Raw genomic sequence first — 288,358 nt, forward strand, 5'->3', positions numbered from 1 at the left:
GCTTTGGGACTTTTTAGTTTCAATCACACATTATCGTTGTTTTTCTCTGTTCTATATTCAAAAGACCTCAGGTTACAACAGATAGCAACATAAGATTTATTACTACATTCAATTGTCATTGGCAAAAATTAAGAGACATTTTGTCTCGCAACTGGCACTTGCTGTCCCTTGATGAAAAAATAGCTGGAAAAGTGGGTAAAAGACCCCTATTGACCGCAAAGAAATCTCCTAACTTAAAAGATAAGTTAGTTAAAAGTAGATTTGTGAGGTCAGATCCTGCAATTAATTGGTTAAACAAATACCAACAAGTTAAAGGTAGTTTTCCCTGTGGACACTGCGTGTATTGCCCATGCATGCTGAAATGCAAATCGTTTTCAGCAAATACGGAAAACAATTTTGAGATAAGATGTTTTTCAAACTGCAACACTGTTGGAGTAGTGTATCTCTTACAATGCTCCTGTCCCCTGTTGGAAAAACAAAACGTATGTTCAAGGACAGGGTACAGGAGCATAGAGATGACATACTCTATGAAAGAGATACGAGCGTTGCTAGGCATTTTAGGGACGCACATAACAGCAGTACTATCTCTTTAAAATTTGTTGCAATAGATCAGGGACTGACAGGTGGCAGAGGAGGAGACAATAATAAATGTCTTCTAAATAAAGAAGCAAGATGGACATATGTATTAAAAACTGTGTCCCCTCTTGGCTTAAATGAAATAATAGAATTTAGATCCTTTCTAGGCTAACTACTAGATAAGGGAAAAAATTAACCAACCTATGTAGTCAAGAATAGCCTTTATAAGGTCTCATAATTTTTCCATAAGAAATAGTATCTTGATTTCAAATCATTCCATAAATATGAACATGCAATTAATGTCTATGAAAAGTAAAGCCATTTGAAAAGATTTTGAAAGTTAGACAAACTAAATATCTAATACTACTCCTTAATGTATGTACAATTGAGGAATTTGGCATAATGCTAGTATATGCCTAAACATAAAGATACATATTAACATCCAGCATTAATAACTTCCAACACCTAGAAATTTGTTAATTAATGTAAGTTAGGTGTTGATACATAAAGTTCATTGTAGGCTCAGCATTTTAGGCCCTTTTTGATATTACAATACATTTTTTGTATGTATACATTTCAATCTTTTAGCCTGGTTAATAATAAAAAATATTGCTTGTATGAGTTAACAAAAATATGGGAACTGAACCAACAGTGACGTATAGTGGTTAAACAAATCAGGCTAGTCCTATTGGATAGTGTGTACATGCCTCAACCACTCCCGCAACAAAGGCAACAATTTAAAGATAGAATGTATCAATTTGACTGACAGTCCTGACGAGGCCCTGACGCAAAGTATTGTGGGGCAAAACGCGCGTCGACAGAGTCTTTTGAAATCAAGCAGCTGAGAAAATTACCTGGTATGGTGTTATAACATAACACGAAAGATCCGGAAGGAATTTTGGCAGAGGCGAGAAAAGTTTGACTACCCTGGAGTGAGTCTTCAAGTTCCACCTGTTAAATCACGGAGTCAAGGAACCAGACGAGAAATACTGGGTGAGACTGGATGCCGGATGCAAAGTCCCGGCCCGCTTATCTACATGCCTCAAGTTTGTGCCTAAGATACCCGGATTTTGCTGCTCGATACCAGCTTTACCTATATGAGGTTGTATATGTTTTTCTTTAACTTAAGTGCCGTCTCTGGATAAAAGCCTGTCATTTCAGAATTTACTCATGCTTTAAGTAAGCTGACATTGGAGGACGCTCTTACCTCGATCTTGTCAGCTGTTTTACAAATTACGGTACTGAAATATCAATGAGCTCAATAGTTGCAACTTAATGAAAGAAGATATCAACATCACATAAGATAACGTTAATGGAACTTTGTTGCTTTGGGACTTTTTAGTTTCAATCACACATTATCATTGTTTTTCTCTGTTGCTTCTATGTTCTATCGAAACTGACATTCTTTTTGTACCTTGTACACATGAGTTTAGTCTAATTATCAGTGTAACAACTGATGTAGATTTGTCTAGGCCTGCCACTGCAGTGGCATATTTAGGTGTGGTATTCATTTGCATTACCTCTACAGTATAGTTTGGTTGTTCATTTTGTTTTCAGCAATAAATGTGTTGTATATCAATTGGGCCTTTTGTGTTTGAGCCTCTTTGTTTGATACAATGTTTCAGACTTTTTTCTACATATTAGATCAAAGTTAGGTATATTCTGAGTGCTGTATTCCCCTACTTTAAACATAGCATCTCGTATAGCTTTGCTATGTGTGTAATATATTTTTCTTTTATAAATATATTTGAATTTCTATAAATTTTGGGGTCTGCACCAGGACCCGGCCCAGCCGATGCGGTCCAGGTTATTTCATAATACTTTCAGACATTGTACCTTGAAGTTCTAATAAAGGTGTCTGATATAATCCCTTTTTCTCCCAATTATATAATCATAAATATATATATATATATATATATATATATATTTATATATATTAAAACGTGGTCACTGTATCCAATAACCTAAATTTAGCGTGCATCTTTTTTTTTTTTAGATTGCACACATAGAAAATAATATTTTTTTTTATTAAATCTATATTTATATATATACTGTATATATATATATATAAATCAACGTCCATAAAGGATAAGCACAGACCTTCAATATCCAGAGCTGCCAGGGTGCACATTCAAAAGTAATTGCATGCCAAAGTGAAAAACGGCACTCAGTGGACTTTAAAATAAAAAAAAAATATATACTTTTATTCAAACAAGTTAAAATATGGCATAACGTTTTGAGTTCCTTACAACCCCTCTCTCAAATGCCCCAACATGGCCCACCTCAATGAACCTAAAAAAATATACCTGCATAAGCATCTGGCCACGTCATTCACTCGGTGCACGTGGGAAGGACGGTCATAATGGTGACCATATGTACAAATATTATGTGAAGAAACAAGCGTAATATCCACATGCAGCAAACACAGCGGCCACACCCCCACTGACCCCCACCCTCCATCTAAGCGTCACTACTCAGCTGGAACTCAGCATCGGGTAGCTCGTCATGGAAATGCTGCCTACAGTCCCATTCGCAACATTATAACAAAAGTGCACATACAATCTTTACTCTACAAATCATCCAAAATGTGTCATAGTCAAAGCACATCAATGGCCTATACATTGTGTATTAAAATACAAATAATACAAAACCCTTCCTTATCCTAAATGCATATTGTTAAGTAAACGCCTAAACATTGTAAATAAGTTACCCAATCATAGAATTGATAATACACAACATGATATGTATTCCCTATATGAATGAGCCTCATTCCAATATGTTATACAAAGTTAGAAAACCTTATTAGGTACACCTATTCAACATGTGCAATGTAACAAACTCATACAAAACCTATCCAACTTGTTTGATTACAGATGGAGTATGGTAGAAACCAGTGAGATTCTACTAGATCAAGCTATTATGTAAAGTCCTGCTGGTATAACTGTAATTAGATTATCTCATCAGTCATAAAAAGGACCGAAGTCCAAATAATTATTCAATCCTTTGGGTATCAGAGTGTCCAAATCATGGATCCATCTTGTTTCTCGACTTAGTAGTAAGTTACCCCTATTTCCCCCACGTACTGGAGGTGGCACATGATCAATAATCATTGTATGCAAACTGGATACACTATGTTTCTGTTGTAGGAAATGTCTTGTGACTGTTTGATCCGAATCACATTCTTTATATGCCTTGCGAATGGAAGAACGATGATTAGACATTCTTTCTCTAAAGGTGGTGACCGTCTTCCCAACATATACCAAAGAGCACGGGCATATAAGAATATATATTATATGATCATTGGTACAACTTAGCCTATGGCAAATAGCATATCTTCTGTTTGTATGTGGGTGTTGAAAAGATGCACCCCTCAACATACTGTTGCATGTTATGCAGCTACCGCATGTAATGCATCCTTTCTTTGTAGGTTGTAACCATGTACTCATCTGGTAACAAGCAGTTGGGTCCGTCTTCACTAATAAATCTTAGATTTTGAGCTCTTCGATACACCATACTCGGGGCCTTCATGTTGCGGAATGGCAAGAACAAATCGGTTTCAACCAGTCCCCAGGTCTTGCATACTGAATGAGTCATTCTCTGATGATATGGTCGATAGGTGGTAACAAAATTGATAGAAGTCTGTTCTATACCCAATTTACTTTCCCCCTTTGGTGGTCAATTTTTGGGTATTTTCAACAGGTCCTCCTTTGTATCAGATACCAAACGGGTGTCATAACCCCTAGCTATAAGTTTATTAGCCATTTCTTCAAGCTGGATCAACATGGTAGAATGCTCACTGTTGTTGCGTATCACGTGAGTGAGTTGAGAGGTAACTATACCTTTTTTTTGGCGATAAGGATAGAAGCTAGAAGCTAACAACAATGAGTTATGGTCTGTAGCCTTACTATATAGCGAAGTACGGAATCTGCATGCATCACCCTCAATCACTTTAAAGATATTCAGATCTAAAAAGTGTATAATCATATCATCATGTTCCGACTTAAAGTGTAAAGAGCCTTTAAAACCATACAAATCTCTGACCCATGTTAGATTTAAAGAACTATTTTGAATTAGAAAAATATTATTATCTGCAAGTGTCTAGCATGGCTATGGGCTCAAATAACCTAGTTATGTGAATCTTTATATCGCATGGTACTAGCAGCTCATCATGAAACCTTTGATTAACAGGCACATCATGTATTAAACTAGATATATAGATGATATATTTTTAATCTGGAGAGGATCTGTAACTGAACTTACAGAATGGATCAGAGATTTGAATGGTTTTATAGGCCCTATACGCTTTAAGTTGAAACATGATTATATGATTATACACTTTTTAGATCTGAATATCTTTAAAGTGATTGAGGGTGATGCATGCAGATTTGGTACTTCACTATATAGTAAGGCTACAGACTGTAACTCATTGTTGTTAGCTTCTAGCTTCCATCTTTATCACCAGAAAAAAGGTACAGTCACCTCTCAACTCACTCACGTGATAGGCAACAACAGTGAGCATTCTACCATGTTGATCCAGCTTGAAGAAATGGCTAATAAACTTATAGCTAGGAGTTATGACACCTGTTTGGTATCTGATACAAAGGAAGGCCTGTTGAAAATGCCCAAAAATCAACCACCGAAGGGGCAAAGTAAATTGGGTATAGAACAGACTTTTATAAAATTCGTTACCACCTATAGACCATCTCATCAGAGATTGACTCATTCAGTACGCAAGAAATGGGGACTAGTTGAAACCGATTTGTCCTTACCATTCCACAACATGAAGGCACCGAGGATGGTGCATCTAAAAGCTCAAAATCTAACAAATTTGTTAGTGAAGACAACCCAACTGCTTGTTACCAGATGAGTACATGGTTACAATGTACAAAGAAAGGATGCTTTACGTGTGGTAGCTGCATAACATGCAACAGTATGTTGAGGGGTGCATCTTTTCAACACCCACATACAAACAAAAGATATGCTATTCGCCATAGGCTAACTTGTACCAGTGATCATATAATATATATTCTTATATGCCCGTGCTCTTTGGTATATGTTGGGAAGACTGTCACCACCTTTAGAGAAAGAATGACTAATCATCGCTCTGCCATTCACAAGGCATATAAAGAGGGTGATTTGGATCAACCAGTCGCAAGAAATTTTCTACAATAGAAACATAGTGTATCCAGTTTGCGTACAATGATTATTGATCATGTGCCATCTCCAGTACGTGGCGGCAATAGGGGTAACTTACTACTACGAGAAACAAGATGGATCCATGATTTGGACACTCTGATACCCAAAGAATTGAATACTTTTTTGGACTTCTGTCCTTTCTATAGGTGATGAAATAATCCCATTACAGTTATACCAGCTGGACTTTACATGATTGCTCGATCTAGTAGAATCTCATTGGTTTCTACCATACTCCATCTGTAATCAAAGAAATAAATAGTGAAATAGTGCATTCACTTTCATAAAGAGAGATTGCTGAAAATTTAATGAACCAACTATATGAGTGCTGTATTTGTTTTTTTGCTGAAACACTATTGTGCATACTATATATGTTTTCTTCCGAAATGTTTATGAGATATATTGTAATATCTGATATATACTTGTTTTGATACTAGCTGTATATGTTAAAGTAGATCTATGCATACAATGAGTTATATATTCACATACTGGTATCAAGAAAAGTCAGTTTGTATTGTGAAGGTCACCATAGCAACATTTGCATAAGTAATTGGTAAATTGGGTGTGACCAATGTTTTAATTTATTTGAGGATGTATAAATAGGAGACTTCAGTTTTAGATCAGTATAACTTGCCTGAGGAAACAGAGTGGTAGCTCTGAGAAACGCGTAGCGAATTCTACTGATTTTTTATTGTACACTGTTATATTTTTATATAAAGTGTTTTTTATATATATCTGGAGTCTCCTGAATTTTTTATCTGAACCTTCTGAATACATTGGACCATCTTTCACCGGAGTGGTATGTGCGCTGGGCCACTTTTAATATACCCAGCTTGCTTCATTAGCACTACAGTGTGCTCTATACTTTGTGAGTATATCTCTGAAGGGTAAAGCTGGTGGGTTCACACTCTGCTTACTAATTCCACACTAGGAGTCGCCCTCTGTATATCTTCTTACTTGCAAGAAATTTTCTACAATAGAAACATAGTGTATCCAGTTTGCGTACAATGATTATTGATCATGTGCCATCTCCAGTACGTGGCGGCAATAGGGGTAACTTACTACTACGAGAAACAAGATGGATCCATGATTTGGACACTCTGATACCCAAAGAATTGAATACTTTTTTGGACTTCTGTCCTTTCTATAGGTGATGAAATAATCCCATTACAGTTATACCAGCTGGACTTTACATGATTGCTCGATCTAGTAGAATCTCATTGGTTTCTACCATACTCCATCTGTAATCAAAGAATTTCGATACGTTTTTGTATGGGTTTGTTACATTGCACATGTTGAATAGGTTTACCTAATAAGGTTTTCTAACTGTGTATAACATATTGGAATGAGGCTCATTCATATAGGAAATACATCTCATGTTGTGCTTACTTAGCAATATGCATTTAGGATAATGAAGGGTTTTGTATTATTCGCATGTTAATAAACAATGTATAGGTCATTGATGTGCTTTTACTATGACACATTTTGGATGATTTGTAGAGTAAAGATTGTATGTGCACTTTTGTTATATTGTACCGAATACATGTTGCTATGGGCGGACTGTAGGCAGCATTTCCATGACGAGCTACCTGATGCTGAGTTCCAGCTTCGGCAGCGTCATGAGTAGTGATGCTTAGTGGAAGGGTGGTAATGTCAGTGGGGATGTGGCCGCTGTGTTTGTTGCATGTGGATATTACGCTTGTGTCTTCACATAATATTTGTACATATGGTCACAATGACTACTGTCCTCCCCACGCCCACCGAGTGAATGACGTGGCCAGATTACATCATTCATATGGGATGGCATGTGTGGAGTTTTTAGGTTCACTTAGGTGGGCCATGTTGGGGCATTTGATAAAGGAGTTGTAAGGACCTAGAAACGTTATGCCATCTTTTAACTTGTTTGAATAAAAGTATATTTTTTTATGCAAAGTCCAGTGAGTGCCATTTTTACTTTGGTATATATATATGCTGACGAAGGGGATCAGATCCTCAAAAAAGTTACACAATAAAGTATTGTATACTTGGATTGAAAAAGACCTGAGAGTGTATCTTTTGTTCCTGTATATATATATATATATATATATATATATATATATATATATATATATATACAGGTGGCCCTCGTTTTACAACGGTTCAATTTACACCGTTTCAGAATAACAACATTTTTTTCCAGTCATGTGACTGCTATTAAAAAGCATTGAGAAGCAGTGCATTAATTAAAATAGCCAGTAGGTGGAGCTGTCCGCTTGTGTTGCAGCAAAGCCAAGCAAGCTGAAATGAATCAGTTTTAACCAGACCTGAGCTATCGAGCAGATTTCAAAGGAACAAGATCTTCCTGTCTATATCTCAGTCCAGATTGGAATGCATAGAAAGAACTGTTTGCAGAAAAATGCAAGTGAAGTCAGTGTTGTGTGATTATTTTATTAGCTTTATAATGCTGTTTAGCAAATGTTTTTGTTTATTTAACTTAGTTTAATTATATATTCTGTGTTGTGTGATTATTTTATTAGGTTTATAATGCTGTCTACCATTTAAAGTCTTCATTTCAAAGCTTTTAAAATAATGTATTAGGTGTTACTTATGACAATTTTGAGAGGGGCCTGGAACCTATCTCCCTCACTTCCCATTGACTTACATTATAAACTGGGTTTCAATTTACAACGGTTTTGATTTACAACCATTCCTTCTGGAACCTAACCCCGGCGTAAACTGAGGGCTACCTGTATATATATATATATATATATATATATATATATATGTGATAATGTTCATGTAAAATATATATTCATATCTATATATCTATAGGAATAGAGATACAAGTATAGGTATATATATATATATATTTCAATAAAAAGTACAATGTTCTGTATGTGAAGAACATTGGAATGTTAACTATTATTCACCCCTGATGGGTTAGTGCCCGAGTATAGATGTCTTTTTATTTGCTCTCTCTATTGACTTGTATAAGAGAATGCATTAACATGGTTAAATATTCAAATATGAACTTTTTTGTGTGTTTCAGGTTTTCGCTTGCATGCTAAATTACATCCAACTTGTAATACGAGCAAAAGTTAATGCGTGAGCGGAAGTATAATATAGCGCTCCACTCGTAATTTAGCACTTTGCACTCTGAATTATAATATTGGCAAATGATAATGTAAATAAAACCTGAATCTTTTTAGTTCTGATATGTCTATTAATTAAACTGAGACAAGATCTATAAACACACACAGTTTATTAAAAATAGTGATTGGAAATAATAAGCAATATTTGAATATAGTAAATCAATAAGCATACATCATTACAGTGATTTAATGATTATCAGGTTAGTACTAATGTAAACATTCACTAAATTATTTTGGGCTAGATTACAAATTGAACGCAACATATCACTTCTGCAAAAGTGATATTTGTGCTTAACTTAGTGATACCAGTGATCGCAAATGTGCGAACACGACCTCAGATTTGCCCATTTGAGGCACGCAATAAATTAGCGCTCCACTTGTAATATAGCCCTTTATTTGCAGAAACTTGCGTGTTTAATAGGGAAACAGAATTGTTTGCTATTTAAATTCTCAGCATAGTTGGCAAGAATCAGTTAAGCTACAATCCCAATAAATCATAAGATAATTATATTATTATCAGATTCCTGATCAACCCAACATTAGGTTAACAGGAATTACCTAACAAAAGTATTTGTGACTATAAATGGTAAACCAGAAATGATTAACTCACTTGATTGTATAAGAAAATTTTGAATATAAATGTAAAGAGCATAAATCATATTAACAAAACTGTTTCATGTGGGTTTATTTCATACTTATTTATGTTATGGGATCCTTCACTGGAGTTCAGTGCCATTACACTGACATGACTGCTTGGTCAGCTTAGTCTCCCACCTCCTATGAACAGAATGTGGTCATCGCGCATGCTCTGTGTGGCCCCTTTTGTATCACCTAATCGTGCCCCATTTTCCCCCCCTTTTTAGGGTAAGTGCATATTTCATGAAAAACTTAACTCCACCCCCATTGATAAGTTAAAGTTCACATAATTGTTTGGCTAACACTAATTTCAAATTAATTAACATTTTTGTTAATTAGCTATAATTTAGCAATAAGAATATTTTCCCTCAGAAGATGTCACTCGTCACTAAGCTATAATAGACAAATATGTACTTTGTAAATATGCTCTTTAAACCAGGTCTGTATCTCTATTTGTGCGTCAACTAAGGTTGAGCCCCACTAATGTTTATTGACTAAAGAACTTATTGGAATTATATATATAATTTGGGAATATTTGTGGATATTTATACCGATAATATAATAAGAGTAATCATGCAGCTAAGTTGGTGACCTTGAATATCATAATAATGAAATCTGAATTATATTGTTAAAGTACAAAAACTTCACTGTAAACAATTATATAATTTATATATTGCCAAGCAACATTAGTTAATAGGTTCATAGTAATATTGATTAATAATATATATGTGTACCTGAATATGGGATAGATTACAAGTGGCGTGCAAGCGATAAGGAGTTTTTTAGGTTGTTTGCATGTGTCAGAAGTAGCAGGCATATACAAGTTGAAACAAAAAAGTGTGTGAAATAGTGCGCTAGTGTTAGATATAGGGTATCAAGCTCCTTACAATAGGTTAGATCCTTAAATCTAAACAATAAATGCAAAAAGAAAAATAGGTGTAGTAAGGGTGCTATTAGCAGAAGATACCAAAAGAAGGGTTATATGTGGTTCAGATTCATTAGTATATATATAAATTCATAAAGGCTTTTTAAAGTATTTCAATCTAAAAGAAAGGGTGAAATGTCAAGCTCTGAATTCAAGCCTTTTGGAAATAAAGTGTCATATTTAAAAATATATTCTGCTTCCTTAAGTAATATTTTGTTCTGTATATCTCCCCCTCTCCAGTGCTTTTTAAACGATGCCCTTATGAGTGCACCTTATTAATTCTTTTATTTGTATAGTATTTTCAATACTTCCTATCTGTATTTTATTAAGTTTATTGCTATGTCTGCATGATTTGCAAGAGTAGCATGGGTAAAAACCAGCCAATCTATGTCTATGAAGGTCCTTTTGTATCAGTGTTTTTGTGTTTTTTTGTTTTCTCAATTCACTTGGTGCAAGGACTGATTTTAAGTTAGTTGCTTTTTTAAAAACAAAGCTAGGGTTATCTGATATTCTGTCTCCCAAGATATTATCCTCTTTTATGAGGTGCCAGTGATTTTTTTACAATTTTTTTGATCAAATTATGATCAATATGGTAATCAGTTATAAATGGGATTTTTATTCTGTCGTTTTCAATATTTGTTTTCTCCTTATATATTAATAATGATTCTCTTTCTGTGTTTTTAGCTCTTTCTAATGCCTTATTGGTGTGTGCCACATTGTAACCTCTGGAGTTGAATCTTTCTATTAGAGTTCCTGCTTGTTCTTCAAAATCTGTCATTCTTGAACAGTTTTTTCGTATTCTAAGGCACTGCCCTATTGGGATGTTATTTTTCCAGGTATCCAGGTGGCAGCTTCTGGCATGAAGGTAATTGTTGCAGTCTACCTTTCTGAAGTGTGTTTTGGTTTCTATTTTATTATCAAGGGCCATAATTTCTAAATCTAGAAAGATTATTGACTTTTTACTTAAATTATATGTGAAATTTAGACCAAAATTATTTTTATTAATTTCTTCAAACATTTTTATGAGGTCATCCTCTGGACCTTTCCATATTAATATAAGGTCGTCTATATACCTCTTAAAGAGTACAAGGTTTGCACCATAGCCACCAGAGCCAAAGAATTCCTCTTCCCAATGACCCATGAAGAGGTTGGCGTAGCTAGGTGCAAACCTTGTACCCATAACTGTTCCTTCTATTTGGAGGTAACATTTTTCGTCAAAAGAGAAGTAGTTATTTTCCAAGATAAATTTAATACTCTTTAGAATAAAATTCCTGTGTGTTTCTGACATATCATTGTCTTGTTTCAAGTAATGTTTGATTGCCTCTAGGCCTTGTGTGTGATCTATCACTGTATAAGGTGATGTCACATCACAAGTTGCTAAATACATGTCTTCCTCCCATTGGAGAGTATTTAATATATTAAGCACTTGAGTGGAATCTCTTTGATAAGAATTTAGATTTATGACATATTTTTGTAGATATCCATCAACATATCTTGAGAGATTGGAGGATATTGAGTCTATCCCTGATATGATGGGCCTACCGGGAGTGTTTATGAGACATTTAGGTATTTTTGGTAGAAAGTAAAAGATCGGTATTCTGGGATTTTTTGGAGTTAAATATTGGAATTCCCTTTCATTTAGTACACCTGATCTTTTACCTTCTACCAACAATTTATTCAGCGTTTGCGAGTATTTTATTGTAGGGTTAAATTCTATTTTTTTATATGTCTTAGTATTGTCCAAAAGTCTATAAGCTTCAGTTAGATACTTTTTTGTGTCCATCACGACAGTACTGCCACCCTTATCTGCAGATTTTATGGTTAATTCTTTATTATTTTGCAAATTGTTAATAATAGTCTTTTCTTTAATACTCATATTAAATTATTTTGGGCACGGGGGGTTACATCTCTTAACATCTTTAAGTACTAGTTTACTTAACATCTTTAAGTACTAATACTACTTTCATAGATCTATATATAAATGAGCTCTATCATGAACTTTTTTAAACAATTTTCTTAGAATTTTATTGTGCCAAATGATTTTTCGATCATTTGATATGTACTCTATGTGGAAAAGTTACTCTATGTGAAATAGTTAATCTATTATTTAGAGAACACAGAAATCATCTGCCATACAAACTTGAAACAATTAATAGTTTGTAAGTTGATACATCGTATCGCCATTCTCTGTCTCCTCTCAAATAACCAAAAGTAATTTTGAATACTGAAAGCTTGAATTAGAGACGTCTCTATTAAATGTAACTTTTATATATGACTGTATTTATATGTGAAACCCGGTTTTTAATTTTATTAATTTTATTAAATTAATTGAAGTTTTTATGAAAAAGCCTTTATGAATTTATATATATACTAATGAATCTGAACCACATATAACCCTTCTTTTGGTATCTACAGCTAATAGCACCCTTATTACACCTATTTTTCTTTTGCATTTATTGTTTAGATTGAAGGATCTAACCCATTGCAAGGAGCTTGATACCCTACATCTAACACTAGTGCACTATTTCACACATTTTTTTGTTTACACTTTCTTTCCTTCAAGTAAATAGTTGCAGCAGGTTGTTTGTCCTACTATTCTAATATGGAGGATATCTTTGATTTTAGAGAAAAAAATCTTTTTAGATATGAAAGAGGAAAATGTACCCCTAATGAACCCCATAAGTTCAGATAAAACTTTAGACTTAATGCAAAGCTTAGAACATGAACTCACAAAAGAATTAAAACAACAAATGGAATTGGTATTTTTAAACAGATATACAAAAAAAGGTATTATCCCTAGAGGACTGATTCTAAAGAAAAATTGTACTTTCACCCTTAGTGATACACTACAAACTGAATGGAAAGACACTCTGACTAAAGCCTCAAATACCCTAATCGAAATTCTAAAAAGATCTAGAAAAGAAACACTTATAACTAAATTAAAGAAAACTTGAAGGATAAAAAAAATGAAAATGAATACAGAGAAAGACAGAGAGTAATCATGGATAAATTAAACAATTTAAACAAAGACCTATTAAGATCAAGATGGGGTAAAATGGAAAGAGATATCAAAGATAATAATCAACAAATTAACAGAAGAGACTAATGAAGATAATATGGATACATCTAAGATTCAGACTAATGGGTATCCACATACCAATGCAAATAGAAGACCTTATAATACTAACTATCATTATGAAAATAATAGATATCAAAACACATATAATAGGAACTCATACCAACAGGAAAGATCGTATAATTTGAATATGGAATATGGTTATAACAGACAACCTAGATATAGGGATAGAGAACAGTTTAATTCTGAATTTAGACATAACAGTTTTGGTAACCATTATCAGAAAAGAATTTCATGACAAATCTAATGAGTGGGAATACCCAAGAAGAACACAAAGAAGAGAAAATAGACAGTGGGACTCATGGAGAACCCCAACTTACAACAGGTTCGAACCCCTGAGAGAATTAGATCAGAGAAGAGAAAGTCAAACACATAATGAATCTCCCCTTTTTATAGGGAAAAGCCCTCTGAAGGAGGGCACTTCAAGAGACCTTTTTCAGTCAGAATCAGAAACAAATCTAAGAAGAAAAAGAGGCCTAGAGGAAAGAGAGGAAGTGGATTACTCACAAAAACAAGCAAAAAGAGGGAGGTAAACAATATACATCAAGGAATTTACAATCTAAGTAACACTCCCTTAAGTAAGGAAGAAGAAAAAGTCTTAAGTTTAGGTCTTACATATGCTCCAACTGCGAGACTCAACAAATTTAATACTTATATTCATGTAAAAAAATTTGTAAGAAATTTAACCCTCAAAAGACATTTCTTAAAAAACCCTATTGAAAGACAATTAAACACACAACCATCCACTAAAATGAATCATTCAGATTTAAAACTTAAATCGAAATTTAACCCCATTCAATCAAAAGGGAACTATTTAGATACTTTTGAGAAACTAGTACTTAAAGATGTTAAGATATGTAACCCTCCGTGCCCAAAACAATTTAATATGAGTATTAAAGAAAAGACTATTATTAACAATTTGCAAAATAATAAAGAATTAACCATAAAATCTGCAGATAAGGGCAGCGGTATTGTCGTGATGGACACAAAAAAGTATCTAACTGAAGCTTATAGACTTTTGGACAATACTAAGACATATAAAAAAATAGAATTTAACCCTACAATAAAATACTCGCAAACGCTGAATAAACTGTTGGTAGAAGGTAAAAGATCAGGTGTACTAAATGAAAGGGAATTCCAATATTTAACTACAAAAAATCCCAGAATACCGATCTTTTACTTTCTACCAAAAATACATAAATGTCTCATAAACCCTCCCAGTAGGCCCATCATATCAGGGATAGACTCAATATCCTCCAATCTCTCAAGATATGTTGATAGATATCTACAAAAATATGTCATAAATCTAAATTCTTATCTAAGAGATTCCACTCAAGTGCTTAATATATTAAATACTCTCCAATGGGAGGAAGACATGTATTTAGCAACTTGTGATGTGACATCACTTTATACAGTGATAGATCAATAAAACATTACTTGAAACAAGATAAGGATATGTCAGAAACACACATGAATTTTATTCTAAAGAGTATTAAATTTATCTTGGAAAATAACTACTTCTCTTTTGACGTAAAATTTTACCTCCAAATAGAAGGAACAGCGATGGGTACAAGGTTTGGACCTAGCTACGCCAACCTCTTCATGGGTCATTGGGAAGAGGAATTCTTTGGCTCTGGTGGCTATGGTGCAAACCTTGTACTCTTTAAGAGGTATATAGACGACCTTATATTAATATGGAAAGGTCCAGAGGATGACCTCATAAAAATGTTTGAAGAAATTAATAAAAATAATTTTGGTCTAAATTTCACATATAATTTAAGTAAAAAGTCAATAATCTTTCTAGATTTAGAAATTATTGCCCTTGATAATAAAATAGAAACCAAAACACACTTCAAAAAGGTAGACTGCAACAATTACCTTCATGTCAGAAGCTGCAACCTGGATACCTGGAAAAATAACATCCCAATAGGGCAGTGCCTTAGAATACGAAAAAACTGTTCAAGAATGACAGATTTTGAAGAACAGGCAGGAACTCTAATAGAAAGATTCAACTCCAGAGGTTACAATGTGGCACACACCAATAAGGCATTAGAAAGAGCTAAAAACACAGAAAGAGAATCATTATTAATATATAAGGAGAAAACAAATATTGAAAACGACAGAATAAAAATCCCATTTATAACTGATTACCATACTGATCATAATTTGATCAAACAAATTGTAAAAAATCACTGGCACCTCATAAAAGAGGATAATATCTTGGGAGACAGAATATCAGATAACCCTAGCTTTGTTTTTAAAAAAGCAACTAACTTAAAATCAGTCCTTGCACCAAGTGAATTGAGAAAACAAAAAAACACAAAAACACTGATACAAAAGGACCTTCATAGACATAGATTGGCTGGTTTTTACCCATGCTACTCTTGCAAATCATGCAGACATAGCAATAAACTTAATAAAATACAGATAGGAAGTATTGAAAATACTATACAAATAAAATAATTAATAAGATGCACTCATAAGGGCATCATTTATATACTAAAATATACATGCAATCTATTTTACTTTGGGGAAACCAAGAGGGCCTTAAGAGACAGAATTAGGGAGCACCTCCGAAATATAGAAAATGGAATTGAGGATACACATCTGTACAAACATTTTAAAACTATACATAAGGGCAACACAAAAAACATGTTTTATTGGGGAATATATAAAGTCAAAAAGCACTGGAGAGGGGGAGATATACAGAAAATATTATTACTTAAGGAAGCGGAATATATTTTTAAATATGACACTTTATTTCCAAAAGGCTTGAATTCAGAGCTTGATCTCACCCTTTCTTTTAGATTGAAATACTTTAACACACAACTCATGACTTTTTACCAGGATTTATATTAGTCACATGTATCTAATCAATGGATCAGTTATATAATCATGCACAATTGCACTTTCATTTTTAATTAAAAATTTAAGGGGCGGAGTTAGCCATCTAGCTGAGGAGACGCTTTTGTTCAGAGCTCCTCTCATATTAAACTAAAAGAATAATAAAATACTACCTAGGTCATCACAAAACTGACCTTTTTGCCCTAATACATTAAATGAGAAGCAGCGGATCAATCATTTTACAAGAGAACCTTATTTACAGCTCTTAATAGTAAAGGCAAGCTCGGAAGCTCCGGACTCCAAAGCGCCATTAAGTCACCACAACCAGAGCATGCGGGCCGGTCTCCACAGCTACAGGGTGTTATCAAAAAACCTGAGGACAGCGTCTGTGTGGCTTTCCGGGGGGACAGAGCTCCGGTCCGGGGTAGCGCACGGACGTCAGACAACTGCGGCAGCACAGTGGGGACCCGCTTGCAGATCACACTAGTGCAAGTGCTACATCAGGTAGCAGACACCCTGACCCACCACTGAAAACAACTATAACAAATCCCTCTAGTCCTACCGATCTACCAACCTCGCATAGCGGGATTCACACCACCCCTACAGACAGGTCCACTGAGACCATTAATATTACCTGAAGTCCCCTTCCTTTTTTCTTTTTTTTTTGGCGCGAAGATCCGCCATATTCAGGCCCGGCCATATAGACGCAGTAAACACCTCCTCACTGCATAACCGGTGGTTGCAACCCACACGAGTCAGCTACATAGTGTGCAAGGTAGTCTCTCCCTTGCTGGCCCCCTGCTTAACAGAGACTTATTCAGTGCCCCAAACACCTACCAAGTTTGTGCCCGGGTAACCAACACAGCCCTCTAAGACAGAGAAAAATAGGAGGGGGCAAGTAAAACAACAGAAGGGCAGAGAGAGAGTGAGGGGAAGAAAATAATAAATGAAGGGATAGGATCGAGAAGAAAAGAGAGGAACACTAATAAAAATAAAGGCAACTCCTGAGAGTGAAGAGAGGGAAAGAGGAACTTATCTCTCCCCATTAGATTCATTAACTCCCAAGTTCACACAAGCGGAAACAGTCAGTAAGACATTGTAAAGTGCAGTAAAGCATCATCCCTTTATTTATCTCTCTTTCTCCATATCCTTGGAGGGGGGAGGGGGAGAGGGAAGAGGGAAGGTGAAAACCCCAAAAGTCACAAAAGACAGTAAATAAAGAACAGGTCTATTATATTACCACCAATCCCTAAGACAGAAGACTCAGGAGAGTAAAAGTATCTTATTCTACTAATAAAGCTGAAAATCCAAAAACCCTATAAAACACAAGTGACATAGGAAGAGGACAAGGAGCGCCCTATCTTCCCTGAAACTGTCTGATTACAATCAGTAAACTACAAAGCCAAGACACCCTCCCCCCCTTTCCCGCTGCCCTTGGTGACAGCGGGTCATACCCCCCTCCCCTTCCGCACTTCGCCCAATAGGGGGCACTCCCTTGGGAGGGGGTCACAATCAGGCACTAAGACATAAACAATCTGCCCAATAATTCAGCAAGGTTGTTCCGATAAAATAATGCAAGGTTAAAGGCACCCCATCTGGGATTGGGGAATTTATACCCTCCATGCAACAATAGCATTGGAGATCTTACTACCTCATTCATTCAGACAGAGAGATAGGGCTTCTAATCTTCTGACTCAACATGGCAAACGTTATGAGGAAAAAACAAAAGTCTCAGAAAAACCCTAAGAGAACTCCAACGGACCATTTCCACAGTAAACTCCCCTCTGATGTCGAAAACTCAGAAGACGATTCTAGGGACTCCACAACTTCACTTTTTAGGCCACCTAAGATAGATAACACTCGCAGAGAGAGTCCCTCCCTCTCGCAGTCAACATTTCTGGATACAATCCAGGCCCTTTCAGACAAAATGGACACTCATTACAATTCCCTCCGCCAAGAACTTAGACAATCGGTAACAGAACTGAAGCGAGATATGTCTGCAGTGAGTGAGTGCACTGAGAATTTGGAAAAGAAACACGAAGATCTATCTCTAGACCATTCTAACTTGCTTGATTATTCTAAAAACCTTGCGCTGCAGATCTCGGATTTAGAGGGCAAGTTGGCAGATCTTGAAGACAGAACACGCCGTAATAATCTGAGAATCCGAGGGATACCAGAATTGGTCACCCTATCTGACCTCCCAGGATATCTACAAGGGCTCTTCAAAGAGATACTAGATACAATTCAACCACATGAACTAATTATGGACAGAGCCCACAGAGCTGCAAGACCACGGAACTCTTCATCAGATTCTCCAAGAGATGTTATCTTGAAGTTACACTACTTCACGGCCAAAGAAAAAATACTCAGAGCCTCATTCACTAACAAGTCTCTGAAGGAACCATACCAAAACCTACAGATCTTTCCAGACTTATCTCAACACACTCTGACAAAGAGAAGATCTTTTCAGCAGTTCACACGAGTCTTACGACAACATAAAATCAAGTACAGGTGGGGATTCCCTGTGAAAATTTTCCTACAACATCAAGATAGATCTTACACAATCTCCACCCCTGAACAGGGCATGAAACTCCTCCTCAACCTAGATCTCAGCCCACTCCAAAAAACGAACAGTACTCCAGAGGAAAACTTGGAACAACTTAATCCATCTGCCCCAGTCTGGAGACAGCGTCCTCGCTCACCAAGCAACCAAGTCACCTGAAACAACGTCACTTCAGAAGAACAGAAACGCAGTTTCTCAAGAAAATTTTGAGCTCACAAACGGGTACTTATCTTACTCTCTCATAGCTCACATTCTCAAACCCCCCGCGTATGCCTCCATATGGCATAAGCTCATTACACTTTCTACCTAGCCAGGTTTTTTTTTCTGGTTCTATAGTCCTTTAACTTCTCCTTTTTGACCTGGAAACCACACTTTTACTCTGGCCGTGGGTTATTTCCTAGCCGGACAAATCCTTCTAGATCCACTATCAAACACTAAAGACGCACCTCTGGATCCTACGCCTAGCCGGGAGGCTAGCAGGTGAACCTATTTTCATCTTAAAAACTGTACACATTCTGTTGCCCTAAGACATTCTCTTTATATGTTTTTATTTTATTTTGTTTTACAGCTGACTATAATTTTAATACAGATAACCTAGCTACCTTATTCTTAGCCAATCTGAGAAAGGTCACACAAAGCCCTAAGGTTAATATAGTTTTAGCTCTTAAGATCCAAAATAGAAATGTTCTACATATTGCTTTATTTGTACTTGCCTAGACCTGTTACCTAGACCTGTTATTTTATAAAGCTGATGATTTCATAGTAATGTTTAGAAATAAGGTTAACATGTTCTCTTCTCTCTTATTAATAATTTGCAAATTGCAGTTTGATGTCATATTCATGTATACTTACTTTGTTGCAACTAACTTACTGTACAGAATGCTCTCCACTCTCGCATCTTTTTACCCGCCACTACGATTCCACCACACCATAAAGACCACCACGCTCAGATAGCAGATACACTAACCTGATCCCATAGCTATTGAGCACTAGGATATATATATACCTCACAGCATATACAGAAATTTCCCCCAACAACTATTGCAAAAGCTCTACTTATCAGAAAAATCACTATTAGACCTGAAGACCCCTAATAACTTTAAATAAGGTTGATACACTGCAAGCTTACACAACTACATAGGATCCCTGATGCCTAAACACAATCACATGAATAGACCCTGGAGGGTGTTATGACCCCGACATCCCAGTATCATACCTCAATCCCTCTCAATAAAACCTCACTCGGTCCGTTAAGGACATTTATAATTACATTCAGTAGCTCCGTCCCTCCCCCAGGTACGGGATAGTTACTCAAGGGTTCTTTACCCACTTTCCTAATCCAAGTGGCTCTTGCCCGCTGCACTCTTTTTCCTCTTCTTATTTACTATATTACATACAACTCAATCAAAGTTACTAGCTAACGGAATACACCCAGAAACACACTCAGAGACCATCTTACTACAAACCTGAAGACACAGCTATGCACTCCTCGCCCCCGTAACTCCCCCCCTTTCCCTTCACTGACCAGGCTTAGCTGACCATGGAGCCCCTCCATGTTGTCTCCCTGAATGTCAAAGGCCTTAACTCGCTGACAAAACGCAGTCTTCTTCTCAACTACTTACATAAAAATAATGTAAACATTGCCTTACTACAGGAAACCCACTGGACATCCACACCACAAATTCTTCACACAACCAAAAAATATCCAATAGTCTTAGAAGCTTCTTTCTCATCAAAGTCTAGAGGAGTAGCCATATTCATAAATAAAGACATAAAGTTTAAACTCATCCACACTGAGATAGACACCCAGGCCAGATATATCATAATTGTATGTGAAATCAACTCCAAACTGATCACTATTGCAAATCTATACTCCCCAAATAATAGGCAACTGCTCTTCCTCACCAAGACCCTACACTTACTATCGGAGATAAGACAAGGAGAATTAATACTGGGAGGCGACTTCAACCTCATATGGGACCATCACATAGATAGACTAGGCCCTAAGATTTCCACAATAGACAGATCAGTGTCCTCCCTCTCCAAAGCATTTAGATCTATTATCTGCCAATATGACTTATATGACGTATGGAGATCTCTCCATCCACAGGGTAAAGACTACACCTTCTACTCCCCCCTTCATAAATCACACACTCGAATTGATTATTTTTTCATGCCTGCCAGGCTATTAGAAAAAGTTTCACGCGTCAAAATAGACCCAGTATCGTGGTCAGATCATGACGCCCTACATATGACATTAGACGCTCGCCCCTCTCTTCCTACGGGCCCGACTTGGAGACTGAGAGATTACCTACTCACAAATCCTCCTACCAAAGTAGCAATACAGGAGATAATCACCAACTTCCTTGAAACAAACGATGATCGCCAAATATCTAACGAAAACCTAAGGGCCACACTAAAGGCTGTACTGCCAGGACACCTAATAGATTTAGAGACTGACTTTAGAGAGCAGAGAGGTGCCAACCTCTCCACACTAGTAGCCCAAGCTAGACGACTGAAAGAACAACTAACCAAGTGATACTCTACCACCACTAACGACAAACTCCAAGAGATAAACAAACAACTCCAAGAAGCTGAGCTACAAAGAACACATGAAACCCTAGAGAGATTCAAAAAACTATATTATCATTTTGGTAACAAAGCCACGTCCCTATTAGCCAAAAAATTACGTCACCGTTCAGCCCAATCCAGAATACTAACCATTAGAAACGTACATGGTCAACCCCTCTTTTCTCCGGGAGATATAGGTAAAGCCTTTAAAGACTTCTATCAGTCACTATACAATATTGAAACAGACCAAGCTAAACCTTCCCCCCCCCTTCAGACACATACACCTTCCTAGCAAACCTTCATCTCCCTACTTTAGATCCAACTCTTATTTCCCAGTTAACAACCCAGATTACGCCACAAGTGGTCATTAGCGTTATTAAATCACTAAAACTAGGGAAGTCGCCAGGCCCAGATGGATACACAGTCCCTGGACGCAGAAAAGGCCTTCGATAGAGTACGTTGGAGTTATTTATGGGAGACGTTGGAGATTTTCAAGTTCCCAGCCCCCTTCATCAAGGCCGTTCAAGCTCTGTACTCCCACCCCACTGCCCGAATAAGAGGCATAGGCTTCCAGTCAGACTCATTTACCATCACCAACGGTACCAGGCAGGGCTGTCCCCTCTCTCCATTACTTTTTGCCATAGCCATAGAGCCCCTAGCACAAGCAATTAGGATAGACTCCTCAGTGAAGGGTCAGGAAACCAGTAATCACACACACAAAATCTCGCTCTATGCAGATGACATTACCCTGTTTTTAACTTCCCCAGCAGAATCTATACCAGCAGTCTTCAAGATCATTGAGACATTTAGCTCCTTAAGTTTCTATAAATTAAACATGGATAAGACAGAAGCTCTCTCAGTAAATATCCCTCACCAGACACTTAAAGCCCTGCAGGACCTGTATAAATTTAACTGGAAAACTGATTCACTAATGATACTGGGTGTCCACCTGACCCCAGAACCCACCTCAACCATACACAAAAATTTCACTAAGCGACTTATGGAATTCCATAAACTGCTAGGCACATGGGAATTTAGAGAAATATCTTGGTCTGGGAGAATAGCGGCCATTAAGATGTCCTTTCTCCCTAAAATTACATATCTCTTCCGCTGCATCCCATATAATATCCCAAGACCTATATTGAACAAGCTTCAAGGACTAATCACTACTTACAACTGGAAAGGCAGACGACCTAGGACTGCTAGACACACTTTAGAACGACCTTACGCAAAAGGGGGACTTGCTCTTCCAAACCTCTTCACCTACTTCAATGCCTCCAGACTCTCACACATTCTAGACTGGAATAATCTTAAAGCAAGCACTTTTGGGTGGTTCCTAGTGGAATCTTCCACATTACCACCCAACCTTACCCTTACAGATCTTTTATGGATCCCCTCATACCACAGGCATAAGCTAGGACCCCTACACCCCATACTTCATGACGCACTAAAAATATGGGACTCTATCCGACATGACCCCAACATTTCTCCCCACCCATCACCTGCCCTATCTCTATCAGCAGCTTTATTTGCACTGCCCGAGACACATTTTGACAAATGGCAGACCTTGAGTATCAAATCAGTCACATATTTTTAGGACTTGGGAACTTGGCTTCCACACCCGCAGCTCTGCGCCAAATTCAACATACCCCCGAAACTACAATTTGAAGCCTATCCGATTAGCTCCTTACTTCGCTCCTGGGGATACCTGGCAAAAGCCCTCCGGCCACTCACCGTCTGGGAGCATGCGTGGATTAACGCACACATCATCAAACACCCGCTATCCCTACGCCATTCTGACCAACACAAAATCTTCCCTCAAAATCCCACAACATATCACCTGGGAGAAAGAAATAGGATTCTGTGTAGAAATAGATATATGGCAGAGCAGGATACTGAGAACTAGACAACTACTTCACTGTGCTACCCTATGGGAGCTGCATTATAAAATCTTAGTCAGATGGCACCTAGTCCCAGTCCACCTGCACAAAACGTACAATACACAATCTCCTCTGTGCTGGCGGCTGTGTGGATTACCGGGCACACAAATGCACATTTGGTGGTCATGCCCAAAAATTCAGCCTCTATGGAAAAAATCATATGACACACTTAACCGCCTAGGTATCTATCCTCCCTATCTTACAGAAGTTGCCCTTCTACACATGCCAGTCCCCACATTAGACAACCCTACTGAGGCCCTCACGATATACCTCTTCATGGCAGTCAAACTGATTATTGCCAGGGCATGGAGAAACAAAAGCTCTCCCTCCTTTAAGCAAATCCTCTCCACCATCAGACACATCAGACTGATGGAACAATATTCCTTTCGAGTACTGGATAAGGCAGACTTGCACACTAGAATCTGGCACCAATGGCTCACACTTTTTCCAGATTAGCATGAAAATCCACAGAAACCCTACTCAAATAAAATTATCCCCCTCACCCACCCTTCTCCCCTAAGCCATCAGCATTATAACCCACCAACACGACACAAACACTCACAAATATACAGCCACATACTTGGTCAGCCCAATATTAGGTCTCTCAGAACACAAATACCCTTTATACATCATCTGTGTTCATCTCGTAGCTTATTTCTCCATACAGATTCCCATTTGTCATAACCCTGACAAGATATCAGATAATTCTATCCCAACCAACTCTGAGTTGTATGTCTTATATTATATGGTTGTATAATTTTGTTTCACTGTTATTTATTTAAATCATAAAAAGAAGACAAAGTATTTATGTTCAGGTAACCTTTTTCTATTGTAACTTCTGGATATGTGAAGCGACTTTAAGTCCATTTAAAACGTATAACTACCATAATTAACTCTTTAGGATGTAAATCTCAACCTCAACCCCATTTCCAGGAAATTTTGTAATAACTATGTTGTAAAGGTTTTTACCTGCCTCGTCTTTTTTATGTAACTTTTCTTGATTGTCTCAATAACATTTTTTTTAAAAAAATAAAAAAAATAAAACTTTCATGATTTAGATAGAGCATGCAATTATATACAACTTTCTAATAAAGTTTTGTTGCCATAAAATAAATTTTATTGACCCGTAATAATTTGTAATATCACACATAATTAATTTTAACTTTTTCTGTAACCTTAAGCAATGTAATATTATGTTAACTCTGTTGTAATAGAATGATTCATGACCTAAGAGCCTTGTAAAAAGAAAAAAAGAAAAAGTATAGATAAATGAGCAGTGAAGCTGATGCTACTAATCAGGAATACCACCTTAAATTAAGACATGGATTAACCAATAGGGATAGAGTTGAATCTACAAAAGAGAGGTGTTTCACAGTCTAAAACCATTCTTGATAAAGCTCTAGGAGAGAGCGAAACGCGTTGAATTGTGGGACTGTACACCTTGTTAGCTATATCCAAATAATTTTGGAACAACCCGGGTTGACCCTTTATCAACTTTAACATAACGCCATATAAACCTGCGTGCACCAGCACTAAGGGCAGGTAAACTTATCCACACTACGAGGAATTTTTATACATATACTCAATATCACCTATGATACATCAATACAAGCCTGTAAGAGGGGATTTTGAGTGAAGGCAATCCCTAACAACACTGATTGGCAGGCGTGAGTCAAGCCCCCAAAGCACCGAGTGTGACGTCAGACGCCGACAGCACAAGGAATCTGCCAGTCGAGACACGCTGCAGGACGTATTGGATACCCTGCTGTCTCAGACCTACAAACCTAAGGTACGATAACCACTAAGAGAGAACTCACTGTGATACTTGTTTGATGTAGACGCAGGACGCATGGGATACCCTGCAGTCGTTACCACATATAGCCAAAAGGTTTAATCCTCATACAGACTTTTTTTAATCTATATTGCACCGCTTCACCATTAAGGAATTGCTCCATCTATACTAAATACAAAAACTGACTCTTTCATAGATCTATATATAAATGAGCTCTATCATGAACTTTTTTAAACAATTGTCTTAGAATTTTATTGTGCCAAATGATTTTTTGATCTTTTGATATGTACTCTATGTGGAAAAGTTACTCTATGTGAAATAGTTAATCTATTATTTAGAGAACACAGAAATCATCTGCCAAACAAACTTGAAACAATTAATAGTTTGTAAGTTGATACATCGTATCGCCATTCTCTGTCTCCTCTCAAATAACCAAAAGTAATTTTGAATACTGAAAGCTTGAATTAGAGACGTCTCTATTAAATGTAACTTTTATACATGACTGTATTTATATGTGAAACACGGTTTTTAATTTTATTAATTTTATTAAATTAAGTGAAGTTTTTATGAAAAAGCCTTTATGAATTTATATATATACTAATGAATCTGAACCACATATAACCCTTCTTTTGGTATCTTCAGCTAATAGCGCCCTTACTACACCTATTTTTCATATACAAGTTGAAAGTACATGCATTGCTCAACCGCAAATGAATTTAATGCATGTCGGGATAGTGTGACTTCAGAGCTCTGGTTAACTGTTGCACTTGAAAAAAAGGTTGTACATAAAACATACAAAATAAAATAAAAAAGAAAATATTGCATTAAAAAGTTATAAGGTTTCAAAGATATGAGGTCTCAGGTGATAAAAAAAAGCTGAAAACATTGAAAAAAAAATTAATAAATTTTGATATTTAATAAAGTGTTTTAACTAAGTATTTAGTGTAAATATTTAACATTACAGGTGAAACTCGAAAAATTAGAATATCGTGCAAAAGTTAATTTATTTCACTAATGCAACTTAAAAGTAGTAATGTCGCGGACCTAAAAATTTGGGTTCGCAAGCGGAGAACTCGAACTTCCACAAAAGTTTGCGAACCAGCGAACCGGGCAAACTGTCATAGACTTCAATAGGCAGGCGAATTTTAAAACCCACAGGGACTCTTTCTGGCCACAATAGTGATGGAAATGTTGTTTCAAGGGCACTAACAGCTGGACTGTGGCATGCCGGAGGGGGATCCATGGAAAATTAAATAGTTGATGCAGAGTCTGGTTTTAATCCATAAAGGGCATAAATCACCTAACATTCCTAAATTGTTTGGAATAACATGCTTTAAAACATCAGGTATGATTAAACAACTAGGAATACTAATTGTACAAAGAGATACACTTAGGATTATTAGAAAAGAATGCCACAAAGAAAATTATTTCTTTAACTCCAAATGGTCATATGAATATGAAAATTACTCTATTTGTTTAAAATGTTCCATTACATTCATACTTTAATACTTTATTGTTACAACTAGGAACAAACATTCACACAGAAGTAGCCTGAAAGGGTTAAAAACACTTAAACCCAGTTAAATTAGATTGATATAGTAAGCAATGCTCTATGTATTCAACCTGATGCCCACAGAATTATAATGAAGGATAAGCTAAGCCCTTACAATCCGAGGGCTATTTTACTTTTAAATAGTTATATTTTCAAAGGTAAATAGTAGGCACCAGGATTCAACAAATATATAGGTATATACAGATTCTATTATTCACTAGGCAAGCAGTTAAAAAAGCGACAGACAGGAGAGAACTAGCTTCAGGTATGATGTTGTATCGATCAGGTAGTGTAAGGGTTACGTGTAAGGGTTACGTTCGCTTCACAGTGCACAGTGTAGTTGATATACCTGCCCTGACCATGCTTTGCAGACCAGGTATTAGTGGTCCGATGGACCCTTGCCCCAACACTGTGTGCCAGACATGCCATTATAGCAGACTTATATGGCTTTGGCGTTGCTTTTTGGTAATTAGAAGGCTTCTAAATGCCACTGCGCACCACACGTGTTTTATGCCCAGCAGTGAAGGGGTTAATTAGGGAGTATGTAGGCAGCTTGTAGAGTTAATTTTAGCTTAAGTGTAGTGTAGTAGACAACCCAAAGTATTGATCTAGGCCCATTTTGGTATATTTCATGCCACCATTTCACCGCCAAATGCGATCAAATAAAAAAAAATTGTTCACTTTTTCACAAACTTTAGGTTTCTCACAGAAATTATTTACAAACAACTTATGCAATTATGGCATAAATGGTTGTAAATGCTTCTCTGGGATCCCCTTTGTTCAGAAATAGCAGATTTATATGGCTTTGGCCTTGCTTTTTGGTAATTAGAAGGCTGCTAAATGCCACTGCGCACCACACGTGTTTTATGCCCAGCAGTGAAGGGGTTAATTAGGTAGCATGTAGGGAACTTGTAGAGTTAATTTTAGCTTAAGTGTAGTGTGGTAGACAACCCAAAGTATTGATCTAGGCCCATTTTGGTATATTTCATGCCACCATTTCACTGCCAAATGCGATCAAATAAAAAAAAATTGTTCACTTTTTCACAAACTTTAGGTTTCTCACAGAAATTATTTGCAAACAACTTATGCAATTATGGCATAAATGGTTGTAAATGCTTCTATGGGATCCCCTTTGTTCAGAAATAGCAGACTTATATGGCTTTGGCATTGTTTTTGGTAATTAGAAGGCTTCTAAATGCCACTGCGCACCACACGTGTTTTATGCCCAGCAGTGAAGGGGTTAATTAGGGAGCATGTAGGGAGCTTGTAGAGTTAATTTTAGCTTAAGTGCAGTGTAGTAGACAACCCAAAGTATTGATCTAGGCCCATTTTGGTATATTTCATGCCACCATTTCACCGCCAAATGCGATCAAATAAAAAAAAATTGTTCACTTTTTCACAAACTTTAAGTTTCTCACAGAAATTATTTACAAACAACTTATGCAATTATGGCATAAATGGTTGTAAATGCTTCTCTGGGATCCCCTTTGTTCAGAAATAGCAGACTTATATGGCTTTGGCCTTGCTTTTTGGTAATTAGAAGGCTGCTAAATGCCAATGCGCACCACACCTGTTTTATGCCCAGCAGTGAAGGGGTTAATTAGGGAGCATGTAGGGAGCTTGTAGAGTTAATTTTAGCTTAAGTGTAGTGTAGTAGACACCCAAAGTATTGATCTAGGCCCATTTTGGTATATTTTATGCCACCATTTCACCGCCAAATGCAATCAAATAAAAAAAAATTGTTCACTTTTTCAAAAACTTTAGGTTTCTCACAGAAATTATTTACAAACAACTTATGCAATTATGGCATAAATGGTTGTAAATGCTTCTCTGGGATCCCCTTTGTTCAGAAATAGCAGACTTTTATGGCTTTGGCGTTGCTTTTGGTAATTAGAAGGCTGCTAAATGCCACTGCGCACCACACATGTTTTATGCCCAGCAGTGAAGGGGTTAATTAGGGAGCATGTAGGGAGCTTGTAGAGTTAATTTTAGCTTAGGTGTAGTATAGTAGACAACCCAAAGTATTGATCTAGGCCCATTTTGGTATATTTCATGCTACCATTTCACCGCCAAATGCGATAAAATTTAAAAAAAACTTAAATTTTTTCACAATTTTAGGTTTCTCACTGAAATTATTTACAAACAGCTTGTGCAATTATGGCACAAATGGTTGTAAATGCTTCTCTGGGATTCCCTTTGTTCAGAAATAGCAGACATATCTGACTTTGGCGTTGCTTTCTGTTAATTAGAAGGCCGCTAAATGCTGCTGCGCATCACACGTGTATTATGGCTAGCAGTGAAGGGGTTAATTAGGTAGTTTGTAGGGAGCTTGCAGGGTTAATTTTAGCTTTAGTGTAGATATTAGCCTCCCACCTGACACATCAGATCCCCTGATCCCTCCCAAACAGCTCCCTTCCCTCCCCCACCCCACAATTGTCCCCGCCATCTTACATACTGGCAGAAAGTCTGCCAGTACTAAAATAAAAGTTTTTTTTTAAAAAAATTAAAAAAAATGTATAGCATATTTACATATGCTGTGGTGTAGCATCCTCCCTTAGCCCCCAACCTCCCTGATCCCCCCCAAAACAGCTCTCTAACCCTCCCCATCTGCCTTATTGGCGGCCATCTTGGGTACTGGCAGCTGTCTGCTATTATTTCACAGTCAAAAAAGTTTTTTTTTTTTTTTAAATGTACACTACTGTTACACCAGATATGAGTGGTGGCACTGGGCAAGTGAGCAAAGTATATGCTGTGAGCCTGACACACACGCTGACAGGCAGGCAACTGCAATTAGATTACACAGGAAAAAAAAAAAAAAAAAAAGCAGACTGATGTTCTAGCCCTAAAAAGGGCTTTTTGGGGTGCTGTCCTTACAGCAGAGATCAGATGAGTCCTTCAGGACTGTAGTGGACACTGAATACACTAGCCTAGCTATCCATTTCCCTATTAAATTATTAAATCAGCAGCAGCTACAATGTCCCTCCTCTCACTAAGAATGCAGCTTCCAAATGAATCTAAAATGGATGCTGTCCAGGAGGTGGGAGGGTCTGGGAGGGAGGGTCTGCTGCTGATTGGCTGTAATGTGTATTCTGACTGAGAGGTACAGGGTCAAAGTTTACTCAATGATGACGAATGGGGGGCGGATCGAACATTGCATATGTTCGCCCACCGAGGCGAACGCGAACATGCTATGTTCGCCGGGAACTATTCGCCAGCGAACAATTCGCGACATCACTACTTAAAAGGTGAAACTAATATATGAGATAGACTCATTACATGCAAATCAAGATAGTTCAAGCCGTGATTTGTCATAATTGTGATGATTAAAGCTTACAGCTCATAAAAACCCCAAATCCACTATCTCAGAAAATTAGAATATTGTGAAAAGGTGCAATATTCTAGGCTCAAAGTGTCCCACTCTAATCAGCAAATTAAGCCATAACACCTGCAAAGGGTTCCTGAGCCTTTAAACGGTCTCTCAGTCTGGTTCAGTAGGAATCACAATCATGGGAAAGACTGCTGACCTGACAGTTGTGAAGAAAACCATCATTGACACCCTCCATAAGGAGGGAAAGCCTCAAAAGGTAATTGCAGAATAAGTTGGATGTTCCCAAAGTGCTGAATCAAAGCACATTAATAGAAAGTTATGTGGAAGGGAAAAGTGTGGAAGAAAAAGGTTCACAAGCAGCAGGGATTGTAGAGGATTGTCAGGAAAAGACCATTCAAAAGTGTTGGGACTTTCACAAGGAGTGGACTGAGCCTGGAGTCAGTGCATCAAGAGCCACCACACACAGACGGATCCTGGACATGGGCTTCAAATGTCGTATTCCTCTTGTCAAGGCACTCCTGAACAACAAACATTGTCAGAAGCGTCTTACCTGGGCTAAAGAAAAACAGACCTGGTCTGTTGCTCAGTGGTCAAAAGTTCTCTTTTCTGATGAGAGCAAATTTTGCATCTCATTTGGAAACCAAGGACCCAGAGTATGGAGGAAGAATGGAGAGGCACACACTGCAAGATGCTTGAAGTGCAGTGTGAAGTTCCCACAGTCTGTAGTGGGTTAAAACGTCTTTTTTATTAGATCATGTTAAATAGAGGAGAATAAAAATGTGTGTAAGCTCCGGTCTTACCAGTTTTGGCTGGGGTGCCATAATCATTGACCTAGGGAACAGCTGTGTCTTACACTCTTAAAAACACAGTAAAATCATTCCATTGGATATCTAATTACACACACATTTTAACTCTTTATTATACGAGTATATTAATTGCTGCAAACGACCTTAGGATACCAATGTATAGTAAACAATTACTTGTACACATATAAAACCTTGTATTCATAGTTCATCATTAAGTTGATGAAGTAACCAAAACTGAAATATATATTACATTATATATTTTAAAAGACTTGGATAATTTGAGGCATAGGTTAATTTAATCATATTCATACTGTAGATTATCAGCTACTATTTAGTGATATAAAGTTAGGAACAAAGAACCTCTTTATTTCCATATATAAAATGCCCGACCCAGGTATGCAACTTTTATTAGGTGATATAAAAATATACAAGAAAATGAATGTCATCACTCCTACAAGTTGATAATATCAAATTCTGAATTGAAGCCTACTGGTATCAGGGTTTCCAACTTATATTTATTAGGTTTCCTATCGGGTTAGAAGTTGGGATTTGTCACCACCCCTAGCAGGAGATCTGATGGTTTCAATTGCACGCCATCTCAAAGTGGACACATCCTTAGCATGTTGGTCTAGGAAGTGGAAAGACAAAGCCGAACATCTTTGATCATTAGTAATGTACCCCAAGTGTCCACGTATTTGTGTACACGGACCTATCTAGTTGTCATGCCTATAACTTGTTTATGATGTTTAGTGCACTCTATGGGGCCTATTTAAGAACGTGCGAGTGGACATGATCCGATATTGCGGATCATGTTCGCTGCACATCGATAAATGCAGACAGCATACACTCTCAGCATTTATCATTGCACCAGCAGTTCTGGTGAACTACTGGTGCAATTCTTGCAGAACAATTGGGATAGACTCCCTGGAAAGAAATGCTATATAGCACTCTCTGCCCAGACTGGGGTAGAGACAACTGATATTGTTTAAAATTTAACTTTTATTTATTACCTTAAAAAGATGGGTAGACATAGACAATTAAAATCACTCTATCTCAGGTTGCTGCTAGCAACTGTCTCTATTTGCTATTTGGTGATTCGTGAGACCGGTTAGTTCTTATATTTGGCCTTGGTTATGTATCTAAATTAATCGGTACTCACACATTTAGATCACCCTTGGATAAATAGGGATAGTAAATGCCCTGTAATAGGTATCTGTAGGTGCGTTAGTTTCTCATTATTTGTGGAGGCTTTTTTGAAATTCCATAAATTGAGTGTGAAATTTCATTAAATTATTAGCCTAGATTAGCAAGAAAGATTTACGGCTTATATTCACATGTGCACACAGACCCTTTGTTATGTAGTTCTTAGTGCTTTGAGATTCACTTCACTTAGTTAAATTCCATGTTTGTGCGTGAATTTATTCAGACAATATCAATTCTACCTTACACCTATATTGTCTATGATCATACGGTTGCCATCTCTCTATTTGATATCATATTCACCTTGTGGGTTTTACAATGTGGTGAGTTTAAACAACCATTTTCTAGGTTGCTGTCAAGTATAGTAACTGTATGAATTTGAGCCTATACTTCCTCTAATCACTATCAAATAAAGTGATTTTGTATGTCTTGCATTGTACTGTTATCTGGAATGACACTCATGCGATTTAGAATGACAATCTTGTAGTTTTAGGTAACGATTGAAACTAGGGTTACTAGCTAGTACAGTGAAGCCATGCTGTATTGTGCTATTTTCTGGCCCCACTTATTATGATGGGTTTTGGTTTGCTTGCAATTTATTAAGTTCAATGGCTCCTTATATTTGGATTAATTATGTCGATGATGTTATTGCAAGTGTCATCATTCACACTGGTAACTTAGTTAAAATACCCATTCATGCATTGTTTATTGATTCACTTGATAGTAACGCCTTTATGTATGAGTTTATTATGCTGGTAATATTTTTGCGAATTCCACCATTCACGTTGTTAACTCTATTGGTACAATTCCATCTATTGTTGAACAGTTGGTTATGTTATATGTATCTCACAGCACACCTTGTTTGTAATTATAAACTGATACTTTGAATACACATTCATACAGCGCTCAAGATCTAACTCTGATTCTAGAGACCTTGGAACTAGTTATAAGTATATTGGCAGCATCTGCGTTGAAATTCAAGCTGCAATTGGTAATACTTGTATATTTTCCTCTAATTACACTGTTACCAAGTTTGGTTACACATACATGCGTTATCAGATATTTTGGGATATACCGTAATGTGTCCCAAATCCCTTAACAATAAGATGCTATGCGCTTATGAGTTGCGGTTATCTTAGCATTCACTCGCAGGCTGCCACTTCTAAGCTGAACTCATTATAGTTTGGCTTTATATTGACCTTGTCACTGATATTGGATATATATCGGTTGCGACTATATTGGCAACCTGTACTGCAACGTTACCAAACCCTCGTCACACTCTTTAGAATGCGCTACTGCTTGTTCTTAGGCTGATAATAATTTGTGGTTTCACTTTCCCATATTGATCATTATCACAATCATACGGTTTAACCATTAAGCTGGCATGCTCTCACACACTTGTATCATATATGATTAGCACCTCAAAACCCTTTAACTATTAGGTTTTGCAACTGAGATAGATTAAATTAATAAAACATATAGCTTTCTAGTGGGACCCCATTGTCCCATGCAACCCCCCTGACGCGTTTCGCCAACTACGGCTTTATCAAAGGCCTTGATTTCCGGCGATGTCTGTCCGATGCCTCAGAGCAGGCGGACAGGTTATGGAGCAGCGGTCTTTAGAAACCTGAAGGCTCGCCAGAAACACAGGGCATTGAGCTCAATACGGAGCTTGATAAATATGCCCCTATGCGGTAACTGACATAGGTAGTCAAACAATTTATACATCTTTTAGTTTTAAAACATTGGCCTGTATTGCAGGAATAAAATTCTTTACCTACTTTCATATATTCAAATGCTTTACAATTTTTTCTACCACACTTAAAGGTACCATTAACGGCCAACCAAGAACTTCTGTTTTCTGTTATTGACCTTAGTTGACTTGGAGAAACAAGGTTGCCTAAATTCAAATTATTTTGATATACACCTTTGAAACCTCTCTCAACAATTGGTTTTAGTGAGGATTCTCCATATAGAAGTGGAAAATATTTGTTAAGTAATTTACAAATGTGAGAATATTGTGATGAATATTTAGTAGTGAAAATAAGTTCTGTATCCTGTTTATTGTTCCTACCTCTCGGTTGTAATGATTTTCTATTTTTTTGTCTACTTGTCCTTTTACTTTGTTTAGGAATGTTCTCGAAAACCCTTGATCTAACAATCTGGTTGTTAGGGCTTTGCTTTCCCTGAAAAAAGTATCACTATCTGAACAAATTTGTTCTGCTCTAATATACTGACTTTTTGCAATGCTTTTGAAGACATGTTTAGGATGTGCTGATTTAGTGTGGAATATTGTATTTCCTGTTATTGGTTTGCAATATAATTTTGTATATATTCTTTTCCTCAAGTTATCCCCAATCAGGGTAAGGTTTAAGAAATGTATGTTGTTTTTTTGGCCACCCATATGTGAATTTAATCCCTCTGATATTAGAATTGAGGAAATCCACAATCTTGTGAGCTTGTGTTTCATCAGATCCCCAGACAAATATTAAATAATCTATAAACCTATAATTAAAATGCATTTGAACGATGAAACGATTAGCATCTCCATATACATAGATACTTTTGATCCAGCCAATAAATATGTTTGCATATGCTGGGGCAAACTGCAAATAGTTATTTATGAATAAATAGAACATATTATTCTATTTGAAGAACATTGGAATGTGAAATATTCTTATTTCATGTCAGGTTAGCACACTTGAGAAAATGCAATAGGGTTTGTCGCGAGTAAGGTTGTTTTACTTTCAACTAGTAATGCATGCGCTTCTGCAGACAGCACACTTATTTAATTTATTTTGACAGACTTGTATTTTAGCCAATCAGCCTCAAAGATAACCCCAAAGGAGTGAGCACAAAGTTATCTGTATGGCACAAATGAACTAGCGCTGTTTAGCTGTGAAAAACTGTCAAAATGCATTGAAATAAGAGGCGGCCTTCAAGGGCTTAGAAATTAGCATATGAGCCTACCTAGGTTTAGGCTTCAACAAAGAATACCAATAGAACAAACCAAGTTTGATGATAAAAGTAAATTGCAAAGTTGTTTAAAATTGCATTCTCTATCTTAATCATGAAAGTTTAATTTTGACTAGAATGTCCTTTTAAATTACACAATTAGAACAAACACAACTTTCCTGAATAAAAAAGATCTGCCTGTCTCTCTTTCTTTCTGTCTGACTATATCTCGCATGTACAAATACAACTCACACAAAGTATTGCATGATGAGATAAAAAAATTACAGCTTAAGTTCTAAATATCAACAACAATGATGAAAACACCAAAAATTATTATATAAATATGAATATCCTCAAAATATTGGAAAAATGTATGTTCCTTTAATTACTATTATTGAAATATTAAGTTAATATTGGTACAACAGAGATGTTTTATAATAAACTGAATAATTGTTAAAGTTAGTAATGAAAGTTTAATTTTAGCGATATTATTAAATAAAATATTGCAACTGAAAACTAATGTATTCTGGTATAGATATATATAATTTAAGTTTCTTGTTAACATTCATGTGAACAATATTTCTATTTGTGTTTAAATAAAATATTATTTGTATGTTAGCCATAGAGAAGTATAAGCTGCAAATCATTTCTCAATAAATGACATTAAAAACAAAACAATACAAATGATATAAACCTATTTCTGCAAACATTTTAGGCATCATTTTATTCAGGTTTTTTTTTTAACCATCTAACCCCCCATGGTGTTTGTATTATATATTTTTTCTTGCGTGCGGAATAACATATTTTATCCTGACCGATTGTAGATAGCTACCAAGAAAAAAACAATTATCTTTAAAAAGATAGATGTACCTCATCCCACTCTGATAAATAAAACAATGCCTTAGTGCAAATAAATTGCTTCAGTTGATATCAAAACTCTCTGCAAAACATGTGCAAGGAATATATCAAGCAAAGGGCAAGAAATACTGTATATATTTTATCTCTAAAATGCACTGTGTTACGATACTGAATGCAAAAAAAATTAAAAAAACAAACAACCCCCCAGATAAATTGTCTATAATTCAATTCAATCATTTGTGAAAGTAATTATCCTTTTTATGAAATAGCCAACTTTAAAGCATACAATTTTGAATAAATTGTACACCAGCTGTAGCACACCAATCTCTTATAGGTTACCCAAAAGGAAAGTACTGTTAGTTCATTCATTTTCATGTATACACCTGGGCTCAAGTATGTCTAAACAGGTATTTAGACTACACAAATGCAATACTAGTTATAACAGGGATCCATAGGTAGCAAATCAAAGGCTTTATTGCAGCCACCATAAAAAGCTGATAGGAAAGAAAGAAAAACACTTGGTATATGTGAGTTCTATTCAAATACACTCACACCTACAGTATATCAGTGCCTGAGCTTGGAGGGATTCAAATAATAGAAAAGCTAAGATAACTACAGCAATTAAATCTATAAGTAATTCCTTGGTTATATGTTTTTCACTACTACTACTGCAATCACACAATATTATGTAGGGTAATAATCTTGGGATTTTCTTAATATGTTTCTAGTGCACCTGTGGGTTTAAAGGCAGCCTCCTCTCTGCAAGACTCATGGGTAAACCCCATGCTTATTTATATCTACCTGAAATCCCTACACGATAGTCATATTTACTCTCATAATCAATACCAACAGGTTATTCAAAATTTTAGTAGAATTTATCCATCTGTTTATCTATTATCTGTATTTTACTATTAAAGGGCCATGATACCCAAATGTTGAAATACTTGAAAGTGATGCAGCATAGCTGTAAAAAGCTGACTAGAAAATATCACCTGAACATGTCTATGTAAAAAAGAAAGCTATTTTACCTCAAAATGTCCTAAGTATTCACATCCCATTATAAAGGCCTTCAAGCTGCAAATCAGTATGCCTGACCCAGGACCAGCAAGAGAGTGAGCCTCCTGCACACCCATGTTATTTCCCTATTCAGTTTAAGGAGTTTTACTATGAAATCTCATGAGAGTTAAGTGATATCTCATGAGATCACAGTAAAAGAGTTCATGACCTCAGCACTGTTGATGCTGATTGGCTGCAGTTCATTTCTTAATTTTTTTTATCTGCAGCTGGACAGCAGCTGAAGTATAACTTTTTACACAGCACTTACTCTGCTGAGCTGAGGAAATTGTGAGGTAAAATATCTTCTTTTTTTAGCTTTTTACAGTTATACTGCATCAGTTTCAAGAGATTTAGCATATGAGTATTATATCCCTTTTAGCATAAATAAACATCACAACATAATATCCAATATAGGGGTTGATTACAATAATTCTGAAATTATTGTTCAATATCAGAAAAACTGGATCCGTTATTTTATTGTTATCAAAACGATCAAAATCATTCTGATTCAAAAACAGCTGAGGTTGAAAATTATCAGAATATTTAAAGGGACAGTCAAGTAAAAAAATACTTTCATGATTCAAATAGGGCATGTAATTTTAAACAACTTTCCAATTTACTTTTATCACCAATTTTGCTTTGTTCTCTTGGTATTCTTAGTTGAAAGCTAAACCTAGGAGGTTCATATGCTAATTTCTTATGCTTACATGCAAATTTCTTATTTACCTTGAAAAGACCTTGAAGACTTAGACCCTGAAGGCCAGCTCTAATCTAAATGCATTTTGACAGTTTCTCACCACTAGAGGGCGTTAGTTCATGTGTTTCATATAGATAACATAGAGCTCATGCACGTGAATTTACCGAGGAGAGAGCACTGATTGGCTAAAATGCAAGTCTGTCAAAAGAACTGAAATAAGGGGGCAGTCTGCAGAGGCTTAGATACAAGGTAATTACAGAGGTAAAATGTATGTTATTATAACAGTGTTGGTTATGCAAAACTGGGGAATGGATATTTAGGGAATTATCTATATTTTAAAACAACAAAAATTCTGGTGTTGACTGTCCCTTTAAAGGGATAGTCAAGTTCAAAAAAACTTTCATGATTGAAATAGGGGATGTAATTTTAAACAACTTTCGAATTTACTTTTATCACCAATTTAGCTTTGTTCTTTTAGTATTCTTAGTTGAAAGCTAAACCTAGGAGGTTCATATGCTAATTTATTAGACATTGAAGACTGCCTCTAATCTGAATGCATTTTGACCACTAGAGGGCATTAGTTCATGTGTTTCATATAGATAACATTTAGCTCATGCACGTGAAGTTAACCTGGAGTGAGCACTGACTGGCTCACTCCAGGGTAAAATGCAAGTCTGTCAAAATAATTGAAATAAGGGGGCAGTTTGCAGAAGCATAGATAAAAGGTAAACTCAGAGGCAACAAGTGTATTTCTATAACAGTGTTGGTTATGCAAAACTGGGCAATGGGTAATAAAGGGATTCTCTTTCTTTTTAAACAACAACAATTCTGGTGTTGACTGTCCCTTTAATCTCCATTTCCTCATAACAACAATGTTAAAAAACAATAATGGTTTTTGATCACCAACATGGGGTAATGGAATTACATGGGTCCATGTGTGTGTGTGTTACAGTTGGGAAGAGTGGTGTGTCTTATAAGTGTTAAACAATCTGAATGCTATTTGTATATGGCCTTGATGGGTATGCTGTGCATGTTTGCTCTATGATTTTTTTAAAAACTTTTAATATTTTAAAATCAAGAACACTGTAGCAAATTTTTTTTATAAAAATGAAAAAGGCTGCAACTTATATAATCTATTTTGGGATACAGATGGCCCATAGTTCCAAACTTCACTGTAAAGAAGTCTCCCATAGCACCTGGAGACCCTCACTGGTGATTAGTTTGCGCTTTACAAGTACCCAATAGAATAGAATAGAATTTGTCTTTGCCAAATTTGTTTTTCTCTAAAAAGATGGTGACACTGGGTGTTAGTTATTATAAATCACAATTTTTCAAAACACAACTTTTGGGAATTCTGTTTTCTGTAAAAACCTGTATAAGAGAGCCAGTAGACCATATAGAATGGCAAGCTGTAAAGTCCTGAGGCTCGATTTCTGATAGAAATCCTATTTAATAAGACAAAATTACTGGGAATTTACTATACTATAGTGATGAGTATAGATTTAGTGAATCTAAATAATATATTTATTTATACATCTAAAATGGCATCTGTGGCTATTTCAGAGTGTATTAAACATGCACAACATAATAGAATTATGTTCTTGGAATACTTGCAATCTTGTCAAAAAGACCAGTTTTGCATTTTATCAAGTCCGTTTAGAAGTTAGGTGTAGTATTGAAAACCTGTTGTTGATGCTGTCCATACATTAAATAGTTGACTTTTCCAATATCAGATTCAACATTTTTCCGATATAGAAATGTTGTTATTGTTTACAATTTGTTCATTCCAATGTTAAAAAGTGCATTGAGAATAAAAAAAACAAAAAACTGATAAACATAATTAAAGAGATTAGAATTTACTCCAAAGTTATTTAAGACGTGCAGAGAGACAACAAATCTTCCCCAACAATGTGGCAATGTATTTGATTTTTAAAATATATAACATAATTGGAGAATATCAAAGCACTTTATACTCAAATATTCTGTTAAATTAAAATAATTGTTCAAAACTCATCAATTACCTTATCTTTCATGTATTTTAGTGATCTGATGAACCAAGAAGTGTATGACAATTGATGTGCCTTTGATATTTTGTATTCACATATATATATATATATATATATATGTATATATATATATATACAGCCTCTGACGAAGAAGTACAATGAAACTTCGAAACGCGTAAGGTTTTACAAGTGTGGCAGTGCAGCTTTTTTCACTTACTACAAGTGTGACCGGCCTCCGTGGTGAACTGTATGTATGCATTCACTGTTACTGATACCATTGCGGTTTTAAATGTTTTATAGACTTGCGCTTTTTATCTCCCTCACGCCGACTAGCTGCAGATTGTCAGTTTCTTTACAGCCCAGGTAAGAGGTGTTTTTATGGTAATACTGTTCACCTATAGTTTTATCCATACCACTTCAGTGGTCCAGTAGCACTCAACGGGTCACACCTTATCTTAGGACATTACCTATTGTTGTAATTTATTTTATTCAGGACCTTGACATCAGCGTATGGGGGAATAGAGTATTAATTTACCTCCCCCACCACATTCTATTTTGCCGCTCAGGTGCGTTCCCCTCAGACGCATCCAGTATCTGAATTTGAGGTCTGAAACATTGTTATAAATTGTTTTTTTTTTTTAAATGAAAAATATACCTTTTTTCACCTAATCATTACTGATACATTGATATACTTGGAAAACCTTCATCTGTATACTCAAGTGAAGTGATTATCATTTACTGATTCTCCAACCTGACGGAATCCATCAGTGTCACACACCATCCAGGTGTACACATATACTTATGTGCTAATACTTACCTCATGATTGATTGAGGGTACTTTATTAATCGGAGACCAGAGGATACAAAGTAGAAGTACCATATGTTCGAGAGACACCAAGGCTCCAGTATAAAGACCCTGGAAGTTCCATAAAGACAAGTGCCATACACAAGTTTGCATCGAAAGACAGAAAAACTCCTAACTCCCAAAATTCCAGTACTGACGTGAACTAACCACAGACTGACAAAGAGGGAACAGACAACATTTCATATGTGACCATACATTACCTCATATGATTGAGGTAACTTCCGGTAAGGAGACATCTATTCTTCAATTTTCTTGTCTCTGTCTACACTAAGGACTTGTCTACACTAAGGACTTGAATATACCGATAAGAACTATTGAAAGATCTGATTATTTATTTTCTCATTGTATTTAGTTGCGCGGAAGTGTATTTGATTTGTTCTCTTTTTTTACATTACCTACAGTGTTAGGGGTACACTGAAATCTTGTTTTTACGCTGCACAATACTCTTATTCTAACAAAATTCTTATATATACAGACTTACTAAGTTTTTATATATAGACTCATTATCACAATATCCTTTGTACATATATATATATTTATATATTCTTTCTGCAGTTCTTAAACTGATATTGAGATCCAATTTGAGCGCTGGTATCACATCTTGGCTTATTTAACACACACACACACACATATATATATATATATATATATATATGCAGGAGGGTTGTGGCTGGCGGGAGAGAGGTGGGATAGACCAAAAGAGGTGGGAGAGACCAAAAGAGAGGAGGGAAAGAGAGGAAGCGAGCAAAAGAGTGGGGGGAAGAGAGAGAGAGCAAAAGAGAGGGGAGAGAGAGGAAAAGAGGGGAGAGCAAAAGAGAGGAGGGAGAGAGAGAGAGCAAAAGAGGATGGGAGAGAGAGAGCAAAAGAGAGGGGGAGAGAGAGCAAAAGAGAGGGGGAGATAGAGAGCAAAAGAGGGAGGAGAGAGCAAAAGAGGGGGAGAGAGAGAGCAAAAGAGAGGGGAAGAGAGAGCAAAAGAAAGAGGGAGAGAGAGAGCAAAAGAGAGGGGGAGAGAGAGCAAAAGAGAGGGGGAGATAGAGAGCAAAAGAGGGGAAAGAGAGCAAAAGAGGGGGAGAGAGAGAGCAAAAGAGAGCGGAGACAGAGAGCAAAAGAGCGGAGACAGAGAGCAAAAGAGAGGGAAAGAGAGAGAAAGAGCAAAAGAAAGAGGGAGAGAGAGCAAAAGAGAGGGGAAGAGAGAGAGAGAGCAAATGAGAGGGGGAGAGAGAGAGCAAAAGAGAGGAGAGAGAGCAAAAGAGGGGGGAGAGAGAGAGAAAAAGAGGGGGGGAGAGAGAGCAAATGAGAACAGAAGAGAGAGAGAGCAAAATAGAAGATAGAGCGCAAAAGAGAGGGGGAGAGAGAGTGCAAAAGAGAAGTGGAGAGAGAGTGCAAAAGAGGGAGAGAGAGAGCACAAAATAGTGGGGGAGAAAGCACAAAAGAGAGGGGGAGAGAGTGCACAAGAGAGGGGGAGAGAGAGGAAAAGAGAGGGGGAGAGAGAGGAAAAGAGAGGGGGGAGAGAGAGCAAAAGAAAGGGGGAAAGAGAGCAAAAGAGAGGGGGGAGAGAGAGCACAAAAGAGGGGGGGAGAGAGCACAAAAGAGGGGGAGAGAGAGAGCACAAAAGAGGGGGACAGAGAGCTCAAAAGAGAGGGGGAGAGGGAGCGCAAAGAAGAGAGGTTAGAGAGAGATCTCAAAAGAGAGGGGGGGGAGAAAGGGTTTAAAAGAGAGGGGGAGAGTTTAAAAGAGAGGGGGGAGAGAGAGCACAAAAGAGGGGCAGAGAGAGCGCAAAAGAGAAGGGGGAGAGAGCACAAAAGAGGGAGAGAGAGAGCGCAAATGAAAGGGGAGAGAGCACAAGAGAGAGGGGGAGAGAGCGCAAAAGAGAGGGGGAGAGAGCACAAAAGAGAGGGGGAGAGAGCACAAAAGAGAGGGGGGAGAGAGCAAAAGAGAAGGGGAAAGAGCAAAAGAGAAGGGGGGAGAGAGAGCAAAAGAGGGGGGAGAGAGAGCAAAAGAGGGGGGAGAGAGAGTAAAAGGGGGGAGAAAGAGCAAAAGAGGGGGGAGAGAGAGAAAAATAGGGGAGAGAGAGAAAAAGAGGGGGAGAGAGCAAAAGAGAGCAACAGAGAGAGCAAAAGAGGGGGAGAGAGCAGAAGAGGGGAAGAGAGAGAGAGCGAGAAAAAGAGGGGAGAGAGAGCAAAAGAGGGGGGGAGAGAGAGCAAAAGAGGGGGAGAGAGCAAAAGAGGGGGAGAGAGAGCACAAGAGGGGAGAGAGAGAGCAAAAGAGGGGGGAGAGAGATGGCAAAATAAGGGGGAGAGAGCTCAAAAGAGAGGGGGGAGAGAGAGAGCGTGCAAAAGAGAGGGGAGAGAGAGAGAGGGAGCAAGGATTGGAACCGCGGTACTTAAGAAATTGGCCCGTGTACACGGGCTTTAGGACTAGTATATATATAAATAAATATATATTTTTTCTTTTAGCTAAAGATTTAAATCATATCAGGCATGATTTGCAGTGAGAATAATATTCAGTTTGTGTGCTTCAGTGTGAGTGCAAGCCATTCTACATAGAAACATAGAATTTGACGGTAGATAAGAACCAAAAGGGTTCATCAGATCTACCCATATTACATGCTACTTTTTTCGTAGGATAGCCTTATGCATGTCCCAGGTATTTTTGAATTCCTTTACAGTCTGTGTGTTTACCGCCTCAAATTGAAGTTTATTCCATGAATTCACCACCCTTTCTGTATAAAATGCTTCCTCACATTTCTCCTGAATCTGTTACCCTCTAACTTACGATTGTGACCCCTTGTTTTGGAATTACTTTTTTGAGTTTTTTTTCTTATGAAATGTTATGAAAGTGTCATAACTGTAAAAATATCCCTAAATCCCTTTATGTGGTTTTCGGTGCAAAACTTATTCACAGAGCATAAATGCATGCCTGATTTCAGCAGATTGTACCCCTATCAGGTTGTAAAATAATTTACCATTATTTTAAATACAATTCACAGATCTCAAACAGCATCCTGATAATCTCTTTTGATTCGACTCCCTGAAGGTAACAAACTAAATAATTAGCCACAGGCTGTAAGAAACACATCTGGGAGAGAATAAAAGTAACCCCCAATAAAGCACCAACATGTCTCGGAGTGAATAGCAAGTGATAGCAATTATCAGTCTCCAGCAGGCCTGCTTGGGTTTTGCAATGATTCCTATATATTGCATAATAAAATAGAAAGTTATAAAATCGATGACTGCCAGAGGGATGGCTTCTAGGCAGGACAAATAAATGGTATTTTGCTATGAAACTGTGAAATTATGTTATCATTTGTAATGTTTGAAATATTACTGTCTCTAATATAATTGTGGCTATAATACCGTAAAGAAAATAAATGCTTTTTATAATTATCATACATACAATTTTCAGATTCCCTATTTTTTATCAATGAAAATTATTTTTCTTTCATGATTCAAATAGAGCATACAATTAAAAAAAAGAAAACTTTACATTTTACTTATGTTATCAAATTGTGCACAGTTATTTCTGAGATACCAGCTGTCACTGAGCCTGTGCAAGAGTTTAAATTGTATACTTATATGAATCTTCAACAACTTTTATTACAGATGCTGCTCCAAATTTCCAGCTAGAATAACTGACATCTCAGTTAACATTATGCTCATGCTCAGACAAATTAGATTTTGTGGATGCTGACTAAATTAACTTTTAATTTATCAACAAATCATTGAACATCATGCTCAATTTGGGTTGGACATAATCAACATTTTTCTATGACAAATTTAAACAGCAGTTCTATTATTATTAATAATGATATGCAGTGGTTATGTCTGCATCCCAGGAAACAAACTTTTTAACAGACCTTTGATGTCTAGTTTTATTTTTCTCACTGTTATCATCATTTTTAATGGGGTTTATTTTTTCATTTGTCATGTTTTTTACCATAGCAATTCACCACAGCTCCCAACATGTTTGAGAATTTAGTGGTCAAAATGGTAGTTTCTATGGTTACATTGATGCTTGCATGAATTTTACAACGTTTGTTTGGCACAGTCCTTAATGAGGTGTTCATTTAATACTTGTTCCATTTTCTTTTATTTAAAGGGACAGTCTAGTCAAAATTAAACTCTCATGATTCAGATAGGGAATGCAATTTTAAACAACTTTCAAATTCACCTTTATCATCAAATTTGCTTTGTTCTCTTGGTATTCTTTGTGGAAAGCTAAACCTAGGTAGGCTCATATACTAATTTCTAAGTCCTTGAACGCCTCCCCTTATTTCAATACATTTGGCAGTTTTTTCACAGCTAGAGGGTGTTAGTTTATGTGTGCCATACAGATAACATTGTGACCACACCTGTGAGAGGGCACTGATTGGCTAAATGCAAGTCTGTGAAAAGAACTGAACAAGGGGGCAGTCTGCAACAGTTTCGATACAAGGTAATTACAGAGGTAAAAAGTATATTATATAACCGTGTTGGTTATGCAAAACAAGGGAATGGGTATGGGTAATAAAGGGATTATCTATGCGAAGTCAATTCTATTGGCTGATCCAATCAGCCAATCGGATTGAACTTCAATCCGATTGGCTAATTAAATCAACCAATCGGATTTTTCCTACCTTAATTCCGATTGGCTGATAGAATCCTATCAGCCAATCGGAATTCAAGGGATGCCATCTTGGATGACATCATTTAAAGGACCAGCCATTCGTCAGGTAGTCGTCGGCCTAGAAGAATGTTCCGCGCCGGAGGTCTTCAACATGGAGCTGTTCCTCGTCGGATGGATGAAGATAGAAGATGTCGCTTGGATGAAGATGTCTGCCGGTCTGGATGTCCTCTTCTGCCCGGATAGGATGAAGACTTCTGCCGGTCCGGATGTCCTCTTCTGCCCCATCGGATGACCACTGGTGCCCGGCTGGGTGAAGATGGCTCAAGTTAGGGTGATCTTCAATGGGATAGTGTTAGGTTTTTTTAAGGGGGGATCGGGTTGGTTTTAGAGTAGGGGTGTGTGGGTGGTGGGTTGTAATGTTGGGGGGGTATTGTATTTCTTTTTTTTATAGGTAAAACAGCTGATTACTTTGGGGCAATGCCCCGCAAAAAGCCCTTTTAAGGGCTGGTAAAAGAGCTGATTACTTTGGGGCAATGCCCTGCAAAAGGCTCTTTTAAGGGCTATTTGTAATTTAGTGTAGGGTAGGGAAGTTTATTATTTTGGGGGGCTTTTTTATTTTATTAGGGGGATTAGATTAGGTGTAATTAGTTTAAAATATTGTAATTTCTCTTTTATTTTCTGTAATTTAGTGGGGGGTTTTCCGTAATTTAGCTTATTTAATTTAATTGTATTTAATTGTAGGTAGTTTAGGTAATTTATTTAATTATAGAGTAGTGTTAGGTGTAATTGTAACTTAGGTTAGGGTTTATTTTACAGGTACTTTTGTATTTATTTTAGCTAGGTAGTTATTAAATAGTTAATAACTATTTAATAACTATTGTGCCTAGTTAAAATAAATACAAAGTTGCCTGTAAAATAAAAATAAATCCTAAAATAGCTACAATGTAACTATTAGTTATATTGTAGCTATATTAGGGTTTATTTTATAGGTAAGTATTTAGTTTTAAATAGCAATAATTTATTTAATTATAGTAATTTTATTTAGATTTATTAAAAATAGATTTAAGTTAGGGGGTGTTAGGGTTAGGGTTAGACTTAGGTTTAGGGGTTAATACATTTAATATAGTAGTGGTGACATTGGGGGGTTAATAATTGTAGGTAGGTGGTGGCGATGTTAGGGACGGCAGATTAGGGGTTAATAACAAATTTTATAGTGTTTGCGAGGTGGAAGTGCGGCGGTTTAGGGGTTAATACATTTATTATAGTGGCGGCGATGTCTGGTCGGCAGATTAGGGGTCAATAATTGTAATTAGGTGGCGGCGAAGTTGGGGGCGGCAGATTAGGGGTTAATAAATATAATGTAGGTGTCGGCGATGTTAGGGGCAGCAGATTAGCTGTTCATAGGTATAATGTAGGTGGCGGCGATGTCCGGTCGGCAGATTAGGGGTTAAATAATTTTATTATAGTGTTTGGGATGTGGGGGGGGCCTCGGTTTAGGAGTTAATAGGTAGTTTATGGGTGTTAGTGTACTTTGTAGCACTTTAGTTAAGAGCTTTATGTTCCGGCGTTAGCCCATAAAACTCTTAACTACTGACTTTTAAATGCGGTAGGAGTCTTGGAGGTAGAGGCTGGACCGCTCACTTCTTCCAAGACTTGTAATACCAGCATTAGCCAAATCCCATTAAAAAGATAGGATATGCAATTGAAGTAAGGGATTTGCGGTATGGAAAAGTCACAGAAGAAAAGTGAGCGGTACACCTGTACCTGCCAAACTTGTAATACCAGCGGGCGTTAAAAAGCAGCGTTAGGACCACTTAACGCTGCTTTTATGGCTAACGCCAAACTCATACTCTAGCCGTATCTTTTTAAATAATAATAATTCTGGAGTAGACTGTCCCTTTTTTAATTGTTTGAGAAATTGAAGATTATTCCTTGAAACATCAAAATAACAATTTTTTAAAGAATTCTAAAAATAGGATTAAACATTATTTTTGTAATTTTTCCCCAATTACCATGTTGTATTAAACCTGTAAAATTTATTTAACCCTCAATTCTTTCTAAACCATTTGTATAGAACAAAGTAGGAAACTGAGTGAATGAAAAAAAATAATTTCAGCATATCTAAACTAAGTTCTGCCTTTAATCATGTATATAATTGAAAATATATATTTGTACACATATTACTTTACAAAAAAGATGTAATAAGTGCAGAAAGGGTTTTGTTAATTGAAACTGATACACATGCAACTTATATTTTTTTTCCATCTAAAAAATATTTAATTATATAGCAAATGTGGTATCAGACTGACTTATGAAATAGAAAGTCAAACTCAGCTGGTAATACAAGATAATCTTATAATATCTTTCTGAAGTTAGAAATGCCCACTGAGGTATAATTATGTACATAAAAAGAAATGCTTTCCTCTTGTTTTACTAGCAATGTCTTATCTGAGTCTCAGGTGATTAACCAGCAAATTACTTTATTAAGAAATCATTACATCTTAATTTGTTTTTATATAGTTGATGCCTCAGTATTTTTTTCTAAATTGTTGTTAAAATAACAATGTTCAAATATACGTATGTTTAATGCAGTGAATGGGTATAATTATCAGTAAAGTTGAAATAGACTAGTCCCTTTTAATTTTGCAGTTATATAGAGAGGATTTTAATGATTTTGTGACCCATGGACATATCTCTTTAAAGCCTGGGTATCTTAAACATATGGGTATCTTATTTCCTGGGCATATTTTAGCAGTTTGTAAACATTTGTTTCAGGACTGCTAAAAAAGGCCACTTTTCATTTCAGTGCAATCACAATAGTGTGTTTTCCTGCAGCAGGAATTATGTTTTCGGCTCACAGAGAAAAGTGCTATTTTTAACTTAAAGCTGAAAAGCTCACAGGGACCACAATCCATTTTCACAAGACTTTTCAACAGACCACTTTTGCCTTTCCTAATTCAACATCTCGAGTTACTTGATAAAGCCCTGAAATGGCCTTTTGGAAATCTTTAGAAGTTTTCCAGAACTATTTGGAAACATTATATTATGGCACAATACATTTTAAAATGGCCACAGGAGACATTTTAGTGGTGTATTTTCATATATGATATTGATTTATTAAAGCTCTAGTCATTGCTATTTTATAGTCTGTCTACAATCACCAGGGCACACATTTAAATTTGTATAAGGGGATCTGCAGGAAAAGTGAGATCAGTGCCACAACAGCTAGAAATGGCTATTAAAGTTTATTTTTATTTCACACTCGCACTGCCAAGAGGATGTGATCAAATGGATCTGTGTGTTTAAAAAGAAAAGCTTTCTTTCAATTGGCTGATTTGAAATTGGTATGGAAAATCAGCCAATAGAAATGCAAGACATCCCTATAAAAGGAGAAGCCTTGCATTCAAGCTTCAGTGTGATGCAGTGACAGCTAGTGATGTCCCGAACTGTTCGCCCGCGAACGGTTCACAGCGAACATAGCTTGTTCGCGTTCGCGTTTGTGGGCGAACACATGGCGATGTTCGATCCGCCCCTATGTGTCATCATTGAGGAAACTTTGACCCTTTATGTCACAGCCGCCTGACACATTAGAGCCAATCAACATCAGACACTCCCTCACAGACACTCCCAGCTACTCGGAATCCGACATTTTAGACTCATAACGACCTTGCTTTTTTAATGAGAGGACGTGTTGTGTTTTTGCTCCTGACATTAATAGGAGAAACATAGCTAGGCTAGTGTATTTACAGTCCAGAAGGACTCCACTCATCTCTGCTGCAAGCACGTGCCGTTTTTTTTTTTTTTTTCGTTTTTTTTTTATTAGCATTTGCCTGGCTTTCAGCTGTGACTACTGCCACCACTGATATCTCCCTAACAACATTAGTTTAAATTTAACTAACCCAAAAATATAATTATTTTTCTAGTGTAATTTTTTTTCATTTTCTATTAGGCCAGTGTCACACAGCATATACTCTGGTTCATTGCTCTGTGCCAGCCAGCAGCCACCAGTGTTAATATCCGTTTATAACATTATTTTAAATAAAAAAAATAAAAAAATATATATATATATTTTGCTAGTGTAATATAATTACATTTACTATCAGGCCTGTGTCTGTCAGGCTCACTCAGCATTAATATACCTCTTTTTTCAGTCTTTTGGTTAATTGGTCTGTGCCAGGCAGCCACCCAGCACTCATATCTATTTTTCTTTCACCTTAATTTTAATATAAAAAAAAAAAAAGTTTAAATTTGTTTGCTAGTGTAATCTAATATAATTTTCTATCTGGCCTGTGTGCTTTGCTGACATAGAGAGCCTACTGTGTTTACTTGCTGCCCTCCCTAGTCTATGAGCCACGACTCATATGTGTTTAACCTTTTTTTAATTTCCCCCCCCAAAAAATAATTTCAATAATTTTTCTAGTGTAATCTAATAGTATTTTCTATCAGGCGTGTGTGTATCCGACATACAGAGCCTACTGTTTTTGATAGCTGCCCTTCCAAGGCTATCAGCCACGACTCATATGTATGTGCTTAACCTTTTTCTTAAAATTTCCAAAAAAAAGTCTTTAAATCATTATGCTAGTGTAATCTAATTGTATTTTCTATCAGGCCTGTGTCTAACTGTCTATCTGACTTACACAGCATACTGTTGTTATAATTGCTGCCCTACGTAGCAGCCAGCCAGTGCGACCACTCATAGAGTCATATGTGCATTGCACTTCTTAACATAATTTTAATATTAAAATCTAAAATTTTCAAATATTTTGCTAGTGTAATGTAACTTAATTTTCTATCAGTCCTGTGTTTTTGTCACTAACACAGCATACTATGTTAAATTGCTGCCCTACCTACCATCCACGACTCATATCTGCCAGCCTGTCTGCCAGGCCCAAGTAGCCGATTAGTGGCACCAATCACAATTCTTGTAACAGTAATAAAAAGAAAAAAAAATCATAATTTTTTGGACTGCAAATATTCAGTCTCCTAGTGCCATTGAATTTCATTTACCTCCTGCCTGCCACTGCCAGCCTTTTGTGCCAGGCCGTCTAGCCAACTATTTACACCAATAATAATTGTTGTCACAGTCAGACAGTATAGTTATTAATTTAAATAAAAAAAATTTTTAGTGTTGATCTTAATCCTCAGTTTCCTCGTGCCTTTGAATTGCACTTTTCTACAGCCTTCCAAGCCTGTGTGCCAGGCCTACTTAAAAAATATTTACACCAATCATATTTGTTGTGACAGTATTCTAATAATTAAAAATTAAAATTTTTGGTAATAGTTGCTGTGATTTGAATCCTCAGTTTGCTGGTGCCATTGACTAGCACTTTCCTCCTGCCTTGCAGCCTGCTGTGAGCCAGGCCCACCTAGCCAATTGTTGTCAGCAATCATATTTCTGTTAACAGTATTGCAGTATATTGCAGAATTGCAGTATTGAGTATATCCTCAGTTTGCTGGTGCCATTGACTAGCACTTTCCTCCTGCCTTGCAGCCTGCTGTGAGCCAGGCCCACCTAGCCAATTGTTGTCAGCAATCATATTTCTGTTAACAGTATTGCAAAAATTGTCAATCATCACTGTTTAGACTGTCAGTAATCAGTCTCCTAGTGTCCTTGAATTGCATCTACCTCCTGCCTGCCAGCCTTTTGTGCCAGGCCGTCTTGCCAACTATTCACACCAATCCTATTTTTTTGTCACAGTATAGTTACTAATTAAAATTAAAAAAATCTTGATTGTTGATGATCTTAATCCTCAGTTTGCTCGTGCCTTTGAATTGCACTTTTCTACAGCCTTCCAAGCCTGTGTGCCAGGCCTACTTAAAAAATATTTACACCAATCATATTTGTTGTGACAGTATTCTAATAATTAAAAATTAAAATTTTTGGTAATAGTTGCTGTGATTTGAATCCTCAGTTTGCTGGTGCCATTGAATAGCACTTTCCTCCTGCCTTGCAGCCTGCTGTGAGCCAGGCCCACCTAGCCAATTGTTGTCAGCAATCATATTTCTGTTAACAGTATTGCAAAAATTGTCAATCATCACTGTTTAGACTGTCAGTAATCAGTCTCCTAGTGTCCTTGAATTGCATCTACCTCCTGCCTGCCATCCTTTTGTGCCAGGCCGTCTTGCCAACTATTTTCACCAATCCTAATTTTTTGTCACAGTATAGTTACTAATTAAAATTTAAAAAATCTTGATTGTTGATGATCTTAATCCTCAGTTTTCTCGTGCCCTAGAATTGCACTTTTCTACAGCCTTCCAAGCCTGTGTGCCAGGCCTACTTGAAAAATATTTACACCAATCCTATTTGTTGTGACAGTATTCTAATAATTAAAAATTAAAAATTTTGGCAATATTTGCTGTGATTTGAATCCTCAGTTTGCTGGTGCCATTGAATAGCACTTTCCTCCTGCCTTGCAGCCTGCTTTGAGCCAGGCCCACCTAGCCAATTGTTGTCAGCAATCATATTTCTGTTAACAGTATTGCAAAAATTGTCAATCATCACTGTTTAGACTGTCAGTAATCAGTCTCCTAGTGTCCTTGAATTGCATCTACCTCCTGCCTGCCATCCTTTTGTGCCAGGCCGTTTTTCAACTATTTACACCAATCCTAATTTTTTGTCACAGTATAGTTACTAATTACAATTAAAAAAATCTTTATTGTTGATGATCTTAATCCTCAGTTTGCTCGTGCCCTAGAATAGCACTTTTCTACAGCCTTCCAAGCCTGTGTGCCAGGCCTACTCAAAAAATATTTACACCAATCATATTTGTTGTGACAGTATTCTAATAATTAAAAATTAAAATTTTTGGTAATAGTTGCTGTGATTTGAATCCTCATTTTGCTAGTGCCATTGAATAGCACTTTCATCCTGCCTTGCAGCCTGCTGTGAGCCAGGCCCACCTAGCCAATTGTTGTCAGCAATCATATTTCTGTTAACAGTATTGCAAAAATTGTCAATCATCACTGTTTAGACTGTCAGTAATCAGTCTCCTAGTGTCCTTGAATTGCATCTACCTCCTGCCTGCCATCCTTTTGTGCCGGGCCGTTTTGCCAACTATTTACACCAATCCTAATTATTTGTCACAGTATAGTAACTAATTAAAATTAAAAAAATCTTGATTGTTAATGATCTTAATCCTCAGTTTGCTTGTGCCCTAGAATTGCACTTTTCTACAGCCTTCCAAGCCTGTGTGCCAGGCCTACTTAAAAAATATTTACACCAATCATATTTGTTGTGACAGTATTCTAATAATTAAAAATTAAAATTTTTGGTAATAGTTGCTGTGATTTGAATCCTCAGTTTGCTGGTGCCATTGACTAGCACTTTCCTCCTGCCTTGCAGCCTGCTTTGAGCCAGGCCCACCTAGCCAATTGTTGTCAGCAATCATATTTCTGTTAACAGTATTGCAAAAATTGTCAATCATCACTGTTTAGACTGTCAGTAATCAGTCTCCTAGTGTCCTTGAATTGCATCTACCTCCTGCCTGCCATCCTTTTGTGCCAGGCCGTTTTTCCAACTATTTACACCAATCCTAATTTTTTGTCACAGTATAGTTACTAATTAAAATTAAAAAAATCTTGATTGTTGATGATCTTAATCCTCAGTTTGCTCGTGCCTTTGAATTGCACTTTTCTACAGCCTTCCAAGCCTGTGTGCCAGGCCTACTTAAAAAATATTTACACCAATCATATTTGTTGTGACAGTATTCTAATAATTAAAAATTAAAATTTTTGGTAATAGTTGCTGTGATTTGAATCCTCAGTTTGCTGGTACCATTGAATAGCACTTTCCTCCTGCCTTGCAGCCTGCTGTGAGCCAGGCCCACCTAGCCAATTGTTGTCAGCAATCATATTTCTGTTAACAGTATTGCAAAAATTGTCAATCATCACTGTTTAGACTGTCAGTAATCAGTCTCCTAGTGTCCTTGAATTGCATCTACCTCCTGCCTGCCATCCTTTTGTGCCAGGCCGTTTTTCCAACTATTTTCACCAATCCTAATTTTTTGTCACAGTATAGTAACTAATTACAATTAAAAAAATCTTTATTGTTGATGATCTTAATCCTCAGTTTGCTCGTGCCCTAGAATAGCACTTTTCTACAGCCTTCCAAGCCTGTGTGCCAGGCCTACTTAAAAATATTTACACCAATCATATTTGTTGTGACAGTATTCTAATAATTGAAAATTAAAATTTTTGGTAATAGTTGCTGTGATTTGAATCCTCAGTTTGCTGGTGCCATTGACTAGCACTTTCCTCCTGCCTTGCAGCCTGCTGTGAGCCAGGCCCACCTAGCCAATTGTTGTCAGCAATCATATTTCTGTTAACAGTATTGCAAAAATTGTCAATCATCACTGTTTAGACTGTCAGTAATCAGTCTCCTAGTGTCCTTGAATTGCATCTACCTCCTGCCTGCCAGCCTTTTGTGCCAGGCCGTCTTGCCAACTATTTACACCAATCCTAATTTTTTTGTCACAGTATAGTTACTAATTAAAATTAAAAAAATCTTGATTGTTGATGATCTTAATCCTCAGTTTGCTCATGCCTTTGAATTGCACTTTTCTACAGCCTTCCAAGCCTGTGTGCCAGGCCTACTTAAAAAATATTTACACCAATCATATTTGTTGTGACAGTATTCTAATAATTAAAAATTAAAATTTTTGGTAATAGTTGCTGTGATTTGAATCGTCAGTTTGCTGGTGACATTGAATAGCACTTTCCTCCTGCCTTGCAGCCTGCTGTGAGCCAGGCCCACCTAGCCAATTGTTGTCAGCAATCATATTTCTGTTAACAGTATTGCAAAAATTGTCAATCATCACTGTTTAGACTGTCAGTAATCAGTCTCCTAGTGTCCTTGAATTGCATCTACCTCCTGCCTGCCATCCTTTTGTGCCAGGCCGTCTTGCCAACTATTTTCACCAATCCTAATTTTTTGTCACAGTATAGTTACTAATTAAAATTTAAAAAATCTTGATTGTTGATGATCTTAATCCTCAGTTTTCTCATGCCCTAGAGTTTCACTTTTCTACAGCCTTCCAAGCCTGTGTGCCAGGCCTACTTGAAAAATATTTACACCAATCCTATTTGTTGTGACAGTATTCTAATAATTAAAAATTAAAATTTTTGGCAATAGTTGCTGTGATTTGAATCCTCAGTTTGCTGGTGCCATTGAATAGCACTTTCCTCCTGCCTTGCAGCCTGCTTTGAGCCAGGCCCACCTAGCCAATTGTTGTCAGCAATCATATTTCTGTTAACAGTATTGCAAAAATTGTCAATCATCACTGTTTAGACTGTCAGTAATCAGTCTCCTAGTGTCCTTGAATTGCATCTACCTCCTGCCTGCCATCCTTTTGTGCCAGGCCGTTTTTTTTCCAACTTTTTACACCAATCCTTATTTTTTGTCACAGTATAGTTACTAATTACAATTAAAAAAATCTTTATTGTTGATGATCTTAATCCTCAGTTTGCTTGTGCCCTAGAATAGCACTTTTCTACAGCTTTCCAAGCCTGTGTGCCAGGCCTACTTAAAAAATATTTACACCAATCATATTTGTTGTGACAGTATTCTAATAATTAAAAATTAAAATTTTTGGTAATAGTTGCTGTGATTTGAATCCTCATTTTGCTGGTGCCATTGAATAGCACTTTCATCCTGCCTTGCAGCCTGCTGTGAGCCAGGCCCACCTAGCCAATTGTTGTCAGCAATCATATTTCTGTTAACAGTATTGCAAAAATTGTCAATCATCACTGTTTAGACTGTCAGTAATCAGTCTCCTAGTGTCCTTGACTTGCATCTACCTCCTGCCTGCCATCCTTTTGTGCCAGGCCATCTTGCCAACTATTTACACCAATCCTAATTATTTGTCACAGTATAGTAACTAATTAAAATTAAAAAAATCTTGATTGGGGCGGAGCCGACTGCCGACATGGACGGTCGCAACTAAACAGAGCTCCGTGTTAAGTGAAGCTAGGGAGCACCTCTAAAGTATGCCAAACTAAGAGAAACATACTCAAACTAGCTCCTTTATACAGCACGTCTGCTAGTGGCATAGCTTAAGCTACATTTGGGACTCAGCGTAGGCCCTAAGACCAAGTTCACAGAAACTAATGGGAAGTTCCGACATCATCCGGTCTGGGCCTCAAAACAACGATTACCGGGCGGATCGCTGCAGATGAGATCCTCACTGAGGTAATTAAGCACCCACCGCACCGGGCATAACATATCCTATTAAGATGCTGGGATACAAAACAAAATAAATAACAATAGATAAGCAGCCACTGCAGGCCTCACTAAAAGAAGCGCGCATTGCGCACATACAACAGAGGACACATACAACAGAGGAGCCTAGTCGCCTACGCACGTTTGCCTAAATTAAAGCATCGGAATACAGCCATATAATAACAACATTTACTAGCCCCAATACTAGTGAGAGCCAATAGGACTTACGACTTACAAGCTTTCCTAACGAGCTTCACATACTACAGAGCCTAAGGGCCAAAACAGCCAATAATCCCTCGTGCAGTGCTGCTCTTACTGCAATACGTATCCGGCTCACATGCCACAGACATCAAATCTACTACGCAAAAATAACTCTTTTAACTATACCTTAACGCTTCAGATATCATCCCACATGGCAGCCAGAAGACAATTAAAAGGGGATAAAATGCCGAAAACACCTTCTAACACGGTGTCCAAACTTAATACTTATTTTAAGGCATTAAGCCCATCACAAGGCCTAGAGACAGAATCTGAACAAGATCTCACTATGAGTGTAAACCCTGTCGAGAATCCAGATGGCCATAATGCTCCACTTACTAAAGCTGATATCAATTCCTTACCAACTAAGGAGGACTTCACCGCATTGATCCAGCATGTGGGGAAAATTCTAAAGGAAGGACTTGCAGAAGTCAAAAAAGAAATAGCAGAGCTTGGCGAAAGAATGGAATACTTAGAGGAGCAGGCTAACGATACTAATAACACTATAGATGAACACTCCCGATGCCTCTCCATTCATGACATCCAACTGCAACAGCTTAAAAGCCAGCTTGAAGACCTGGATAACAGAGGAAGGAGGCAAAACCTGCGAATCAGAGGAGTGCCAGAGAATATTACAGGAGAGCATATACCTCAATACCTGCAGAATTTGTTCAAGTTCCTGACAAATAACTCCACTTCCTTACCTCTTCAACTAGATAGGGCCCACAGGGCCTTGAGGCCTAGACCAAAAGATTCGGAACCTCCCAGAGACATTGTTTTAAAATTTCACAAATACCAGGACAAGGAGGTGATAGCTCAAGCAGCCAGGAAAATCTCCCCAATTACTTTTGAAGGGAAGCAAATTCAGATATATGCGGACCTGAGCCCGGTAACCCTTGCCAACAGAAGAGAGGCAAAATACTTAACAGAACATTTGCGTGATCACGCCATCCAATACCGGTGGGGTTACCCATTTAGTATCAGAGTTAATAAAGATAACAAAATAATCATATATAAAGACCCGGGAGACTTGGAAGAGTTTTGCACAGCTCTACGCATACCAACCCCTAATATGCCAAGATGCAGCGACAAGAATCCACCACCTATGGATGATTCCCACCCACCTCAACCTCAACGCTCACAATGGCAGAGGGTTAACAGAAAGAGACAGAGAATTCCACCCACACCTTCTTCCTCTTTCATGAAGGACACTTGAAGGAGTACAAGCAACCCATTGGAGAGTCCCTTTGGAGCTTTGTGAGACAATCTCTTGAATAATTTTAACATAGCTTTACAGGTTATACTGAAGTTATCATTAATTATAGTTTAAACTGGCTATACTATTTACAGACTGATCGTTTGAATATGTACTCTCTATTTAACCTATTAGGAGGTTTGCAAAGCTACTATATGAAGAAACGTAGTATACTCTAGGGTTAATGCATAGAAATAGGCTATACCATATATTATATGAATGTTTCAAGCACTCCCTAGCTAAACTGTGTTCGGTTTCATGTTCATTTTCCCCCATATAGTCAGGGTGATCTGTAGCCTGGCTCAATGTTTGTTCCTTGTTTTTCGTTTCTTGTTAGTCACTGTTTTGTTTATTATGTTTGTTACTGCATGTACAATAATAAGTTTTGTCACCACAGATACAGAAGTTTGCTTATGCCAATCAGTCCAGGTCTGCCATGTACACACAAAGAATAAAATCACTGATGGGGTTCAGAAGAACTCCATGACTCACGATGTAACCCACACGCTTTCACATGACGCCCTTGACCACCTTATCTTGTCGACGGGACTACTCTGCTTCTTTATAAGGTACCCCTCACTCTATCTCAGTCGCCTCTACAACACTACACTATCTATCAACATTAAATATGTCCTTACACCAACTTAAACTTTTATCACAAAACTGCAGGGGCCTTAATTCACCCACTAAGAGGTCAATTGCCTTAAATCACTTTAGGAAGCATAAAGGAGACATAATCTTTGTTCAAGAGACACATTTTTTGGGGAGAGACCCCCCAAGATTTTCGTCCCCAGAATACCCTGTAGGGTTTTTTAGCTCCCACCCCCTAAGGAAAGTATCAGGAGTAGGCATCCTGTTCCATAAAAACACTCATTTCCAACTTACTAATAAATTTGAAGACCCGGAGGGGAGAATCCTTATCCTCACAGGACTCCTCTTTAACACGCGAGTGACCCTTGCGTGCTTGTATGCCCCTAACACAGGCCAGTTTAAATTTTTAAGAAGAGCCAGTAATAAAATCTTAGAACTACAATCTGGCGCGGTGGTGGTAGGAGGTGACTTAAACGTAACACTAAACCCAAAGATGGATAGTTCATCTAACAAAAAGACCTGTAGTAATTACAACCCACAAAACATAACTGACTGCCTCCGTGAAAACACCTTAGTTGATATCTGGAGACTGCAACACCCACAGAAAAAAGAATTCACACACTACTCACATACACAAAGATCCTTTTCAAGGATCGATTATTTCCTTGTAGATCATAATACCATGACATTAGCATCACATACAGAATTCTATGCGGCTGCATGGACGGATCACTCAACGATTAGTCTAGAACTGGACTGGGTAAATAAACCTTTACGACATACTGTATGGAGACTAGATGAATCCTTATTGCATGATCCAGACTTAGTCACAAAACTTAAACAAACAATAGAAGAATATTTCAGACACAATACAAATTCTGTAGACAACATCAGCACGTTATGGGAAGCCCACAAGGCAGTGGTTAGGGGCAGCTTTATACAGCTTAGCGCAAGGAAAAGAAGGGCCCAAAACTTAGAATACAATAACCTCACTCGACATTTGCAGCTAACAGAAAACGCACATAAACTAAACCCCAGCAGCGACACAACACTAGATAACCTAACGGCTGCCAGGACTGCAGTCAACAACTACTTACAAAGAGCAGCCCATAAAAGAGCCCTCGCCCTTAAAAAAGTTTATTTCCACGGAGGCAATAGATCCGGCCCACTGTTAGCTAAAGCCCTACGTAAGAAAGCTTCAATGAACCATATATATTCTATTAAAGATACAGATGGACACATAATCCATGATAGCCCAAATATTGCTGAAACTTTCAGGAAATATTATGAACATATTTATAACCTATCAACTTCTAAATCACCCCCGAATAAACAAGATATTACAGCCTACTTAGACTCAATATCAGTTCCCTCGCTCTCCGAACAACAAAGGCAGAGCCTAGATTCACCGATTACTGCACATGAAATTCTGAAAGCCATATCAGACCTGCCATCGGGGAAAAGCCCTGGTCCGGATGGCCTTACCAATAAATATTATAAGACATTCAAAGATCTACTAGTCACACCCCTTCTATCCTTGTTCCACACTTTAGATGAGGAAGGACATCTCCCAATGCTAATGAAAGAAGCACATATCTCAGTAATTCCCAAAGCTGGAAAAGATCAAGATTCCCCATCTAATTTTAGGCCCATTTCGCTTTTAAATACTGATCTTAAAATCCTAGCCAAAATTATAGCATCACGCATAAACCCGATCTTACCAACACTTGTACACGCAGATCAGACGGGGTTTGTAGGGGGGAGAGAGGCAAGAGACAATACCATCAGGGCACTCCAGCTGATGGAATACGCAAAAGCCAATAACATTAAAACTGTCTTCCTATCTACAGATGCCGAAAAGGCTTTTGATCGCCTAAATTGGGACTTTCTTTTCTCCACATTACAAAAATTTGGGTTTGGGACTACAATAATCAACAGAATTAGGGCACTATACCTCTCACCAACTGCAAAAGTTAGGATAAACGGCCTCCTCTCAGATAGCCTTAACATAAGCAATGGGACAAGACAGGGTTGCCCTCTCTCTCCCATGTTGTTTGTCCTCAGCATTGAAATGCTGGCAGCACGTATTAGAGAAAACGAGCAAATAGAAGGGATACCTTTAGGGGGAAATAACTACAAAGTGTCACTTTATGCAGACGATGTCCTCTTGTCTCTCGCCTCTCCATTTACCTCTCTAGAAGCAGTCACATGTGAATTTAAAAAGTTTGGAGACCTTTCCTACTTTTCTATAAACTACACCAAATCCGAAATGATGAATATTAATCTCCCTAAATCTGAATTAGATATACTTGTAAGTCGTACTCCTTATAAACTACAAACCACTGCATTAAAATACCTAGGAACTCACCTTACACCAAACCACAGATTACTATTCCAGCTTAATTATTCAAACTTACTCAATTCCACACAAACTGAGCTAAACTTATGGTCCAAAAAACCCTTCTCGTGGTGGGGCAGGATCCAGACTCTAAAGATGACTACATTACCTAGAATCCTATATATCATGCAGGCAGTTCCCATTAAGATACCCACTCCGTTCCTTTGTAGACTTCAGGGCATTCTAAACAAGTATGTATGGGGTTCGGTCAAACCAAGAGTCAGCAAAACGACACTGTATAGGCAGCAGGGAGAGGGTGGACTAGGTCTCCCCTGTCTAGACATCTATTATAGGGCGATTAGTCTCCAGAGAATACTCGACTGGCACAGGAACTCTATGACCAAAGCCTGGGTATCTATAGACTCACACATCTTACAAATCCCGAACGCTGGAACTTTATGCTGGCTACCCTCATCCTATAGAAGTGATACAAAAAGCATATACCCCCTCTACAGTAGCGTTTTTGAAAAGTGGAACAGAATCATTAAAACCCAACCCCACATTTCCACCTATAGATCCCCTATGTCGCCTATGTCTCCAAATGCTGAGTTTCTAGGAGGATTGGATTTCACAAAGCCCACATCAGCACATCCAGAAGTAGGATACACAATTCCTCTACATAAACTGTTGACAGGCAAAAGAGTGAAACCGCGTCAAGACCTACAACAATACCTGAACGGGGCATTTTCTAGCTGGCTTAAACACAAACAACTAATACACCTACTGGACACATCTGAACAAAGTTCTGACTGGACCAGACCACTAACACCTGTTGAAACAAACTGCACGACACATAATACACTTAGACACTCCCTATCGTTAACCAAGTCTCTTTTACAAGCAAATGGCACTTAGAACTGAAAACTGAATTAGACAGGCAGACATGGAAGTACATCTTCCGCTACACCAAAATTTCATCCACTTCAACAAAGATGATAGAACTGAATTACAAAGTTTTATCAAGATGGTACCTAACACCCACTAGGTTAAAAAGTATATACCCCACTACCTCAGACAAATGCTGTAGGGGTTGTGAGCAAAAAGGAACAATGCTACACATGTGGTGGGATTGTCCTGTATTACGCCCCTTCTGGCTTCATGTTGAATCCCTGATACAAACTATTCTTAACTCCCCCTTCCAACTAACACCTACCATAGCAATACTGAATCTGTTGCCAAGGAAAGTAGACTATTTGCGCCAACGTTTGATGCAGTTCATCATCAATTCGGCTAAAACACTAATTGCTAGAAAGTGGAAGAGCTCAGTAGCCCCCACATGGAAGGAGCTGATAATTTATACTGACGACACACTAGTACTAGAAGAATATGGCTTCTTTAAAACCCATAGATTTGACACTTTTCTAGACATCAAATTCCATTGGGACTCCGCTAGACCTGTGTTTATGGCTCAGACCCGAGACAACTCAATATAGCAGGGTAGAGGGAGATGTATTACTTTATACTGTGTTGTTTTTCTTCCTAACTTATTTTTAATTTTATGGTCAGCACTGGAAGGCTTTCAACTTCAAAAGGACAAGACCCAAACTTGTGACAATTTCAATCACTGAAACTAAATATATTGTAACAGACACGTTATTGTATTGTTTACTATATTGTATTGTTTGATTGTTTAAAACACCAATAAAAACGATTTATAAAAATAAAAAAAAATAAAAAAATCTTGATTGTTGATGATCTTAATCCTCAGTTTGCTTGTGCCCTAGAATTGCACTTTTCTACAGCCTTCCAAGCCTGTGTGCCAGGACTACTTAAAAAATATTTACACCAATCATATTTGTTGTGACAGTATTCTAATAATTAAAAATTAAAATTTTTGGTAATAGTTGCTGTGATTTGAATCCTCAGTTTGCTGGTGCCATTGAATAGCCATTGAATAATCAGTTTCCTAGTGTCCTTGAATTGCATCTACCTCCTGCCTGCCATCCTTTTGTGCCAGGCCGTTTTTCCAACTATTTACACCAATCCTAATTTTTTGTCACAGTATAGTTACTAATTAAAATTAAAAAAATCTTGATTGTTGATGATCTTAATCCTCAGTTTGCTCGTGCCTTTGAATTGCACTTTTCTACAGCCTTCCAAGCCTGTGTGCCAGGCCTACTTAAAAAATATTTACACCAATCATATTTGTTGTGACAGTATTCTAATAATTAAAAATTAAAATTTTTGGTAATAGTTGCTGTGATTTGAATCCTCAGTTTGCTGGTGCCTTTGAATAGCACTTTCCTCCTGCCTTGCAGCCTGCTGTGAGCCAGGCCCACCTAGCCAATTGTTGTCAGCAATCATATTTCTGTTAACAGTATTGCAAAAATTGTCAATCATCACTGTTTAGACTGTCAGTAATCAATCTCCTAGTGTCCTTGAATTGCATCTACCTCCTGCCTGCCATCCTTTTGTGCCAGGCCGTCTTGCCAACTATTTTCACCAATCCTAATTTTTTGTCACAGTATAGTTACTAATTAAAATTTAAAAAATCTTGATTGTTGATGATCTTAATCCTCAGTTTTCTCATGCCCTAGAATTGCACTTTTCTACAGCCTTCAAAGCCTGTGTGCCAGGCCTATTTGAAAAATATTTACACCAATCCTATTTGTTGTGACAGTATTCTAATAATTAAAAATTAAAATTTTTGGCAATATTTGCTGTGATTTGAATCCTCAGTTTGCTGGTGCCATTGAATAGCACTTTCCTCCTGCCTTGCAGCCTGCTTTGAGCCAGGCCCACCTAGCCAATTGTTGTCAGCAATCATATTTCTGTTAACAGTATTGCAAAAATTGTCAATCATCACTGTTTAGACTGTCAGTAATCAGTCTCCTAGTGTCCTTGAATTGCATCTACCTCCTGCCTGCCATCCTTTTGTGCCAGGCTGTTTTTCCAACTATTTACACCAATCCTATTTTTTTGTCACAGTATAGTTACTAATTACAATTAAAAATATCTTTATTGTTGATGATCTTAATCCTCAGTTTGCTCATGCCCTAGAATAGCACTTTTCTACAGCCTTCCAAGCCTGTGTGCCAGGCCTACTTAAAAAATATTTACACCAATCATATTTGTTGTGACAGTATTCTAATAATTAAAAATTAAAATTTTTGGTAATAGTTGCTGTGATTTGAATCCTCATTTTGCTGGTGCCATTGAATAGAACTTTCATCCTGCCTTGCAGCATGCTGTGAGCCAGGCCCACCTAGCCAATTGTTGTCAGCAATCATATTTCTGTTAACAGTATTGCAAAAATTGTCAATCATCACTGTTTAGACTGTCAGTAATCAGTCTCCTAGTGTCCTTGAATTGCATCTACCTCCTGCCTGCCATCCTTTTGTGCCAGGTCGTCTTGCCAACTATTTACACCAATCCTAATTATTTGTCAAAGTATAGTAACTAATTAAAATTAAAAAAATCTTGATTGTTGATGATCTTAATCCTCAGTTTGCTTGTGCCCTAGAATTGCACTTTTCTACAGCCTTCCAAGCCTGTGTGCCAGGCCTACTTAAAAAATATTTACACCAATCATATTTGTTGTGACAGTATTCTAATAATTAAAAATTAAAATTTTTGGTAATAGTTGCTAAGATTTGAATCCTCAGTTTGCTGGTGCCATTGAATAGTACTTTCCTCCTGCCTTGCAGCCTGCTTTGAGCCAGGCCCACCTAGCCAATTGTTGTCAGCAATCATATTTCTGTTAACAGTATTGCAAAAATTGTCAATCATCACTGTTTAGACTGTCAGTAATCAGTTTCCTAGTGTCCTTGAATTGCATCTACCTCCTGCCTGCCATCCTTTTGTGCCAAGCCGTTTTTCCAACTATTTACACCAATCCTAATTTTTTGTCACAATATAGTTACTAATTAAAATTAAAAAAATCTTGATTGTTGATGATCTTAATCCTCAGTTTGCTCGTGCCTTTGAATTGCACTTTTCTACAGCCTTCCAAGCCTGTGTGCCAGGCCTACTTAAAAAATATTTACACCAATCATATTTGTTGTGACAGTATTCTAATAATTAAAAATTAAAATTTTTGGTAATAGTTGCTGTGATTTGAATCCTCAGTTTGCTGGTGCCATTGAATAGCACTTTCCTCCTTCATTGCAGCCTGCTGTGAGCCAGGCCCACCTAGCCAATTGTTGTCAGCAATCATATTTCTGTTAACAGTATTGCAAAAATTGTCAATCCTCACTGTTTAGACTGTCAGTAATCAGTCTCCTAGTGTCCTTGAATTGCATCTACCTCCTGCCTGCCATCCTTTTGTGCCAGGCCGTCTTGCCAACTATTTTCACCAATCCTAATTTTTTGTCACAGTATAGTTACTAATTAAAATTTAAAAAATCTTGATTGTTGATGATCTTAATCCTCAGTTTGCTCGTGCCCTAGAATTGCACTTTTCTACAGCCTTCCAAGCCTGTGTGCCAGGCCTACTTGAAAAATATTTACACCAATCCTATTTGTTGTGACAGTATTCTAATAATTAAAAATTAAAATTGTTGGCAATATTTGCTGTGATTTGAATCCTCAGTTTGCTGGTGCCATTGAATAGCACTTTCCTCCTGCCTTGCAGCCTGCTTTGAGCCAGGCCCACCTAGCCAATTGTTGTCAGCAATCATATTTCTGTTAACAGTATTGCAAAAATTGTCAATCATCACTGTTTAGACTGTCAGTAATCAGTCTCCTAGTGTCCTTGAATTGCATCTACCTCCTGCCTGCCATCCTTTTGTGCCAGGCCGTTTTTCCAACTATTTTCACCAATCCTAATTTTTTGTCACAGTATAGTTACTAATTACAATTAAAAAAATCTTTATTGTTGATGATCTTAATCCTCAGTTTGCTCGTGCCCTAGAATAGCACTTTTCTACAGCCTTCCAAGCCTGTGTGCCAGGCCTACCTAAAAAATATTTACACCAATCATATTTGTTGTGACAGTATTCTAATAATTAAAAATTAAAATTTTTGGTAATAGTTGCTGTGATTTTAATCCTCATTTTGCTGGTGCCATTGCATAGCACTTTCATCCTGCCTTGCAGCCTGCTGTGAGCCAGGCCCACCTAGCCAATTGTTGTCAGCAATCATATTTCTGTTAACAGTATTGCAAAAATTGTCAATCATCACTGTTTAGACTGTCAGTAATCAGTCTCCTAGTGTCCTTGAATTGCATCTACCTCCTGCCTGCCATCCTTTTGTGCCAGGCCGTCTTGCCAACTATTTACACCAATCCTAATTATTTGTCACAGTATAGTTACTAATTAAAATTAAAAAAATCTTGATTGTTGATGATCTTAATCCTCAGTTTGCTTGTGCCCTAGAATTGCACTTTTCTACAGCCTTCCAAGCCTGTGTGCCAGGCCTACTTAAAAAATATTAACACCAATCATATTTCTTGTGACAGTATTCTAATAATTAAAAATTAAAATTTTTGGTAATAGTTGCTGTGATTTGAATCCTCAGTTTGCTGGTGCCATTGAATAGCACTTTCCTCCTGCCTTGCAGCCTGCTTTGAGCCATGCCCACCTAGCCAATTGTTGTCAGCAATCATATTTCTGTTAACAGTATTGCAAAAATTGTCAATCATCACTGTTTAGACTGTCAATAATCAGTCTCCTAGTGTCCTTGAATTGCATCTACCTCCGGCCTGCCATCCTTTTGTGCCAGGCCGTTTTTCCAACTATTTACACAAATCCTAATTTTTTGTCACAATATAGTTACTAATTACAATTAAAAAAATCTTTATTGTTGATGATCTTAATCCTCAGTTTGCTCTCACCCTAGAATAGCACTTTTCTACAGCCTTCCAAGCCTGTGTGCCAGGCCTACTTAAAAAATATTTACACCAATCATATTTGTTGTGACAGTATTCTAATAATTAAAAATTAAAATTTTTGGTAATAGTTGCTGTGATTTCAATCCTCATTTTGCTGGTGCCATTGAATAGCACTTTCCTCCTGCCTTGCAGCCTGCTGTGAGCCAGGCCCACCTAGCCAGTTGTTGTCAGCAATCATATTTCTGTTAACAGTATTGCAAAAATTGTCAATCATCACTGTTTAGACTGTCAGTAATCAGTCTCCTAGTGTCCTTGAATTGCATCTACCTCCTGCCTGCCATCCTTTTGTGCCAGGCCGTCTTGCCAACTATTTACACCAATCCTAATTATTTGTCACAGTATAGTTACTAATTAAAATTAAAAAAATCTTGATTGTTGATGATCTTAATCCTCAGTTTGCTTGTGCCCTAGAATTGCACTTTTCTACAGCCTTCCAAGCCTGTGTGCCAGGCCTACTTAAAAAATATTTACACCAATCATATTTGTTGTGACAGTATTCTAATAATTAAAAATTAAAATTTTTGGTAATAGTTGCTGTGATTTGAATCGTCAGTTTGCTGGTGCCATTGAATAGCACTTTCCTCCTGCCTTGCAGCCTGCTGTGAGCCAGGCCCACCTAGCCAATTGTTGTCAGCAATCATATTTCTTTTAACAGTATTGCAAAAATTGTCAATCATCACTGTTTTGACTGTCATTAATCAGTCTCCTAGTGTCCTTGAATTGCATCTACCTCCTGCCTGCCATCCTTTTGTGCCAGGCCGTCTTGCCAACTATTTACACCAATCCTAATTGTTGTGCCATTGAATTGCACTTTTCTACTGCCTGCCAGCCTGTGTGCCAGGCCCAACTATCCAATTAGTGCTAGCAATCATATTTCTTTTAACAGTATTGCAAAATTTGTCAATCAACACTGCTTTGACTGTCAATCTGCAGTCTACTAGTGCCCTTGAATTGCATTTTCCTCCTGCCTGCCTGCCTGTGTGCCAGTCCCAACTAGCCAATTAGTGCCACCACTCATATTTATTGTAACAGGATTGGAATTTTTGTTAATCATGACTGTTTTGACTGTGATTCTTCAGTCTCCTAGTGCCATTGAATTGCAGTTTCCTTTCTTCCAGCGTGTGTGCCAGACAGGCCCATTTGCCAAATAGTGCCAAACAATCATATTTGTTGCCACAGTACTAGTAATATTTCAAAAAATTAACAATTTGTGATTTTTAAAACATCTGTCTTTTTTGTTGTTGTCAGTCTCACAGCGTATACTGTGCCCACTTTCACAGTGCCACCACTCAATTGGTGTAATAGTATTGTTAGTGTCCATTTTAAAAAAAATGACAGGCAGAGGCAGGCCACCCCGCAGGTTCCGTGGTCATGGTCATGGTGCTGTGATTCCTTTAGACCCTACAAATATGCACATTGTTCAGACGCCGGGTGCCAGGGGGGATGCAAAAACTTCTGAGGAGGATCTAGTTGAATGGCTAACACAGGAAACCCAATCTTCTTCAGCTTCCGCTGCTAGTCCTCCTAACCTTGACGCACCATCTAAGTCCTGCTGTGCTTTGGGCAGGTCTCAAGTGACCAGTGCCACTCCGCCGCCTGTCGCCACCACCAACACTAGCACCACAGCCGCTTCTCTTAATCTGTCACAGGAGTTATTGACAAATCATTTGGAAGAAATGAGTGATGCGCAACCATCATTGACAGAGGATGTAGATAATAGTGATCAGTCTCAGTCAGGCAGCATTACCGACATGGAGGTACGGTGTGATGATGATGATGATGATGTTGTACCCGCTGCTGCTTCCTTTCTTGATCTGTCAGATACAAGTGAAGCGGTTGATGATGATGTGTCGGTGGATGTCACGTGGGTGCCTGATAGAAGAGAAGAAGAAGAGGGGGAAAGTTCAGATGGGGAGACAGAGAGGAGGAGGAGACGATTTGGAAGCACGGGGAGGTCGTCTCAAGGAGCTAGTGGCACAGTCAGACAGCATGCATCGTCACCAGGGGTCAGCCAGACAGCCCGCCGACGCCCATCAACGCATGCTGTTGCCACCACCAGAATGCCGTCATCGCAGAGCTCAGCAGTGTGGCATTTTTTTGGTGTGTATGCCTCTGACAACAGCGATGCCATTTGCAACCTGTGCCAAAAGAAACTGAGTCGTGGGAAGTCCAACAGCCACCTAGGTACAACTGCTTTGCGAAGGCACATGGTCTCCCATCACAAAGGCCGATGGGAAGAACACATGAGTAGAAGCAGCACACAAAGTGAAAGCCGCCCTCCTCCTCCTGCTCCAGCATCTTCAGCCACGTCAACCAGTGCTGTCCTCCTTGCCCCCTCTCATCCATCCTCCACTCAGTCTCTCTTACGTAGCAGTTCCTGGTCATCTGCCCACAGTCAGGTGTCTGTCAAGGACATGTTTGAGCGTAAGAAGCCCATTTCTCAAAGTCACCCCCTTGCCCAGCGTCTGACAGCTGGCTTGTCTGAACTCTTAGCCCTCCAGCTTTTACCATACAAGCTGGTGGAGTCTGATGCTTTCAAAAAATTTGTATCTATTGGGACACCGCAGTGGAAGGTACCTGGCAGAAATTTCTTTTCACAAAAGGCAATCCCAAACCTGTACTCTGTTGTGAGAAAGGAAGTTATGGCATGTCTGGCACACAGCATTGGGGCAAGGGTCCATATGACCACGGATAGCTGGTCTGCAAAGCATGGTCAGGGCAGGTATATCACCTACACTGCGCATTGGGTAAACCTGCTGACTTCTGACAAGCATGGAATGCGTGGCTCTGCAGAAGAGTTGGGGACACCGCCACGACTTGTACTGGGTGTCCATGCTCCTCGACCCCCGGTATAAGCATAAAGTGCCTGAAATGTTACCAAATTCCCGCAAGTCGGAAAGGATGGAGCATTTTCATAATAAATTAAAAACTATGCTTTACACGGCGTATAAGGGTGATGTCACAGCACCACGGGAATGTAACAGGGGAAGAGATGAAATTAATCCTCCTCCTCCCACGACCACGGTGGCAAGGACCGGGTGCTTTCCTGACGTCTTGTTGATGGAGGACATGCGTACCTTTTTAACTCCCATGCACCATCAGAGCCTTTCGGGATCCAGCCTTAGAGAAAGACTCAACCGACAGGTAGCAGACTACCTAGCTTTAACTGCGGATCTCAACACTCTCAGGAGCAATGGACCCCTTGACTACTGGGTGTGCAGGCTGGACTTGTGGCCTGAGCTATCCCAATTTGCAATGGAACTTCTGGCCTGCCCCGCTTCAAGTGTCCTGTCCGAAAGGACTTTTAGTGCAGCAGGAAGTTTTGTCACTGAGAAGAGAAGTCGCCTAGGTCAAAAAGCCTTGACTATCTCACTTTTATAAAAATGAATGAGGGCTGGATCCCGAAGGGACTGACATTGGGCGATACATTTGAATAAAAAACTACTGATGATGATATGAGCTGGCTTGTGCTACAACTGGTACACAGGCTGGCCTTTTTTTTTTGGTTATAAAGATGGAGGACTTGCTTGACTTATCCGCCAACAACGCTTTTAGGGCACTTTATAAATGTTTTACAAACATCGATTTTTCTGGCCGCTGCTACAGCAGTTGCTACAACAATACCCCAATTTTTCAGTCATTTGTACATTCCTAAATTTTCTGGCCTCTGCTGCATCTCTGTGGGTACAAAACTCAAATAAAAAAAATAAGGCACATAACACTAGCGATTAAACTGTTACGAATTGTACAACTTTACACACCACTCATATCTGGTGGACCATTCAATTGAACGCAAAATGCAACAAATTTGAAAGAGTAGGACCGACCAAGCATCTTTATCCATCTCTTGGTTGCTCTAAATTATCTCTGTGTTCCATCTATGCCATACCTGTACTCTATTGTGCAAAAGGGTGGCATATGTTGTGTTTCATGCTGTTGTGCCTGTTGCGGGTCATGGCCCATGATATAAAAAGGCTGAAGGAGAACGACCTGTAGTAATGGGTGCCCCATCCAGTTTTTAGAAAAATGTTCCTGGTTCCTCTCAATTATCTTTGGGTTTCTAAAATGGATGCCATACCTGTACTCGCTTGTGCAAAAGGATGGCATATGTGGTGGTGTTTCCTGCAGTTGTTTCTGTTGAGGGTGCTGGACCCTCTTATAAAAAAGCTGAAGGAGAACGACCTGGAGTGGGAGTCCAAGCATGGTTTTTGGGGCTATTTCACTTTTACAAACAATTATCTGTGGGTTTCACAAATCAATGCCGTACCAGTACTCTATTGTTCCAAAGTATGCCATATGTTCTCTTTCCTGCTGGTATTTTGTTTGAGGGTCCTGGACACTCTTATAAAAAGGCCTAAGGTGAAAGAGGTGTACTGGGTGTCCACTCATTTTTATTTTCTATTTCTCATTTGACCAAAATTATCTCTTGTTTTGTAAAATCAATGCCGTACCTGTACTCTATTGTTCAAAAGGATGAAATTCGTCCTCTTTCCTGCTGGTGTTTTTTTTTGAGTGTCCAGGACCCTCTTATAAAAAGGCCTAAGGAGAAAGAGGTGTACTGGTTGGCCACTCATTTTTATTTTTCTATTTAACAATTGACCAAAATGATCTCTGGGTTTGTAAAATCAATGCTGTACCTGTACTCTATTGTTCAAAAGGATGCCATACGTCCTCTTTCCTGCTAGTGTTTTTTTTTTGAGGCTCCAGGACCCTCTTATAAAAAGGCCTAAGGAGAAAGAGGTGTACTGGTTGGCCACTCATTTTTATTTTTCTATTTAACAATTGACCAAAATGATCTCTGGGTTTGTAAAATCAATGCCGTACCTGTATTCTATTGTTCAAAAGGATGCCAAATGTCCTCTTTCCTGCTGGTGTTTTTTTTTTAGGGTCCAGGACCCTCTTATAAAAAGGCCTAAGGAGAAAGAGGTGTACTGGGTGTCCATAGTGAAAAAGGGTGTGTGTACAAGCGCTAAGGTTATCCCCAAGCTGTATCCAAACAGAGATCCTAACCAACCTCCAAAAAATATGCACAAGTAGTAAGAAGTGAATACAGCGCCAACAAGAGGCCAAGGGATAAATATACTCACAGAGAGATAAAAGAAGATTATTTAATGAACCATGTTAAAAAGCATCAGTAATAAAAGACTATATATAAAAAATGTAAAAAGCACATATAAATAAAATTACAAATACAGGAATATCTTACAGAAGCGGCTCAAAGGGCCAAAGCTGATAATTACAATAAAAACAGAGGTAATAACAGGTGATCAGTGTGAGTGGTACACCAGAATAAGAGTGTATACTGATAAAACAGAATTAGCCTAAGTACAACTGTAGCAAGTGCATCAAGCAAAAAACTAATAAACAATAATACAAACAATAGTGTTCAAAATTAGTGTTACAAAAATAGTGTTACAAAAAATAGAAAAATGCACTGCAGTGCAAAAAAAGGGGGTAGCAAAATAATTGTATAAATACAATCAAATAGTGAGTTAGTGCAAATGGATATAAAAATGCTAGCTACTTAATCCAGTGAGGTTAAGATATAATTAAATAAAATACACAATATGCAATAACATAAAAAATAAAATACACAATATGCAATAACATAAAAAATAAAATACACAATATGCAATAACATAAAAAATAAAAAATAATAAAATATAAAATATAATCCAAAAAAGTGTTCAAAAAGTTGATCAACAAATGTTAGTGAAGAACAAAAATAAGTCAATCAAAACTAAAAAATGGAAAAAAATGGGTGATGAAAAGCAAGGTGAAAGTGAGGAAATTGATTCCTTCCAATGTCAGTTACTTTGACAGATCCAAATTCCTGAGTGTGGTTGCTGAAGTAGCTGAATGGATCCTAGCACCTGTCAGCTGCTCCTATGGTATCCTAAAAAGTGTCCCTGTAAAAAAAGAAATTCACAACATAGTGTATCCAATATGAGAATGAAGTAAAGATTGAAGTAATGCTTACCAATATGTCAACGCGTTTCTGCCCTCAAAAAAGGGCCTTTCTCAAGACAGGGACACTTTTTAGGATACCATAGGAGCAGCTGACAGGTGCTAGGATCCATTCAGCTACTTCAGCAACCACACTCAGGAATTTGGATCTGTCAAAGTAACTAACATTGGAAGGAATCAATTTCCTCACTTTCACCTTGCTTTTCATCACCCATTTTTTCCATTTTTTAGTTTTGATTGACTTATTTTTGTTCTTCACTAACATTTGTTGATCAACTTTTTGAACACTTTTTTGGATTATATTTTATATTTTATGATTTTTTATTTTTATGTTATTGCATATTGTGTATTTTATTTTTTATGTTATTGCATATTGTGTATTTTATTTAATTATATCTTAACCTCACTGGATTAAGTAGCTAGCATTTTTATATCCATTTGCACTAACTCACTATTTGATTGTATTTATACAATTATTTTGCTACCCCCTTTTTTTGCACTGCAGTGCATTTTTCTATTTTTTGGAACACTATTTTTGTAACACTAATTTTGAACACTATTGTTTGTATTATTGTTTATTAGTTTTTTGCTTGATGCACTTGCTACAGTTGTACTTAGGCTAATTCTGTTTTATCAGTATACACTCTTATTCTGGTGTACCACTCACACTGATCACCTGTTATTACCTCTGTTTTTATTGTAATTATCAGCTTTGGCCCTTTGAGCCGCTTCTGTAAGATATTCCTGTATTTGTAATTTTATTTATATGTGCTTTTTACATTTTTTATATATAGTCTTTTATTACTGATGCTTTTTAACATGGTTCATTAAATAATCTTCTTTTATCTCTCTGTGAGTATATTTATCCCTTGGCCTCTTGTTGGCGCTGTATTCACTTCTTACTACTTGTGTACTGGGTGTCCATCGAATCATATTTTTTATTCAAATTTCCATTTGCAAAAAATTATCTATGGGTTTCTAAAATAAATGCCTTTCCTGTACTCTATTGTTCAAAAGTATGCTATATGTCCTCTTTCCTGCTGGTGTTTTTTTTGAGGGTCCAGGACCCTCTTATAAAAATGCCTAAGGAGAAAGAGGTGTACTGGCTGTCCATCGAATCATTTTTTTTATTCAAATTTCCATTTAAAAAAAAATCTCTATGGGTTTCTAAAATCAATGCCTTTCCTGTACTCTATTGTTCAAAAGTATGCCATATGTCCTCTTTCCTGCTGGTTTTTTGTTTGAGGGTCCTGGACCCTCTTATAAAAAGGCCTTATGGATAAAGAATTGTACTGGGTGTCCATCCAATAATTTTTTTTAATTAAAATTCACGGTTGCAAAAAATTATCCCCGGGTTTCTAAAATCAATGCCTTTCCTATAATCTTTTTTTCACAAAGGATGCCATATGTCCTCTTTCCTACTGCTGGTTTTGTTGAGTGTCCTGGAGCCTCTGCTAAAAAGGCCTAAGGATAAAGAAGTGTAATGGGTGTCTATTCAATGTTTTTTTAGATTTCCCGGTTGTAACAAATTTTTTCTCTTTCAAAAATCAATGCCTTTCCTGTAATCTATTTTTCAAAAGGATGCCATATGTCCTATTTCATGTTGTTCTTTCTGTTGAGGCTCCGGGACACTCTTATAAAAAGGACTAAGGATAAAGAAGTGTACTGGGTGTCCAATCAATGTTTTTTTTCTATTTCCCGGGTCATATAACTGATCTCTGTGTTTCTAAAATCAATGCCTTTCCTGTAATCTAATTTTCAAAAGTATGCCATATGTCCTCTTTCCTGCTGGTGTTTTTTTTGAGGGTCCAGGACCCTCTTATAAAAAGGCCTAAGGAGAAAGAAGTGTACTGGGTGTCCATCGAATCATTTTTTTGATTCAAATTTACATTTGCAAAAAATTATCTATGGGTTTCTAAAATCAATGCCTTTCCTGTACTCTTACTCTATTGTTCAAAAGTATGCCATATGTCCCCTTTCCTGCTGGTGTTTTGTTTGAGGGTCCTGGACCCTCTTATAAAAAGGCCTAGGGAGAAAGAATTGTAATGGGTGTCCATCCAATCATTTTTTTTATTCAAATTCACGGTTGCAACAAATTATCCCCGGGTTTCTAAAATCAATGCCTTTCCTATAATCTTTTTTTCACAAAGGATGCCATATGTCCTCTTTCCTACTGCTGGTTTTGTTGAGTTTCCTGGAGCCTCTGCTAAAAAGGCCGAAGGATAAAGAAGTGTACTGGGTGTCTATTCAATGTTTTTTTAGATTTCCCGCTTGTAACAAATTTTTTCTGTCTTTCTAAAATCAATGCCTTTCCTGTAATCTATTTTTCAAAAGGATGCCATATGTCCTCTTTCATCCTGTTCTTTCTGTTGAGGCTCCGGGACACTCTTCTAAAAAGGCCTAAGGATAAAGAAGTGTACTGGGTGTATAATCTATGTTTTTTTTAGATTTCACGGTTGCAACTAATGATCTCTGTGTTTCTAAAATCAATGCCTTTCCTGTAATCTAATTTTCTAAAGGATGCCATATGTCCTCTTTCATGCTGCTGGTTTTGTGGAGGGTCCTGGAGCCTCTGCGAAAAAGGCCTAATGATAAATAAGTGTACTTGGTGTATAATCAAAGTTTTTTGCGATTTCACGGTTGCAACTAATGATCTCTGTGTTTCTAAAATCAATGCCTTTCCTGTAATCTAATTTTCTAAAGGATGCCATATGTCCTCTTTCATGCTGCTGGTTTTGTGGAGGGTCCTGGAGCCTCTGCTAAAAAGGCCTAAGGATAAATAAGTGTACTTGGTGTATAATCGACGTTTTTTGTGATTTCACGGTTGCAACTAATGATCTCTGTGTTTCTAAAATCAATGCCTTTCCTGTAATCTAATTTTCTAAAGGATGCCATATGTCCTCTTTCATGCTGCTGGTTTTGTGGAGGGTCCTGGAGCCTCTGCGAAAAAGGCCTAAGGATAAATAAGTTTACTTGGTGTATAATCCAATTTTTTAGAGATTGCACGGTTGCAACTAATGATCTCTGTGTTTCTAAAATCAATGCCTTTCCAGAAATCTATTTTTCTAAAGGATGCCATATGTCCTCTTTATTGCTGCTGGTTTTGTTGAGGGTCCTGGAGCCTCTGCTACTAAGGCCTAAGGATAAATAAGTGTCCTGGTTGTTTAATCCATTTTTTTTTAGATTTCCCGGTTGCAACAAATTATCTCCGGGTTTCTAAAATCAATGCCTTTCCTGTAATCTATTAGTCACAAGGATGCCATATGTCCTCTTTAATGCTGTTGTTTCTGGTGAGGCTACAGGAGACTCTTCTAAAAAGGCCTAAGGATAAAGAAGTGTACTGGGTGTATAATCTATGTTTTTTTAGATTTCACGGTTGCAACTAATGATCTCTGTGTTTCTAAAATCAATGCCTTTACTGTAATATAAATTTCTAAAGGATGCCATATGTCCTCTTTCATGCTGCTGGTTTTGTGGAGGGTCCTGGAGCCTCTGCGAAAAAGGCCTAAGGATAAATAAGTGTACTTGGTGTATAATCAAAGTTTTTTTTTAGATTGCACGGTTGCAACTAATGATCTCTGTGTTTCTAAAATCAATGCCTTTCCTGTAATCTAATTTTCTAAAGGATGCCATATGTCCTCTTTCATGCTGTTGGTTTTGTGGAGGGTCCTGGAGCCTCTGCTAAAAAGGCCTAAGGATAAATAAGTGTACTTGGTGTATAATCGAAGTTTTTTGCGATTTCATGGTTGCAACTAATGATCTCTGTGTTTCTAAAATCAATGCCTTTCCTGTAATCTAATTTTCTAAAAGATGCCATATGTCCTCTTTCATGCTGCTGGTTTTTTGGAGGGTCCTGGAGCCTCTGCGAAAAAGGCCTAAGGATAAATAAGTGTACTTGGTGTATAATCCGATTTTTTAGAGATTGCACGGTTGCAACTAATGATCTCTGTGTTTCTAAAATCAATGCCTTTCCAGAAATCTATTTTTCTAAAGGATGCCATATGTCCTCTTTACTACTGCTGGTTTTGTTGAGGGTCCTGGATCCTCTGCTACTAAGGTCTAAGGATAAATAAGTGTCCTGGTTGTTTAATCCATTTTTTTTTTAGATTTCCCGGTTGCAACAAATTATCTCTGGGTTTCTAAAATCAATGCCTTTCCTGTAATCTATTAGTCACAAGGATGCCATATGTCCTCTTTCATGCTGTTGTTTCTGTTGAGGCTACGGGAGACTCTTCTAAAAAGGCCTAAGGATAAAGAAGTGTACTGGGTGTATAATCTATGTTTTTTTAGATTTCACGTTTGCAAAAAATTATCTACGGGTTTCTAAAATCAATGCCTTTCCAGTAATCTATTATTCACAAGGATGCCATATGTACTTTTTGATGCTGTTGTTTCGGTTGAGGCTCCGGGAGCCTCTTATTAAAAAGGCCTAATGAAAAATAAGTGTACTTGGTGTCTAATCAATGTTTTTTTCGATTTACCGGTTGCAACTAATGATCTCTGTGTTTCTGAAATCAATGCCTTTCCTATAATCATTTTTTCAAAAGGATGCCATATGTCCTCTTTCCTGCTGCTGGTTTTGTCGACGGTCCTGGAGCCTCTGCTGCGCATAATAAAGAAAAAAAAATTAATTTAACTTGACTTAATAACTGAAGCATGACTTCAGGAGTCAGGTGTGGTCGTAGGTAGTGGTTGTTGTTAGCAGATTATTTTTATTGCAAATTGCAATTGCCACAGCGTGCATAAAATGTGTGTCACTAGTCCAAATTTTAATTTTTTTTTTTCATTCAGGATTAGTTTGGGGTACTGCGCAATATTGGAAATGCAAAAAACAGGTCTCCGTACCCGTTGAAATAAGGGGTGACTACTAGTGCTTTTACCAGGCTCCTCTTGGATAGCCCCAGAAAGTGTGAGTATGAATCCCAAAAAGAAAATTAAATTAAGGTTGAGAAATTACTCCTAAGTAAATTGTAAGACCTGGAGCTCCTCAAACACACGTCCTACCGCAACAGGTATAGGCTCCGCCCACCCAAATCTTACCTTTTTAATGCCAATTGATATTGCCACAGCTGGAACAACAGTAACTAACATGTGCGTCACCACAGTCTCCGAAGCTATTGTCGGATGTATACAAAAACAACAATAAAGAATTCCTTTTGGGGCGCAAAGAGATGGCTACCGGAACACTCCAGGAACTTCACAAAAGTGTCTGTCTTGTGTTTCTGGTGATGTTGTAGACATCTGGGGAGTGTACAGGGAGGGCAAAAATCCTCTCCATCTCTGTGCACCACAGGACAGGACGTCCTTGTCATCCATAAGCACATGAAATTGCTGGCATTTTCGTTGCTTCAAGAAGTTCAGTTTTTGTGGTGATAGTACAGAATTAAATAAACTTTGGTTTCCTACCATACTCAAGACAATCTTGTAGTTCAAGCTTCCGACTTGCTGTGGGAAACAGTGGGCTGTCCATAGCAGGAAGATGATTTAGACAGAAGTAACGGGCTCTGATTGCAGGTGACACATGTTTATCGTCAATCATCAAAGGGGTTGCGTGCAGAATATGGCTGATGGCCCCTTATTCACATGTTTGTCCAGAGCAACAACATTTGCAAACAGCCAGAAGAGAGGTCGGTTCTCATCAGCCTTAAGTTGAGCTTCAATTACCAAATGCTGATATTCAAAAAATAGACAAACAGTGCCTTAAAAAACACATTTGCAATATGGATTCACCAGAGCAAGGTCATTGCAAGTATTTCCCACAATAACACAATTAAAATAACACAACTCCGCAATCTTCCCCTTCACATTATTATTGTCACACTCCATTGTACTCCTATGCCCACCTCCCTGCTCTTGTTTTAGTTGAGAGTCCTGGAGCCTCTGCTAAAAAGGCCTATGGATAAATAAGTGTACTGGGTGTCTAATCAATGTTTTTTTCTATTTCACGGGTCATATAAATGATCTGTGGGATTCTAAAATCAATGCCTTTCCTGTAATCTATTATTCAAAAGGATGACATATGTCCTATTTCATGCTGTTGTTTCTGTTGAGGCTCCGGGACCCTCGTATTAAAAAGGACTAAGGATAAAGAAGTGTACTGGGTGTCCAATCATTTTTTTTTCTATTTCACTGGTCATATAAATGATCTCTGTGTTTCTAAAATCAATGCCTTTCCTGTAATCTAATTTACAAAAGTATGCCATATGTCCTCTTTCCTGCTGCTGGATTTGTTGAGGGTCCTGGAGCCTATGCTTAAAAGGCCTAAGGATAAAGAAGTGTACTGGGTGTCTAATCTATGTTTTTTTTAGATTTCATGGTTGCAAAAAATTATCCACAGGTTTCTAAAATCAATGCCTTTCCTGTAATCTATTATTCACAAGGATGCCATATGTACTTTTTAATGCTGTTGTTTCTGTTGAGGCTCTGGGAGCCTCTTAATCTTATTAAAAAGGCCTAATGAAAAATAAGTGTACTGGGTGTCTAATCAATGTTTTTTTCTATTTACCATTTGCAACTAATGATCTCTGTGTTTCTGAAATCAATGCCTTTCCTATAATCATTTTTTCAAAAGGATGCCATATGTCCTCTTTCCTGCTGCTGGTTTTGTCGAGGGTCCTGGAGCCTCTGCTGAGCATAATTTTTTTTTTTTTATTTAACTTTACTTAATAACTGAAGCATGACTTCAGGAGTCAGGTGTGGTCGTAGGTAGTGGTTGTTGTTAGCAGATTATTTTTATTGCAAATTGCAATTGCCACAGCGTGCATAAAATGTGCGTCACTAGTCCAAATTTTAAGGTTTTTTTTTCATTCAGGATTAGTTTGTGGACCGGCGCAATATTGGAAAGGCAAAAAACAGGTCTCCGTACCCGTTGATATAAGGGGTGACTACTACTGCTTTTACCAGGCTCCTCTTGGATAGCCCCAGAAAGAATGACTATGAATCCCAAAAAGAAAATTAAATTAAGGTTTAAAACTAACTCCAAAGTAACTTGTAAGACCTGGAGCTCCTCAAACACACGTCCTACCGCAACAGCTATAGGCTCCCCAACCCACAAATCTTAACTTTTTCATGCCAATTGATATTGCCACAGCTGGAACAACAGTAAATAACATGTGCGTCACCACAGTCTCCGAAGCAGTTGTTGGATGTATACAAAAACACTGATAAAGTATTCCTTTAGGAGCGCAAAGAGATGGCTACCGGAACACTCCAGGAACTTCACAAGAGTGGCTGTATTGTGTTTCTGGTGATGTTTGAGACATCTGGGTAGTGTACAGGGAGGGCAAAAATTGTCTCCATCTCTGTGCACCACAGGACAGGACGTCCTTGTCATCCATAAACACATGAAATTGCTAGCATTTTCATTGCTTCAAGAAGTTCATTTTTTGTGGTGATAGATAGTACAGAATTAAATAAACTTTGGTTTCCTACCATACTCAAGACAATCTTGTATTTCAAAATTCGTACTTGCTGTGGGAAACAGTGGCCTGTCCATACCAGGAAGATGATTTAGACAGAAGTAACGAGCTCTGCTTGCAGGTGACACATGTTTATCATCAATCATCAAAGGGGTTGCGTGCAGAATATGGCTGATGGCCCCTTATTCACATGTTTGTCCAGAGCCACAACATTTGCAAACAGCCAGAAGAAAGGTCGTTTCTCACCAGCCTTAAGTTGAGCTTCATTTACCAAATGCTGATATTAAAAAAAATAGACAAACAGTGCCTTAAATAACACATTTGCGATATGGATTCACCAGAGCAAGGTCATTGCAAGTACTAAGTTCCCACGATAACAAAATTAAAATGCCACAACTATGCAATCTTCACCTTTAGATTATTATTGTCACACTCCATTGTACTCCTATGCCCAGCTCCCTGCTCTTGTTTTTGTTGAGGGTCCTGGAGCCTCTGCTGAAAAGGCCTATGGATAATAAAGTGTACTGGGTGTCTGTTCAATGTTTTTTTTTATTTCCCGGTTGCAAGCAATTATCTCAGTGTTTCTAAAATCAATGCCTTTCCTGTAATCTATAATTCAAAAGGATGACATATGTCCTCTTTCATGCTGTTGTTTCGGTTGCGGCTCCGGGACCCTGGTATTAACAAGGCCTGAGGATAAATAAGTGTAACCGGTGTCTAATTAATGTTTTTTTCTATTACACGGGTCATATAAATGATCTGTGGGTTTCTAAAATCAATGCTTTTACTGTAATATTTTATTCAAAAGGATGACATATCTCCTCTTTCATGCTGTTGTTTCGATTGAGGCTCCGGGACCCTCGTATTAAAAAGGCCTGAGCATAAATAAGTGTCACGGGTGTCTAATCAACGTTTTTTTCTAATTTAACGGTTGCAAATCATAATCTGTGGGTTTCTAAAATCAATGCCTTTCCTGTAATATTTTATTCAAAAGGATGACATATCTCCTCTTTCATGCTGTTGTTTCGGTTGAGGCTCCGGGACCCTCGTATTAAAAAGGCCTGAGGATAAATAAGTGTCACGGGTGTGTAATCAATGTTTTTTTCTATTTCACAGTCGCAAATAATGATCTGTGGGTTTCTAAAATCAATGCCTTTACTGTAATCTTTTATTCAAAAGGATGACATATCTCCTATTTCATGCTGTTGTTTCGGTTGAGGCTCCGGGACCCTCGTATTAAAAAGGCCTGAGCATAAATAAGTGTCACGGGTGTGTAATCAATGTCTTTTTCTCATTTCACGGTTGCAAATAATGATCTGTGGGTTTCTAAAATCAATGCCTTTACTGTAATCTTTTATTCAAAAGGATGACATATCTCCTCTTTCATGCTGTTGTTTCGGTTAAGGCTCCGGGACCCTCGTATTAAAAAGGCCTGAGCATAAATAAGTGTCACAGGTGTCTAATCAATTTTTTTTTCTAATTTCACGGTTGCAAATAATGATCTGTGGGTTTCTAAAATCAATGCCTTTACTGTAATCTTTTATTCAAAAGGATGACATATCTCCTCTTTCATGCTGTTGTTTCGGTTGAGGCTCCGGGACCCTCGTATTAAAAAGGCCTGAGCATAAATAAGTGTCACGGGTGTCTAATCAATTTTTTTTTCTAATTTCACGGTTGTAAATAATGATCTGTGGGTTTCTAAAATCAATGCCTTTACTGTAATCTTTTATTCAAAAGGATGACATATCTCCTCTTTCATGCTGTTGTTTCGGTTGAGGCTCCGGGACCCTCGTATTAAAAAGGCCTGAGCATAAATAAGTGTCACGGGTGTCTAATCAATGTTTTTTTCTAATTTCACGGTTGCAAATAATGATCTGTGGGTTTCTAAAATCAATGCCTTTACTGTAATCTTTTATTCAAAAGGATGACATATCTCCTCTTTCATGCTGTTGTTTCGGTTGAGGCTCCGGGACCCTCGTATTAAAAAGGCCTTAGCATAAATAAGTGTCACGGGTGTCTAATCAATTTTTTTTTCTAATTTCACGGTTGCAAATAATGATCTGTGGGTTTCTAAAATCAGTGCCTTTACTGTAATCTTTTATTCAAAAGGATGACATATCTCCTCTTTCATGCTGTTGTTTCGGTTGAGGCTCCGGGACCCTCATATTAAAAAGGCCTGAGCATAAATAAGTGTCACGGCTGTCTAATCAATGTTTTTTTCTAATTTAACGGTTGCAAATAATGATCTGTGGGTTTCTAAAATCAATGCCTTTACTGTAATCTTTTATTCAAAAGGATGACATATCTCCTCTTTCATGCTGTTGTTTCGGTTGAGGCTCCGGGACCCTCGTATTAAAAAGGCCTGAGGATAAATAAGTGTCACGGGTGTGTAATCAATGTTTTTTTCTATTTCACGGTTTCAAATAATTATCTGTGGGTTTCTAAAATCAATGCCTTTACTGTAATCTTTTATTCAAAAGGATGACATATCTCCTCTTTCATGCTGTTGTTTCGGTTGAGGCTCCGGGACCCTCATATTAAAAAGGCCTGAGCATAAATAAGTGTCACGGGTGTCTAATCAAAGTTTTTTTTTTATTTCACGGGTCATATAAATGATCTCTGGGATTCTAAAATCAATGCCTTTCCTGTAATCTATTATTCAAAAGGATGACAGTACTACCAAAATACAGCCAATGAAGGGCCTTAGGAAGACTGAGCCAAGGTTGGATTGTAGTATTTGGTTAGGCTAATCATGATGGCCATGTAGACCACCACCACCGAGAGTCCTGGAAGTAACAGGGATGAGATGAAAGAGCAAAGAATAGTAGAACTTGAAACAACAGAGTTAGCCATGGGTGATAGTGCAAAACTGCTTGGCTTTTTTTTGGCTTTGGGTGCGGCTATTCATGCAGGCCATATAGAGCTGACAACATTCGGTGTCGTATCAGCTATTAAACTAACAAGAACAGTACTACCAAAATACAGCCAATGAAGGGCCTTAGGAAGACTGGGCCAAGGTTGGATTGTAGTATTTGGTTAGGCTAATCATGATGGCCATGTAGACCACCACCACCGAGAGTCCTGGAAGTAACAGGGATGAGATGAAAGAGCTAAGAATAGTAGAACTTGAAACAACAGAGTTAGCCATGGGTGTTAGTGCAAAACCGCTTGGCTTTTTTTTGGCTTTGGGTGCGGCTATTCATGCAGGCCATATAGAGCTGACAACATTCGGTGTCGTATCAGCTATTAAACTAATAAGAACAGTACTACCAAAATACAGCCAATGAAGGGCCTTAGGAAGACTGAGCCAAGGTTGGATTGTAGTATTTGGTTAGGCTAATCAAAATGGCCATGTAGACCACCACCACCGAGAGTCCTGGAAGTAACAGGGATGATGAGATGAAAGTGCTAAGAATAGTACTACTTGAAACAACAGAGTTAGCTATGGGTGTTAATCCAAGACCGCTTGGATTTATTTTTGTATTGGGTGCGGCTAATCATGCAGGCCATATAGAGCTGCCACCATTTGGTGTTGTATCAGCTATAAAAATAATAAGAACTGTACTATCAAAATACAGACAATGAAGGGCCTATGAAGATTGAGCAAAGGTTGTATTGTAGTATTTTGTTCGGCTAATCATGATGGCCATGTAGACCGCCCGTAACAGGAATGAAAGTGCTAAGAATAGTACTAATTGAAACAACCGAGTTAGCCATGGGTGTTAGTCTAAGACCACTCAGCTTTTTTTTGGGTTTGGGTGCAGCTAATCATGAAGGCCAGATAGACCTGCCACCATTTGGTGTTGTAACAGGTATGAAAATGCAAAGAACAGTACTACTTAACACAACCTACTTACCATGGGTCCCAGAGCATATGTTTGGTTGTTATATTTTGTAAGGGTAATCATGCAGGCCATATAGACCTCCACCGATAGGGTGAGTATGAGTAACAGCTATTAAAATGCGAAGGACATTACTAATTAACACAACATAGTTACCATGGGTCGCAGACCAAGAGCAGATGTCTTATTATTATATTTTGTATGGGTAATCATCCAGGCCATATAGACTTCACCAAATAGGGGGAGTTACAGAGATTAAAGTGCTAAGAATGGTAGTACTTAAAACGCAACCTCGTTAAAATAGGTAGCAGACCACATGTCTTATTATTATAATTTTTCAGGGTAATCTGGCAGGCCATATAGAACTCCCCCAATAGGGGGGGGGGGAACAGGGATTAAAGTGCTAAGAAAAGTACTAATTAACACAAGCTAGTTGGGTCCAAGAACGCATGTTTGATTATTAGAATTTATTAGGGTAATTATATATCTAACAAATCTATCTATTTCTCTTCTATCGATTCTATCTAACTATCAATCTATGTATATCTATCTATCCTATCTATCACTATCAATCTATCTTCTGTCCGGGATGTTTTGAGACAGCCACTTTGGGAATGTTAGTTGATTTAGACCCATTATGGCTTAAAAGCAGACTCTGCATCAACTATGTAATTTTCCATGGGAGTTTTGCCAGGGATCCCCCTCCAGCATGCAACAGTCCAGGTGTTAGTACCCTTGAAACAACTTTTCCATCACTATTGTGGCCAGAGAGAGTCCTTGTAGGTTTTAAAGTTCGCCTGCCTATTGAATTCAATGGCGGTTCGCGTTCGCGAACAATACCGGAAGTTCGAGTCCGCCGTTCGCAAACCGAAAATTTTAGGTTCGCGACATCGCTAGTGACAGCATGAAGAGGATGTTGGATGGAAGATCAGAAAATAGATCGGATGTAAGCCACAGAGGAGCGCCCTCATGGAGCCGTAGCTGTCCCCTAAGGAGCCAGATTCATGTTTGGTGAGTACCAACTTTGGGGTTTAGCAATAAGTTGTTTTTTTTTTGGGGGGGGGGTGGTAGTATAGGAATTTATCTTTATGATGAACCCATAATTCAAGCCAAACAAAATGTTATCCTGGAAGAAAACTTGCTTTCTTCTGCTCTGTTAATGTTCACCAATTCTAAAGATTGTTTTTTTTCCAGTTTTTTTCCATGCCAACCAGCCAGGTCAATTAAAGGGCCAAAATACCCAAATGTTTAAACACTTGAAAGTGATGTAGTATAGCTGTAAAAAGCTGACTAGAAAATATCACCTGAACATCTCTATGTAAAAAAGAAAGATATTTTACCTCAAAAGTTTCTCAGTAGCCACATCCCATTGTAAACGACTTCTACAGCATATTAGTATGTCTGTCCTGGGACAGCCGAAAGGATGAGCCTCGTGCACTCTCATCTTATTTCACCAATCAGGTAAAGGAAGTTTACAATGAAATCTCATGAGAGTTAAGTCAAATCTCATGAGATCACAGTAAAAGAGTTCATGACCTCAGCAATGCTGATGCTGATTGGCTGCTGTTCATTTCTTCATTATTATTTTTTTCCCTGCAGCTGGGCTGCAGCTGAGTATAAATTTTTACACAGAACTTACTCTGCTGAGCTGAGGAGATTGTGAGGTAAAATATCTTCCTTTTTTACATAGAGATGCTCAGGTGATATTTTCCTGTCAGCTTTTTACAGTTATACTGCATCAGTTTCAAGTGATTTAGCATATGAGTATTATGTCCCTTTAAGGATGTGGATAGAGGACCACCTGATCAAGACCCTGTCATTGCCAGCTAAATCTCGAGACCTGATTCCTATTAAAAACCTCTGGAGTATGATCAAGAGGAAGATAGATGGTCACAAGCCATAAAAGAAAACCGAGCTGCTTGAATTTTCGAGCCAGGCGTGGCATAAAGTCACCCAACACCAATGTGAAAGACTAGTGGAGAGCATGCCAAGACGCATTGAAGCTGTGATTGAAAATCAGGGTTATTCCATAATGATTTCTGAACTATAGCTCAGTTAAAACATTAGTATTGTGTTGTTTTAAAAGTAATAAGAACTTACAGCTCATTATTTAAGGTCTGAAAACACTGCCTCTTTTTTTGTAATTTTGACCAGTTGTCATTTTTGTCATTACAACATTTTTATTTGTAATTTGGAAGAAATGTTTACAGTAGTTTATAGGGAAAAAAAAACCCCAAAATGTGATTTTTAATCAAGCATATACCTATAAATAGTAAAACCATCGAAACTGATAATTTTGCAGTGGTCTCATTTTTTTTCCGGAGCTGTTTTTTTTAATTTTAGTATATTGCAGCAGGGGTCTGGCAGTATCCAAAAGTCTCTAAAAATTTTGATACAGTCACATAAATGAAATAGTATTCAACAGATTTGCTTGTAAAAAGCCTTTAGAAAGTATCAGAAAAAAAGAGAAATGGAGCTGGAATTTATTAAACATAGAACCAAGAGAATCTTAGGATTGATTATTCAGTGTTTATTTATGAATATGTCATTTGCTGATGTTGAAAGCTCAGCAAAAGGATGGTCATGCATAACATATGCTTAATGTAATGTAATAGTCAATCTTCCATTACTGAATATTGTCTAATGGGTTTCTTGTCCAATATATGTACATATGTAGCCATTTTGACATTGCACAAAGTTAAAGAAGACAATTGTATGCCAGACATAGTGACTCAGTTATTTTTAAGATTATATCAATGTTGACAGTGTAGAATATAAAATATGCATGTGAATATATTCATACATTTCTGTAAACTATGGTTCCAACAACAAAAAATATGTATTTTGAATGGACAGTCTACACTAGAATTGTTATTGTTTAAATAGATAGATAATCCATTTATTACCCATTCCCCAGTGCATCCATGGACATGAGCACAATGCTATCTATATGGCACACATGAACTAACACCCTCTAGTTGTGAAAATATGTAAACATGAATTAAGGTAAGAGGCGGCTTTCAGGGGCTAAGAAATTAGCATATGAACCTCCTAGGTTTAGCTTTCAACTAAGAATACTAAGAATACTAAGAGAATAAAGCAAAATTGATGATACAAGTAAATTGGAAAGTTGTTTAAAATGGCATGCCCTACCTGAATCATTAAAGTTTATTTTTTACTAGACTGTCCCTTCAAATAAATGCAGAAACATTCTAATCAACATCATAAAACATTATAAAGAACTCAGAATAATAAAGCATTAACAAATATAATTTTAATATAATAAAAATATAAATTCCCATATAAATTAGTAAGATCCATTGTGTAATTATAAAATCTGAAATGTTGTTGGGCAGTTAACTTGGAATATTTGTTATTGGATCATTTATACAAACTTTGTTTTTTATTCTATGTACTGTATATTTTTTTGTATTAAATAACATATATGTGTATGTTTTATAGTTTTTATATTGTTTTATTATTTTGAAATTGAATAGAACTTTCAGCAGTTATTTGCAAAACTGATTTGTGCTTATGTGTTAATTAATACCGGTTGAGTTAGGTATTTATACAGTATATTTTGCTAAGGCCTTAGAACCTATTTGTGCTTTATTTCTTTATTGTGTAATATAAACTCTGATTAGCTTTCTTTGGTTGTCTGTAAATGCAAGCAGTTCACAAAAATAGAAAATTAATGAATATAACGTAGCATATTGTGCCAGTATATAAAAAAGATAAAGGGTTAAAGGTAAAATAATATTCAATTTATTGTTTAGCTGTTTATTATTCTGCTGCATGTTGTGATAGCAGTTTATCATAAAAAAGATTAAGCATGCAGTACGTTTTTAAACCTTTGAAATGATTTAAGTTTGAGGGTTTATTAACATTTAGTTATATATATATATATATATATATATATTTATTTATTTATATATATATATATATATATATATATATATATATATATATATATATATATATATAAAACCACACATAATTTATATCCACTGCATACCACCCACACTTATCTATACACACAAATTAAATTAATTTGCTGTTAGTTGAAACCAAATGAAAAGTAAGATTCGCTGGAGACTGGAAACCATTTCAAAGATCAGCTATCTTGAAAGGACTGAAGTGTTGAAAAATTAAATTGAATTGCACTTCTGATAAGTAGTGCTCAAAACATTTTGCTGTGTCTAGAGTGGTGTTGTTCATTTCATGAAAAAGTAGTCAAAATGCAAATGCACCATTCAATATGACATGGTGATTGTTAATTACTATTGTCCTGCAAAGAAGAAATACATTTATTCTGGTTTTAGAACACATTAAATGCAGTGTAAAGTTTATGCAAGTTTGTAGATTGTTAATTGGCTCATTTGTATTACTTTTAAATAATGATATAACAAAGCAATGATTTTAAAGTTGACATTTCCTAAATTTATGTTTCCAGTAAATTAGCTGTCTAAATGAAATCAGAGAATTGGGAAGACTTATTCTCGGTGTCACCAATAGGAAGTATCTTTGTCTCCAACAGATAATAAATTGATGATAATATTGGCTGGCTATGGATGGCTGACACAGCAGCTATGCTTCTTTTTAATAGTCGGAATATATCAGAAGTAAAATTAAAATTCATTGGGCATGATTTATAATTTATCTCTCCACATAAATCTAAAATGCATTCAGACTAATTTCCACACATTTTTTAACAAAATGAGTATGAGAGTTCAGCAAGTTTATATATCGTATACCTACGCAGCATAAGGGCTGATCCTGTAGCAATCATATAATAGCAAGTTTCAGCATTTAGGGAAATATTTTTGTACTATGCAGCATGCAAATTAAGTAAAAAAAAATACACAGACTCAATTCAAACTATGTATAAAAGAAAGTGAAAGCTCGGATACTTTTGGTCTTCCTTGCAATTGACAATATAAAGTGAATGCAGTTTTTAGGCTCCGGTTGTCAAGCAGTGGAAGCTCCTTGCCACAAGTGAAGAAGTGGTGGTCATCTGACCACTACAAGCATCGATAAAAAAAGCACAACGCAGACAAAAGCTCAGATGATTTGCCTAATAATCTATAAATAATAAATAATATATAATCATTCCGTCCTGAAATAAATAACATATGGTTTGTGTAAATAACTCTGAAAAAAACAGTAGGTTAAACAAAACCAAACAACTGTGTAACCTTTTAAAAACAGCTAACTGTTGTGAGCTAGCGCAATTGTGTTTCTGTGAGCTATTTTCATTTTGCTGATTTTACAAGTGGTGAAAAACTGCAATTGTGCTAGAGCAATCACCCTTTATGATTCAATTCTTACCGTGATCTCAGAGCTGTGGTTAACTGTTTTCCAAAAAGTTGCACAAAACACTTGAAAAATGCATTACAAAGTAGAGTTACAATCATATTATCACTGTCTAATAAAACATTTAAAAAAAAATATTGCACAAAAATATTGTTCAAAGATATGAGATCTCGGGTGTTGGAAAAAAAAGGCAGGCAAATGGCTTTAAAGGGACAGTCTACACCAGAATTTTTATTGTTTTAAAATATAGATAATCCCTTTATTACCCATTCCCCAGTTTTGCATAACCAACACAGTTATATTAATATACTTTTAACATCTGTGATTATCTTGTATCTAAGCCTCTGCAAACTGCCCCTTTATTTCAGTTCTTTTGACAGACTTGCAGTTTAGCCAATCAGTGCCTGCTCCCAGATAACTTCACATGCACGAGCACAATGTTATCTATATGAAACACAAGAACACCCTCTAGTGGTGAATTTTTTTTAAAATGCATACTGAAAAGAGGTGGCCTTCAAGGTCTAAGAAATTTGCATATGAACCTCCTAGGTTAAGCTTTCAACTAAGAATACCAAGAGAACAAAGCCAAATTGGTGATAAAAGTAAATTGGGAAATTGTTTAAAATTACATGCCCTATCTGAATCATGAAAGTTTATTTTGGCCTAGACTGTCCCTTTAACATTGAGATATATACCTATACATTGCTAAAGATGTATTTGTATGTGTATATATATATATATATATATATATACATATGTGTACATTTATATTAATGTATTTATATGTGTATATATGTATTTGCAGTCATATATACACGTATACAAATATTAATACATATGTACACATATATAAATATGTATATAAATATATATATATATATATATATATATATATATATATATATATATATATATATATATTTATATGTAAGTGAATAATAGCCCTTTACCATTAGGAATATAAAAACCTGATAAAACATATTTATACAATATTCATATTTAATAAAGATTTTTTAACTATGTATGTACTGTAAATATTTCACATTTGCTATTGCGAATATGCTATGTTGTTTGCGCGATGGGCGTTTGTTTTTTTTTTCAATATTTTTTTTTTGTTTGTTTTTTCGCACTATTTGGTTTAACGCTAGTGTAAAATACGTTTTTTTGGAAATTGTAATACGAACACAACCCGAAAAGCGCAAAAATAAAAATACTAGCGGAGTTTTCACTTAGGCAAAAAAGTACCGCACCACTTGTAATCTAACCCTTGAGGTTTTCATGTCCCTTTAATGGAAATGATTATCAGTGTCTAGAAGATATTGGTATAAATAAATCTTGCTTATCCCATTGTAAAAAAATAACTTTAGCAATAATTGTTACTTAAAAACAACTGTATCAATAATTTTATGATGAGACATAAATACCTGCTGTTGGTTAAAGCTAAAGTTTCAGGAGACATAGCTTTATTTAACTTAGTGCTTAGACAAAAAAAGATAATAAAAATAATAATAATGATGTAAGTATGCATAGACTGTGAAATGGCTTATACTGAGTCAACTTAAATAGCCAATTTAGAAAACAATACATAAGTCAGCTATTTTCAAAATTTTATTCTCATGGCAGAAGAATTCAGGTGTCAGTCATTATAAGGACACTTTGTAAAATTAATAAAATTCACAATTGCATATTAAATTATACAATTAATAATATTTTATTTTGAAACATGCTATTATACGGCTAGATTACGAGTTGTGCGTTAGGGTAAAAAAGCAGCGTTAAGAGGTCCTAACGCTGCTTTTTTACTCCTGCTGGCATTACGAGTCTTGCAGGTTTAGGGGCACTGCACACTTCTTTGGCCTTACTGCAAAACGACTTACGTAAACTTCGTAAAGTCTTTTTTCTATGGGACTTCCATAGTGCCGGTATTACGAGTCTGTCCTGGGAGCCCAAAAAGTGAGCGGTACACCCTTTCTTGTCAAGAGTCCTAACGCATTTAAAAGTCAGTAGTTAAGAGTTTTATGGTGCAACACCGTAACATAAAACTCATATCTAAAGTGCTAAAAAGTACACTAGCACCCATAAACTACCTATTAACCCCTAAACCGAGGCCCTCCCGCATCACAAAAACTATAATAAAAATTTTAACCCCTAATCTGCCACTCTGGACACCGTAACCATCAACATTATATTTATTAACCCCTAATCTGCCTTCCCCAATGTCGTTGCAACCTACCTACATTTATTAACCCCTAATCTGCTGCCCCCAACGTCGCCGCCACTATATTAAAGTAATTAACCTCTAAACCTAAGTCTAACCCTAAACCTAACACCCACTAACTTAAATATAATTTAAATAAATCTAAATAAATATTCCTATCATTAACTAAATTATTCTATTTAAAACTAAATACTTACCTGTAAAATAAACCCTAAGATAGCTACAATATAACTAATAATTACATTGTATCTAGCTTAGGGTTTATTTTTATTTTACAGACAAGTTTGTATTTATTTTAACTAGGTAGAATAGTTATTAAATAGTTATTAACTATTTAATAACTACCTAGCTAAAATAAATACAAAAGTACCTGAAAAATAAAACCTAACCTAAGTTACACTAACACCTAATACTACACTATAATTAAATACATTAACTAAATTAAATACAATTACCTAAATTAAATTAAATTAGCTAAAGTACAAACAAAAAACCCACTAAATTACAGAAAATAATAAACAAATTACAGATATTTAAACTAATTACACCTAACCTAATAGCCCTATTAAAATAAAAAAAGCTCCCCCCCCAAAAAAAAACCCTAGCCTAAACTAAAGTACCAATAGCCCTTAAAAGGGCCTTTTGCGGGGCATTGCCCCAAAGTAATCAGCTCTTTTACCTGTAAAAAAAAAATACAAACAACCCCTAACAGTAAAACCCACCACCCACACAACCAACCCCCTAAATAAAATACTAGCTAAAAAAACTAAGCTCCCCATTGCCCTGAAAAGAGCATTTGAATGGGCATTGTCCTTAAAAGGGCAGTTAGCTCTATTGCAGCCCAAAGTCCCTAATCTAAAAATAAAACCCACCCAATACACCCTTAAAAAACCTAACACTAACCCCCTGAAGATCGACTTACTGGGAGACATCTTCATCCATGCCGGGTCGAAGTCCTCAATGAAGCTGGGAGAAGTTTTCATCCAAGCCGGGTGAAGTGGTCCTCCAGACGGGCAGAAGTCTTCATCCAGGCGGCATCTTCTATCTTCATCCATCTGATTGGATCAGCCAATAGGATTTTTTCTACCTTAATTCCGATTTACTGATAGAATTCTATCAGCCAATCAGAATCTAAGGGATGCCATCTTGGATGAAATTACTTAAAGGTACCTTCATTTAGCTTTAGTCGTCGGAAGAAGAGGATGCTCCGTGTCGGATGTCTTGAAGATGGACCCGCTCCGCGCAGATGGAGGAAGATAGAAGATGCTGTCTGGATGAAGACTTCTGCCCGTCTGGAGGACCACTTCACCCGGCTTGGATGAAGACTTCTCCCGGCTTTGTTGAGGACTTCAGCCCGGCTTGGATGAAGATGTCTCCCAGTAAGTCGATCTTCAGGGGGTTAGTGTTAGGTTTTTTTAAGGGTGTATTGGGTGGGTTTTATTTTTAGGTTATGGACTTTGGGCTGCAATAGAGCTAACTGCCCTTTTAAGGGCAATGCCCATCCAATGCCCTTAAAAGGGCAATGGGGAGCTTAGGTTTTTTTAGCTAGTATTTTATTTGGGGTGTTGGTTGTGTGGGTGGTGGGTTTTACTGTTGGGGGGTTGTTTGTATTTTTTTTTTACAGGTAAAAGAGCTGACTACTTTGGGACAATGCCACACAAAAGGCCCTTTTAAGGGCTATTGGTAGTTTAGTTTAGGCTGTTTTTTTATTTAGTTTTTTTTTTTATTTTAATAGGGCTATTGGATAAGGTGTAATTGGTTTAAATTTTTGTAATTTGTTTATTATTTTCTGTAATTTAGTGGGTTTTTTGTACTTTAGCTAATTTAATTTAATTTAGGTAATTGTATTTAATTTAGTTAATTTTTTTTTTAATTATAATGTAGTGTTAAGTGTTAGTGTAACTTAGGTTAGGTTTTATTGTACAGGTAAATTTGTATTTATTTTAGCTAGGTAGTTATTAAATAGCTAATAACTATTTAGTAACTATTCTACCAAGTTAAAATAAATACAAACTTGCCTGTAAAATAAAAATAAACCATAAGCTAGATACAATGTAGCTATTAGTTATATTGTAGCTATCTTAGGGTTTATTTTATCGGTAAGTATTTAATTTTAAATAGGAATAATGTAGTTAATGATAGTAATTTTATTTAGATTTATTTAAATTATATTTAAGTTAGTGGATGTTAGGTTTAGGGTTAGACTTAGGTTTAGGGGTTAATAACTTTAATATAGTGGTGGCGACGTTGGGGGCGGCAGATTAGGGGTTAATAAATGTAGGTAGGTTGCAGCGACATTGGGGAAGGCAGATTAGGGGTTAATAAATATAATGTAGGTGCCAGCGATGTTGGGGGCAGCAGATTAGGGGTTCATAAGTATAATGTAGGTGGCGCCGGTGTCCGGAGCGGCAGATTAGGGGTTAATAATATAATGTAGGTGTCTGTGATGTCGGGGCAGCAGATTAGGGATTAATAAGTGTAAGATTAGTTGTGTTTAGACTCGGGGTTCATGTTAGGGTGTTAGGTGTAAACATACATTTTATTTCTTCATAGGAATCAATGGGGCTGTGTTAAGTAGTTTTACGCTGCTTTTTTGCAGGTGTTAGCCGGCTCTCCCCATTGATTCCTATGGGTAAATTGTGCACAAGCACGTTACACCAGCTCCGGCTGACTTAAGCAGCGCTGGTATTGGAATGCGGTAATGAGCAAAATTTTGCTCTACGCTCACTTCTTGTCTTTTAACAACGGTTTTCTGAAAACTCATAATACCAGCGCTGTATATAAGTGAACGGTTAGACAAAACTGCTCGTTAGCACCGCACAGCCTCTAATGCAAAACTAGTAATCTAGCCGATATTTTTCTATTTAACTTGAATATTTGATTTAAGTGTGTGCTGGCAACTAATCAATTTTAGAAATCATTTTCAAAGTAGTTTAAAGCCCTTTAAAACTCAGCAAATGCTTAGCAACCAATTAGAATAAAGTTAATGTAAGTCTTAGAGGTTATTTTAATTCAAGGCCATTGAATGTCAACTATATTTGATTTTATGAAGACCTTATGCTTGTAGTGGTTCTCCAATACAGCCTCACTTTATCACACCTCCTTCTGCAAATCTTTGAGATTGTTTCTTCAGTATCTTGTATACATTTCACTTAAAATGAAGTAACTTATAATCTTTTTCTGGAGATGAAATTCTTGTTACATCTAATTATATTTTTTAAATCAATTATAGGTCTATAAAGAAGGTATGATACTCATATTTACTTAAACAACAATATATCTTTTACAGTAGTCTACAGAGCTGCTTGTTTCATGTTGCATATTCTTTTTCTGCAAAATGCTGTGATGAGACTGGATAAAATCAATAGAAATACATTTAAGATTAATTTGTTTTTATAATGATTTGGTGATTTGTCTGAAAACATTAATGACATAATGAAATACTGAACAAAACAAACAAAGAACGAGCAAATATGTGGACAAATTGATTTATTTTATTTGTGACAAACAAAGGTGCAGGGAAGAAAAAGAACTGATATCATCTGGTTAATCAGCTTAATTGATTGCAATGTTATTTGCAATTTAGTACAGCTAGGGAACTGACCATTCATGTATCCAAAGTCCTCTGTACAATCCTCCCATAATATTACTAATAACTAATATTTGGGACAACAAGTCAGGCCTTAAATGTTGATTGTATTCAAACAGGCTTGTCTAATCAATCCTTAATATAGCATAGGGAAATGGGAGAATAGGGGAAGTTCATCCATTTTCAATCGTTTTGACTAGAACTATTAATAAGGGCAGTTGTGTGCTCTATAAAATGTATCAGTCATTTGGTAACTTGCTCCCCTCAAAGAACATTTTGCCAAGTTACCAGTATATAACTTTTTTAGACTTACTCCCAAATTCACATACATTTGGAAGAGTCAGTTAACATGTTTTATCTATGCAAGGATGAAGGGACGAATCTACAGAGAATGCTGTAGTATTTCTTTTTAAAATTGGGACATGTGGTGACATAAAAAATGTTGTTATGAAAATAAGTTGTATATTTTGCATCTTATTGGAAACCAGTTTTGGCAATAAACAAATTTCTTCAGCAAATATTCTAATGAAACAAAGACTGCAAGAGCGAAATTCAGATGAAACAAACTTCAGAAAAAATCTGAAACAAGCCTTTCATGCGGAACAAAGGTATTGCTCATGTACATCCTTGAAATTCATCATTGCCATCTATGAGATCAAATTTACAAGCGTAATAAACAATATTTAATTTAAGAAAACATTCATTGTATCAAGCCCTATACAGTAATTCTTTGTACAAGAAATATCTTTAAAATCTATCAAAAGGAATTCAGACATTCCATTTTTCTTTTACATTTAATTGGCTAGGCATTAAATATGCTTGTAAAAAAAATATTAGAGTGTATAAGGGAATATTACATGCTGCATACCTCTGTGCCTAGTAAATAAATCTTTGTATTCATGTAATGTCAAATGTTTTGGAATTTCCAATAATAGGCTAGATTGCAAGTGTTGCGCTATTGTTAGCATTAGAAACATAGAAACATAGAATTTGACGGTAGATAAGAACCAAAAAGGCCCATCAAGTCTACCCATATTACATGTTACTTTTTCCTTAGGATAGCCTTATGCATGTCCAGGCATTTTTAAATTCCTTTACAGTCTTTGTGTTTACCACCTCAAGTGGAAGTTCATTCCATAAATCCACCAACCTTCCTGTAAAAAAATGCTTCCTTAAATTTCTCCTGAATCTGCTACTAGTGATGTCGCGAACCTAAAAATTTTGGTTTGCGAACGGCGGACTCGAACTTCCGCTACTTTTCACGAACCGGGCGAACCGCCATCGACTTCAATAGGCAGGCGAACTTTAAAACCAACAGGGACTCTTTCTGGCCACAATAGTGATGGAAAAGTTGTTTCAAGGGGACTAACACCTGGACTGTGGCATGCCGGAGGGAGATCCATGGCAAAACTCCCATGGAAAATTACATAGTTGATGCAGAGTCTGGTTTTAAGCCATAAAGGGCATACATCACCTAACATTCCTAAATAGTTTGGAATAACGTACTTTAAAACATCAAGTATGATGTTGTATCGATCAGGTAGTGTAAGGGTTACGCCCGCTTCACAGTGACAGACCAAACTCCCCGTTTAAAGGTACAGTCTACACCAGAATTTTTATTGTTTTAAAAGATATATAATCCCTTTATTACCCAATTCCCAGTTTTGCATAAGTAACACATTTATAATAATATACTTTTAACCTCTGTGATTATCTTGTATCTAAGCCTCTGCAAACTGCCCCTTTTTAGATTAATTGCAATTAGATTACACTAGCAGACTGATGTTTCACAGTCAAAAAAGTTTTTTTTTTTAAATATTTACACTACTGTTATAACAAATATGATTGGTGGCACTAGTTGGCAAGTGGGCCTGGCACACACGCTGGCAGGCTGGCAACTGCAATTAGATTACACTAGCAGACTGATGTTTCACAGTCAAAAAAGTTATTTTTTTAAATATTTACACTACTGTTACAACAAATATGAGTGGTGGCACTAACTTGGCAAGTGGGCCTGGCACACACACTGGCAGGCAGGCAGGCAGGCAACTGCAATTAGATTACACTAGCAGACTGATGTTTCACAGTAAAAAACGTTTTTTTTATAAAATATTTACACTACTGTTACAACAAATATGAGTGGTGGCACTAAGTTGGCAAGTAAGCCTGGCACACATGCTGGCAGGCAGGCAACTACAATTAGATTACACTAGCAGACTGATGTTTCACAGTCAAATTTTTTTTTTTAAATATTTACACTACTGTTACAACAAATATGAGTGGTGGCACTAACTTGGCAATTGGGCCTGGCACACACACTGGCAGGCAGGCAACTGCAATTAGATTACACTAGCAGACTGATGTTTCACAGTCAAAAACGTTTTTTTTTTAAATATTTACACTACTGTTACAACAAATATGAGTGGTGGCACTAACTTGGCAATTAAGCCTGGCACACACGCTGGCAGGCAGGCAACTACAATTAGATTACACTAGCAGACTGATGTTTCACAGTCAAAAATTTTTACAAAAAAAATATTTACACTACTGTTACAACAAATATGAGTGGTGGCACTAACTTGGCAAGTGGGCCTGGCACACACACTGGCAGGCAGGCAGGCAACTGCAATTAGATTACACTAGCAGACTGATGTTTCACAGTCAAAAAAGTTTTTTTTTAAAATATTTACACTACTGTTACAACAAATATGAGTGGTGGCACTAACTTGGCAAGTGGGCCTGGCACACACGCTGGCAGGCAGGCAACTGCAATTAGATTACACTAGCAGACTGATGTTTCACAGTCAAAATTACACAGGCAAAAAAAAAAAGATGTTCTAGCCCTAAAAAGGGCTTTTTGGGGTGCTGTTCTTACAGCAGAGATCAGATGAGTCCTTCAGGACTGTAGTGGACACTGAATACACTAGCCTAGCTATGAATTTCCCTATAAAATCAGCAGCAGCTACACTATCCCTCCTCTCACTAAGAATGCAGGATCAGAATGAATCTAAAATGGCTGCTGTCCAGAAGCTGGGAGTGTCTGGGAGGGAGTGTCTGCTGCTGATTGGCTGAAATGTGTCTGCAGACTGTGAGATACAGGGTCAAAGTTTACTCAATGATGACGAATAGGAGGCGGATCAAACATTGCATATGTTCGCCAGCCGCGGTGAACGCGAACACGCTATGTTTGCCGGGAACTATTTGTGACATCACTATCTGCTACCCTCTAACTTTAGATTGTGACCCCTTGTTTTGGCATTTATTTTTTTGTGAAAAATGCTTTCAGCTTCTATTTTATCAAGTCCCTTCATATATTTGAAGGTTTCTATTATATCACCTCTTTCCCTTCTATCCTCTAAACTATACATATTTAGATCATAGAGTCTTTCTTTGTACGTTTTATATTTTAGACCATGTATCATTTTAGTAGCCCTCCTTTGGACAGCTTCTAGTTTATTTATAGCTTTCTGAAGATATGGTCTCCAGAACTGTACACAGTATTCCAGATTTGGTCTAACTAATGATCTGTAAAGTGGCATAAGAACCTTGCTATTTCTGCTACTAAAACCTCTTCCAATGCAACCAAGCATTTGACTGGCCTTGCTGGCTGTACTTCTGCATTGTGTACCAAATTTTAAATCATCTGAAATAATAATTCCCAAATCCCTTTCTTCTTTAATAACAGTCAGTAATGTACCATTGAGACTATAATTGGCCTTTGGGTTTTTGGATCATATATGCATAATTTTGCTCTTGGTAATATTAAAGATCCCATTTATTTGACCAGTCCTCTAGTTTATTAATATCACAGTTCATTTGATCAACTCCTCCTGGAACATCTACCCTGTTACAATTTTTTGTATCATCAGCAAACAAGCAAACCTTCCCCTTAAGCCCACTTCCAATATCACTTATGAACATGTTAAACAAAACAGGCCCAAGAACTGACCCTTGGGGAACACCACTAGTAACTGATGCCTCATTTGAATGTACTCCATTAATTGAAACCCTCGGTCGTCTATCTTTAAGCCAGCATTTTACCCACTTAACATCTATTTCCAAGGCAATACATTTTGTGAATAAGTTTGTTGTGTGGGACGGTGTCAAATGCTTTGCTAAAGTCTAGATATGCAACATCTGCATACATATGCATTGGCTATGATAACCAATAACCTTTGTGGTTATTACCAGTTGAAAATAAACAAGATCACTTGAGCACAAACTAAATTAGTGTGTGTCAGGTTTGTGTGACTGAAGACCTAGTGTAAAGTATAAAGGGGGAAAAATGTGCACCAAACACAACATAATTACATTTAAATTAAATACGTGTTGCCCTCATATATACACTATCTGATAAAAATATTAATATTATAATTAATACAATTATTTTATATAGGTTAAAAGTTATATGGTATATGATAAGTTATTTGGATGTAAAGGGCTATATTAAGTGTGTGTGTGTGTATACACTCACACACACACACACACACACACATATATATATATATATATATTTATATATATATATATATATATATATAGACACACACACACTTTTGAGTCCTTTCCACTATAATACCTTAAAACTTAAAAAATGTTTTGTTTTTTTCAAAAAATGTTTTTTTAGTGAGGTGATAAAGAAGTACAAACTTTAGGTATAATACAGTTTTCGAGTACATCAAGTGGTAAAATGTACAGATGGTATGATCTCACATAGATATTGTATTAGATGATATTCCATGAGGATTAATGTAGGTATGATATAGTGTACTTAAATATAAACATATCCCAAAATATATTAATCTATGTAAAAACATTACATAAACAATATCACACCTAGGGAACGATACAATATACGGCGTAGTTTTCAGCGCAAGCGAGGGAACCCGCGCCACCCGTAGTTTCACCTTGCACATCGGGGTATTACATATACCCTGCCGGCAGTTGCTAAAGTGCCGTAAGTCAGACAAACTAGCGATGTCCAGAAATAAGCGTAAGTACAAATTTCTGGAGTCGCCAGTGACTTACGGCACTTTAGAAACTGCCTGCGCCTACAAAAACTTACTAAAGTATTAAATCTCCCGTAACTGTCTAACACGCCTCCCAAACATCATCCCGATATGTATACCCCTATATCCGCAATCCCCCCTCTCACTCCTAATAATAAAAGTATTAACCCCTAGACCGACAACCCCGCACAACGCAATAAGCCTAATTATTAACCCCTAAACCGCCATAGCCCACACCCCAGTAAACCTATCCTAGTATTAACCCCTAAACCGCCGCTCCCGGACTCCACCACCACCTACATTATATGTATTAACCCCTAAACCACCGCTCCCGGACCCCGCTGCCACCTACATTAAATATATTAACCCCTAATCTGACCCCCCTACACCGCCGCTACCTACATTAAATATATTAACCCCTAATCTGATTCCCCTACACTGCCGCCACCTACATTAAATATATTAACCCCTAATCTGATCCCACTACACCACCAGCACCTACATTAAATATATTACACCCAAAAACTAAGTCTAACCCTAACACCCCCTAACTTAATTATTATTTAAATAAATCTAAATAATATTAATATTATTAACTAAATAATTCATATTTAAAACTAAATACTTACCTATAAAATAAACCCTAAGATAGCTACAATATAATTAATTATTACATTGTAGCTATTTTAGGATTTATATTTATTTTACAGGTAACTTTGTAATTATTTTAACTAGGTGCAATAGCTATTAAATAGTTAATAACTATTTAATAGCTACCTAGTTAAAATAATTACAAAATTACCTGTAAAATAAATCCTAACCTAAGTCACAAATACACCTAACACTACACTATCAATAAATTAAATAAATAAATTAACTACAATTATCTAATATAAAATACAATTAAATAAACTAAACTATATTACAAAAAACAAACACTAAATTACAAAAAATAAAAAAATATTACAAGAAGTTTAATCTAATTACACTTAATCTAAGCCCCCTAATAAAATAAAAAAGCCCCCCAAAATAATAAAATCTCCCTACCCTAAACTAAATTACAAATAGCCCTTAAAAGGGCTTTTTGCGGGGCATTGCCCCAAAGTAATCAGCTCTTTTACCTGTAAAAAAAAAGAAATACAATACACCCCCAACATTAGAACCCACCACCCACACACCCCTACGCTAAAACCCACCCGATCCCCCCTTAAATAAACCTAACACTACCCCATTGAAGATCACCCTACCTTGAGCCATCTTCACTCAGTCGGGCCGAGCTCTTCATCCAATCCGGGCACAAGTGGTCCTCCAGCCGGGCAGAAGTCTTCATCCGATCGGGGCAGAAGATGTCCTCCATCCAGCAGAAGTCTTTATCCAAGCAGCATCTTCTATCTTCATCCTTCCGGCGATGAGCGGCTCCATCTTGAAGACCTCCGGCGCGGAACATCCATCTCTGCCGACGACTACCCGACGAATGGCTGGTCCTTTAAATGATGTCATCCAAGACGGCGTCCCTCGAATTCTGATTGGCTGATAGGATTCTATCAGCCAATCGGAAATTAAGGTAGGAAAAATCTGATTAGTTGATTTAATCAGCCAATCGGATTGAATTTCAATCCGATTGGCTGATTGGATCAGCCAATAGAATTGATGTCGCATTCTATTGGCTGATTAAATCAATCAATCAGATTTTCCTACCTTAATTCCAATTGGCTGATAGAATCCTATCAGCCAATCAGAATTCGAGGGACGCCATCTTGGATGACGTCATTTAAAGGACCAGCCATTCGTTGGGTAGTCGTCAGCAGAGATGGATGTTCCGCGTCGGAGGTCTTCAAGATGGAGCCACTTTGGGGCAATGCCCCGCAAAAAGCCCTTTTGAGGGCTGGTAAAAGAGCTGGTTACTTTGGAGCAATGCCCCGCAAAAGGCCCTTTTAAGGGCTATTTGTAATTTACACTGGTTGTGATTTTATGCGCTTATGTACTGAATCAAAAACAATTCTCTCAATGTGTTAAATAATTATTACCAATATTGTATTGATTGTTATCTATGATCACCACTATAATGGTGTAAGGGAGATCAGTTGATTAAAAACCTTTAAAAATAATAAAAACTATTTAAAAGGTTTAAATGTGAGAATTCATTTAAAACCTCTAAAGTTGGATAAAAGTTAAATGAAAGTCAGATAAAAAATAATAAAATATAAATATTCCCTGATTCAAAAAATTGATAATGGCAATGTCAACAAACTCACTTATTACAAAAAGAAATTTGTGTATACCATATATGATTTGATTGCACGCCAAAAGTCCATAGATGTAATAACAGCCAATGGATGAGATTTTAATATTTTGTAATCCCAGACCGCACTTAGACTTAGAATAATTAGTCTTTATAAGTTCTGTTAGACATAAAAACAGTACCTTAAATATTAAAGGCAGAAAATTGTCTTATATTCCGTAGCTGTTCTTGGATTAGTGAGGGATAATGTTCAAATGAACCATAGAGAAGCAATTATATTTTGATTGCAGTGCCACTGAAGTGCCGCCTGGTCCCAGCCAGCAATCCCACTGGTCTCGGCTCAGATATGGTTACATGTAATGAAAGAAAAGACAGGCGCACAAGGCACAATTCAAGTGTAGAGTTTTTATTATGCTAATAAGACACACAGTTAGAAACACTTACTAGATTAAAATCAAAAGTCTGCATTGGGAGCATATGCTCATGGGATTATCGCAGCACCTGCAGCACCAGGGGGATGGATGTTCCTTCTCCTCTCCGTTCACAGTAAGAACAATTGGGCGGCGGTGTTCCGGATCCTGTCACCCAAGTCTTAGTAACGCTGGTGATCAACAGTACTTTGTAACTGCTTTCCCGTAAAGTCTTTGTTTAGATGCCTATTTGTAATTTAGTTTAGGGTAGGGAAATTTTATTATTTTGGGGGGCTTTTTATTTTATTAGGGGGCTTAGATTAGGTGTAATTAGATTAAACTTCTTGTAATATTTTTTTATTTTTTATCATTTAGTGTTAGTTTTTTTGTAATATAGTTTAGTTTATTTAATTGTATTTTATATTAGATAATTGTAGTTAATTTATTTAATTAATTTATTGATAGTGTAGTGCTAGGTGTATTTGTAACTTAGGTTAGGATTTATTTTACAGTTAATTTTGTAATTATTTTAACTAGGTAGCTATTAAATAGTTATTAACTATTTAATAGCTATTGTACCTAGCTAAAATAAATACAAAGTTACCTGTAAAATAAATATAAATCCTAAAATAGCTACAATGTAATTATTAATTATATTTTAGCTATCTTAGGGTTTATTTTATAGGTAAGTATTTAATTTAAAATAGGAATCATTTAGTTAATAATATTAATCTTATTTAGATTTTTTTAAATAATAATTAAGTTAGGGGGTGTTAGGGTTAGACTTAGATTTAGGGGGTAATACATTTAATGTAGGTGGCGTGGTGTAGGGGGGTCAGATTAGGGGGTAATACATATAATGTAGGTGGCGGCGGTGTAGGGGGGTCAGATTAGGGGGTAATACATTTAATGTAGGTGGCGGCGGTGTAGGGGAGTCAGATTAGAGGTTAATATATTTCATGTAGGTGGCGGTGGTGTAGGGGGGGTCAGATTAGTTGGTAATAAATTTAATGTAGGTGGCGGTGGGGTCCGGGAGCAGCGGTTTAGGGGTTAAACACTTTATTTTGTGGCGGGGTCCGGGAGCAGCGGTTTAGGGGTTAAACACTTTATTTAGTGGTGGCGGGGTCTTGGAGCGGCGGTTTAGGGGTTAAACACTTTATTAGGTATTGCGTTGGGGGATTGCAGTTGACAGGTAGATAGACATTGCGCATGCGTTAGGTGTTAGGTTTTTTTTTTTAGGCATTTTAGGGAGTTACGGTGCTCCCATACTCAGCGCAAGGCCTGCTACGGCTGCTTTTTACGGTGAGGTGAAAATGGAGTAAGTTTTCTCCATTTTCACCACGTAAGTCCTTGCGCTGGATATTGGATACCAAATTGCGCAGGTTTTACATGTTAGTCTATGGGGGGGAAAACTACGTCCGCCGGGTGAAATATATGTGCCGCATTTTTATGCGGCGCTGTATATAGGATATCAAACCCACGCAAAAAACGGCATCGCCGGCTTTTGCGGGCGACGCTGCATATCGGATGGGGCCCCTAGTTTTTATTTTTTTAGACAATAAATTGCATATCTCCTTCAACTATAATAAAGCCATAAGTGAAACATTATCCCCTAATAATAAACCGGGTCTCTCATGGACCCCTAATATGGTACTTTATACTGAGGGGGATTTCAGGGGAGAATAGGAGTAACAAAGTAGGGTTTCCAAAGGATGCATTTTCCTACGCTTACCTGGTAAGCAGTACCTATGGGGGGGAGAAAAGGTTGGCGAAAAAGGGCCTGAATATACTGCATAAAACATAAACATGTACCCTTGGGTTAAAATATAGATAGGGTCTAGGCACAAAACCTTTTTATTTATAAACAGCATAGTAACTTGTGACTACCTTCCTCGTCAAAACAACTCATCAGAGTTATGTCTTATACACAAACCTAAGAAAGGGATGTTATTATAAGGGGACAACTAGGATAGATATATGCTGCTATTAGGCAGTGTACTTAGTTTACCTAGGTAAGGATAGATCTATGCTTGTCCACAAATGTAGAGTCTTTAGAATATAAGTACAACTATATATAAGTTTCGTGAAAAAACAATATATATTTAAGTCAATCCTGTACATTAAAATTCTGTTGTTAGGGTATTGGTCCAATACTTCACGACAGAAAACAAAGTTCTCATCTTTAGCTTATAATAGCTGTTAACGATCAGGTTAAATTACTTCTAAATAGTAAAATATTACAGTCCCCTCTAGTTTGATGTGAAAGTAGTCCAGGAGTACCTTAGATATGTATACAAATTGTGTGAAACAGTGCTTACAGTAAAATAGCAACTTTAGAGATAAACCTCTTTATGATGAATAGGAAGGTAATCAGTTATACCAGCTACTTAAGTATGAGATAACTTGTTTAAATTACTATGGCTAGAATAATGTAACACACTGGGTATAATAAACATTATAATATATTATATGCTAGTTAAAAAAAAACATGTAAAGAAACATTAATATCTCAATTACTTGGTTTAGTATAGCTATAATGACTATGGTATATATTCACGTATGTAGGCCTCAAGTCTAAAAGGTTAGTTGCTGCCTCTGTGTCCTATGGGTCTTATATCTTCAAAAGTAATAAAGCATAGTAATATACATCAAAATATATCAAGGCTTTTCATATGAACAGATGTAGTAACAGAAACAATATACGCAATAGAATAGCAGGTTTAGAGGGGAACCATTGTACAATATCTGGGCAGGAGTCCAATGCATTAAATATTTAGATAGCAGACAGAACAGTCTGAAAATACTGCAATGATCCTAGTCAACAGGACTGGACAGGAAAGCAAATATATCATGTAATATATGTTAACTCCAGATGCATAAAGGATGCTGATTGTATGTCTAATCATGAGCTAATTGCAAGCTTAGGCCTAGATTTAGAGTTTGGCGTTAGCCGTGAAAACCAGCGTTAGAGGCTCCTAACGCTGGTTTTAGGCTACCGCTGGTATTTGGAGTCACTCAAAATAGGGTCTAACGCTCACTTTTCAGCCGTGACTTTTCCATACCGCAGATCCCCTTACGTCAATTGCGTATCCTATCTTTTCAATGGGATTTTTCTAACTCCGGTATTTAGAGTCGTTTCTGAAGTGAGCGTTAGACATCTAACGACAAAAATCCAGCCGCAGGAAAAAAGTCAGTAGTTAAGAGCTTTCTGGCTAACGCCGGTTTATAAAACTCTTAACTACTGTGCTCTAAAGTACACTAACACCCATAAACTACCTATGTACCCCTAAACCAAGGTCCCCCCACATCGCTGACACTCGAATATTTTTTTTTAACCCCTAATCTGCCGACCGCCACCTACGTTATCCTTATGTACCCCTAATCTGCTGCCCCTAACACCGCCGACCCCTGTATTATATTTATTAACCCCTAACCTGCCCCCCACAACGTCGCCTCCACCTACCTACACTTATTAACCCCTAATCTGCCGACCGCAAAGCACCGCCACCTACGTTATCCTTATGTACCCCTAATCTGCTGCCCCTAACACCGCTGACCCCTGTATTATATTTATTAACCCCTAATCTGCCCCCCTCAACGTCGCCTCCACCTGCCTACACTTATTAACCCCTAATCTGCCGACCGGACCTGAGCGCTACTATAATAAAGTTATTAACCCCTAATCCGCCTCACTAACCTTATAATAAATAGTATTAACCCCTAATCTGCCCTCCCTAACATCGCAGACACCTAACTTCAATTATTAACCCCTAATCTGCCGACCGGAGCTCACCGCTATTCTAATAAATGTATTAACCCCTAAAGCTAAGTCTAACCCTAACACTAACACCCCCCTAAATTAAATATATTTTTAATCTAACGAAATTAATTAACTCTTATTAAATAAATTATTCCTAATTAAAGCTAAATACTTACCTGTAAAATAAATCCTAATATAGCTACAATATAAATTATAATTATATTATAGCTATTTTAGGATTAATATTTATTTTACAGGTAACTTTGTATTTATTTTAACCAGGTACAATAGCTAAATTAGTTAAAATAATTACAAATTTACCTGTAAAAGAAATCCCAACCTAAGTTACAATTAAACCTAACACTATACTATCAATAAATTAATTAAATAAACTACCTACAATTAACCTAACACTACACTATCAATAAATTAATTAAATACAATTCCTACAAATAAATACAATTAAATAAACTTGCTAAAGTACAAAAAATAAAAAAGAACTAAGTTACAAAAAATAAAAAAATATTTACAAACATAAGAAAAATATTACAACAATTTTAAACTAATTACACCTACTCTAAGCCCCCTAATAAAATAACGAAGCCCCCCAAAATAAAAAAATGCCCTACCCTATTCTAAATAACTAAAGTTCAAAGCTCTTTTACCTTACCAGCCCTGAACAGGGCCCTTTGCGGGGCATGCCCCAAGAAATACAGCTCTTTTGCCTGTAAAAAAAACATACAATACCCCCCCCCCAACATTACAACCCACCACCCACATTCCCCTAATCTAACCCAAACCCCCCTTAAATAAACCTAACACTAAGCCCCTGAAGATCTTCCTACCTTATCTTCACCATACCAGGTTCACCGATCCGTCCTGAAGAGCTCCTCCGATGTCCTGATCCAAGCCCAAGCGGGGGGCTGAAGAGGTCCATGATCCGGATGAAGTCTTCATCCAAGCAGGAGATGAAGAGGTCCATGATCAGGATGAAGTCTTCTATCAACGGCATCTTCAATCTTCTTTCTTCCGGATCCATCTTGCAGACCTCCGACGCGGAACATCCTGCTGGCCCGACGGACTAACGACGAATGACGGTTCCTTTAAGGGATGTCATCCAAGATGGCGTCCCTCGAATTCCGATTGGCTGATAGGATTCTATCAGCCAATCGGAATTAAGGTAGGAATATTCTGATTGGCTGATGGAATCAGCCAATCAGAATCAAGTTCAATCCGATTGGCTGATCCAATCAGCCAATCAGATTGAGCTCGCATTCTATTGGCTGATCGGAACAGCCAATAGATTGCGAGCTCAATCTGATTGGCTGATTGAATCAGCCAATTGGATTGAACTTGAATCTGATTGGCTGATTCCATCAGCCAATCAGAATATTCTTACCTTAATTCCGATTGGCTGATAGAATCCTATCAGCCAATCGGAATTTGAGGGACGCCATCTTGGATGACGTCCCTTAAAGGAACCGTCATTCGTCCTTAGTCCGTCGGGCCAGCAGGATGTTCCGTGTCGGAGGTCTGCAAGATGGATCCGGAAGAAAGAAGATTGAAGATGCCGTTGATAGAAGACTTCATCCGGATCATGGACCTCTTCAGCTCCCGCTTGGATGAAGACTTCATCCGGATCATGGACCTCTTCAGCCCCCCGCTTGGGCTTGGATCAGGACATCGGAGGAGCTCTTCAGGATGGATCAGTGAACCTGGTATGGTGAAGATAAGGTAGGAAGATCTTCAGGGGCTTAGTGTTAGGTTTATTTAAGGGGGGTTTGGGTTAGATTAGGAGTATGTGGGTGGTGGGTTGTAATGTTGGGGGGGGGGTATTGTATGTTTTTTTTACAGGCAAAAGAGCTGTATTTCTTGGGGCATGCCCCGCAAAGGGCCCTGTTCAGGGCTGGTAAGGTAAAAGAGCTTTGAACTTTAGTTATTTAGAATAGGGTAGGGCATTTTTTTTATTTTGGGGGCTTTGTTATTTTATTAGGGGGCTTAGAGTAGGTGTAATTAGTTTAAAATTGTTGTAATATTTTTCTTATGTTTGTAAATATTTTTTTATTTTTTGTAACTTAGTTCTTTTTTATTTTGTGTACTTTAGCAAGTTTATTTAATTGTATTTATTTGTAGGAATTGTATTTAATTAATTTATTGATAGTGTAGTGTTAGGTTAATTGTAGGTAGTGTATTTAATTAATTTATTGATAGTATAGTGTTAGGTTTAATTGTAACTTAGGTTAGGATTTCTTTTACAGGTAAATTTGTAATTATTTTAACTAATTTAGCTATTGTACCTGGTTAAAATAAATACAAAGTTACCTGTAAAATAAATATTAATCCTAAAATAGCTATAATATAATTATAATTTATATTGTAGCTATATTAGGATTTATTTTACAGGTAAGTATTTAGCTTTAATTAGGAATAATTTATTTAATAAGAGTTAATTAATTTCGTTAGATTAAAATTATATTTAACTTAGGGGGGTGTTAGTGTTAGGGTTAGACTTAGCTTTAGGGGTTAATACATTTATTAGAATAGCGGTGAGCTCCGGTCGGCAGATTAGGGGTTAATAATTGAAGTTAGGTGTCGGCGATGTTAGGGAGGGCAGATTAGGGGTTAATACTATTTATTATAAGGTTAGTGAGGCGGATTAGGGGTTAATAACTTTATTATAGTAGCGCTCAGGTCCGGTCGGCAGATTAGGGGTTAATAAGTGTAGGCAGGTGGAGGCGACGTTGTGGGGGGCAGATTAGGGGTTAATAAATATAATATAGGGGTCGGCGATGTTAGGGCAGCAGATTAGGGGTACATAGGGATAATGTAAGTAGCAGCGGTTTACGGAGCGGCAGATTAGAGGTTAATAATAATATGCAGGGGTCGGCGATAGCGGGGGCGGCAGATTAGGGGTTAATAAGTGTAAGGTTAGGGGTGTTTAGACTCGGGGTACATGTTAGGGTGTTAGGTGCAGACGTAGGAAGTGTTACCACATAGCAAACAATGGGGCTGCGTTAGGAGCTGAACGCGGCTTTTTTGCAGGTGTTAGGTTTTTTTTCAGCTCAAACAGCCCCATTGTTTCCTATGGGAGAATCGTGCACGAGCACGTTTTGAGGCTGGCCGCGTCCGTAAGCAACTCTGGTATCGAGAGTTGAAGCTGCGTTAAAAATGCTCTACGCTCCTTTTTTGGAGCCTAACGCAGCCTTTATGTGGACTCTCAATACCAGAGTTATTTTAATGGTGCGACCAGAAAAAAGCCGGCGTTAGTTTTTCGGGTCGTTACCGACAAAACTCCAAATCTAGCCGTTAGGTAGTATGGAAAGCCACTTCACTGTAAGCATAAGTCTCAGACTCCAAATTGTCACCATTAGCTAGCAAATATATATGTCTGACAGCCTAATCTGTAATGCAAGATACTCTAGGGTCTGGCAGCTGTTTCATATCTTGTAACTGTTAGCCTCCTAGATGGATATTAGACTCTCAACCCGCTCCTCTTCTACAGACTAATGACAGTCTTCAGTGATCCTGCCTTGTGTAGCAATCTATATTAGCCAAACCAGGGGCAGTGTAATGCCAAAAAGCAATTAGACATAAATTTAAACATATAGTAGTAGCCTCAGGTGAAAGCACTTTGTTGAGATATTCCTTATTCCGGTAGTAGGCTTTCAGATCAACAAACCAGTCTCCAACCTCTGTGATCATTTTAAGCCTAATCCCTGAAGGAGCGGTCATTGAACGTAGAAGGCACGGGAGCTAGGGAAGCGCCACGGTCCATTCTGGTCGGCAATATAATCAGGGCAGACATGGCTGTCTTGTAGTGCAGAGGACCAAGTTTATCTCTAGCATCACATTTACTCTCTACTTTGCCATAGGCTGATGTATTGGGGTACGTTGCGTTCTGAAGTTCTATGGTGTACTCTGAATACTCTTTGTCCCCCAATACAGTTTCACATACCTCGATGAGCCTCCGTTCAAGATTGGTAAGATAATCATGTAAAGGGTGCAATATCACTGACATCCATCTGTCTACCTCCATCTTGGTCTCTTTCATGTTTGACTTTTCCTGATAGGAGGTTTCTACGATAAGGTCTATTCAATATGTTATAACCCCAGTTTGGGGAAATAAATCAGTCTGGTGTTTGCCGCGTGGGTAGGAAGATGGCCGCTTCTATATATACTAGGCCCTGTTTTTTTTTTTTTTTAAATATATTTTTATTGAGGTTGTGAGAAATATAACATGAAATATTCATCCAATAACAATGATAACATAGCATTGAGACATACAATATTACTATGAATATTTATCAAAGAAGTAAAAACATTGTAATTCTAGGAATAAAGTCTGTGCGTCAGTGGGAGAACTTATACATAATAGCTATAAAATATACAGCCATAACTAGTGTTCATACAGTAAATAAATAAATGACAAGACTTACGATAGGTAACAGATAAATAAATGTGATATTGCAAGATGAAAGAGGTATGTCAGTAAAATATAATGGAACCTCATTTTTATATTATATATGTAGGTAATGTGATCCCCATGTTGCTATGGAGAACATTCATGTAGTTATTGATTCTAGTAAAATCGGGGCAAGTGTGGATTGGTTTACATTTGGTCACTCTTGGACCAGATTAGCGAGAGTAGGGGAACGGGAGTCCAGCGGGCCAAAGCCGCTCTAAGTGAAATAGGGGAGGGGTTGAGGGGCGGAGCCATTTAGGGTGCCAAAATAATAATGTGGAGAGGGTGAATAGAGGTCATGTTATATAGTTACAATGGTGGGCTCCAAAGAAACGACTTTCTGTTTAGATAACTAATAGGGAGACACATAGCCTATTCAAGGTATAATATTTAACAATGTAAGACTTGCCTATGGCCCATGATACACTTAGAGAGCTCTAAATACAGCAGGGTTTTAGCTTCCATTAGATATTGTGTGTGATGCTCTAAATGATGTGTAGCGACTTAGTCAGAAGTCTTGAATAAATATAATACAATATACTGCTATCACAGTTGATTACCACTTGTCTATAAGCATATCAGAGCTCATATCCCTATAGATATGGGAGGGATGTCTATCTAACCCTATGGAGACTGAAAGAGACAGAGCTGTGTACATATGACAGGTTAATGTTTATTTTTATACAGGTCTTTCATGTCTAAATGCCTCAATAGATAAAATTAACCTTGCTTATGAGACGTGTTATTACCATAAGGTAAAGCTGCTCATAGGTGCCCCTCCTCATAAGGTCCCAGCATAAACACTGGTGAGTGAGTGCACGTACATACATAGGCACATACTTACAAAAATAGAGATACACATGCACACACACCACATGCTCACATATAGACATATATTTGGTTGTGCTGTATATGAAATTATGTAAAATAAGTTCCTGGAGAGAGAGTAATAAAATGTGTGTGATTAAGTTAAATCATCTGCGTTTAAAATACACAATTCAATGGGTTCCGTATTTTTGAAGTGATTAGTATAGCTAGTTCTGGAACCAGTTACCTAAGAATACAGAGTATGCCTATTATATAGAGAGTCCTAGGAGAACAGTCATTCTACCAAGTATATAATAACCTAAGTAACCAAACCCATCAGGCCGTAAAGATATATATGTTAGGATGATCAGATAACCTGCATATTGGGCTTGGGCTAAATTGAATCTGGAATTTATAAGTTGGTGTTAAAGAGTAAGGCGTAGGGGAAAGACATATCAAATAAATGCTTGTGTCTGAAGTGATAGAAACTAGATAGAGTCACAAAGAGGTGGGTTGTCTTTACTCATACCCTAAATGCTTGCAATTAGATTCTAAACCTTCTTTATGAGCATTGGTCATGGAGAGGTACATATACTCAGCTGTATTGGAGAAATAGCTAGATCTAGTACCGGTAACATATATGAGCTGGCTTCTGTATGCAGGAGTCCATGTATACTTTTATGTACAATAACAACATGATAGACATCATTTACTATTATGTGAGCAGTATATGAATAGTTGATGCAACCATATATTAACCTCATTTACATAACTGCCCCTATGTGAGTGGATATGGGATTCAAAAATACTGGCAGGTCAAATAACTACATAAGGGAGATTAAATATCTTTATCTCTGTGGGGTTATATCTATCCTTGTAGAGATATGCAGCGAATAGTTGCGGTATTATTTATTCTAGTACACAATGCTAAACTTAAATATAAGAGGAAAGTTTTAAATTATTACAGCACTAAGCTAAAATATATAAGATCTAAACTTAACAAGATGAGTTATGTAGCTAAATATTGTGGGTGTAGTGTTGATAATTAACTCATTGTAACCTATGAGACAAAACTAGCTCTAAACAGTGCACATAAATCAAACCATCGGATCCTAGCTCTCAGGCAGTCAGCCCTGGTCCAGAATACCAGAAATTCCCAAACATGGCACAGTGACAAGACCACATAAATCGGAGTCCAAAGTCCCAAAACACATATCAAGTATTGATGTATCATAGGTAATCCAGCTAACAGATAGCCGATCACCAGATTTAAGTCTAACCTAGATTACCCTACACCCATTCTATCTGTAAGCCATGTGCTCCGGTGCAAATATATGGTGTCTATTCCCTGCAGGAGCAATAGGCTATTCCACAGTGCTTGCTGAACATAAACACTGTGAGTTAGTAACAAGTAGGAGCCAATGTCTGCAGCGACAAAGTAGGTGAAAACCTGTGTTACCATTATGAGTAGTCCCTGTAGTTCCCGGGAAAATGGGGTCTCTGTAGTTAGGTACAGTTTCAGCGTGAGGTCTCCACACTGTCCATGGATTGGACAGTCAGCTGGCTCTAGTGCATCTGCCATCTCCGATGAGTAGAAGTCAATTTCCGGGTTGGCTGTTTAGCGTTGGGCTGGAAGATCATGGTGAGCAGGGAGATCCATAGAAGACATATCGACATGTGTGTGAACAGCTTTAGAACACAATGTCTCCCCAGGTACCGGCTCTGCACGTATAAGTAGCGGAAGGAAAGGGTCCGATGTCTGACCTGACTTGCATAACGCAGTGCCCAGCGGGAGGTCACTAGAAGGGATCTCTGAGCAGTGTTGAATGTTGTCTATAAGTGTAGTGTAGCTCCCACCACAGTGCATAGGGTTTGTGCTCTTAGCTTCATGGCTCAGCTGCGGTGCAAGGGGTAATAGTAACAACATTAGATCTTCTAGGAGTTGTTGGGTCCGCTGTTCCCAAATCTCTAGGACTTCCATTTCAACAGCGTCAATTATATGTAGGTGCTGTCTGGTATCTCCACGTGGCGCAGCTGTAAAGTAATTGTCTGCGTTAAACTCACTAGATAGTAAATCTTCTATTTTTTTGAGTAGAGGATGGGAAATACAGGCTATCTAGGATGTCACAGAGAAAGTTTGGGCTCATTATATGTGAATTAAATTGGATAATTAAGTCTAAGATCCCAGAGCTTCAGAAAAACACGTCTAGCTGCTTCAACAGTTGGCTCCGCCCCCCATACTTGGCCCTGTTTAATAGGCACGATAGCTGGTCACAATATCTATTGGAGAAATGGCAGCTGCCAATTTCTCCTAGGGACTCTGAGTTGTCCGGTATGTTGTGATCGCCTGTGCACAGTTGTCATCAAGTTAAACACATGTGTAAAGTAGTGTGCGCTGAGAAACACCAAACTCCTCAAAACCTATGCGTCCCTCACAATAGGCAAAGACAAACAATAAACAAGAGATATATGAAGGAATGCTTAAGCTAGAGGTGTATAAGAAGAATGAAAAGAATCATATACGAAAGATTAGATAAAGGAAATGGCTATGCCAATTTATTAAAATTAAAATATAAAAAAGCCGGGGGCGGAGCTAGCCAGCCTAGGAGATGGCTGTCTCTTCTTAGAGCTCCTGAGCCCTTTCTGTTTGAGAACGTCTTTTGGCTACTGCCATACATTAAATAACAGCCAAAAATAGGAGATAATGTGAAGAGACTTAGAGCGGAACACACGGAGAGTATTCTCCTTCAAATCGCAAGTTACTTTCTTTACTTTAAATGCGCATCAAGCGGTTGCAGCCTCCCTATAGACACCTACATTGCGCATTCAAGAGATGCCTCATCGAGACCACCGGACTAGCGTATACCAGCTGCCTAACTGACCCTGAGTGATACGGTGGGAGAGAAGGCAGAGTGAAACGAGGTGCTCCGTTATTCAACTGCGGAGGTGAGTTCCGTTGTAGGCCAAAGCCTGTACTAAAGTTGAACACGCAGATCACACAAGGGGTAACGAACAATAGCAACTAAGGCTTGCAGTGTTAAAAGCCCATCTCTAACACTCTAATATCCCTGGGGTCAATGAACTGTCAATGAACTGCCTGTAAATACCAAGCAGGTTTATTCCACAATAAAGCTGATTTACACCATACTACCTTGCAAGCGACCCTGCCTAAATATTAACCCTTGCACAGCCACCCCTAGCACATGTATGAAGGAAGTGCTGTAGAGTTGTCCTACCTAGCTCACTATATATATATGAACTGCTTTACATAAACAATCTATAAACAAATCTGCTTGGGTGAGACTGTCATAACTCCCTGATAGAGAAAAGTGTTGAGACACAGCTAAATAATAAATAAAGTGGAGGAAGCTGCTTGTTTCTTGTTGTTACTCGCATAAAAGTCAGTATTCCACTATACACCTAAGCGTGGGCTCAGACCTAATAAAAATGTCGCCAAAGAAAGGCAACAAACCTAGCAAGACCATCAAGCAGCTGAAACCTACATCACATACAGTGAACACTTTTTTCAAAGCCTTAGAAGCTAAAACCAACATTGCTGAGGAAACTGACCCACCTGAGCAGGTATCATGTCAAAGCTCTTCAGAATCTGACTGCGAGCAAGCGGCTGAAAACATCACAATACCTAAAGCTCTTTTTAATTCGATTCCCTCAAAAAAGGACTTTACTTTGTTAATAACTCAAGTTAAACAATGCATTAGGGACGAAATCTCAGACCTCAAGAAAGATATATCAGAGATTGGTCACAGAGTTGAATCACTTGAAGGGGCCCAAGATGCCCAAGCAGAAGCTATCTCTGAACTTCACACCACTATCCAGCAACAAGGAGCTAATATTTCAGAGCTCGAAGACAAACTGGATGATGCAGAGAATCGCAGCAGGCGCCACAACATAAGGCTGAGAGGAATTCCTGAAACTATCTCTCCGCAAGATCTGGATCAATACCTACAAGATTTCTTTAGTGCCTTAAAGGGAGAAGAACACCCAACGAAAATTGAGATTGACAGAGCTCATAGAGCCCTTCGCCCTAAACCACAAAATGACCAACCGCCGAGGGACGTTATTGTGCGAATCACTATCAAGTAAAAGAGGATTTGATGAAACTCGCAAGGGAACATCAGCCCATCAAGCACAAAAATGTAGAGATCCAGGTGTTTGCTGATTTATCCCAAAGAACACTGTCTAAACGCAGAGACCTCAAGCCACTCACTCTGCTCCTAAGAAAAAGAAATATACCATACAGATGGGGTTTCCCTTTCCACCTGATAATAATGTGGAGGGGTAGACGCTTATCCTGTTCTTCCATTGATGATATTTTACCCATCTGCAAGGACTTAGACTTGCCACCACCTCAATTAGATGACACAACCCCTGCACCTGACAAAGAACAAAGATCCAAGGGACCCCTCCCGCTACCACAGAGAAAAGAATGGATTCCAGCTCGCCAAAGAAGGTCACAAAAACCCTCTTCTTCTCAACATCTTCCTGTGGGCGACAAAGGATGACTTTGGACAGTCCTGGTAACCCTCTTGTTTCACGTTAAATTTTTTATAATACCTAGAAGTGGCACTTGCTACTTTAACAACAAGTATTTCAGTTCAAAATAACTAAAGTTGTTTCTGTTTTTGCAATTAAATGTTTTTTTTTTCTTAAGGTCGCAATAACTATATTAGCCTGATAGATTGTTGAAAGCTGATAGTTGACTGTTAATTATCACCATGTGTTATTATTGTTCTCATTCAGTTGGGAGATTTTCTCCTTCTAGTTAAGAATGTTTTACATGTTACTAGCAAAGATTGTACTTTGTCTATTATTTATCTTTGAATTTGTCTTTGTTCTTTCCTTTTTCTATAACTTCCTCCCCTACTCATGCTTCTTTTATCTGTGGGTAGCTCACGCTCCGATTCATATAACTTGTCCTACTTCACTTGACGTGACACAGCTTACACTCCCAATCCATTTAAATGGGTAACCACACACCTCAAGATTTAGTCATATTCACGCAAAACGTTAAGGGATTGAACTGCCCCCACAAAAGGAGAATGGCCATTAATGATCTCCAAAAAAAAGGTGGTCACATATTGATGCTCCAGGAGACGCATTTCAAAGCCAAAAATATTCCCAAATACTTCTCACTGCACTACCCACAACACTACCATAGCACTAACCCCAACAAAAAAATTAATGGAGTCAGCATCTTGATTCATAAATCAATACCATTTACTAAAACAAGCTGTATACCAGACAAGGAAGGCAGATACCTTTGCCTAAAAGGTTTATTATATGGTAAGCCTGTAACTCTAGTAAACGCATATGCTCCCAATTCCAAACAAGACAAGTTTGTAAACTCTATGTCAGATTTAATCGTGAAAGAAATAAAAGGCTCACTCATTGTCGCGGGTGATTTTAATTTTCCTTTAGACCCCAAAGTAGACTGCTCGAACCCAGAAACTAGAGCCAAAACCCCAAACCTCACCAAAATATGGCGGAAATTTAAAATGCTAGGTTTACATGATGTGTGGAGATACTTCAACCCCCAAAAGCTTGATTACACTTTCTTCTCTCATCCCAAACGCAACTACTCTAGGCTAGACTATATCTTAGTTGACCACTTAGTTCTCTCTCACTCTAAACATTCACAGATCAAGCATACCTCCTGGTCGGACCACTCCCTTGTCTCATGCGTGATTAACTGGCCTTCAGCCCCCCTTAAGGCCTATCAGTGGAGGCTTGATGACTCTATGTTACTAGACCCATCCCAGATTGAACTCTTTGCAAAATATATTACAGATTATTTTGCGCACAACACTACACCAGGGATGAACATAGCGACCATTTGGGAAGCTCACAAGAGCACCATAAGAGGAGAATTTATTAAAGCTAAGGCCCAAATCAAAAAGAAAAGCAGAGCGGAGATAGAGCTGCTCTCCACAGAGATATCTAACCTAGATTATGCCCACAAAGTCAACCCGTCAGACAGTGATGTTCTAGAAGAACTTAAAGTAAAAAGGGACAAACTAAACTCCATACTCCAAATTAAGTCTCAAAGGCAACTACTTTTTCTTCAACAAAATTTTTATAGGGAGGGCAACAAACCAGGAAAATACCTAGCAAGGGCTCTAAAAACGCAACAGCAAAAAACATACGTACATTCCATAAAATCAACCCAAGGTAAAAATATTGAAGACACCAATTCCATAGCAAACGAGTTTAAAACATACTACCATAAACTTTATAATTTATATCCCAACAGAGATCCACTAACACACCTTCAACTATGCAAACAATACCTTGACAAGGTTCCAATTCCCCACATCACACCCGAACAATCGGAGATGTTGGAACAACCCATTCAACCAGCGGAAATACAAAACGCAATAAAACATTTGAAACTAGGTAAAGCCCCTGGCCCAGATGGGTTCACGGGCCAATATTATAAAACATTCTCTGGCCTACTAATTCCACATCTCACAACTCTATTTAATTCAACTTCGACTTTGAAGCCCTTTCCTGATAGTATGTTACAGGCCAATATCTCAGTTATTGCCAAACCGGACAAACCCCCTGACTCCCCTTCCAGTTACAGACCCATTTCTTTACTAAACGTGGACCTTAAAATATATGCAAAGATCTTAGCCACTAGAATTAACCATCTCCTACCATCTTTGATCCATCAAGACCAAGTAGGCTTCGTGCCACAAAGAGAGGCCAAAGATATCACAGTTAAAGTCCTTAACCTTTTAGAGTTCATTTCACAGACTAAATCCCCGACTGTTTTCCTATCGACTGACGCCGAAAAGGCATTTGACAGACTTGACTGGACATACCTTCAAGAAACCCTGACTCGATTCAAGTTCCCAGACCCTTTCATTCATAAAATATTAGCACTATACACCAACCCGACAGCACAAGTTAGGGTAAACGGCACACTCTCTGACCCCTTTGAAATCAGAAATGGATCTAGACAAGGGTGCCCCCTATCCCCTCTCCTATTTATTCTATCCCTAGAACCCCTAGCCATTAAGATAAGACATAATGATCAAATCCATGGAATTGATATTGGCAAAGACTCACATAAATTAGCAATCTTCGCAGATGATATACTCCTGACTCTCACAAACCCCTTATCCTCACTCCACTCAGCCATTTTAGAATTAGGCCTCTATGGAAATGTATCTAACTTCCTAGTTAATATGACGAAATCAGAATATCTGCCTATAAACCTCCCCAGCCAATCCTTAGACTCATTAAGACAAACCTGCCCCCTTAAGCAACAGACAAAATACTTGAAATATTTAGGCATCCGTATCACCCCTAATATGACAGATCTTCGCTTGCACAATTACAGTAGCTTAATATCAGAATTCAGATCCCTTACACATACTTGGCTCCCCAAAAACATATCATGGCTAGGTAGAATTCATGTCACAAAAATGACGCTACTCCCAAAAGTACTTTACCTACTTCAAACAATCCCTATCCCAGATACTCAGAAGGATTTAGATACACTGCAAAAAATCATAAATGACTATATATGGAGACGCAGACCTCCGAGAATTAATAAGAACACGCTTTATAAATCCCCAAGCGATGGAGGTTTGGGAGTCCCTCACCTTCGATCTTATAAGCTTGCAATCTCACTACAAAGAATTACTGAGTGGTGCAGAATGGAAGGGCCAAACCCCAAAAAATGGGCTCAAATTGAAAATTCGCTATCATTTTCTCATAAATTGGATGATATTTGCTGGAACCCGGCACATTTTAATAAATGCGCTATATCATCCTCCTCAATAACAAATGAAACTTGGACAGATTGGAGACTGATTTGTAAAAGCCCAAACAAAATATCCTCCAAATACTCTCCCCTAACCACAATTATTAATAATCCAGAATTCCCTCCAGGCTACACCCCAGCCCCCTCACAAATACTGTACCCCATTAACGCTCTCCCTATGCATCTTTTAACAGACACCACTCACGTTCTTAAAACCAAAAGTCAATTAGACACCCTGAACCATCCATTTCTATCCTCATGGCTGCGGTTACACCAAGTGAGACACTATGTAGCTACACACAAGCACATTAAAGACCTAACACGAACACCTACCCCCTTTGAACAAATTTGTATAGCCAGAGAATTTATTCCAGGAACAATATCTAAACTCCACAAATTAATCCTCTCAAACACCTTCCCGCTCCTTCCCTCGTACACGAAAAGATGGGACCTAGAATTTAAGACTAATACCTCTCCCCAAACTTGGGCGCACAGATTTGGTAACCTGAAAAACTCAGCACACTCAATACAAGCGAAAGAGACCAACATTAAAATAATGATGAGGTGGTACCTGACCCCAACAATGTTAAAATTCATATATAAAAACTCCACGACTTCATGCTGGAGGGGTTGTAAGCAAGAAGCTCACATCTCCCACATTTGGTGGGAATGTGACCTCATAAGACCTTTTTGGTCAGTAATCTTCCAACTCATCAACACAGTACTAAACACAAGTATATCTCCCAGCCCAGACTTGGTTCTACTAAGCCAATACCCTAATATCTCTTGTAAAATACGAAAACACCTCTATCAACTAATGCTAAATGCAGCGAATCAGCTAATCCCTAAAAAATGGAAATCCACGCTGATACCCTCCACACAAGAATGGAAAGCGCTAGTGAACAGAAACCTCCTCCTGGAACGACTGCATTATTTTAAGCTAGGCCAACTCTCCCTATACCAAGATATGCAGTTTTTATGGGAGTCCTTCACATTCCCAGATAGGCAGGCTTAACCCAGTCTACGGCTCCCACCTAGTACTACACAGGAGAAGTCCCAGTCCCCCCTTGACGTAATATGATCCCACACTGAGTTTATTTCTCCTGAGAAGGGAGTATATTGCATACAAACGAGGCGTGAGCGAAAACATAAAACCTAAAACTTCATAACCTCATCACTATACTACCACAGATACCCTTTCTTTTTTCTTTTCTTTTCTATTTCATTCTTCCTCTATTCCATTTATTTTTTCCTTTCCCCCTTTTTATAACATATGTTTATAAGTTATATATGAGATAGGTTCTATTTGTACCATGGAATCAGATGATGCCAATAATTCAATTTAAAAAGAAGAACTCACATAAATACCCAGACCGAGAGAAGATCACCAGCAGCCCGGTTTTTGGAAAAATTTGGGGTTCCAATGTGCATAACTTTTTCTAACTTCCTCTACTTCTTGGAACCCTGCTGTCTTAGATTTGGATGAAACAAATATGAACAATGGGCTGATGGGATATTTAGGACACAAGGGTTTTTCTCCTCTCTTATGAGTTGTTGTTTTGTCATGGCACCATTCTGTCACAAATGCCTATGTTAAGATCTGTATTTGAACCGTCTATTCATTTTGTGTTGTTTCCTTGTTGTAAATTGAAAATAAAAAGAAAACATAATTTAAAAATAAAACAAAATATAAATATAAAAAAGCCAAATTACTTGGCAATTAGGTGCTAATAACTAATCACAAACCAGTTACTATAAAATCGGACGTCTCCGATACACATAAAATAATAAAAGATAAAAAATTCAAGTTGCCACCACAGGGAGAATTTATTTTTAAAAAAAGTATGCAACACCAGAGGATGTATATATCGTTATAGTCCCCAATATAAAGTCAATGGCTGCAGAAGTTCAGCATGCTAGTGTAACCAGGTGTCCATTACCTTATTAATCCGGACACTGTCCCAGTTCAACCGACTCTCAGGGCTCCACACCTCCACTGTCCTATTTCTGCGGTCCTATTGGTCAGGACCGTCCTCCGAAATGGAGAAAATTAAACCTGCCGGTTATAGTGAAGAAAGTGTATCCGCTCTTTAGTGCGATTTGCACGCAGGATACCTGTGTTCTGGTAGAGGTAATAACTTCACAGCAATATTCCATTGTACTTTTCCAGTTACTGGTGCCGGTGTATTCCTCTGTATCTATATTAGGCTATTTGTGTGCTTTATATTATATTATATTATCCAGCATATCATAGACAGTCGCTGTCTCAAGTTTTGAAGGCAAAAGGTATATCCTCCTTCAGGTAGAAATAAAAGAAAAGCTGCAACTATATAAACATCAACGTGTTTCTCCCTCTTACAGGGCTTTTTCAAGATGAATTTGTTGCAGTCCTAGCCTTCTTTATAAGATGATCCAAGTCTCTTATTGGTCAACCCAGATTAATCAGTATTAAAAGGTGGTGTCTATGTAGACAAAGTGGTATTGGCATCACTGTGGGCAACGGCATTCTAATCATAACAAGTATAATGTCATAAATAAGGTATTATAGTGTAGCCAATTTAAATGTTTCTAAAGTCATAGAAAATATAGGACAAAGATATAAATAATACAAAGGGGCATATGTATCAAGCTCTGTATGGAGCTTGATGCCCCGTGTTTCTGGCGAGTCATTAGACTCGCCAGAAACAGCAGTTATGAAGCAGGGGTCACAAAGACCGCTGCTCGATAACCTGTCCGCCTGCTCTGAGCAGGCGGACAGACATCGCAACAATACAACCTGATCATGTATGATCGGGTTGATTGACACCCCCCTGCAGGGGGCGGCATTGCACCAGCAGCTCTTGTGAGCTGCTGGTGCAATGATGAATACGGTGAGCGTATTGCTCGCCGTATTCAGCAAAGTCTGGCGGACCTGATCCGCACTGGCAGATCAGGTCCGCCAGACTTTCAAAACTGAGGCCAAAGTGTCAAGTGAAAGTTAATTAAGTGTTACGGCTCTATTGCCAAATCTTACAAAGAAGTCATAACTAATTAAAAACAGATAAGGAGTCCCTATCTGCTAAATGGTGCTTCCTGTAAAGTAATAGTAGTGAAAAAAAGAAAAGGAAAAATGTGATCATATCTGGTGAGATAATTACTCAATCCAGTAGGAATGGTGAGATGTCCAATTCTGAGTTCAGACCAGCAGGATAAAGGGTGTCATACTTATAGATATATTCTGCCTCCTTTAAACGTAAGATCTTATCTATGTCTCCTCCACTCCAATTCCGTTCTATGTGTTGTATTCCCCAATATTTTAAATCCTTTGTTCTCCCATTATGTGCCTCTTTAAAATGTTTATAGAGTCTTGTGTCCTCTGCATTTTTTTCTATACAGAGGAGGTGTTCTCTGATTCTGTCCCTGATTATCCTTTTGGTCTCTCCAAAGTATATCAGATTACAGGTACATTGTAATATGTATATAACCCCTTTAGTCGTACATCTGATGATGTCCTTTATTAGAACTTCTTCTCCTGTTGAGGGGATTGTTTAGGTCCCTTTTGTAGTGAGCAGCGAGGATTTATACTGTGTGCATTCACACATCAATTTATATCACCCAGCACAACACATACATTTCTTGTCCAATGCAGACACTCTTTCAGTATGGAGGATATCTTTGAGTTTAGAGAAAGTATGTATAAAGCACTTTCTGAATACCAAGAGGGTGATATGATAATTCATTCAGAGTATGAAAATTTAGATGATATTCTGAATAAATTAGAGAAACTATTAATTAGGGAATTGAAGCAAAAAAATGAAATTATATTTTTAAATAAATATACCCTAAAGTGTTTGATCCCAAAAGGTTTAAAATTAAATAAAGCCTGTGCCTTTACACTTAAAGAAGTATTTCAGTCTGAATGGGAATAGGTTTTAAAGAAAGCCTCAACTGATCTGGTAGACATCCTTAAACGGTCTAGGAAAGATACACTCATAGACCTAGAAAAAGAGATAATTAAAGAAAAATTGAAGGATAAGAAAACAGCAGAGTTTAAAGAAAAACAGAAAGTAATGATTGAAAGAATTGACACCTTAAATAAGGATATATTGAAGACTAAATGGAAGAAATTAGATAGAGATATGTCAAAACCCCAGGTAGACCCTAATAGTGAAACCATTAATAATATGGAGACAAATGTATCCCAAGATAAATGGACTGTAGTCAGCCATAAAAAGAAATAAGAGAAAGATAATCATGTACAGTCTAGACCATATGAATACAGGGATAAAAATACATATAACTCCTGGAGATCCGGCCCCTACAATAGACAAAGGGCGGAAAATAGAGGATATTATAATCATGATAGATATAACTCCTATAGAAACACATATTATCAACTTGAGAGACCAAGGTATGATAATTATAATTATGATAATTATATACATATTACAATGTACCTGTAATCTGATATACTTTGGAGAGACCAAAAGGATAATCAGGGACAGAATCAGAAAACACCTCCTCTGTATAGAAAAAAAGGCAGAGGACACAAGACTCTATAAACATTTTAAAGAGGCACATAATGGGAGAACAAAGGATTTAAAATACTGGGGAATACAACAAATAGAATGAAATTGGAGGGGAGGAGACATAGATAAGATCTTACCTTTAAAGGAGGCAGAATATATCTATAAGTATGACACCCTTTATCCTGCTGGTCTGAACTCAGAATTGGACATCTCACCATTCCTACTGGATTGAGACGACCGATTTTATAGTAACTGGTTTGTGATTAATTATTAGCACCTAATTGCCAAGTAATTTGGATTTTTATATTTTAATTTGAATAAATTGGCATAGCCATTTCCTTTATCTAATCTTTTGTATATGCTTCTTTTCGTTCTTCTTATACACCTCTAGCTTAAGCTCTCCTTCATATATCTCTTGTTCACAGTTGTCATCACTTACATAAGTTCCGTTTAGCAGTGATGGCCTTATAGGCTTTTCCGCTACACGAGGAAGTCTTCTCCTTCACTTAGGCTTCGTCTGTGTGCTAGACACCACTTACCCTTCAATTTAATCATTTACTCCAATGTAGGTAGCTTAGTAGGTCAAATGGAACCAAGAAAAGTAACTATTTTTGCTAATAGTACTTACAATCTATTACTTAGAGTCGGGGCTCTGAACAGGTACGTCTCTCATCATGTCGGGTGTTAGCTCCTCCCCCTCTTAAAAAATTATTTTTAATCAATTTTAATATTTAAAAATATTTTTACTATGTATTTAATGTAAATATTTTACATTCCAGTGTTTTTCACATAGTAGAAAATGTTCTTTGTATTGTTAAATATATATTCCTCTCTCTATATATGTGTCTATTATACCTGTATATATTCATATAAAAGTTTACTTTATGCAGTGTTTGTGTGTGGGCAAAAACATTTTTTAGCGCAACACTTGTAATCTTGCCCAATATCATTATAATGTCACTTATTCTTTTATCTTTATTTAATTTACCTTTCAGCCTCAGAATTAACACTCCTTTGTTATCCTATACTTAACTGATTGACATATTTCTCTTATCTTTCGGTACCAAGCTCATATTCAAGAACCTGCTCTTATTCATACAGTTTAAGAATGACAAGTCAAGCTGATTGATATGTTTCTCTGCTCATTATCCATGAAAAAAAAGAGTCTAATTAGTTTGTAATTTGTACATATTTTAGGGCATTATTGTAGCAGTAATATCTGATACAGTATGAAATTTGCAATCTTTTGTTAGAATTAAGCATCCCATAAAAACATTCTGGAGAAATATATTTCCTTGTAGCTTAATTTCTCCTCAATTAATTTTGCCTTGACATTATCTTACAAAAAAAGATAGAAACATTTAGAGAAGCTATTTTCTGTATTAGTTCATTTTAACTGTCATTCATACAATATGTTAAAAAAGAGAACACTGTCAAAAACATGTGTAACAAACAGATCAAAAATTAAATTACATGACATAGTACGTATTACTTCTCTGATGAACAAGGTCACATCTTTTCCATTAGTTCCCCTTTCTGAAATAAATTATGTTGCATTAAATCATGTAAGTTTTACTGCTCATCATAATAAACTGATTATGCATCCAGAAACTGTCAAAATAGTTTTTAAACTAAATAATGTTAGAAGAAATAAAAAAAAAAATATTTCAAGACTTACAGAAACATATAAGTTGCCTATATTCATTAAAGCATGCTCAGTCTGGTAGTTAGCTTCTTGTGGATTATAGAGAACTTTAGTCTGCAGCTTTTCCAGCTCTCCTGGGGGTCGATCCGATAAAAATCGTCGCCCGTAAAAGTCGGCGACGCCAATATTTGCGCGGGTTTGGTATCCTATATAAGGCGTAACCTAGAAGTTATGCGCGTATATTTCTGCCGTCGCCAGTAGTTTTTTGGGCCATAGGCTGGTATACCAAAACCACGCAATTTGGTATCCAATATACAGCGTAATGACTTACGTGGCGAAAATGGAGAAATCTTACTCCATTTTCACCTTGCCACAAAAAGCAGCCGTAAGAAGCCTTACGCTGACTATTGGAGCCCCGTAACTCCCTAAACTGGCTGCTAAAATAAACCTAACACCTAACGCATGCGCAATGTCTATCTCCCTGTCAACCGCGATCTGCTAAAATAAACCTAACACCTAACGCATGTGCAATGTCTATCTCCCTGTCAACCGCGATCCCCCGCCGCAATCCCTAATAAAGTATTTAACCCCTAAACCGCCGCCATCTACATAAACTAACCCCCTTCTGTGAGCCCCTAAAACCGCCACCATCTAACTGATCTATCCCCTAATGTGAACCCCTTACACCGTCGCCATCTATATTAAAATTATTAACCCCTAATTTAATCTATATAAGTATATTATAGTTAATATAGTTATTACATTATATATATTAACTATATTAACCCTAACTATATTAGGGTTAATATAGTTAATATAGATACTATAGTATTTATATAAACTATATTAACTCTATCTAACCCTAACACCCCTAACTAAATTCTTATTAAATAAATCTAATTCATATTATAAACTAAAATATTCCTATTTAAATCTAAATACTTACCTATAAAATAAACTCTAAGATAGCTACAATGTAATTAATAATTACATTGTAGCTATGTTAGGGTTTATATTTATTTTACAGGTAAATTGTTAATTATTTTAACTAGGTATAATAGCTATTAAATAGTTATTAACTATTTAATAGCTACCTAGTTAAAATAATTACCCAATTACCTGTAAAATAAATCCTAACCTAAGTTACAAATACACCTACACTATCAATAAATTAAATAAACTACAAATATCTATCTAAAAATACAATTAAATAAACTAAACTAAATTACAAAAACAAACAAACACTAAATTACAAAAAAATAAAAAAAAGATTACAAGATTTTTCAGCTAATTACACCTATTCTAAGCCCCCTAATAAAATAATAAAGCCCCCCAAAATAAAAAAATTCCCTACCCTATTCTAAATTAAAAAAAAGTTCAAAGCTCTTTTACCTTACCAGCCCTTAAAAGGGCCTTTTGTGGGGGCATGCCCCAAAGAAAACTGCTCTTTTGTTGGGGGGTGGTATTGTGTTTTTTTTTCAGGCAAAAGAGCAGTTTTCTTTGGGGCATGCCCCCACAAAAGGCCCTTTTAAGGGCTGGTAAGGTAAAAGAGCTTTGAACTATTTTTAATTTGGAATAGGGTAGGGAATTTTTTTTTATTTTGGGGGTTTATTATTTTATTAGGGGGCTTAGAATAGGTGTAATTAGCTTAAAAATCTTGTAATCTTTTTTTTATTTTTTGTAATTTAGTGGGGGTTTTTTTGTAATTTAGTTTAGTTTATTTAATTGTATTTTTAGATAGATATTTGTAGTTTATTTAATTTATTGATAGTGTAGGTGTATTTTTAACTTAGGTTAGGATTTATTTTACAGGTAATTTGGTAATTATTTTAACTAGGTAGCTATTAAATAGGTAATAACTATTTAATAGCTATTATACCTAGTTAAAATAATTAACAATTTACCTGTAAAATAAATATAAACCCTAACATAGCTACAATGTAATTATTAATTATATTGTAGCTATCTTAGGGTTTATTTTATAGGTAAGTATTTAGATTTAAATAGGAATATTTTAATTAATAATATTAATATTAGATTTATTTTAATAAGAGTTTAGTTAGGGATGTTAGAGTTAGATAGGGTTATTATACTTTATATATATATAATATAATAACGATATTAACTATATTAACCCTAATATAATTAGGGTTAATATAGTTAATATAGCTGGCGGCGGTGTAGGGGGATTAGATTAGGGGTTAATACATTTATTATAGGTGGCCGCGGTGTAGGGGGATGTAGATTGTAGGCAAAAGAGCAGTTTACTTTGTGACAAAGCCCCGCCAAAATCTCTTTTAAGGGCTGGCAAAAGAGCTGAATTCTTTGGGGCATGCCCCGCAAAAAGCCCTTTTAAGGGCTGGCAAAAGAGCTGTTACTTTGGGGCAATGCCACACAAAAAGCCCTTTTCAGGGCTATTTGTAGGGTTAGACTTAGGTTTAGTGGTAGGGATAGTTTAGTATTTTAGGGGTTAAATAATTTAATATAGATGGCGACGGGGTAGGGGGATTAGATTAGGGATTAATCATTTTAAAATAGATAGCGGCGGGGTAGGGGCTCACTTTAGGGGGTAGGTAAGGTAGATGGCGGCGGGGTAGGGGCTCACTTTAGGGCGTTATAGATTTAATATAGCTGGCGGCAGTTTAGGGGTTAATAACTTTATTAGGTAGCGGCGGTTTAGGGGTTAATACATTGTTATTGTTAGGATAGTGAGGGGGGATAGCGGATAGAGGGTTAGACATGTCGGGCTATGTTAGGGAGGCGTGTTAGACAGTGCGGGTGATTTAGACTTTAGTCAGGTTTTGTAGGCGCCGGCAGTTTCTAACGTGCCGCAAGTCACTGGCGACGCCAGAAATTTGTACTTGCACAGATTTCTGGACATCGCTGGTTTATCTGACTTACGGCACGTTAGCATCTGACAGCGCCGTATATGGGATAGCTCGATTTGCGAGCTGAAACTGCGGGCGACGCGGGTTCCCTCGCTTGCGCCGCAAACTACGATCTATATTGGATCGCGCCCCTAAAGTGAAACATGAAATGTGGATGTAGAAGTATTCAGACATTTTTCATAATTCTGCTCATTCAAACAAAAGTAATTGTGTTCCATTGAAGTTAAAATAATGCTCAGATTTTTTTTTTCTTCCAAAACGAGAGAGAGAGAGAGAGAGAAAAAAAAAAGTTCCTTGTTTTTGTTTCAAAGTTCATGATTTTCACCTTTTTCTACATTGCAAAGTTTATAATTTTTCTAAAAAATGTCTATGTATTGTATGCATCTAGTAAATCTTTGTTTAATGTATTGTTGGTCTATGAGTTGATTCTCTAAAGTTTGTCATTAAGGACTGAATTCTCCACTCTGAACTTCTCATGGGCAGAACTCAGTTCTCTAAAAAAAGGGAAGTCCAAGTGAATGGCAATCTGCCTCCAGTAGAACATTGTATGGATTTCAGAATCTTGCAGGGTAGAGTGAATGTAATAGGGAACACCTGGCACTGATTTTTTTTAACAAATGCAAATTAGTGCAATAAAAACTTTGCATATTTTGAGACCAACTCAACAACTTACATTTGGTGAGTTAAAACAAAGATACCTAAATGCTTAAACCTGTGAGACACATCCAAATAATGCCACTATTTAGCCTACTTGCATAGGCTGTAAGACAATTAAAGTTGTTACGGATCCATTTAGTCTCCGGATCCATTTAAACATCATTTGGAATTGCATTGTAGAATAAATATGATACCTTTGACAAAGCCTTCCAAAGCAGATGTGTGTTTGGGGGGAAGTGGAACTAGTTTTATTTATTTTTGAGAAATTTAGTCTCCGTAGTTACAGCTGTTTCCAGAGTCACTAAGCTTTAGCTTCAATACAGCTCTATTATTGCCTGGTAGTGGTGTGCCTTTATACTTTATTCACAGTGGTATATAGATTATTGGAAAACAAATATGATGAAGTCCAATATATTTTGAATTTAAATGATCAATTCTGTAATGTTAATCAATGGTTGTTGCACATTACCAAATGAGGGCCTTTTACAAATAATCATACCTATTAGGTTTTACATATGGTGTTTGGGATCAGATTTTGAATAAATAAATATACAGACTTTACAAATGTTGGCACACCCCTACACCTGTATATATTGGATACTATAAGAACAGCAAAAAGTTATTGATATGTTGGTCTAATAAAAAATATAAAGGTACAACAAAATTAATTCTGCTGAGTAAAGTAGTATGAAGAGGAATGCAATATATTGCTCAGTAAACAGTTTGTAAATCACTTACTAAATCAGCACTTCAATCTTTCCTTATAATACAGTTTTCTTTTTATTTAACTTTCTCATTTTTTTTAAAAATCCCACATGCTAAAGTTGTACTCACATTCCTCACTTAGGCCCTAAAATTAAAAGATTTTCCAGCTTGGAGAGAAACCCTAGTTCAGACTTAACAAAGGCTTAACTCACTGAATTTTCAAAAGAGATCTGTTTCATGTATGTATGTGAAACAGAGACAAGCCCAGTGCAATATAGAACTGAATGATATGAGAGTTTTGCTACAGTTACACTTTGTAAATTGTATTGTTATTACTATAAATTTTAGATTGGGTCCTCTCAGTATTATTGCATTTAAGCTTTGCACTTACTCATTATTTTAATACATTTCCATTCTGACCTAGCTGTGATATTACACATTCTGATTATGCTTTGAAAGTTACTTTAATAACTTAGGTTCATACTTTGTATATTTCTGTGTATCATCTTTTACCAATTATATTGCACCTTATATTTTCTCTATTGTAAACTGACAGTTTCAGAAAGTGGGAGGGACGGGGCAGTTCCCTGGGCTGAACAGGGGTGTTCCCCATGGTATCTCTGAAGCTCTCTTACAAGACTTGTGAAATTTTCTAAGAATTTTAATCAAGCTGGTCTCGGTGATTTGTCTTGCCAGCTGTATGCAGGTACAATTTGCTCAAAAATACACATCTTTTAACTAACAGAAAAGTAATATATACTAAAATATAGAAAAAAACAAGTTAAACCGTAGGGACAAAAATTCAGCTTAATTTCAAATTGATGCAAACTGAGCCTTTATATCAGCCCCAGGGCTTCTCCAGTAAACCTTTCTCTCCCTTTGTAATATTTTGTATCCTAGAGAGCTTCATTACTTTCTATGGAAGCCAACTCTCATCTCTCTGGGATTTTCAAGTTGCTCCCCTTTTCTTAGAAAATGTTGTGAGTTCTGCTCTATATTCTCTCTCCAAACTAGAGAGTGTTTGATTATCTGGCCCATAAAAAGTAATGATGCTCTCTGGGAAACTGAAGCTGACAGTTTCTCAGTTTTAATTTAAATAAAAGATATGCAAAGGCAATCTAATTTGTACACACACGCACACACACACACACACACACACACACACACACATATATATATATATATATATATATATATATATATATATATATATATATATATATACACACACACACACACAATATGAGTCTATTATTATTACACAGAAAGTGTGAAGGCATAATCAGAATTTGTAAAATTAAAATTCTAAATTCAGTGAGGTATACAAAATAAAATACAAAATAGAAAGTGCAACGTTTAAATGTAATAAAAATTTAATCTGAAGTATAAAGTGATATAGAATAATAACCACATGGTGTAAGTGCAGTTCTATGTTGCATTTGGCTTTTCTTTCCTTAACATACAGAAATGCAGGAAACGTCCCTTGGAGAAGTAAAGCAAAATCTGCCTTTTGAAAATTTCTCTAGAGATCTTGCAGTAATGGAGGGTTATTTTAGAATATCTAAAATTAGAGGTTTTGAATATCAGGGTCTAACTCACACACCTGCTCCATAACAAGTTTGTAGTTAGTTCCCCTTGAAGACTCAACTTAGAACAGGGCAGGGACAGGAGTGGGAACAGCAGGAAGAAACATGTGTTTTCTAGAGTTTCTTTGACACAGGGGCCAGCAGTTCCATGAGGATTAGGTGGATGATGACCAGCACAGAGCAGGGAGGGCAGGACCAGGAGTGGCAAAAGCAGGCAGCAGACTTACATAACTAGATAGGCATGCCTTACAGTACATGCACCTAAAAAATACACCTCCAGGCAGTGGAGGAGGAGGACAACACTTACCTAGAGCCCCTTGGTCACAATGGCCAGCAGTTTCCTGAGGATTTGGAATTGACAGGATATGACCACCACAGAGCAGGGAGGGCAGGACCAGGAGTGGCAGCAGCAGACAGCTGAACTAGATAGGTAGGCCTGAAAGTAAAGCAACCTCAAAAATACACCTCCAGACAGGGGAGGAAAAGGGCAACAGGAGCCTTGAGCCCATTGGAGACAGTTTCCAGCAGTTCCCTAAGGATTTGACATTGACAGATGATGACAGAGCAGGAAAGGCAGGAGCATGAGTAGCAGCAGCAGGAAAGGCAGGAGTATCAGCAGCAGGAAGCAGGAAGCAGACTTACTGAACTAGGCAGGTAGGCCTGACAATACATAAACCTCAAAAATACACCTTGAGGGAGGGGAAGAGGAGAAAAACTGATACCTAAGGCTCCTTGGACAAAGTCACTAGCAGTTCCCTGAGGATTTGACATTGACGGATGATGATGACCACCACAGAGCAGGAATGGCTGGAGCATTAGTAGCAGCAGCAGTAAGTAGATTTACTGAACTAGGCAGGTAGGCCTGATAGTACATAAACCTCAAAAATACACCTCTAAGGAGGGGAAATGGAGGGGAACCTAGGGCCTCCTGGACACAGTCACTAGCAGTCCCTGAGTATTTGGCATTGACGGATGATGACCACCATAGAGCAGGAAGGGCATAAGCAGGAATGACAGCAACAGCATCAGACTTACTGAACTAGGTAGGTAAGCCTGACAGTACATACAATTCATAAAAACACCTCTAGGGGAGGAGGAGGGATACAGGTGCCTAGAGTCACTTGGACACAAGGGCCTACAGTTCCCTGAGCATTTGGCATTAACTCAAAATGACCACCACAGATCAGGGAGGGCAGGAGTAACAGCAGCAGGTAGCAGACTTACTGAACTAGGCAGGTAGACCTGTCACTACATAAACCCCAAAAAAACACCTCTAGTGGAGGAGGAGGGATACAGGTGCTTAGAGTCACTTGAACAAAGGGGCCAACAGTTCCCTGAGGATTTAGCATTAACAGAAGATGACCACCACGGAGCAGGGGGTCAGAAGCAGCAGGATGCAGACATACTAAAGTTTACTAAACTAGATATGTTGGCCTGGAAATACATAAACCTCAAAAATACAACTCCAGAAATGGGAGGAGAAAAACAGCACAGTGGCCAGCAGTTCCCTGATTATTTGGCATTCATGTTAGATGACCATCACATAGTAGGGAAGGCAGGAGAAGAAGTAACAGCAGCCGTTAGCAGAACTAGGTAGGTAGGCCTGACAGTACATAAACCTAACAAATCAACCTCCAGGCAGGGGAGGAAGAGGATGCCTAGAGTCCCTTGGGCACAGTGGCCAGCATTTCCCTGATAATTTGTCATTGATGGATAATGACCACCACAAAGCAGGGAGGAAAGAATTGGCAGTAGCAGGCAGTTATTGAACTAGGTAGGAAGGCCTGACAGTATATAAACATAAAAAATACACCTCCAGGGGAGTTGGAGGGTGACCGGTGCCCAGCGCCTCTTGGACATGGCTCAAGCGGTTGCTTGAGGATTCAGCATTAACAGAAGATGATCACCACAGAGCAGGGGAACATAAGCAGAAGTGGCAAAATAAATACTAAACTAGATAGGTTGGCCTGCCAATACATAAATCTCAAAAATACAACTACACAAAGGGGAAAAGGACGGGGGTAACCCCGAAAACGTTCACTGTAGTAAAAATGATTTACTTATAATGGAGAGTGCCTTTTTTCAAGCTGTTGGTTTGAGGATGGGATAAAACCCGAAACATCACTTTAATAAATAGAAAAATAATTTTCAACATTTAAGACCCGGTGAGTGCCTTTTTACTTTCATGAACTGTGTACACTTACTTAAAGTGCACCCTGGGCAGAAGTTATTTGAATTGTTACTGGGAGTGCTGTACCACCAATGACTGTTTTATATACTGTATATATATATATATATATATATATATATATATATATACACATAAAAAATACCCCTCCAGGGGAGTTGGAGGTTGACAGGTGCCTAACGCCCCTTGGACACGGCAGCCAACAGTTCCTTGAGGAGTCACATTAATGGATGACAACCACCACAGAGCAGGGAGGGCAGGAGCAGGAGTTGCAGCAAAGGGACTATTATGCTCATGGGAGTGGGTTCAGGGGTGTGGAGCTCATGTGAGGTGGTGTCAGATTTAAGACATGATTGAATAAACAGGTAAACAAAGCAAGTTTTATTGTACAGGAACTGGAGACTCAGATATCGGAAGCTGGATTGGATCACAGTAACATCCACACAGGAACTGGAATCAGAAGTACCGCCTCTAGAACCAGAAACAGGAGTACCAATTTTAGAACCAGAAACTAGAGTGTCCTTCTGCAGGGCTTGGGTACTGAGGCAGGATAACAGTGCTTGACAAATGCTCTCTGCAGGGCTTGGGTACTGGAGCAGCAAACTGGTGCTTGGCAGATGCCCTCTGCTATGCCAGTGTACTGGAGTAGGATACTGGTACTTAGCAGATGCCCTCTGCAGGTCTTGGGTACAGGAGTAATATACCTTTGTTTGGCAGATGCCCTCTACTGGGCTACGGTACTTTAGGAAGATTCCAGTGCTTGATAGATGTCCCTTGCAGGGCTTGGGTACTGACGCAAGATACCGGTGCTTAGAAGATGTCCTCCACAGGGCTTTAGTACAGGAGTAGTATACCAGTGGTTGGCAGATACCCTCTTCTGGGCTAAGGCACTGAAGCTGGATACCGGTGCTTGGCAGACGCCCACTGCAGGGTTAGGGTGCTGGAGCAAGATATTGGTGTGACTAGTTGGTGACACTGCAAAACAGGTAGCTGAGCCAGCAGGTAATGAGAGACCATTCAGAAGCCTAGCCAAGGTTGATTACCAGAAATCAGTCTGATCAATCATCAAACACTGGAGTATCCAGAAGAGTAGACTGAAATCAAGCCAATTTCAGAGTACCAGGTAGGCAGTCCAATCCTTCATAGTACATTGAGGAAATCCAAAAAAGAGGCCACGAGACAAGCCAAATTCAGGAACCAAGAGAAATGTCGAACAACAGGAGTTCAGGACAGACAGAGGCACAAACAAAGCTGGTAAACCACAATGTCAGGTCAGGGAGTGGTCTGTGAGGATGCCTTATATAGCAGTGCTGATTGGGAAACAACCTTTTGCTGAAAGTAGGTTTAACCAAAGAGTTATTCGGTACAGATAGCAGCACAAAGAAACTCTCAGCCTAAGAGAGAGACCTTCAGTTGCACAGAGACAAATCAACAGGCTGTGAGAGAATCAACAGCAGAGGTCCCAGGTTCAATATCATGGCTGTAACTGTTACTGAAGTAGGCCTGTACACAAACCCCACCAATTCACCTCCAAGCAATGTATCAAATGGAGTGAAATAGTATAGGTGAATTAAAGTAAAGTTCTCTCACATTCTGTCCTTGTAGACTTAATTCTCTTTGTGAAAGTTCTTTGACGTGAACAAGAGCAGTATCTGTCAGAAGCCCAATTTAAATAGAAGGGAGATATCTACATTGGTCAATGGAGGGAAGTTCATTGAGATGCATAACTGTGTGGAATGTGCATTAGTACTGCAGCAAACACTGTCCATTTCTTTTTCCTAACATGTGTAATACATGTATTGGCAAAACATCTTATCTGACTTCCATTCCGGCCTGCGGCATGATGTTGTCATAATGAACTACTGCCTCTAGGACAAAGGTATGGCCTTAAACAAATGTAAGAATCCAAGCCCAAGCAAGCAAAAATATGTGCTGATACTCTGTTGCAATTATTCATTGGTCTGTTGTTACAAAATTCTCATGTAAATAAAAATTATAACACTGCAGTGCAAAAGGATTGCAAGCTACTTTCACAGCAGTTAAAATTAGTCACCTTGTAACGCAAGAAAAGAAGAAGAAAGGGCTTCCCTAGCACTGTCTTAAGCAAGACAATATAACAACTAGGTGGAAATCAACTTTGGAGATTGCAGAAAATTTGAGGGCTATCCTCCATGCTATGGCTTCCTGTGTCAATTCATTGGGGATTGGGAGCCCATTACGCAGAGATGAGTTTACCTTAATTGGTCATTTAGTTGCAGTCATAAAGCCTTTTAGAGATATCACAGAGAAAATTACCTAAAACACTGCCAGCATCAATTCCTACGTTTGTTCAGTTATCTCTTAAGCAAGATTAATGCCTTCATTGAAAACTGTGAAATGGTTCCTTGTGGTACACTAAGTAGTGTACTTGCATCACTTGTATGTGGGAGTGTCTCCATGCAAAAGGAAAATTTGTGATTGTACATTTTTATTAAACAAAGTTGTAGTTAGCTTTAACTCAAGAGGAAAATACTATTTAGCAGACTTACAACTCTGTAATTAAATCTTAAAAGTTAAATACAAATGTACAGTGAGCACTGCAGTGTGAAGAAATTATCTATGGGCACATGCATTCAAAACGTATACTGATCATAGGATCTTGAAAACTATAATATTATATAATAATTACTACATACAGACTGGGTCAAGTAGGAAACCACATAGCTAGATATTAAATATGATAGCTTTACTACTCTCTTTGACATATGAGTACAGTCCATGACCACAATGACTGTCCTGCTGCTGTTGCAACATTGAAGGAAATTAGGGAGAGTGCTTGAATTTCCAGTAGTAGAACTGATTGTGGCACTGAGGCCAACACTGGCACAGGTAATTTTGAGTGTAGACTAAAGAGTTGCTTGCTTGCATGCTTGGTAACCTCAGATCCCCCCCCCCCCCGATTATACTACTAGGATTGGAGCCAAACAATTTCAATTCAGCAACTACACCAACAGTTCCCATCATTGTTTATATTTACTTTTACAGGTGGATTTAGTAGATAATCTACTGCTACTGATGCTGCTGCTACTAGTTCTGGAACTGGTTGGCCCTGCATATCTCCTACTCCTTGTGGACATGGGATTGCTTGCTACAGCAGATACTGAAAATGACTCTGCTGCCTCCACAACTGACACTGCTCCTATAGATGCTGGAGCTGGAGGAGCAGACAAAAGGGAAAATGACCTTAAAGATTATATTTGTAAAATAGACCCATAAATATCCATTTCCATATTAAGAATATAGACAGATACAGAGCCAGATTACAAGTTGAGCACAAAATATTGCTTCCTTGAGAAAGAAAGAAAGAAAGAAAGAAAGAAAGAAAGAAAGAAAGAAAGATTATTGAGTGTCTACAATTAAAATAACAGCTTTGTGCCATGTTTTCTCTAAATTAACATTTCTCAGTAATCAATTTTTTTTAATTCCTAATTATAAATGAATTCATAAAAGAGCTGCTGGAATATTTGTGAACTTGCTTATAATAAGCTTTCAAAACATTTCACAGGAAATCTGTACTGATTAAAATCACAACCATCAACAGGCAGCCCTGGGTTCTAGATTTATGGAATTTGAGACAACATTCAGTGAAACTGAGTACTTATTATACTGACTATATTCAAATTATTCATCAAGTAAACGTTGTCTTGTATTACTTAGTGTTCTGCTTTTCTGTGTATTTCACCATTATTGAATTTTTCCCTCTTCAAACAATATGTTGTTGATTGATTTGCTTTATGTAAATGCACTTCAACTCCTATGGGTAGAACAACATCAGCTCATACTCATAGCAAGCAATTACAGTACCTTGTAGATAGGAAAGTCTATTCTATTGCAGAAATCTCATGGGTGCTAGCTAAAGACAAACATGCCCTAGTCCTAGAAAAAACCTTTAATACAACACATCCTACATAGGTCTCAGGAGAGCCCTTTTTAAGGAGGGATGTTATTTTCCTGGAATTCCGCCTAACAATAATTGTATTTTTACTTGTGAGCTTGACCTTGCTTCTTCCTATTGGAATTCTGCTGCCATTGCATTTACTCTGGACTGCTTCAGTTGAGGAGCTGCTTAACTAAATCCCTGGATTCTACAAATGAACTAACAATCTCATCTCATGGTATCACAACATTGGTGCTTAACCCAATAATAATAATTATTATAAGAATAGGAATAACAGCTTAATGTGGTTGGCAAAATCTTACATTTGTATCAACATCTTGAGCTAAAAATGCACAGTCTGACAACAGTTTTGTCTGTTACTTAAAGGGACATGCCACCCACATTTTTTCTTTTATGATTTAGAAAGAGAATGCAATTTTAAACATCTTTCTAATTTACTTATATTATCTAATTTGTTTTATTCTTTTGATATTCTTTGATGAAAAGCATATCTAGATATGCTCACTAGCTGCTGATTGGTTGCTACACATAGAAGCATCATGTGATTGGCTCACCATGTGCATTGCTTTTTCTTCAAATAAGGATATTTAACAAATGAAGCAAAATAAATTATGGAAGTAAATTGTAATGTTGTTTAAATTTCTATTCTCTATCTGAATAATGAAAGAAAGATTTTGGGTTTAGTGGCCCTTTAATTGAGTAACAATATTTATAACGTTTTGAAAGCTACGTCTAATCTATTTTTTTACCACACAGTAATTATATTCAGAAACATATTGCCATTTAAGGAATTTTAGTACGGTTACATGTTCTTATGTATCATTTTCTCAGTAACTTTTGAATAAATATTCATTATTCATGTACATATATTAATCCATATAAATGGTAGTGACATGAGTTTATGCTATTTTTATTTATGTGAGAAAGAACTTTTATTTATTATCATTTTTATTTTAAACACGTCTCATTATATGTCTTCAATTTTTTTGTTTTCATAATCTTAATGTTGTGGGCTGTATTAATAGTTAACAAATATTGTGTAAACCTTGATTAAATCCTATTATAATCTGGGAGCATGATAAAATGGTAGCAATAAAATGTATTTTCTTCACATAAAGGCTTATTTTAAATGATTTTATACCCCATTAAAGCTCTCATTCATTAAATAAGATGACCTGCATTTAATTAATGAAACATGATTTACATATCTCTAAATTTATTATAAAAGTTTTTTGTTTAAACGGACAGTTTCATTTTATACTTAAACTGTGTAGCGAGGTCTCTTTCTAGAACACTAAGGCTACAATTTGTCTACTGAAGCATTCTAAAGAGACCTTGGGAGCAAGTAATCTGTCAAATGAGTCATTTTAAGAAGAATTAGTTCTCAGAATTTAATAAGCATTTAGGAAGGGAGAGCCAATTAATAATAAACAAAAGAAACATAATTAACTAAGCATAAAGTCTCTGCAAAATATCATGGTAAATGATGTGAACCAAACAAGATGTATAGCTTGTCCTCCCGTAAATTGAAGTTTTGCACTCAAATAGGAAGCAAATATTCTATTTAATAATTACCATATTTATTATGTCTTAGAATGAATCGATTTCTAGCTCAAAAACATTTTGTAAATCTTTATATATACAATGGTATTTTGATCAATGTTTACAAAATTCATTTGCAAGCAAAAACAAAGTAATGACAGTTAAACAGTTTACTTAGAATTACTCAAGCAGAGATCATATTGATTTTTGGCAAGCATTAAACTTATAGGCATCTCTTTCTTGACTCAATTTTTCAAATTCCTAAATTACTTTGTCTCAGTTCTACTCAGTATTGCAGTTAAAATTGGCTATTGACATGTTTTTCTCTTTGTGATACAGGCTGTTTTATTAATATTGAAACAGTAATTTTGCAATAGCGTATATTTTAAAAAAGACCTAACTTATGAATGATGTATGACTGTCATGGAATTTCTATGAAAACATAAGAATTGCGTTGCTTCCTATTTGCAAGAATATTGATAAAGCTACATATTTTAGATCATCTTTAAATTCCACATGTTCCTTTTTAAACATCAATGTAAAAAATGATCATACGCTAACGAATGCTACTTTTAGAATACTTGAAAGAAGATAAAAATATTAGTGTACTTGTGACATTTTATTTCTTTATAATGTTGCTGAAAATGACTGCATATACATGAAAACAATCTAGTATAAATTAAATGATCAGCAACTTTCTTAAAAATGTCATTGCGAATAAAGTGTTAGATTACAAGTGGAGTGCTAAATATAACTTTCATGAAAGCAATATCTGCACTCCACTGTGTTATACCAGCGCACGTTAATGTGCGCTGGTATTGCTAGTTGTCAGCAATGTGAATGCCACTTCCATAGGCTTAAATGGGAGCCTTGTTCTAATGCTGGCAGAGATGGCATCAGAACCTAAGTGAAGGGAATGGAGTAAGAAGCGCAGTGATGGCAGCAACTATAAATATATATATATATATACACAAAAAGCGGTGCTTACCCCATCAATGCTCAAATGCCGGCTTCTGCGTGTCTGCGGCGTTACTTCAGCGTGTGCACCAGTCTAACAATTCCCCCACGATCATCCACAGGAGCCAGGAAGTGTGTCTCTGTATCAGACGCCACAGGACTTACAGCATAGAAAGAACAGTTCCGGCTAACTGTAGGAAGACGCTCCAGACGTAAAAAGGGTCCTCCCCTTGATCACTGCTTAACATATGCAACTGCATACAGTCTATTTAAAGGGACATGCAATTCAAAAATGGACATCACCTGTTTGTAATCAATCAATTATAAAGTATGAAGGAAATGTTCCCATATTGACAGACTGTAAATGTACAGAACACAGGACAGAATGTATCCAAAAATATATAAATAAACATACAACTGGAAAAATGAAAGGGGATAAAAATAAATAATTATTAATAAAAAACAGAAAAATAAAAAATAAAAATATTATTATATATATAAAAATGGCAGTCTCCATCTCAATATATAACTAACACTTATCAATAACTAATTCTTAAATGTTAGCTTGTCGTTTGCAATTAAATGTTAGAAATATTATTCTTTTAACTCCATAACAGCAAATCCCAATATTTGAAGATTATTTAAACAAAAAGATTGACATCTGCCTCAACATTTAAACCAAGTGGGATCCTGGTGTTAAGATGGAAAATCCATCTAACCTCCTTTTTGCTCAAATAGTATTCTCTATCCCCACCTCTCTTAGAGAAGGGAACATGATCAATGGATTGAAAGCTAGCTAAGCTAGAGTTTCCCAGATGTTCAAATTTGAAATGGGTAGCAACAGAGGTAAACACATCAGGGTCTTCAATGTCCCTGATGTGTTCCAACACCCGATCTCTTAACCTCCTCTTAGTTTTCACAAGGACTGTTATACATTTGTATTGGTGTTGCACTGTGCACTATTGACAGGATTGGACTTTAGCAATGTCAGAGACACAGGACTGTTTTGTATTAAGAGACTTGGAAGCCACTTTATACCATTATGATGAGGATTTGGATTATCTTTCTAATGATAATGAAAACACAATTGATAGCCTCTTTTTTCATATTGATAAGCTTTGTAGAAAGGATATAAAATTAGACTTGGACATCAAGGCTTTCTTATTGTACAAAAAATATCAACGTGTTCCAAGAGGCTTAAGGATAAGAAAATTTCCATCCTTCACAGTGAATGACTCTGACTTTATATTAAAGTGGAACAAGATTCTTAATGATTGTTCATTTGCTTTGATGGACCTACTTATAGAATTTAAAAAACAACAGAGACAAGAACTAATCACTTTAATTAAAGCAATACAAATTGACCTGCAAAATCTACAGACTGACCCTGTATTTAAAGAGTATGATACTAAGTTTGAAGCTAATATGTTGAAGTTTTCTAAAGAATTGTGGGATTTTAAGAAAACAAAATTGTCTTGTGATAAAAAAGAGTATATGAATCAAACAGGGTGTATAGGTGGTCTGAGCACCCCACAAAACTCAGGGTGACAAACATGCTTTTAATAAAAGGAATGAGAACAAATCAGCTAAGAAAATAAGATTTGCTGAGACAGAATATGATCAGGAAACTACTGACCATGAGTCTAGTGGGGAGGGAGCTGTAGAGGTCAGAACAGCATCAGTATTAGATATTCCTAGTGTTGAGATGGAAGGGGCTTCAAAAACGAAGTGGGCTTGGATGTCAGACCAAAAAGAAAAAAACAAGAAGGGGTAGTAGAGGAAGAAAAAGAAAAGAGAGTAAGGACATATCATATGAGAACAAATCGGACTCAGGTCCGAAAGTATGTTTAAAAAATGTAATTAATTTGTCACAATATGAACTCAATCAGTATGAGAGAGAGGTCTTGAGTAAGGGTTTGAATTTTTCTCCAACTGCCCACTTCAGCCTCTTCGACACCATCTTGGATGTAAAAAATTTCGTGAGAAAACTCAGATTGAAAAAACATTTTTTTTTTTAAAAAGGAGGTGTGGAGAAGACAGTACAGTTGGTGATTTGGCTATGTCTGGCTCTGAGAGTGCACATAATACACTGAATTTCGGTGATCAATGTGCACTTACAGAGTTAATGCAATTGATGGAAGATAATCTTGGAGATAGCACCTCACAAGGGGAAATGCATCCTGAGGTGATATTAAAGAGAAAAAGTAATTTTTATCCTATAAATACCAGGGGTAAAAATAGGAGAAAAAATCAAATAGGTTCAATAAAAACCTCAGTGGCAATCATTTCAAGGCCTTGGCATCCCTAAAAGAAAACCACAATATAGTCATAAAAGCATCTGACAAAGGTGGTAATGTCATTGTCATGGACAGGGAGTACTACCTTTTTGAGGCCAAACGACAACTTAGGGATGTTGAGGTTTATGAAAAACTAGACACTGATCCTACAGTTAAATTCGGAAGGAGGTTGGAGAAGGTATTGCTGTTGGGAAAACAAATAGGCTTGATAAAAGATTCTCAAATGGATTACCTATTGAAACAAAACCCAAGGGTACCTATCTTCTATTTCCTCCCGAAGCTGCATAAGGATGAAGTTCATCCTCCTGGTAGACCTATCATATCAGGGGTGGGCTCTCTTTTGGAGCCCACCTCTGAGTTGGTGGATATATTTTTGCAACCCCTTGTGGGAGATCTCACTAGTTACATCAAAGATTCTACACAGGTGTTATGTGCCATGAAATCCATACAATGGAAATCATCTTATCGGTTTATAACAGTAGATGTATCATCACTGTATACGTCGATTCCCCATCATTTGAGACTTCAATCTATTTCTCACATTCTGGATAGAATGTCGAACTATTCTGAAGATTACAAACATTTTCTCATTGGAGTCATTGAATTTTTACTCTCTCATAATTATTTTTTGTTTGAGGGATTTTACTATCTGCAGAGACGTGGAACAGCTATGGGGGCAAAATTTGCCCCCTCCGACGCCAATCTTTATATGGGATGGTGGGAGCTGTTCCACGTCTATGCAGATAGTAACCCCTTCCGTCATCATATAGTTTACTTTGGTCGCTATATTGACGACTTACTATTTATTTGGGATGGAGATGAGAAGTCAGCATTTTCCTTTTTTGACTATCTAAACTGTAACAATTTCAATTTATCATTTGTAGGGGTTCAGGATTCACTCAAAATACAGTTTCTTGACATTGAGATAACAGCAGAGGGAGATAGCATTGTTACTAACTTGTATAGAAAACCCACCAGTGGGAATACAATTCTCAATTATAAGTCGTGTCATCCAAAACATGTGTTGAATGCTATCCCCAAAAGCCAATTCATTCAGACAAAACGCATTTGTTTGAGTGAGTCTCTGTATCAACAACATAGCAAAAAACTACATGACAGACTTCTTGAAAGAGAGTATAAGGATACCCTTTTACAAAATACAAAAGAGATAGTCGATGCTATACCACGAGAGGACCTTTTCTTATACAGGAAAGTGGAGAGAGAGGGAAAGGCTAAGGATGTTTGTAAAAATATAATTTTAAGTACTCCATACAGTCTGGAGTTTAAACAGGTTTGTGCTATCATCCGTGAATGCCTCCCGATACTTCACACTGACACAATATTAGAGAAGGTGGTGGCAGAAGGTATAAAATTTGTACCAAAAAAAGCTATGACTATAAGAGATTATGTAGCTCCCTCCCTTTTGCCAGTAAAAAAGGCACAAACTTGGTTGAAACCCAGGATGGTTTTTTTTAGATGCAGAGCTACCAGATGTAAAACATGTGATTATGTAACTGTCAGGCGAACTAAAACACTAAAGAAATAAGTGTTACAAATATTGTGAGCCTCAGCTGCTGAGATATTTATACTATATGGTTTGTGGCTAGATTGTGTGGGATGAGCAAATGAATCACCTGAAAGGTGATTTGCAAACCCCATTAACAAATAGCAGTTGTTGTAATTGGAATGATGGTAAATAGAACTCTATTCCTGCATCTTGTATCACAGTGTGAAATATGTGCAGCAGGGAGCTATTCTGCAAACCAATATGAAAAACTTAATATGCAAAAGAAAAAATAGGCAAAAATATATTAAGGCAGTAAATGTATTCTTAACCGGCATTAGTAGTAACAAATCTTTCTTAAAGCAAAATTAAGAGAATATGGTATGTCACTAGATATATACACACACAGGTCGTAGGAGGTGTAGCGATATTTATGACAACAGTAAAGCTAGCGATTACTTGAGAGTTTGCTCCGGTACTCAGGAAGGCAAGAGGACTGACCTGCGTGTAAAAAATCTGGAGCGGTAGAAGCAGTGAGGAGCTGGTGAGTTCCGTGCAGCTGGCGTGTGACGTCACCGCGGAGGAATCCCAGTACTGCTGGCTGTAGAAGGAGATCCGGAAGGAACGTAGTAAAGTTGCTACGTATAGCGGTAATAGCGAAGCCTGAGTGTGGTAAGCAGGCGAGTGAGAACAATAACTTTAGAACTTGACGAAAGTTGAATTACACAAAGTTCAAGGAGGTTTTAAAGTAATAACAACTGTGAGTTGTTCAGTAGCTAGATCAGGAGAAAATCCAATACCAAGCAATGAAGTAAAGATGCTGGGAAATTTATAGGGTGAATGGAAAAGATAATTGAAATTTAAAGAGACAGTATAACAACACAAAAAAAATAGGTTGTCAGCTAGGAGGATCCTGACAGGACCCCCCCTTCAAGGAGCAACTCCGGTGCTCAGGGTCGAGGACGATCCGGGTTCCTACGATGGAACAAGGCAACAAGTCTGGGAGCAGATATGTTGCAGGCAGGCTCCCAGGAGTCATCCTCTGGAGAATAGCCCTTCCAGCGAACCAGATATTGGAGAATTCCACGGGAAAGTCTTGAGTCCTGGATGGAGTGTACCTCATATTCGGTATTTGGATCCACTACCAAGGGAACAGCCAATGAAGAAGGAAGAGAATCCCTGAGAGCTCTGTATGGTTTTATCAATGAAACGTGAAAAGTTGAGTGAACCTTGAAGGAATCTGGAAGTCGAAGACGAACAGCATTCTGGTTAATGATATGTGATATAGGATAAGGCCCAATGAACAGAGGAGAGAGTTTTTTAGAAGGAGTGTTCATGCTGAGGTTTTTCGTGGATAACCACACCAAGTCACCTACAGAATAAACCGGTGGTGGAGTTCGTTTCTTATCGTAGTAATACTTTTGGATTCTCTTAGCCTCATCGATACGGGCCTTTGTGGTAGTGAAATTAGAAGAGATCACATCTGCTAGTTCTGAAACAATCAATGAAGGAGTCTGGAGATTGGGTAGAATTTGAAACCTCGGATGGAACCCATAATTCACGAAGAAAGGGGTTTCTTTTGTAGTGGAATGGACGGTGTAATTATAACAGAACTCAGCGTATGGTAGATCAGTGGACCAATTTTGAGGTTGAGATGAGCAGTAAGTCCTGAGAAATTGCTCTAGCCACTGGTTTGACCTTTCAGTTTGGCCATTTGACTGAGGATGATATGACATGCTTAATCTTTTATTTATTCCAAAGGTTTTACAAAACTCAGACCACAATTTACTGGAGAATTGAGTTCCTCTGTCACTGGTGATGCTATCAGGTATTCCGTGGTATCTGAAGACATTAGAGATGAGAAGTTGAACAGATTCAGATGCTGTGGGAAGTTTGTGATATGGAACAAAATGACACATTTTGCTGAATAAGTCAACAATAACCAGGATGGTTGTGTTATTGAATGATTTAGGTAAGTCAACGATAAAGTCAACGGCAATATCTAGCCAAGGCCTACTGGGTGTAGGAAGAGGAAGTAACAATCCATAAGGAGAATGTTTTGACCTTTTTGATATGGTACATTTTCTACAGGAGAGTATATGGGTCCTCACGTCTCGCGACATACCTGGCCACCAGTAATTCCTTCCTAAAAGTTCTTGAGTCTTCCTAACACCAGGGTGACCTGCGAGTACAGAGTCATGTGAGGATTCAAGAACCATCTGACGGAGAGTGGGTGGAATGTACAATTTGTCCTGAAAATAGTAGAGACCGTTATGTCTTTTCTGTAGTAGCTGTAAAGGTTTGTTTGTATCATGTAGTTGTTCTCCTTTTAGGTAGGATTCAGAGTCAATAACGAAAGAAATGAAATTTTCAGGAGGTATAATGCTTTCTTCTGAGGACTTTGAGCGGATATAATTCGGAAGCCTTGAAAGTGCATCTGCCTTATGATTTTTGTTTGCGGGACGGTAAACAATCTGATAATTGAATCTAGAAAAAAAAAGGTTCCATCGTACTTGTCTAGCTGAGAGAGTCTTTGTAGATTTGAGATATTGCAGATTACGGTGGTCCGTATAAATTAAAGTTGGTATCTTGGTACCCTCCAAGAGATGTAGCCAGTGTTCAAGTGCCATCTTAATGGCCAAAAGCTCTTTATCCCCAATAGAATAGTTTTGTTCAGGAGGGGACAACCCGTGAGAATAGAAAGCCACTGGATGTAGAGGTTGATCTAGGGCTTGGCGTTGAGAGAGCACGGCTCCCACGGCGACATCAGAAGCGTCTACCTCGAGAACAAAAGGCAAATCAGGATTTGGAAATTTGAGGATAGGAGCTGTTGTGAACCTGCTTTTTAAATGATCAAAAACCTCTTGAGTAAGCTGATCCCAATGGAAAGGTATATTTTGTTTGGTAAGATTTGTTAAGGGTTTAACAATATTAGAGAAGTTTTTGATAAATTTGCGATAGAAGTTCGCGAAACCGAGAAAACTCTGAACCTCTTTTCTGCATTTGGGGATAGGCCAATCAATAATCGCCTGAATCTTAGCTTCCTCCATACGTATACCCATAGAACTGATTTCGTAGCCTAAAAAGGTTATTTTATTCGAATTGAATATGCATTTCTCAGGTTTTGCATACAGGTAGTTAGTTCTTAATCTTGAGAGTACCTGTCTGACATGTGATATATGCTGAGTTAGAGTTTTTGAATAGATCAGAATGTCATCCAAATAAATGACTAGGAAAACGTCAAGAAAATCTCTGAATAAGTCATTTATTTGGTGCTGGAAAGTGGCCGGGGCGTTACATAGCCCAAACGGCATTACGGTATATTCGTACAGACCGTAGCGAGTACGAAAAGCCGTCAGCCACTCATCACCACTTCTTACTCGGATTAGATTGTACACTCCCCTTAGATCTAATTTTGTAAAAAATTTAGCCCCTTCCAATCTCTCTATTAACTCTGGGATAAGCGGTAAGGGGTACCGATTTTTTATTGTCACCTTATTAAGCTGTCGGTAGTCAACTATAGGGCGTAAACTGCCGTCTTTATTTTTTACGAAAAACATACTGGCACCTGCTGGTGAGGTAGATGGCCGTATGTATCCCTTCCTTAAGTTATCCTCAAGATAACTTTTAAGGTGTGTAAGTTCAGGTTTAGATAGAGGGAAAATGTGGCCATAAGGAATCTGTGCTCCAGGGACTAGCTCTATGGGGCAGTCGTATTTCCTGTGGGGTGGAAGTGTTTCTGACTCAGTTTTGGAGAAAACATCAGCAAAATCCCTATACTCATTAGGTAGGTGGAAATCTAAGTCAGTGGTGGAAGTATGCATAATACTGATAGGGAAACAAGTTGTTAAACAGAATTTTGAGTCAAAAGTTACAGAGAGAGTGTCCCAGGAGATACTAGGATTATGTAAAGTTAGCCAATTTAAACCAAGTATAACCGGTGATACCGGAGAGGAGATTACATCAAATGTAAGGTATTCTCTGTGATGATCTGTGGAACTAACTAAGAGAGGGATAGTTTGATAAGCTATTGGACCTGATGAAATAGGGTTACCATCAATTCCTCTTAATAAAACAGGAGACTTTTTCTGCATAAGTGGAATTTTATTTCTAAGGGTATATTCTTTATCAATATAGCAAGCAGTAGCTCCTGAGTCAATAATTGCGGGGACGTGGAGACGATGGAGATCCCACTGGAAAAGAAGTGAAAGTTTACAGTAGGCACTTCTATTATCATAAGTATTGCAACAGGTGGAAAATAATAGGGACTTACCCCTGTTAGATTTCTGGAGAACTGGGCACTCTTTTACTGTATGCTCATCTGATGCACAGTAGAGACAAATTTGAATTACACAAAGTTCAAGGAGGTTTTAAAGTAATAACAACTGTGAGTTGTTCAGTAGCTAGATCAGGAGAAAATCCAATACCAAGCAATGAAGTAAAGGATACTGGGAAATTTATAGGGTGAATGGAAAAGATAATTGAAATTTAAAGAAACAGTATAACAACACAAAAAAAATAGGTTGTCAGCTAGGAGGATCCTGACAGTAACTGAGGGAGACACTTTCATGTCCCACAGCACCAATAAAGAATATAAAATCAAATTTAGGCTAAATTGTAATTCTACTCATATAGTCTACCTTATGACATGTAAAGAATGTAAAATACAATATTTGGGGAAAACTAAGCGGAGGTTAAGAGATCGGGTGTTGGAACACATCAGGGACATTGAAGACCCTGATGTGTTTACCTCTGTTGCTACCCGTTTCAAATTTGAACATCTGGGAAACTCTAGCTTAGCTAGCTTTCAAGCCATTGATCATGTTCCCTTCTCTAAGAGAGGTGGTGATAGAGAATACTATTTGAGCAAAAAGGAGGTTAGATGGATTTTCTATCTTAACACCAGGATCCCACTTGGTTTAAATGTTGAGGCCGATGTCAATCTTTTTGTTTAAATAATCTTCAAATATTGGGATTTGCTGTTATGGAGTTAAAAGAATAATATTTCTAACATTTAATTGCAAATGACAAGCTAACATTTAAGAATTAGTTATTGATAAGTGTTAGTTATATATTGAGACGGAGACTGCCATTTTTATATATATAATAATATTTTTATTTTTTATTTTTCTGTTTTTTATTAATAATTATTTATTTTTCTCCCCTTTCATTTTTCCAGTTGTATGTTTATTTATATATTTTTGGATACATTCTGTCCTGTGTTCTGTACATTTACAGTCTGTCAAAATGGGAACATTTCCTTCATACTTTATAATTGATTGATTACAAACAGGTGATGTCCATTTTTGAATTACATGTCCCTTTAAATAGACTGAAGGCAGTTGCATATGTTAAGCAGTGATCAAGTGCGGAGGACCCGCATGAAACGCGTCTGCTGTTGCTGCCTTTTTATGACCACTATATCACTACTGTAGTGGTCATTTTGCTATTGTCCTCTACTTGTTTTTAGTGCATGGTGCATAAATAAAGAATTTGCTGAATTTACCTTTTTACGTCTGGAGCGTCTTCCTACAGTTAGCCGGAACTGTTCTTTCTAAACTATAAATATATGCTTACATACATATTTATTTAACATAAATATATATGTATATATGCATATACATATATATTTACTAGGAACACATATCTCCCATATGGCTAGATTACGAGTTTTGTGGTAAGCTGAAAAAGCAGTGTTAACAGGTCCTAACGCTGCTTTTTAACATCCGCTGGTATTACGAGTCTTGCAGGTTTAGCGGCACCGCCCACTTTTTTGGCCTTACAGCAAGCCAAATTACGTAAATTTCGTATAGTCTTTTTTCTATGGGACTTCCATAGAGCCGGTATTACGAGTTTGTCCTGGGAGGCCAAAAAGTTAGCGGTACACCCTACCCCGTCAAGATTTGTACCGCATTTTAAAGTCAGTAGTTATGAGTTTTATGTTACAATGCTGTAGCATAAAACTCATAACTAAAGTGCTAAAAAGTACACTTAACACCCATAAACTACCTATTAACCCCTAAACCGAGGCCCTCCCGCATCGCAAACACTATAATACAATTTGTAACCCCTAATCTGCCGCTCCGGACATTGCCGCCACTATATTAAACATATTAACCCCTAAACCGCTGCACTCCCGCCTCACAAACACTAGTTAAATAATATTAACCCCTAATCTGCTGCCCTCAACATCGCCGCCACCTACATTATACTTATTAACCCTTAATCTTTCACTCCAGACATCGCCGCCATCTACATTATATTTATTAACCCCTAATCTCCCTCCCCCAATGTCGCCACAACCTATCTACATTTATTAACCCCTAATCTGCCTCCACCAATGTCGCCGCCACTATTCTAAATTTATTAACCCCTAGACCTAAGTCTAACCCTAACCCTAACACCCCCTAACTTAAATATAATTTAAATAAATCTAAATACAAATTACTATCATTAACTAAATTATTCCTATTTAAAACTAAATACTTACCTATAAAATAAACCCTAAGCTAGCTACATTATAACTAATAGTTCCATTGTAGCTATCTTAGGGTTTATTTTTATTTTACAGGCAAGTTTATATTTATTTTAACTAGGTAGAATAGTTACTAAATAGTTATTAACTATTTAATAACTACCTAGCTAAAAAAAATACAAATTTACCTGTAAAATAAAACCTAACCTAAGTTACACTAACACCTAACACTACACTACAATTAAATAAATTATCTGCATTAAATACAATTTAATAAATTAAATAAAATTAGCTAAATTACAAAAAAACCCATTAAATTACAGAAAATAAAAAACAAATTACAAGATCTTTAAACTAATTCCACCTAATCTAAGAGCCCTATCAAAATAAAAAAGCTCACCCAAAAGAAAAAAAAACATAGCCTAAACTAAACTACCAATAGCCCTTAAAAGGACCTTTTGCAGGGCATTGCCCCAGCTCTTTTACCTGTAAAACAAATACAAACAACCCCCCAACAGTAAAATCCACCACCCACACAACCAACCCCCCAAATAAAATCCTAACTAAAAAACCTAAGCTCCCCATTGCCCTGAAAAGGGCATTTGGATGGACATTGCCTTTAAAAGGGCATTTAGCTATTTTTCCGCCCAAACAGTAATCTAAAAATAAAACCCACCCCATAAACCCTTAAAAAAGCCTAACACTAACCCCCAAAGATCCACTTACAGTTTTTGAAGACCCGGCATCCATCCTCAACAAAGCCGGCAGAAGTCCTCAATGAAGCGGCAGAAGTCTTCATCCAACTGGGCAGAAGTCTTCATTCAACTGGGCAGAAGTCTTCATCTAACCGGGCAGAAGTCTTCATCCAACCGGGTAGAAGTCTTCATCCAGATGGCATCTTCTATATTCATCCATCCGGCGCGGAGTGGTCCATCTTCAAGACATCTGGCGCAGAGCATCCTCTTCAATTAACGTCTTCTTGAACAATGAATTCTCCTTTAAATTACGTCATCCAAGATGGCATCGCTTGAATTGCGATTGGCTGATAGAATTATATCAGCCAATCGGAATTAAAGTTGAAAAAATCCTATTGGCTGATGCAATCAGCCAATAGGATTGAGCTTGAATTCTATTGGCTATTAGATTAGGTGTAATTAGTTTAAATATCTGATAATTTCTTTTTTAATTTTGTTTAATTTAGTGTTTGTTTTTTTTGTAATTTAGTTAATTGTATTTAATTTATGTAATTGATTTAATTGTAGTGTAAGGTTAGGTGTTAGTGTAAGACAGGTTAGGTTTTATTTTACATGTAAATTTGTATTTATTTTAGCTAGGTAGTTAGTAAATAGTTAATAACTATTTAGTAACTATTCTACCTAGTTAAAATAAATACAAACTTGCCTGTGAAATAAAAATAAAACCTATATATAGGTAAGTATTTAATTTTAAATAGGAAGTATTTAGTTAATGATAGTTATTTGTATTTAGATTTATTTTAATTACATTAAAATTAGTGGGTGTTAGGGTTAGACTTAGGTTTAGGGGTTAATAAATTTAGTATAGTGGCGGCAACATTGGGGGCGACAGATTAGGGGTTAATAAATGTAGGTAGGTGGCGGAGATGTTAGGGGCGGCAGATTAGGGTTTAATAATATTTAACTAGTGTTTGTGATGCTGGAGTACGGCGGTTTAGGGGTTAATATGTTTATTATAGTGGCGGCGATGTCCAGAGCGGCAGATTAGGGGTTGATAATTTTATTTTAGTGTTTGCAATGCGGGAGGGCCTCGGTTTAGGGGTTAATAGGTAGTGTATGGGTGTTAGTGTACTTTTTAGCATTTTAGTTATGAGTTTTGTTTACAGTTTTGTAGCGTAACACTCATAACTACTGACTTTCAGTTTACATTATGGATCTTGAAGTTTTAGGCTGTACCGCTCACTTTTTGGCCTCCCAGGCAGACTCATAATACCAGTGCAAAGGAAGTCCCATTGAAAAGGGACTTTTTGAAAGCGGCGGTAGTTACGCTGCCTTACGGCCAAAAAAGTGTGCGGTGCCCCTAAACCTGCAAGACTCATAATACCAGTGGTAGTGAAAAAGAGCCTTAACGCTGCTTTTTTCACTCATACCGCAAAACTTGTAATCTAGCAGTTTATTTTTTAATAAAATACACTAAGCTATATTTTGGGGGCGTTTGGGTTCCAATTATAAAATTACCCAGAGATCTGATCTCTAGCTAATTTTATAAGCACTAATTGCTACCTGCGAGCTCCCACTTGTAATGGCTGATTAATTATTTGCCTGTGTGCGGGCGTGTGATAATTTAGCTCTCCACTTGGAATCTAGTCCAAAATGTATGTATCTCTCTCTCTCTCTCTCTCTCTCTCTCTCTCTCTCTCTATATATATATATATATATATATATATATATGTATATATATATATATATATAATCCCACAAAAGTGAGTACACCCATCACATTTTTGTAAATATTTTATTATATCTTTTTATGTGACTACACTGAAGAAATTACACTGCTACAATTTAAAGTAGTGAGTGTACAGCCTGTATAACAGTGTAAGGCCTAGATTTGGAGTTCGGCGGTAGCCGTCAAAACCAGCGTTAGAGGCTCCTAACGCTGGTTTTGGCCGCCCGCTGGTATTTGGAGTCAGTGATTAAAGGGTCTAACGCTCACTTTTCAGCCGCGACTTTTCCATACAGCAGATCCCCCTACGCCATTTGCGTAGCCTATATTTTCAATGGGATCTTTCTAACGCTGGTATTTAGAGTCGTTTCTGAAGTGAGCGTTAGAGCTCTAACGACAAGATTCCAGCCGCCTGAAAATAGCAGGAGTTAAGAGCTTTCTGGCTAACGCCGGTTTATAAAGCTCTTAACTACTGTACCCTAAAGTACACTAACACCCATAAACTACCTATGTACCCCTAAACCGAGGTCCCCCCACACCGCCGCCACTCGATTAAAATTTTTAACCCCTAATCTGCCGACCGCCACCTACGTTATACTTATGTACCCCTAATCTGCTGCCCCTAACCCCGCCGACCCCTGTATTACATTTATTAACCCCTAACTTGCCCCCCACAACGTCGCCGCCAGCTACTTAAAATAATTAACCCCTAATCTTCCGACCGCAAATCGCCGCCACCTACGTTATCCCTATGTACCCCTAATCTGCTGCCCTAACATCGCCGACCCCTATATTATATTTATTAACCCCTAATCTGCCCCCCTCAACGTCGCCGACACCTGCCTACACTTATTAACCCCTAATCTGCCGAGCGGACCTGAGCGCTACTATAATAAAGTTATTAACCCCTAATCCGCATCACTAACCCTATCATAAATAGTATTAACCCCTAATCTGCCCTCCCTAACATCGCCGACAGCTACCTTCAATTATTAACCCCTAATCTGCCGAGCGGAGCTCACCGCTATTCTAATAAATGTATTAACCCCTAAAGCTAAGTCTAACCCTAACACTAACACCCCCCTAAATTAAATATAATTTACATCTAACGAAATAAATTAACTCTTATTAAATAAATGATTCCTATTTAAAGCTAAATACTTACCTGTAAAATAAATCCTAATATAGCTACACTATAAATTATAATTATATTATAGCTATTTTAGGATTAATATTTATTTTACAGGCAACTTTGTAATTATTTTAACCAGGTACAATAGCTATTAAATAGTTAAGAACTATTTAATAGTTACCTAGTTAAAATAATAACAAATTTACCTGTAAAATAAATCCTAACCTAAGATATAATTAAACCTAACACTACCCTATCAATAAAATAATTAAATAAACTACCTACAATTACCTACAATTAACCTAACACTACACTATCAATAAATAAATTAAACACAATTGCTACAAATAAATACAATTAAATAAACTATCTAAAGTACAAAAAATAAAAAAGAACTAAGTTACAAAAAATAAAAAAATATTTACAAACATAAGAAAAATATTACAACAATTTTAAACTAATTACACCTACTCTAAGCCCCCTAATAAAATAACAAAGCCCCCCAAAATAAAAAATTCCCTACCCTATTCTAAATTAAAAAAGTTACAAGCTCTTTTACCTTACCAGCCCTGAACAGGGCCCTTTGCGGGGCATGCCCCAAGAATTTCAGCTCTTTTGCCTGTAAAAGAATAAATACAATACCCCCCCCCAACATTACAACCCACCACCCACATACCCCTAATCTTACCCAAACCCCCCTTAAATAAACCTAACACTAAGCCCCTGAAGATCTTCCTACCTTGTCTTCACCATCCAGGTATCACCGATCCGTCCTGGCTCTAAGATCTTCATCCAACCCAAGCGGGGGTTGGCGATCCATAATCCGGTCCAGAAGAGGCTCCAAAGTCTTCCTCCTATCCGGCAAGAAGAGGACATCCGGACCGGCAAACATCTTCTCCAAGCGGCATCTTCGATCTTCTTCCATCCGGAGCGAAGCGGCAGGATCCTGAAGACATCCAGCGCGGAACATCCATCCGGACCGACGACTGAACGACGAATGACTGTTCCTTTAAGGGACGTCATCCAAGATGGCGTCCCTCGAATTCCGATTGGCTGATAGGATTCTATCAGCCAATCGGAATTAAGGTAGGAATTTTCTGATTGGCTGATGGAATCAGCCAATCAGAATCTAGTTCAATCCGATTGGCCGATCCAATCAGCCAATCAGATTGAGCTCGCATTCTATTGGCTGTTCTGATCAGCCAATAGAATGCGAGCTCAATCTGATTGGCTGATTGGATCGGCCAATCGGATTGAACTAGATTCTGATTGGCTGATTCCATCAGCCAATCAGAAAATTCCTACCTTAATTCCGATTGGCTGATAGAATCCTATCAGCCAATCGGAATTCGAGGGACGCCATCTTGGATGACGTCCCTTAAAGGAACAGTCATTCGTCGTTCAGTCGTCGGTCCGGATGGATGTTCCGCGCTGGATGTCTTCAGGATCCTGCCGCTTCGCTCCGGATGGAAGAAGATCGAAGATGCCGCTTGGAGAAGATGTTTGCCGGTCCGGATGTCCTCTTCTTGCCGGATAGGAGGAAGACTTTGGAGCCTCTTCTGGACCGGATTATGGATCGCCAACCCCCGCGTGGGTTGGATGAAGATCTTGGAGCCAGGACGGATCGGTGATACCTGGATGGTGAAGACAAGGTAGGAAGATCTTCAGGGGCTTAGTGTTAGGTTTATTTAAGGGGGGTTTGGGTTAGATTAGGGGTATGTGGGTGGTGGGTTGTAATGTTGGGGGGGGTATGGTATGTTTTTTTTTACAGGCAAAAGAGCTGAAATTCTTGGGGCATGCCCCGCAAAGGGCCCTGTTCAGGGCTGGTAAGGTAAAAGAGCTTGTAACTTTTTTAATTTAGAATAGGGTAGGGAATTTTTTATTTTGGGGGGCTTTGTTATTTTATTAGGGGGCTTAGAGTAGGTGTAATTAGTTTAAAATTGTTGTAATATTTTTCTTATGTTTGTAAATATTTTTTTATTTTTTGTAACTTAGTTCTTTTTTATTTTTTGTACTTTAGATAGTTTATTTAATTGTATTTATTTGTAGCAATTGTGTTTAATTTATTTATTGATAGTGTAGTGTTAGGTTAATTGTAGGTAATTGTAGGTAGTTTATTTAATTATTTTATTGATAGGGTAGTGTTAGGTTTAATTATATCTTAGGTTAGGATTTATTTTACAGGTAAATTTGTTATTATTTTAACTAGGTAACTATTAAATAGTTCTTAACTATTTAATAGCTATTGTACCTGGTTAAAATAATTACAAAGTTGCCTGTAAAATAAATATTAATCCTAAAATAGCTATAATATAATTATAATTTATAGTGTAGCTATATTAGGATTTATTTTACAGGTAAGTATTTAGCTTTAAATAGGAATCATTTATTTAATAAGAGTTAATTTATTTCGTTAGATGTAAATTATATTTAATTTAGGGGGGTGTTAGTGTTAGGGTTAGACTTAGCTTTAGGGGTTAATCCATTTATTAGAATAGCGGTGAGCTCCGATCGGAAGATTAGGGGTTAATAATTGAAGTTAGGTGTCGGCGATGTTAGGGAGGGCAGATTAGGGGTTAATACTATTTATGATAGGGTTAGTGAGGCGGATTAGGGGTTAATAACTTTATTATAGTAGCGCTCAGGTCCGCTCGGCAGATTAGGGGTTAATAAGTGTAGGCAGGTGTCGGCGACGTTGTGGGGGGCAGGTTAGGGGTTAATAAATATAATATAGGGGTCGGCGGTGTTAGGGGCAGCAGATTAGGGGTACATAGGGATAACGTAGGTGGCGGCGGTTTACGGAGCGGCAGATTAGGGGTTTAAAAAAATATGCAGGGGTCAGCGATAGCGGGGGCGGCAGATTAGGGGTTAATAAGTGTAAGGCTAGGGGTGTTTAGACTCGGGGTACATGTTAGGGTGTTAGGTGCAGACGTAGGAAGCGTTTCCCCATAGCAAACAATGGGGCTGCGTTAGGAGCTGAACGCTGCTTTTTTGCAGGTGTTAGGTTTTTTTTCAGCTCAAACAGCCCCATTGTTTCCTATGGGGGAATCGTGCACGAGCACGTTTTTGAGGCCGGCCGCATCCGTAAGCAACTCTGGTATCGAGAGTTGCATTTGCGGTAAAAATGCTCTACGCTCCTTTTTTGGAGCCTAACGCAGCATTTGTTTGAACTCTCGATACCAGAGTTAATTTTATGGTGCGGCCAGAAAAAAGCCCGCGGAGCGTTAACAGCCCTTTTACCGCCGAACTCCAAATCTAGGCCTAAATTTGCTGTCCCCTCAAAATAACTCAACACACAGCCATTAATGTCTAAACTGTTGGCAACAAAAGTGAGTACACCCCTAAGTGGAAATGTCCAAATCGGGCCCAATTAGCCATTTCCCCTCCCCAGTGTCACGTGACTCATTAGTGTTACAAGGTATCAGGTTTGAATTGGGAGCAGGTGTGTTAAAATTGTTGTTATCACTCTCACACTCTCTCATACTGGTCACTGGAAGTTCAACATGGCACCTCATGGAAAAGAACTCTCTGAGGATCTGAAAAAAAGAATTGTTGCTCTACATAAAGATGGCCTAGGCTATAAGAAGTTTTCCAAGACCTTGAAACTGAGCTGCAGCATGGTGGGAAAGACCATACAGCAGTTTCACAGGACAGGTTCCACTCAGAACAGGCCTTGCCTGGCCCAAAGAAGTTGAGTGCACATGCTCAGTGTCATATCCAGAGGTTGTCTTTGGGAAATAGACGTACAAGTGCTGCCAACATTTCTGCAGAGGTTGAAGTGGTGGAGGTTCAGCCTGTCAGTGCTCAGACCATACGCCGCACACTGCATCAAATTGATCCGCATGGCTGTCGTCCCAGAAAGAAGCCTCTTCTAAAGATGATTCACAAGAAAGCCCGCAAACAGTTTGCTGAAGACAAGCAGACTAAGGACATGGATTACTGGAACCATGTTGTGTGGTCGATCAGATCAAGATTAACTTATTTGGTTAGAATGGTTTCAAGTGTGTGTGGCGGCAACCAGGGGAGGAGTACAAAGACAAGTGTATCTTGCCTGCAGTCAAGCATGGTGGAGGGATTGTCATAGTCTGGGTCTGCATGAGTGCTGCTGGCACTGACGAGCTACAGTTCATTGAGGGAACCATAAATGCCAACATGTACTGGGACATACTGAAGCAGAGCATGATCCCCTCCCTTCGGAGACTGGGCTGCAGGGCAGTATTCTAATAGGATAATGACCCCAAACACACCTCCAAGACGACCACTGCCTTGTTAAAGAAGCTGAGGGTAAAGGTTATGGACTGGCCAGGCATGTCTCCAGACTTAAACCCTATTGAGCATCTGTGGGCCATCCTCAAATGGAATGTGGGGGAGCGCAAGGTCTCTAACATCCACCAGCTCCGTGATGTCGTCATGGAGAAGTGGAAGAGGACTCAAGTGGCAACCTGTGAATCTCTGGTGAACTCTATGCCCAACAGGGTTAAAGCAGTGCTGGAAAATAATGGTGGCCACACAAAATATTGACACTTTGGGCCGAATTTGGACATTTCCACATAGGGATGTACTCACTTTTGTTGCCAGTGGTTTAGACATTAATGGCTGTGTGTTAAGTTATTTTGAGGGGACAGCAAATTTACACTGTTATACAGGCTGTACATTCACTACTTTACATTAGCAAAGTATCATTTCTTCAGTGTTGTCACATGAAAAGATATAATAAAATATTTACAAAAATGTGAGGGGTGTACTCACTTTTGTGGGATTCTATATATATATATATATATATATATATATATATATATATATATATATATATATATATATATATATATATATTCTAAAGTGTAAGCAAACTCTATAGTGTTTGCACAATTCATAGGAAACTTTCTTCACTCATTGCTTTTTTTTTTTTTTAAATTGCAGTTGGCTCATCAAAGACAATCCTCACTATATCATAGTTAGAAAGGCAAGGAGCATTGCATTTGGGGCTCTTTAAAAACTGAAATTTCAGTTGCTGAGAGCAAAACTTGAATCATGAAGCAGCTTAAAAATAATAAACTGATTTTTCAAATGCTTTTAACTCTTCTTTTCAGGAACACATTTCGATAAAATTTAGTATTTCACATTGGAATAGCAGTAATTAAGCGTAATAAAAATATGCAGGATACTCTTCAGTAGTTTTTTTTTTTTTATTAAGATTTTTAAATGTAAAATCTATTGATTTCAAAATGATTTTATCATAAAAAAGTGATTATTTTACAAATGGAAACCAACTGGATAAGTGAATAAAAATGTGATATATATATATATATATATATATATATACACCCCTTAGAAAAACACTGCCTGCATCTGAAAAAGTACGCTAGCGGAGAGGGAGGAGGGATACATCAGGGGTGTATGCCAGGCAAAAAGAAAGCAATACATTAAGACTTGGACCCTATTGCACATAGAGCTGAATATGCAGCTCAAGAGTGTATGTTCGATTATTAATGTAAGATCAGAAGTGTTTGCTACTGGTGAAAAAAAACTTGGGTACTGTTAATAACAGATGCTTTAATGTTTTAATTGTTTTTAACAAAATATATGTAGAAAAACTTTAAATGGACATTAAAGGGACATGAATATATTTTTCTTTCATGATTTAGATAGCTAATACAATTTTAAACATCTTTCCAATTTACTTCTATTATCTATTTTGCTTCATTTTCTAAGTATCTTTGGTTAAAGAAACAGCAATGCACATGGGTGAGCCAATAACATGATTCATACATGTGCAACCACCAATCAGCAGCTCCTGGGCCTATCTAGATATGCTTTTCAACGAAGGATACCAAAAGAACTAAACAAATTAGATAATTGAAATAAATTGTAAAGTTATTTAAAATTGCATGCTTTTTCTGATCAATGAAAGAAAAAAAATGGTGTTTCATGTCCCTTTAAGAGAACACTGGTTATCCAGTGGAGTTTTAGCAAACTTTACTCAGTGTTGTAGAATGTGAGTACCTTTAAACAGTCTATATTGGAGAATCAACAATTCCCAGCACAAGGGGCAAAATTACATAAGCGCGTTGCCCGCAAAAGCTGGCGATGCCGATTTTTAGTCCGGTTTTGCTATCACATACATATATGGCGCCACATATAAATGCGTTGCTTATATTTCACCCGTCACTCGCTATTTTTTCTCCCATAAGCTAACATAAAACTGCGTCGCATGTTGGTATCATATATTCAGGGCAAGGCTTGCACTGAAAATGTGAGCACCGTAACTCCCTAAAAATAATAATAAACACCTAACGCATGAGCAATATCTATATACCTGTCAGCCGCCAACCCCCACCACAGTAACTAATAACCCAATTAACCCCTAATCTGCCAACCCACCACAACGCTATATACCTAATAAACACCTAGATTATGAGTTTTGCGCTAAACAGGGTGCGAAACGAACGCAACAAAGGTTGCGTTATTTCACCCTCCATAGTGCTGCCATTACGAGTTTCTGAAAAGCCTCCTTGTGCGTGCAATATGATTGCGTTAAGCTCCTTACCGCACAAAATCCAAGGGCTGCTTTGACATGCTCGTGCACGCTTTCCCAAAAGACATCAATGGTGAGAGAGTGTTAGAAATAAATCTAACACCTGAAGTGCGGAATAAAAAATCTCCGTAATGCAACCCCATTGATGTCTATGGGGAAAAACGTTATGTTTAAACTTAACACCCTAATATAAACCCCTAGTTTAAACAACCCTAATCCGCCACCCCCGACATCACTGACACCTAAATAAAGTTATTAACCACTAATCTGCCGCCCCCAACATCGCCGACACTAATAAAAGTTATTAATCCCTATTCCGCCACTCCCCGACATTGCCGCCACTATAATAAAGTTATTAACCCCTAATCCGCCACTCCCCGACATCGCTGCCACTATAATAAAGTTATTAACCCCTAATCTGCTGCCCCGACATCACCGACACTAATAAAAGCTATTAACCCCTTATCCACCGATCCCCGACATCGCTGCCACTATAATAAAGTTATTAACCCCTAAACCTCCGGCCTACCACATCACAACTAAATAAACCTATTAACCCCTAAACCGCCACCCCCCACATTGCAAAACACTAAATTAAACTATTAACCCCTAAATCTAACACTCCCCTAAATTTTAATTACTATATAACTCTATTTAAATAAATAAAAACTTACCTGTGAAATAAATATAAACCTAACATTAAACTATAAATTAACCTAACATAACTAATCTAATAAAATAAAAAATACTAGCAATTAAAATATCTAAATTATAACACCAAAAAAACAAATCCTAATTTAAGTTTACCAAAAATAATTAACACTAAAATCACAAAAATAAAAAACACTAAGATTACAAAAAATAATAAATTAAATTATAAAAAATAAAACCAATTACACCTAATCTAATAGCCCTATAAAAATAAAAAATCCCCCCCAAAATAAAAACACCCCCTAACCTACAATAAACTACCAATAACCCTTAAAAGGGCCTTTTGTAGGGCATTGCCCTAAAGAAATCAGCTCTTTATCAGCTCTTTTACCTGTAAAAAAATACAAAATCCCCCTAACAGTAAAATCCACCACCCAACCAGCCCCCCCAAAATAAAAAACCTAACTCTAAAAAAACCTATGCTACCCATTGCCCCTAAAGAAGCATTTGTATGGGCATTGCCCTTAAAAGGGCATTTAGATCTTTTGCATTGCCCTTAAACAGGCATTTATCTTTTTTTCAAAGCCCAAAGCCCTAATCTAAAAAAACAAAAAACACCAAAAAAAACAAAAAAAACAAAGGGCGGCGATCATACGTAGAGGATCCTCCATGCTCCATGGCTCTGCGGTTGCTGGTTCTGGTCTGCGGTCATCTCTGCTCTGTGCCGGCTTGGTCATGGATGAAGAAAGGAAGATAAACAAGGGGCGCCAACATAGTGTGAATCGTTAAAACAACAAATATAAAAGTGATGTGCAAAAAACTACTCACAAGGAAAGTGGCACCTTAAATGAATAAGGTGCAATAAAGCAGGCTGACATTCAAATTCCAGCAGTCAGTACGCTGGAGGTCTCACCCAGAGGACCTGTGGAATCCAGATAGGCGTCTAGAAAGTAGCACCCACGTTTTTTAGGGCCAATGGCCGGACCAGGTGAGCTGCAAGCTGATAGGTGTTCTCCTGCTGCACTCACACCACCGAGACTTTTCTCCAAAACTGACAGTGTCAGTGTATGAAAGGTTCTGTGGTAAAAGTCCTGTTTCAAAAACAAGTGGATCGTGGAAAGAAGCAAAAATACCGGGTCATGGTATAAAACAAACAGTATTTATTTTGCAACGCGTTTCTCAGTCTATTCCAGACCGTTTCATCAGGCATAATCATAGTTAACAATAGAGATCTATTTAAACCCACAGTGACCCGGAATTGAAACAAAAGGTCAACTCTATTAACAATGTTGCAATTGCAAAAAACATTTAACTTTTGATACATTGTATAAATTGGTTTGAACAATTGTGATAACACTTAAATAAAAAGTATATATAAAAAAAATATATATAAAAAATCCTATTCGCAATTACCAAATATATCTGGGGAAAAAAATATATATATATCATAGTAAACTGGACATATATTAACATGTGTGTATATGTATATCTCATCTCCTGGTTGGATTCGAACCCAGGACCTAATGTGTGCTAGGCAATGGAAAAATTAAAAGGCTACCTTTATGTCTTGTTTAAATTTCTTGCAAAAAGGATTAGTATTGATACAAAATATATAAATTGATCTACATGTCTCACAATGTCTAGAAGATAATCTTATTTGGTCTTTTTAATAAATGACTAATTTTTAAAACCAAACTAAAAGGAATTTTCTTTTAGTTACTATAAATAAGTGACATATAAAAATTAAAAAAATGATAAAAAATATATATGTGTATATATAAATTTTATTTTATAGCTCCACTGGACTCGAACGTGGGAACTTCTGTATGTTAAGCGAGCATAAAATTGATAAGGCTATCTTGAAGGCCTATTTTTATGTTATATATTGGAGCAGAAATATGTTAGGAATTATGTTATTAATAATATGTATATATATATTTGGGACTCCACTGGACTTGAACTTGGGACCTTCTGTATATTAGGCGAACATGAAATTGGTAAGGCTATCTCGAAAATTTATGTTATATATTGGGGCAAAAATATATTTAGGAATTATGTTATTAATTGTTTCCAATCATATACAACAACCAAATAGACTAAAAAGTGTATCCAGAATGTATATAAACAATTGTAGGTGTATGTGTTGATGAATAATCAAACATTCAAAAAATGAAATGTGCAAAATAGTGTATTGTAAAAAATAAAGTAAATCAGGTATGTAAAATATAATATAATATGAAACTATATAGGTGCTTGGACTATTAGGTTTAGAACCGGATAGACAAGTGCATACATATACACAACTATGTGGACATGCTCGTCATGGGCATATACACATAAATATAAGTGTATGGAAATATAACATATTCTATATGTGTCTAAATTGCATTAATGCAATATATCATTGAAGACTGACAAAGAAGAGAAAAAGAAATAAGAGAGATATAATGTAGTGGTATCGACGTACAGTATGGTAGTGTTTGTTAATGTATATAAAAAAAAATATAATAAAATATGATGTACTAGACCCTAAAAGCTAAATCTCATGTTAGATACAAATGTAACCTGTATAAAAGTAATAATTTATGTGAAGGCTGCCAAATCTACATTGGCATTTAAGCCTAATGGATACAAGGTTTTGAGTTTATGTATCCAATATGTTTCTAATTGCCTGAGTTTAATCAGACGATCATAATCTGTGGAAGGTGGTACATGATCAATAGGGATAATTTTATAGATATCTGAACTCCCGTCGTGTATCGTTTCACAATGGTTGGGGACACTATGGTTGGTTTTAGTTTTTTTACAATTTTTACAATTTCGATGATGTTCACCCCAACGGGTACGGAGATTTCTAATAGTGCGCCCTACATACTGGACGCCACAAATACAATTAAGGAGATACACTATATATTTAAATTCGCAATTGAGACGATGTGTGATTTGATAAGTTAAACCAGTAATATTGGATTTAAAAGATTTTTGTGAAATTGTAAATTTGCACATGTTGCATCCTCTTTTGCCACATTTAAATGATCCATGGGAAGCTAAAAAGTTTAAAGTTTTGGTTTGTTTATTGGACCGAAATTGGCAATGTTTTACTCTTTTACTGGGGGCTAATTGATTATTTAAAGTGGGAGCTCGTCTACATACAATTTTGGGTTTTTCACCGACTATATCTTTAAGGAAAGGATCCTTTTGGATAATGTTCCAATGTTTATGTAGTATGTTTCGAATTTTGTAGTGGTTGTTATTGTATTGTGTAATGAAAAGTGGTTCACAAACAACGTTGTTTGTGGATTTCTTTTTGGTTTGATTGTTGGTGCTATTTTGGACTTTTTCAAAGATTAATTCTCTATGTAGATTGCGTGCTTTTTTAAGACATTGATTTAGTAGATCTATAGGATAACCTTTGTCTACAAAGCATTGGTAAAGAACCTTGCTTTGAATGTCAAAAGATTCTAAATTGGAGCAATTCCTGCGTATTCTCTTAAATTGGCTGTATGGGATGTTTCTTTTCCACCCTATATGGTGGTTACTAGAGAAGTCTAGATAGCTGTTGCTATCGACTTTTTTGAAAAAAGTTTGAGAAATGATGTTACCTTGATTATCCCAACTTAGTAATAGATCCAAGAATTCTATTGAAGATTTTTGTATATTAGCTGTGAAGATTAAACCCATCTGATTCTGATTTAAGTTGTCATGGTATATGTGAGGTTAATAAATATATATATTTTAATCATATATCTCAAGATTAATAAATCTGTATTTTTGATCAGATATTTCACTGATCAGAAAAAAAAAAGATTCATTCCTCTCAGACAAACTGACTTCACTCATGTTCAGCTCTTCCCCCATTTAGTATGCAGACAGGATGTCTCCAAAGGCTTGAGCATAACCTTTGAAGCCCCCTCCTGCTGTGTAAAATGCAGCACTTTGATACATAGAACAGGACACAGGCAAATATATGGACTTCCTCCAAGAGAAATGCCGATCCATCTGAAGAAATGTGAGAAATGAAAGCATTTTTCAAGGGGAACTGGTAATTAGCACAAATTTATTTGAGCGGTTCATGTGGTGATTAAGATAATAAAGGCCTTGGGAAACAAAAGACAGATGCTGAGGTGTGACTCTGGAAGCTCACGTAAGCAGGCAGCAAATAAACATCAATTTATTTTTTTCTGTTTGAATGCATGCCCCAGAATGTATTAAATATAGAAATTTGAGAAATTGTCTAATTCTCTATTATTATTATTACATGGGTATTTGCTAAGCTTGGGAGGTAACTGTTTTAGTCAGTCAAAAATGTGTAATAACCTCTGTTTTGTTTATATTTTTCAGACAGATAATCTCAGATCTACATAGAAATGAATGTGCATATATATATATGTGTATATATATACATATATATATATATATATATATATATATATATATATATATATATATATATATGTTTTGAAAACATAAAAGATCTTACTTAACCTCTGTGTTTTTAAGAATATAAATAAATACTTGTGGACCTGGAAAGAAATAATTAATGACACTTATTACTTTATTTCAGATGGAATGCCGGCATGAAATGAAATGTCATATCATATGAATGTGAAATAAATGTTTATAAAGTTTCAAATACATCTTTTAAAATATAGTGAGATGAAGATATGGAAGTTACTTTGAGGTGATATGACTATGAGATATAAATGTTCTGTTAGGCTAAATGAAATATAAATTATTTTAATATAATACAATGTTAATAATATAAAACATGACGTTTCATATCAAAACGATCAGGAAATTAATCTGATGCCGCTTCACCTATAATTAATATTGGGAGAGATTAATACAAGAAATTATGGTAGTTATTATACATTTTAAAGAAAGATGTTTAAATGTATAACTGTATTTCTTTGTCATGCTACATTTGTTTGTGCTGTCTAATTGTAATGCTGCCACCCAGTGTTGCTATGAGAGAACTACAGCCAGAAAGCATTTTGGCTGCTGGAAATGGGATATTCAGATTATCCAATAGAGGGACAAGGTTTCGAAGAGCCACCCATATTTCACACAAATGATTAAACTATATAGTGCTATGCAGGAAAGGGTGAAGGGACACTGGCTGCAGAGTTTTGTAACTGACTGAAACTGTTTTGCGTGGGACACAGTCAAACTATAAAAACAAAGTGGGCCATACTTCTCCTATTCCATTGCAATTACACTTATTTTATATGAGGTGTGAAAAATCTTGAAGTTGGATATCATTTTGGGAAGTTGGATATCATTTTGGTAACGTATATATAGAGTATAAGAAAAGGGCTGCTAATTACATGTGATATTTTAAAGTCAATGCAGTTTAAAGATACAGTTTTCTGGGTTTTGTAAGATAAGTCATATGCATAGCCTTTACAGTTAATAGATTTAAAGAGCAGATTATACTTTTAAACTGTGTGTCATTGTCCTAGATAGCTCTTAGCCTACCTATTTGTATGCAAGCATTTAAAGTAAACAATTACTATTGCTGGGCCTGGCAGAGTCAAATAAAAAAAAAATTGTATTTTAAATTGGTAGTCATAAATCTGTGTCTGATTGGCTAAGTAACTCATCTATGCAAGTTCTGATATTGTCAGTTAATTTTGTATTAGGATAAATTACAGTTAAATAGCAGAATATATATATTATCCTATTGCTTAAAAGCACAGGTTAAAATTGTATTGCTTGGATGTTAAAGGTTTTTAGTCCCATTGTGTTATAAGGCTGGTGTTTAAGATAAGCTGATATATTATTGCCTAGCATATTTAAATAGTTTTCAAATGCATATAATATCATTTCATATTTCTTTTATTGCAAATATATTTCAAAGATGTTCATGGATATTATCTAAATAAAAGAGTTCAGGTATTTATATTAATTGTATTTGTTGTCTTAGTAGAAGTATATTGATTGTGGGCTCAGTCTAAAGGAAGATTGTTAAATATATTCCTGCCATATACTCACACATTGTTTGGAAAATACTGCTAAGATTTTCATAAATATACTGACATAATAATTGGAGGCACTTTTCTGAGATTTAATAATATCCATCATATTTGATATAATATATTTGTGGTAGATAGAAAGTATTATAAAAAAGAGAAAAAGTTTCATATTTCGATATTAATATTTTGAAGATATAATTTTTGAAGAGTTGAAATATTGATCTTCATATTTCAAGATTGATATTAATATCTTGAAATATTATTAAAGATTAATTTTTGAAAGATTAATAAAAATATTAATTTTTCATATTTAAAAATTAATCAAAAATATTAATTTTTCATATTTTCAAAGTTAATCAAAAATATTAATTTTTCATATTTCGAAATATTAATTTTTCATATTTCAAAATGAATGATATTTTTTTTGAAATATAACATTTTTCCTTCTCTCTTTTTATTGGCAAAAATTGTATTAGCGTTTTAGTTTAACTAAGTATTAAACCAATATAATAATGTCTGTAGCCAGAAGTGACTCATTTAATCTATACATAGCAATGAAATTGGTCCCATAACCATACCTATTACTAAAGATCAGGTCCTTAAGAAAGATATCTTAAGTTACCTTGAAGGGAAGTTTAATATTGCGGGTGAATTAAATGATTTTATGGATACGCTTGAAACTAGGGCTAAAAATATTACCGTTAATAATAATATGTGGAATGAAGAGAATGAATTCTTCCAGGAATTATTAATGATTAATCAATGCAAAGCTCCCAAAAAGCGAGACGAACTAATACTAAAATCCTGGCCCCTTTTAATATGCATAATTGATGAAATGTCGTTTTGTGTCACAGACAAACGATTGCAAATACAGGAGCTAGAAAATAGTATTCGTTCCTTGCACAGACGCGAAGAGGGTTTAAAAATAGCCAAAAATAAAATGGATGAATTTGCCCAAAACCTAACCGCCTTAGATAAGCATAATACAGACTTAATCGCGCAGATACAAGATTTAAATAAACAGCTTGCGCAAAGCCAGAGAGAATTAAGCGATTTAAAAAGGTCATATCCCCATAATGAAAACCCCTATATTAGCAGTGAGAATAATGCAGATAATGCTAACTCCTTTAGCGAACGCGTCAGGGACGAGGTACAAAAATATATAGAACAATATAGACAAACGACCCCTAACGGGTCAGAAATAGATTTCCCGAATAGACAGTCACCTCATGATGCAAATCCAGAGGATTGCTGTAGCACAGCTGGCACAGGGGAGGGAAACTCTAACAGAGAATCCCAAAATAAATCTGAAAAAGTCTATGATTCCCATAAAATAATCACCTTCGTACAACGCGCAGTACCTATATTCTCCAATAAGGGAACAACATCTGTAATTGATCATTTACAGGCTTTTGAAAATGCGTTAGCTATAATGAATGTTACAAGTGAGAAATTGAAAATTTAATTTCTGCCTTGGGTATTTGACAGTAAGCACCATAAATTCTTTGCTTCACTAAAGGATATGAATATTCATTCCTGGAATGGGGTAAAACGACAATGCAGAAAAGAATTCGGGCAATATCGCACTAAAACTGCCGCGAAAATAGCGGTATATGGTTTAAAGTGTCGTGCGAATCAGAGTCCAATCGAATTCCTTTCTGTATTGAAAAATGCGTACAGTATGGCTGAAGATAATCCCAAATTTGATGGTTCAGAATTTGTAAATTTATTTTTTGAAGCACTGCCTACACCCATCAAAATCAACTTAGCTAGAGATTTTGATGAGGACTGCTCATTGGAATGGCTGATCAAAGAGAGTACAAAATTATACTCTATTCAGCAGTCCAGTGAACAGGGGGTGAAAAAGGAGTCAAAACCCAAAATTGTGGCAGAAACTAGGGTGTCACCTAGCCCCCTCAATTTGGAGTCTAACAAGAGAACTTATGCAGAGGTGGCCAGTCAGAACCGGCCATCTCCACAGAGGTTCAATTCTGCCCCTCCCCCTACACAGGTTGAGGCGCAGGGAGACTATAACCAAAGTGGGGGACATAATCAGGTGAATAATTTCTCACAAAGAGAATACTCACCAAATAATTGGTATCCGCGCAAGGGTAGATACAATAGGCTGCGAAGATATTCTCAGGGTAACCAGACACCCCAGTTATATAATGCTCCCCAAAGTACTAATGCTGAACAAGCTGAACCCCAGGGGCAACCACGCCAGAATAGAAATAGCGGCCCTGATTCTGAGGAAACCCAATGGTCCAGGAATCAATACAATGGGGCACCAGGAGATAGGCCCAGGGGTAGAGGTAACTTGTACAATCAGGTAGATATGCTGTTTACCCAGTTAAATCGGTTGAGCGAACAAATCGCTAATATGAGTCAAAAATCTACGGCTCAGCAACCGAACAATACTTTTTTAGGGGTACAGCCAGTGGTCAGCAGTGGACCAAAAGCACAGTCATAAATACTGCAGTATCACCTGAAGGGGAGGGGAGAGATATGCAGAATGTAGTAATAAATACCAATGATACTAATCATGTTCTCTCCCCACAGACCGAAAATGGTCAATTTAACTGTGGTGACAAGCAACCTTATCCGGGAAAAGTTAACAAATCTCTTCCCTTGCAGCTCTCTCCTAACCTTATCTCCACAGATGCAGTACAAAAGAATCCAGCCGACCCTGTCATAGAGGAAACAGGTAAGTATGAAGGTTCCTCTGCATCGAATGACACGGCGAATTCAGGTAACACGTGGCGAAGCCCACAAATGTATGATAATGCCAACTTTATGTGGGAAATGGTAGAAACTGCAGGAAGATATTATGTATTAGTTGGGCTGCAAGATTCAGTCTCCAACCCTATCAGGGGATTAATTGACACTGGGTCACAGGCAACTATCTTATCCCACAGGTACTACACACAGCTAAATGAGCTAACACCCCACAAACCTAAAATAAAATAATTTGACGGTTCTCTAATAGGTGTTGGGGGTGACTCTCTAAATGTCTACGGTACTGCCTGGTTAAAATTTAAATTGGGGAACAGGGTCATAAGACACCCTGTCATTATAGTGGATCTGCCAACTGATCGTTTAATTATTGGTAGTGATCTCCTGAAACGATTAAGCACCATAATTGATTGCATAAATAATGTAATTTGGTCACAAGTTAAACGGCCTATCAATTATGAAAAATCTGGTATATCTCACGCCCGACATAGCTGTCACGTGGTGGAAGAGAAACCAGATGCTGTGGAGATTCATTTCAGGAATAACTCTGTATCTGAAATCACTATTCTACAAATAGATGATCAGACTCCTTTTAGTGGCTCTGATGGTAATACTTTTAAAATTTCGCCCGGAAAGATAGCGAATATTTCCCTAGATGGCGATGTATTAACTATATCCCTCCACAAGGGGGATCATAAAATCCCTAAGGGGGGAGGCCACGCTCAATACCTCACAGGGATTGAGAGAGTTAAAGAGGATCTATTTATCCCTATACAAGTACATGACCTTGGTAAAACCAAGTATGCTAAAATAAACTTAAAGCAGGAAGCTAGCTATATAAGCGAAGGTTTATTAGCACAGATAGCTGAACCTAAAGTGATTAAATATCTTTCTCCCCAAGACCACTGTGTTAACGACCTGGATGACAGGTCTGAAAGCTATAACATCACACCTAAGTGCTTATTATCTATCTCTATAGGAAAAAAGTCAGTGAAGCACCTGTTTTTAGTTTTAAATACTCCCCATAATCAAATATACATTGGCAATGATATCTTACATAGATATGCCATACAAATAGATCTGATTAATTCTTGCCTTTGGAGCAGGTTAAAGGGGGACCCTGAAGTATTTCAGGATGAAAATGCAGCCCTAAAATCAAACCAGCAATTGCCATATGCTGTGAATATACAGGTATCTAGCGATGTTATAATTCCTGCTGAGGCTGATAAATTTCTTTTACCCTTACAGGTAAAGAGAGGTCAGAAATTAAAAACTTCTGAAACACTAATTTGCCTCTCCCATAGAATACAAAATCTGGGTGTCACAGTGCCTTACACTCCTATGGTAAATATTGGAACTATTCCAATACATATTGTTGTACATAACATGACCCCACAGGATATAACATTATCCAAGGGAACTACCATAGGATATGCACTGGAATCAAGTTATTACACTTTTGGATTCCAGAATAATGTAATTGGGCTAATACCTGAATGATACTTAACTGAAGAACAATTAATAGAACAATCCTTTGCATCTATGCCAGAGGGTCTATTTAATATTCAGTCTATTTATCCCTTCAGCTCAGAGGAAGGCATCTGTAAAATTGAAGAAGCCTCTCTAGTGTTTGATCAGCCAATCAAACAGCAAGATTACCCCAATACCCAGAGTCATGGGAGTAATGTAAACTATAATCAAGGGGATCTCACCTCTAGGTTGGAAGAAGCCTATGAAATAGGACAGCCTGAAATCTTTCCAGGATTTCAGCAAATAGTCGAAGAGCAAATATCCTTAGCTAATGGCTGTTCCAGCGATGATGAACGCCAACAGCTGCGAGAACTCCTGATGGAGTACAAGGATATTTTTGCTAAGGATTCTTATGATTGTGGTACTACAGACTTGCACATTGCAAGAATACAAACAGATCCTGATGCGCCACCTGTATTTGTCAAACAATACAGACTTCCCTTAGCCTCATATGATTCTCTTGCAGAGATCATAAGGAACTTGGAAGAAAGAGGTATTATCAGACAGGTGCACAGCTCTTATAATAATCCTATTCTAGGTGTCCTTAAGCCCAATGGACAATGGCATTTGTGTGCTGACTTAAGACAGCTAAACAAACGAGTATACATGTCTGGCTGGCCTGTACCATACATTGACCAGTGCCTAGCACAAATGCAGGGATCCAAAATATTCACTGCCATTGATTGTGCACAGGGATATTGGACCATAAAGGTACATGAAGAGGACCAATATAAGCTAGCATTCTCCTTCCAAAAGGTTCAGTATGCATTCCAGAGACTTCCATTTGGATACATAAATTCTGGACATGAATTTGCTGTATTCATGCATAAGGCTATGCCTGACGCACTGGAAAGGGGGACCTTATCTTATGTTGATGATGTTTTAATCAAAAGCACAGAGTTTGAAAAATACATTGCAGAGCTTAAACACGTCCTCAGACAACTTAAAAGGGCAGGTGTCAAATTATCGCTACAAAAAGCTCAATGGTGCCGCACTCGTGTAAACTTCTTGGGACATGAAGTTACCTCTGAAGGATTAAATCCCCAAAAGAAAAAGGTGGAAGCTATAGTGAATTCTAAAAACCCAACTAATTTAAAGGAATTGAGATCATTCCTGGGTATGACAAATTATTCTCACAAATTCATTGATAATTATGCGGAATTAGCTAAACCCCTACTACTTCTTCTAAAGAAGGATGTGAAATGGCACTGGAGTGAGTCTCAAGACACAGCCATCAGAGAGCTGAAGAGAAAACTCACTCAAGCACCTTGCTTAGCGTACCCTGAAGGTGGTAAACCTTTCTTCTTAGAGACAGGTTACACAGATATAAGCATGAGCGCTGTTTTATACCAAAAGCATGATAATTTGAACAAAGCCATTGCTTATGCGAGCAAAAATCTATCCCCAGTAGAAATAAAATTTAGCGATTGCGAAAAAGCCCTCTTATCTACTGTATGGGCTCTACAAAATTTCTGCAGCTATATACAGGGCGAGAAAATTATTGTAGAAACGGCCCACCAGCCTTTGCTATATTTGCAAAGTGAGAGAATAAGAGATGGGAATTTGTCTAATAGCCGCATAACAGCTTGGACTCTTTCCTTACAAGGATGGCCCTTAGAAATTCGCTACAAGCAGAATAAAAAGAATCCAGTCGCACAAGTGCTTGCTGAGCTCCACAACTGTACTGCTAGAGATCCTGGGGAAGAATTATCAGAAGATGATTTTCTGGAAGAACAATTGCTTTCCCCATATAAAATGTACAATGAGGAAAATTGCCAAACATTACCTTGGGTGTATGTTGATGGTTGTTCTTACCATGCCACTATTGATAATGAGCGCAGATTAGTCGCTGGCATTGGTATAACTGGGGCAAATGGATTCCCAAATATATCTATAGGTTTCAACATTGGACCAAGATCCAGTCAAGTTGCAGAACTAACTGCTATTTTCAAAACCATTGAAATGGCTATTGAACATGGTATTCATGAATTTGTGATCGTAACTGACTCAAATTATGTGCGTGACAGTTTTGTTGAATACCTGCCAACCTGGAAAAGAAATGGCATGCAGCAAAGCAATAACAAACCAGTCAAGCATGGCAAATTGTTCTGTGAGATTGATAATCTGGTAGTATCCAATGATTTAATCATACACTGGAAACAGACCAAGGGTCATTCCAGAGTTCTAGGTCCTGATAAGGAAGGCAATGACCTTGCGGACTCATTAGCCAAACAAGGAGCCATAACTGGAGAACTCCTTAATATTGACCACTTAATGGGTGCAATTCAGGTAGAAGCCATTACCAGAAACCAGGCAAAACAACAGAGTCAGCCTAACTTGGTACAATGGAGTCAGGATTCCCCTAGTGAGGACCTGATCACTAGTCAAAAAGAAGACCCCATTGTAGGCATCTTCTATAAACACATAGAAGATCCTGAAAGCAACCCCATCTCAAAAGATGATTGTATTGGCAAAGAAGATCTGAGAATCTTAATAAAATCTAAATCACAATTCAAATTACAAGAAGGTTTGTTAATTAGAACCTCCAAAACTGGCATCCAGCAGTGGGTAGTACCCACCAAGTTCTGAGGTCTAATGCTTCAACATGCCCATGATGCTCCCACATCTGGTCATCGTGGTGCCAAACTCACGTATGAAATATTGCGTGATTACGCTTTTTGGCCACACATGTTGAAAGATGTTCAAACCTACTGTCAAGGGTGTTTAATCTGCCCACAATTCCAAGCCACTGCACCAACGCATAGAGCGCCCTTGCAGAAAAGGGGGATGGTAATGCCATGGTCAGATATACAAATTGATTTTATTGGTCCAGTAACAAGATCATCAAGAGGTAACAAATACATGTTAACCGTGACATGCCTGTTCACTAAATGGGTAGAGTGCATTAGTGCACCTAACAATAGTGCAAAAACATGTGCAGCATTGCTCATCAACCATGTGTTTTCAAGATTTGGTTTGCCCCAAAGAATCGAATCAGATCGGGGGACCCACTTCACTAGCGAAGTGATGACCAAAATGTGGAAAATACTAGGGGTTAAAAGAAAGATCCATATTGCTTATAGAGCTGCCTCAAGTGGTGGTGTAGAGCGTTACAACCAGTCCATTGTTAAAATCCTCAAAAAGTTTGTGAGTGAAACAGGTAAAGACTGGGATGTAAAACCACCTCTAGTCTTAATGGCATTGAGAGCAACTCCAAGTAGTGCTACCAAAATGTCACCTTTTGAGCTGATGACTGGTAGAAGAATGGTTCTACCTCAGCATCTACTGTACCGTACATCAGACCAAAATTTGATAAACGCTGCCAATACACATCAATACGTGGAAAACTTAAGAAAACACCTGCAATATGCCTTTGCATTTGCTCAAAGGAATTTAGAAAGAGCCGCAACTGCCACTAAAACCTATTATGATCTCAAAACGTCCAAAAAGGAATATGAAATAAATGATAACGTTTATCTTTATAACTTTGGAAGAGATCAGGTTAGGGAGAAGAAATTTCTTCCCTCATGGAAAGCTCCTTTCGTCATTACTGACAAAATATCTCCAGTGGCCTATAAAATACGGATCCCCAAAAATGAAAGTTTCATAGATAAATGGGTCAATATCAATCGATTGCGGGCATGTCATCCAAAATCCCAACTACAAGTCATAGAGGGAGAATGAAGTGTCATATACCCAAATGAACTAAAGACATACTGTAGTTCAAAGATGCCTAGCTGATAAACATGAAGGCTCAAAATAACAAACTTCCTACATAAGAGACTGTCCATGAGGTATACGGTTGATCCTCATAAAATACCATTGACTTTAGACCAATTTAAATACATGTGTCCTACATCTATTTAAAATTGGAAGGGGGATTATGTCATGGTATATGTGAGGTTAATAAATATATATATTTTAATCATATATCTCAAGATTAATAAATCTGTATTTTTGATCAGATATTTCACTGATCAGAAAAAAAAATGATTCATTCCTCTCAGACAAACTGACTTCACTCATGTTCAGCTCTTCCCCCATTTAGTATGCAGACAGGATGTCTCCAAAGGCTTGAGCATAACCTTTGAAGCCCCCTCCTGCTGTGTAAAATGCAGCACTTTGATACATAGAACAGGACACAGGCAAATATATGGACTTCCTCCAAGAGAAATGCCGATCCGTCTGAAGAAATGTGAGAAATTAAAACATTTTTCAAGGGGAACTGGTAATTTGCACAAATTTATTTGAGCGGTTCATGTGGTGATTAAGATAATAAAGGCCTTGCGAAACAAAAGACAGATGCTGAGGTATGACTCTGGAAGCTCACGTAAGCAGGCAGCAAATAAACATCAATTTATTTTTTTCTGTTTGAATGCATGCCCCAGAATGTATTAAATATAGAAATTTGAGAAATTGTCTAATTCTCTATTATTATTACATGGGTATTTGCTAAGCTTGGGAGGTAACTGTTTTAGTCAGTCAAAAATGTGTAATAACCTCTGTTTTGTTTAAATTTTTCAGACAGATAATCTCAGATCTACATAGAAATGAATGTGCATATATATATGTGTATATATACATTATATATATATATATATATATATATATATATATATATATATATATATATATATATGTTTTGAAAACATAAAAGATCTTACTTAACCTCTGTGTTTTTAAGAATATAAATAAATACTTGTGGACCTGGAAAGAAATAATTAATGACACTTATTACTTTATTTCAGATGGAATGCTGGCATGAAATGAAATGTCATATCATATGAATGTGAAATAAATGTTTATAAAGTTTCAAATACATCTTTTAAAATATAGTGAGATGAAGATATGGAAGTTACTTTGAGGTGATATGACTATGAGATATAAATGTTCTGTTAGGCTAAATGAAATATAAATTATTTTAATATAATACAATGTTAATAATATAAAACATGACGTTTCATATCAAAACGATCAGGAAATTAATTTGATGCCGCTTCACCTATAATTAATATTGGGAGAGATTAATACAAGAAATTATGGTAGTTATTATACATTTTAAAGAAAGATGTTTAAATGTATAACTGTATTTCTTTGTCATGCTACATTTGTTTCTGCTGTCTAATTGTAATGCTGCCACCCGGTGTTTCTATGAGAGAACTACAGCCAGAAAGCTTTTTGGCTGTTGGAAATGGGATATTCAGATTATCCAATAGAGGGACAAGGTTTCGAAGGGCCACCCATATTTCACACCAATGATTAAACTATATAGTGCTATGCAGGAAAGGGTGAAGGGACACTGGCTGCAGAGTTTTGTAACTGACTGAAACTGTTTTGCGTGGGACACAGTCAAACTATAAAAACAAAGTGGGCCATACTTCTCCTATTCCATTGCAATTACACTTATTTTATATGAGGTGTGAAAAATCTTGAAGTTGGATATCATTTTGGGAAGTTGGATATCATTTTGGTAACGTATATATAGAGTATAAGAAACGGGCTGCTAATTACATGTAATATTTTAAAGAGTTTAAAGATACAGTTTTCTGGGTTTTGTAAGATAAGTCATATGCATAGCCTTTACAGTTAATAGATTTAAAGAGCAGATTATACTTTTAAACTGTGTGTCATTGTCCTAGATAGCTCTTAGCCTACCTATTTGTATGCAAGCATTTAAAGTAAACAATTACTATTGCTGGGCCTGGCAGAGTCAAATAAAAAAAAAATATTGTATTTTAAATTGGTAGTCATAAGCTCTAGGTATTGTTTAAATCTGCGTCTGATTGGCTAAGTAACTCATCAATGCAAGTTCTGATATTGTCAGTTAATTTTGTATTAGGATAAATTACAGTTAAATAGCAGAATATATATATTATCCTATTGCTTAAAAGCACAGGTTAAAATTGTATTGCTTGGATGTTAAAGGTTTTTAGTCCCATTGTGTTAAATAAATAAAGGGCCATTTATAAATAAGGCTGGTGTTTAAGATAAGCTGATATATTATTGCCTAGCATATTTAAATAGTTTTCAAACGCATATAATATCATTTCATATTTCTTTTATTGCAAATATATTTCAAAGATGTTTATGGATATTATCTAAATAAAAGAGTTCAGGTATTTATATTAATTGTATTTGTTGTCTTAGTAGAAGTATATTGATTGTGGGCTCAGTCTAAAGGAAGATTGTTAAATATATTCCTGCCATATACTCACACATTGTTTGGAAAATACTGCTAAGATTTTCATAAATATACTGACAAAGTGTTCTATTAGTCTGTTAGCTAGCTCGTGGTTCCCTCTTAAAATAAAAATCAGGTCATCTATATAGCGGCCATAGTATACCAGGTTCGCCCAAAAGCTTGAGGAATAAATATATCGGTCTTCAAAGATTCCCATAAACAAATTTGCAAAGCTCGGGGCGAACCTGGTACCCATGACCGTCCCCTTGACCTGTAGAAAAAATCTATCTTGAAAAATAAAATAATTGTGCTTGAGGATGTATTCTATTCCTTCCAATATAAATTCTTTTTGGATGTCTGGCATATATAGGTCCTTTTCCAAAAAGATGGAAACTGCATTAATACCCATGTTATGGCAAATGTTAGAATAAAGGGAGCCAACATCACAAGTGATCCAAATTAGATCATCGTTAGTAGAAATATTTTTAAGTTGATATAGTAAATGTGTGCTATCTCTGATATAGGAGGGTAAAGTAACAACATATTTTTGTAAAAATTGATCTAAATAAAAAGATAAATTGTATGTGAGGTTACCAATGCCTGCTATAATGGAGCGTCCAGGTGGATTAACTTGATCTTTGTGGATTTTGTTAAATCAATTCACCAAGCGCCTGCTGAAAAAAAACACCCTTTGCTCAGATAGATTGACCCCTAGTGGTCAACAGGAAAATGTAAAAGATTTAAAGGAGTATCAGAGCGCCAACTATAGAAGGCAGGGTCCCCAATTAGAAACAATTTTCAAAGTGTGGTTTCAAAATTGTGTTTATTTCAACACGATCAGAACAGTAATGATTATTCCCTTCAGCTATAATAGCTATGTGTCTTGCTCTACAATTGAACAGTCACATTAAAGCCCAGTATTGTATTTATACAACACTGGATACTAATAATAACAAATGGAAAATGTATTTAAAATTTTTTAAAAAATCACAGTCCTTTAGATTTCAGGATGTTAAAATAATAAAATTGTTTGAAATTAAAATAATATAATCTTAATTTCCCTCATGGATCCATGTTAACAGTCTAAGATTTTATTACAACTAAACATTAATACAGTATAAAATCAATATAAAGCTTGTGCCTGGTGGTTTGTTCTTAACCACCTTTCTTAAACCTTTCGGTAAGATAACCTGTATTCCAATAATGGAACCTAGACAGGTCTGAGTGGTTTGAAAAATTATATACAAGCTCACATTAATAGCTAGCAATCTTGGCGATCAGTGTTTAACTGATTAAATCCCTTGGATAAAGATCCTATACAAAACAAATTTCTGTTTGTCTGCTAAACCTACCTGACAGTTATATATATGCTGTCAGGTAATAGGTGAGCAGACACCTCCTAAAACATGATGCACAAATTATTTACCAGGTTTAGTGAGAAAAATAATAATATCACGGTGAAAAACAAATGCAATAAAAAATGGTCACAGTGAAAAACAGTTGCAGTAAGAAATGGTCACAGTGAAAAACAGTTGCAGTAAAAAACAATCGCAGTGAAAAAACAATCGCAGTAAAAAAAATCTGGTGATTGATCTGGCCTTAGTGCTCAATCCCAGTATAAACAGTTGCAAAAAAACAATAAACAATCGTGGTAAAAATAATCTAGTGAACAATCCTTTACTCTGTGTTCAAAATTGAAATTAAAAAATGAAATAAAAAAATTGTTGAACTCCTTAAAAATCCAGATTATACCATTTAGTGAATGATATAGTGAGAGTTTGTGCAATACTTTTCAACAGTTAGTATGCCAAAATCAGTGTATTTAAATGTCCTCACGATCCTATATGTGCTAGATTTTCCGGTCAGCCCTGGGTCCCTTGCTCTCAAGCGTTCAAGCCCTCAGAGAGTCTTGAGAAAGGTCACTACTTGACCAAAACGCGTTGGCTGGTAAGTCTGATTTTGATATCCACACTTATTTTTAGCAATCTACACTATTTCTAATTTTTTCGGCAGAGGGACCGCGAGCTAGAAAGCAGAGGGAACAAAGGCTTGAAAGGGCTGAGGGCTTGAACGCTTGAGAGCAAGGGACCCAGGGCTGACCGGAAAATCTAGCACATATAGGATTGTGAGGACATTTAAATACACTGATTTTGGCATACTAACTGTTGAAAAGTATTGCACAAACTCTCACTATATCATTCACTAAATGGTATAATCTGGATTTTTAAGGAGTTCACCAATTTTTTTATTTCATTTTTTAATTTCAATTTTGAACACAGAGTAAAGGATTGTTCACTAGATTATTTTTACCACGATTGTTTACGATTGTTTATTGTTTTTTTGCAACTGTTTATACTGGGATTGAGCACTAAGGCCAGATCAATCACCAGATTTTTTTTTTTAATAACTTTATTTATATAATTACTGGCTCCACCACAAAACAGTATACAGAGAGTCATTATTACATAACACAAGTTGAAAAGCAAGTGCTGCTAACAGCAAGATTGGTTCCACACTGCTACAGAGTCCAGCATCATTTTCTATTATAACAAACATTTAAACAAACATTAACTTAACACAAAACAAGAAAGAGAAATCTCCTAACCAAACCCTCCACTCCAGGGGATTGAGGTGTGGGGGGGGTACTCGCACCCCGGCACACAGGTGAAGAAAAGGCAAGTGTGATAAGGTCGGATGAGGTCTAGGCACAAGAGGGAGATAAGGCATAGCTCTCAGGATGTGGAGGGTGAGGGAGGGAGGCACCATCTGCCATGGAGATTTTCTTCCAACATGAACAAAGAGTTGCGGAAGGGGTAGATTATCCTATTTCGCACCTGCGGGGGTACATGTAAGAGATAGGGTTCCCATTTATGTATAAAGACTTTAATTCTTTTCTCTAAATCCCCCTGTACATCTGATTGTTCTATAAGCACTTGGTTATGTATGGCGTGTAGGAGCTTTCTAAAGGGGGGGGGCCTGCTAGACACCCAGAATTGCAAAATTAGTCTCCTAGCAAGGAGTATAACAGAGTAGAGGAATTTTCTGTGTTTCAATGTAACCTTGAAGTCATGTAAGAATATGATGTTGGTAGACGTCAAGGCTACTCTATCACCTAAAACCCTTTGTAACCAGTAGCTAAGTTTACCCCACAGTCCAACAAGTTTGGGACAGTCCCAAAGGAGGTGTATAATGTCAGGGGACGGGAAAGAGCACTTACTACAGCTGTCAACTGCCTGTGGTATCATCTTAGCTCGAAGCTTCGGGAGGATGTATGCCTGGTGGAGAAGTTTAGTGTGGGCTTCCCTCGAATACGCCGAGAGAGTGGCCGTGTGAACCTTGGAGAAACTATCAGTTAGGTCAGGCATAGTGATAGATATTGTCCTTGTTCCCTGCCATTTGTCATGTATTGTCTGTAGAGCCTGTTGCTCCAAATGGGTCACTATCTGGTTGTATATATTGGTAATGGAGTGTGAGCCTCGTAGCGTAATGGGATATAACTTATCTATGCAGGAACTAGTGTTTGTGAGCTGGTTAGTAGTGATGAGGGCCTTAACATAGTGTCTACATTGAAAATAGGCAAACATAGTGCCCGGTGGAATGTTGTGTGTCTCTCTCAGGGCCTGGAAAGGTAGAATTTGAAGTGTAGTGGGGTTAAGAAGTTGCGCGATAGATGTCAGACCAAGGGTCTCCCATATTTGGAAGGCCCTTGTAGTGTATCCCGGGATGAATTTGGGATTCCCTTGGAGAGGTAAATACTTGGTGGTCTCATTATCAATTTTCCAGAATCTGCACATTCTGTGCCACGCTCTGAGGGGGTCCCGAAAGAGTACATTTTGAGAGATGTGGGAGGGGAGGGACGACAGCCTAGCATGTGGCAGATAAGCTGCATTGAGGGGTGCAATTAAATCGAGTTCTACAGCAGGGCTGAAGTAGGTAGATCTGGCAAGCCACCCTATGGTCAGTTTAGCCAACGTCGCCCAATTGTACCATTGGATATTGGGAAACTTGAGGCCCCCCGCATTCACTGACATAGATAGTTTAGTTTTACTAATCCTATGTTTCTTCTGGTTCCAAACAAATGAAGCAAATGTAGCAGAAATGTTTTGAATGTCTTTGTTGTGGAGCAGGAGAGGGAGCATCTGCAAGGGGTATAACATTTTTGGAAGGATGATCATTTTAAGGAGGTGAATTCTACCATGTAAAGTTAATGGAAGCCCCCTCCAACCCTTGATAAGAGCCTGGGTACTAGCTATGACTTTGGGAATATTGAGGTTGTATAGGCGCATAGGGTCAACATGGAGCAGGATGCCTAAATATTTAAAGGACCCAGTTGTGACATGTACATTCGTGTCGCTGAGTGTGTTATTTTTATTATTTTGGAGCCATGTCACTTCCGATTTGTCAATATTTATTTTATAGCCAGTGAATCTACCAAAGGTTGACAGGATGTCCAGCAGTTTAGGTATGTTTATGACAGGATCGCTTACATATAGTAGCAAGTCATCTGCAAAGAGAGACAAGTGTAGGAGTTGTGAGTGGATCTGGAGGCCAGCACAATGTTGGCGTATGTAACAGGCTAAAGGCTCAATTGCCAGATCAAATAGAAGCGGGGACAGTGGGCAACCTTGCCTAGTTCCCCTACCCAGCTCGAAGGAAGGAGATAAACCACCATTTATGACTATGGATGCAGAGGGAGAGTCGTACAGCCTTTGTATGACCTCGAGGAAATGCCCTGTTATTCCTAATTTTGCCAGCGCTGTATAGAGATGGTCCCATTCCACCCTGTCAAACGCCTTTTCAGTGTCTACTGCAAGAAGGCAAGCGTCAGGCAGTGGGGTATCTATGGAGGATGCCTGGGCTCTGTGATAGTGGTCGATGACCGCAAGCGTTTTCCTCAAATTGAGTACCGAGGAATGATGCTTGACGAAGCCTGTTTGATCAGGGTGCACCAGAAAGTGGAGGACTTCTGCCAACCTGTTAGCCAGAATTTTAGTTAGTAATTTATAGTCTCCATTTAGTAGGGAGATCGGCCTGTAGGAGGAGGGCACTGTGGGGTCTCTATCAGGCTTGAGTATGACACAGATGTTCGCATCAGAAAATCTGGAGTCGGGGACAGAGGCCCCAGAGAGATACTCAGAAAAAAGGGTCGCCAAAGTAGGGGCTATGTCAGGAGCTAAAATTTTGTAGTACTCTGCGGGGAGACCGTCAGGTCCCGCCGCTTTGCCAAGTTTAATGCGCTTAATGGTGTCCATCACCTCCCGCGGCTGAATGGGGGCATTGAGAGAGGACAGTTGATCCTGCGTCAAGGTAGGGACACCTACATCATTCCAGAATGAGCATTTGTCAGGTTCTGAGATCTCTTGCTTAGAGTACAGGTTGGTATAGTAAGAGACAAATTCTCGCATAATTGCCGGGGTGTCAGTGCATAGCTTTCCCCGAACAGCCAGCGCTGGGATATAAGTTTTAGGTGTAACCACTCTGACCATGGAGGCCATGGTTCTACCAGCCTTGTTTCCGTACCTATAAAACTTCCCTTGCCTGTGGATAGCATACGCGTTATCTATCATTTGAATATGTGTATCTCTCTCCTTTTTAAGGTCGTAGTACTGCTGTCTAGTTTTAGGTGTGGGATGGGAGAGATAGTTGTTATACGCTGTTGCAAGATTTGTCAACATCGCGTCTGTGATCTTTTTGCTCTTGCGGTTGTGATGTGAAGTGTATGCTGTAATTCTCCCTCTCATAACAGCCTTTGAGGCATGCCAAAAGAGGTCTGAACTGTCCCTGTGTTGTGCATTGTCTGCATTGTAGTCTATCCAGAAAGAACGTAATTTTTGCCGAAAGTCTGCATTATTGTAAAGGAAAGAGGGGAATCGCCAAGTTTTCTGTAGGTTAGATGGTGGAGTGAAGTCTAAAAGGAGCAGAATAGGTGCGTGGTCTGAGAGGGTCACAGGAAAGATCCTAGTGAGAGGGATATGTGGTGTGAGGACGGGAGCTGTCAGGAAATAGTCAATCCTAGACATAGTATGATGCGTTTTAGAAATACAGGTATAGTCTTTGTCTGTTGGGTTGCGCAATCTCCACAAGTCCACCAATCCTAAGTCAGTTTTGAATCTATCAGTAAGTTTTAACTCAGCTTTCTCTCTGCGTGAAGCAGTTCGTAGGGGCGGTCCCGTCAAGACTTCCACAAATCTGTCAAGTGGCAAGAGTTGGGTCATGTTAAAGTCACCCCCTGCGATTATTGGGAGCTCACTCCTTCTCACTAAGCAAAGTTGTAAGTGTTGCCAAAAGTGAGGCGAAAGGTTATTCGGGCCATATACATTACAGAGAAGATATGATTTTGAAGTGATACACAGGGTGGTAATTATGTAGCGTCCCCTAGCATCTAATTGTATGTCTTTGAGGGTGACAGGGAGTCCTTTTCTAATCAAAATTGCTACTCCTCTCTTCCGTCCCTCCGTGAGCGTGCTAACAACCTGTCCCACCCATCTGGTTTTGAGCTTGTCATGTTCCTCTTGAGTTAGTCGAGTCTCCTGTAGGAGAGCTATGTCAGCATGTATGGAGTTTAAGAAGTGCAGTATTTTACTGCGTTTAGCGGGGGATGTAATGCCCCCCCACGTTCCATGAGACTATGTTACATCGTACTGCCATAAAGTATGTAGTGGAGGAGAGGTTGGCTTGGGCAAGGTGGGGTGTCTGAGGGAGAAGGGAGGCAGGGAGGCGGTGTCTCCCTCCCAGGCTGTCAGATAGTGGGGAAGTATACCGGGAAGTCTAGTAATGTGTGCCAGGGTGCAGTACTTACATAAACAGGAAGGCGGGAGAAACCAGGGCAACAGCTCACGAGACCACCAAGGCTCCAATATTCTCCTCAGTTGGTGACCCCCGGAGTGGAGGCAAAAATTCTGATGGAAGCAGAGAGAGGAAAACATCAACAGGGCACAAAACCACATCTCCAAACCCTCCCCAGATCCCCATCCCATTCCGCCGGTGCTGTCAGTCACTTTGCCCATGCGGGAAGGAGAGATCAAAGCCATCTCTCGGTGATTGCTTATGAGTGGAGCACCGGGGGAATGGTGGACATACAGCAGTGAAAATGTGGTTAATGATATACAGGTATAGAAAAGTAATATCCAGACCCGACATTTCAAAGCACATAGTTTAGGGGTATTGCCGTTATCATGGTCTATAGCTAGGCATGGGCTGGATGAAGTACAGGGCATAGGGGCTTTCAAGTACAGTCCGGGAGGCTCTTGTGCACTGGGAATTAATATGATAGTTGAGAGCCGATCAAGGATACTTTTTGTAACTAAGAAGGAATACGCTCAAAACAGGCAAGGGTGTCCTGGCAAACATATGATTAAGCTGCGAGTGCGAGGGTACACACATACATAGGGTTTCCAGGTAAGGAAAAGGGCCAAATAAATTAACGTTAACAATAAGTGGTAGGAAGGTCTCAGCAGTAAAGTACAGTCTGCCGGGGCCGGACTATGCAAGATATGTGAGATAGCTGGTTTAGGAGGGGAGCCTTTATCGGGAGCAAAGTGTGGCAGGCCTCCATCAGTTTTAGTTGTACCTACGTAGGGGGGAGGATATGTGCTATATTTAGGGCCCCAGACTTCAAAATTTAGAGATATAGGCAATGGAACAAAGGAAACAGTAACAGTTTTTTTAACCTTTAGGAACATCAAATAACAGTTAACATAAAAGATCTCAACCATTAATATTGCAAATACAGTCTCAGCAGGGATCGCCACCTCGACCAAGCAGCCTAGAAAGACTGCGGCAGGGGTATGCTGCTGCAGTGCTAGGTACAGTAGCCAATAGATCAACATCTTCTGAGGGAGAACATCTCTCACTTGATCCGTCTCTAGAGCTTTTCCCAAGGTGAAAAATATCCCACTGCCTTGAATTCTCATATGAAGACAGAGGAAGAGGGAAAGAAGGTGCAAGAAATCTGGGCGCCCAGAGTCAGTGCACTTCATCTTGCATGTCCTTGTCTAGGAATGTTTGCAGTTCCTTTGGATTATTAAAGTATTTAGGCCCAGTAGGTGTCTGTAGCCTTAGCTTAGCCGGATACAATAGTGTAGCTTGCTTCCCTTCCTTGTGTAGCCTAGAGCAGAGTGGGGCAAAGTCTCTTCGCATCTTGGACACTTCTGCAGAGAAGTCTTGAAAAATCAGGAGTTGTTTTCCTTCAAATTGTAATTGTCCAGTGTGGGCCCGGTATGCTTTTAAGAGAGCCAATTTTTCCTGGTAATTCAGGCATTTGAAAATTACCTGACGTGGGCGGGAGTTAAGAGTTTCAAGTCCCTTGTCCGGGCCCAGGTGGTGTGCACGCTCTACGTCCAAGGGTAGGTGGTCAGCATTCATCTTTAGAAGCTTGGGCAGGGTTAAAGCAGTGAATTCCAGTAGATCTTTGTTTTTTATCGTTTCCGGGACCCCCACTACTCGCAGATTGTTCCTGCTACTTCTATTTTCAAGATCGTCTACTTTCTCCTGCAGTGCTCGATTCTGTCGCTGAAGTTGTCTTACTGAAGTAGACGTAGACGCCTGCATATCCTCCACATCAGAGATGCGTTGCTCAGCGTGCGTGAGCCTAGTTGAGAATTGGCGCACTTCGCTAGTGAGTGTGTCAACACCAGCCTGGAGATTCTCCATTTTGGGGAGGAAGAAGGATTTAAGCTCCTGAAGTAGTGCCGACGAGTCTGTCGTGATGACCTGTGAGGCCCTAGGGGAGGGCGGGGGATCCGAGTGTAGATCTGTTGCTGGCCGCTTCTTCTCTGTATGCTTGCCTCTGGAAGTCATTATTTCCGCAGCCTTGCTGGTAATAGGCGCGAAATAATGATCAAGCTTCATACAAACAATATCTTGATAGATACAAAGTTCAGATGGTAAATGCTTGTTAAAACTGTATATGGCCTCTAGGTGGCAGTGCAGGACAGCAAATTTTGATTGCAGGGATAGTCCCAGAGAAGAGTGGCAGAGGTTATTCACCAGAACCTCACAATTGAGTTATGTAGATAGAAAGATTTCACCCAGAGGTGTTGTACACGGTAAATACCAATCAAAGAAGAAAATGAGAGAGCAAAAACAATTAAAGCATTAAGCAGTGTAGAATGTTGAGCTGGTGTAAGAGTTCATAGCATAAGCACAAGCAGTAATCTCCTATTCTGTAGCTCCACAACCCCCTCAGCAAGGTGAAAGGTTCACAGGAGACTAGTAAGCAGATCAGAGCAGCAGCATGGTGCTGCACTATGTATCGCCAGCCCTATTAAAGAATATATGTCCCAAAGGCTATGCAGGGGTTTATAGGGTGAGAGTGTTCAGAAAGTCACTGCAGGGATGGCTGTGTGTTATGCACAGAGAGATATGAAGTAGCTGGTTCCCACGTGGTAGCTCTTATGTGCAGGGCTATGGAGCTAGATGTTTCCCACTTTAACTTTCTGACTAGGGACAGCGATGTGAGATGCAGCAGCGTGCACTTCAGTGTTCCCCAAGCTGCACAAGCTTGCTCCCTCCTTAAGCACAGTCTCTATTTCTCCCCCTGTAATGCTCTTTTGAGTAGATGAGCGTAGCCCTTATATATGGGCCTATGTATACTTTTGCGGCCACCTCACCCTTACCGCTCCTCTGTAGTGCCGGGTATATCCTCCGATGGCTTTGTCTTGTCCGGCGTAGCAGCTGAAGGAGAAGGAGGGCCGCGGGCCAAGATGGTGCCTGAACTTTGCGCTCCGATACGCACCACTAATGTTCTGGGGGCAAGGGCGGTGTAATAGCCCTTCACACGGTGTCGCCAGCTGAGGTAGGTTACCAGAGTGTCCCAGCAAGGCTATCTTGTGTGGGATTTAGACTGGCAGCAAACTTTCGGCCGTTTTAGAGAGTTGGATATGCGGAGCTCCTTTCATTTGCTGCCAGCCCGTTGCTCCGCCCACCGGAAGTCATCACCAGATTTTTTTACTGCGATTGTTTTTTCACTGCGATTGTTTTTTACTGCAACTGTTTTTCACTGTGACCATTTCTTACTGCAACTGTTTTTCACTGTGACCATTTTTTATTGCATTTGTTTTTCACCGTGACATTATTATTTTTCTCACTAAACCTGGTAAATAATTTGTGCATCATGTTTTAGGAGGTGTCTGCTCACCTATTACCTGACAGCATATATATAACTAATCTGTAGGTTTAGCAGACAAACTGAAATTTGTTTTGTATAGGATCTTTATCCAAGGGATTTAATCAGTTAAACACTGATCGCCAAGATTGCTAGCTATTAATGTGAGCTTGTATATCATTTTTCAAACCACTCAGACCTGTCTAGGTTCCATTATTGGAATACAGGTTATCTTACCGAAAGGTTTAAGAAAGGTGGTTAAGAACAAACCACCAGGCACAAGCTTTATATTGATTTTATACTGTATCAATGTTTAGTTGTAATAAAATCTTAGACTGTTAACATGGATCCATGAGGGAAATTAAGATTATATTATTTTAATTTCAAACAATTTTATTATTTTAACATCCTGAAATCTAAAGGACTGTGATTTTTTAAAAAAATTTAAATAAATTTTCCATCTGTTATTATTAGTATCCAGTGTTGTATAAATACAATACTGGGCTTTAATGTGACTGTTCAATTGTAGAGCAAGACACATAGCTATTATAGCTGAAGGGAATAATCATTACTGTTCTGATCGTGTTGAAATAAATACAATTTTGAAACCACACTTTGAAAATTGTTTCTAATTAGGGACCCTGCCTTCTATAGTTGGCGCTCTGATACTCCTTTAAATCTTTGTGGATTTTGGGCAGGTGGTAATAGTGTGCCACACTAGGATTTGTGACTTTGAGAAATTCTTTCTCTTCTTTATTTAGAATACCTGTGGATATGCCCTTTTGTATTAGTGTACTGTACCCTTTTAGGAAAATACTTGTTGGATTGAAAGAGATTTCCCTATAGTATTCAATGTCTGTTAAAAATTCTATTGGCCTCTTTGAGATAATCTCCTAGATCTTGTAGGACAATACCACCGCTTTTATCTGCATCCTTGATTATCAGATTTTTATTGTTGGCTAGCATACGTAAAGCTGTTTGTTCACTTTTGTGTAAATGGTACTGTTTTTTGTGATCTTTTGAAAGTTTTTCAAGATCCTCAATGACTGATCTTTGATATAATTCTATATAGTGGTTTGTTGAAAAAGATGGTGTAAATTGGGATTTTACCTTAATATCTGTATGAATATAATCATCAAATAAATGGGTAGTTAAGCTATCTGTTTCTGCAAATATGACCTTCATATTCTTATTAGGGGTCATATTATTGACTAGTATAGTCTGTGTATTTTCAGGTTGTATATATTTTTGTTGTTTTAGTTTCTTTTGTGCAAAGAATTTCTGCAAGGATAGTTTCCTTGTAAATTTATTAACATCCACAAATAGATGATATAAATTGTGAGGATTGGGTGGGCAGTATGAAAGGCCTTTGTGGAGTACTCTTTTCTCATTAGTTGTTAGAATGTGCGATGATAAATTGAATATACCTTGTTCTAATTTGGATAATTTTTCTTTTTTGGCTGATAAACCCCTTCCTCTAGACCCTCTTGGTCTGTAGTGTACGGTCTTTGTTGTTGTTTTTCTACACTTAGGTTGCTGTTTGGAAAGGGATGTCTGTTGTGATTTTGACCATTCTCTAAAAAAGAAGAGGGATGTTCATATGAGGTGCCTGGTGTGTTTTCTTCATCTGGCAAAGATGCTAAAATATTGAATCTATTTGTGTGTTCTAATGGACTGTTTGGTTTGAGTATATGCCCATGGGGTCTCTCCAGAAGTGTTCTATTAGGTTGTTGTGTATGATAATTTGTTGTAACCTGATTGTGAGAAGTAGGATGATTGGAATGAGGCCTGAAGCCATGCTGGGGTGAAAAATGTTGTTGATATGTGTTAGAATGGTTATCACGAAATTGACTCTGATATGTCCCTTGTGGATATTGTTGGGAATGTCTATTTGTGTTGGAGTAATGAGTTCTAGGTCCATAGTTATTACGGGGGTTTGGGGAATTGAATCTGTAATTCTCATTGTAGTGCGGTCTATAATTAGCATTGTAATTGTTATGTGTATTCCTGTAGGTTCTGTTTTGTTCTCTTCTATAGTTTCTATTCTGAACAGTCGTCCAATTTTCACCCTCTGTTTTGTGTGATGTATAGGAGTTTTTTTGTCCCTTGTTTTCTTCATTTGCATTATTAGAAGTGTGAGTTTTCTTTTTCAACTCTATTGAAAGTGTAAACTTGGTTATTATTATAATCTATTTGGTCCCTCTGTAATTTTTTGCTTTTACTCTGGACGATGTCATCTTGATATTTATCAGTGCGGTCAGTAATTTCTTTAAGAATTTTTTGATATTCAGGGTTATTAACATGTGATAATAGATCTTTTTGTATCTTTTCAATATTCTGACTGCATTCGTCAGTTAATTTTTGTCTATGTTCGATCAAAATTTTGATTAAACTAAAAGAACAATCATCCAAGGCTTTATACCAACTGTCTAATAAATCTTTGTCTTCCTTAAAAGAACAATGTTTCAAAATTCGTAAACCCCTAGGGATTTGTTTGATTTCTATGTATTTTTCTAGAGTTTTTTAAATCCCACCAATGGCGGTGTTCTTTCATAAGTTCCTCTTCTAACAGATGGAACAAATCTTTCATAGATTTCAAAATACTGGGGTCAGAGTAAGTTTCTATAGTGACAGTGTTACCTTGTAAAATATAATTAGACCGTTTTTTGTTTCTGTCATCCCTAGATTGCATATTGGGATTGAAAGGTAATTGCTAGGTGTGTTAAATCAATGGGTTAATAAAAAACTATGAGTTGATGAAAAAAATTAAATTGCTAAATCCTAAAAATAGATGCTATATAGGTAATCACAATATATAGAAACTGAAATGGGTATCAATAAAATATATGCACCTAGTAAAAAATGTTATTAAAATATTAAAATATTAAAATAAGCAAGCAATCCTCTGATATCACCCAAATCTAAATAATATAAAAAGAAATTCCTGAGGAGGAAAAAACTTAAGAGGATGCGCTTGGAACACAGGTTATCAAAGTAGGACCTAACACTTTATGATTGGGTTTTTACCCGTATGCATAAATAAAAAAAATATAAACAGCACAGTGTATGGTATGTGTGAAAAATTAATAATAATGATGAAAATAAATTGTGAGTAAAATAAGTGCTCAGGACAATTTGTGTATAATATTAGTGATACATTAAAATAATCAGATATCACAGATAAACAATGATATTTGTGGCGATGAGTAAAATATATAAAAAGTGGGGGGCGGGTCCTGACACCGACCAAGATGGCTGCTTTATAGAAACGGCTTTGATATTGAGCTGATAGATCTGCTGTATATCGCTCATGAGAACTGACTTTTAAGTTTATATAAAGTGCTATATGTTGGCTAATATATGAAGATCGAAATTTTGCACTTTTTGTCTTGAACCTCAGCCAGGCAGACCGGATTAGATAAAGTGCGCAGCGGTGGCCTTTTCACGGCCTGGCACTCTGTTTACCCCCCCTGTTTCCTGATATATACCAGGTTTAAACAGCCGTAGAGCTGTACAGTTTAGTATACCTAGTTATGTGTGTGGAAGAAAGTGCTTTGACACTACCAGATAAAGATCAGCCGTCTGAGCTGAAGAATACTTCCTGTTTTACTAACAGAGCAGCATCTTTCTTACTATTTAAGCTGAGAGCTATTGCTAAATATGGATGCCATAGACACATGGGAGCGCAATATGGTGCAACTTGTGGAACTTTATTGCCAGGACCTACAGTTTGAGCTTTACAGCCTTCTCATGCCTGCAAACTTCATGGAAAAGACCCTACCTAGAGAGATATGCTGGACAGCGGATGATTGTGGAGATGGTTCTATACCGCTGAGGAAAGATCGCGGACATAAGAACTCAGTAGCTATAGAGGCCCCAGAGGATACATGGAGTACTCATATGGGGCACGAGCTGAACAAAATGGTGGAAGAAATTATTCCTGACTCGGTGACAAAGAAAAATACTGCTACTTTCGATACTACCCATACCCCAGAGACCACGCTTATGATATTCACAGCGGACCGTACTGAAGATGTGGAGTTGGTCTCGCTTCAATCACCAGTAGTGTCCTTACCGGGCCACTCGGCTAAGTCACCTAACAATACCAAGATCTTCGCTTCACTAGGTGAGCAGCAAATATGGCCTTCTGATGGCCACCCGGTGGAGCAGAATAATGGGGACTTGTGCCTACCAGAGAAGCCGGAATCTTATTGGTATGTTGCGGGTATTAGAGGGGTATCAGCCGTATCACACGACAGAGGCGACAGCGAGGTTTTGGTGAGATGCTGGTCACTGCTAGATTTACAAGCTACATGGGCGGTAAATACTGCGCCAGACAAATCCACAGTACTAGTAAAAGTTCTGCTCCAGCTATATGGTATGCCTTTTGTAGCGGCTCACCTGGATGTCGCCCTGAGCCTTGCTTGGGAGGGCGATGTGAAGGCTGATCCTCTGAAGGGTTTCTGGCGTTACGGAATTGGGTGATGTGCCTATGCCACACGGCTGAGCTGTTACAGAACATTGCATATTTAGATGGCCATCCTTGTGAAGTAATCTATAGCAGAATGTACTGTGTCTTAGACAGCCTGGCCTGAACTATAAGGGGAATACAATTGGTATGAGACTCTGTTCTGATATATGCTGCTGTTTATAGTTATAGTTATTCCTAGTTGTAGTATGTGGTTGCACAGACATTTATCTGTAAATTGTGCCGGTGTACTCTCCTCTGTCCCTTATAGGTATTTAGCCCTGTCAGTGTCTGTGATAGGATATCCTTAACTTGTAGTCCTCTCTATATCTTAGTTAAGCTGCTTTACATCCTCAGGCAGTATTTTCAATATATTATGTTATTTTAGTTGATGATTTGTAAATGTTTAGAAATATATTTTAAAACTCCTATACTAGCAGACACGATTCCCAACCCTAAGATACTAAGCTTTCCATCGCATAATTTGTACCACTATGCCCCGAGTCCCCTGGCACTTCAAGAAGTATGTATGTTAACCCATGTTAGTCTAACTCTGGCTCATAGTATTTTGCTCCATTTTCCCTTGGTTGGATATATAGATAGTACTAGATTGGTTGCATATAATATAACTGAGCATACAGTGTTACATGTTTGTTATACGCCTTACATACCAGGTTGTATATATTACTGTGTTTATATATAATTTCGTGTGGCACAGTTTGTTATAAGATATTAACTTAATTTCTAGGTCCAAAAGTGACCGTATGTAATATTAGAGCTCCCCTTCCTATTCATTTAAAGTATAAAGGCCCATGAGTGGTCTGCTAGCCTTGTTGAGGTGCTTTCATTCCCCATAAAAATAAAAAATAGAAAATGAGGTTCCCATATGTATATTCAGTATTTTGTACAAAAGTAATGTACTGTCTTCCTAATTTACCGCTGCAATGTACACGGTAATTCAATTAATTCTATGAGAATGTAAAACCTAAACAAATATTACTGTACCTAATGCATGCATGTTACTGAACTTCTGTTTATTGTTTACTATTTGCATAACCTCAATAAAAATCTTTAATAAAAAAAAAAAAAATAATAATTACAGTAAAAAAAAAAAATATATATAAAAAGTACTTATCAATGTCTCAAAAAATGCTGTGATGTAAAAAATAAGTGTCCAATCCTAATATGTGAACGGTGATGTGTTCAGGTGTTTGGCGTGATCCTCTTGTGTCCCGCGGTGCCATGGGTCAGGGTGTCTAGAATGGAAGATAAACAAGGGGCGCCAACATAGTGTGAATCGTTAAAACAACAAATATAAAAGTGATGTGCAAAAAACTACTCACAAGGAAAGTGGCACCTTAAATGAATAAGGTGCGATAAAGCAGGCTGACATTCAAATTCCAGCAGTCAGTACGCTGGAGGTCTCACCCAGAGGACCTGTGGAATCCAGATAGGCGTCTAGAAAGTAGCACCCACGTTTTTTAGGGCCAATGGCTGGACCAGGTGAGCTGCAAGCTGATAGGTGTTCTCCTGCTGCACTCACACCACCGAGACTTTTCTCCAAAACTGACAGTGTCAGTGTATGAAAGGTTCTGTGGTAAAAGTCCTGTTTCAAAAACAAGTGGATCATGGAAAGAAGCAAAAATACCGGGTCGTGGTATAAAACAAACAGTATTTATTTTGCACCACGTTTCTCAGTCTATTCTAGACCATTTCATCAGGCATAATCATAGTTAACAATAGAGATCTATTTAAACCCACAGTGACCCGGAATTGAAACAAAAGGTCAACTCTATTAACAATGTTGCAATTGCAAAAAACATTTAACTTTTGATACATTGTATAAATTGGTTTGAACAATTGTGATAATACTTAAATAAAAAGTATATAAAAAAATATATATATAAAAAAAATCCTATTCGCAATTACCAAATATATCTGGGAAAAAAAAATATATATATCATAGTAAACTGGACATATATTAACATGTGTGTATATGTATATCTCATCTCCTGATTGGATTCGAACCCAGGACCTAATGTGTGCTAGGCAATGGAAAAATCAAAAGGCTACCTTTATGTCTTGTTTAAATTTCCAGCAAAAAGGATTAGTATTGATACAAAATATATAAATTGATCTACATGTCTCACAATGTCTAGAAGATAATCTTATTTGGTCTTTTTAATAAATGACTCTAATTTTTAAAACCAAACTAAAAGGAATTTTCTAATAAATATAAAACAAAAAAAAAATGTTCGTGACAAATGCTTACTATAAATAAGTGACTATAAATTATAGTAATTATAAAAAATGATAAAAAATATATATGTGTATATATATATTTTATTTTATAGCTCCACTGGACTCGAACTTGGGACCTTCTGTATGTTAAGCGAGCATAAAATTGATAAGGCTATCTTGAAGGCCTATTTTAAGTTATATATTGGAGCAGAAATATGTTAGGAATTATGTTATTAATAATATGTATATATATATTTGGGACTCCAACTTGGGACCTTCTGTATGTTAGACGAACATGAAATTGGTAAGGCTATCTTGAAAATTTATGTTATATATTGGGGCAAAAATATATTTAGGAATTATGTTATTAATTGTTTCCAATCATATACAACAACCAAATAGACTAAAAAGTGTATCCAGAATGTATATAAACAATTGTAGGTGTATGTGTTGATGAAGAAAGAAGAGATCCTAGCTTGGAAGAAGATGTCGGCCGCTTGGAAGAAGACTTCACCACCAGACTTCAGGAACCCTGAGTACCTATTTGGGGGTTAGATTTAGGCTTATTTTTTTTATTTTTTTTATTTTTTAGATAAGGGATTTAATGAGCACTTGTAAAAGAGCTGAATGCCCTTTTAATGACAATACCCATACAAATGCCCCTTTAGGGGCAATGGGTGGTTTAGGTTTTTTAGTGTTTTTATTTTGGTGGGTGGGGCGTTTTACTGTTAGGGGGGACTTAATATTTCTTAGAGGTAAAAAAGATGTTTAACTTAGGGCAATGCCCTACAAAAGGGCTATTGGTAATTTAGATTATATTAGTTGGTGTTTTTATTTTGGGGAGCTTTTTTATTTTTATACGGATTAGGTTTAATTTTTTTATTTTTGGTAATTTGGTTTATAATTTTCTGTAATGTTAGAGTTTTTTATTTTTGTTAATTTTAGATTAACTTAAATTTAGTTTTTTATTTCCATGTAATTTAGTATTTTTTTAATTTTAGGTAATTGGTGTTAATTTAGGGGGTGTAAAGTTAGAGGGCTTAGTAATTTAATTAGCTATTTGCGTTGTAGGGGGTTGGCAGTTTAGGAGGTAATAGATTTATTAGGTCAATTGTGTTGTGGGGGGTTGGCAGTTTACAGGTTAAAAGATTTATTAGGTTTCTTGCATTGTGGGGGTTTGGCGGATTAGGCGTTAATATGTTTATAAGATACTTTGCAATGTGGGGTTTGGCGGATTAGGGGTTAATAGGTAGATTGCGATGTGAGGGTTTTGGCGGATTAGGGGTCGATACATGTATTCATTAGATTGCGATGTAGGGGGATGGCGGATTAGGGGTTAATACATTTATTATTAGTTCTGATATGGGGTGATGGCAGATATAGGGGCATTACGTGTCGGCTTTATTATTGGGAGGCGGGTTAGACTATTATGGGAGATGTTACCATTTTTTTATTTTCTTAGGCACTGGCAGTTTCTTAAGTGCCGTAAATCACTGGCAACTCCAGAAATTTGCATGTACGCAAATTTCTGGACATTGCTAGTTTATCTGACTTACACCAGTTTCTGAACTGTCGGCGGAGTTTATGTGATTCCCCAATGTGTGAGGGGAAATTATGGGTGACGCGGGTTTCCGCAGTTACGCTGAAGCTTGCGCCGCATATGTAATCTCGCCCTAAGTCGTTAAAAGAAGATTTAAACCAGCGTGTTTACGCTACACTAATTTTAAGGTTTGGAAGGGTTAACTCACTCATGCACTGATTGGTTTAGTAGCATTACAAATAGAATGAGCCCCTACAAACTATCAGTGACTAAGGGTCCCAGAGGCATCTGATGCGGAGAGGTTAAGGTCCCTCTTTTTACCTTACTAGTTTTAATAGGTGCCGTCGTTTTTCTCTTTCTTTTTTCAATTTATGGTTTTAATAGGTCCCTGCATGTGTCTTACGTGTTTTTCAATTTTTGATAATAAGGTTATCAACTTAAATGCAAAACTTGAAAGGTTTTGTTTTTGATTTACATTGAAATTTGCTTGTATGACAGGTATATAAAAATTGGCTGCTAGTGTTTTTAAGGAAAACATGTAAATTCCAAAAATATCAGGATTTTTGTGCAAAAGTGACTTTGAAATATTTGTAATAACATTTGCCATGTATTTTTTTATATGTAATAGAAAAAAATATATTTTTATGTTATCTATAGAAGTTTTATGTAATATTATTATACAGAAAGAATGAGGCTTTTGGTATATTTTTTTATTTTTCATTACCATTTTTAATATTTAGGTTAGATTCTATTTTTCCGTCAGCTCCCAGCCCAATAACTAACTATCGGCTAGATTATGAGTTTTGCGGTATGAGTGAAAAAGCAGCATTAAGGCTGTTTTTCACTACCGCTGGTATTACGAGTCTTGCAGGTTTAGGGGCACTGCACACTTTTTTTGGCCGTAACGCAACTTAACTACCTACCGAAGCTTTCAAAAAGTCATTTTTCAATGGGACTTCCTTTGCGCCGGTACTACGAGTCTGCCTGGGAGGCCAAAAAGTGAGCGGTACACCCTATACCAACAAGATTCATACCGTAAACTGAAAGTCAGTAGTTATGAGTTTTACGCTACAAAGCCGTACCATAAAACTCATAACTAAAGTGCTAAAAAGTACACTAACACCCATAAACTACCTATTAACCCCTAAACCGAGGCCCTCCCGCATCACAAACACTAAAATAAAATTATTAACCCCTAATCTGCCGCTCCGGACATCGCCGCCACTATAATAAACATATTAACCCCTAAACCGCTGCACTCCCATATCGTAAACACTAGTTAAATATTATTAACCCCTAATCTGCCGCCGCCGACCTCGCAGCCACCTACATTATACTTATTAACCCATAATAGCCCATAATCCTCCGCCCCCAATGTCGCCCTCAATATCGCCTCCACCTACATTACAGTTATTAACCCCTAATCTGCCGCCCCCGACACCACCGACACCTACATTACACTTATTAACCCCTAATCTGCTGCCCCTAACATCTCCGCCACCTACCTACATTTATTAACCCCTAATCTTCTGCCCCCAACGTCGCCGCCACTATACTAAAGTTATTTACCCCTAACCCTAACTAAATTATTCCTATTTAAAACTAAATACTTACCTGTAAAATAAACCCTAAGCTAGCTACAATATAACTAATAGTTACATTGTATCTATCTTAGGTTTTATTTTTATTTCACTGGCAAGTTTGTATTTATTTTAACTAGGTAGAATAGTTACTAAATAGTTATTAACTATTTACTAACTACTTAGCTAAAATAAATACAAATTTACCTGTAAAATAAAACCTAACCTGCCTTACACTAACACCTAACCTTACACTACAATTAAATCAATTACATAAATTAAATATAATTAACTAAATTACAAAAAAAAAAACACTAAATTACACAAAATAAAAAAAGAAATTATCAGATATTTAAACTAATTACACCTAATCTAATAGCCCTATCAAAATAAAAAAGTCCCCCAAAATAAAAAAAACCCTAGCCTAAACTAAACTACCAATAGCCCTTAAAAGGGCCTTTTGCGGGCATTGCCCCAAATAAATCAGCTCTTTAACCTGTAAAATAAAATACAAACAACCACCCAACAGTAAACCCACAACCCACACAATCAACCCCCCAAATAAAATCCTACCTAAATAACCTAAGCTCCCCATTGCCCTGAAAAGGGCATTTGGATGGGCATTGCCCTTAAATGGCATTTAGCTCTTTTTCCACCCAAACCCTAATCTAAAGATAAAACCCACCCAATAAACCCTTAAAAAAAAAAGCCTAACACTAACCCCCGAAGATCCACTTACAGTTTTTGAAGACCCGACATCCATCCTCAACGAAGTCGGCAGAAGTCCTCAACGAAGCAGCAGAAGTCTTCATCCAACCGGGCAGAAGTCCTCATCCAACCGGGCAGAAGTCTTCATCCAGATGGCATCTTCTATCTTCATCCATCCGGCATGGAGCATCCTTTTCAATCAACGTCTTCTTGAACAATGAATTCTCCTTTAAATGATGTCATCCAAGATGGCATCCCTTGAATTCCGATTGGCTGATAGAATTCTAGGATTAGATTCTGGCAATAACAGGACATGCCTCTGTATGTGTTTTAGCAAAATTTCTATTATCTGGCTTTGGCAAAACATCTAAGAAAAAAATAGGGATATATATAGGACAAGGTAAGACTTATCAAGCCTACCATGTGCTCTTTCAGTTTCCTGGACTGTAAAATTTAGAATTTTCAAATTTAAATTACAAGAAAAGGGGGCAAAATAAATAATAAAAGCATAAGACAAAGTTGTTTTACAATGCATAATTATGCATTTACTATTATAATCTTAAAGCCAAATTAAGAGTGGAGCTCCACTCGTAATACCAGCACACACAATTGCATGGAAGCTTTGCACTCAATAGAGCATGCTTCCATAGGCTCCAATGGGAATATTTACATATGAATGTATGTGTTTATATGTGTATATAATCCAAGAAATGATAGTGGACAGTTTGTAAGGTAAAAAAATTCAAAATTCTTTATTTCATCAATTAAAACAGTTGCAAAAGAACAACAGCAGCATAGATAGGGAGAGCGTAGCACCTGGCTTACGCATTTAGCTTACACCGTAGTCATAGCCAATTTTAGATTTTTTTACCCTTCGAACTGTCCACTATAATTTCCTGGATTACATACCTCACCATCAGGGCAGTTCGTGAATTTGCACTTGCTTGTATATTGCTCAGCCTGTACCAGCTTAGTTATTCCCTACTCCCTCACACAGATACATCATCTAGTATTGCTGCAGTGGATTGGTGGTTAGCCCGAAGGATCCGTCTTCACAGTGGTGAGAAACAAACAGATACACGCATAGCGTTTGGCGGAGGATTTGTACAAGCCAGACGAATCTCACCTGAAGCGATCACTCTTTATGTCTACTACAAGGTCATTTCTTTATGGAGGTATGTAACTGTATGTAACTTCAGCACTCTACTGACTCTGCATTGGAGGTTTGGAGGTTTGGGATTTGAGTGTTAAGTGGAGCGTAGGTTTTGGTGACTGAGCAGTGAGAGCTATTTACTGACCTATAGATGGACATTTATGGTCTTATACTAACGGATTCCTATTTCTTTTTTTTTCTAAATATATGTGTATATACACATATTAACATATATGTATATAAGCATATACTGTACATATATATTTACAGGGAACACACAGTTCCCCATAGACAGCTATGTAAAGGCACTTTTCAGTGCTGTTTTTTTTTCTAAAATGCTAAAAAAAAAATTAAATAAAAAATTACAATATACTTAATTTTGGGGTCAAATTGGGGCTGTTTTTGAAAATTAACCAGAGATCTGATCTCTGGTTAATTTTCAGAGCTTGCGGAAGTAATAAATAGCCACTTATAATAACTGGTTATTTAATGCGTGCCTATAACGGGCGATTCTGCTGTTTATGGGAATGCGATAAATTAGCAATCCACTTGAAATCTAGCCCTCAATGTTTACTGTCCCTTTATTTTTATTAAAGGGACAGTCTAGACCAGAATTGTTATTGTTTTAAAAGATAGATAATCCCTTGTTTACCTCTTCCCTAGTTTTGCATAACCAACACAGTTATATTTATATATTTTTTACCTCTGTGATTATCTTGTATCTAAGCCTCTGCAGACTGCCCCTTTATTTGTTCTTTTGACAGACTTACAGTTTAGCCAATCAGTGATGGCTCCCAGGTAACTTCACGTGCACGAGCACAGTGTTATCTATATGAAAAACATGAACTAACACCCTCTAGTGGTGAAAAACCTGTTAAAATGCATTCTTAAGAGGCGGCCTTCAAGCTCTAAGAAATTAGCATATGAACCTCCTAAGTTAAGCTTTCAACTAAGAATACCAAGAGAACAAAGAAAAATTGGTGATAAAAGTAAATTGGAAAATTGTTTAAAATTACATGCCCTATCTGAATCATGAAAGTTTTTTTTGGACTAGACTGTCCCTTTAAGGTCTTCTGTGAATCGTGTGTGTTAGGACATTTTGATGTGCCCTGTACTGTTCATCAATACAATGAAATACAAGGACAGTTTCATTCATCATGAACAACATCAGCATTTAAGTAATTTTAAAATATGTTTAGATTATGTAACCCTTTTTAATAAAGAATGGCCTTTTTCTCAAGAGTACATAATAGAAATAACAATTAACATTCAAATTAATATATATATATATATATATATATATATATATATATATATGTGTGTGTGTGTGTATATATATTTTATTGCAGTTTAAAGAAAATTAAGAAAAGGCAAATAAGAAGCACAACATATTACAAATGCTTACTGCAGTTATATTGAAATTGCAGCACTGTTTAGCTCCTTTAGCTGACATTCCAGGCCAGATGGGATGCATCTAAAGACAATAAAAGAACTGCAGGGTGTGATTACTAAACCATTAACAAACTCATTTATCTAGTCACTATTGGCAGAAGTAGTTGCTGATAATTGGAGAAATGCAAATGTGGCTTCATAGTACTAAATAGTAGAAGTGGAAAGCTGGATAACTACATCTAAGACTGTCAGCAAAAATGTGAAAATTGGAACAATTAAGACAATGTTGAAGTTGAGAATTGTTAAATATTTTAATCCAAATGACTTACAAAACTGTAAACTAAACTGCATGTTTTCACTACAGAGAAATATAAATAGCACCCTGTAGTGGGCACACTTTAATGGCTTGTTAGATAAAGCCTTTTAATTGGATACATTCTTTTCAGCCTTCTTTTATAAATAAAGTTTTTCGAATAGTTGCCTTGACGAAGGTTGCAAAATAAATATGTTTATGTTATAAAATATAAAAACCTAAAATGCAAAATAAATAATAAATTTTATGATGACAGGTTTACACTCTGCTCAATGGACTGGAACAATTAATTAATGACTCACTCTCATGTCCCTTCAACAAACATTATTAGTCACAAGTGAGCATTTAATTTTTGCAGATACTCATTTCAACAAAGTACTTTATTACTGAATGGTACATTTATATCAGTAGTTATCCATAAATAGATTACAATGTTCCCAATGAAACTAGAGGAAATATCAAGGTAAAGCAAGTATAGTACACAATATACGGACATGTAGCTTAGCACCGGTGAAAAAAGTAAAGAAAACATGAGCTATTAACAGTAAATACAACTGGAATCTCTCTTTGAGTGCTTCCCCATTCTTTAAAAACTTCAGCCCACAAATGACAAAATTTGGACATATTATAACTGTAGCCCAATGTAGTAGTTTATTAAAGTATTTTTGGAACACATTTGTTTATTAAATTACCAGTCACTTAATTTATTCCCCACTGTATCTATTTTAATCCACTCTCTCATCCTTTCCTGCCTCAATTACTGCAACGCTGTTCTCTCTGGTTTCCCGAATTGCCGTCTAGCTCCTTTACAATCCATAATGAATGCCTCTGCCAGGCTCATCTTCCTTGCATGTCACTCTTCATCTGCTGCACCTCTCTGCCAATCCCTTCACTGGCTTCCTCTTGCCTCTAGGATTAAACACAAAATTCTCACTCTGACATACAAAGCCCTCAACTGCACTGCTCCCCCTATATCTCAGACCTTGTCTCCAGATACTCTATCTCCCGTCCCCTTCGCTCTGCTCATGACCTCCTCCTCTCCTCCTCTCTTGTTACCTCATCACACTCCCATTTACAGGACTTCTCCAGACTCGCTCCCATCTTGTGGAACTCTCTGACTCGCTCCACAAGACTCTCCCTTAGTTTTGAAATCTTTAAGCGCTCCCTAAACACTCTACTGTTCAGGGATGTATACAACCTACACTAACCTTTCTTTATACCAGTTCCTCTCCTCCATTGCTATCTCCTGAACCCCCTTAGCATGTAAGAGTCCAGCTGTTTGTATATCACCTTCTTAAGAGCTGTCTACACCAGTGTGACTCTTGACAGGGCCCTCTACCTGTTTGATCCCTATAAATGTTTTGTTGTACTCCGCATTTGTTTATAGCGCTGCAGAATCTGTTGGCGCTCTACAAGTAACCGATAATAATAATAATAATAATATAAGAAAGAAAAATAATTTAACCCCCTTAACTATTGATCTATTTTAACCACATGCTGTGCTGTTTTGGACTTTTTAGATGCTGCTCACATTTAAGACCCACTGTAAGCAATTTTCATTGAGAAATACACAAATTGTATATATTGTTATTTTTAGCAGACCCAGCAGATTCTAACTATACCATTATTTTATGTATAATATATATATGTATACCTAAATAACATGCTTGACTCATGTAAACTTGTTTATGCCAGTTTATTCTATATATCTTAGACCACAAATAAAAGATTGGTTCTTGGGCCACCTTTACTATCAGCTTTGAAGTATTATGAGAGGAGAGAGAGCAGAGCCTGAGACATGTAACTATGAGGAGTGGGCAGTGGGTGACATTATCAGGCAAGCTTAATTGACATTATATTTTTATATAAACTCTATATCCCCCTTGCCTTTGCTGATGAATTCATGCATGTACCAATGAAACCACAAACTCTAAAACCCCAAAAAAGAAATTGAATATTATAAGTTCAGATAGAGCATGCAGTTTAAAAAAAAACAACTTTGCAATTGACTATTTACTATTTTCTATTATAATTTTTGCCTTGTTTTCTTCATATCCTCTACTGATGGGTAATGTTTTATTATATTTTTAATGGAGCAAGTTAGAAATGAAAAGAAAAACAAATGGTTGTGGTATATCAAGGTTAAAAAATCTAGAATATTACATTTACAAACATATGTCTTTATTTTTTATTATATTACAACCAGACAGAAAAAATACAGCATGATGGAAACCATTATGTAAAGAAAAATATAGTTTAAATTCATTGTAACACACCATAGTTCATATAATCCTAAATAATATTGTCTTCAATTTTAATCTGTTCTGTTTGGAATATAATGCATTATTTTGTGTATCAATTCTCATAAATTGAAATTGAAATAACAGATAAATATAGCATTGTAGTTCTTCACTGATATGAAAATTAGCTTAAGCAAGTGGTCACTTAGGCCGGATGATCTAAAACTCTTCACTCTGGAGAGATAATGTAAGGTATCTCGTCAGCACTATGTGGTCCCTCAAAAAAATTAATGAAGGCATATTTAACATTGATAAATTATTTATGTAGCCATACAGAATTTTATATGTGAAGGAGAGACACATACACTACAAGGCAATGCTCAAGAAAACCTCCCAAAGTGTTTGCATTATTTCTCTCCATGCCATTTTATTATTAGGCCATTATTATGTAGGCATTTTTTTTTTTTTTTTTAAAGGTGTAGTTGAATGTCAGAACCTTGATATTTGAATAGTAATTCATGTCACTAACATGTCTTCACAATATTTAAACGGGATGTGCTCTGACTAAGATAAATCTCTTCAAAACTGAGCTCTTTATTTTCCCCCCTTCTTCCAAAATCATTATCTCCCAACTTTGGATAACTGTTGATAATAACATCCTCACCCCAAACCTACATGCCCAATGTCTTGGGATCATACTTGACTCAGACCGTTCTTTCGCTCCTCACATCCTGTCCTTGGCCCATTCCTGATTTTTTCAACCTTAAAAGCATCTTCAAAATACACCAGTTTCTCACACAAGACACAACTAAGATTTTGATTCACTCTCTCATTATTTCCTTTCTTGACTATTCCCTCCTGTCCCGTTTGCTCTGTTCATGAACTCCTTCTCTGCTCCTCTCTTCTTATATTTTCACATTCCTATCTAAAGGACTTATCCAGATTGGCCCCTATCTTGTAGTACTCTCTGCCTTGCTCCACAAAACTCTCCCTTAGTTTTAAGTGTTAAGCACTCCTTAAAGACTCTACAGGGGTGCATACAGTATACACTAACATTTTATTACCTCAGTTCCTCTCCCCTGTTTGTCCTCCCCCTAAACCCCCTTAGCATGTAAGTCTAGAAGCTTAGCTGTCTTGTAGATCACCTTCATGAGAGCTGATTTAAAACATTGCAGTGCAGCTTTTGGCCGGGCCCTCTACCTATTTGTATCCGATAAATGTTACCTTGCATAATAGACCTATATTTAAAGCCCTGTGGAATCTTTTTGTGCTCTATAAATAATGGATTATAATAACAATAATTATAATAGTAGAGCAAATGTTCTCCTTGACATTCTTTCTACTTTTTTTTTTGCAGAATGAATAATATTAAAATTTAGAACATAACATTTGAATATAGAACCATTCAGATGTTAATATTTTATTTATTCAAATTTTAAAACTGATATTTACATCTTACATTGAATGAAGGGAAAATAATACTTGTATGTAAAACTAAATGTTAAATGTTCGGTCAACATTTGATCTCTGTTTAGAGTTAACATGTTTCCAGCTTTTAGCATTTTTAACAGATATGCTAAAGCATTCAACCATTCCAACTTTTTATTATATTTCTTGTAAAAACAATGGCCTAGATTACATGTGCAAAATGCAAGTGGTTAACAAGATTGGTTTCAATAGCGCTTGCATGTCAGTGCTGCTTTTACAAATGTCTTGGACAAATGTGCAATTTTCCTTAGGTAACAGATATCTAAGAGGGACAGTGCTAGAATTATTTATGGGTGGTGTCAATCAACCCGATCTTACTCGATCGGGTTGAATTGTGGCGATCTCTGTCCGCCTGCTCAGAGCAGGCGGACAGGTTATGGAGCAGCGGTCTTTAGACCGCTGCTCCATAACTTGCATTTCTGGCGAGTCTGAAGACTCACCAGAAACACAGACCCTCAAGCTCCGTTCAGAGCTTGATAAATGGGCCTCAAGGCCTTTAAAGTGCTAAATAAGAATGGATTATGCACAGGTAAAAATAAAATAAGGACAAAATAAATACGCTAGTACTACTTTAAGCTATTAATTTTAGGTTTAGGGCTATATTCAAGGTTTATATATATAGACACAGTATATCAGGAGTGTTAAAATACATTGGTTACAAATTTTAACCAACAATTGTACTCAGTGGAGCATTCTTTAATGCAACAGGCACATCGCAACATGTGTTAACAATTGCACTTTACTTGTAATCTACAACATGTTAACAGTTAATCTTCCATGCTATTATTTTTTCATGAATACAGGCTATCCTGAAAATAATATTATAGTGTTTTTCTGTAAAAAACAATTTTTCTCAATACACAGTATAACCATAATATACAAAAACATTGTAAAATAATAAGAAGAAATACATGAATGAAAAAGATGGCAGCCAGACACCAACTATATCTACAAACGTAGCCAGTATCTCTATGCTTTACTCACAAAAAAATATGTATATAAGCACTAACAATAATAAAATTATTTGTAGGATAAGTATCCTAAAAATAGTAACATCTTTCTGTTGTGTTTTACGTTATACATATACAAAATAATTGTGAGTAATATTTTAATTGGGTCATAAAATGCTAACTGCTTTACAATATTTAAAAAATGTTTTTGCATTGTATGGACTCAACACACAAATGAAGTAATAAAATAAAATATTTATATGCAAGGTATAACATGGAGGATATGTTTGGCATTGAAAATATGATTTAGAATTGTGAGTATATTTTGTCACAGTGAAGTAGGTTATGAACCTTAAATCAACCATGCAGTGGGAGTTCAGAACCAGAGCTCTCATACTGTGCTTAATGCCCTGAGGGTTGTAAGATCAATTCTGCATTGTTGAGCCATGTCAGGGATATCTGTCTATGACTTTACATGGTTTTACTTGATAGGCTGCAAAAAAGTATAAATGCTTTGATAAGGTTAAAATGGGCACCCAGCCGGCAATAGATAACAAAACATAAGAAAACAATGCTTTACAACTTTGTTTCATGCTGTGGTAATCAACAACTGTTTGACAACATAACCAAGGTAAATTATGATCTTTTTCATAAATAGGCAGTTTATTTTACCCATATATAGTTTTTAAAACATTACAGATTATGTTTATTATGGTATGCTAATAAAGTACTCTTCAATTTGATATTTTATATTCCTATAATACTGAACATTTTTTGTTTATTAAGTTTTGGTGATTCTTATTTACCTTATACTGAACTGCATTTTAAGTTGCACACATTTTGATTCTTGTGAATTTTTTATTAAATCAGGGCTAGATTACAAGTGGAGCGCTAATTTATTGTGCTCCCATAAACGTGTGAATTATCCTGGTTATAGGCATGTGATAAATAACCAGCCATTAAAAGTAGCTGGTTATTACTAACGCAAGCTCGAGGTAGCAATTAGTACTTTTAAAATTAAGCGGAGATTAGGGGGCATATCTAACAAGCTCCATACGGATCTTGAAGTCCCGTGTTTCTGGCAAGACTTCAGGCTCGCCAGAAACAACAGTTATGAAGCAGCGGTCTAAAGACCGCTGTTCCATATCTTGTCCGCCTGCTCTGAGCAGGCGGACAGAGATTGGCACAATTCAACCCGATCGAGTACGATCGGGTTGATTGACACCTCCCTGATGGCGGCCGATTGGCCGCAAATCTGCAGGGGGTGACGTTGCTGCTGGTGCAATGCTGAATATGGAGAGCGTATTGCTCTCTGCATTCAGCGAGGTCTGTTGGACCTGAGCCGCACTATCGGATCAGGTCCAGCAGACCTTTTATAAAAACACATTGAAAATACTGTTGGAATATCTTGTAGGTTCACATGTGGTAGAGATGTAATCTGCACCCCCCTCGGATAGATGTGTGGATCGAGAGGGGTTATTACCTTCTGTCCTCAGGTATCTCTTAATCAGCCAACACATGAGAAAACTTAAAGAAACAGTCATCAACAAAACATTTACAGCCATTGGAAGGCTACATTATGATCCAAGTGCCCAATCGAGTGTGTTGGGGAGGGATCAGGTGGGGGCTCACCGCTCCTCTGTAGCCAGGAAGCTTTGTAGAGCTTTAGGAGAGTGAAAGAACTTGGTTCCTGTTGGTGCTTGAAGACGAATCTTGGCTGGGAGTAATTGCACCACCTGACGGCCCTGCTCATGAAGCCTTGAGCATAATGGAGCAAACTCCTTCCTTTGTTTTGTTACCTCAGCTGAGATGTCCTGAAAGAGCAATAATCTGGATCCCTCATAGGCCATTTCTTTTTGTGCACTGTATGCATGTAGAATTTAAATTTTTTCCTGAAAGTTTAGACATTTAAAAATGACCTGCCTAGGTCTCATATTAGCATGTTCCAGGGTTCTCACAGGGCCCACCCAGTGAGCCCTCTCTACACATAATTGGTAATATGTCAGGGTATATTCCAAGCAACTTGGGGAAGGTTAGAGCAGTAAATTCAAGTAAGTCCTTGCCCTTTACCGACTCTGGAACACCCACTATGTGCAGGTTATTGCACTGACTCCTATTTTCCAGATCGTCGATATCCGGGATTCTGCCGTTGTAAGGCGAGAGGATAACTGGCAGATTTCACTAGTTAGCATGTCTGCTCCTGCCTGCAGTGACTCCATCTTAGGGAGAAAAATAGATTTAAGCTCCTGCAGCAGGGAAGCTTGTTCTTCTATATGGGTTGTTGAATGTTCTATCAACTGCTGACCTTCGGCGTGTACCTCAGTGGTTTGTCTCTGCCTTCTTTCCGTTGCTTTAGTCTTGTAGCTCATATTTCCTTTTGCAGCTGGTGAGAACTTTTGGAAATATATATCTATTTTCATGTATGGCAACAGTAGGATGAATGAGCAAAAGGCTGGCTGCAGTGTTGTGTATAAAGTATCACTGATGGAGAGTGACCCAAAAGGCCAGAGACCTAGTTTATTCCAGAGCTACCAAGAGTGGTTACAAAATATGATTTTCCATGGCCAAATGAGTGGACCAAGCCAGATCTATATGTTTTAATACTGAGGGTCTTAGCTATGATGGTTAGTTGAGGATCTGCAGAAAATAGCTCATACCTATTGTCTCAGTCTCTTTTTTTCCCTTCACCTCTAGCTAGGCTTTGTGAGGTTGTCCTGTATGATAGACATTAAATGCCCTCTTGAAAACATGGATGCATATGCCCTGTATCTAAAGATGTAGTAACCACTTGTTAGTGATTGGGCCATTCCAGCTTCTGTGGGTATTTAGAAATTGTTAAGTAGTTAACAACCTGTGTGTGCTCTGTCACAAGCTTAACTGTTTCCCTACTTTCATTTGCAATTCTCTGCACCTTAATCCCCAGCTGTCATCAGATTCTACTGTTAGGCTTGTTGCTGTACAGGGAATATAGGGTCTCATCACATGTCCTAGGGCTGCTTCCCCTTTCCTTTTCCCCTTAGGCCTAATGCAGATATGGCTGCCTTACAACATTGACTCCACACTGAGCCAATCCCTTGATGGAGTGTATGGTGGTTCTGAACGATGTGCCCTGTAGTGGGGATCTCACCCTGATACCAGGTATGCATTGAGTGATTTACAACAGCGCTCTGAGGTTACCTTTTTCAGCTTTATAGAGCTGATCCAAGATGGCGGCGTTGCACTGTCCGCGCCGTATCTCAGTGTCTTCCGAGGACTAGGGCTGATGTAGAAAGCGCTTCACTTTGCGAAAAAGCCAGCATAATGTTCCTGGGAGTTGCCCAGCAAGTTTCAGTCGTGGGGGACCTGGCGGCAGTGTTTCAACTAATTTTAGAGTGCTTTGTGGCACGGAGCTCCAAGTCTCTGCTGTTGTCAGCTTGTCCCGCCCACTGTAAGGCCCTTCTTGCATGGTTTTAGGTTAGAGTGCAACATTATGTTTTTGATTCTATATTTTTATTCTTGTTTGAGGATGCATACTTCAGATGGTGATCAGAACTATTAGCAGCATTCCTTGGAAACCTGCAGCTAATGTGCTATTGTGGCTCTGTAGGATGTGAGCAAGAATTCCTCACATGGTTTTATGGTTATAGTTCAACATTATGTTTTTGCCTCTATATTTGTATCCTATTTTGAGGATGTATTCTTTAGAACTATAAGCAGCAATCCCTGTAAAACTATATTGAATAATATTATATTATATGATATTGTTATTGGCAACTGAATTCCATCTGTTTGAGCACATTGTTTTACATAGTTATAGTATATAGTAATATAGGCTTTAAAAGTCCATCAATTTCAACCTTTCATTAAATCCTATTACTACTGTTCTTTCAAAATAAGGAAAAAAACTTTTTTGTAAATGATAGGAAAATCTGTAACATAACTGATGAAATGAATTAACAGCAATTAATGGAATATAACATTAACGCATTACATCACATCAAGCTGTAGGGTATCATGTCCGCCAGACATCTATAAATGCTGACAGCTTATGGTGTACGAGTTAAGGAGCAGTGGTCTTAAGACTGCTGCTTCTTAACTAGCTGCTTCATAAGACCACTGCTTCTTTACCGATGCTTCTTAAGGCCCTGGAAGCAAATGTGCGAAAGGATGTAAAATGGTGTCTATCCAGTTAGAGAGGTGTTGAAAGATGGACCTATTTCCCGAAATAACTGGTCTCCCCTTCATGTTTTCTAGGGACTATTGGACCATCGGCAGATGATGGAAAACTGGGATGATAGGATCATTAAACATTAAGGGCTAAATTATGAGTAGAGTGCTATCATTAGTGCGAGGAGCATAAACGCGATTGTGAGACTGCGGTGTTCTTTACGCTTGAATTAATATTACAAGTAGCGTGCTGTTTAAATCACTGCAAATTAACTTTCTGCAAAAAATAAAAAAATTAGCTTCACCATTAAAAATAAAAACCTAATCGTACCTTAAAACTAAAAACCTAATATCATTAAAAAAAAAAGAAAAAGAAAACCTAACATTACAAAACATAATACATATATGTATGATATCCCCTTGTTACCTGGTTAGATCTTACCCATCCATTAATTGTATGAAGTGATTTACATTTAAATCCAAAAAGAAATATCTAAATTGTGAGTGTTGAGGCAGGAAGGTTTATTCATTTATTCATTTATTTATGTATTTATTTGCCATCTGAGTACATAATATGTTGTGGTTATTATATATAAACCAACTGTAATATTAGCAGTATGCTATACCTCTTGTTCCCCTTTTGATTCATGAGTAGATATATTTTGAGCATTTGTGTGGACTCAGCATCTAATTCACATACACCAGATGAGATAGCATAATTAGAGCATACATTACACTCTGATCATCTTGTTACAATAGTTAAGTGATTTTTTCTTTATATATTTTTATATTGAGAGTACATACTCCGTTTGAGAAATATTTAATCACTTATTGTGATAGTTTAATCAGATAGGGCACTTTAGCATTTAAAACAACATGTTGGTTTTGTTGTAATTCTTACTGCTTTCTTTTCTATTGCCTCATTTTCCACTTTTCATAAAATTTTAAAATTTTGATTTTTATGTACAAATATTTTGCATTTTGCTGACTATAGATAATTAAGCATTATACTATTCACATTATGTACACAATGTCTTGCATATTCCTATATTTGTCCATGGTTTTCTATGTCTTTTTTCTAAACATAAGGTCATATCATATCTTGTGTCTTGTATTACTATGAGTTAACAAAGAGTTAATATGTGGGAGTGACTGGATTCTCCAATAGGAGAACAACAGTCTGATTAAAAGCCTTAGAATGGCAAACTGTTTTTAGGTTTATGACTACGGTCGCAATGACCGAAACCGGTCAAACTTTCTCTGTACCGCATTTTTAACTTTTGAGGAACACTTCTCTGTTTTATGGAATAAACCGAATAAAGTTTTTTACTTTTATCTCTACTCTGCACTGTGTTTTACTAAAGGAGCAAGAGAAACACATTGTACCTTTCTTTTTTCTATTTCACTGTGGAATACTGGGACTCCATTCAACTCGATGTGTGAACAGCTACCTACTGGGATCTCACAGCTGCTATCCTGAAACCGGAGACTGGAGGGAGGAGCTTCCGGGTTGTGCAGCGTGAGTGATAGAGCTACAGAGACTGAACGCTGCTGGAGTTTGCTGCTATTACCGCTTGTCAGCGGGTAAAGAGGTAAACGGAACAAGGCTGTCCTGAGTTGGTGCACTTTGAAAGGAGAACAGCGCACGGCGGTCTTCATTCAGACCAAACGGACGATCCGGTTTACAGCTGCTTGGACATTACGGTAATATGTCATACATTCTATACAGACAGGCGGTAACTTTTGGTTTGTAGAATACAACAAAACCGTCAATGTGCATATGTTTGGACATTTTTACCTAAAGGAAACTGCTTAAAGCCTGCTGTTAAATTAGTTTACCTCTGAATAAATGCAGCATTAACAAACATCACCCACTTTTTTTCTCTATCACCACCTGCTAGTTGCACATGTAACGGCCCGAGTTATAGCTCTGGTTTATAATCCCTCATTTGGTGTAAAAGGTGGTCCACTTTGTTCTATCCGTCATTTCTATGTACAAAAAACAACAAATGACCAAAAATAAAAAAAGAGTTATAGAAAAGAGGGATCTCAGAATGTTTTACTCTACAGAGGCATAAAATTTAAAGGTAACAAGAACTTTGTGTGGTAAAATTCATGTTTCAGAACCTTTTTCTAATTGTGCTGTTCACTGCCTAAAGGTTTCTGTTTGCCTATATAGTGGAAATCCACCTAGATTTGCTAGAGTAGCTCCTCGCTATCAATTGGGAACTTTTTGAATCAATACGATCTCTTAACACCATTTGAACTGTGGTTTCATGAACTTTATTAACACCTATGTGGAAATTTCCATACTATGAATTTCTGTGGTTTTAGTTTTTAGTTACCTTTTGAGTACCATTTAATCAGATTTTTTAACTTTTATTAAATATTTTTTATCATATATTTTGTGTACATTTATCTGTTATTTGCTATTTTAGATTGTGTTTATTCACTGGGGAGACGCCCCCTTCATATTGCTACCCTTGTATATAGAAATATTTCTTATGATTCTTAGCTAAATATCTATACATGATTTTGCATGGTTTATATTTGCAATAAATATATGCTTTATTATACCATAACACTGACATTCACCTTTTTATACTGACCATATATTTGGACACTTTTACCTCTTAATACGTAGTGCCACTCATAGATATTTCTTTATCTATAAACCCATATTGATACTCCCTGATACCTTTAGCTTTTTTAGTGCCCTTACACTCTCCCTTTTTTTCCTAAAAAAAGAGTTATGCCTTTTTTTGTAATGTTAGTTTTTTTCAGTAATGTTAGGTTTTTTTAGTTTTAAGGTAAGGTTATTTATTTATTTATTTATTTATTTATTTATTTATTTTTTTCAATTTATTTTTATTAACAAGCATCAGGATTTTAATTACAACATAATTTCATATAGGGATGAGAAAGAGGAGAAAACAAAACAAGAAAGGAAAAACATTAAGATCAGTTCTTGTAGTGACAGAATCTGGTCTGATCTATAAAATACGTTCCTGATTTTAGCTCTCATCAATAACACATTAAACTTGTCTTCCTGATGCCCCTTTTTCCTTTTTTTCAATTTAATATCTATTAATTATCTTGAACCGTAACAACTAAAAATAGATAAACTCTAATAAAACAAACAAAACAAAACAAAACAAAAAACAACAACAAAAAAAAAAAACAACAAAAAAAAACAAACAAACAATAAAATAAAAAAAAAAAAAAAAAAAAAAAGGGAAAGAGAGGAGGGGGCAATAAAGAGATAGAAGGCTGGCAGGGAAAAAAAAAAAAAAAAAAAAAGGGAGGATCATGGCCTTAATGGTTCATTTATTAACTGCAAAATATCTACCAGATTCCCAGGAGAACCAACTCCGTATTTCTAAAGGGATAAATTAAATGTTCAATTTCATTTATGGGCAATGCTTTAATAAAGTCCGACCACTTAGAGAAGAAACTCCTCACCTCTTGATCATTCTGTAGGTTGGTATCAATTTGTTCTATTATACACTGTTTCTTCAAACAGTTCTTTACCTCCAATATACTTGGGGTTGCTCGCGATTTCCATTTCTTCAATATTAAATATCGAACAGCGAGAATTACCAAAATAACTATTTTAAGTTTATCTCGAGGGAGGCCAAAGTCCTCTAATGGGAAAATTGTATTTAAAGGAGAGAGTGATAGTGAAGATATTCCTACTGAGTTAATAAGCCAGTATTGTGTTTTCAACCAACAATTCCTTATTTTTGGACAATACCAGAACATATGGATAAGGTTAGCCGAGGGATAGGAACATTTTGGGCATTTATTAAAGGTAAGACTTCGGCATTTAGTTCCCTTCTCTGGGGAAAAATAGGTCATAAATAATAGTTTAACATGTGTCTCTCTCCACGTAGCGGAGAGAGTGGCACGTGCAATTGCTTGAATTGATAAAGTAATTACAGGGGTCTCTCCTAGATCCTCTACTAGTGTGTTTGTCCACTTAACCTGCAGATTTTCTAGTACTTCTGGGCCTTTGAGGGAAGCCAGTCTCTGGTATATAAATGAAATCGATATTAAGCCATTCTTAGCTAATAGAATCCAGTTCTCGAGTGTACCTAAGGACCATTCCCAACCAAAATCCCTTACTAATTTAAGGGCAAAATGTCGTGCTTGCAAATAAGCGAAAATTTTTTTATTAGGAAGATGGAAATCCTTTTTAAGAGAATCGAAGGTTTTAATACATTTATTTTGAAAATCAAGTAGTTGGGAGATATTCTGATGGCCCAAAGATTCCCATTTAGAGAAGAGAGCAGATTGTATGCCAGCTTGAAAATGTGGATTATTTAAGAGAGGTAGATATCGAGAGATTCTGTGTTGAATATGTAACATTGAACATATCTTTTTCCACATCTGGATTGGATTATAGATAGACTTAATTTTCTTTAGTATGGACGGAATTATATTTTTATCACAATGTAATAAGGCTACCAAGGAACATGGATAAGCTATGTTTTTTTCAAGGTCGAGACTTGTTACATAGTTAGCATTGGTTAACCAGTCTATTGCTACCCTAGCCTGGAAAACTATATTGTACAAACGGATGTCTCGCAGGGACAGTCCTCCATGCTCCACAGGAAGCATTGATTTAGATAAAGAGATCCTAGGCTTCTTGTTCTGCCACAGAAAGGATCGAAGCGCTGAATTAAAAGATGATATATCTTTTGTTTTTAAAATAAATGATGTATTCTGAAGTACATACAGGATTTTGGGAAGGAGGGTCATCTTATAAAGTGCAATGCGGCCTGACAAAGAAAGAGGGAGTTTTTGCCAATTTTTAAAGGCTTCTCTGATTTTTTTAAGTACCGGAGGGACATTTAAATCGTACCAGGCTGTAGGGTTAGAGGAGATCCATATACCAAGATACCTAAATGCATCTTGGACTACAGTAAATGGGATGCTTGCACAAGAATCTTTAGTATGGTTGATCCAACAAAGCTCTGATTTTAAAACATTTACTTTGTATCCAGAAAAGGAGCCGAATTGGTCTATGATAGCAAGAAGTTTTGGAATATTTCTAGCCGTGTTAGAAATATAAAGCAGTACATCATCTGCATATAATGCAATTTGCAGTTCTTTCTCGTTAATTTTAATCCCCTCAAGTTGATGGCGAATCTGAATAGCAAGTGGTTCTATAGCCAAGTCGAACAAGAGAGGGGAGAGAGGACACCCCTGCCTGGTCCCTCTCCTCAGTTTTATATCGGAGGTCATATCACCATTAACTAAGATTCTTGTATGTGCATTACTATATAAATTGTTAAAGAAACGGAGAAAATTGCCTCCCAGGCCAAATTGCTGTAACGTGAAGCACAGATGATCATGGTGTACCGAATCAAATGCTTTTTGATGTATATGATTGCTTTATCAGAAGTGTCCTCCCCCCCCTCCCCCTTCATCCAGCATATTAAAGTATTCTATTATCATGAATACCTCTCTTATCTTAGCAGATGAATTACGCTTTAGGAGAAATCCTGCCTGGTCGCTGTGTATAATGGAAGAAAGCAAGGGTTGAAGTCTATTTGATAGAATAGATGTAAGAAGTTTATAGTCTGTGTTCAGGAGTGCAATGGGTCTGTATGACTCCTATTTTTCTGGATCTTTCCCTTGCTTCAAGATAAGAGTTGTATAGGATGCAGTAAACTCCTTAGTTGGAGTATTATAGATATCGTTAAAAAGTGTAGTTAAATACTTTATTATCTCAGGTGCTAATATCTTGTAGAATTCATTTAGGAGTCCATCAGGTCCCGGTGCTTTATTAGAAGAGAGATTTTGAATTGTTATGGCAATTTCTGCTTCTGTAAGGGGAGATTGTAACGTTACCAGTGAATCGGGAGTCAGGGTTGGAAAAGTTATTTGATCCCAAAAATTTTCCCTCTGTATGATATTAGAATTTTTAGAAGCGTACAAAAGCTCATAGTATTCTTCAAATGCTCTGCATATTTCTTCGGGAGAGTTAGAGCTTTTATTACCACACGTTATAGTTTTTATTATAGATGAGCCTCTTTCAATCTTTACTAAGTTTGCCAGAAGCTTCCCTGTCTTATTGCCATAATGATATAGTTTAGCCTTCAGCCTAAGATCTCTTTGGGTACTTTTGTAGAGCAAAAGGGAATCTCTCCCCGCCAATGCCGCAGTATATCTAGACCAGTTTTCTGGTGTTTTAGATAAGATATAACGATTATATGCATTCGTAACAGCCTTTAATGTCTCAGTCTCCCTTTTTTTCATTTTCCTAGATCTAGAAATAGTATAAGCTATTATTTCCCCACGAAGGACCGCATTCGCAGTTTCCCAGAACAAAGCAGGTTTGGAAGTATGTTGTTGATTAATAACTGCATACTCCTGAAATCTAGAAATAAGCCAGTTTTTAGATTTTAGGTCATTTGCTAGGTAGCGAGGGAAAGAGAAACCAAAATTCCTGTTCCCTGGCGAGATTAAGTCAAGTTCAAGGGTGATCGGGGCATGGTCCGAAATGGTAATAGGTAGAATGTTGGCGGTTACTTTCGACTTGCAGAATCTTTTGTCAATCAGGAAAAGATCAATTCTTGAAAGCGATTTATGTGCTTTCGAATAACACGTAAAGTCTTTGATATCCGGATTTTGAATCCTCCAGACATCACAGAGTTTTAAGTTACGAGAAAGTTTGAGGAATAATTTGGACTCTAAGTTGTCTCTCTTGGTTTTGACTGTGGCAGAATTCTGCCTAAGCCTGTCAAGGGGAGACTGAGGAGCCATATTAAAGTCGCCAACCAGCAATAGGTGACCTTCTGCAAATGAGAGAAGCTTGTTTTGCAATGTTTCCCAAAATGGGAGGTTAAAAACATTTGGGGCATATACATTACAGAGTGTGTATAGTACTTTTGCGATTTTAATTTTTAATATTAAATATCTACCTTCCTGATCCGTATCTACCTGGATAACCTCATAGAGGAGTTTCTTCCCCAATAGGATCGCGACCCCGCTCTTTCTTTTTAACGTGACGGAAAAAAAAACATCTTTAACCCAGGAGGATTTAAGTTTTAGGATTTCTTAAGATTTTAAGTGTGTTTCCTGTAGGAAGGCTATGTTGGTGTTAATTTTCTTTAATTGAAGAAGTATTGCCTTCCGTTTAATTGGAGAAGTGAGACCTCCAATATTCCATGAGGTCATTTTAATTTTGTGTCCTACAGCCATTTTTTTTTAAGCAGAGAGGGAAAAAGAAAGAGAAAAAAAAAAAAAAAGAAAGGGCGGGAGAAGAGAAAGATGAGGGAAGGAGGAGGAAGAGAGAGAGAAGGGGAAAAAAAAAAAAAAAAAAAAAAAGGAGGAATAAAATAATAAAAAAAAATATAAATGCCAACCATGGCATCTATTACCCTAACCTGAAGAGACCCTGAAGTTAGTTTCTTTTAAGGGGGAGAATTTATAGAGTAAAACTTTTCTGCTTCAGCAGCAGTATCAAAAAAATGTATAGTACTGTCAATCATTAATCTAAGTCTAGCAGGATGCACAATGGTAGCACGAAGCCCTTGTTGTATAAATTTTGTGCACATTGGGGCTAGTTCTCTTCTTTTCTGAGCTGTTTCTGCTGCATAGTCCTGAAAGATAAAGACTTTGACACCTTCAACCATTAAAGGTTGATGTTTGCGGTATTGTTGTAAAACCATAATTTTATTTTGATAATTCAAGAATTTGACTATGATAGGTCTTGGCCACTTGTTAGTATTGACAGAGGAAGTTGGTCCTATCCTATGTGCACGTTCTATTATTATTTTAGGATAGTCCTCGGGAATCTGTAATAAAGATGGGAGAGTATGCATGAATAATTTGTTAAAATCTTCTGGCTGTTTTCCCTCGGGGAGGCCAATTAGCCTTAAATTATTGCGCCTTGAGCGATTCTCAAGGTCTTCAACTCTATTTTGTGCTTTAATAAGGGCCAGGGATATAGTTTCTAATTTATCATTCTGAGTTGAGACCAGATCTTCGAGATCCGAGACTCTTTGTTCAACCTCAGTAAATCTTTCTGCAAATTGTTTAACTTCTGAGGTTAGGCAGGTGATATCTTGCCTAAGCTCTTTTTTTAAAGAGTCAAATTTAGGGGTGAGGGCGTCCGAGATTTTAGACACTAAAGATTGTACATCAATATGTTCTTGCAAATTTAAAGAGTCACATAAGGGTACTTGTGTTTCTATTTGGGCCTCAGGGGGAGATTTATGCTTCTTATCTCTATGTCTGACCGACATGGCCGCTGGTGAGTTTTTGCCGTGAGGGTGAAAGTATTTATCCATAAACTGTGAATAATCAAGTGAAGTGTAAATTATTTATTTATTTGTTAAGGGGAGAAAAAAAAAAAAAAAAAAAGGGGGGGAATCACACAAGGAGGACGGGGAGTGCAGGGAGGGGGTGAAGGTGAAGTGCAGGTGTGGGAGAAGAAAAAAAAAAAATTAGAGGGGTGAATTTAGTGTATCTGGCAGTCGTGTTGGGGAGACAGAGAAATGTTTTCTTCAGATCTGTAGAGGTATAAAATGTAGCCCTAATATAAGTACCCTTAAAGTCTATAAGAATTTAAGATTTAAGAGACTTTGACTCCCCAGATAAGTGTCAGGGATTCAATAGAACTTAAGTGTCAATTTTAAGTGCGTTGCCAATAGAGCAAAGTCAAAGATAATTTAGCCTCTGGAGGGAATCTAATAATGTAGTCAATGGCTATAATACTGATCACTATATAGTACAATTTTCTATACCGTGTGGGTCTGCCTCAAAATATTATAAAAGGCAAATGAAGAGGTGAGTCAGTGCAGATACTGAAATACAAATCCTCTTGTCAGTCCTAGCTGGCCGCCTTACCCCAGTTATCTCTCAGTCTGGGGTATCAGTAGCCAGAAGAAAAAGCAAAGGGAATTATAAAGGATGAGGTTGGTAGAGCAGCCTTTATAATATACCTTTAAAGTGATATAATATGCTTTGCAAAGTAGGTTAAGCTATGAACCTTTTAAAGGATAAAGTGATTTTACAAAAGGCTTTTATCCAGTCTATTAATAACTGATAATCCAATTCTGGTTATTGGAATATAGGAATTAAGTAGCAAGTTTTGATACAGTTTCCCTTCTAATAAACAGAGCTATACAAAGTAGAATATTAAATATTTAGAATTTCTTGTATTCAGCAGAAATTAAGTCTATACAGTCCTGTATTATCAAACTGTACTGAACTCTGTATCAAAGGCACAAGATATATGGGTTAATAAGTTGTATTGCAAAAAATAACTTTATAGTCCCCAAATGTTGACATGAGTTGAAGCGGTATTTATGTATCTTTTCTCCTTTCTTCTCTTCCCTCTGTCTTTCTCCTCTTCTTTCCCCTCTATCATTCCTCTCTTTATCCTTTTATCCTTTTCTTCTATGTTTCCTCCAATATTAAGCCTTTCACATGCCGCACCCCTGCAATGTTTAGATGTCTAATAAGGGAGTACTCACTGTGCCGAAGGTTGATCCGGAGAAGAACAGAGCAGGTCTCCAGCTATGTGCCCCTCATGTAGACAGTGTAAATGAAGGATGGAAGATTCGGACAGGCACTCCAAAAAAAAAGGGAAGACACACTTTCAGAGCCGACCTTCCAGCTCAGAAAATCACCTCCTCCCGCGCAGCACCGGTGGGGAGGAGGCGAGACAGCTGCTGAGAGAGGAGCCGGACCCGGGACCAGCCAGAGGAAGCCCAGACGGACGCAAACAGCGGCCGTGGAAATAGCAAATCAGAGCCCGCTGTAACAACCAGGGAAAGCAGGCAGATGCGCCCAGGAGGAGCCCGTATGCCCGTAATGGAAACTCACCTTCTCCCACGCAGCACCGGTGGGGGAGAAGGGGGAGCAAACATCAAGGTGCGGGCAGATCACGGTCCAAGCAAAAGAGCGGCTAGTAACTCAGAGAAACCGGACCAGACGTCTGCACTGGGGCCGTCTCGGTAAATGGAGGTAACGAGCAAGTAGGCAGTGTGTCAGATTGTAGCAGGCCTTACAGGTATAACTTCACCTCCTCCCTCGCAGCACCGGTGGGGGAGGAGGAAGACCAGGCGATGGGAGGCAAGTGGCGTCCGCCCAATCCAGTGTAGCCCCAGACAGTTTAGTAATAAGAAGACCCAAAGTCTGCACCAGGACCGGCACAGCAGGTACTACGATAGTGTGGGGGGACGGCAGCTACACTTAGAAAAGGATCATATGTATCCTCGTAGATATTGCTTCACCTCCTCCCATGCAGTACCAATGGGGGAGGAGGGAAAGAGGTGAGGAGGGTAAGGAGAAGTTAGTGAGGCCGGGGGAGCCGCAGCCGGCTCAGGTATAGTAGGCTTTGCATAGGTGTGTCACCATATGCAGCGTGTTTGTTCTCGAGGCGGCTGCTCTCAAAGAGGGGGAAGAAGCAAGCAGGTAAATTTGTTGTATGTGGCTTCGCTGAAGGATAGTTAGGGGAGATAACTTCCAGGAGTAACCCAGGTAAAATATTGCTCCTATCCCTTTAGAAGAAAACAGAGTTAATCGGTAGAAGGAGAAAAAGTCAGTTCAGCCCCTTAAAGCGTCTGTTATAATGATTAGACTAAGTTCCAGGTCTCTCCAGGTGACCTATTTGCTGAGACAGTGAGATGTAGTGTCACTGTTGTGGGTTCCCGAGATGGTCTCTCATTCTGTCCAGAAAAGCAGCCCCAGACGTGGGGTAAGGCGCGAGAATTCACCGCCTAAGAGCTATTGGACTGGAGTGTTGAGCAAGTCAGCAACTGCAGCACACACCTTGCTCCTCCTCCACCGGAACCACAGGGCATCTGTTATTTATTTTTTTAAATAACTTTTTTAAGGTATTGTTAGTTTTTTTAACAGATAAGGTTAGTATGTTTGAGGTTAGTTAGGGGGTATAAGGTTAGGGATTTTAGGTGTCAGTGTGTTACTTGGCGATGTGGGTTGTGGTGGTTTAGGGGTTAATAGTGTAGTGGGCTTCTTTGCAATGGAGGTTGTGTCAGTTTAGGGCAGGGGTTAATAGTGTAGTGGGTTGCTTTGTGATTGGTGCTGTGGTGGTTTATAGGTTAATAGTGTAGTGTGGACTTTTCTATGGTATATACGGTGGGTTAGGGGTTATTAGAGTAGGGGCTTATGGCAATGCAGGTTACGAGCGAGTATGGGTGTTTTTTTTTCCATGTTTCTCTTTCTATTGAGGTCTATGGGAGAGTATGTTAACATGGTCACAATATTGTAACTTGTAACTTCTTTTCTGCATGTGCCGTGTTAGAGAAAGTTAAACATATTTACTTTTAACTTGTAATATGCATGCTAACCTACATGCTAAAAGAGAAGTTGAGTGGTGTCAGTGTGCAAGCTGGAGCGATAATTATCACTCCACTCATAATCTAGCTTTAAATAATTATAGGATTTATAATCATAGAAACCCCCTCTCTTCCATCATCTAGCAAATGGCACAACAGTCCCTGGAATCAACCAGTAGGATTGTATGGGAGTTCCGGGTAGATTTTTGTATTTCTCAATTGGCGTTTAGATCTAATGGCATTTAGTAGAATGAAGTTTTTAAGTTTCATTATTTTCAATTTATTTAATTCAAATTAGCTTTTGTATTGGAGCAGTGCAGGTTAAACAGTTATGGCACCACAAAGTACTGCACATTCCTGCACATTATCAACAAAGCTGCAGTTCAGGAGTGTTAGCATCATCAGTGCTGAGTGCAAAATATGCTCTATCTTGATCTTATGGGATTTCACTGAAATATAATAGATTTCAAAATAAACTTCATTATACTGAGGAGGGAAATAAAATAAATGAGCTGCACATACCAGATGCAATTTCTGGGTCATGCATCCTGTTTTATAATGGCATATGGCTAATGAGGTAACAGTCTTCCTTTTTAACATAGTGATGTTCATGTGATATTTTTTAGTCAGCATTTTACAGTTTTTTTTAATTCCCTAAAAAAAGGGCAGAGGAGGATGCTATGTTGAGAAATGTATGAAAATTTGTGTGATTAGGAGGTGAACAGAGTGTGAAGGAGAGGTAGTTGAGAAGATGAGTTGGAGGAGTGGATGGTAAAGAAATGTGTGTGGGGGGAATGGTGGTGAGAGTGTGAGGAGGAGATCATATTAAGGTAAATGAATGTGGAGATGGTGGGCTTAGGTGGTGCAGATTATACTATGTATGTATAGTAGGTATGTATGTATGTGTATCTAATGTATTATATATAGTATATATATATATATATATATATATATATATATATATATATATATATATATATATATATATATATATATATATATACTAGTCCTAAAGCCTGTGTACATTTTTTGCAGTACAGCGGTTCCACCGCTTGCTCTCTTTCTACCCCCCCTCTATTTTGCTCTCTCTGCCCCCTCTCTTTTGCTCTCTCTCTCCCCCCTCTCTTTTGCTCTCTCTCTCTCCCCCTCTTTTTTTTGCTCTCTCCCCCTCTCTTTTGCGCTCTCTCTACCCTTTCTGTTTTGCTCTCTCTCCTCCTCTGTTTTGATGTCTCTCTCCCTCTCTTTTGCTCTCTCTATTCCCCTCTTTTGCTATCTCTCTCCCCTTTCTTTTTCTCTCTCCACCCTCTGTTTTGCTGTCTCTCTCCCCCTCTTTTGCTCTCTCTATCCCCACTCTTTTGCTCTTTCTCCCCTTTCTTTTGATCTCTTTCCCCCTCTCTTTTGTTGTTTCTCTCCCTCTCTTTTGCTGTCTCTCTCCCCCTCTCTTTTGCTCTATCTCTCCCCCTCTCTTTTGCTCTCTTTACCCCTCTCTTTCACTCTCTTCTCCCCCCTTTTTTGCTCACTCCCCCTCTATTTTTCTGTCTCTTTCCCTCTCTTTTGCTCTCTATCCCCACTCTTTTGCTCTCTCTTTCCCCCTCTTTTACTCACTCTCCCCCCTCTCTTTTGCTCTCTCTCTCCCCCTCTCTTTTGCTCTCTCTCTCCACCCTCTCTTTTGTTCTCTCTATCCCACCACTCTTTTGTTCTCTCTATCCCATCTTTTGCTCACTCCCTCCCCATATTTTGCTCTCTCTATCCCCCCTTGTTTGCTCTTTATATCCACCCTCTTTTGCTCTCTCTCTACCCCCCTCTATTTTGCTCTCTCTTTCCCCCTCTCTTTTGCTCTTTCTCTCCCCCTCTCTTTTGTTTTCTCTATCACACCTCTCTTTTGTTCTCTATCCCCATCTTTTGCTCTCTCTCTCTCCCTATTTTTTGATCTCTCTCTCCCCCCTCTTTTGCTCTCTCTCCCCCTCTTTTTCTCTCTTTATCTCCCCTCTTTTGCTCTCCCTCTCTCCTTTATTTTGCTCTTTTTCCCCCCTTTCTTTTGATGTTTCTCTCCGTCTCTTTTGTTGTCTCTCTCCCCTCTCTTTTGCTCTATCTCTCCCCATTCTCTTTTACTCTCCCCCTTTTTTTGCTCTCCCCCTCTCTCTTTTGCTGTATCTCTCCCTCTCTTTTGCTCTCTCTATCTCCCTCTTTTGCTCTCTCCTTCCTCCTCTTTTGCTCTCTTTCTCCCCACTCTCTTTTGCTGTCTCTCTCACCCACAACCTTTGCTCTCTCTCTCCCCCCTCTCTTTTGTCCTCTCTCTCCCCCCTCTTTTGCCCTCTCTATGTCCCCTCTTTTGCTTTCTCCCCCCTTTCTTTTGCTCCCTCTCCCCCTCTCTTTTGCTGTCTCTCTCCCCCTCTTTTGCTCTCTCTATTCCCCCTCTTTTACTCTCTCTCTCCCCTTATTCTTGCTCTCTCTCCCCCTCTCTTTTGCTGTCTATTTCCCTCTCTTTTTCTCTCTCTATCCACCCTCTTTTGCTCTCTCTCTCTACCCCCCTCTATTTTGCTCTCTATCTCCCCTCTCTTTTGCTCTCTCTAACTCCCCTCTCTTTTGCTCTCTCTCTTGCCCCTCTCTTTTGTTCTCTCTATCCCACCTCTCTTTTGTTCTCTCTATCCCCATCTTTTGCTCTCTCTCTCCCCACCTTTTGCTCTCTCCCCCCTTTCTTTTGCTCTCTCTCCCCCTCTCTTTTGCTGTCTTTCTCCCACTCTTTTGCTCTCTCTATCCACCCTCTTTTGCTCTCTCTCTCTCTACCCCCCTCTATTTTGCTCTCTATCTCCCCTCTCTTTTGCTCTCTCTAACTCCCCTCTCCTTTGCTCTCTCTCTTCCCCCTCTCTTTTGTTCTCTCTATCCCACCTCTCTTTTGTTCTCTCTATCCCCATCTTTTACTCTCTCTCTCCCCACCTTTTGCTCTCTCTCCCCCCTTCTTTTGCTCTCTCTCTCCCCCTCTTTTACTCTCTCTATCCCCCCTCTTTTGCTCTCTCTCTCTCTCCTCCTCTTTTTCTCTCTATGCTCCCTCTTTTGCTCTCTCTCTCCTTTATTTTCCTCTCTTCCCCCCCTCTCTTTTGATGTTTCTCTCTGTCTCTTTTGTTGTCTCTCTCCCCCTCTCTTTTGCTCTATCTCTCCCCATTCATTTTTACTCTCTCCCCTCTTTTTTTGCTCTCACCCCTCTCTCTTTTGCTGTCTCTCTCCCTCTCTTTTGCTCTCTCTATCCTCCTCTGTTGCTTTCTTTCTCCCCCCTCTTTTTGCTGTCTCTCTCCCCCTATCCTTTGCTCTCTCTCTCTCCCCCCTCTCTTTTGTTTTCTCAATCCCCCCTCTTTTGCTCTCTCTATCCCCCATATTTTGCTCTCTCTCCCTTTCTTTTGCTCTCTCTCTCCCCATCTTTTGCTCTCTCTCTCCCCCTCTTTTGTTCACTCTATCCCCCTCTTTTGCTCTCTCTATCCCCCCTCTTTTGCTCTCTCCACCTCTTTTTCTCTCTCTATCCCCCCTCTTTTGCTTTCTCTCTCTCTCCTTTATTTTGCTCTCTTTCCCCCCTCTCTTTTGATGTTTATCTCCGTCTCTTTTGTTGTCTCTCTCCCCCTCTCTTTTGCTCTATCTCTCCCCATTCTCTTTTACTCTCTCTTCCCCCTTTTTTTGCTCTCACCCCTCTCTCTTTTGCTGTCTCTCCCCCTCTCCCTCTCTTTTGCTCTCTCTATTCCCCCCTCTTTTGCTCTCTATATCCCCCTCTTTTGCTCTCTTTCTCCCCCCTCTCTTTTGCTGTCTCTCTCCCCCCTATCCTTTCTCTCTCTCTCCCCCCTCTCTTTTGTTCTCTCTATCCCCCCTCTTTTGCTATCTTTATCCCCCATATTTTGCCCTCTCTCTCCATTTCTTTTGCTCTCTCTCTCCCCTCTCTTTTGCTCTCTCTATGCCCCCTCTTTTGCTCTCTCCCCCCTTTCTTTTGCTCTCTCCCCCCTCTCTTTTGCTTTCTCTCTCCCCCTCTTTTGCTCTCTCTATCCCTCCTCTTTTGCTCTCTCTCTCCCTTTTTTTGCTCTCTTTCCACCCTTTCTATTGCTTTTTCTCACCCTCTCTTTTGCTGTCTCTCTCCCCCTCTCTTTTGCTCTCTCTCCCCTCTCTTTTCCTCTCTCTCTTTCCCCTCTCTTTTGCGCTCTCCCCCTCTCTTTTGCTCTTTGACCCTCTCTTTTGATCTCTCTCTTGCTCCTCTCTTTTGCTCTCTCTCTCCCCCTATCTTCTCCCCCTCTCTTTTCCCCTCTATCTTTTAGAAAAAATCATATTGTCTGATGCAATCAGCCAATCGGATTGAGCTTGCATTCTATTGGCTGATTGCATCAGCCAATAGGATTTTTTCTACCTTAAATTCTATTGAATTCTATCAGCCAATTGGAATTCAAGGGACGCCATCTTGGATGACGTAATTTAAAGGAACCTTCATTCTTCAGTTGGAAGTCGATGGAAGAGGATGCTTCGTGTCAGATGTCTTGAAGATGGACCCGCTTCGCGCCGGATGGATGAAGATAGAAGATGCCGCCTGGATGAAGACTTCTGCCTGCCTGGAGGACCTCTTCTGGCCGGCTTGGATTAAGACTTCTGCCCGCCTGGAGGACCACTTCGCCCGGCTTCGTTGAGGACTTTGGCCCGTTTGGGTGAAGACTTCTCAAGGTAGGGTGATCTTTAAGGGGTTAGTGTTAGGTTTTATTAAGGGGGTATTTGGTGGGTTTTAGAGTAGGGTTGGGTGTGTGGGTGGTGGGTTTTAATGTTGGGGGGGTATTGTACTTTTTTTATAGATAAAAGAGCTGATTACTTTGGGGCAATGCCCCGCAAAAGGCCCTTTTAAGGGCTATTTGTAATTTAGTTTAGGGTAGGGATTTTTATTATTTTGGGGAGCTTTTTTATTTTATTAGGGGGATTAGAGTAGGTGTAATTAGTTTAAAAAAACTTATAATTATTTTATTATTTAAGTATTCAGTTTTAAATAGGATTAATTTATTTAATGATAGTAATTTTATTTAGATTTATTAAAATTATATTTCAGTTAGGGGGGGTTAGGGTTAGAGTTAGATTTAGGGGTTAATACATTTAATATAGTTGTGGCGACGTTGGGGGCGGCAGATTAGGGGTTAATAAATGTAGGTAGGTGGCGGCGATGTTAGGGCTGGCAGATTAGGGGTTAATAAAATGTAACTAGTGTTGGCGATGCGGGAGTATGGTGGTTTAGGGGTTAATATATTTATTATAATGGCGGTGATCTCCGGTTAAAAAATTTATTATAGCGTTTGCGATGTGAGGGGGCCTCGGTTTAGGGGTTAATAGGTAGTTTATGGGTGTTAGTGTACTTTTTAGCATTTTAGTTAAGAGTTTTATGTTACGGCGTTAGCCCATAAAACTCAGCCAGGAGAGGCTTTACCTCTCACTTTTGGTCAGACTCGTAATACCGGCGTTATGCAAATCCCATTGAACATATAGGATACGCAATTGACGTAAATGGATTTGCGGTATTTTAGAGCCGCGCCAAAAAAGTGAGCAGTACACCTGTACCAGCAAGACTCGTAATACCAGCGGGCGTTAAAAAGCAGCGTTGGGACCTCTCAACGCTGCTTTTTAACCCTAACGCAAGACTCGTAATCTAGCAGTTTCTTTGTAAGAAATGAGACCTGTTTCACTGATATAATATTTAAAGGTCACTGCTTGGAAATCATATTTTAACATAACTGTGCTTTAAGACTTTATGAATGAGTTAGGTGTGAACCACTACAATATATATATATATATATATATATATATATATATATATATATATATATATATAAAATGCACAGAAATTAACACAGAGCGGGTCATCTTATATAAATTCAGAAGTAAATGACCAGGCGTTCTTTATTCTGCATACATGAGAATCATGGACTTTTAGAGCTAAATCAATCCCGAGTGGGATATCGTTGAAGTCAATGGAAAGACCGCCATATCAATTGTTTTTATTTTTCATTTTTATTTTTATTTTCTTTTTCATTTTTATTTTTATTTGTATTTGTGTTAACTTGTTTGGAGTGTTTTGATAGTGAGTGTATGGGGGCATTGCTAGCCACAAGATGGAAGTGGAATATGCTATATATGACCCCCATAGCTTTAGTATGGAAATTAAATATGGTGTATATATATAACCTCATCACTCAATAGGAAGTAGTTGAGTTGTACAAATCCACAAAAATTTTTTTATTTTCTTAGGTAAATAAGGTGTTTTGACAGAGGGTATGAATAGCATGCATGACAATGGGGAGATCGCAGATAAATGTTATTTTTAAGTATGTTAGTCGTTTACACATTGAAGGCAATACATCGGAGGCATACATCTACATATGAGACTCCTCTATGAATATTGGGTAGACTGGCTTAATATCCTCAATATAAGCTAACACAGCAACATGTATATAGCACAATATGCCAGCTGGCGTGACTCATAAGTAGACCTTTTCATCCTCTTTTTTCAATACATACACTTTATTTTAATACACATATTGTAGTCAAGCAGCATGCTTGCTTTAACACACTTTGTGATATACCTTGAAAGATAATTACTGTTTGTCTGTTCCTGTATTTCTAACAGGGTTACATTCTAGCAATGTTTAGGTTGTCATGGCAACAAGCGGCTGTCACACTTACTATCACTATTTAGTATAATAGCACAATCTTTTGCACGCTAAGAGTTTGTTATGTTTCCAACATAATATGCCATAATGATTTTAGAATAATGGCATTTACACATATTAAGCTGATTTTTTACGGCTACAGAATTTTGACAACCGGAAGTAGTTTGGCGCACTACTTCCGCCACTTAGCACGTTTGGAACGCACTATGCGGTCCAACACCGGTAATTTTGGCGCCAGGGAAGATAGTGGTTTGAAATGATTTGGAGTGAGTATGTCACTATTTAAGAGTTTGTTTGTTTTCACTTTATTCATGCTGATGAAGGAGGCAAGACCTCCGAAAACGTTACAGAAATAAAAGTAACCTGTTTATGAAAGTCCTGAGAGTGCATTTTCTTTTGGCTGCATATCTTCTACAAATTTGCACCCAGGCAGTTTTCCTTTGTGGGCGAGTTCTGGTGTTTTGGATACCTATATATATATATATATATATATATATATATATATATATATATATATATATATATATTCTTCTACTTATGATTCCATTGATATCACTAACAATGTCATGCATGATGACATCAGTGATGTTACTGATGATTTCATGCAAAGCGTAACCTAAATAATTAAGCATTGACTGTATATTAACAAAAAAAAAATTTAGGGTATGAAAACTTGATCAACAACGAAATTTGCTTTAATTTGTATTTTTCAGAAACTATCTATTGGCTAGATTACGAGTTTTGTGGTAAGATGAAAAAGCAGCGTTATCAGGTTCTAACGTTGCTTTTTCGCACCCGCTGGTATTACGAGTCTTGTAGGTTTAGGGGCACCGCACACTTTTTTGGCCTGAATGCAAAGCAACTTACGTAATTTTTTCAATGGAACTTGCATAGCACTGATATTACAAGTTTGTCCTGGGAGGCCAAAAAGTGAGCGGTACACCCTATCCCGTCAAGATTCCTAATGCATTTTAAAGTCAGTAGTTAAGAGTTTTATGGTACAAAGCTATAGCATAAAACTCATAACTAAAGTGCTAAAAAGTACACTAACACCCATAAACTAACTATTAACCCCTAAACCGATGCCCTCCCGCATCACAAACACTATAAAAAAAATATTAACCCCTAATCTGCCACTCCGGACATTGCCACCACTATAATAAACATATTAACCCCTAACAGCTGCACTCCTGCCTTGCAAACACTAGTTAAATATTATTTACCCCTAATCTGCCACCCCTTACATCGCCGCCACCTACCTACATTTAATAACCACTAATCTGCCACCCCCAACGTCGCTGCCACTATACTAATGTATTAACCCCTAAATCTGCCCCCCTACATCGCCGCCACCTACCTACATATATTAACCCCTAATCTGCAGTACCCAATGTCACTGCCACTATATTAAATTTATTAACCCCTAAACCTAAGTCTAACCCTAACTCTAACACCCCCTAACTTAAATAGAATTAAAATACATTTAAATAAACATTACTATCATTAACTAAATTATTCCTATTTAAAACTAAATAATTACCTGTAAAATAAACCTAAGCTAGCTACAATATAACTAATAGTTACATTGTAGCTATCTTAGGTGTTATTTTTATTTTACAGTCAAATTTGTATTTATTTTAATTAGGTAGAATAGTTACTAAATAGTTATTAACTATTTAATAACTACCTAGCTAAAATAAATACAAATTTACCTGTAAAATAAAACCTAACCTAAGTTACACTAACACCTAACACTACACTACAATTAAATAAATCACCTAAATGAAATACAATTAAATACAATTACCTAAAGTACAAAAAACCCCCACTAAATTACAGAAAAAAAATACAAGATCTTTAAACTAATTACACCTAATCTAATAGCCCTATCAAAATAAAAAAGCCCACCCAAAATAAAAAAAAAAAACCTACCCTAAACTAAACTACCAATATCCTTTAAAAGGGCCTTTTGCGGGGCATTGCCCCCAAGATATCAGCTATTTTACCTGAAAAAAAAATACACACAACCCCTCGAACCACCCACACAACCAAACCCCCAATAAAACCCTAACTAAAAAACCTAAGCTCCCCATTGCCCTGAAAAGGGCATTTGGATGGGCATTGCACTTAAAATGGCATTTAGCTCTATTGCGGCCCAAAGCCGTAACCTAAAAATAAAACCCACCCAATACAATCTTAAAAAATCCTAACACTAACCCCCAAAGATTCACTTACCGGGAGAAGTCTTCATCCAAGCGGCAAGATGTCCTCAACGATGTCCTCAACGAAGTTGGCAAAAGTGGTCCTCCAGATGGGCAGAAGTGGTCCTACAGACCGGCAGAAGTCTTCATCCAGACAGCATCTTCTATCTTCATCCTTCCGACGTGGAGAGGGTCCATCTTCAAGACATCCGGTGCGGAGAATCCTCTTCCAACGACGACTACCTGACGAATGAAAGTACCTTTAAGTGACGTCATCCAAGATGGCGTTCCTTAGATTCCGATTGGCTGATAGAATTCTATCAGCCAATCGGAATAAAGGTTGAAAAAATCCTATTGCCTGATGCAATCAGCCAATAGGATTGAACTTCAATCCTATTGGCTGATCCAATCAGCCAATAGGATTGAGCTGGCATTCTATTGGCTGTTCCAATCATCCGCGTCTGGAGGATGAATAGAAGATGTTATCTGGATGAAGACTTCTGCCCATCTGGAGGAACACTTCTGCCCGTCTGGAGGACCACTTCTGCCGGCTTCATTGAGGACATCTTGCTACTTGGATGAAGACTTCTCCCGGTAAGTGGATCTTCGGGGGTTAGTGTTAGGATTTTTTAAGGGTGTATTGGGTGAGTTTTATTTTTCGGTTAGGGTTTTGGACTGCAATAGAGCTAAATGCCCTTTTAAGGGCAATGTCCTTCCAAATGCTCTTTTCAGGGCAATTGGGAGCTTAGTTTTTTTTAGTTAGGGTTTTACTTGAGGGGTTGGTTGTGTGGGTTGTGGGTTTTACTGTTGAGGGGGTTGTGTGAATTTTTTTTACAGGTAAAAGAGCTGATTTCTTGTGGGCAGTGCCCCGTAAAAGGCCCTTTTAAGGGCTATTAGTAGTTTAGGTTAGGCTAAGGTTTTTTTTTTATTTTGGGTGGGCTTTTTTTATTTTGATAGGGCTATTAGATTAGTTGTAATTAGTTTAAAGATCTTGTAATTTGTTTTTTATTTTCTGTAATTTAGTGTTTGTTTTTTTTGTAATTTAGCTAATTGTATTTAATTTAGTTAATTGTATTTAATATAGGTAATTTATTTAATTGTAGTGTAGTGTTAGGTGTTAGTGTAAATTAGGTTAGCTTTTATTTTACAGGTAAATTTGTATTTATTTTAGCTAGGTAGTTATCAAATAGTTAATAACTATTTAGTAACTATTCTACCTAGTTAAAATAAATACAAACTTGCCTGTAAAATAAAAATAAACCCTAAGCTAGATACAATGTAACTATTAGATATATTGTAGCTAGCTTAGGGTTTATTTTACAGGTAAGTATTTAGTTTTAAATAGGAATAATTTAGTTAATGATAGTAATTTTATTTAGATTTATTTAAATTATATTTAAGTTAGGGGGGGTTAGGCTTAGACTTCTTTTTAGGGGTTAATAAATTTAGAATAGTGGCGATGTTGGGGACAGCAGATTAGGGGTTAATAAATGTAGGTAGGTTGTGGCGACATTGGGGGAGGGACATTAGGGGTTAATAAATATAATGTAGGTGTCTGCGATGTCGGGGGCAGCAGATTAGGGGTTTATAAGTATAATGTAGGTGGCGGCAATGTCCGGAGCAGCAGATTAGGGGTTAATAAATATAATGTAGATGTCGGCGATGTCAGGGGCGGCAGATTAGGGGTTAATAAGTGTAAGATTAGGGGTGTTTAGACTCGGGTTCATGTAAGGGTGTTAAGTGTAAACATAAATTTTCTTTCCCCATAGGAATCAATGGGGCTTCGTTACTGAGCTAAACGCTGCTTTTTTGCTGGTGTTAGACTTTTTCTCAGCTGGCTCTCCTCATTGATGTCTATGGGGAAATCGTGCACGAGCATGTATAACCAGCTCACCGCTGACTTAAGCAGCACTAGTATTGGAGTGCTGTGTGGAGCACAATTTTGCTCTACGCTCACTTCTTGCCTGCTAACGCCTGGTTGATAAAAACCCGTAATACCAGCGCTGCAGGTAAGTGAGCGGTGAGAATAAACTGCAAGTTAGCACCGCACCCCTGTTACAGCAAAACTCGGAATCTAGCTGTTTGTTATCTATATTTATTATAAAACTGTTTGAATCGCCTGTCAACCTAGTTTTTGAAATACAGCTTTATTCAGATACCAAAATTCAATTATGGGTAGGTGGATTTTTATTGCTATTAGAGGGCTCCTAATTCCCACAATGTTTATCATGTTTCCTATAAAAATATATTCAGTCTCATGTCCTGCACTCAACAAGATATCTGTTTATAGATTCCAGGTAATAATAAAATGAAATTGTACTCATATGAATTATTTAGATACCACAGATATAAACACATTGCTGGATGCATTCCTGCGCTCATAACATATTATGCTCTCAAAGTATTTTGTTTAGTTTACAATTTAAAAGGTTGAAAGGCTTAGCTTAAAGCAACTGTCTGGAGTTCTAAGCTGATAAAAATTAAAGGATCATGATTCTCAAATAGTTACATAATAAGTTATAATAATAACAGCAATAATAATAATATTACAGTGCTTGTTTTTTGTCTCTGACTCCCTGTGCTTAATAAAACCAGCTTGTTCTGTGTGTCTCAATCAGCCAATAACCAATAGTCCCATGGCCCAGTTGTAAAAAAAAAAAATGATGCACTTCCTATTAGTTTCACATTAAAATTAAACAGATGTTACTTATATTTTTACATGCAAAACATATTTTTAACATTTAGCATGAAAATGTTTACGTACCACAATTGTTTACGTGGCTTGATTTACTAAGTTATGAAGGCAGCTTTAGCACCCCAGTTTTTCAGGCTCTCTCTAACACTAATTAAGTAGCTTTGGTCTTAAGACTGCTTCTACTTACCCTCTCCACCACCTAAAGTGTGTTGGATTTTAATCATCCCTATCTGATCCCCACAAAAAGGTGCAGCATTGCACAAGCGAGTAAACCTCATGATCTAAAATTATCCTCCAGCACTGTGAGATCTCTAGTGAAGTTCTTAAAAGGCAAATTATGCTATATTTCTTCAAGGGTGTCAGGACAAGTTATATGTTTAAATAAATGTAAACCACTCAGTCTCACACAATAGTTCAGGCTTAATGAGTTATTAACTGAACTCTGATTATGATCCTAGAACTGAGGGTTAACTCGATAGAGTTTTGAAACACAGAGGCTTACTCCAAGGTTAAATGTTAGTAACAAACCAGTCATTAGTTAAAGGTAAGCACAAGAACAGTAACAATGACAAAAGTAAACAAAGCGTGTTGGGGATAACAAATTTAAGCAGGAGCAGACTAACAGTTCATGCTTCAATTATGTTGAAAGACAGCGTGACAATGGATTAGAGACACAGGAGATTTAGAGCATATATATCAGTGTACTTGTAAGTTGGTGCAATCCATATATACATTGTACCTAGCTGAAGTTGTCCTGGAAGGTGCAATGTGACCAGAGGTCTGGAAGCCAAATGTGGAAGGGATCCCAGTTTATCCATGCAGCAGAGCAGTATGAGTGTCCTGAGTCAATGCTGAGAGAGGTGGGTGATGTCCCCAAGTGCTGCATTAGTGATAAACAGAGTGAACAGCTGTTATCCAGATCCACAAAGGATTGACGATACAGGTAAGCACATTTAGGAGATGCGATCAGTTGCAGTGCTTCAGCACTGAAGCAAAATCCTTATAAGAAGGTAGGAGGGCAGTGAGACAGGCAAGCCAAACTAACAGGTAACAAGATACCAGAGCTGCTCCGAAAACTTTAGACAGGTTTGAGAATTCACGGAGTGAAACATCAGTCACATCCTCATACTATAACAAATTAACAAGCAATGAGTGGATAATAGGAGCAGCTATTTATAGTGGTAAAAAGCAAAAAAGTCCACATTTAAAGAGACAGTACAAGAAACAGAAACCATGACAGAACTGCACCCTCAAGGAGCTGCTCTATCTGGATGCCTGTGGTGAAACAGGGAGACCAGAAGAGGTGCGACAAATTAGTGGAAGTCTCCCAGGAATCCTCGTCATGTCAATAGCCTTTCTAATGAACCAAATATTGCAAGGTGTTGTGATGAAGCCTGGAATCAATTATGGATTCAACTTCATATTCAACTTCGTCATGTAGAGGAATGGGGGAATTTGCAGTCGGATATTGAGTTCTAAGGAACTTGTACAGTTTAAGAAGAGATTCATGAAAAGTGGGGTGTATACGGAGGGACTCAGGTAATTCAAGGGTGACTGAATTCCAGGTGACCACTTTAATGATATTAGGGCCAATGAACAGACCACTCAATTTCTGACTGGGTGTGCGTAGCTTCAGATGCTTAGAGGAAAGCTAGACCCAGTCACCAACTTTATATGCAGGAGCTTGTCCTCTTCTGAGGTCACAGTAGGCTTTTTGTCTGGCTTGAGCTTGCTTTAAATTCACTTGTAGCACTGTGAAACCCTGTGCTATGGTGTTAACGGTTTCATTTACTAAAGGAGAGAAGCTTTCAACCCGTAGATAAAGATGAAAGCTGGGATGGAATCTGTAATTTGCAAAATACTGAGATACCCTAGTAGATGAGTTTACAGAATTATTAAAGTGAAGGTCAATTTTCATCAATGAGTGCCCGGTTTTTAAAAATACTTTTTAAAACAGGGGCACTTTCATTGATGAAAATTAACATTGCACTGGATTTTAAGAAATACTTACCTTTGTCTCCTGCAAAACCGGATCGCCGATCTCAGCCTCAGTTCCTCTGTAGTGACGTCAGAAATGACAAAAACCGGCTTCCTCCAATTATGGCTTGCACCCCAGAGCGTCCAGCTCGTGATGCCTGGCTGTGATTGGAGGAAGCCAGTTTCGTCATTGCTGTTGTCTACAGCAGGAAGAAGAAGGAGGGAGATCGTCGATCCGGCTTTGCAGAAGTAAAAGGTAAGTATTTCTTAAAATCCAGTGCAATGTTAATTTTCATCAATGAAAGTGCCCCTGATTTTAAAAGTATTTTTAAAAACCGGGCACTCATTGATGAAAATTGACCTTCACTTTAAAGGCAAATTCAGCGTTAGGAAGTAGAGAAGCCCAATTATCCTGCTGGAATGTACAGTGACATCTGAGATACTGCTCTAACCACTGGTTAGTCCGTTCGGGTTGCCCATTTGTCTGGGGATGGTATGCAGTACTATCTGTAGTATAAGGCATAGATGTGTCCAAAATTTCGAGGTGAATTGAGTACCTTGATCAGAGTTGATTGAGTCAGGGAGACCATGAAGTTTAACAATATGAGCGAGGAAAAGTTTGGCGACTTCAGAAGCAGTTGGTAAAGAATGGTTTGAAATACAATGAGCCATTTTAGTAAATAAGTCAACCACAACCAATATGGTGTTGTTATTGGATGATACCGGAAGATCTACAATAAAGTCCATAATGATATCCTTCCATGGTCTGTCTGGAATGGGAAGGGACATCAATAGGCTATAAGGATGGGTCCTTTGAGGCTTGCAGTTAGTACAAATGGCACAAGATTGTATATCATTTTCAACTGTTGTAGAAATCTTTGACCAACAGAAATCTTTCTCCAGGAGATCCATGGTCTTATGGAACCCAGGATGATCGGAGATAATTGAGTAATGTACAGAGTATAGAAGCTACTCTTGTAAATCCGGAGGAACATAGACTTGATCATAGTGGTAGTACAAGTCATCTGAACATTTCTGAAGTTTGTCATGAGGTAGATTGTGGTCAGCGAGCTGGCATTCCAGAATTCGAGAGACCTTGTCTGTAGAGAATCCTATAACACTTTCCAAAGGTATGATGGGAAAAGGTTGTTTACCATAATGAGGTCTGGTTACCTTTCTGGAGAGAGCATCCGTTTCCCCCCACCTGGTCTGTAGGTGATAAGGAAGTTGAACCTAGAGAAATAAAGGCTCCAACTAACTTGGTGGGATGTTAGTGTCTTGTTAGTTTTAAGGTACTCCAAATTCTTGTGATCTGTATAGATTATTATAGGTAGAGTGGTACCCTCTAACAGGTTTTGCCAATGTTCTAATGAAACTTTTATCACTAAGAGTTCCTTTTCTCCTATGGCATAGCTAACTTCAGAGGAGCTCATTACTCTAGAGAAGTAAGCAATAAGATTAATTGAATGGGTGAGGGTGGTTAAAGGTTTGGCTATTGTAAAGAAACCCTTAATAATCTTTCTATAAAAGTTGGCAAAACCAAGGAATCTTTGGACATCCTTCTTAGAGGTTGGAGTTGGCCATGAGGTAATTGCTTCTACCTTATCGTTTTCCATCTGTATGCCAAATGGAGAGATGTAATAACCAAGAAAGGACATGGTGTCTGTATTAAAGATACATTTCTCAATTTTGGCATAGAGATGATGACTTCTGAGATGGGACAGTACTAGCCTTACTTGTTTTATGTGGTTTTGTAAATTATCAGAATATATCAAAATATCATCTAGGTAGATGACCATGCATATATCGAGCAAATCAAGAAAAATGTCATTAATGGAACATTGAAATGTCGCTGGGGCATTACAAAGGCCAAAATGCATGACAGTATATTCAAATAACCCATATTTTGTGTGAAATGCTTTCAGCCATTCATCTCCTTACCTAATTGTGATGAGGTTGTAAGCTCCCCTAAGATCCAATTTGGTGAATACTTTGGCACCTTGTAAACGTTCTATGAGCTCAGGAATAAGAGGTAGGGGGTTCCCTTTTTTTCTTTGTCCATTTATTTAGTTCCCTGTAGTCAATTATGTGCCTAAGACTATTGTCCTTAATACATACAAAGAAAATTCCAGCTCCTGCTGGGGAAGGTCTTATACAACCTTTCTTCGAGGGTAAATGTGTTTGTAGGGTATTGTGGATCCTTGTAAAAGTTCTATGGGACAGTGGTGGTAGTGTGTGGGCTTCTGTCTTATCAAATACATCACTAAAGTCTGAATAGCAAGGGGGTATAGTATGTTCTGTAGTGTGTAAAATTGGGGTACAAAGGAAAAAGGTCTTGATACAGTAGTCGGAATTGAGAGAAATGTGAGAATCCTTCAAGGAAATTGTGGGTTTATGTGTTTATAATCAATTTAACCTTAAAATGATGGGAAAGAGCGGGGAAGTCATCACATCAAAAGTACAAAACTCTGTATGCCCTGAGTGAGAAGTAACAAGTAATAGAATGGTATGATGTTTAATAGGTCCTGAGGGGATGAAAAAAAACATCAATCACATGGATAGCAAGGGAATTTAGTTTCTTTATTAGGGGTATATTGTGAGTTTGGATTAAATGTTTTTCTATGAAATTCCCACAGGCTCCTGAATCAATAATTACCCGAGTTGTTGTTTTTAGGAGATCCTACTGTAGGGAGATAGAAAGGTTACACTGAGAGGAAGTGAACAAAGCATGTTGTAGAATTTAAGCAGGAGCAGACTAAAAGTTCATGCTTCAATTATATTCAAAGGCAGTGTGACAATGGTATCAAGAGGACTAGTCTCCTCCATATCATACATTAAATACAATAGGATTGATAAATAATTTAAATTAACAGGAAAATCAATATATTTACATACATATTGTTCATTTATCTAATACTCACTAGTTAAGTAATCTAGTATTGAAATGTAACTGTTTCTTTCATCATGATTACACTGGTTTATTAAGAGATACAATTAAAATAAAATGTGTGTATTGGTTGGTTTGGTACCATGTTAACTTTAGTATATCCTGTGATCTTTGTCCATTTTCAGTTTTCTCTTGAGAAATGTCTTAATAAATATTTTCAATATTCTAATAATCTTTTCAGTAAACATAACAAAGACGAGACTTTTGGTCAAATTTTGAATACTTTCCTGCTTATTGACAATAATTATTTTATATTACAGAAAAAACATGAAAAATAGTTTAAAATCAAAATAACTACATTCAAGTTGTACTTCCCCCTTCCTAATTGTTGCCCCCTTCTCAGGGCCGTCTTTAATATTGACTGGACCCGGGGCAAACATTTTCTTGCCCCCCCCATGCAATTTCGCTCTCCACCCCAACATCCCAAAAAACAACTAAATCAATTTATTTTCTTTCACTTTTTTAATTATTAGCCCAGCAGTGGATCATCCACTGCTGGGCTAATCATTTAAAAAAAATGAAAAAAATTGCAATGTGTGAAACTGGACCTAAGCTGTACTAATAAGTAAATAAATATATAAATTCCTCCACTGTGGATTAATTTAATATGCTTTTGAATGTGATTCTGGTGTGAGGTTAGCTGGTTAAAGAGATTTAGGGCAGCCAACAGGAGCAAGCAAGGTAAAGACTGAGGAGGAAGCATGGAGGTGCAGACAAATATAAGTTTACTGACTGGAACAGCAGAACTACTATGGGAAGCTGTAAAATCTGAGACAGAGAGAAAAAAAAAAACTATAAAAATAAACCTTACCTTAATGTGTGAAGTATCAGCATGACACAATACATCAGCCACAGCAGCACATTTCACTTCTTTGCTAGGAACAAGTTCCCTCTCACCCTGCAGTAGACAATGCTGCATGGGGGAGGGGCATGTGTGCACTTACTTATTCTTCCCACTGACACCTTTCTACAAAGCACTGTTGCCCTAACAAACTTCAGTTAGTTGATCTTAGGGCCACAGCAGAAAGAGCAGGGTTAAGGGGACCAGCAGACTGGATGTAATGCTGTCTGCCAAAGGCTGCATGGATACATTGTGAGATGAGTCACACAGCCTCAAGACTAAAGAGAGCAGTGTGTGCAGCTGCACAGATGCTCAAATCCTCATGTGCCTGCCGCTCCAGCTTTCTACTGCATGCGCCTACAGTCAGTCCTAGCCAGAAACAATACCCACCACCAGAGCAGTTACCTGGTAACAGTGGTAACCCCAGCAGGACCTTTTCTGATGCAGTGGGATTGGCTGGATGCAGAGTTAGGGCTTAGCATTTAGTGCTGCACAGTGCACATCCAAAACAGCACATGGCACTAGCTTGGCATGTCACATGACACTGGCACGGTCTGGCACAGTTTCTCACAAATAAATATAAGCAGATAACTTTTGACTGTGACAGTATTAGGACTGACAGTGTGTGTCCCCCATATCACATGACATCAGCAGTCTGGCTTGAACCAAAAAAACATTTTTTTTTTATTTATTTTTTAGGACTCTTGGGCCCCTCAACAAAGACTGGGCACTGGGCATGGGGGAGGGGCATGTGTGCACTTACTTATTCTTCCCACTGACACCTTTCTACAAAGCACTGTTGCCCTAACAAACTTCAGTTAGTTGATCTTAGGGCCACAGCAGAAAGAGCAGGGTTAAGGGGACCAGCAGACTGGATGTAATGCTGTCTGCCCAAGGCTGCATGGATACTTTGTGAGATGAGTCACACAGCCTCAAGACTGAATAGAGCAGTGTGTGCAGCTGCACAGATGCTCACATCCTCATGTGCCTGCCGCTCCAGCTTTCTGCTGCATGCGCCTACAGTCAGTCCTAGCCAGAAACAATACCCACCACCAGAGCAGTCACCTGGTAACAGTGGTAACCCCAGCAGGACCTTTTCTGATGCAGTGGGATTGGCTGGATGCAGAGTTAGGGCTTAGCATTTAGTGCTGCACAGTGCACATCCAAAACAGCACATGGCACTAGCTTGGCATGTCACATGACACTGGCACAGTCTGGCACAGTTTCTCACAAATAAATATAAGCAGATAACTTTTGACTGTGACAGTATTAGGACTGACTGTGTGTGTTCCCCATATCACATGACATCAGCAGTCTGGCTTGAACCACAAAAACATTTTTTTTTTATTTTTTTTAAATTTATTTTTTAGGACTCTTGGGCCCCCCAACAAAGACTGGGCACTGGGCAGCTGCCCCTTTTGCCCTGTGTTAAAGATGACCCTGCCCCTTCTCAAACTTTCATACATTGTGCAAAGCTGGCTTGCTTGAGCAACCCTACTTCACAAGGGCTTGATGGCAGCATTCACTGCTTAATAAATGGTGCCCATTCTCTTAACATTATTTAAACATGGACTTCCAGGGTGCAGTATAATGCTAAATCACCTTGTGTACAATCTTAGGTAGAACCAACACTAGTAGTGGAGATAAACTACCAATGCAACCATTAAAACCTATGCAAGATGCCCTTGACAAGAAAGAATATTTGGAGTGGAGCTGCAGACTAAAATCAGGGCTGCCTCAGTGACCACCACTGCCAATAATTAAAAGAAAAGCCAGCAATGATGACAGTGGGAAGCTGAGTGAAAGGGATATAAAACCCAAACATTTTCTTTTAAGATTCGGACAGAGCATAGAATTTAAAAGAACTTTTGAATTTACTTCTATTGTCAATTTTTTTGTTTTCTTTTTATCATTTGTTGAAGGGTAGGGAGGTAAGTTCAGGAGTGTACACGCATCTGCAGCACTATTTGGCAGCAGTTTTGCAACAATGTTATACATTAACAAGCACTATTTACTATTTTAATGTGGTGCTCTAGACATGTGCACACTACATATCTAGATATTTCTTCAACAAAGAATTACAAGAGAACAAAGCAAATTTTAATAATAGAATACATTGGAAACTTTTTTAAAATTGTATTCTCTGGGGCTGAATTATCAAGCTCCGAATGGAGCTTGGTGCCTCTGTTTCCGCACGAGCCTTCTGAGGCTGCGGTCTTCAATCCGCCTGATACTATACGATCGGGCTGATTGACACCCCCTTCTCACAAGAACCACTTGTGCAATGATAAATGTCAACAGCGTATGCTGTCTGCATATATTGATGTGCGGCAGACATGATACGCTACTTCGTATCATGTCCATCCGCACTTTAATAAATCGGCCCCTATATCTGAATCATAAAAGAAAACAATTGGGTTTTACGTCCCCCATAGGAAAAAAATGGGGCAGTTTGAGCTGGAAAAAAACCTAACACCTGCAAAAAAGCAGCGTTCAGCTCCTAACGCAGCCCCAACAGTTTCTAAGTCTGCACCTAACACCCTAACATGAACCCCGAGTCTAAACACCCCAAACCTTACACTTATTAACCTCTAATCTGCCGCCGCCACTATCGCTGACACCTGCATATTTTTTTAACCCCTAATCTGCCGCTTCGTACACCGCCACAACCTACATTATCCCTATGTACCCCTAATCTGCTGCTCCTAACACCGCCGACCCCTATATTATATTTATTAACCCCTAATCTGCCGCCCCCAACGTCGCCTCCACCTACCTACAATTATTAACCCCTAATCTGCCGACCGGACCTCACCGCTACTATAATAAATGTATTAACCCCTAAAGCTAAGTCTAACACTAACACTAACACCCCCCTAAGTTAAATATAATTTAAATCTAACGAAATAAATTAACTCTTATTAAATAAATTATTCCTATTTAAAGCTAAATACTTACCTGTAAAATAAATCCTAATATAGCTACAATATAAATTATAATTATATTGTAGCTATTTTAGGATTAATATTTATTTTACAGGCAACTTTGTAATTATTTTAACCAGGTACAATAGCTATTAAATAGTTAATAACTATTTAATAGTTACTTAGTTAAAATAATTACAAAATTACCTGTAAAATAAATCCTAACCTAAGTTACAATTAAACCTAACACTACACTATCAATAAATTAATTAAATACAATACCTACAAATAAATACAATTAAATAAACTAACTAAAGTACAAAAAATAAAAAAAAGAACTAAGTTACAAAAAATAAAAAAATATTTACAAACATTATAAAAATATTACAACAATTTTAAGCTAATTACACCTACTCTAAGCCCCCTAATAAAATAACAAAGCCCCCAAAATAAAAAAAATGCCCTATCCTATTCTAAAATACAAATAGAAAAGCTCTTTTACCTTACTAGCCCTTAAAAGGGCCTTTTGCGGGGCATGCCACAAAGAATTCAGCTCTTTTGCCTGTAAAAAAACATACAATTCCCCCCCCAACATTACAACCCCCCACCCACATACCCCTAATCTAACCAAACCCCCCTTAAATAAACCTAACACTAAGCCCCTGAAGATCTTCCTACCTTATCTTCACCACGCTGGGTATCACCGATCGGTCCAGGCTCTGAAGTCTTCATTCAAGCCCAAGCGGGGGCTGAAGACGTCCATCCTCTGGCTGAAGTCTTGATCCAAGCGGCGGCTGAAGAGGTCCATCATCGGGCAGAAGTCTTTATCCTATCCGGGCAGAAGAGGAGATCCGGACAGGTAGACATCTTCATCCAAGCGGCATCTTCTATCTTCTTCCATCCGAAGATGAGCGGCTCCATCTTCAAGACCTCCGGCGCAGATCCATCCTCTTCTTCCCACGTCCTAACACAGAATGAAGGTTCCTTTAAGGGACGTCATCCAAGATGGCATCCCTCGAATTCCAATCGGAATTAAGGTAGGAAAATTCTGATTGGCTGATGGAATCAGCCAATCAGATTCAAGTTCAATCCGATTAGCTGATCCAATCAGCCAATCAGATTGAGCTCGCATTCTATTGGCTGTTCCGATCAGCCAATAGAATGCGAGCTCAATCTGATTGGCTGATGTTAGGGTTAGACTTAGCTTTAGGGGTTAATACATTTAATAGAGTAGCGGTGAGGTCCGTTCGACAGATTAGGGGTTAATACTTGAAGTTAGGTGTCGGTGATGTTAGGGAGGGCAGATTAGGGGTTAATACTATTTATTATAGGGTTAGTGAGGCGGATTAGGGGTTAATAACTTTATTATAGTAGCGGTGAGGTCCGGTCGGCAGATTAGGGGTTAATAAGTGTAGTTAGGTAGCGGCGACGTTGGGGGGGGCAGATTAGGGGTTAATAAATATTATGTAGGTGTCGGCGGTGTTAGGAGCAGCAGATTAGGGGTACATAGGGATAACCTAGGTTGCTGCGGTGTGTGGTCGGCAGATTAGGGGTTAAAAAATTTTATTAGAGTGGCGGCGATGTGGGGGGACCTTGGTTTAGGGGTACATAGGTAGTTTATGGGTGTTAGTGTACTTTAGAGCACAGTAGTTAAGAGCTTTATGAACCGGCGTTAGCCCAGAAAGCTCTTAACTCCTGGCTTTTTGCTGCGGCTGGAGTTTTGTCGTTAGATTTCTAACGCTCACTTCAGCCATGACTCTAAATACCAGCGTTAGAAGGATCCCATTGAAAAGATAGGATACACAATTGACGTAAGGAGATCTGCGGTATGGAAAAGTCGCGGCTGCAAAGTGAGCGTTAGACCCTTTCCTGACTGACTATAAATATCAGCGGTAGCCCAAAACCAGCGTTAGGAGCCCCTAACGCTGATTTTGATGGCTAACGCCAAAATCTAAATCTAGCCGATAGTTTTTGAAGCCTGGTCATCCATCCTCATCCAAGCGGCAGAAGTCCTCAGCAAAGCCAGCAGAAGTCTTCATCCAAGCGGGCCAAAGTCTTCATCCAAGCGGGCAGAAATCTTCATCCAGACGGCATCTTCTATATTTATTCATCCAGCGCAGAGTGGCTCCATCTTCAAGACATCCGGCACGGAGCATCCTCTTCTTAAGATGTCTCTTGTAGAATGAAGTTCCCTTTAAATGATGTCATCCAAGATGACGTCCCTTACATTCTGATTGGCTGATAGAATTCTATCAGCCAATAGGAATTAAGGGGGGAAAAATCCTATTGGCTGTTACAATCAGTCAATAGGATTAAGCTTTCATCCTATTGGCTGATCCAATCAGGCAATAGGATTGAGCTCGCATTCTATTGGCTCAATCCTATTGGCAGCAGGGTCCGGGAGCGGCAGGATAGGGGTTAATAACTTTATTTAGGTTGCGACAGGGTCCCGGAGCGGCGGGATCGGGTTAATAACTCTATTTAGTTGCGGTGGGGTCAGGGAGTGGCAAGATAGGGGTTAAAAAATTTATTTAGGTTGTGGCGGGGTCCAGGAGCGGTGGTGTTTAGTGACAGGGTATAAATAAAGTTGATAAAAAAACTAATAGCAGTGAGATCGATGACTGCTCGTTAACAACAGTCCGCTGCTCATCGCCCCGTACTTGATGCGCGGCTTTTTGCCAGCTTTTTTTTATAAATATGGAGATTGTATTGAGGTCCGCGGCCGCGATGTTAGGCAATGTTAGGCGAGTGTATTGGTGCCGGCGAATGCAGCACAGTTGACAGCTTGATAGATAGGCCTCTGCAGCATAGTAGCTGCTTGTCTCAATTGTCAAAGGCAAATTGTTTTACGAAAGATTACTAAAACCAATCATAGAACTTGTTTGCAGTTTAAAATCATTATTTAAATATCCAGCAGACTACTTCTTTTTTGCTTTCTTGCTTCAGCTGGGATATGGGATAACATTGCCATAAAAAGTAACAGTATTATTAACACAAAGGAAATAACAAGTTAAGAAGATATTGGGATAATTATCAGGCAGTTTGATAAGTAATATACTTATGGGAAAAAGTTAGATTCTGAACTTACTATGTATGAGTACCTTGTCTTGTAATAGCCACTATTATGAGGAAAAGAGAGAAAACACAGCGTACTAAATCAAACTGAAGCTCTGATGTATTTGAAAACCTCTTATCTGTGGTGTAGTGACCTCAAAATGATGGGAACGTTTGTGATTTGACTGTATCAAATTAGATTTTTTACACAAGAAGATTTCCAATACACATTTAAAGGGTCCAGGTCTCAAACATAATAGGGTCACAACTAATGGGACTACCATCTACCACAAACACCATTGCTGGATCATCCTTTGTCTCCAGGGGTAAAAAACAACTTCTGAGCAAGTGAAGAAACTAGAAAGCACCAGGATCAATTATATCCCTAAGTTCAACCTGTCTTACAGACCAACAAAAAGCAACAATAATACAACAGAAATAGATAAATAGTTTACTGGCGCTGAATAAGTAGTGCTAAAGAAAATACTAGAGCTTTTTTTTTCTGGGGTCTCCTTTTCAACAAAACAGGACAATTATTAACCATATGTCCCACATTACCACAATGTAAAGACAGTTTAGATATGAAAAGCTATTGCTGTTCTTCTGGGGATATCAAACCATTTATTATTCCTATTTGCATTGAATCACATTCTGATTCAAAAGGCTCCATAGAAAGCCTCAGACTTAGGTTTAATAGAAACAGACACATTAAGCTATAAGTAAATAGGGGCATGATGAGTATATAGGTCATGTATTGTGGATGATGTATTAATATTGATTATAGTGTAAAACTGCTTATACTTTTTTTTGTTACATTCATTGATTGAAAAATAAGGGTTTTTTAGTTTTACAAGATTTGCATCTATAATCCAGAAGACCTAGTTGGAAAATTAATATTTTCCAGGGGAATGGGCCACAGCTTATATCATATTCAAAAAAGGGATTTCATACATTTAGGGCTAGATTATGAGTGGATTGTTATTTATTGCTCCTGCTTGCGTGCTAACTGCTAAAAGTAAGATTTTTGCACACGTCGGGTAGCGCACGTATTACAAGTTGAAAGTAAAAAGTTCTCGCACAAGTGCACAAAAGCCGAATTTTGAATATAGTGACCGCATTAAAGTTAACCTTACACCCTTACTTAACCTAATACCCTTACTTGCACACAAAACCACATTTTCTCAAGTGTGCTGACCTGTTATGAAATATTAATAATTCACATTCCAATGTTCTTCACATAGCAGAATATGTTCTATTTATTCTTAAATACACACACACAAACATATATACAGTATATATATATTTATATATATATATATGTGTGTGTGTGTGTGTGTTTTGGTAAAATATATATATCTATACCTATATATTTATATGTTTATATACAGGTATATATATATATATATATATATATATATATATATATATATATTTATATACAGGTATATATATATATATATATATATATATATATATTTAAATATACTTCTTAAAAGATATTCCCCTTTGTGAAGAACAATGGAATGTGAGAGATTTACACTAAATGAATAGTTAAACACTTTATTAAAAAATGAATATTGCAGAAATTTGCTTTTACATGTGTTTAGCTAATTGACTGCAAAGAGTTCCAATGCACTTATATATATTCAATAAATATAACAAGTGACAGCACTATCTTACAGCTAATCCTACCTAATATGCTCATGCACGGGATAGAGTCAGGTCCCTTACTCTAAAATAATATCACATAAATAAATCCTAGCAAACGAGTCTTAGTAATAAATATTAAATTATAGTATATCCACGATAGTAGAATAGACAACTCAAATATTTTTTATGGAAGGTGCAAATGTATATCCATTCACATTCACACAATCCCCAACCACCATACAAATCCGCTAAATTGAGCAAGAAAAATATTCACACTGTAACATGCACTCAAAAATTATTCATTATTCATACTGAAAGAAAATATTTTGTATCAAAGAAGGGTTGAGATTATATAAGGCATAATCAGAATTTGTAAGATCACAATCCTAAATACACTGCTTTATACAAAATAAAAAACAAAATAGAATTTTTCAATGTAATAAAATTATATATCTGAATTGTAAATTTATAAAAAGTACAAAGTGTAAATGCATTAGAACTCTCTCGTGGCTTTTCTCTCCTTCACATACAGAAATACAGGGAACGCCCCTTGGAGAAGCAAAGCAAAATCTGCCTTTTGAATATCTCACCTGAGCAGAGGGGTTTTGTATAAGTTCATCAAATATATGCAGCAAAAAAAGAAAATTGTACTCCGCTCAAGGTTGGTATAAATAAAACATAGCTTTTATTCATCACTTGCAAAAAATGCCATTCTTAAAAAGTTTGCAAAGCAAGGTAAAATAGCAGCAATACACGGTGGTGTCCCACGCTGTGCAACTGGCTTACGTGTTTTGGCTTAATGCAGTAATCATAGCCTGCTGTTGTACTGCTCCTACAAAAGTTTATACTCAGTAAAACGATGCTATTGGGTAAAAAATAGGCATGTGGACACCACCCATATATATAGATATATTGACAGCTGTTAAGACTTATCCAGACTGATCATGATAAAGGTAAATTCTTATGCTAATACATATTATATTAGAAAAACTATACCATTTCATAACAAATTGGTGTACACACACTATAAAGGATTTGCCATTTGAATTATCTACGTGTCCTGTTGGAAAATGGTTTACTAGGAACTTAAGATGAAAAGATAATATACATTAAGTATAACGTTTAGACTAATATAAGAATGATGCAAACATTTTGCTTAGCAAAGCCCCATGCCTGTATATGGGATTACAATGTCCTATAATAAAATAAATTAAAATACATCTTACAGGAAAAAAAGGGGGGGGGGGGACGGAACGGCCCATGGCATAATATACCCAAATGCTAGTTTCAAAACTCAATATTAACCAATCATTATTAATTAATCAATAGTGAACATATTGAATTGGTATTTGTCAGTTAAATTCACTGTACACTATGCACATTTGTGAACATCAAACATGTGTAGGCGAAGGATGACTCTTAGGAAATATATGGCCATACGATATTTTCAGAGTGTATTATCCAATGTGAAAAACAACCATTCATTTAATTTGGCATAAGGTGGTAAAAGACCTCTACACTTCTACTTCCTTATTGTGACCCTACTCCTTCCAGGTGCATTTCCATTTACCTATGAAATTGCACTATCAAACTCTTTGACATGTGAGCCTGCTTCCCGCAATGTAAGAAGCAATGTAAGAAGTGCACTTCTTCTTACACTTTCTGCAACCTCTGAGGTGGCAGAGAGAAATTACCCCAAATTTGCTCACTCTGGGTGATTGACAGGCCAATTAGATGATTGATCGCGACAGAGAAGTATCAGGCTTTACACACTCACTTGAATGTGTAGTGATACACGTATGCCATGAAGACAAGCAGTCAACTTTTAATGAGAAACTTGTCCGCTCACCTTATAACGGAAGTCCTAATGCAATGATCAAGATCGCTGAAAGTTCTACTTTTAGGGTCAATTTATAATGGGAAGGGTTTTTCTCTCAGTCCAAAGTTTTTTTGGGGATACCTAGGTAAGAATAGTATGCATGCAGACAATTTAAATTTAAATTTTAAAATTTCTCTTATTTTTCTTATGGGGATGAGAAAGTGACTTTTTTTACATTTCCCCTTTAGATATAAGCCATCTATGGTAGCATTCTGTTGTAAAAGTTTTGATTTAGAGACTCCACTGGAAATAGACCTAGTGCTCATAGAAATCTGAGAAAAGGCCTACTTTATTAATACATTTTGAGAAATGAACAGAAGTAATATAAACTTAATAAATAATAAAAATGAACAGTAATTTAAAATTGTTTTGTTTATGATTGACACACCACAAATTCAAGCTACATGTTTGGTTGAAAGCTGTGAGATTTACTCATAAATGTGGGAACATCCGTGACAGTAGTCAACTTGGCAGGTGTTTTCTTAGAACATTGTTCATGGGAAACCAGGCTTTGTCCTTAGGAAATATCTGGAATGATGTTCTTGGTCCAGGTGGGTGGAAGAGTTTTACAAAAACATCACTCTATGATGTCCTCAATCAAGTTTTACCACCACTTAACCACCACTAGTCATCACAGACACAAGCAACACAGTAATTATTCCATAGGATCAGGGGGACAGATTTTATCACTGCGTGTTCTGAGATGTGGATATAAAGAAGCACCTGATAGTATTCTGTGATACAGCCTGAAAACGGTTACATTTTCTTATACCTGGAATTCTCTCCCACTTTTTGAACCTGACCTGTCCTTGAGTTTCAGTTCCAGAAGTTCAGTTACTTCCTCATTTTTGACGTAGATTTCTTTTAAAAGTTTCAGAAATCCTTCCTACTTTAGCTTTCAAAGCACTTTGTCTTTTATCTGTGCTTATCTTATTAATTTTGGATGCAAGGGATACACCAAGAGCAGTAAAAGCTGAGTCAAAGGGAATCTTCAGGTAATACTTTGTAATCATTCTGTTCAATACATATGCCTTTTTTAATTACAATTTTATTTGTAGCAGGTGGGAGACAGTGACACACCAGGGACAAGTTTTAGAGGATAGTTATTTTTCTTTGAGCTGTATTCAAATTTTTTGTAGTCCTTTTGAAATAGTTTTTTTTATGTGATATTCGAAAAGATTACAACAACTGTTACCAAATAGGTGAAGATATGTTAAAAAATTGCACATTCTCAGAGAATTCTCAAACATGAAATTTTACCTAGGTTCCCCCTTAAATTTAGGACTGAGACCTAAACCCTTCCCATTATAAATTGACCCTAAAATTGGAACTTGATCATTACATTAGGACTTAAAGGGAAAGTCTAGGCCAAAATAAACTTTCATGATTCAGATAGAGCATGTAATTTTAAACAATTTTCCAATTTACTTTTATCACCAATTTTGCTTTGTTCTCTTGGTATTCTTAGTTGAAAGCTTAACCTAGGAGGTTCATATGCTAATTTCTTAGACCTTGAAGCCCACCTCTTTCAGTTTGCATTTTAACAGTTTTTCACCACTAGAGGGTGTTAGTTCACGTATTTCATATAGATAACACTGTGCTCATGCACAAGAAGTTATCTGGGAGCATGCACTGATTGGCTAGACTGCAAGTCTGTCAAAAGAACTGAAAAAAGGGGCAGTTTGCAGAGGCTTAGATACAAGATATCACAGAGGTTAAAAGTATATTATTATAACTGTGTTAGTTATGCAAAACTGGGAAATGGGGTAATAAAGGGATTATCTATCTTTTAAAACAATAAAAATTCTGGTGTAGACTGTCCCTTTAAGTTTAAAGTCTATGGAAGAATGTGCAACATGTTTATATATGTACAAGTATCTTGTAATGTGCTCTAGACAACAATGTTGGTTCCAAGGAACTAGGGCCACCCTGAGCTGAGATATTGCATTTTCTGTAAACTTCTATATAACCAAACTGTATTGTGCACCATGGCACAAAGTTGGCTGCCGTGGTTAAAACCAAGTAAAATAACATTATATAAACTGGTTGCTTTGCAATACCAATCCATAGAGTTAATCACTCAAAAAAAAAAAAAAAAATAGGAAAATTAAAAATGACCAAGCAACCATTTTGACAATTATTGGACCACTTGAGATGGATCAACCCTTAACCCCTTAATGACCACAGCACTTTTCCATTTTCTGTCCGTTTGGGACCAAGGCTATTTTTACATTTTTGCGGTGTTTGTGTTTAGCTGTAATTTTCTTCTTACTCATTTACTGTACCCACACATATTATATACCGTTTTTCTCGCCACTAAATGGACTTTCTAAAGATACCATTATTTTCATCATATCTTATAATTTACTATAAAAAAAAATATAAAATATGAGGAAAAATTGAAAAAAACACACTTTTTCTAACTTTGACCCCCAAAATCTGTTACATATCTACAACCACCAAAAAACACCCATGCTAAATAGTTTCAAAATTTTGTCCTGAGTTTAGAAATACCCAATGTTTACATGTTCTTTGCTTTTTGTGCAAGTTATAGGGCCATAAATACAAGTAGCACTTTGCTATTTCCAAACCACTTTTTTCCAAAATTAGCGCTAGTTACATTAGAACACTAATATCTTTCAGGAATCCCTGAATATCCCTTGACATGTATATATTTTTTTTTAGTAGACATCCCAAAGTATTGATCTAGGACAATTTTGGTATATTTCATACCACCATTTCACCGCCAAATGCGATCAAATACAAAAAATCGTTCACTTTTTCACAAATTTTTTCACAAACTTTTGGTTTCTCACTGAAATTATTTACAAACAACTTGTGCAATTATGGCATACATGGTTGTAAATTCTTCTCTGGGATCCCCTTTGTTCAGAAATAGCAGACATATATGGCTTTGGCGTTGCTTTTTGGTAATTAGAAGGCCGCTAAATGCCACTGCGCACCACAAGTGTATTATGCCCAGCAGTTAAGGGGTTAATTAGGGAGCTTTTAGGGAGCTTGTAGGGTTAATTTTAGCTTTAGTGTAGTATAGTAGACAACCCCAAGTATTGATCTAGGCACATTTTGGTATATTTCATGCCACCATTTCACCGCCAAATGCGATCAAATTGAAAAAAAAGTTAAATTTTTCACAATTTTAGGTTTCTCACTGAAATAATTTACAAACAGCTTGTGCAATTATGGCACAAATGGTTGTAAATACTTGTCTGGGATCCCCTTTGTTCAGAAATAGCAGACATATATGACTTTTGCGTTGCTTTCTGGTAATTAGAAGGCCGCTAAATCCTGCTGCGCCTCACACGTGTATTATGGCTAGCAGTGAAGGGGTTAATTAGGGAGTTTGTAGGGAGCTTGCAGGGTTAATTTTAGCTTTAGTGTAGAGATCAGCCTCCCACCTGACACATCCCACCCCCTGATCCCTCCCAAACAGCTCCCTTCCCTCCCCCACCCCACAATTGTCCCCGCCATCTTAAGTACTGGCAGAAAGTCTGCCAGTACTAAAATAAAAGGGTTTTTTAAAAAAAATAAAAAAATTTTTTAGCATATTTACATATGCTAGGGTGTAGGATCCCCCCCCTTAGCCCCCAACCTCCCTGATCCCCCCCAAAACCGCTCTCTAACCCTCCCCTCTGCCTCATTGGGGGCCATCTTGGGTACTGGCAGCTGTCTGCCAGTACCCAGTTTGCAAAAAAAAGTGCTTTTTTTATTTTTTTGGGGCTTTTTTCTGTAGTGTAGCTTCCCCCCCCCACACAGACAATCCCCCACCACCTTGCTGATCTTTTTTTTTTTTTAAGATTTCGATATTTATACATTTTTTATTAAATCATTTTCTGTAGTGTAGCGGTTCCCACCCGCTCCCTCCCCGTGCACGCGCCCGCCCCCGCCCTCCCGTGCACGCGCGCGCGTCCGTGCGCGCCCCTGCTCGTCCCCGCCCACGATCCCGCCCCCCCTGCACATAACCAGGGCCATCGATGGCCGCCACCCGCCTCCCGGTCCGGCTCCCACCCACCAACGCAGGTAGCCACCGATCTCCGGTGCAGAGAGGGCCACAGAGTGGCTCTCTCTGCACCGGATGGTTACCAAAGGTTATTGCAGGATGCCTCCATATCGAGGCATCACTGCAATAACCGGAAAGCAGCTGGAAGCGAGCAGGATCGCTTCCAGCTGCTTTCCAAACCGAGGACGTGCAGGGTACGTTCTCAGGCATTAACTGCCTTTTTTTTGAGGACGTACCCTGCACGTCCTCGGTCGTTAAGGGGTTAAAAAGTGTATTACATTTAAATTCAAATATTATAAACTTTGGTGCATGCAATAATTGTTAAAAACCTTGATTGCTCTAAATTGCTGATAACAAATGTGATTCTATGCACTGCAGACCTCTCTGTAGATCACAGGGCTTAACATGTTATTTTATTTTATTTTTAAACTATGTAAAAGACCCTTTAGACATCTGTCTATGACAAAAAAATTTTATCTACACTTTTTTTTATCTACAAAAACTATGCTTATAAAATGGTATGATTTTATGTTAGAATCAATACATACATATGTGTGCAGTCATACTTTTTTTGGATTTTTTTTCTTGACCGTCAGCTGTGACTTTAAAGTTCTTAAAATGCACATGGATCTATTTTATACATACCAGAAAATACAGTACAGTGCCATAAAAGTGAGGGAGTGATTCACACAAAGGGGGATGTTTATCAAGCCGTCAACCGCAAATACGCTGGAAGTCCGCAGCGTAATTGTTTCAAGCTTGATCTGACCTAGTTATCAAAGCCTACAGACCGGCAAAAGTTGAAATCTGTGACATAACATATGATCTGCCGGTCTCAATCCGACGCATATCGATGCTTACATCATTAAACATGTTCCAAATACACATTCGGCTCTATTTGACACTTTTTCAAAGTTATCAAAAAGTTAACAGGTACGCTCGCAGCTATTCTGGCCCAGCGTACCTGGTTTTCAATCTGCCACCCTGGAGGCCGCGGATGCCATAAGAATCAATGGGAGTCTGAAAGCAGCAAAAGCTTATGTTTTGATGCTGCCAGATATCCCATTGATTTCTATGGTAGAAAACAAGTTACGTTTACACCTAACACCCTAACATAAGCCCGGAGTCTAAGCACCCCTAATCTGTCACCCCGACATCGCTGACACCTACATAATGTTATTAACCCCTATTCTGCCACTCCCGGACCCCGCCGCCACCTAAATAAAGTTATTAACCCCTATCCCACCAATCCCGGACCCCGCCGCCAGTAAATAAACATATTAACCCCTAAACCTCTGGCCTCCCACATCATTACCACTAACTAAACCTATTAACCCCTAAACCACCATCCCCCACATCGTGATAAACTAAAATAAGCTATTAACCCCTAAACCTAACAACCCGCTAACTTTAAATTAAAATTAAAACATCCCTATCTTATAATAAATTTAAACTTAGCTGTAGAATTAAAATAAACTATTTTAAACTATTAATTAACCTACCCTAACTATTACACTACACTTAAACTAAACTACCAATTAAATTAACTAAATTACACATTAAAAAAACCTAACCCTACTAAAATTATTTAATTATACTATTTAACCATATTAAAAATTACTAAATTACAAAAGAAAATAAATGCTAAGTTGCAAAAAATAAAAAACATTAAATTACGAAGAAAAAAACCCCACATTATCAAAAATAAAAAAAGAATTACACCTAATCTAATAGCCCTATCAAACTAAAAAAGCCCCCCAAAATAAAAAAAACCCTAGCCTACAATAAACTACCAATAGCCCTTAAAAGGGCCTTTTGTGGGGCATTTCCCCCAAGAAATCAGCTCTTTTACCTGTAAATAAAAATACAAACACCCCCCAACAGTAAAACCCCCCCACCACCCAACCAACCAACCCCCCCAAATAAAAACCCTATTGTCATTTAACATTGCACAAGCATACACTGGCGGCAAATCGGTCACTAGCAGGGGCTATCAATCATCCCAATCGGATTAGATCGGGATGATTTCAGTCCAACAAGTTAAGGAGCAGCGGTCTCATGACTGCTGCTATTTAACTTCCATTTTAGGCGACCTGAAATGATGGGGCTCTAAAGCAGAATTTGTTGCTTAATAAATGGAGCCCAATATGTCTATATGTTAATCTAGAACAAATTAGATAGAGGGCGCCACATGGTGCAGATCATATGAGATAAAAATAACACAGCGATAAGATTATACGAGTCCTACTCACAAGTTGTAGCGCACATAAGAGTGCAGAAGACGCAGTCCGGAACTACACGTCGTCCGGTCGACCACAATGGATGGAATTACCCAGATGGAGATCCTCGTCTCGCCAGGGAGAGTCCAGGGAAATCCAAGGAGGTAGGATGAATATGGAACTATGCACCAAAGTTCCAGCCAAGTGCTAGGGGGAGAGCCAGAATGAGTTCACCAGGCCCAGGCCCAAGAAGAAAGAAAGTGTAACCGGCAGCAAATGGAGATTTTAAAATATATAAAAAAAGTTTAATAACAATAATAAAAACAACAGCAACACGTTTCTCAGTGTTACACACTGTTTCATCAGGCTATACAAACATTCTCTAAGCTGCCATATTTAAACTAGTTGGTAACCAATCAATGATCAGAAAAATTTGACACCCCCTAATGGAGCATACCAATATGCAAATAGGGATCAATGGTGCAAAAGTTAATTAAATGTACAGAAAAAACTACATTAATATTGGTTATACAAAACATATCTCATCAAGAAACAATATACTATTAACATACATATATTCGAAGAGTATTACATAATTTTATTGTGCTGTATGGAGATAATGTGTTAGTACACTGCGCCCTAAAGCAGAGAAAAAAAATTGGTATAGGTCTCAACTGGACGATAAACACATTCTGTTACACTCTGTTTTGATTTAAATTATACACTATTTATTTGATTTTCATTTCGTATCTAAGGCTATTTCCTAAAAGGTTGTTAGTGGCAGGGGTTTAAAAATAATAATATCGAATGAAACATATGTATACTAAGTAGCGTAAGAACAATGATGTAAGGGTTGGGGGTGTGTCAGACTATACTGCATCTGGAGAGCCCCAACGAGTTAACTCAAAAATAGGTCATTGACTTGTATACGAACATAATAAGGACAACTACAATATGACCAGTAATGATGATGTTGATAAAAACTAAGCCGTTGCATATATCGGCAAAAATAACAATCAAAAATATGAAGTGGGGCTAAGGTATTAGGTGTGGGGCACGATCGGCCAATAGCGTGTGGCTAATACAATAACAATGAGACGTGAGCAGTGATGTCAAAGAGGGTGTGACCAATTGCACCAATAATAATCAACAGCGCAATAGTATAGGGAAGGTTCAGTGAAAATGTGAACGGAGTGTAATACAGAGACAGCCAATAGAGAGTGGCTGAATGTAAACAAAGGGGCGTTTAGTATCAGTCTGGTGCGTGACATGGTATCAATGTGAGGGTACCTAAATAGTGACCTACAGGGGGATAAAATACATAAATGGATAAATATACCGGGGAGGAAATGTTGAAATAGTATCAGAATATAATAAAATAAAATGACAATAACAAATCGTGCCGAAAGTGATCCATAGCCAAGTGGTATAGAAGAGGCTCAGTAACAAAATTAGCGAAGTGTAGTGCAGAAACAGCCAATAGTGAAAGGCTGAATGTACATAAAGGGGCGTTTATACAAGTCTAGTGCATAACACAATATCGATATGATAGGACCTAAATGTATGGACTAAGTGAGGGCACAAATAGTGATATATATAGGGATTGAAAGACATGTTGTCATTCAGAGGCATCATGAGTGGACAAGAGCCGCGGGGATGGACTAAAAGCAATTGATCTATATAAGACATGGATAAATATGACAGGAGGGGAGAGGTGATAGGAATAAATAGTAGAAACATCAGTGATGGAATAAAGTGGGGATATAAGAGACTATAGGGACGGACAGAAGGTCAGACCACGTATATTAACCATCGTATGATGATGTGTAGATAATGTTAATAGTGGAGAAACCAGAGTGGGTGGGTGTGTGCATGTTATGCTCAGAAAAGGACTGAGAGTATATGAGATAAATGAGATGAAATGGTATGTGAAATAAAAACATAATAAAAATATGATAAATATGTACATAAACATAAGACATGACACAAAAGTGGCAACAATAGGGATAGGAATAAGAGACAAGGATATTCATGTGGTGGAAAGAAGATGACGAACACGAATGGAAAGGATACCATAAGAGTGTATCAATTAGTGGAACTATATCCATACTCATAAACCAATATCAATATGAGATGATAATAAAAATCAATATCAAAATGCTGTTAAGTCCATGTTTAGGTTAAGACCAGAGGGAAATAAGGTCTTCAATTTATAGATCCAATAAGTTTCTCTCTGTCTCAACCTATTGAATCTATTGTAAAAATGGGAATGGGAAATCATCTCGAGTGGGCAAATGCTGAATGTGTTGGTTATTCTATTGTGTGTATTATTACAGTGTCTAGGCACACTATGATTGCGATATTTGTTTTTAATATTTCTTAGATGTTCATTCCACCTGTTCCTTATCAATCTGCAAGTGCGGCCCACATATTGGATCCCACAAAGGTTGCAGGTCAATAAGTAGATAACATAAGTGGAAGTACATGTCAAGAATTGAGAAATATTATATAGTTTCTTTGTGACACTAGATGAAAAAGTTTTACTCCCAAATGTAGTATGTTTACATATATTGCAGTTTTTAAGTGGACACTTCCCTATTCCATTCTTTTTAGTTGGTATAGAGGGATTTGTTATTCCATTGAGTTTATGGACTACAACTTTACTAGGTGCTAACACACTTTTAAGTGTAGGAGCTCGTCTAAAAACACACTTAGGTTCAGGATCTACTAATTTTCCTAGGATTGGATCCTTTTTAACCAAATCCCAATGTTTTTTAATAATGCGTTTTATCTTGATATGATTCACACTATATTTGGTGATAAATAAGGGATTAGAATGATTCACAGTAGTGGTATTAGTATTGAGGTCTTGTTTGTTTCTCTTTGGTTTATATGCAAAGTAAGAATCCCTGTTGTCAAATTTGGCTCTTTCATATCCAATATCAATTATTTGTTGAGGATACCCTTTTTCTTTAAATCTAGTTTTCAGAATGATATTTTGTTGTTCAAAATCCTCAATATGGCTACAGTTTCTTCTTATCCTTTGAACTGCCCATATGGAATGTTATTGAGCCAAGGACTATAGTGGTTACTTTTATAATGAAGGTAACTATTACAGTCAACAGTTTTGAAATGTGTGGTCGTGGTAATTTTGTTCTCATTAGAGAAAGATAGACATAAGTCTAAAAATACCACTGATTGTTGTTCAATATTACTAGAAAAAGTTAGGCCCATCCTATTAGAATTAAGATGTTTAACGAAAAGTTCAGCAGATGAAATGTCCCCCCTCCACAGAAACAGCAGATCGTCTATGTATCTGCCATAGAAGACCAGGTTCGCTCCAAAGTTTGACCTGTAGATGTAATCGGCTTCAAAAAGCCCCATAAAAAGATTGGCAAAACTGGGAGCGAACCTGGTCCCCATGGCAGTACCTAGTATCTGTAAATAATATTCGTCTTGATAGACAAAGTAATTGTGTTCTAAAATAAAAGATATCAATTGCACAATAAACTCCTTTTGTAATGCAGGAATGTAAATATCACTTGCCAAAAATTCAGATACGGCTTGGATACCCAATTGGTGTCGTATATTGGAGTATAAGGCATGTACGTCACATGAGATCCACATCAATTTTTCATCCAAAGTGATCTGTTCAAGCTTTTTAATCAGATCAGGGGAATCTTTGATATAGGAATCCAGTGTGACGACATAGCGTTGGAGAAACCAATCAACATATTCGGATACATTATCAGTTAAACTCCCAATTCCGGCTATGATGGGTCTCCCGGGTGGGCATATAGGGTCTTTATGAACTTTTGGCAAGTGATAATAGAAGGCACAGTTAGGTTTTATGGGGATTTTAGGCGCCTCTTAGTAGTGCTCTGGTGATTTTCGGGTCTCCAGTGGTACTAATTGTTGTTCTTATGTCTATATGTTAGTTTAAGATATTGGTGCCACAGCATCCATAAATGCAAGAAAACTGGGATGTGTTAGCTTTTATCTTTCCCCTATTTCCACATACCTCAACCCCTGAAGCAGAACCCTTTGATTGTATGTATTGGGTACTTGTAAAGCACGGCTAATCACCGTAAGGGTCTCAAGGCACTGCTCATTTTATCGACCTCAAAAGGATGAAAGGCTGAGTGACTGGGGATTGAACCTGCAACCCTTAGGTTCTTACAGAACTCAGCCACAGTGCCTTATCACAGTGATACACCTCTTTGACACCTACATCCCCTGGATTGATAACTCTCAGAAGTCTATTGCTCCTCATCATTCTCTGTCACCCCAGCTTAGCAACTGCCACTCTAGTCCTCTGATAGAAGGGATGCTTTTCACCTCTGACATGTGGTTCTCTGTTCTGGAAATGTTATCTTAGAAGTTTTATCAGTACTGCAAACTTCACCACCTAAAGTTAGAAAAGAAAATTTTACAGTAAGTAAGCCACCTTAAGTAATACACCCTCCTCCTCCCTGTTGACATTTGCATTTATTACCAAAGTTTTTTTGGAATGTTTTAAGGCAGTGAGGCCTGAGGCCTTTACTTTCCTACAACAAGACAAACACAACTTTTTTAAAAACATTTTACTTGCCATGAACATAGAAAGATAGGCGAGACAGAATCAAACATTTCTCATCAACCCCAGTGATCCTCTTATTATCAGGCAAATCGGATAAATGAACAGCTAATTACAAATCATATACTTAAGACATTATAAAATACAACGTTATGCACAAATCAGTGAACTCCAAGATAAATAATACTATGTTTGAACAATATATGAGAATATAGATTATTAGAGGTCCCAGTCTATGAGAAGTGCAAGCTTAGTTGAATGATGAAAGGAGGGATACTGCATTGAAAGTGGCATTACCTGTGAGAGGCTAAGGACTCAATGATCAAAGCCTCTCTCGCATGGAAAGAAAATATGCAAAATCATTGGATGGGGGAGATTTTAACTTAATATTGAAATGTATGTCTCCATCACTTAAAAAGCTTTCAATGTATATTCCTAAGTATTTCATTGTTTTGTTTTGGGTACGTAATGGACAGCTCTCTAAATTTTGTGAATAGGCCCCCTGGGGCATGGATACATTCAGTATCTCCGATTTCCTGAGATTGAGTAGGTAATTCGATACTTCGCCTTATTCTGCATAAACTTCCAAGGCTCTCGAGAAGGAGGTGTGTATGTCAGTTAGTGTCATTAGGACATCATCGGCATCCTTTTTATGTTGAGTTTCCCAATAAGCAATTTGTGACGTGAGTGAGTTTAGGTGTTGTCTTTGCTGTTTTTTTTTTTGTTTGGCTTTTAATTGGAGGAGTTCTCCTCTAATAACACACTTGTGTGATTCCCATATGGTGGAAGGTGTATGAAGATCTGGTGTGTTATGTGTAAAGAATTCCTTGAGGGAGCTCTCCAATTGCAATCGGTGGAGGTTGTCATTTAAGAGGTATTCATCCAACCTCCATATGTATGGTGTAATTGGTGCGCTTGGCCATTGTATTGTGCATGAAACAGGGGAATGGTACAACCTAGTCTGCGGGAGGATCCCAGTTTTGATGACCAAAGATCGTCCCAGAGAGTCTTTTATTAAATAGTCTATCCTCGAGTACAGCTTGTGGGGGTGAGTAAAATGAATAATCTCTGTCAGTAGGGTAAACGGTTCTCCAAATGTCAAGTGAGAATAGTTGTGATAGTTATGTATTTACTGATTTTATCACCTTTCTAGGGTAGGAGGACTGTCCACTGGACGTGTCCAGCATGGGGTCTAAAGGAAGGTTAAAATCCCCTCCCAGTAGTATCACACCTTTTGAGTGTTCAATAATTTTTTGTGTTACTTTTTTCAGCAATATGTGTTGATTTTATTGGGTAGGTAAATGTTGGCCAGGGTGATGGGTCTTCCAAAAAGTAAGCCTATCACTATTAGAAAACATCCATCACTGTCTTTTTTTATATGAATTGCTTGGAACTGCAAGTTGTTTTTGAGCAAAATATCCACACCGCTAGTTTTAAAAGCGCCAGGAGACGGATATGTTGTTTGATACCTGTGATTTATTAGTTTCAGTTCTCTACCTCCTTTAAAATGTGTCTCTCGGATATATATTATGTCACCGTTATGTTTGTGTATGTCACAAAATGCTATAGACCTTTTTTTGGGGCTATTTAGTCCCTTGGCATTAATTGTAATCATCTGTAGCGAGCGCAGGGGTACGTCGCTTTTGGTGTTGTTTGCCATAGTAAAGAGAGAGAAAAAAAAAAGGAAGGGGAGGGGAGTGGGAGCAGGGAGAATGTGGTTGAATCGTGTGTGTGTAGGGTGTGGATGAAAGGATCTGTATTTGCGGGTGGAGGAAAATCAGGGGTGGGTCGGGAATTAAGGGTTAGTTAATACAGTCGTGTACCAAAGGTGGTCTTTAGTCTTGTGTGGGTGAGCATCAAGTACTAATGAGCGTAATATCCCTTACCCTCAGGCATTTAAAGATGTTGTTAAATAACAATTAAACATTACAATATTAAGTAAAGAAAAATAAAGAAAAGGGAACAAAAGAAAATAATTAACATATTAACAGAAAAAAAATACACATTGTAAGTGATGTTTAAATACAACATAACAGCATGTGAGCCTGGATTAGTTTTTAAGTAAAATGTAACTACAGTGCCATTGTGCAACATTTAACGGTAGCCTGGTGTCCTCTAAGTGGACTAGCAAGTATTTGTTAAAGTGATAGTAAACTCTCCCCTTTATAAAATCAGATCTGGAATGTAAGCGCTATTTTAGATGAAGTTTAATTCATTAGCTGTAATGAAGATGCAGTATAACTTACGGCTAGATTTGGAGTTTTGTCGGTAACGACCCGAAAAGCTAACGCCGGCTTTTTTCTGGCCGCACCATAAAAATAACTCTGGTATTGAGAGTCCACATAAAGGCTGCGTTAGGCTCCAAAAAAGGAGCGTAGAGCATATTTAACGCAGCTTCAACTATCAATACCAGAGTTGCTTACGCAAGCGGCCAGCCTCAAAAACGTGCTCGTGCACGATTCCCCCATAGGAAACAATGGGGCTGTTTGAGCTGAAAAAAACCTAACACCTGCAAAAAAGCCGCGTTCAGCTCCTAACGCAGCCCCATTGTTTGCTATGCGGAAACACTTCCTACGTCTGCACCTAACACTCTAACATGTACCCCGAGTCTAAACACCCCTAACCTTACACTTATTAACCCCTAATCTGCCGCCCCCGCTATCGCTGACCCCTGCATATTATTATTAACCCCTAATCTGCCGCTCCGTAAACCGCCGCTACTTACATTATCCCTATGTACCCCTAATCTGATGCCCTAACATCGCTGACCCCTATATTATATTTATTAACCCCTAATCTGCCCCCCACAACGTCGCCTCCACCTGCCTACACTTATTAACCCCTAATCTGCCGAGCGGACCTGAGCACTACTATAATAAAGTTATTAACCCCTAATCCGCCTCACTTACCCTATAATAAATAGTATTAACCCCTAATCTGCCCTCCCTAACATCGCCGACACCTAACTTCAATTATTAACCCCTAATCTGCCGACTGGAGCTCACCGCTATTCTAATAAATGTATTAACCCCTAAAGCTAAGTCTAAACCTAACACTAACACCCCCCTAAGTTAAATATAATTTACATCTAACGAAATTAATTATCTCTTATTAAATAAATTATTCCTATTTAAAGCTAAATACTTACCTGTAAAATAAATCCTAATATAGCTACAATATAAATTGTAATTACATTGTAGCTATTTTAGGATTAATATTTATTTTACAGGCAACTTTGTAATTATTTTAACCAGGTACAATAGCTATTAAATAGTTAAGAACTATTTAATAGTTAACTAGTTAAAATAATTACAAAATTACCTGTAAAATAAATCCTAACCCAATCAGATTGAGCTCACATTCTATTGGCTGTTCCGATCAGCCAATAGAATGCAAGCTCAATCTGATTGGCTGATTGGATCAGCCAATCGGATTGAACTTGATTCTGATTGGCTGATTCCATCAACCAATCAGAATATTCCTACCTTAATTCCAATTGGCTGATAGAATCCTATCAGCCAATCGGAATTTGAGGGACGCCATCTTGGATGACGTCCCTTAAAGGAACCGTCATTCTTCAGTTGGACGTCGCCGGAAGAAGATGGGTCCGCGGTGGAGGTCTTCAGGATGGAGCCGGTCGTCATAGGATGAAGATAGAAGATGCCGCTTCGATCAAGATGGTTGCCGGTCCGGATCTCCTCTTCTTCGCGGATAGGATGAAGACTTTGGAGCCTCTTCTGGACCTCTTCAGCCACCGGATGATGGATCGCCAGCCCCCGCTTCGGTTGGATGAAGATTTTGGAGCCAGGACGGATCGGTGATACCTGGTGAGGTGAAGACAAGGTAGGATGATCTTCAGGGGCTTAGTGTTAGGTTTATTAAAGGGGGGTTTGGGTTAGATTAGGGGTATGTGGGTGGTGGGTTGTAATGTTGGGGGGGGGTATTGTATGTTTTTTTTACAGGCAAAAGAGCTGAACTTCTTGGGGCATGCCCCGCAAAGGGCCCTGTTCAGGGCTGGTAAGGTAAAAGAGCTTTGAACTTTAGTAATTTAGAATAGGGTAGGGCATTTTTTATTTTGGGGGTCTTTGTTATTTTATTAGGGGGCTTAGAGTAGGTGTAATTAGTTTAAAATTGTTGTAATATTTTTCTTATGTTTGTAAATATTTTTTTATTTTTTTTAACTTAGTTCTTTTTTATTTTTTGTACTTTAGTTAGTTTATTTCATTGTAGTTATTTGTAGATATTGTATTTAATTAATGTATTGATAGTGTAGTGTTAGGTTTAATTGTAGGTAATTATAGGTATTTTATTTAATTAATTTAATGATAGTATAGTGTTAGGTTTAATTGTAACTTAGGTTAGGATTTATTTTACAGGTAATTTTGTAATTATTTTAACTAGGTAGCTATTAAATAGTTCTTAACTATTTAATAGCTATTGTACCTGGTTAAAATAATTACAAAGTTGCCTGTAAAATAAATATTAACCCTCAAATAGCTAAAATGTAATTATAATTTATATTGTAGCTATATTAGGATTTATTTTACAGGTAAGTATTTAGCTTTAAATAGGAATAATTTATTTAATAAGAGTTAATTTATTTAGTTAGACTAAAATTATATTTAACTTAGGGGGGTGTTAGTGTTAGGGTTAGACTTAGCTTAAGGGGTTAATACATTTATTAGAATAGCGGTGAGCTCCGGTCGGCAGATTAGGGGTTAATAATTGAAGTTAGGTGTCGGCGATGTTAGGGAGGGCAGATTAGGGGTTAATACTATTTATTATAGGGTTAGTGAGGCAGATTAGGGGTTAATAACTTTATTATAGTAGCGGTGCGGTCCGCTTGGCAGATTAGGGGTTAATAAGTATAGGCAGGTGGAGGCGACGTTGAGGGGGGCAGATTAGGGGTTAATAAATATAATATAGGGGTCGGTGGTGTTAGGGGCAGCAGATTAGGGGTACATAGCTATAATGTAGGTGGCGGCGCTTTGCGGTCGGCAGATTAGGGGTTAATTATTATAGGTAGCTGGCGGCGACGTTGTGGGGGGCAGATTAGGGGTTAATAAATATAATACAGGAGTCGGCGGTGTTAGGGGCAGCAGATTAGGGGTACATAAGTATAACGTAGGTGGCGGTCAGCAGATTAGGGGTTAAAAAAATTTAATCGAGTGGCGGCGATGTGGGGGGGCCTCGGTTTAGGGGTACATAGGTAGTTTATGGGTGTTAGTGTACTTTAGAGTACAGTAGTTAAGAGATTTATGAACCGGCGTTAGCCCAAAAAGCTCTTAACTACTGACTTTTTTCTGCGGCTGGAGTTTTGTCGTTAGATTTCTAACGCTCACTTCAGACACGACTCTAAATACCGGAGTTAGAAAGATCCTATTGAAAAGATAGGATACGCAATTGACGTAAGGGGATCTGCGGTATGGAAAAGTCGCGGCTGAAAAGTGAGCGTTAGACCCTTTTTTGAGTGACTCCAAATACCGGAGTTAGCCTAAAACCAGCGTTAGGAGCCTCTAACGCTGGTTTTCACGGCTAACGCCAAACTCCAAATCTAGCCGTTAGTTATTAATATAGATATGAAATTCAAATACTGCATGCTTCTCCGCCCACTTCAAAAGTAAACTTTTCTGTGAGCTAACAGATTGAATTGTTGTCCAATCAGCGCTCTCCCCATATGGCACTTTTGTTGTAGCTAGAGCATTGATTGGAAAGTAATTCAATCATTTAGCTGACAGGAAAAATGACTTTTGAAGTGGGTGGTGTAACGTGGGGTATTTGAATTTTATATCTATATTAATAACTAAGTTATAGCGCATCTTCATTGCACATGATGAATAAAACCCCATCTAAAATAGCACTTACATTCCAGATCTGATTTTAAAAAGGGGAGAGTTTACCATCACTTTAAGTAATATAATTTCGAGCAGAGGGTTCGGGTTATTTGTAACTCAGTCTATGCGCATGTATACAAATATGCACCTGGCCAGGCATATTAGAATGTTTGTACTTGCCCTTTTGGAGGTTTCGTCATTATTGGTGTTGCATTCCTATTGGGCTTTAGGATATATCTCCACGTAGTTGACTCTCCACTGTAAAGATTGAGATCACTGCTTGTGCAGCCTTCTTGAAGGGCGTGGACAGATCTTGTCTTGTTTCTGCTCCAATAGGGTACCTTGCATCTCTCAGTCGACTGTTAGATATTGTATTCTCTGGAGGATTTACTTTAATTTGTAGGGTGTCACAGAAGGATTGTAGGTAAAAAAGGCAAAATGAGGCACCGGATGTTTTTCAAAATGCAAATGTCCTTTATTCAAGGTATGTAAAATCACAACCAGAGTTGCATGGGAAAAGCGTAAACCTCAGGGCTAGGTGGAGTAGTGGTCACCCAAGTACCCTAACACTGACATGTTTCGGCAAAAGCCATAATCGTAGCTATAGGGTAAAAGCCAGGCCTTCATTTTAAAAGAACAAATCACCTGTGATAGGTTAAAAAACAATACTACGTGGTTGATACATACCTCCACCTATGGGTCAAAATATATACAAATACCGCCCTGTTTGGAAGTTAACTCATCATTATCCACTACATACAGTACATGTAAAGACAACTTGGTGATTTCAGCCATATCAAATAGAGCTAAATTAAACTAAACTCAATACATATCTTACTGTAAACCTCCACACGGAAAGATAGAAACAAAGTTGATAAGAGTCGCATATATCTGCTTACTTTAAACAACATTGTGTACAGTTATACTATTACAATGATGGATAGCTCTATATATTGATTATCATTCCATGTCTATCATGTATTATGATTGTGGAGAATTGGGGTACCTTGTTAAATAGGTTAGTTAAATATCAAATAATAAAGGGAAAAAGGGAAAAAGTAACTAAGAATAATACCCTTTATATAATGAAATTGATTGGGGACTATGTGTAAGGGAAATTTCTATATCATGTTTAGTGATATGGTATAGGCAACCCACTATCACTATTTATACACTGTCCATTATGAAGTATTGTGTCGTGCAAGCAGATGCACAGGCTAATACCAGAAGTTAATCAGATCGTATTCAGAGTTAAGCCCATTGGGCATTCTGGTGTGTAGCCTGTGTATCCAGAACACCTCCCTTTTAAGAAGCAAGGTGTCCCTATCACCTCCCCTGTTGTTTGTACCAACAACTTCAACAATCGTCCATGACAGTGTCCCTGGATCTTTGTTGTGTTTAACTTTAAAATGGTTCACCAGGGGGACTGTCATGGACGATTGTTGAAGTTGTTGGTACAAACAACAGGGGAGGTGACAGGGACACCTTGCTTCTTAAAAGGGAGGTGTTCTGGATACACAGGCTACACACCAGAATGCGATCAGTAATGAAACCAAACTAATATCACCTGGTGGGTATGTTAACCAAGCCTGCTATGGCTAAGAACTATTCTAGTAATAACAACATGATTATCCCTTTAGGCTAGACTCCAGGCATAGCATTTTAGGAATAAACCACATTATATATACATGGACAACTTATTAAAACACATTATAGGAAAAATGAGCAGAGAATGGGAGCAAGTTCCTAACTCATGAATACTCCTGTGCTGCTGGCAATATCTCTGATGCTCCTATCACACCACCTCTTGAAGATTTAACAACCGTATAACCTCTTGGGAAGTATTGCATGATACATCATTTATCATACCCAAAGGGTAGGTCGGTAAATGATGCTATAGACAAACTAGAAGCAGCAGTACAATATCAATCATTTGACAGCGCGGTAGAGTTATGTTCTGATATCCACCTCTTGTGGTTCATGGTGTTCTCACGGTCTTGTCTCTCTTGGTTAGGTCATGTCCGGGTAGGTCACATTATTTCATCATGCTCTCATTGTGGCTTAGTCAATAAACCTGCAACGATTCCTTTAATTATATGTATCCAGTTGCATAGTTGTATATCCAATCATTGCAGAGTTAATACCTCAACCAGAAAAAGATCTCTATTGTAAATTAATCTGGACAAACAAAAAACATGAGGTATTATAAAACCTCCAAACTTTATTACATCTTTTTTTTCATTTAAAATACATATACATTAAAAAATGCATTTAAATTATTCCCTTTTAATTGTGCTTTTAATTTTGCCAGATTTACTTAAGAAAAAAGATTTACATTGTGAGATATTTAAACTAATAAGCCACTTCTATCACTCCAATAAATTTCCACTGTACAGATTGTGATCCTAACAATACAGTGGGTATTGAAAAGAATCATCCCCCTTGAAAATAATCACATGTTGTTGCTTTTCAGCCTGAAATAAAGACAGACACACAGTTTTTGTTTATCCAGTTGTTATTACTCATTGCAATGTGTCACATCCAAGTGAAAGATTTAACACCAACATGTCAGGCAAAAATAAAGACAATTTAAAACAGAATCACTGAGTTGGAAAAAGGATCACCCCCTTGTGTCAGTATTTTGTTGAACCACCTTTTGCCTTAATTACAGCCTTTAGCCTGTTGGGATATGTCTCTACTAACTTTGCACATCTACACTGTGCAATATTTGCCCGCTCTTCTTTGCAGTACTGCTCCAGTTCCATTACATTTCATGGTGACCGTTTGTAGACTGAAGTCTTCAAGTAATGTCACAGATATTCAATGGGGTTTAATTCTGACTAGGCCATGCAAGGATATTCACTTTTTTCTCCTTCAACCACTGTGTGGTCATTTTTGCTGTGTGCTTTGGGTCATTCTCATGTTGGAAGGTAAACCTTCTTCCCATTGACAACTTCCTGGCAGAGGGCAGCATATTTTCCTCAAGAATTTGACGGTATTTTGCCCCATCAATTATTCCTTCTATTCTGACAAGTGTGGAGAATTTGTGATATTGTTGTCACATGCACATAATGACCACTCTTTGGCATCTATTTATCAAGCCGTCAACCGCAAATATGCTGGAATTCTGCAGCATATTTGTGGCGAGCCTGATTCCCCTTAGTTATCAAACCATACAGACCGGCAAAAGTAGAATTTTGTGACGTAACTTACGATCCGCTGGACTCAGTCCGACACTGATCGATGCTTACGTCATTACAGATGTTCCGAATGCAAATTCGGCACAAACTTTTTTTTTTTTACTTTTATTTATAACCAGCAGTAAATACAGAAAAACAAAACCACAATTCTTGCGCCACGCAGGGCCAACCATGATCATGATAATTAACATATACATGAAAAACAAAAAACTGTAAAAATTTTATCCAAAATAATCACAATCCATTTAGGGTATACCGATGCGGAGTATCTAAACTCCAATATAAACCTGCTGGAATTTTTCTCCTTTCCTTTTTTTCCCTTTCTTCTTCCCCTTCCCCTCTCCTCTTCTCTTCCCTAATTTTTTTTTCAAATACCATTTTCTTCGGCAAACAAACTTAAACAACATAATACATGGTAATCTTCAAAGCATTAAAATTCACATACGAAAGAAGAGAAAAGAAAAAAGCAAAGAAAAAAAGAAAAAAAAAACACAAAACAACAAAAAAAAAAAAAAAGAAAAAAACCCCAAAAACTCGGGCCAAAAACATAACAACACAAGACAACACCAACCAGCCAAACAAGACAAACAAGACCAAAACAAAACAAAATGAAACAGAGGAAGAAAAAAAAAACAAATAAAAAAGACAACACCCCCCTCCCTACCCCTCCACCTCTGCCCCAGACTCTCCTCCAAGCCGCTCAATCCAGGTATACGGGAAGACATTTAATAGAGTCAATTCTGCAAAGCTCATCGAAGCTAGGAACGGTGAGAGAATTACCCTCTGGAGCACAGCTGGGTAAGACAGGATGACCGGGGACCATTTCCATAGAAACTTCTTGATTCTATTCTCTGAGACATCATACAGATGATGTGACTCAAAGAGAATTTGATTTTGCAGAATTTTAAAAACCATAGAGAGTCCGGGAACATGTCTGGCTTTCCAGTTTTTAAGTATACAAAATCTTACTGCAAGAATAATTGTATTAAGACTATTTATAGTATTACTATTAAAAACATCTTTTAACTGGAATAAAAAAATAATATCCTCTGCAGAAAGGGCAATTGTGACTTTATATAATTTGTTGAACCAGTAAATGATTTTCAGCCACAGTTGTCTAACTTTAGGGCATAGCCAGAACATATGAAATATATCTGTTCTAGAGTGTGCACAACGCGGACATATACTGACCGAAGATGGATAGATCTTCGTTAGTTTCCATGGAGAAAGATAAAACGTATTAATCAGTTTCATATGCGATTCATTCCAGGCAACTGGCACTTTACATTTACGTATTATTTCAAAGCTCTGCTTAATTGTATCATAATTTACTGAGGGAATTAAAGATTCCCAGGATTTACAAATATTATCCTTCACTACCAGGCTCTGCTTATTCAGCATGATATCATACATTAAAGAAATCGAGGAATCACCTGAGGTAAACTTTTGTATGTATAGCTTAATATCTGACCAGGCCACTAAAGATGGGGCATACCTCCTCTGCCCTAAGATGAAGTGGCGGATCTGGAAGTAGGCAAATAGATTTGTTCTGGGTAGTCCAAATTTGCTAAACACGTCCTCTGCGTTTAATATTTGATAATTATCATCAAGTAATTGTTTTACATAACAAAGCCCTTTATCAGCCCAAACCTTAAATACTTTTTGATACAGACCTGGAAGAAAGCTTGGATTACTTAAAATAGGTAGAAATTCTGACACAGAGTGATCTAAATCTAAAATTCTACAGAATTTCTGCCAAGCCAGTACTATATTCTTAAAAGAGATGAGGCAACTCACATTCTGCGGTAATTTCTGCACTTTTAAATGTAAAAGGGCTCTTAAAGAAAACAGAGCAATTAGAAAAGATTCTAGTTCTACGGATGATGCTAAGCTAGATCCCGCGAGCCAATCTATCGCTATTTTGGCCATAGCGGCCATATTATACAATTTAAGATTAGGAAGGGCAAGACCCGCTAACCCCGTATTTTGCATTAACCTCTTGAGTGCCATTTGTGGGTTTTTATTATTCCAGATAAATTTGGAGAAAAGGGCATTGATTAATTTCAGATCCTTATATGGTATGAACAGCAGAAGATTCTGCAGCGGGTATAACAGCTGCGGGAAAATAATAGACTTAATAAGATTAACTCTTGCTGTCAAAGGTAATGGAAAGGCCATCCATAGACGTAGATCTATACCAATCTTTTCAAGTAATGGCTCAAAATTATCTTTATACCAGAAGGATGGATTTTTATGCAGGACCAGACCAAGATATTTAATGGCCTCAACTCTTTTAAATGGATCCTTACCAGATATTACTTTTGGATTATTGAAACACATTAGTTCACTTTTTTTTAAGTTTATCTTATACCCGGAAAAAGAACTGAACATTGTCAAGATTTGCAAAACGGCCGGTATAGCTTGATGCGTATTAACCAGAAATAGTAGCACATCATCGGCGTATAATAAAGTTTTGAGGTACTGAGTACCGAGAGGGACTCCTAATAAAACCTCTCTAAATCGTATTGCGAGAGGTTCTAGGGCAATATTAAAGAGTACGGGGGACAAGGGACATCCTTGTCTGGTACCTCGCTGTAATACAATTTTAGAAGAAACCGAGCCATTAATAAATATGTAAGAAATTGGATTATAATATAATCTATGAATAAACTGTACAAATTCACCAGTGAATCCAAACTGCTCTAACGCCTTAAATAAATATTCCCAAACGATAGAATCAAACGCTTTAACAGCATCCAGGGAGAGGATAGCTACATCTTGCCATAAAGGCTCCCTCTTATCCTTATCAACATTCCAGGCATAATCTAAAAAATTGATTAACTTGCGAATATTTTTTGTTGGATTTCTTGCCGTCATGAATCCAGTTTGGTCTGGATGTTTAATTTTGTGCAAACAAGAAGACAGTCTCGACGCTATAATCGTCATTAGTATTTTATAGTCTATATTTAAGACTGAAATTGGTCTATAGGAGGCCGGGTCTTCAGAATTTTTACCTTTCTTTAAGATAAGCGAGATGTTTGCGGCTGAAAAATAGCTTGAAATAGGATTCTTTGTACAGTAGTAAAAAATAAATAATTTTTTCTAGTATTAAAAGTATATCTTCACCAATACACCTATAATATTCCGCAGGGAAACCATCTGGACCTGCGGCTTTGTTTAACTTTAAATTATCTATAGCGTTTCTTATTTCTTCTATTGAGATCGGTACATTAATTGCAGTTAAATACTCAGAAGATAGTTTAGGTACCGTTACCGTATTCCAAAAAATATCTTGGTTTACCTTATTAGTTTCTATCGCTGAATAAAGCTGTTGATAATAGTTCGAAAAAGTTTCTACAATTTCTTTAGTTTCTGTCGATCTACCTTTATCTGTTTGAATGGCAAGAATGAGATTTTTCTTTTTTCTAGCTTTAGTAAGTCTGGCCAGATATTTAGCAGAGTAGCCGTGTACACCTCTAAAGTGAAGATTTATTTTTGCTTCTTCCTCTATGGATTTTTGTTTAAGAAAAAGATCTCTTTCTTTTCTATTGGCTCTATAGGTTCCCCAATTCCCTTCTGTATGATTTAAACAGAATTTCCTATAAGAATTTCTGACTTGATTTGTGATTTGAATTTCTTGAGCTTTCCTCTTCTTCCCAACTATACTCACATATGATTGAATCTCACCCCGCAATACTGCTTTATAAGCTTCCCAAAAAATTCCGGTTTATGAAGATAATTTATATTCTCCGTATAAAAACGCCGCCAAGATACTTTCAAATAGCTAGTAAATTTAGGATTAGTATGTAAGTAGCGAGGGAAGACAAAACCAGGTTTTTTCATCCTTTCCTTATTACCTGTGGGAAAACATAATGAGATAATCGCATGATCCGAGATTATAATATCTCCCACCTCTACCTCTAATTCGCGTGTGGATAATGCTTCAATAATTAAAAAAAAGTCTATTCTGGAGAAAGTTCCGTGAGCCATAGACTCACATGAAAATAGTAATTTGTCCGGATTTTTTAGTCGCCAGATATCTATTAATTTTAACTGGGTACAAAATTGTTTTAAAAATTTAGCATTTCTCTCCTGAGCCGATCTATTCTTATCAGAAAATCTGTCCAGTACAGGGCAGAGAGTTGCGTTAAAATCTTCTCCTAATATTAGATTCTCAGAAATAAAAGGAAATAGTTCATTTTAATTTTTTCCCAAAACTCCCTGGAGAATTTATTCGGGGCATAGATGTTACATATCACTAGTTTTATATTTTTTAATTGGATTTGCAACAGAATAAATCTGGCATCTAGATCTAATTCTATATCCACTATCTTGTAGTCTAAATCTTTATGTAGCAAAATCGCTACCCCACATTTTCTGCCGCGCCCTGAGGTAGAAATTACTTTACCCACCCATTTAATCCTCAATTTTTCTGCTTCCTGCTCATTAAGATGGGTCTCCTGCAGGAGGGCTATATCTGTTTTGTGTATCGCTAAAGTTTTAATAATAAGTTTACGCTTGATGGGGGAGGTTATCCCCCCCCACATTCCAAGATACCACTTTGATTCCCTCACCCATCCAACATCAGGATCACATAAGCACAGCCTGGGGAAATATATTCTATACATATGGAGGAGAGGAAAATCTGCACATGAAACCATCTATTGGGGTGGGAGGGGGAAAACCAAAAACAAAACAAAAAAAAACAAAAAAACCCACATACAACATACAGCAATCACACTATATACACTGAACAATTTCACTGTACTATCTACCGAGGACATCATATTGTCCTGATGCATAAAAACTCAGCAAGGGTTCAGCCTACTTTTTATCTTAACCACGGGGATATACTAACATCAATTCTCAATAGTCTCTATGTATTTTTTTACCTCTGAGAGATCTCCAAAAGAATGCCTTGCACCTTGAACATCTACTATGATTCGTGCTGGATAAACCATACGCGCCTTTAAACCCTTATTTATTAATTGCGTACAGTAAGGGGCCATTACTCTTCTCCTGGCAGAGGTCTCAGAGGAAAAATCCTGAAATAATAATACCCTGCTGTGGGGGCTCAGATGTTCTAAATAGCCTCAAAAGTTCCACTTTATCTTGGTAATTTAAAAGTTTAAACAGGCAAACTCTATTCTTCAACACGCCATCCGGAGCGGCCTTTCTTTGACCTAATCTATGTGCCCGTTCGACCATAAGTGGTAGTAAGTTAGAAGGCATCCCTAGTGCTAGGTGCAATGTGGTAGAGGTAAATTTTAATAGATCTTCAGACTCTGATAATTCTGGGAGGCCAACTAACCTGATATTGTTACGCCTGGAGCGATCTTCAAGATCCTCCAGACGCAGCTGCATATTTTTAATTTTAGATTCATGTTTTTGTGTGGGTCTGGTCTTCTACATCCGAGATTCTTGTCTCTGCTTCTGTTAATCTAGCTGAGAATTGTCTCACTTCAGCTGACAGCGAACCTATCTCAGAGGAGATAAACCCTAGTTCTTTTTTAATGACTTCAAATTGAGGGGAGAAAATATCTGAGATTTTAGATATAAGTTCTTGCAGATCAAGAGAGATTTTACTAGGCTCCATTGAGCTATCGAGACTGGTATCATTTACTTTATTTTTTTTATCTTTCGCTTTTGCAGGCATTATGGGTGAACTAGATTTCACCTGTGTGATATATTTTTCCATAAAAATGAGGTGAAAGTTTCAAACAAAGCTATGCTGGACAATACAATCCTAGCTTGAAAACATGCGAATATGTACAAACTGTGTGTGGCTGGGTATACCCGTATAAAACAAGCCCCCTTCTCTAAATCTTTTTTCTTATTCTTCCCTTTCTTTTTTTTTCCCCCTTTTTTTCCCCTTTTTTTTCTTTTTTTCTCATTTTCTTTCTCCCTTTTCTTTTCCCCCCTTACTGCCGGGGAAATTCAAACTACAAATGTGTGCAAAAAAAACAAAAAAAAAAAACAACGTGAATACAAAGGACAGTGAAAAACAAAGAGCCTGCAAGAGACTTCACACACTTAACCAGTTAGAAAGCAATTCAAACACCTTTCCCCTTCCTCTCCTATTCCTTATACCAAAGATAATTAGCAGGTCTTTATCTAGGCAATCCCACACACCTATTTTCAAATTGTATGTATCAAAAGAATATTGCCAAACTTCTAATTACATTGAAATGCAGTTATAGTTGCTTTCCTCTGTATAAAACTTCTACATAACATGAGAGAGAGAAAAAAAAAGCAAAAAAAAAAAAAACAAAAGCAAAAATATAATATATAGGTAAACCAGACTAGTTATTACTTAACCCTGGATACAAAAGGCAGGATTTCACAAGAAAAAAATAAAAATAAAATAACAATAGTAGTTTTCATTTCTCTTTACCCTCTCAATAAACCAATCTATATATAAAAAAAGACAAAATGAGAAGAGAGTCTTATAGAAAGCATAGGGGTTCCTGCACCAAACTTTATCGGCACCAAGTTTATCCTGTAGAGGAAACAGACTCAGGTGATGCCCTCTGCAATGCGGATGTACTGATTTTACAGGCTCCTACACATAATATTTCAAATATACAGAGCAAGAAAAAAAGGTCCCATGCAATAGGGTGATTTAAAGTACCACACTTGTTTGCCACCCTGTTCTTCAGGAGCTCTAATATGGGATGAGAATGAAATAGCTCCTCTCAGGATATGTTAAATTTTGCCGAGTTCAAAGCCAAACTCTATCGCTTAAATGCCACTTCCCACTGAATGTTAATGCAACCTCTTGCTCTATTCGGCGGCTTGCACAAAGAATAAGGTCTTACGTGTCTGCAGTCCACTGATGAGCTGCTTCTGCTGTGTGTTTAACGCCTTTCCACACACCTCCACTTCCCATTGGCTAGATCCAGAGGCTTGTCTTAACGGAGCTCCCCGTTTGGGTAAAAATTTCTGGCTGGATCCGTCAATCACGGTCACCTCCAAGCGTCTAGGAAACTACCCCAATCAGAACAATGGAACTGGACAAACAGACAGCCAGGCCCTAGGAGATATAGCAACCCCACAACGGCCCGGAACACTTTGAAGTCACCACAATACTGGACAAAGCTTTCTATTCTTTTATTTATGGCCCACCGGCTTATAGGGTAGTGCACTGTATTATCCGTCCACGGCTGTTCCTCCTTTGCAGCGCGAGTCCGAGCTCGCTATTACCAGGCAGGCAGGAGAATCATCCAGTGCGTTTTGAGGCGTCTACCCTTGCTGAAGTAAGTCACTAAAGTATCTCATTTGAGTACGGCTAAAAAGCGGCTCTGTCCCATGAGCCGGTATTAAAGCACTGGAGGGTAGTTCTGCAAAAATGGCCCAGGTGACACGGCCCCTCTCTCTAGGGTGAAACCTCACCAACAGCGAGAGAAAACTGCAGGTGGGAATAGTTGAAACGGCTGTCTGTGCTCCACACTACACGCTGCAAACCGACCTCAGCGTGTGTTCTGCACTAAACAGCTCCTCCCACTTGGACACACACCTCTCATCCCTCAGGTCCAGCCCTCGGCACAATCTGACTACTTTTGCTAGTTATCAAATTTCTACCAGGTACGCTCGCCAGTACTCTGGACCAGCGTACCTGGTTTTCAATCCGCCGCCCTGGAGGCAGCGGATGCCATAGGAATCCATGGGAGTCTGAAAGCAGCGAAATCTCATGTTCGCTGCTGCCCGATATCCCATTGATTCCTATGGTAACTTTTACACCTAACACCCTAACATGTACCCCGAGTCTAAGCACCCATAATCTGCCCCCCCCTACACCGCTGCTACCTACATTATACTTATTAACCCCTAATCTGCTGCCCGGACACCGCCGCCACCTACATTATACTTATTAACCCCTAATCTGCCCCCCCTACACCGCCGCCACCTACATTATACTTATTAACCCCTAATCTGCCCCCCCTACACCTCTGCCACCTACATTATACTTATTAACCCCTAATCTGCTGCCCCGACACCGCCGCCACCTACATTATACTTATTAACCCCTAATCTGCCCCCCTACACCGCCGCCACCTACATTATACTTATTAACCCCTAATCTGCTACCCCCTATACCGCCGCCACCTACCTACATTTATTAAACCCTAATCTGCCGCCCCCTACAACGCCGCCACCTACATTATAATTATTAACCCATAATCTGTCACCCCCTACACCACCGCCACTATATTATATGTATTGACCCCTAAACCTAAGTAAAACCCTAACCCTAACACCCCTAACTTAAATATAATTTAAATAAATCTAAATAAAAATTCCTATCATTAAATAAATTATTGCTATTTAAAATTATATAACTATATAACTGATTACTTTGGGGCAATGCCCCGCAAAAGGCCCTTTTAAGGGCTATTTCTAATTTAGTGTAGGGTAGGGCTTTTTTTATTTTGGGGGGGCTTTTTTATTTTGTTAGGGGGATTAGATTAGGTGTAATTAGTTTAAAAATCTTGTAATTTGTTTATTATTTTCTGTAATTTAGTGGGGATTTTTTGTACTTTAGATAATTTTATTTAATTTTATTTAATTGTATTTAATTTAGGGAATTAATTTAATTAAAGTGTAGTGTTAGGTGTAATTGTAACTTAGGTTAGGTTTTATTTTACAGGGCAATTTGTATTTATTTTAACTAGGTAGTTATTAATTAGTTAATAACTATTTAAAAAATATTCTACCTAGTTAAAATAAATACAAACTTGCCTGTAAAATAAAAATAAATCCTAAGGTAGATACAATGTAACTATTTGTTATATTGTAGCTAGTTTAGGGTTTATTTTACAGGTAAGTATTTTGTTTTAAATAGGAATAATTTAGTTAATGATAGAAATATTTATTTAAATTTGTTTAAATTATATTTAAGTTAGGGGATGTTAGGGTTAGACTTAGGTTTAGGGGTTAATAAATTGTGGCGGCGACGTTGGGTGCGGCAGATTAGGGGTTAATATATGTAGGTAGGTGGCAGCGATGTAAGGGAGGCAGATTAGGGGTTAATATATTTAATGTACGTTGTGGCTGTGTAAGGGGAGGCAGATTAGGGGTTAATAAGTATAATGTAAATGGCGGCGGTGTAGGGGGAGCAGATTAGGGGTTAATAAATATAATGTAGGTGGCGGCGGTGTAGGGGGCGGCAGATTAGGGGTTAATAAGTATAATGTAGGTGGTGGCGGTGTAGGGGGCGGAAGATTAGGGGTTAATAAGTATAATGTAGGTGGCAGTGGGCTCCGGGAGCGGCGGTTTAAGGGTTAAACACTTTATTTAGTTGCGGCGGGGTCCGTGAGCGGCGGTTTAGGGTTTATTAGAGATGCGGTGGGCTCTGGGAGCAGCGGTATAGGGGGTAAAACAGTATAGTATAGTGTGGGTGTTTAGTGACAGGGCACCAATAAAGCTGTGAAAAAGCCGAATAGCAGCGAGATCGATGACTGTTAGTTAACAACAGTCCGCTGCTCATCGCCCCGTACTTGGTGCGCAGCTTTTTGACAGCTTTTTTTATAATTTTGGAGAACGTATTCAGGTCCGCGGCAGCGATGTTAGGCGATCTTAGGCGAGCGTATTGGTGCCGTCGAATGCAAGTAAGTTGACGGCTTGATAAGTAGATGCCTCTGTCATAAATTCCTGCAACTGTTTCAGAGTTGATGTGGGCCTCTTGGTAGCCTCTCCAGACCAGTTTCTTCCTGGCTCTTTCATCCAGTTTGGAGCAACGTCCTGACCCAAAGAGGGTTTGTGTTGTACCAAATACCTTCCGCTTCTTAATAATAGACTTCACTGTGCTTCGGGCATTGATAAAGCCTTTGATATTTTCTTGTATTTATATTCTGACTTGTGCCTGTCCACAACATTATCACAGAGATCTTCTGACAGGGCCTTGCCACCCATAGTTTATTGTTTGCTTCAGTTGCACTACCAGGGACAGATATGCTCCAGGAAAGCTCTTTTCATGCTGAGCTAATCAATATGCCCACAGCTGATTATAGTTGAAGGTCAAATGGATTTGTGTGTGCCATTGAGAAGGTGATTAGCTAGATCGGATTAAGTTTACAAGTAATTTTAGAAGGGGGTGATCCTTTTTCCAACTCAATTATTTATTGTCTTTATTTTTACCTGACATGTTGGAATAACAACTGGATAAACAAAACTTTGTCTGTCTTTATTTCAGGCTACAAAGCAACAACATGTGATTATTTTCAAGGGGGGTGATTCTTTTCAATACTCACTGTAAACCTCATTCTGAGCTAGAATACAAGTGGTGCTCTAAAGTTAGCACATATCATACAGGGAGTGCAGAATTATTAGGCAAATTAGTATTTTGACCACATCATCCTCTTTATGCATGTTGTCTTACTCCAAGCTGTATAGGCTCGAAAGCCTACTACCAATTAAGCATATTAGGTGATGTGCATCTCTGTAATGAGAAGGGGTGTGGTCTAATGACATCAACACCCTATATCAGGTGTGCATAATTATTAGGCAACTTCCTTTCCTTTGGCAAAATGGATCAAAAGAAGGACTTGACAGGCTCAGAAAAGTAAAAAATAGTGAGATATCTTGCAGAGGGATGCAGCACTCTTAAAATGGCAAAGCTTCTGAAGTGTGATCATCGAACAATCAAGCGTTTCATTCAAAATAGTCAACAGGGTCGCAAGAAGCGTGTGGAAAAACCAAGGCGCAAAATAACTGCCCATGAACTGAGAAAAGTCAAGCGTGCAGCTGCCAAGATGCCACTTGCCACCAGTTTGGCCATATTTCAGAGCTGCAACATCACTGGAGTGCCCAAAAGCACAAGGTGTGCAATACTCAGAGACATGGCCAAGGTAAGAAAGGCTGAAAGGCGACCACCACTGAACAAGACACACAAGCTGAAACGTCAAGACTGGGCCAAGAAATATCTCAAGACTGATTTTTCTAAGGTTTTATGGACTGATGAAATGAGAGTGAGTCTTGATGGGCCAGATGGATGGGCCCGTGGCTGGATTGGTAAAGGGCAGAGAGCTCCAGTCCGACTCAGACGCCAGCAAGGTGGAGGTGGAGTACTGGTTTGGGCTGGTATCATCAAAGATGAGCTTGTGGGGCCTTTTCGGGTTGAGGATGGAGTCAAGCTCAACTCCCAGTCCTACTGCCAGTTTCTGGAAGACACCTTCTTCAAGCAGTGGTACAGGAAGAAGTCTGCATCCTTCAAGAAAAACATGATTTTCATGCAGGACAATGCTCCATCACACGCGTCCAAGTACTCCACAGCGTGGCTGGCAAGAAAGGGTATAAAAGAAGAAAATCTAATGACATGGCCTCCTTGTTCACCTGATCTGAACCCCATTGAGAACCTGTGGTCCATCATCAAATGTGAGATTTACAAGGAGGGAAAACAGTACACCTCTCTGAACAGTGTCTGGGAGGCTGTGGTTGCTGCTGCACGCAATGTTGATGGTGAACAGATCAAAACACTGACAGAATCCATGGATGGCAGGCTTTTGAGTGTCCTTGCAAAGAAAGGTGGCTATATTGGTCACTGATTTGTTTTTGTTTTGTTTTTGAATGTCTGAAATGTATATTTGTGAATGTTGAGATGTTATATTGGTTTCACTGGTAAAAATAAATAATTGAAATGGGTATATATTTGTTTTTTGTTAAGTTGCCTAATAATTATGCACAGTAATAGTCACCTGCACACACAGATATCCCCCTAAAATAGCTATAACTAAAAACAAACTAAAAACTACTTCCAAAACTATTCAGCTTTGATATTAATGAGTTTTTTGGGTTCATTGAGAACATGGTTGTTGTTCAATAATAAAATGAATCCTCAAAAATACAACTTGCCTAATAATTCTGCACTCCCTGTAATAAGTAATACCATGACCACACTAACTTGTGTGTTTGTTGAAATAAAATAGGTGTGCTCGAGTGCAAACAAAATTTGCGCACTTTGGGTTAGCGCTAGTGAAAACCCCGCTCCAAGTGTAAGATTTAAAATAATAGTGCACTGAACATAACATAAATACTTTAAAATAAAGTGTAACAGTCATATATACACTTTCTAAAAATATTATTCATATCAATAGTAAAGGTTTTTTATAAGAGTTAAGAAGGATATAGTATATGACAAGGTGTTTGAAAATGACTATAATGTACTGTGTGTGTATATATATATATAGTGCTGTGGGTCTTATGCTGTGTTTGTTAAGCATGTGAGCGATAAGTGTTCCATTGAAGTCTATGGGGAGAAAAAGTCTTCATATTTAAACTTACATTATTTAAGGTGTGGAAAACCAGGGAAGCTGTCTGCCTACATTCTTGGCTAGCATTAAGCATTCACATCTATTACAACACAAGTATTTACTAGAGCAGCACATGCACTAAGTACACCAAGCTGAACACAGCATAGATTTGTCAAAAATTAAAATGAATATAGATGGAAAATAGACTTGTCTGGTATTTTCTCTGGAGACTTGTGTATTGTTTTAAATAGTAAATAGCGATATTTTAGGACATTGCTACATAATTATTTAAATGATCTGTAATAATACACAATTCCTTTGTTTTACTTTAACATGCAATATCTAGACGGTTTGTAGACGATAGGATCTTCTTTCATTTTATGTTTTTTAATATTATTAGCCAAAATTGATGAAGTGCCAGCATTTTACTCTCTCCCATTTACTTCTAAATGTGCTTTTATTCAAAGTATTCCATAAGATGAGAGTCTCTAAAGCTTGAAAGCTAAATAAAGCAAATGTGAAATAAAGGGTAAAGGAATCAGAACATCAAACAGCCCAGTCAGTCTGATTAATAATATTAAGGTAAGAGAACATTAATGGAAAACACAAAGGAATACGATTAAGAAGAAAAAATTGCAGTTGCATTTAGGAAACCAAAAAGATAGAAGTTTCATAGCAGGATGAAGAAATCAACATAAAAAGTATAACGGGAAAATTGTGAGGCTAAATATGAAGTAGGCGGTTTCAGTTGTTCTGCATTTTTAAAAATACAGAAAGAAAAGGAATTTGTCACTTGCACTGATGTGTGAAAAGTATTTTGAGCATACGTAAAGCATGTCAGATCTGCTTGATGCTGTCATGTTATGACTTACAATGCATACCTGTGATATATAAGATATGTCAAACACAGAGCAAGTGTAGAGCCAATTAGGCTTGCAGTGTCATAAGGGTTAAGGCTTGCAGGGAGAGGGAAGGTGGAGTTGAGTGTTATGAGTTGCAACAATGTTGCAGGGACAGTGAGTGGCTTACCTTTCATATGCTGGTGTTTGCAGTTCCTGTTCCTGTTTGATCCTGGACAAGAAACTGTCAAGTTGATTTATCTGCTCTGCATCTTCAAGTCTTTTCTTTCATCATGAGGCGTGCAAGACGTACTTTAGCTCCACCTTTGAAATTTAGAGGGGGAAAGATGCCTGTTACACGTCGTGCTGTTCAAAAACAACAGATGAGTATAACTGAATCTGATGATATAATACCCTCTTCCCAAATTTTCATTCATGACCCCCCGTCCCCTCCACACCATCCTTCCTCTGATACACCACTGCAAGCATCTACAGATTTGGGAGTCACAGTAGCTCATTACTTTCCCTATCATCCCCAGTTATAACTCTACCTGAGATAGAAGCATAGCAGTTGCTGCTGCTTCAACACTAGCTCAAAATGATCCTTCAGCCCCTCTTTTAAGTCTCTTTCTGGCTTTAACTCCTCCTGCGGCAGGTGCAGTAGCATCCCAAATATTTCACATCTGTCTATAAATAACGATGTAAATATCCCAGGGCCTTCCACTACTAATCCACATGCTACCCCTGCTAGGCCTGCATTAACAGAGGGCTTTACAAGGGCCCTATTTCCTAGGCCTGCAACCGGAACTAACACTAATGTAAATTCGGAACTTCAGGGCCATCCTTCAACCACCCTCTCCCCTCAAATGCTTATGGTAACCCCTCCTGGTTTTCTGCAAAACATGCCATCAGTTGCGGAGGTTCCCGCCAATCTACTGCCACACATGCCTCTATCAAGGCCTACCTCACTAGGCCTTCCGGCCTTGGGCGATCCTACATCACATCAGGGGGTGGTCCAGCTCCTCCCATCAGGTCCTCCAATTCTCGCACTCCTACCGCCACACATGCCTCTGACCGCACCTACGCAATTAGGCCTTCCGGTCACGAGTGACATCACTTCCGGTGATGTCACCAGTCTCAGTCACGCTACAGCACGGGGAAGGTCGGTGGTCTGTTGTGGCGCTCTGGCAGGTGAGTACTGAAAGAGCTCATTAGCCAAAGGCCGTCCAGCGGGTTGCTGGAGGGGGGCAAATAGAACTTTGAGGAGGGTGGGGCTTGCAAGGGGGAATATCAGTAATGCAAATATTGTTAACACTAACACTAGCCGGGTGGGACATGGCCAAATAAATGTTCAGACGATTACCGGCTGTGAAGGGGTTAATACATTACATAGTCCAACTGGTGGTGAAGGGGTTAATATGTTAAGTACTAATGGAAATGGGGTTAATATTAGGCAAAACAATGCTTCAATTGTTCCAGCAGGGGTACTATAATGCCACAAATATATGGAAATATTATGCAGAATACTGCTAGTGATACAGTGGTGAATGAAATGGACATTACAAATGCACCAGGTAGTACATATAATACAATAAATTACAAGGCTGGCCAATACAATGTTGTTACTAGTTTAGGGATAGGTGAAAATAATATGTCACAAGTAAATGGTTCTATGAATGTGTCTTTTAATGCAAATAATAGGCATATGCTTACTATTAAACCCGCGCAAAGTGTGTCTGGAAATGTTAACCCCGCGCAAAGTGTGTCTGGAAATGTGGTTCCGAATGCAAACTGTCTGAGTGCGAGCAGGATGCCAGGTACTGAATTAGATCATACAGGGCAATTGTTAGGTACCTATTCCCAGGCCACCCCTGGGTTTCCACGGTCTGATGGGCAAAGTACTCGCCAATTTCTGTCTATTTTACAGGAGATGATGTCAGGAAAACAAATTCCTCCTGCACACATGGTGGAAGCCATCACGTCTACACATCCTTCTACTTTAATTACATCAGGGGCTACCGCTATGGGAGGTTCAGTCACGATCCCTGCTCCTTCACATCCCATATCGGCTACACAGGTCCCGTCAACATCATCTGTGCAGGCTGCTCCCGAACCAGTACCGTCAACATCATCTGCTGGGACTGGTGAGTTACTTATTGCAACACATGCCAGTGAACACGTAACAGACTCTTCCACTACAGACTCAGACTTAGATAGTGATACATCCTTAGGTCTAAAAACAAAGAGTCAGAAAAGGATGTATAAGATGATTAAACAAATGAAGGCAGATAAACTATCTAAGAAGCGGGTAGTGGTAGCCTCTCCTTTAGTCACTGACCAGGTACAGTTAGCCTCTGTAGTACCAAGTCGTAGAGCAGCCCTAGCGGGCGACACTTTGCCATGCCCTATTTTATCACTTCATGGCCATTTAAAGCAGAAAATTGTTAAAAGAATTCATGAAGGGAGATACATAAATATCTTTGAACTCTCAGTAGAGGCACATAGACAAAAGGAAAAGAGTTCTGATGGCACAGGCCCTAAAAGGGCAAAAAGACCAGAAACCTTTGATGAGTGGCTAAAATGTTTTAGGATACTCTCATTGTGTTACCTGGATAAGCACCCACACTAGGGACAGACGTTACTGAAGCATGCGTCCACCATACACTGGATTTATCAGCATCATAAGGATGGTGTATGGAGGGAGTATGACTCAGAATTCAGGAGAAAGATGGCCGATAATGTGTCACTAGCATTCGGCTTGCAGGAAATGCACCTGTGGTCCTGCTTTGGTCCAGAGAGATCACCCTCACCACCCTCAAATAGTAAGGGAGCAGGGCTTCATTTTCAAAACAATAATATACGCAGGGGTAGGGAGTGCTGGGCCTTTCAGGAGAAAAGATGTGATAAAGGGAGTGCATGTATCTACCGACACGTTTGTAAGTTTTGTGGAGCCTCCCACCCGGGGTCAGATTGTGCAAGAAGGAAGGAAAATACCAATGATAGAGCAACAGCCCGTACATCAGCTGCAGCTAAGGGCACCCACCCCAGTGAGGGTTGACACCCTTGAGCTATGGTTGCACACATATCCAGACCGCCAAGTAGCAGGCTTGCCCTTGGCGGGATTTAGGGATGGGTTTGTGATCCCAGTAAGTAAATCTGTCTGGGGTTCACAAACCCATCGCAATCTCAAATCAGCGTTCCAACATCCCAAGGTAGTAAGAGAGAAGTTAGCCAAAGAAATATCTTTAGGGAGAATGGTGGGTCCTTTCAAAATGCCACCCTTTCCTCATTTGGTTGCCTCCCCTTTGGGAGTCATACCGAAGAAGGAACCGGGCAAGTTTCACCTCATTCAGCACCTCTCCTACCCTAAAGGGAACTCAGTCAATGATGCTATTGACCCTGACCTTAGCTCTTTCCATTATCAGTCGTTTGATAAGGCCCTTGACGTAGTTCGCGGGGTAGGTAGAGGTGCATTGTTTGCTAAACTGGATATTGAGGCTGCTTTCCATCTGTTGCACCTGAATCCTAGGTCCTTCCCCCTTATGGGTTGCAAATTCGAAGGTTGTTATTATGTGGAACATTGTTTACTTTTGGGTTGTGCTATCTTCTGCTCCCTTTTCGAATGTTTTAGTACATTCTTGCACTGGGCAGTGGCCAAACTATTGGGATTCAATCACATAGCACATTACCTAGACCATTTTCTCTTGGTAGGGGAAAAAGGTACCGACACGAGTAGTCAGCTCATGACGGAGATGAGGGCCCTCATGGTACAGCTCGGGGTTCCTCTGGCTGAGGACAAAACCCAGGGACCCTGTACTAAATTAAACTTCCTGGGCATAGAGATTGATACTTTAGATATGTTATATCGGCTGCCCATAGATAAAGTGAAGGCCATGTTGGAGTCGGTTCGTGCGGCCGTATCCAAAAAATACTTATCTTTGAGACAACTTCAATCCCTTCTAGGCTTGTTAAACTTTGCGTGCAGGGTCATTCCCATGGGTAGGGTATTTAATAGGAAGTTAGAACAATGCCTTAAGGGTAACCCAAGTGTACCAGACAGAATAGCTGTAACCTTGGATATGGTAGAGGATTTGAAAGTCTGGGAGACCTTCTTGAAACAGTTCAATGGGGTTAGTGTGTGGAGAGCTAACCCTGTATCCAGCCAGATCTTGCATTTGTTTACTGATGCAGCAGGGTCTCAGTGTTATGGAGCTTATCCGGCCTCAGGAGGAACCTCACACTACTAGAATTATTTCCAATTGTCATAGCGGTCAAGCTTTGGGGTCAGAGGTTGCAGAACAAGTCAGTGGTTTTATGGACAGACAACATGAGTGTGGTTCACTCTATTAACAAGCTTTCTGCTTCCTCTGCTTCCTCTGTAACTTTTGTGGCATTTGGTTTTAAAATGTCTCCAACTTAACATTCACTTTCAGCATAGCCATGTCCCAGGGGTAAATTATGTTCTAGCGGATGCCTTGTCCAGGTTTGACTGGGTGACTTTTAGAAAACTGGTGCCTCAGGCGACCAAAAACGGGCTAATCTGTCCCAGCTTTCTTTGGCAGCTGGTGGATCCTGGCACTCCTTAATGCCCTTCGTCCGCTCCTCACTCGCCCCAACAACTTGGCGAAATTACGTTAGGCTCTGGAAGGAATGGGACCAATTTTGCGAGGCTTGAGGGTCAGATTCTTCACTTTACTCTCAGGTGATCTTGTGCGAGGGGTTAGTGTGTATGAGGGAGGCAGGTTTACGCAAGGGCACAGTCCAGTCCTGGCTAGCGGCACTTTCCTTTTGTCTTTAGAATCCTCAGGAATAAGGATCCTACTCGGTCCTTTTTTATTAAACAGATGATTAAAGGGTGGGGTCGTGAGCAGTGCAACAAGCATGATACTATGGAGCCCATCACACAGGACCAGCTTGAGAGGCTGGTAGCGATTTTACCTGAAATTTGTAAAACTGCTTATGAAGTTTTGCTTTTTAAGGCGGCCTTTACATTGGCCTTTGCGGGGGCTCTTCGTATTAAGAATTGGAATCCCCTTCTAAAAAACACCAGAATAAGGGGGTGCAATTTGACCATGTCAGAATTTATCCCTCGTCAGTTTTGCTTTTCATCCCTCGGTCAAAAACTAACCAAGAGGCCAGAGGCATATGGCTCACGTTCCCAGCACAAGGGGATTCTTGCTGCCCTTTGGCCATGCTAGCAGCATATATACAGTGGAGGCCAGAAGTAGGGGGACATTTTTTAGTGCATGAAAATGGCACGGCTCTCTCTGTTTTTCAATTCCGCAAGGTTTTAGCGCAATCTGCGGAGAGGTCTGGCCTGGACCCCTCCAAAATCTCACCACATTCATTTAGGATTGGGGCAGCCACTAATGTGACTTTAATTCTTTAAATATGTGGAATAAACTTAAATTTGATTGCCAGTTCCTGTTTTGCTGGAGTGATTTATAAAGAAAGTGCATTTGTTTTGAGCTAGTGTAGCTCAAGGCCACGTGAGTGTGTTTTAACAAGAGTTTTTAATGTGGGCTCTATTTGAAACTGTGTTGCACTATTTGTTGTCTTTCTCACTATTTGAGGTTAACCACAAACAAGTTTTGCAAGTTTCCTAATTGCACCAAAGGCATTTAAATGTTTCTTTCTTTATTTATTTATTTACACAGTGTCTTTATGTGCACAGTTTATTTTCACTGTTTTTTCCCCAATGCAATGTATACACATTGCTCAATAAACCATCCTTTTTATGTTGTTAACCTGGGGTTTGGGCTTCTTTTTCTTTTGTAGTTTAGTCAGGAAGAATTTAGCAAAATCTGTGAGACTTGATGGATATATTCCTAAATCTGAGTGTCTGTAAATTAACTATCACACAGCATACAGATTATGTAATGAAACATAAATAAATAGGTCAGTTAATTTACACCTATGTTGAACATAATTAGATTAAAGCTATCCGAAATCTCTTTTGTAACAAACTTTACAATTAGCTTTCCAATCTCTGAATTGTGAGTTAAAATTAAATTATATATTCCATTACATATTCCATATACAGGGAGTGCAGAATTATTAGGCAAATGAGTATTTTGACCACATCATCCTCTTTATGCATGTTGTCTTACTCCAAGCTGTATAGGCTCGAAAGCCTACTACCAATTAAGCCTATTAGGTGATGTGCATCTCTGTAATGATAAGGGGTGGGGTCTAATGACATCAACACCCTATATCAGGTGTGCATAATTATTAGGCAGCTTCCTTTCCTTTGGCAAAATGGGTCAAAAGAAGGACTTGACAGGTTAAGAAAAGTCAAAAATAGTGAGATATCTTGCAGAGGGATGCAGCACTCTTAAAATTGCAAAGCTTCTGAAGCGTGATCATCGAACAATCAAGCGTTTCATTCAAAATAGTCAACAGGGTCACAAGAAGTGTGTGGAAAAACCAAGGCACAAAATAACTGCCCATGAACTGAGAAAAGTCAAGCGTGCAGCTGCCAAGATGCCACTTGCCACCAATTTGGCCATATTTCAGAGCTGCAACATCACTGGAGTGCCCAAAAGCACAAGGTGTGCAATACTCAGAGACATGGCCAAGGTAAGAAAGGCTGAAAGACGACCACCACTGAACAAGACACACAAGCTGAAACGTCAAGACTGGGCCAAGAAATATCTCAAGACTGATTTTTCTAAGGTTTTATGGACTGATGAAATGAGAGTGAGTCTTGATGGGCCAGATGGATGGGCCCGTGGCTGGATTGGTAAAGGGCAGAGAGCTCCAGTCCGACTCAGACACCAGCAAGGTGGAGGTGGAGTACTGGTTTGGGCTGGTATCATCAAAGATGAGCTTGTGGGGCCTTTTCGGGTTGAGGATGGAGTCAAGCTCAACTCCCAGTCCTACTGCCAGTTTCTGGAAGACACCTTCTTCAAGCAGTGGTACAGGAAGAAGTCTGCATCCTTCAAGAAAAACATGATTTTCATGCAGGACAATGCTCCATCACACGCATCCAAGTACTCCACAGCGTGGCTGGCAAGAAAGGGTATAAAAGAAGAAAATCTAATGACATGGCCTCCTTGTTCACCTGATCTGAACTCCATTGAGAACCTATGGTCCATCATCAAATGTGAGATTTACAAGGAGGGAAAACAGTACACCTCTCTGAACAGTGTCTGGGAGGCTGTGGTTGCTGCTGCACGCAATGTTGATGGTGAACAGATCAAAACACTGACAGAATCCATGGATGGCAGGCTTTTGAGTGTCCTTGCAAAGAAAGGTGGCTATATTGGTCACTGATTTGTTTTTGTTTTGTTTTTGAATGTCAGAAATGTATATTTGTGAATGTTGAGATGTTATATTGGTTTCACTGGTAAAAATAAATAATTGAAATGGGTATATATTTGTTTTTTGTTAAGTTGCCTAATAATTATGCACAGTAATATTCACCTGCACACACAGATATCCCCCTAAAATAGCTATAACTAAAAACAAACTAAAAACTACTTCCAAAACTATTCAGCTTTGATATTAATGAGTTTTTTGGGTTCATTGAGAACATGGTTGTTGTTCAATAATAAAATTAATCCTCAAAAATACAACTTGCCTAATAATTCTGCACTCCCTGTACAAACGGGGGAAAAAGTATTTCTAAGGGATGTTAAGTCAAGTATAAGTTATTTCTTCATCATTTTTGGAAACATACCCAGCGTGTGCAATATGTTTTTGCAGTTAGCTATTTGACGTAATTTTCCCTGCGATTGGAAGTTGAACAGACTGGATTGGTTATCTGTTGAAGACATTGGCCCCCGTAAAGCAAAGCATGGGCGTAAAAGGTTTCTATCTAGGGAACTGTCTTCCTTGTTGTTCCTTGCTCTTGCTCTTTCACAAGAGTAGGGTCTGTCAAAAACACTAGACTAACGTCTGGTGAAAAGGTTAAGAAGTTTTAGTTGGTAAGCAGACTTCTGTACCACAATAAGCAGCTTCCACTGCTTAATAAATGGAGCCAATATATTTCACTTTAACGTTATGGTTAAGATTCCAACTGGAGAGCTAAATTATCCTGCAAATGGGCAAATTTGCCCGTTTGCTGGCATATGATAGTTAATCAGCCATTACAAGTGGCTGGTTATTGCTACCATGAGCTCACGGTAGCCATTAGTGCTTATTAAATTAACAAGAGATCAGATCTCTGGTTAATTTTATAAATCTTCCCCAAATGCCACTAAAATACCGTCTAGTGTAGTTTCTAAAAAAAATAAAGATGACAGCATCTTTATTCCTTAATAAAAGTATTGCACTAGACAGT

This window comes from Bombina bombina, chromosome 5, assembly GCF_027579735.1.
Source record: "Bombina bombina isolate aBomBom1 chromosome 5, aBomBom1.pri, whole genome shotgun sequence".
NCBI classification, from domain to species: Eukaryota; Metazoa; Chordata; class Amphibia; order Anura; family Bombinatoridae; genus Bombina; species Bombina bombina.